The 243960-nt window shown below is 39.4% G+C and overlaps 4 protein-coding genes across 7 annotated transcripts; 2 read left to right on the top strand and 2 right to left on the bottom strand.

The window, feature by feature from the left end:
- Positions 1-7181: 7181 nt before the first annotated feature.
- Positions 7182-80064, bottom strand: FGD6 (FYVE, RhoGEF and PH domain containing 6). The gene is made up of 21 exons (XM_014249028.2): positions 79925-80064; positions 68088-70509; positions 50622-50769; positions 47843-47910; positions 47720-47750; positions 39182-39333; positions 38285-38441; positions 37545-37632; positions 31951-32001; positions 28940-28998; positions 28727-28798; positions 28157-28225; positions 25840-25923; positions 23902-23981; positions 19233-19335; positions 18597-18743; positions 17623-17725; positions 15823-15950; positions 15202-15330; positions 12769-12917; positions 7182-10283 (listed from the first exon to the last, which is right to left on the bottom strand). Exons 1-21 carry the CDS (start codon positions 79935-79937, stop codon positions 10247-10249), a joined length of 4290 nt encoding a protein of 1429 aa, XP_014104503.2. The 5' UTR covers positions 79938-80064; the 3' UTR covers positions 7182-10246.
- A 248-nt stretch (positions 80065-80312) lies between these two features.
- Positions 80313-140751, top strand: VEZT (vezatin, adherens junctions transmembrane protein). 2 transcript variants are annotated; one of them, XM_005519435.3, is made up of 12 exons: positions 80313-80429; positions 95800-95934; positions 101056-101145; positions 103280-103455; positions 105909-106184; positions 111628-111765; positions 115823-115970; positions 118751-119082; positions 119702-119895; positions 123968-124068; positions 125206-125413; positions 129286-140751. In XM_005519435.3, the coding sequence occupies exons 1-12, from the start codon at positions 80394-80396 to the stop codon at positions 129864-129866; spliced, it is 2415 nt and encodes an 804-aa protein (XP_005519492.1). In that variant the 5' UTR covers positions 80313-80393; the 3' UTR covers positions 129867-140751. The 2 variants fall into 2 exon arrangements, with proteins under 2 accessions (XP_005519492.1, XP_014104376.1); XM_014248901.2 differs by having other exon boundaries at positions 111616-111765.
- Positions 140752-176091: 35340 nt separating this feature from the next.
- METAP2 (methionyl aminopeptidase 2) lies at positions 176092-193578 on the top strand. Its single transcript, XM_005519436.2, has 11 exons — positions 176092-176327; positions 177099-177200; positions 180593-180658; positions 181005-181107; positions 186278-186439; positions 188119-188300; positions 188385-188479; positions 188567-188663; positions 189187-189290; positions 191530-191645; positions 192778-193578. The coding sequence occupies exons 1-11, from the start codon at positions 176171-176173 to the stop codon at positions 193028-193030; spliced, it is 1437 nt and encodes a 478-aa protein (XP_005519493.1). The 5' UTR covers positions 176092-176170; the 3' UTR covers positions 193031-193578.
- Positions 193579-198090: 4512 nt separating this feature from the next.
- On the bottom strand, positions 198091-216229 carry USP44 (ubiquitin specific peptidase 44). Of its 3 annotated transcripts, none has more exons than XM_014249043.2 (6): positions 216159-216229; positions 209227-210735; positions 201492-201690; positions 200914-201022; positions 199914-200119; positions 198091-199485 (listed from the first exon to the last, which is right to left on the bottom strand). In XM_014249043.2, the coding sequence occupies exons 2-6, from the start codon at positions 210652-210654 to the stop codon at positions 199286-199288; spliced, it is 2142 nt and encodes a 713-aa protein (XP_014104518.1). In that variant the 5' UTR covers positions 210655-210735; positions 216159-216229; the 3' UTR covers positions 198091-199285. The 3 variants fall into 3 exon arrangements, with proteins under 3 accessions (XP_014104518.1, XP_014104517.1, XP_014104515.1); XM_014249042.2 differs by lacking the exon at positions 216159-216229 and adding an exon at positions 215927-215984; XM_014249040.2 differs by lacking the exon at positions 216159-216229 and adding an exon at positions 215565-215640.
- Positions 216230-243960: the final 27731 nt, after the last annotated feature.

The raw sequence follows: 243960 nt of genomic DNA, 5'->3' as shown, positions 1-243960 counted from the left end.
AGCCTCCTCTTCCTGAGATTAAACAAACACAGCTCCATCGGGCCTTCCTCGTAAAGCATGTTTTCGAGACTCTTCCGGAGCCTTGTTCACTTTCTCTGGATGCTCCTTTTTAGAGTGAGGGTTCCAAAATGGAACACAGTTCTCGAGTGTTCTGCCCATCGAGTGGAGGGCACAAGTCTCCAAACCCCCACAGCAGTTCCCTGCAGAGAAATGGGACCGAGCGGAGCTGAACATCACAGGTGCACAACACAGCACTTGGGTTTCGGGGAGCTCGGTGGGCTCTCCTGGTCGAGGCAGGTCCATAGGCAAGACTGGCAGGTTGGGTTTTGTTATAAATGCAATGGCAAAATAGGGTTAATACAAAAAGCGATTTATTATAAAACAATTTTAATCATAAACAACGAGAGAAAAAACCACAATAAATCAGCGCAGCCCTGGGTGGATAGGGAGACATCTATACCCGGAGGTACAAATTTACCCAAATCCACGAAGGAGGGTAGACTGTCCGGGGTTTTTATAGGGATTTTGTGTCCTGAGGCCAAAACTCCGAGCAGTTACTGTTCAACAAAGAGTTTAGATGGCTGGTTGAATGAATTTCCTGGAACCGTGGAACTGAATCAATAGACGACTGGGCAGAGTCTGCTCGCATGTGAAAGGTTCTGAGTGCTTCTTGATTGTATCTTCGGTTGGACTCTCAGGGTGAAGTGTCCAGGTCCGGTGCGGAGGAGTCGATGGATATCTCGGCTGGGCTCCTCTTATTGTCTGGCCTGATTGCATCTTCAGTCGGGGCTTGCAGGAAGGGGTGTCTCTGTGCGGTGTGGAGTCGATGGCCATCTCGGCCTGGCTCCTTTCTTTGTTTAGCTTAATTGTTCGTGTCCTGCTCTTTCTTTCAGGCTGATGAACGTTGCCTAGGGTCGTTACCGCCTGAATGGGTAGTTACTGCTGGGTTTGGGGAAATTCTTAGGCCACACTATATTTTATATAATTTTTACATTGTTACAAATCCAGTTATATACTTATTTATTCTTTCACGAATTTTTATCCATGGTTACATTTATCACAGTTTGAAACACGCAACCTGACGGAATCACACACAGTGCCTTGCACAGTCACTGTAGCAGTTCAACCAGCTAAGTCTGAAAGAGCTGTGCTGCACCTGCATGGCAAAAGCAAGTTCCATCCTTAAATCTCAACAGTGCTCTTGGGAAGGCAATGGCCTGGCTGCCAGTGAGTGCCTGTTCGTGCTGGGGTAGTGCCACGAGAACAACTTGCTGCTGGTCTGGCTCTGCCTCAACATCTGTTTGGACCAAAGTAGTGTTAGCTACTTCCTTAGTGTTATAAACGTAATAGCAAAATAAGGTTAATATAAAAAGCAATTTATTATAAAACAATTTCAATCATAAGCAACGAGAGAAAAAAACACAATAAAATAAATCAGCGCCGGGTGGACAGGGGTCTGCACCCAGAGGTACAGATTTTCCCAAATGCACGAAGGAGGGGTTGCAGTCCGCGGTTTTTATAAGGATTTTTGTATCCTGAGGCAAAACCCGGGATGGGCACAGTCCAACAAAGAGTCTAGATGTGTGGGTGAATAGATTTCCTGGATCCATCGAGGTGAGTCAATAATCAACTGGGCAGAGTCCTTTCACATGCGAATGGCTCTGAGTGTCTTCTGATTGCATCTCCCGGGGTGGAGTGTCCAGGTTGGGTGCAGAGCGGATGGATATCTCGGCCAGGCTACTCTCATTGGTTTGATTGCCTGTGTCCTGCTCTTTATTTCGTGCTGATAAGCGTCATGTAGATCGTTACCGCCCGACTCGGGAAGGAATCTCTGGATCATGCTACATTTTGTATCTTTACAGTATTATAAATATAACATATATTTCTTTATTCTCCTTCACGAATTTTTATCCAATGCCATATTTATCACAGTCCCCCGCCTAATAATTTATCACATTAAAAATTCGTGTTAGCTCATTTTATTTCCAATGGGGAGGACTGGGGACTTTTAACAATACTTGTCCTCCTCCCAGTCCTTTAGAGAATCCTCACAGTACCCTTGAAAAGGGTCATTTTCTTCAAATTTCTTTAGGGCTTCAACTGCCTTCTCGTTTTCTCCTTTCTCTTCTAACTTCATTAGTTTAGATATTTGGGAGAAAGGAGTAGGCTTCCCTTGGGCATTTTCTGGATCAATTGGGAGGGCAGCGATCTGCATCCCCTGAGCAACGGAATGAATTAATAAATCAAGGATTATTGGTTCATTGCTAAAGGATGCTTTTTCCTCATGTTTTAGATTTTTGCCTTCCCAGTACAATTTTCCCCCCATAGTACACGTTTTTAATTTTGCTTTATCATAACACAAAGGGTTGACCTTATAGTATGCCAGAAAAATAGATTGTCTTTTTCCTCCCATCCATACAGTTTTATTACATTGGCCACAGGTTGGGATCCGAGGAAGCACTCCAGCTTCTCTCTTATATATGAAGTAGGAAGCTTTGGTCTTTCCTCCTGTAGGAGTCTTTGACTGCCCGTCCTTAAGACCTGCCCCTGAGTGGTAACACCAGACCTCCCCCTTCAATTCACAGAGACCATACCGAGTACCGTTAGACAAGCAGAACCCTTTCTGTTGTCCCGGAGGACAGTCAATTATTTGTCTGGTATCTGTGGCAGTCTGACGCTGCTCACACTTCCCCAGGGGACGCTCCCCCGGAGGTACCTCGGGAATTATTCCCTTGGTCAAGCACACGGCTAGACTCAGGACAATCAGGATTCCCCACCGGTGTATCCCTCTGCCTTGCCCTTCGCCCGTACAGAAATATACGGCGGGGATTACCATCTTCTCGGCAGCAAGGATATTCTTCAGGGGCCCTTGTAGTCCTAATGGCATACCTTCTCTTGAAAGCAGCCCACCGAGACAATTTAATTGTATCTGTCCTACACGGTACCTTGACTGTCTTTCGGCACTCGATCGCTAGTGCTTCTGCTTTGGCATCTAATTTTCCCTTTATCCCCTTTTGGTAAATCAGGTACCACTCAGGAGAGTCAAATTCTAAAAACCCCGCCCGGGTGGCAAGTATCAAGAGACAGCTAGTCTCTTCCTGTTCCTTAGTCAGACAACCGGTACGCAATCCCTTGGGCCTGTACCCTCCCCAAAAGTGGGTTACCCAAATTTGTTTACAATAAGCACACTTAAAATGTATAAAAGGAAAACAATCATGTGATAAATATAACATTGGATAAAAATTCGTGAAAGAGAATAAAGAATTATATGTTATATTTGTAATACTGTAAAGATGCAAAATGTAAAATAATCCAGAGATACCTTCCCCGGGCAGTAACGACCGGCAGCAACGCTTATCAACACAAAATAAAAAGCAGGACACAAGCAATCAAACCAGACAATGAGAGTGGCTCCGTCACGATATCCATCTCCTCCGCACCCAAACTGGCCACTCCATTCCGGGAAATGCAATCGGAGGACACTCAGAGCCTCTCGCATGTGAAAGGACTCTGCTCCACCGACCATTGACTCAGCTCAACGAATCCGGGAAGTCTATTCAAACTCTTTTGTTGGACGGTGCTTACTCCGGATTTTGCCCCAGGATACGAAAACCCCTATAAGAACCCCGGACTGCAGTGCCTACTTCGTGGATTTGGGTAAATCTGTACCTCTGGGTATAGACGTCTCCCTGTCCACCCAGCGCTGCACTGATTTATTTTATTGTGGTTTTTTCTCTCGTTGTTTGTGATTGAAATTGTTTTATAATAAATCGCTTTTTATATTAACCCTATTTTGCCATTGCATTTATAACAATCACAATCTGCGTTGATGCAACTTATCTGGTCGTCACTGGTCATTTGTGGTGACGCTGAAGCTTAATTTTTAGCTCTCCTGGAGGGGTGGTGATTTTCCACTCGGAGGTGTTGCAATTCTCGACCTTTTTCACTCGAGATGAATGTGTCCAGCCCCTTTCTGCAGTCCGAACAGCAGTGTCAGTGGTGAGGAGAAGGAGGAATGGTCCTTCCCAGTGTGGGGTGAGGGGAAGCTCTTTCCAAGCTTTGATGAGGACTTTATCCCCAGGCTGTATCTGGTGTATCGCGAATCCCAGAGTGGCACTTTGGGGAATAAGCCCTTGCTTTCGAAGGTCCGTGAGTCTGTGTAGATGGTCCCCCTCTTTCAGCCTCCGGAGGGCTCTCAGGAGAGCATAGAGCTCACAAGCTTGTGCGGACCAGCTTGCTTTCAAGGGACCTGATTCTACAACTTCCCCTGATGCACCATTTATTATTGCATATCTCGACTTTCTCTTTCTCTCAATAACTTTTGAAGATCCATCTATAAACTACTTCTCTCCCCCTTCTAACTCCTGATCCTCTAAGTCTGGTCTTATTCTAGTCTGCAGCTCTACAGTCTTAGGACAATCATGTAACAATTTTTCTGGAGGTTCACCAAACAGGAACTGAGCAGGATTTTGTGCAGGAGTGTTTTTTAATTCTAAACCAGGTGAGCTCATTAAAATGGCTTCATATTTCAGAAGCCTGGAATCAGTCAGCCACTTCTCTGCTTTTTGCTGCAAGATGTTTCTCACGTCGTGGGGAGTGTAAACTACCAAGGGAGCTCCAAAAGTTACTTTCTTAGCTTCTCTCACTAACAGAGCCACTGCTACAATCGCCTGTAAACACGTAGGCCAACCCCGACTAACAGGATCTAAGATCTTTGAGAGAAACCCTATAGGCTTCTTTTTTTTCTGCCCATTCCTGGGTCAGGACTCCCTGTGCTGTTTGTCCACTCACATCTACAAACAACTGGAATTCTTTATTTGTATTTGGTAGAGTTAGTACGGGGGCAGTCATAAGAATATTTTTCAATTTCTGGAAATTAGACTCATCCTGTTCAGTCCACTTCAACCTGTCAGTGTTCAACTTTTCATACAAAAACTTCACTTTCTCACTGAAACTCTCAATCCACTGCCTGCAATATCCCAAGAGCCCTAAAACTTGTCTAATTTGTCTTTTTGTTCTCGGTGCAGGCAGCGCAAGGATGCCTGCCACTCTCTCAGGGTCTAATTTTTTTTCCCTTGAGATATTGTCTGGTTTGATTGCCTGTGTCCTGCTCTTTATTTCGTGCTGATAAGCGTCGCTGTAGATCATTACCGCCCGACTCGGGAAGGAATCTCTGGATCATGCTACATTTTGTATCTTTACAGTATTATAAATATAACATATATTTCTTTATTCTCCTTCACAAATTTTTATCCAATGCCATATTTATCACACTTAGTTTATGCTAATTGTTTAAATTACCTTAATTTTAAGAGTTTCATACTTTAAATAACAGCCTTTCCCTTTTTCTTCTTTCATTTGTTCAATGAAGATGGTGTAGCTGTGGTCAGAGATCAGCAGCAACTTCAAGATCATTTAGCTCACTGGGGCTGTATGTGCAATTTCATGATCTGGAAATCATTTAGACCATCTAATGCAATTTCTAATGAATCAGATGACATAAGCATCAACATCTGAAGAGCAGTGTTAGGAAAAAACCCTAAAGAATACAAGTAATTTTATGTGTTAACATTAAAGAAATTATGCACACTCTTGTAAATTCCTTTACTGTTTTCTTCTGGCTGCCAGTCCCACGGCTGCACTTGTATCTATCAACCTGAGCTCAGGATCACCAGGTCAGTCAGTACTTGGAAACATTGTATTTTGCTTTTTGATCAAAGACGTTCCCAAAAGCAAAATGCAAATTAACTCAGTGAAGAATTTTTAAGTCAGAAAAATTAACTTGCTAAGCAATTCCTTTAAGTGTCAAACGTTGCAGCACTCCCAATTTATAGTACTTGTCACTTCCCAAGCTAGCTTGAGCTGCACATTCACTTTCTAAATACTGGAGCTTAGAGCAGTTTAACAAATGCCAAGTAATTTGCACCAAAGCTTATTTAAGCCAAGTATTCTGATATTCTCAGTACAGCAGAAATGCCAATGTAACCAGTAGAACATACTTTTTCTTAGCAAGTGACCCAATTCATACTTGATCTGTATATGAAGGGCATGTCTCTGCAGCTGCATCAGCCAGGATTACAGGAGACACATCCCTATCAAAAACACACAGAAGAAAATCCTTTTCTGCTGTTACTGCAAGTTTTTTAAAAATTGCTTTCAAACATATGTAAGGAGGCAACGTAACTAGCCTGACAGAAAATTTTTTCCCTTAGATGCCCTGCTAAAATACTTACAGAAATTAAAGAATCATTGAGGTTGGAAAAGACCTCTAAGATCATTGAGTCCAACTTTTACCCTAGCAACTGCTAAGTCCACCACTTAAACCATGTCCCAAAGTGCACATCTTTTAAATACCGCCAGGGATCGTGAGTCCCCGGCTTCCCAGGGCAGTCTGTGACAGTGCTTGGCAGCCCTTCAGGTGAAGAATTTTTCCTAATATCTAATCTAAATCTCCCCTTTTGCAACTTGAAGCCGTTTCCTCTTGTCCTGTTCCTTGTTATTTGAGCAAAGAAGCTGAGCACGTGGCTACAACCTCCTTTCAGGTGCTTGAAGAGATCAGTAAGGTGTCCTGAGCCTCCTTGTTTCCAGACTAAATACCCACAGCTCCCTCAGCCTCTCCTCATCAGACTTATGCTCCAGGCCCTTCCTCAGCTCCACTGCCCTTCTCTGGACACGACCCAGCACCTCGATACCTTTCTTGCAGTGAGGGGCCCAGAACTGGACATGGCATTTAAGGCGTGGCCTCACCAGTGACATGGGAACAATCCCTGCCCTGGTCCTGCTGGCCCCACTACTGCCGATCCAGGCCAGGCAGCCATTGGCCTCCTTGGCTATCTGGGCACAGCTGGCTTGTGTTCAGCTGCTGTTGACCAGCACCCCCCGATCATTTTCCAGACACTCTGCCTGCCCCAAGCCTTCTGGGGTTGTTCTGACCCACATGAAGGACCTAAGGCCAACAGAAGCTGTGATTCAGTCATACTTTGATACAGCAGAACTACATTTTACAAAAGCATTTATTAATGTAACGCCCTTCACATAGATTTAACCCCCTTAATTCTTGAGAATTATTTTTAAAGACTGATATGCAGGTAATGGCAGCAAATTCTGCTGTTTGAAAATCACTGAATACACAAATTACATAGTACATACAACCTGAAAATATTAAAAGAAAAGACGTAGACTCAAATAATGTGAATTTATTTATACAAAATGATGAATATCCACAGAAATATTTACAACTTTAAACTGTTTTCAGTTACAAAATAAAAATTCTATTCTTCCATTTAGACAGTATGATTTAGGACTGCTCCAAATAAAAGCCTATTTGGATAGTAAATAGGGGACAGCAGTTACAGCAAACAAATGCACTGAATGTGTCTTTCCAGACATCTCTTTACATTATGATGCAATAAACATAGTTGAGTAATTGAGTTTCCATGCACAAAATATTTAGTAAAATGTGTTCCAAAGCTGCTGTTTGTTTTAAGTCCTTTGGGCACATAGTTTTAAGTTAAAGAGAATTCAGGATTCTAGAAGCTTTAATTTATCTATGAATAAAAATGTTAGAACTAATATCCAATGCTAATGTTTGTCTCATACTCAACTAACCAATCTTAAATTGATCACTATAAATTCTTATAAGAAGAGGTAGCCAGGTGTCTAAAAACTTCTGATTTTGGTTTAGTGTTTAGCCAAATCAAGATGTAAATATTTTACTCTTGATGGTAATGAATCAAACTGGGAGGTGAACTGGAGAAATACGGCAAGTTTGAAAAGCAATCATCTGAAAATGTTATGAAAATGCTTGTGTTGTGGGTTCTTCATATGGCACAAAGCACTAATGCAGGAGAGAGGAAAAGAAATATTCAAACACACTTACAAGGACAATTTATTTCACACAGAATGCGACTGCAATATGTATACTAGTGTTTATAAAGCTCTGTTCCAATCTATTTCTGTCACAAATTTTTTGATTGATGAACCACTTCTGGAAGAAGTCCTCTGATTTCCACAGAACACTTTAAGCTATTTTATCCCTCTGCACCAAACCCTCTAGAGGTAGTTTGAGACCACATGAAGCAGAAATTGGGCACCTTATTCAGTGTGTGTTTTGACTTTTATTGCTCTGTTTTGCAGCAGGGAAAATATCAAAGCAAAAACTGAAATTAAATTGCCTTGCTCCTAGCCAAATTTCTGATTCATTTGCTGCTTCATGACTTGCCATCTTCATTGGTGTGCTGTCCCCACGAAAATATGAAGAAGCTCTTACCTTTGATACTAAAAACCAGAAGAGACACATCTCATCTACAGTATATTGATATCAGTTTTCTTTTGGATACAGTAAAAATCATGTCAGAAATCACCCTGAAGAGACATGGTAATAATTAATTAGCTTCAGTCAGCAGTCGTTCTTGAAAATGAAGTAAAAGCCCCTTGTATAGAACAAGAGAAAAGTATTTATTTAGCACATTTGTATTACAATAAAAGAGAACAAGGGCTTTGATCAGACTCCTACTGCATTGCCAACACTAGCTGGTCAAATGTCTAGTGTTCTTGAGGAAAGTCAGATCTACAGCCTTAAGTCCCTGATTCATAAAGTATTCTACTGAAATGCTGGAAGTCAATGAAGTTTCTTGTATAGTTAACATTAAGAATTTGACTTCCAAGCCCACTACTAACTTTAGAGAAGCTCTTGGAAACCAAGCTTCTTCAGAGCTCTGTTAGTATCTTGGACCTGACCTTGAGGTATATCGAGGGAATGAGAGAATTTTGGTTTGCATTTTCATTCTTGGCCTTTTTGTGTGATGAATATTAACTGTTCTATCATCTCTTTCTGCTGTGAGGCCATGGAATAGCTATTAACGTGGAACTCAAACTATTAAAGTTAATTGCTCTTAATTTTGTTACCACAACTAGCTTGATTCAGGGGATTATGACAAGTGTCTCATACAGTAAAATTAATTGACTACATATGCATTGCATTTGACATAAAAATGGCTTCCTTTTCATGTGGGTTTCATAGTTCTAGTTCCATTTATACTATTACAGTGTTAAAATTTTCTAAAAGTTAAATAGAATAAATGCACCAGAATCATCAGTGAGTATTTCCTAATGAGGTATACCAATGATTTTCTTTAAGAAAAAAAAAAACCACCAAAACCCAAACACCTAAAACTGAATTCTGTTTTAAAGTATCAAACAGAACAAATCATATTGTAAACAAAAAGTATTTCAAAGAATGGCATTGTCAATGCCTCCTGCACTAAAAAAAGCTCTATTGTCTTGGTATGGCAATTCCAGTTTAAACATAATATTTAAATATACAATAGTTTTAAAATTTTCAGAGAGGAGGGTACACATTTGTTTACTGTTCTTTGAACAAGTTTATACAGTGTTTCATATTGTGTACAGAACTCATTTGACATGAAGTTTTGAAACTAGTACGATATTTTGTCTTTGATTATCAAAAATGTATTTTTATTCTGCTTTGAATTATTACTGGAAACATAAAAAGATAATAAATCCTGCAATTGCTGGAAGATAACTAATTTAGTCTCTTTGGCATCTGTAGTACTGTAACAGCTCTAGTGCCTTATCCCTGTAATTGCAAACTTTTTAAAAATACTTTTCCCTTTTCTGTTTTTTAATAATTGAACCTTATTTTGGTTTTGTGATACAGAATTTGTTGTACTGTTTAAATGTACTGCTATGCAAGATTTCAACTGCCATGCAAGGAAAGGAGCGTCAATATCATACAACTTCTCATAATGGAGCTTACATAGTCAACGAAGATCCCAAATCTGTGAAATTCTTATACCAATCTGTCCCTGCTAAATTGCAAAGTGAACATCAGCAACTCAAGAACCTATACACAAATCACGAGGAAATGTAAAACAGCAACAAATCTGTTTTGTGGGGCTTTTTTAAATAAAGTTTATGAATCTGTTGACCAACAATCTGCCATTCTGAGGACACTTTGGACTTCAATGCACAAATAATTCTTCCCATTTAAGTAAACACTGGAATTTAATAAATAACACATTTTGTATCAACACAGAAATACATACAATTCTTTAGAAAAATATTACTTTACACTAAAAATGCAACAACTCCTAATCCTGACAAATATACAATTTTGTGTAGGTTGCAACGGCAGGATTCTGTTTCTTTGAACAGTTGCTGTAGTCTGTTTTATGACCATCCTTGGATATTTTCCTTTAAACTTGCAGACACGATGCTGACACTGCTATAATACAGTGCCTTCTTGAAAAGCTTCTATCCACCTGTTAGAAAATTAAACACTGTTAGGAAGTAGCTGATAAAAGAATAAATCTCTTTGCTGTCACTAGCTACAGATTCACACAAGAAGTAACATCATTCTTCCACTACCAATTGGTCTGTGAGTGCAAATACCAAAATCTATCCCATGAGTCCAAACATACAAAGCTGCCTGGTACAAGGACATCCGATGGAAGTCTCCCATCCTGAAGTTACAGTGCACAAAGAACCGGTGAAGCTGGGAAACCAAATGCTCAAAAAGTTCTGTATACCTTTAAAAACCCCCAATACTCATTTCTCTTTTTCACTGCAATCATCTTGGAGGAATCAGGACACTGCTGTAACAGAGGCAGCCATCTGCATGGCTTCACCTCTCTGCTTCTGCAGCAGGTAAAAGCCAGGACTGGTGGGGCTGAGGGAGGAGGGCACATGGAAAGGCAGGACTGGTGGGGCTGAGGCAAGGAGGGCACAGGGGGAAGTCCCAAACAGCTGATCCAAGGTTTCTTAAACTGGAAATTCAAAGTTAATATTCAGATAATTTTATTCCCTAATAGCTGTGGCTTATTTTCCTACTTAGGAGGGTAATAAACATCCTCAGCTTCTCAAGGAGACAAAAATAATGTTCCTGAAGCACTCTGATGCTACAGAACAAGTAATTCTGTTTTCTGAATGAGGACTGAGCTTTATATAAAGGTAAGAGGCCCGCAAAATGTTTTTTTTTTTTCCTGAGTGGAAATCTTGGAAGAACTGAATGAAAAAAAGACTGTAATTTTCTTTATCATGGAAATTCAAACTGTCTTGGTATTCACAGGATATCTAAACATTAGTAACAGATGTTGGCTCTTCCTTGCCCTGAGCATTTACTTTTGTAACTGTGTGCATGAACTTTGAATTCAAGCTTTTGGCATTAACATATTAACCATGTATTAGTGCTCAGGCATGTCTGCACACACAATTCAAACACCTAGCTTACTTTTTAGTAATATTTTTAGTATTTTCCACTGCCATGTATACACTGTAAACAACTAAAGTGGAATACAAATAAAAAATTCATAAACAGCTTAAGCACTGAACACAACACTGGAATTTAAAACCACAATAAAAAGTAACCATCTGTTAAAATTTATTAACATGCTTAGATAAATACATCAGATTATTTCTTTGGTCCTATCAGGAAAAAGTACTGCCCACCGATGCAAACAGGCCAACAGCATGTTTTTGTTTTTCCTTTTAAGGCTGTAAAAACAGCATTTCTTCTGAAGGTTCAGCATAAATCTCCTAAGGATGTTAAATATTTGGAGAAAGCTTGAAATTCAAAGTACTTAATGTTATTCCTAACCTCAGTAAAATACACTATGTCAAATTTCAAGTTTCCTTCTGATGAGAAAAGCAATTGTCTGAATAGAAAAATAAACTTATTGAATGCCTGGGGGTTTTTTTAGTTGTTTTATATAGTACAAATGAGGACACAGGGAAAACAACAGTACAGTATCTTAATTAACAAAGAAACATTTATGCACATCTGCACAAAATACTCCCAAAAGTCAAATAGACTTTCAGGTTTTTTTCTGTAGAGAAGTGTCATTAAGCACGTTCTCAGCTGTTCAAAATTTCCTATTGTACTGGATACTTTGATTTTAGAATGCTCCTATTTGCAGAAAACTAAACCTGTATCCATTTGAATGTTTAAGCACAAATAATGGGCTCGTAAATGTGTCATATCTATTTAATAATGCAAAATTCATTTGGGGAAACTGCAGTGAAACCAGTCAGATAAGATAGGCGTGTAAGAAAAATAGCTTACATGTATTCCTTCTATGCTCATTTCTAGTTTACTCCATGAATCATATAATTAATGTTTTTTACTGTTTAATGATCAAGCTTCCAGGTTATTTTATATGAAACGGACACAATACATAGCTTGATAAATATGACTCCAAATTCAGAAAGGACTTGAAACAAAACAGCTTGTGTGAATGTTCTTTGAATGCAAGGTTTTGGTCCGAGTGCACGCCTAGGTGCTTATGGGCATCAGCTCACACACTTCAAACCTTGGCCCCCAACTTCTAGTGTTTGCTTTATTTTTCACTGCCATATATTGATTAAAATAATTAATATGAACAGTTTAAGTTAAAAAAGGAGAATATCAGTTATTTCTTAAAAACATTTTCTGGATTTCTCCAAAGGTAACATTCAATTTTCACTTGCGTAGACCAGAGTGAGAGGAATGGGCAAGGAAAAAGAAAGATTTCTTATTTTCTCTTTGACTTTCTCATTCTACATTCAGTCCTTTGCAGATTAGGGTCTTCTTCCTTCATTTCAGAAGCCCTAATGAAACCAGAACCTTGTGTTTAAGTAATTTAAAACTTTCATTTACTTATGATGTAATATGGATCTTTTATACATATGCTTAATGTGTGAATATTAACATTCACCACTTCTGAATTTTTTAGAAATATGTAACAGAAATTAATTCAAATAGTTTCTTACTTTTGAGCTGAATGGGGATCATCTGCCTTGAATATGTAAAATAAAGTGTTTTTGTGCAGTAAATGGAACACTCTAGACTCTGAATTTTCACCTTTTACTTCACTGACTGTGAATCCAAGTAAAGGCTGGCTCTCTAATGCTGCCACATCCTATGTAACAGGGAGAAAAAGGAAAAAATACAAAATTAGAGCTTGTAAGACATACTAAGGCATGCATTTAGACTTCATACACCATACCACTGCAGCAGACAATACAACAAATTATTACAAATAGACCCACACATAATGATCCTTTTTATATTCTCCCTGCATGAGTCAGGGGACAGGAAATAAAATCTTGCAGACTTCAACATCACTGATCCTCTTTTCATTTCCCTGGTAGCATCTACCTTGGCTTTCGCTGCATGGTCTCATCATTCTGTCTGGCAAGGACTTCTGGTATCAACAGATCAGCCACCACTGGCAGCAGAGCAGAGGCCCATCAATCCCAGTGCTCTCTCCAGGAAGCTCAGAAGTGAATTGGGATACAATAAACTGCACTGCGTATGCTAAAAGGAGGAGCTATGCAGGCAACCTGTGTTCTCAAGCTCTGAAGTTAAGATCCAAATCTTTAAATGGCTAAACTTATCTCACTTTCTTTTGCTGGAAATCAACAGGATAGAGAAAAGCAAGGTTGCTAAGTGTTCACAGTTGACTAGAAAAGACCCTTCCTCATTTATCTCAGTTACTTTTTTTTCTTCATACTCTTGTCTTTTTATTAATGAATACAATACACAGGACTTTTGGAATGAAAAAAAAAAAGGAAAAAAAAAGTAATTTTTATCCTGTGTGAATTTCAAAAAGTGTTTTTTAATTAGGCAAGGTCCTACGATGCTTATGAACAAAAGAAAAATAAATATTTAAACTCCCCCCCCAACTTACATAAACACCGATACATCAGGTGAAGACTTTGGTAATTGCCTCTACAGTGAAACAAAAGTCTTGTGACAGCAGCCTTTCTTGATATTTGAAGAGTCCTGTAAGGCTGAGCAATCTGTTTTACTGTCTCAGGTCCACATACTACTAATAGGTGATTTCTTTACCATGGATCTTTCTATCACTTGGAACAAATATAAGTAGCTTAAGTGGCCAAGGCAACACTGCACCTTGCCTTTAGACTCTCTAAATAATGTCTCCTGCAATGGCTTACCAAGAAAAAAACTAAGGACAGATATTCCTCAGTTTAAGAAGACATGTAAGAATTCATTTTGTGATTGTTAACAGCAAACTGAAGCTACTCTGTAAGGTTGGTATCTCAGAGGAAGCAAAGCAAAAGAAAATTTAAGGTGACTGTCACAGACTTTGCTCTTTTTTTACCTCTGCAAAGGCCAGAAGAGGCACAATGCTCTGAAATTATTTTCTAATTGATGTAAAAGAAAACAATGAAAAAACTGTTTTCTACATAATTATTTAAGCTATTTTTAGAACTACTTGGGTTGGGGTTTGGGGTTTTTTTAGTATTTCCAATGCTGTAGTGGAAATAACATCACAGGTTTTAGACATAATTCAGAAGTTCTAAAATAAAGGTTGGCAAGAACAACCCAGGAACAAATCTGAGCACAAACCAGGAAATAACTAGAGTGGGGGTGGCATAGAGTGAAGAAGGAAAATTCTTTACATGGCCAGGATAGGTTTGGCCTCATATTTTGAAAGAAAGTGAGGGAAGCAGTACCTTAAAACAGATGCTTTGGATATTTTGCTCTTGAAAGCTAGCAGTAAACTATAACAATACAAAAACCTGAAGCCCAAGATCAATACATCCATATATGTTACAAAAAATTCTAAGAACATTCTAAGATGCAGTAAAACTACATCCTCAGAACATGTTGGGATACCATATATATATAAAAATATGTATACATTAGAGATTATTCCACACTGCAATAGGACTACACATTCTAAATTAAAAAAAGCAAGTGCTGTTACGTAAGATGCATTTCTTTTATATCAAATAACCCCAGGCTGAAGACAACAGTTTGAGGAGCAGTAAGAGATTTAGTTTACTCCTTTTACAAGCATTCAAAATACCCTATGGAACTACAGAACAAGATAGTTCAAGATGCTTTTACAATGTTGCCTTTGCCACTAGTACACTGTGATGCATGCAAACAGACCCCCCATGTATCCAACTCACTCAGAAATACCTGCAACTGAGCAATGGTATGCAGTGCACAGGAACTCAAAAGCTAGATCTGGAATCAGGAACAGCATAACTATATCAATCTACTATGATATCAAGCTCATAGGGCCTTTTCAAAATACTGAATTACAATCAGATCAAATACTGTAAGGTGATCTAATTTTATAGCTTTTTTTTGTAGATCATAAGAATAAACAACTTTGTTACAGACAGCATTATTTTTGGATATTTAATTTCTAATATGTGGTCTCTTACCTCACTGGCAGCATATGTGTATAGCACCTTATTTTTTATAACAAACCACAGATGTTTCCATGGTTTCTTACTGCCCTTAGATCTGTGTAGGTAGCCACTCATTGTAGAGTCTTCTGTGTTTGCTGAAACCTGAAGAGGAAAAACAAAATGAATCAACAAACCCAATAAGATTTCACAGTACAGCTTTTTTTTTTTTTTTTTTTAAACAGATTTACAGATCCCTGTCTGTTAGAGACTGAAATTCTTACCTGATCTCAGGTTAATGTTGCTAACTAACTCAGGTGGATGAAAGAAATATTATTTTACCTGCTACCATCTATCTGGTCTGGAAGAGAGGTTTCCAGTAAATGAAGATTGGAACTTACATTGGATACAACAGGACAAGAGAGAGCTGAAACACTGAGGAAAACATACAGCTGTAGAACACATTCCTGTATCAGAAGAATCACAGTGTGGTTTGGCTTGGAAGAGACCTTAAAGATCATCTCATTCCAACTCCCCTGTCATGGGCAGGGACACTTTCCCGTAGAGCCTACATGGCTCAAAGCCCCATCTAGTCTGGTCTTGAACACTCCCAGGAGTGGAGAGTCCACAACCTCTTCTGACCAATAAAACACTTACTTCTTTGAGGGCAGCAGGAATTTTTTTCTGCTTTCTTCCAGAGGGAATACTTTGTAATACAGTAGACAAGGCACTTGATGGAGATTTATGGTTGACTGGGGATCCACTCTTAGGAGTGCACTGGTTATCTAAAATGCACAGGATGAATATATTGATTTCATGTCACAGATGACTAAACACAGGCAATTCATTCTTGGACTTTTCTTCTTAAAAAAAGCTGGCATTTTATTCAGATTACAGGGTTACAATAATAATACCTAATCATGTTAAATTCAGCACTGAATTAACTTTTCAGTGTTATCATCAACACCATCAGTTAGAATCCTCCAAATTACAATCATACTGAAAAAAACCTACAAGTTTAAAACTAAACAAATTAGTCTTGTTTGTTTTCAAAGTCTGTTTTCTGGGTGTTGAACTGCCTTTTCTCATAAAGAGGGTGAAAATTAAGTTTTAAAAATCACAGTAAATTTTTACAGCTGTCCTTTATGTTGTCTGTACTTTATCTTTCAATTCTCTACATCTGTTAACTTCTCAACCTTATTCAATAGGGATGCTCCTCTTCCAGCACATACACTCTTCTGGACATTCCCATCTCCCAGCATGTGCTTCCTCCACTGCCACAGGCAGTTACTTCATCTCTCTTGAAAGACTTCTGCAACACTTCACCTCAAAAACCCTTTTTCTAACAACACCCACCACTTTTTTTACAGCTGCACTTGGAATGAGTGGTTTCATAAAGTCTGCTTCTAGAGTTGGCCCTGAACTCAGTGAGCCTCCGAAATAATGAGAAGAGCAGGAGAGCAATGTGATTGCCAGCTGTACTGCACCTGCTCCCCAGCCCTTTTCCCAGCTTCAGGCAGCTGCAATTGCCTGCAGCACAGCAGCCTCTAGTGCCCAGTGCAGACACCTGCAGGTGGCTCAGACAGTGGCCTTCCCATCAGTGCAGGATCTCACTGTCATTTCCACGGTTCTCCATGCTGCTTTCCGCACTCCCATGAGAAATGTCACCCCTAGCGTGCTGGGATCCATAGCTTTATTATCTCAGCGGGCACCACAGATTTCCTGACACCCTAAAGAGCTCGTGTTGCCAAGGGAAGGGCAGATAGCTCTTTCAGTCTTTCCAGCTCATTTGTGTACTTCATACTCAAGTATTTCGACTTAATTCACAGCAAGTCTTGTGCAATGGAATTGGATTCCCACCTCACTGGGAGGTGCTTCCATTTTACACTTGTTTCTGCAGAAACTAGGTACAGATACACTAAATCTTTGCATTCCATATGAGCTGAGGCTTGAGTGGCTTGAGGCCAGTTTACAGACCTGAAGAGACTCAGCTTCATAAAGACTAAGGCCTATGTCTCTACAGAGCCCCAGACCTTTAACCATCTCAGCAGCTTAGCTGGCAAAAATGAAGTTTACAGACATACAAGTTACAGAGTGTAAAAGTAATGTGAACCCCCTGGGAGGTCAGGATAAACTGCAAGGACTCATATACACTTTTACCCTGTGATTAATGAAAAGCAATGTAGCACTTGTTATCTCAAAAGGAAAGCAGCATAAGCTACATGTAATTACCATAGGGTCAAGGCACACCTTTTTCTGGAAGGAAGAGCCAATGTTTTGCAAATTCATTTCCTAGCTTGTGCCACAGAAACTTGTTTGGCACAGAATCTCAGGTGCCTATCGTTTTTCAGGGATAAGCAGAATTAAGCACTTGAACGCAGCAAAGATGAGGCACACACATACTATGTTATAAAGGCCACAAAAGTAAGACAGACAGTTTGTGAAGGTTTTCTTTACCTTGCTTTTGTAGCTCCCTGAAGCAATGATCACATACTCTAGCTGGCTGGTTTTTCATATAGTCTAAGCCATGTTTGTTTGATGAACAAGCTTGACAGACAATCTGGAAACAAACAGAAACAAAAGCATTACTGTACATGATGTACACCTGTAAATCACCAAATACCCAAACACATTCACTTCAGCACTTTTAAGCCCATAAAAACCTGAAACAGGCACTATTTTACAGTGGAAATGTTTTAAGATCTCATACTATGTCTTTATGCTCAACATGCTGTACTTTCCTCCTCTAAAGAATAAAAATTATAAAATTATAAAAATTATTTTAAAAATATAAAAATGATAAAAATTTAAATATTAAAAAATAGTGAATTAGGAGTCAATAAACCAATGCTAATGATCTATTAAAAACAGAACAAGCCTACTGTATTACTGAACTGTTTCAATCCTAAATTTTTTGAAATAGCTGAATAGCATTGCTCTTCTGATGATTTCTTTACAACGAAGATGTTTCAACGGCATTGCATTCTAATTTTGTACTCCTACTGGATTAAAACAAGAAAGATAAAGTTTATTAAATATAGCTTTCATAAGTGTAAAATATAAAAGAAGGTTGGTACTAACTTAAAATAAAAAACCATTCTTTATCTTATGGAAATTAGTGAGGAAGATACCTCTTCATTTCAGCTAACATTCATGGGTATTATGTAATTGCAAAATAACCATAAATAGCTCACCAGAATGCAAAATAATTAACATGTAGCATGTTGAAGGTTGAATACTGGTCTGTCATAACATCTGTCCAAAAAACCCAAACCCCAGACCTCAAACCACCAACCCGAACATGTTGGTCCTAACCCACATAGTTGTGTACAGGGTTGTTTAGAAGAGTAGCTGGAGTGATAAGGCTCCACCTGATGTCACATAAGGAACCTGAATGACTGACTGAAGAGGTAACCACAAAATCACCCAACCTTCCCACATGCCCTGCAGTGGTGCCTTCTCCACGTCAGCGTGAATTCACTTGTACACATCATACACATCGTGGCTCTCGTGTCAGGGATCCAGATGGGAGCCTTTGATCCCAGAGGACTATCTTCTTCCTGTTTTTCTGGATCTGCCTGAGAGAACATAGGCACAGTATTGTTACATTCAGTGAGGAGAAATAAGATTAATATTCATCAGTGATTATAGGATAATGCTAATGGTGTTGGAAAGCCTTCTCTGATAAATTCTCATGGTCTTAAATGTTATCTACTATTTCATCAGTGACCATTATAATGCAAGCCTGACAACAAAGATGCATTTAATGACTTTAAAGCTTTACTAGCCTACTTGGATCAATAGTTTATTTTAAAACCTTTCCATTTCATCTTTCTGTGCACAAGGCTACAGAGAGAACTGTGAAAGCTGATTTGGCTTTTTTTGAAGAAAATAATTTTAAATTTATGAAGTAGATTACACTATGAAATATTCTGTTCTACCATCTGTTCAATTATTTACCATCCTGCTTTATTATTTTTCATGGAATACCTCTTGTTTCTCTAAGCACCTGTCAGGAAACTTTATATTCAAAAAGGGAACAAACCAACAATAATGGTGGGATATACCTCTTCAAGACTTTTGCTTGGATTAAATGTGATTCTCTTTTTTGTATATTCTTCAATTGATTTGGAGATAGCTTCTAACCACTCATCTCTTTCTGTAGCAGAACTGTTGGGAGTAAAAACCCACAAAAGCAATTTATTATTATTAACATTCTAAGAAGCAACTGTTGATTAGAATTCCACTAGCTTCATTGCACATCGGAGTAACTCTTGCAATTTCAGTTTATAAAACGTCTACAGCTCCTACTGCAACTGGCATTATTTTTTAACCTTTGGTATGGTGTTGAGTTATTTATATTGACTAATACTAAAAAAGATTTGTCTGTTGTTGTCATGTGGATTCCCTTCTTCCCTTTGCTCCTTCCAAAATCCTTTGATTCTTTCAAGGCTTGTCTGTCATTGCTTCCCCCTCCTCTGCAGACCCTTGAAAAGCCTGAATAATACTTCTTTAAATGATGTTCCCAGAACAAAGGCATGGGCCTTCCATCTTGAAGGCAACCTGAAATTTCAACAAGCCTTTTTTCTCCTCACTTCCTTCTGTCTCAGAGTGCAGTCTGTTATACCAACCCTGTGTAACTCCACACTTCTGTCAGGTAAAGACACACTAACTCTTCTCCTGCCTTGTGCTCCTAGCTATTTGCTCCTACCAGGTCATGCTACTTCCAAATAATATTTTTTTGTCCCAAAGCTCATCCATTGGATGAGCTAACTCAAAGAGAGAGACAGGTGAGCTTAGTCCATCTCTTTACTCCACAGCTGGTGGATCACTAATCAAGTGCAAGGAAAACATTAGGCTGAAGTGGCATGGCACGAGGAGCACAAGGAGTACCTGGCACAGCAGGATCGTGCAGCCATACTGGATTATGTGCAGTGCCAAAGCACCTCCTCTGTCCATGGGCACAATACCATCTTCATAAATCTGTGCTGCTCCTATTGCAAAGGGCAGCCTACTATCCTTTCTCTCAGCCACTAGATCTTATTTGCACTCTTGTGGCAGAACACACAGAGTTATGCAGCGGGCTGGATTGAGAAACAAATCCATATTAAAGCAAGCCATCAACCTGCCCTTCCTCTGGATCAATTTACTGACTAGTTTCATCACACAGCTGAACAACTATTTGTTCCAGCAACACAGAGAAGCCTCTGAGGAAGGATGAAGCAGTTCTGCAGCAGAGGAACAGCGAGACTATTGAAGATGCCATGCCAGCTTAAAAAGGGCTTCTAAAATTTAAACAAGAATCTTCTCCCAACATTTTTTTCTATTCTCCACTTTTTAATTGGTATCAAATAAATTAGTTTGTTTAAAGCAATGAATTGAGCACAAATATATAGAAAGGAAACTTAGGGAAGAGGTAAGCAATGACTTACACAAATGAGGTGTCTAGTGCCAATTATTATTTAAAGGTTTTGTTGGTGAATTTGGAAGCTTTTATCATCTTTGGACCTTTAAGGAAAATATTTTGAAGGGGGAGTTTGAATGGGATGAAACTGAGTACTATACAAAATCAGAGAGGACAACTCTGCTGAAATAAACAAACAGGAAGCCTGTGAGGCACAAGCAAAAAAAAAAAATTATCTAGCACACACAGCAACAAAATCAGGACAAAAGGAGAGGAAATAAGATACATGCAAGGGCAAAGTAGTGCATTAGTGTCTGTCCCAACATCTCACATTCTGAGTGGAACAGAATGTTCAGTCTATTTACCTTTGCTTCCTCATCTGGAAAGACCAACTGGTCTGCATTAAATACGTGATATTCATAACTCTAATCAACTCCTTTGACTTTTTCAAAATCTGATTACATTTAATTAGATTCCTGTAACTGTATTAGTTAATTAAATTGAAAGTTGGCACAGGTTTTGGAGATTATGCACCCCCACCACCCCCTCCCCCCATCATGTGGGGACTGCTCTGTATGCAGTGGCTTGCATAATGAGCTACGGGCTTACAACCTAATTTCACCAGGAACCTCATGCTTGGTAGGTTTGCTAGTGGTAGCCTTTAGGATTGTTTACAATCCTTTAGAATGTAAGAGCCAAGATAGTGCCACTGGCAATGGAATTGATGTAATGGTTTGCTGCAGCAAAATCAGCAGTTTCACTCCAGCCCTCCTCACAGCTGCACAGCCCTACTGCTTCCACAGCTGCAGGTCCAGTATTTGAGTCCTTCTAAAAGTGATTTTGTTTACTAAAATTGCAGGAGTTTCTTGGGTTTTTTAAACATTCTTATTTTTATTTATTTATTTAAGATTTAACATCACAGTAGAAAACTCCAAATGGATTATGGAGAAGTCCAGCAATGGGTACTACTGGCAAGTGCATGTGCTGGGGGCACACATCCAGCTGCTCAGTGGGCCCAGGAGGGCAATGGGGAAGTGTGTCCCTCTTGTTTCCAGGATCAGAGCCTTAGGGCACCTTTCCCAGCTGAACCAGTCTTGCCTGACCTTAGCTTGCCTGACCTTAGCTAAGTACTTATCTTTAGGCAGGATAGGAAGAGATGCAGCTCTATCTGTCTGGGGTAGCTCTTCATCAGCCTTATTGAGGGGCCAGACCACATCAGCTGGCATGACTGTTGTTGCCAGGACCAAAGCTTTACTTCTGTACAGTGCTGTGTCATGCAGATGTACTAACTTGTTTTTCTGATGAAGAGATTTCTAGTACAATACTGCATTGTGCTATGAAAAACAATTCACATTCCTACAGATATCCCAAGAAAACTGAAACCTCAACCCAAACTAGATAAAGCAGAATACTAATGCAGTCAGTAAAACTAAACCTGAAGTGACAAAGACTCTCGTCTAGGAATTAATCTATATTTCTGTATTTAATGGCCTGGTTTTTATTACTAGCAATTTTTCAACAGCTTAATTTTTCACTACCCTGTCTCTGATCCCAGGATCATTTCAGAATCTTTTCTTTGGTGTACACTCCACATAATGCTTATTGTTTGAAAAAACCCATGGAAGTGAAATTTGTCTCCAGTGTCTTTAAGACTAATTTGAACAGTTTGGAAATGAAGGGTTTGGGGTTTTTTCACCATATAGAACCAGATAAGATGTTAGAATGAGGAATCATTCAAAGGAAGATGTAGCCTGGGTTGACAAGATACAAATTCTCTGCACATTTAGAATGTTTATCAATACAATAGTTGATTGGGAAAAAATATATGCAAGTACCTGCTGCTGGTAGTGTTTTTCAATTCCTTCCTTCCTACACCACAACAGACTCAGTTCTGGTGACAGACAGAAAACTAACTGAAAACTGCCATTTACATCTGGAGCCTCCAGCTCCTCCTTCATGCCAGGCAAATGCAACCTCTCTCTGTCCCTGCTGTGTACCTTAGGGCTCCTGCACGTGCACGGCTCCCAGCAAGTATAAAAATAACAGGGCTGAATGCTCCCCAAAGATGAAGCATCAACACCAGTAAAACAAAAAAAGGAAATTGTAGCAGCCTCAGTTGGTAACATGAGGTTAATGCCAGCAATTTCAAGGTTAAGACAAAAGCATGTCACAAACTATGTCAAATTTGATGAGCATCTTTATATATAGGGGTTTTCCCCTATGGACCAGCACATCTTTCTCAGGAGTTGCTTTTAATCTACCACTTAATCAGTTCATTAAAAAGACTAGTCTCCTGTTTTGTGGAAAATAGGTAGCTTGTATGTTAAGATGATAACATTTTCAGAAGTTCCAATTATTCTTTTACAATTTTTTAAAATAACTGAATTAAAAGTGAAACACTTTCAAGTCAGGCAGAGATAAATCCTCATTGTCTACTTGCCATTCTCTGAATACCTTCATGCATCTGTGTGACATCCACTCAACAAGGCACCTAAGCAGCACAGTGATGCTCATATTACACTGGAACAGAACCATACCCTAAACTGTGAAATGCATTTTTTTCCCCAGTGTGCAGAAGACCTATAAGAAACATTTAAATTTGTTGAAGAAATACAGAATTACCCATTTCAAGTGTGTTGTTATAAATAACTACTGCTCTGACAATTGAGCTACTTCCTTTGGCTTCTTTGACAATGTTAACCTTGGTCTACCCCTCAGCTACAGATTCTGCTATCTTTGTGCATTATCATGACAGTATTTACAAGGTCACACAAAAAGCAGCAGTCTGCTCTTGCTCAGCTTTGCTAAATAAAAGAGAAAACATGTCTTTCTTCATTGGTATCAGCACTGTCACAAATGTCAGAACACATAAAACTTCAACTCAAGTACTGTAAAAACAACAGTCCATAAAAACAGGCCTTTGCTAAAGGCATTTCAGAGAAAGTGACCAGAGCTGTCTGGACTTAGTGGCCATATAGCCTTTTGCTGTTGCTTAGAGAATTTGGTAACATGGAGCATATCGGTAATTTTAGAAGAAGAAGAAAGAAATACTGAAAAAGCCTAAAATTAATTAAATTGAAACCCTCTCAAGGAAAGGCAGTGCAAGGGTAGCATTTCAATGTACTTGAAATTTCTGAAGGTGTAGCTAAGTCGTAAAAGAAGAACTAAACAAAGGTTTTATTCACTCTGATTTACTGATTCCCTCTATTCTGTAATCACTCTAGCCCAGAGTAACTTTTCATTACATTAAGTGCAAAACAAGCTCTAAAAAGCCTGTGTGGTCTGTTTGAAAACACATAGTTTTAAAATCACTGCTTACTTGAAAGACTTACCTCGCTGAAAGAATGAAGGATCTCTCTACACTTTCAATGTTCAGTTCATTCTGATATGCTTCCTGGGTTGGCTTCTTAACCTTCACCCAAGAGAGAAAACTTCACACTCAAACTGAAATGGTACTTTTGTCATTGCTTTAATTTTAATTCCTGTAAAATCTCTTACACTTTTATTGCAGAAGCGGAACACTGGAGAGAAAATACTCAGAAACAGGAAATCATATACTAGTCCAGAGGGCCCAGCTACACTAAGATTACATGCAGCCCATCCTTTTATTTCACTGGCCCTCATACAAACGCTGGAGATGTACAGAGGAATGAAGCTCAAGAGCTGTCAGACACTTTCCACACAGGCCCAGTCATGTTCCCCCTGAGCACCTCCTGCAATTGGACAAAAAAAGGCACTGCTGCTGCTGCAGGATGAGGTACACCCACTGGTGAACCCCAGAGTGAGCAAGGGCTGCACTATCCTGTTCATCCTTCTGAGCTACCAAATTTCATACATAAGGGGGCCTAAAAGTCAAGAGTGGGTCTGAGCCACCGCAAGACATCTGCTGTCAAAAGAGATTTTGCACCTCTACTTGCAGAACTTTGGGCCTGAGCACCAGATCTGCCCTGCAACTGGACTTGGTGATTTTTTCTGACAGGACTAGAGACAATGATTCCCAGGGCAATGATTTGTTGTTCCCATTAACTGTCATGTCAGTGACTGAGTCATTATACAGCATGCATATATCCCTTATCATTACCCAGTGGGGCTCAAGGCTTAACTTTGAAGCTTTTCACAAAGGCTAAGGAAAAAAAGCTGTATCTCAGTTAGCAAATCTCTATGAACTACAGAGATCTTATCAGGCAAAGATGCCTAATCTCTGGCTGTCAGAAATAAAAATCAGTTAAAAGGCAAAAGTGAGGCAGTCTAAGTGAGTCTCATTCCAGAGTGGGACAACACTGGGCAAAATGCAGCCAAGAAGATGCTGCAGCAACAGAATATTTAGGGAAACCTAGAGAGCAATCCCACAGGCCACATTATGCAAAAAATGTTAAGCCTGGAGGATTGCTCTGGAACATAAGCATATTTAATATCTCTTGCAAACAGTAAACACAGTTGTGTTTTCAAAATTTGAAGATGTCTTAGGTTGCAATGCAAAATGTAACCAAAAGTATGTATTCTATCACCATCCCTTAAAACCAGGTGAGGCAGTGTTCTTTATCTCTTCCATGACCCATCCCTCATAACTCCAGGGGGCTATCTTCTGTTAATGGGCCATTGAGTCACTGCCTGACTGACTGATAAAAGTACATCATCCCATTGTGAGATGTTCACCCAGGGGGAGGAGCCAAGCATTCCTACCTAGATACACTCTGAGACTTAAAACACCACAATCAGCCTTTCTCCACTGAATTCCCAGAAGACCAGACAGTTCTACATCATCACTGGACCTTCAGATGAAAACTACACCCTTCTACAGGATCACTGTTGCAACAAAACCACATGTCACTCCAGAAGGACTGCAGCCACCACTTAACTGGACTGCTACCAACACCCTGACCAACAGGGTGTCAGGTTATATTCTGACTCTGTCAGTGGTTTTTGCACTACTGCATTTTATTTTAATTTTCCTATTAAGTTGTAGGTTTTTTTTTTTTATTTATACATGCTATAATGCTATATATATATATATATATATACATGCTATAATTTATATATATATATACATGCTATAATTTATACATGCTAAAGAACTGTTATTCCTACTATATCTTTGCCTGAGAGCCCTTTAATTGCAAAATTATAATAACTCGGAGAGAGAAGGTTTACATTTTCCATTTCAAAAGAGGCTCCTGCCTTCCTTAGCAGACAGCTGTCTTTTCAAACCAATACAGAAAGCCTGAATTTAGGTAGATTTGGAGAAAGGCTCACTTTAACAAGAGACTCACCTTCATTCCAGCCAGTGACAGCATGTTGTTGAGTTTATACATCCCTGACTGAACTGGAGTAGTATACAACAGGGCATCATTGAACTGTAATACAGAATGCTTTTTAATGACTAAAATTTGTTAAAAGACAGGTTATTTCAAATGCATTTTACTGGAAGTACAGAACTCCTACAGCACTGAGATAACTGTCCAGAAGGGTATTCTCTACTTCCTATTATTCCACTTAGAATCCAAGAAATATTTTCATGTATGAATTTAGATAACAATAAGTATCTATTTATATCCTCCTTGTGTAAATATACATTTGGCACATGAGTAAACCAGCGCACGGATGTCAAAGAACAGGCTGTCAAAAGGGACAAAAATGTTTCTCGTGTACACAGGTATATAATATAGCAAACTACTTTAAAAGGATATTAGAATTAACCATTCAAACAAGTCAAGACAATCCAGAAGCTAGGAGATAGCAGAATGGATTAGCAATTTATAAGGACAAACTTAACCATACCTTGTGAATTTTACCAGTTTGAAGTGCAGCTACAGTTTATCTCCTATTCTACCAGACCTAGATTTGTTCAGTGCACTTAATGAACACTAACCAAGATTTTTTAAAATTTTCTATGCTGTTGAACACATGGATCCAAACTTCATTTACTACTTCACATAAATGAACACCAAAACCTGAAGTGCCTCATAAGTTTTTGCTATGTGATTCTTTGCAAAATAACCAAATGTTTCAAATGATTACTAAATCTTCACAACATGATAAATGGAAAAATCACTGTGTCTAATACTAGCTTAGAATACTAGCCTGTACCAATTATTGTTGCAGGCAGTTTATTAGTTTTATTTGTATAGTTTGTTGGTTCGTTCCTGTTATTCCCCTCGCGTTTATGTAATGGTTTTGCCCCACATGTCAATTTTGTAAACCCCTCCCTGTATTCCCGAACTTTCCCTGTCCGTTACCCTCAGCCTGCCCCAAGCCCCTGTCTGTTATTGTAAACCCAACCCATTGTTCTAGTATATTCCCTGCCTTTCATCCCTCACTCGAGGCCCCATTGGCATTGTGACTGCCGCCCCTCCCAAATGTTACCCCTATTGGTCCCCAGCATTGTGAACCCTCCTCCCAACTCCTCCCATGAACTACCTTGATTGGTTCCTGAGTTTGTACCCTCCCTACTTTAAATTGAGTTGCACAGAAGAGTTCGATGCTCAGTCTGTCCTGCCTTTGACCTTTCCAGTCCCTTCCCGGTCCACTGTTCCTGTTCCTACAATAAACCTGGTTTCTGGGAACATTCTTGGACTCTGAGCCTCCTTCCTTCCTCCACCGAGCACCCACGACGCGCTGAGACCGCAGGGCCTGAAGGCTTAAAGGCTCTGAAGGTTCGGTCTGGGACAAACAGCTCCCAGGCCGTTCCCCACTCCTGACGCTGCCAGCGGTCAGTGAGGCAGAGCTAGCCAGGGCAAGAAAGGCCACGGCAGGGGCAGCGTCAAATTTTATCTAAGAAAAACCCCAAACCAAACAAACCCCCTGCCCCATAAAACAAAACAGAGAAAATCCAAGATAGACTGCTGAAATTAGCAGTATCTGGTTTGTGAAGCTTGAGATAGCACCACGTTTTTGTGAGTATTTCCATAACTGGTATAATACACACTCCAGGACTGCCTAGAGAAGTGTTTCTTCATATTAGGGTAACTGCAAGACAGAATTCAGCCAAGACTGTGGACCAATAATGCCATAAATTACAGGATAACAGCTGCATTACTTTCTAAATAGAAGAGATAAACAAAAGGTTTAAGTGGAAATAGAAACTTTAGAGATGCACAGAAGTTTCAAAACAAAGCTGTAGCAGAGACAGGAAGAGAACCCAGTACTTAACTTCCACCCAGTGCTCTGCTCAGGATGCACATGGGCTCCTGCAAAGGGAAGGAGAGAGGAGGAGGGAGACAGGAGGAAGGAAAGGAGGGAGGGAAGGGTGCAGTAGCAGCATCAGGAATTTAAGATCTGGTACAGCTAAGAGGGATGGAATAACTGTGCTACCTTCCACAGTACCACAGATAATGTTTTCTCATGAAAGCTCTTGGATTTTAAATGAGCACTGTTCAAAATAGTACACTTTAGTGACAAATGGTTTTCCATTAAAATTAGTGCATATGCCAGAGATAATAGCTCTACATTAGAACTGACTGAATAGAACAGCAACAATTAGTAATTTTTTCTGCTACCTGCAGTTACTAGTTACATTTGCAGTGTAATATTTTAACCACTAAAAATTACACTAGGATAAGGCACATAGCAACATGCATAGCATCTTACCAGAAAAAACATTCTTGGCTGCATGACCTTCCGTGATAGCTTCATTAGTGTCCCCTCTTTCAGAAAGACCTAGTAAATTAAAACAAGAAATGCAAAACTTAGCTTTTTAAGGCACAAGCCATGCGAATGACCTGACTTTTTTTTTATAACTATTATTATTATTACTACTACTATTATTACTACAGTACAAGTGCTGTGCAAGTCTTAGGATTCAGGGATCCCTTTCTGAGAAAAGTTGTTTATACTTAGGTTTCTGTAAAAATGGCTGTAGATGACTGCATTAGTTTTCCATGCTGCACATGAAACCATGAGAAATACAGGGTTAAGCTTGAGGACAAAAACGTGCCTGCAAAATCTGGCAAGCATCATATTCTAAAAATTCTAAGTTTCTGTCAGATAAACAAATAAAAACCACCACACATGTGAAGTGGCAGTATTAATTTGATTGTTTAGAACCTAATAATGAAGCAATGGACCAATTTTCTTCTTGGTATATTCCAGCATCAGTCTTTGCCTGCATACCATCTTCACTTTCACTGCAATCTGCTGACTGCCTTGTGGGGCACTTACCCTTCCTGGCTGTACGATCTCATGGTGTCCATTTAAACTGTATTGGATCTGCATGAGTTTCTGAAAGTTATCCTATGAGGGGGAAAAAAACCAGAAGGTAAGTACTTGCCCTTGCATTCATGATTTTTTTTAAGGAACAAAAAAAAGAGAGAAAAAGAGAGCGAGAAAGAGAAAAAGCTTTAATCAACCAGCTTCATAAGGCAAAATACTTACTCCCTGCTTCATGATGTCATTGGCATGATTTGCAACTTCTATGACAACAGCTAAAGCATCTGAAAGATGAAGGAATGAGGAAATGAGGAAAGGTTTTGGTTATGCAGACCAGTTAGCATCAGTATAATGTAAAGCACAGATACCATACTGCATTTCCACATCAAGATTGAAGGATCTTATTGTACAGTCACTGCATTCAGGACCACTTCCCAAAAATCCCAGAGTCTTTGGATCATGGTTTAATAAGTGTGCCCTAGCAAGTCATTACTTCAACCAACAGTGTCAATTATTTCTTACAGCTACTCAAAACAGTCCACAGGCAAAATTAAATTCCAGTTTCTCACACAACAAATTACTTCCTATACTTACAGCAGAAAAGTTAACAACATTTTAACAGAGACTCTGTAGAGACTATGTTTTTGCCAGTTTACCTAAATGCCATCATTGCCATTCATGGAAGACTACCTAGGAAACATAAATCTTTGAAATTTCTGCCTTCTGCCTTGAGTTTTTCTGGCCCTCAAAATAAAAGTAATGTTCAAATTTCTATATTTTGTATTTGTAATACCAAAAGAAAGAAATCTCTGAAAAAAAGAGCAATTTTCTAAGTACTGATATTTAATAACCAGCAACTCAGCTGTAAAATATCCTAAGGAGTAAGTGTAAAAAGCAGCTATATAAAATGATTATGTGAACACAGTGAGCGTTCAGTCTGAGGATGCATCCCATAAAGGATCTTATCCAAAAACCTGCAATTTACTTAAGTAGAAAAAGACACTTAACAGAAAACTAGAACAACTGTTCTGATGAAGCATTTAACACCTTCTGAGTGACTGAATTAGAGTCAAGCACTTCAAAGAAAGGAATAAATTTGGTTAAAAGTCCACAGAGAAGCCTACCAAACCAGGTAAAACCAAGGCCTTGGGGTTTTTTCCTAGATAATCATTAGAATATTAGTACTGTAGAATGCATAGACTTCCCTTCTTGTTGACTCATATTGGGAAAGGGAATATGTTAAAAGACAGAGCTTTCTGAATGGAAAGGTTCAGAATGTCATGAAGCCATATGAGAAACTAAGCAGACATGAATAAAAAGCTCCTCCTAAGCTAATCAAAGGAGAATTTTTGTAAAAAATTGTCACAAACCAAGACAATGCAAGCACAAACAGCTAAAATACATAGCACATATCAAGCATTCAAGCAAAATTTAAGTTTAGATATAGATGCCAGGGTATCAAGCAAGCCTGCTGAAATGTAGCTGGAGCTGCTTCAGGCAAAACCCTTCCCAGCTCCCACCCATGTGAAAGAAGATGAAGGGAAATGTAGCTAAATTCACAAAGATAGGAATGAGCACCTGATTCTCTATGTTATACTTTCCTTCATTTCTCAGTTACTATATATATTAAAATCTTAAAATTTTATTCATTGACTTCAAGAAAAATTCAAGAACTTTAGAGAAAATTATAAAATTTGCTGGCTACTGAAGGGAAAGTTCCAGGATCTCAGGACTATTTATACAGGCAAGACTAAATGAAACTAAACAACAACACAAAATAATCTATAGGGTCAAAGTCCAGAAGCAAAGTGCTTTTTGGCAGGGAAGAGCATTCCACTTATACCACTTAGCTGAAGTAATGTATTCAAATGAAGGTCAGCAAGAAGAATTGTGCTATTTGGGTTTTTTTTTTCCAAGAGTACTAATCACAACTAAACCTAGTCTTCCTCTCCACTCCTCCCCTTCACTCCCAGGCCCTGCAGCGGAATTAAACTAAGCAAATTCAGAAGTAAGTTAAGCTTAATTATTTCAGGAAAGATCTTGGTGACTAAAGATTGGACTTTCTTTTCTTACCCAAGTTCTAAGATGGACTACCAAATGTGTCAAATGTCAAATTAACACTTAATTGTTGTTTTAACTTAGCTTCAGCTTCTATCTGATACAAGGAGGGAGAGAAAAACACTGTGAAAGAGATAACTACAAAAAACAAAGAAGCTGAAGGAACCACAAAAAAAGTGAAGTATATATTTAGGTTGTTCTCTTTTCAAGTAGCCAACTATTTAATATGCAGTGCAAGTGTTATTTTGTTCACAGCCATAAGAAGTGCAAGATGAATTTTTCTATCTCTTGGAGAGCCATCAGTTAAAATATTTTTGGCTTGTATCTTCAACATACTTAAATAGGTCTAAATGTCCTAAGAAATGTGTTTACTCATACATTTCACAGTATTGTACCAGCACACAAAGCAAACTTGGCTCAGTAAATGGAAGGTATTAATTTATTGAAGTTAAATCAACTACAACTACAACTACTCTCTAAATGCACAAATGTGACAGGACCTTATGCAAATGAAAAGGAAACATCGACTGGGAGCATTTTCTGTACTGCTGAGGCACATTCTAAAGAAGGAAACAGCCTGAATGTGCATTGCATTGATATGCTTGAGTTAAACCACCTTAATCCTGCACTACTATGAAGTGTGTGGTCCTGTCCTCTTCATCACCAACTACTTCTCATTTCCTCTGATCTCCTTTCTCCCCACATGCAGGCAAACCTGTGTAAGTAACTTGTGTTTGTGCAGCTTCTGACAAGTCAAACTGGAGAACTCCTCAGGTTAAATATCACCCATGGCAACTCCTTGATCTTGCTCACTTCTGCCACATGGATGCTTGTCCTGGCACAAAGAGAGAGGAGGAGGCCAGAAAGGCTCATAGCTGGAGAGAGCAGGCTGCCTATTAAAGGTCTACAGTTGCAAGGGACTGTCTCTTTCAGTAGCCTAAAATATCTATTTAAACTGCCTGTGGAGCTTCACTGTTATCTCTTGGTTTCAACTCAAGTATGAGCTGATATCACAGCCAGCTCCAAACCTTTTCGAAACACAAGAGTGCTGCTGAGAAACTCTCTGCTGAGAAACTTAGAACTAAATAGAAAACATTTCTAATACTGGCTTAGCATTTTGCATTTGAAATCTGGAAACTTTGGTACATAAGCTGTCATTTCTTTAAAGAGACATTTACCTTGAGTATCCCTATAGTCTGCAGATTCTTCTAAAAGATTCTTTAAATAATCTGTATAAAGAAAAAAATAATATAAAGATAGTTTTGTTAAATGAATAAACAACACCACAAAGTAGTAAACCCCCTCATTTTCCTGGAAATCTACTGTTCAGATCCACTACTTAATCAACAAAGATCTACTACTTCATCTTTTAAATGTGTCAAGGTAATAACGAAGTGAAAACTAGCATTTCCATAATGAAAGTATATCAGCAAAGAGATAGGTTACTGAAACAATGGTCTTCTCCAGTGAAAAGTGATATATTGTATACATTATTCCAGAAAAAAACAAGCAAGTGAAAAACTAGTACATACTTGAAATAATTTATGTTTAAGCTGATGCAAAAACTTTTGCGGATTTTAGGTATTTGTCCGAACACCTAAAATAGTCTATAGAAGTTAATAAAAAACGTATTCCATTACAGAAGATCTGATTATTATTAATATTTTTCAGTAATAAAACCAATATACTTCCCTCAGTGTTCAAATAGGCATTTTTCTGTTTTCAATGACAAATATAGTTCAACCACGAGATGGCACCCTTGATCCATTAAAGTCTTAGTAGTTTTAAAATCTATTTTACTTCGCTAAAATTAACTCCAAATGTATGACTATACAAGAAAACATCCCCCTCGAGTTTCCATTCCCTGGTTGAGTGTATAGTTCATCAAAAAGTGTAATACCCTGTCAAAGATTAATATATATCCTTAGTAAAACATCAACCATCTACCCTCTATAAGCTTTGAACTCCTTAAAATGAAAAGAAACCAAAACAGAAATGTTCCAAAAGATATGCATTAGACTGATAAAAGCAACAAATACCGATTTATAATTACCTTTTAAATTAAGTATTAATATTCAGGCAGATCTAATAAAAACTACATGTAATGTAGCAAGCATTCAATTTTAGCTTCTCAGTTGTATAAGCTTCATGTAGGAGTGAAATAATTCAACTCCCATATGCTTGCCCTACCCAAATTCATTCTTTCATTCAAAAATGATCAGGAGCCAATTGTTCCTGCCTTCATAAGATGTCTTGCTTCATGCGTGCCCCTCAGAGACCATTCAGTATATTGTAATCTTTTCCTTGTGCACAAAATTAAAAGGGAATTATGAAACATGTTCCTGCACTAGAATTGCTCCGAAGAGTAAGAGAATTTGTCACAGCTAATGAAAGCTTTGAGAAAAACAGAACTGCAGGAAGAGAAACATTTGGCACTGACTTTTTATTGTTTGGCAGAGACCTAAGGGAGGATCCAAGGGAGAAGCATGAAGAGCAGGTTCGGGTGCAGGAAGAGGAACCAGCTGGGAGGCAGGGAGGGAGCTCTGGGAAGCATGATTGGCTGGGCCATGGGAATACTCACAGCTTTCTGCTCTCCTCAGAGATCTGCCTGATCATTAGCAGGATTTGGTTAACCTGATCTTTTAAGAGAAGTCTGACTTGGTACCAAAACTTCTCCTGCTTTACTATATCAATATTGCATCCTTCACGTCCCTCAAAATCTTGAGCTGTAGTAGCTACCAGCCATTCTAATGCAATATTTAGGTGGCCATATATTCAATTTAAAAAAAAAAAAAAGTTAATCTTGCTTCACCTTGGGTTGTTATTCTGGTAAGAGGCTCGTATGAGGGAAAAAAAAAAAAACAAACCCAGGAGGTATTTTGAAAAGAACTGAGAATAGTTCACACTGGGTTTAATTTGGTCTAACCTGGAGGAACCTGTCACAGATACACCACCAGTTGCCCTCTCTTGCCCTGCCTGTGGATGGGTGGTGTCTTATGTTGGAGCTATACCATGTTGCTGAGGCAGAGCACTCTTTGCACTCCTTCATTAAACTGACAAATTAAAACTTTACAATTGCAACCTGATTTTCACTGGGGTCAGCACAAAGGACTCCAATGGGAATCTCACAGTATAAAAAAGGAGTCCCTGCAGCTCATGCAAAAATAAAGCTCCCAAACCACTCACTCACCTCTACAGGCTGGGAACAAGAGGTAAGGTGGGTATAATTTCCTCATCTGCAAATGCACAGCTGGCACTCTAAGACACTGCCTCTGGTACATGAAGACATCCAGTTTAACATCCAAAGTAATTGCAGTGGGAACATGAAACCAGAGACCCAAGATGGGAACTAATTATTTCTTGGCATATTCATGCTTTATAACATGTTTCTCAAAACACCACTACTCAAACCCCTTTTTGAATGGGTATTTTCTAGCATTTTAAATTATATAATCAGTGAAGAGGGAAAATCAAGATTTTAACCTAATTGCATACATTTAAAATTATGTATTTAAAACAAAGGCAGCCTTTGTCTTACAAAACTGCAGCAGTCAATTAAACAACTGTAAACTCCTGAAAGTGATAAATAGGTAATTTTCATCTTGGTGTTCTCTTTATCTGGTAAGTGGACCTCAGTTCACAGCTAAAACTCAGCTTCAGAGAAGCATCAGAACAGATATTTTTAGTCTCTTCTGTGAATACACACTGGAAATTTTGTGCTTACAACAGCTTTCTGGAGGTACTGGCATAAGCTATACAGACAAGCTGATTGCACAGACATGAAAAATGTCGCAGTAAAATTTTTGCAAAACTACTCCTAGATGAAATAAATACAGAAGTCAGATATTAAGGTGAACTGACATCTAATGTCTTTGCCAAATAAAAAAAATAAATTCCCCTCTGAAATAAGCTTTCATTGTTCAGACTAGAAAGATTTTAATCATATCTGCAGAAATTTTTAATTCTGCTGGATAACCCAATGCACAACAAAAATAAACATAAAAGCACACTAGTACTGTTTTTATGATGAAAATTTCTGTATGCTTACTTCTACCTGACAGCAGCCCCCAATTCCCTCTTCCCACTTGCTGGGGGCAGTGGCCATCACTTCAGCTTAAAATTATCTTCTGCATCATTAACTACTTTTTGTCTTGGGTTGTCTAATGTAATTAAACTCAAATAAATTGTTCCACAACATGTAATTGGCTCGAGTCTGACAACTCTATTTCCAACCTGCAAAGCTGCAGAGTGCAAAAAGGCTAATTTTTCATCCCACTCAGCCTCCCCTCACTATAACCCAGTTAAGGATAATAAAAGACACCCTCTGCCAACCTTATGCTGTGAAAAAGAGGAATGAGGCTTATCCTGTGAGAATCAAGAGCCTATTCATATTGCAGTCTCAAGTCATCTACTCAAATTAGAGGTTTTGGGGGGGAAGAGAATCGCCTCTTGTTCATTTCTCTCAGAAATCAGAAGCCTCTGATTAACCTACCCCATGAGTTATCTAATATTTACTGTTACAGCACTCAGGGCCAGTATGTGAGAAAATGGAAGTCCACTTACTAGACTGGAGAAGCTGTATAATTAAACAGAAACAGTGCTGAGCTGTACATCTCCTTGCCTGATTTATGAGTCCACCTGCTCCTGCTTTTGTTAGCACAAAAGTAACTCCACTTCAAAGCACTGCAACAACCTTGTGATGTGACCGAGTAGCAGCAGGTTACCAGTACAAAGCTGCCCCACTGACACAGAACATCCAAATAGGAAGAAATCCCTGCTGACTCAGGCCTGACAACTTCATTTCCTGGAATATTTTCATTCTGCTGCTCTTGTCCTCCTCCCCACAGACCCACCCCCCAGCACCGTCTCTGGCCTAGGCAGCTGCTCCATTGCTACATCTCACTGCAATAAAAGATACAAATGTTTTGCATGTCCTCCAGATTTTCATATAGCACAAGTTTATAGAGGCATTGCTCATTATTACACAGACCTGTTGGAAGGTAACTAAGCAGATGGGTCAGCCACAGAGACATGGAGGAATCAGAACTAAAGGGCAACATACATGCGTGAAAGACTGAACAGACTGAAAATGAAACAGATCCAAAACATCACTCTCCAGCTCCACTGTAATTAAATTCTTGGCCTGATCTCTTTTATTGTTCACACAGAACAAGAGAAAATTACGTTTCTATATTTGCCACTGGCACGGCAATCTCTTTTCAGCAGCATTTGCAGGTGTATTTAAACCTGGGCAGGCAAGGTCTGGTAAGGTAAGGTCATGGTAAGGTCTGCAGACTGGGGACACCTACAATAACCCCCATCAGCACAGGATAAGGCTTTTCTCAGGTCTAAAATAGTCTGTCCCAGACACCGTAACAATTAATCATCATGAGGAACTCCCCTTCAATATCTGAGTTTTGTTTCAGTGCCAACCATCCCTGACATCTCTAGCTCTGCTGTGTATACTGACAATAGCATTTGCTTCATCCTGATCCTCTATTCAAGTAAATTCTGTTCTAATTAAAACCTTTGAACTTACCCAAGGCTCCACTGATTTTGAAGTGTATAACAAACTACACCACGCTCTGAGTATCCTTTTAAAATAAAGCAAGTCCCCAAATGCTGTTTTATGGGTTGATTTAATCAGTTAAGTATCATTAAGACTTTCCCCTACAGAATATTCCATTTAATAAGAGTTCTCCACCTTTTTTCAACACCTTGAGTTTAATGAGATGATTAAAATGAAAAAGTTAATGTTAATAACTTTTGGTAACTGCTCTATAACACTTAAGTCTGAATCTACCACAGCATCACTAGTCTAAGTACATGCTGGGGAAATGCCAATGAGCTGCTACAGAGCCAAAAAAAAAGGTCACAGAGCATTTTATTTTGCAGTTACTACATAAACAGAAGCTATTTTTAAATTGCTCATCAAGAAGCAATGGCTCTCAAAAACAATGCCTTAAGTATTTCCAAATCCTTACAGGAGCCATCCCCCTCTTACAACAAACACATCCCAAAATACTTCACAAAGGAGGCCTCTGTCACTGCCCTCCCTTTACAGACAAAAGCCCCCACTGCATTATGGAGATGACTTGTTCAAGGCCAGCCAAACATGCCAGTGACAGAGCAGGGTACAGGGCCCAGATTTTTTAGCTCCAAATCAGCTCCTAAGCTGGCTCTGGTAGCAAGTCTTAAGCACTTACCGGTGTGCACTAAAAACATGTGTTCTGCCTTTAAAAGAGAATGGATTTTACAGACAAAACACCTGGGTGGGGGAGAAATGGAGACGCTACTTAGCAGTTCACAGTTGCATAGATACCTTTCTTCTCCTTGCTCCAATTTTCCATACTGCCTTTTTCATTAAAAAGCCTCCATTCCCCCCCAGAAAACAAACAAAAAGGCAAAACCCAATGCAGAATAGGAGCATTCCAACCCTTGGAGGAAATTACAGGCTCCTATTACCACAGATTCAAACAAAAACCATCACAGCTTTCATGTTTTCTATGTACTGTTGAATCTACCATCAGAACACACCACAGTATTGGAAACATTTCTTGTGTATATTACCACAATCAATATTAGCAAGAAAAAGCCTCTAAACCCATACCATGTTTTAAAAAGAGGTTCACATATTGTGACATGTTTTAAAAAAGCCTCACATACTGAAGTCAGATAAACACACTTTGCAGATGGATACAACTGTCTGAAAACAGGTGTCCTGGGGCATGTCAAGACTGGCTTCTTAAGCCTGCAAAAAGCTTGACTGTACCTGTCAACAGGAGCCTGTATTGGGGAATCCTCTGAACTGGCTTGAGCAGATAGTGCTTGAGGGCCAGACTAGCACAGCGGGGGCTCATCTGAAAGAAACACTCAAAATAAGTAACAATTCCACAGCAGTCAAAGGTTCCAGCAAAAGAAAACATGCATACAAACAATTACTGATTATACTGGATAAGCTTTTTATCTTTGAAAAGTGCTACTGCCACAGTGTTAAGCACCTCACTAGAGAGCAAACATTTCCATGTGGAAGACTGCATGCAAAACTACCCATGCGTGAAAGACACGAGTAAGCACTTATATCCTGTAGATTCAAAACAGGTGCTTTGACCTAGGAGGAAGAGAGGTGAAGCTTCCCAGAAATAAAGGAAACAGGATAGGAAGGGCAACATGCTCCTTTATGATCGCTGTCAGTGCCCATTAGGCAAAAAAAGGGCAGAGAAGACAGGGGTGCTCACTGTCTAAGTTTTAATTAATCTAAAGACAACACAGAATTAAAAGATCCACACTTCAAAAATGTTAATTATCATTTGCATTCAAAATAATCTGAATGGGAAACACTAAGTCCTTCAAAAGGCCTCTTGTCTTTGTCCTGTCTTAAGCTGAGACTGCAGAAAAAAATCCCATCACCAAAATACAAACAAATTAAGGATAGTTTCTAAAGCCCAGTGGAGGATCACAACTGCTAAGAAGTCATAAAACAGGATACATCTTATAAAAATAGTACAATACCTCGAAGTCTTTGACTACTGATGCAAATCCTGCATTCTTCTTACACTGTTCATCTAATAATGCAACATTTTTATCAAATTCTTTGATGTAAGTTGAATACATCTTCAGGTAGGGACCCTTTTTAACAAATATATCAGCAATTCTTTGATGCTCAAGCCTAGAAACAAGAACAACAAAAAAGATGCAATTAGAGCTAAAAAGAGCATTCTTAACCCTACAGCAAAGCATCTTTCTTTTTCAGAGTAAGATGTGCTAGTTTATGTTCTGAACAAAAAGCTTACAGCAGATAGGCACCCATCTCAACTGCTATTCTGAAAAACCTTATTAGATTTTTCAATACACTAGTGTTAGATGAGAACTACTTAATATACAGTCTTTTAAAAATGATCTTGAACTGTTTGAACACCTTAGTTCAAGGTGAGAAAAGTCTTTACCCATTGCAGTGCCCTTGTCAGTAGGTTTTGTATAGCTCCACCCACCAGTGGTAACTGAGAATGGTCTTCAAGGCGATTGTGGCTGTCAATCAACGCTGTGCCTGATCAGCAGATCTAAATTACCTCTAAAAAGCCAGTCTTCAGAACAGCCTCCTTTTTCCCTAATGAAATCAGTACACTTATTATGCTCATGCAGGGACCAGAACTTTCAATTAAAAACGAAATTTCAAATAGAAACCGTGATTGCTATAAAAATGTATTTTCATGCCTTCTGGAATGCATCTAAATGGCACAAAATCACATCTAAATGAAAAATAATCTCCTACCCTTTCAAAGTAAATTCTGATGTTTAGGAAGGTACATGAAAGGCAAACAAGAGTCAAACCATGATCACATGAAGTCAGATAAGCCCCTCAGATAAATTTCAACATCAAAGGAGTGGAATCCCTTTATTTAAAATCACCAGTGAGATAATCGCTCTTCCAGTTCCCTCAGGAGGTCCCGATTGAGTTCGTAGAGCTGAGGTAGGTAGTAGAGGATCTGATTCAGGATTCTGTCCTCAATCACTGGCTTTCCAAGTTGCCTAGAGGCATGTGCCACAGCATCCCGGAAATCCTGCCGGAGTACAAAGAGGACAGAAACCCCCCTTGCCATGAGTGAACAGCCTTCAAAGCACCAACACAGAGAGCACAACAGAGTTCTCATCGCAGACATTCCAGGCACTGCTCCCTATTACCAAAGGCAAAGCAGGTACCATCTGGGTTATGTTTTTCTGCAGCTTCAATTTACTCCCTCGGGACTGCCTTAATCCTTTTGGTTTGACACTGGAGCTTTACTTTCTTGGTCCTGTATGCATAATATAGAAGTTGTTCATTATTTTTACAACATGCCCTTAAGAAATGTGTTAGTATTACTTATGAGGAAACTAAGGCGAGCTAAACAAAGCTTGTATCTGCAAGGTTAAGGTTACTGGCAGCCTTGAGTGTCTTCTTGTAAACATATAAGTCAAAAAGCAAAACTTTTATATCAGATAACACAATCTTACTTAAAAATCATCCTGGTCTTCATAACTCATCTACAAATGCCATTTTGGAGGGCAAAAAGCAGGGTAAAAAATAATTACCGTATGTAGCAACTCTTCTATATTCAGGAAAATTAACATTTAACAAAAAAGATACGGTAACAACATGAGAATCACAAGATTTCAAATGTTAGCAATGATCAAAGTCAACTCTGACTAGTACCTTTGAAACATTTACAAGGGAGGAGGAGCACCCTTCTTACTCTTGAAGGATCTGATAGCATTTTTATGCTTTAACCAGCTCCCAACAGGGAGGCTCATTGGTCCTCATTAAACTATTCAAATTTTAAATCTTGATCCCACACAAATCAGCATGGCCAAGATTGAAACTCAGTATCCATTATACAGGGTATTTTCCTTATTCACAAGCAAATAAAAATTTCAAAAAGTTTAGCAATCTAGCATTTCACTGGTAAAACAACACTGTCTAAACTGACAAAAAAGAAAATATAAATTACGTAGTGTTACATATTACTGTGTCTCACTTAAATTTGGGCAAAAAGAATTAATCCAGAAGAACTCTTTTGGAGTTTGTGGTTAATGAAACCTAATATCACATGTACAATCTATAGGTATCTTGAAAAAAGTGACCAACAAAATGTTCTAAGTACAGTAATAAGTTATCTTTTAAATGTACATGGGGTCCACGCCTGTCTTTGGAAACCTGTAGGGTCCTCAGGTTGAGGAAAAAGTAAAACTTAATTCCCCCTTTTCCCTCTTCCCAGGTCTACTACTACAGTTCTTACTGGCTATCCTATCAGTCCAGCATCTGGCACTATTTAGGGTCTCTCAAACTGAAGCCTCAACTTTCCCCTGCTCTCCCCCCTCATTACGTCAGCTCTGGGCAACATGAGCTCCAGACAGCTTCCTTGCTTTGTGACCCTGTGGGTCACAAAGGCTGTGACTGGGCAGCTCTGACAAGAAACTGAAACGAGATACAGGACACTGGCTGTAATAGGGGGAAGGTTGAGAACTAAATGCAAAGGAGTTAAAAAACAGATGGCATTATTCATATGGAAATGTTCTGGTTTACATCTTCTGTGCAGACTAGTGACACATAGGTTAACTACCAGCTGCATCTTATGGGTTTTTCTGACCCTGGGGCATTGCTTAACACTGAAATGATACATGGAATTACAATGGCAAAAGCTCAAATGAGGCATTCTGGAGAGCTTCATGCACAATGCGTCATCATATTATGATAGTATTCTTCCCCCACCCCCAATTGTATGCACACTCAATATACTGTATGCATTTTGCCATAGGATGAGATAAGAATTTCGTTTGAATGTCATAAGGCAACTTGCAGGATGAAAAGCAAAGCAGTTTTGTCTATACCATAATCAACAACCCAGGCTTGCCCCTGACCAAACAACAAAAGGAGTGCAGGGAGACAGGTTTAAGCGCCACTAGATAACACAGGAAACTCAGCTGTAGTTAAGAGCATTTATTTAACTTCTAGATACAACATTCAAAGAGTCTGCAGGGTGTTTTCCAAATGCAGATTTGGTTTTTCAACTAGCTTGACACAAAGTCCATCAGCTTCATCATGGTTTATAAATTATGCCATGAAAGGCTCTATCATTAAAACAGCCAACCAAAACTTTACTTCATCACCCCCTATGTCCCCTTCTACAACTGAGTAAGCTGAAGAAAGCGCTGCAGGGAGGAAGTACAGGGAAGAAAGATAACGTGAACCTTTCAAAAGCCTGTGAAACAACAAGAGCTAAATTCCAATGCTCTTTTTTTTTTTCTTTTTTTTTTTTTTAAATTATCTTCACTACTGACTATGCATTTGCCACTGTAATCATATTAAGATTTATTTTTAACCTGGTAGTGGGTGTGAAGTAACTGTCATGCCAAGTTCATCTTGAGATAAACTCAAGAGTTGAATGCCGAGAGCACATGCCTGGGGATCGGGGGTGGGAAAAAGAAAAACAAATGTAACAAGGTTGGAATTAACAGAGTTTACACTTGAAGGTACTGGCCTTCTGAGAAAGTAATTTCATATCCAAAAGGACAAAACATAGATCAGATCTGTGTTAATTACCAGATATAAAATATGCTAATTTACAAACTAAACCCTGAAATTTCACCCCAGGGGGTGGAAAGTATTCAGATGCCAACTTTTAATGCAAGTAGATGAATGACTTAGAAATTAGAAACTGTAGTAAAAGTAATTTAAAGTACCAAGACCTAGCTCCTTCTAAACCTAAATCAGTTCATTGTTAAATAAAAGCAGAATTGCTCTTGCAAATAATATATACATTGCTCTGATATCTATATGTGCCTGCATGATGTGATTTATATTGCAAACATATTTAGCACATTGTCCTATATAAAACTGCTGAAGAGCACTGCTTTCATCAGCCTGTTCAAAGGCAATCACCTAGGTTGTCCTAGAAATTATTCTGTTTGAAGCAATGCAGCAATCCATTACAAGTGAATTTTAATGACAGATTTTCTAATTAAAAATAGGTCTTTGAAATAATGAAATCTTACTCATCAGAAAAAAAACATAAAATAAAAAATAAAAAAAAAATCCAAAAACCAACTTGCCACACTTTGGAATTATTATGCTTATTTCACTAAGAAGCATTTGCAACTCTAGACATGTTTCATATGCTGCATGACAAAACCCAAAATATTATGCTAGTTATACTGAATCATCCCAGCTTTTAACCAGACTTTTTTTTCCCTTTCAGAAGTGGGGAGGCTATTGTCCATTTTTTTAAATACTTGTTTACAATTTCTAGTTTTACATTATATTCTGGCCCAATAATAATCTTCTGATATCACTTTTTACTGATTAGGTAAAGGTAATTGTTTTCACATAGCTACTTCATGAGGACAGTGCACATCGCCATCCCTGGAAGGAACATTCTTTCCAGACCAGAAAGAGTTTTAATTTATGCTAGGCTGAGACAGCTTCCCACTGGGTACTCGTCCATATGAAAATCCAGTCTAGGCATATTAATGTCTTCTGAGTACATACTGTTGCTGAATTACCGCCTGATAAAACAGGTGGTAACACATTTTCCAACTTGAAAATGTGTAGGAAATTCTATTTATCTTGTTTGGTATACACTCCCCTTATAGCTGTGGAGTATTTAAACAATATTTGAGGAGGTTACCATCATCACTGCTTTTGTTTCCTCACACCACTCCTTCAATGCAACTTCCTTAAACAAGCAAAAAGGCTGTGATATCTGAAATAATTCTGATCCTGTTCTGAATCATCTGCAATCAGCCCATGCACTTCCCCTCTGCAAAGGCCCTGACTCACGATCCCTTAGTTCTTCCCACCAGAGGATTCCCAGCCACAGTGATCTGCCTGTGTCAGTCTAAGGAGTAAAGGACAATATTAGTTGTAAACCAAAAGAGGTACTGAGCACACTAAAACCTCATTCAGCTGCTGACTGGCTCAAGTGTACCTTCAGATACCTAATAGTTGAATTAAGATAATTTCAAATGGGTGAAATTAAAACTTCTTGGCAATTTAACAGAAAGAGAAAGTAATACATAATCTAAACATAGTCATGTATTCTATTCCTAAAGCTTCAACCAATATTCATCTTGGATCTGTTCTCCCAAAACATACCATCAGAAAAAAAAAAAAAGTCATAATCCCTTCTACTGAGGAACAAATTCCCCAGCTAAATACACCTGCAGATAGCTCAAGTATCAGTTTAATTTAGGGAAAAAAGTATGTTTGCACTTGGATACTTTTCAAGGAATACACAAACACACAGACATCCTATGGGGAAGGAGGAGGGAAGAAGAGGAAGTTTCACAACAGCCAGGCTGCTAGATGTGACAAACTGTAAACATGACAGCTTAGCAATACAGCTACAGAAGATTGCATAAATAGATTATTTAAAATATAAATAGACACTCCTAGCTAGAGTCAGACTATCAGCCATAAACTGCTAAGTCAAACTACAGTAACTATAGTTAACCAAGACTATGACTATGTATGGATCATAACATTTTTCAAACATATGCCATTACTTTTAGAAAGCTGCCAAGTTGTTCCACACCTTTATTCTCAGGTAATAAAATAATTTATAAGTCTTTAACAAAATAATGTAGTTGACTTTTTTTTCAATAATCAATGATATGACTGTGGCATATTCCCAGAATGCTATTTCAGACAATAGGATAAATAGTAGAACAATACTTTCTTCTTAATGAAAACTATTTTATTAGTCTTCTTAGTAAAAGGACTACAGTTACAACTCATTGTCAAATGTCTCAGCAGTTCTAAAGTACTTCAGAGACTTCAGAGAAGTATTTATCAACATATGCACCTCAGACTGGTCAAATATTGAAATTATGTAAATGGATAAAAAGGAGTTGGATGTTGAGAGAATTTTTCACAATCAAACAGTAAGTCTGTCATAAGCCAGGATCAGAGATCAGAACTTTGCTCCAAAGGCCATAGCTATTCTATTTTTTGTTACATTCTTTTTCCAAATCTACTATGAATTATTTTTCATAATACTTGCTACAATAGACATCAATTTATATATATACACACACATATATATAAACTATATATAGTTTTTATACACAGAACATTGCCATTTTCTTCTGAAAAATGGAAACATTAAACCAGAATTTCTCACTCTTGTGTCTCTGGAAGGACACACAAGAGAAAACAATCTGCCCTCTGCAATAAGAGGTTGATCTTGTGTCTGCAGAAATGCTAAGAGGTGCCTACTGATAAGCTCCTACTTACTTGGTCTCAGAGTCCAAACATGGACAGAATAGGGGTCTAAGTCAGAAGCACAGGTTTAAAGGCTCAGGCAAAAGCTCGCAGGCCACAGCAAAAAGTTATACACTAAGCCTTGCAGTTGAAGGAGTAATCTCAAAAAAACAAGTTTCTTTGCTGGACCAGAAGCCTTGCTGCTTATACCTCAGCAGCAGGGAGGGGACAGAATCAAAAAGAGTGGAAAAACAAAAAGAGCAGAGGGTTCTGGCAAAAGAACAAAATTCAGAGCAAAACTGTACCAAAAAAATTACAACAAATAAGCCAGGCAGCTTACCCTCAGTGCCGGGGTGCTGCTGAGAAGCAGCATGGAAAGCAAACCACCTCCAAAGAATCTCACAAGAAAGAAGTACAAAGGGCACCAATCCTGCCTTGTTCCTTTTCCCAGGAACACTGGGTGTTTTTTAGGCACAGGGCAACTCAGAGAGAAGTGATAAGCTTGTTTTTCTTATGTCACTTGTGTTTTACACCCAGTTCACCGTTTCTTTTTCCTGCGAGTGTCCTTAGGAAAAAATAGCACTTCTCCCATATTCTCAACCTTGTTTACTCTCAGGAGGCAATGCATCTCACAGATATGCATACAGAAGAGCTAGTTTGATTTAAGCTCCTTTGTTTCCAGGAGTTTCTAAAAGCATTTTACTGAAATCTTGCCCTAAAAAAAGCACTAACACTGTAACAGAAATACTGTAACTGAAACAGAATTCAAGATTACATCCAGTGTTTGATTACATCCTCAAGCAACCCCGTTTGCTGCTTCTGAGTCTCTGTGTGCAAAACCAGGTGAGTCCCTTATCTCTGTTATGACCAGCTTGTTTAGTATTTATAGAAGTATCACCAAGTGTTTATAGTTTTGCAGTGTGTCTTCATCAGAAGCAGTCAGATGTAGTGTGTGACAGGGTCCACATAGGCTGGCATTCTGGTATCTTGGAAGAGTTGCTCCACCTAACTTGACTTAGTCAACATAAAAGAAAAAAAGTGCTAAAAAATGTCAGAGGTACTTATAAACAGTTTGCAGTCACATTCCTACCTCCTCAGCTGCTTTAGATTCCACTTCAAAGGCCCTAAGATGAAGCAAATTAAAAAGTTCTTTCTTACATCAACAGTCCACTTCCTTGGCGCCATGTGATACATTTAGCTGACATTAGTAAAATATACTGAGGAGAGTATATTCATTTCAGATCATTGGTAATGGAATTAGTCATTAATTGTAAGTGGAAAACCACTAATAGATGGATCAGAAGGTGCAATGGAGCATCCCCTGATAAGCCAAAAATTTACTATGGCTAAAAGAGCCCAGTCTGAGGAGAATCTAAGTTCTAAATCAAAAATTTGTCAGAGGTTGCTTGACTGGTAATTAGTAAGCCAAAACGGTCAGTGCACATCAAAATCAAAAGGATAGCTTTATCAGCATTAAAATATTATCCATAAGAAATATATGATTAAATCAACTGATTCAATAATGAGTGTGGAAAACACACAAATACTCAGGCATATCACTCTGTGGAAATAAACTGGGCATCTGCAACCTTTCTCAGCTATGGCAGTTTTTATTTAACGAAGAATGCACACACACACAGAGCCTCAAAACCAGTGCCCTCTCTTACAAGGACACTCACCAAGGTTCCTGCTGCAGGCCAACTGACAAGTTCAGGACAAAGTATTTCCTAAACTCCTAGTCTAACATCCTCCCTGTTAGACCAGGCTGAATACATGTTGATTGTTATTGCTAGCCAACAAAAACACTTCTAATAGTTTTTATTTGGCAGCTAAAAACTAGCAGACTGTCATGGATAGAGTTGCAAGTTATCCATTAAAGGAAAAGCAAAACACATCCTACACCACTGCACATTTACACTGTGGGGACAGCTTTATCCTGGAAACTTCCTAAGCTCTCCACTCTTCTCTTTCTCACATTGTTCTTCTGCTTGCCTGCATCTTCCTCACCAACAGCCTTTCTTCCAGTACTGCACATATTACCTAAAAGCTGGTAAACTGAAAAGCAAAGATACCTCCAAAAAGTAAGTTAAATGTCCGAAAAATATGATAATTTAAAATTACATAGCTTAAAACTTGCCTAGGACAACTCTTTTACCAGTATTTGAGTTCTGTATTAGAAACCATATTGAATATAAATTATACATTGGCTGCAACTGACTAAGCCAGCTCTTAAAAACCAAGCTTGAACAGAACCAGAAAATCATTTACTAGGAGGAAAGCAAAAGAGAAATCAGCAAAAGATGTGGTGAGTTTTTTGTTCCCTGAAAAAAATCTCTGGTATACAACAATCTATAAGATCCTTTGTTCTCAGTTTCACAGAACTCACTTCTCAAGAGACTGAGATAGACCAATGCATCTGTTTGCAATATAACCACTTCTATTGCCCAAGGAAAAAAAAAACCCGCTATGTTTGCACTTAATAGAGTAACAAAATGGTACAAACACATATCATTTCAAACCTGACAGAAAACACACAAAACAGAGCTATAGAAAGAAAATTTCTTCATTAATTTCCTATTATCACCTTCAACACAGCATGCTTTACAGATGACTGATCTGCACAAACACGGATGAAATACTTAACCCTTGCTGTGTACAACACATTGCAGGAACTACAATCACAGGTGTTATCAGAAAGCAAACCTCTGTCAAGGAACTGCAGCCTCAAAAAAATACACTGCCTTGGTGATGGATGCACCATTAGAGCTATTAGCTGGATTACTTAAAGAATGTGCATTTTAATGTAACATTTTAAAAATAATTTGTTTCTGCTTTCCCCCCACCATTTAAGGACTTATTCTAACCAAAAGCTTTTTGTTGCTGTGAACATATTTAGAAGCCAGTACAAGCTGGCTCATAAATATGACCCTGATTAACATAAATTGATGTATCTTCAATTTTCAGTATTCAATACCCACACTCAACTGGAAACTGCATAAATTATTAAGGAGATCCAGAAGAAACCAGCAAAATATTCATCCATTATGTAAAATGTGAAACTTTAAAGTTCAGCTTAATTAGATTAATTTTTATATTTTGAATACGTAGATGCAGCAGAAAAAAGGCACAGTCGCTACCATAAAGCCTAATTATAAAACTTTAATAGATTAAACAAATAGAAGAGGAAACTGCTTTTTTTTTTGAGTACTTACAATGTGTAAGAGCTTTAGCACATCCACAAACCTATCAGAAAAGCAAGAAAAAGCAAACAGTTACATTTTAATTGCCCAATTAAAATAAATTGAGTATTTATTAAGTGTAGTATTGACACTTACACTTTCTCTGAGCTCATGATCTCCTTAGCAATATGGTAAACCTTTGTTTTCTTTCCAGCTGCCTTACCCTGCAAATGAAATTACATGTTACACTACACACCTACTAAAACTGTCATAAAGATAATTTCCAGCTGTTAGTTCCTTAAATTCAATGTAATTATTTGATAGTTACTTCTGAGAAAAACACTTCATACTGCTTTGAAATCTCTTGGCTTTGACATCTTCCGGTTTTTCAGGATCTGTGAGAAAATCAATTTAGCTTGTATCTGGAAACAACAATATTAGCTAGGGGCAGTTTTTACAACACTGTCAGCCTTTTCTTTTAATTATTACACAAAGCACTGAAGGCCATAATGAATGAAGTCCTAGCAAACAACAATTACTGGTTTAGCAAAAGTACTAAAGTACAGGTAGTATTTCTATCTTATTTGATTCCCTTTTTTTCTGATTAATACAGCAACAGTAATATTTTCAGTGAACTCAAATGTGTTTCAGAAACATCTTAAAAGACATACATTTCCTTACTGAAAAACAAGATGACAGGAGAAAAAAAAAAAAAAAAAAGAAAAAAAATCACATTGAAGAGAAAAGCCGGTTTCTGACAATCTACTAATGGAGCTGTTGGAATACATAGAAACTGTACTACAAAGATGCAGATATGTGAGCCTTGTCATCTGCCTGAAACACTGTGGAGATGATTTTGGGTTTCACATGCATATTTGGCTTCCAAAAAACCAATGGCACTGTCCAACATCATACAGAGAGAATAGGTATAACAGAGCAAATGGGGCAGGCATTGGGATGCAAATGTGTATGCTACACAGTGTAACTTCCATGTGTGTAGTGTAACGATTCCCATCAGACGGAACACCTTTCTCCAAAACAGCTCTCATGATTTGCCATATGCTTCTCTGCTGCCAGCTGTCACATCTATTGCACATTCAGGCTTCCATTAATGGGCTACAAAGAAAGAGATGATGAGGAGCCCTAAAAAATTCACAGGATATACAACTCAAGTGAGATGGAACTCCTGGGAAGGCTGTATTGAATATGGTAGAATATGGGCACTGAACAGTTTATCTAGAAAATCAGATACCAGTGGCATTTTATCCACAAAACTTTGGTGCATAAGCACTAATGTTGCAAGATTTCTCTGAAGATTTAATTCTTCTCAAAACCTATAAATTAGTGCCAAGTGCTGGAAAATAAACCATGGAACAGATAGTACTCATAGGTTGGTTTTAACGATATTGTTGTATGCAAAATAAAAAATAAATCTAAATTAAAATTTTTCATTGGAATTCAAATGACACCACACCTAGTTACTAAAATAAAATTAATTTCTAAATTAAATAATTTTGTATAACAGCACATATGTACTAAATACATTATTTATTTTATATACTATATAGATAGACATCTGCACACAGATCTGGAATTTTACTTATGAAATTAAACTTATTGCTAAAGAACACTGAGATCTATCCAGTGTGGGTCAATTGCATTCAGACAAGATTGTAACACCTATTCTCAGGCCTCTGTGCCTATTTAGAAAGCACAGCTGACATGCTCCCTGCAAGACTGAATTCACAAGTAAGTCAATTATGCAGAGCAAGGTATCTGCCATCACTGTGGATGTGTCAGTTGCAAATGAGATGAAAATTAGTATTTTGAGAACAAGATGCTACCGCTAAACAATTACAAAATGAAGTATCACAGCCTGTTTTCAACCTCATTTGAAAGACTTTTCACATACCAGCTGGCACTGAAAGGGCCACTTTGCATTTGCTCAGACAAAGATACTTTGGCTCTGAGAGTCTCTAATGGGAGAACCAAAGGGATACAAATCCGGCACAACACTGGAAGGAAGCCCTGTAAGTCCCCTAACAGATATAAAGCATCAAAACAGCCACATGCTTGAGGTAAGGAAAAATGAAACAAGCCCAGCTGATGACCGATGCAGAGACTGCTTCATTCTCCTCTGCAGCTGCTCTCGCTGTGAGGAAGTTGTTTGTTAATTCCCAGCTGCCGGCTGCATGTGCCGCAGGCAGCTGAAGCCAGCAACAGCAGATGCCTCACAGCAAGCACTGAATTACTCCATAAAACCTGCCTGAGAGCCCTCCTAATAGGGACACTTTCCTGTAGAACTCCATTGTGAAAGGTTGGGGGCACTTCTAGAGGCACGCAAGTTAGTTTCTATACAGGTAAAGTCTTGTTTAGTTTTACAGGAACAAGTTTTCCCTTGACTCTTTCCCAGTTTAGTCCTCTCATTTGGTTTAACAACATTCGGGCCCACCATGCCAAGTCATCTCTTCCAGCACTGTAAAGTTTCATTGGGTTTTTCTGTTTATCTTGTTGGGGCTTTGTTTTTGTTTTGTTTTTAAATTATTTTTAAAGGAAGGAAGCAGATACAACTACTATCAAAGGAAACAGCTGCTGGGACTGGTGCTGAGGAGAGGCATTGGTCTACAGGCAGGCTGATTACAGGGTGTCCAGGACTGAGAAAGTAAGACCATGGGTACCTCCAGAGAGAGAGACAGGACCCTCATAACTTCATTTAATTCAGAGTACTTAACACTGTCTTCCTGCTTCTCATTTGAAGAAGAAATAAGATTAAAATAAGGAAAATCACTCCAAGCTAGCGCTCACAGAAGGTAACAGAAGGTCAGATCTCAACAGGCAACAGATGGTTTACATTTGAAAATATCCTAACAGGTTACAACTTACGAAATACTGCAAGAGTGAGGAATAGCTTCAGAAGATAAAGATAAAAAGATACCTGTTTATCTTCTTGAAGATCAGTTTCCCCTTTGCTGGAATCAGAATTTGTGTCATCATCTTCATCAGAACTGTTCATGATATCTTCTTCATCTGACTGAAGATCTCCCATTACCACGTTGGGATGATCATGATGTTCTTCTAAGGACCTAATATTAAAATATATACATCATATTTCATTTATGTAAAGAGCTTTCTGTTTTAACCCACAATAAATTATCTACTTGGTATCAGAGACCTATAGTAGTGGGTAGTCTGAAGATTACAACAGCTTGAGGCTTTTCCACAGTGGACTTGTAAACTCTGCATCATTTTATTTATGCTAGTATTAATACAATGCTCATTAACAGCAAGCAAAAGCCACAGTACCTTTGGAGTATTTATATGTTTCGTGTCCATCAGAGTTTGCCTAACAACAAAGTCTGATAAATCTATACCCTTATTGCTATGCACATGTATAGAGCAACATTTGTACTGTGTGCCAGGATAAAGAAAGATCATAGCCATTTTGCTATCTTCTATCTCACGGCAGCAGGTCTTGTTCCAGATATGGTACTCACACTGGAGCTTTCTGTGTGAAATTCTAGATGCATGCATACATATGGGTCTGTTTCTCAATGCATATGCTAAACAACTGCATCAGTGACGTCAATATCATAACCATTCTGTCCAACAATTCTTCTTCAAAGCAGGAAAGCAGAATCTTTTTCTGTTAAGAACACCCATCCCTCAGAAACAGACACCTTTTGGATAGCTGTCAAAGCTATAAAACATAACCTTGTTCTGCTGCTGTACAATCATTATAGAGGTCTCTTTTTATTAGCTTCAGCCATATTTGCAATACAGGAATTGCATGAGACAGGCACACAATCTCCTTCCTCTAACTAGCCTTGACAGCTTCAGTAGAGATTTAAGAAATGCAATTCTAGAAGAAAATAAAAAAGGGGGTAGGGAAAGATAAATAGGAAAACAGGCTAGAGGAAACAACCTTAAGTTTTTGAAAGGTTACATGGAAACACAGCAAATCTCTGGGCTCCTACTTTTAATCCTTAAAAATACCTAATAATCTCCAATTACACTAAAGCTATCTAAGAATCTAAGAAAGACTAAGACCTGTGTTCAAGGTCTGCAAAAAAGATGTTGGGATGCTACAGATTTTTGACATGAGCCAAAATTGGTTAGCTATCCTGCAAAACAAAAAGCAAATCTAGGAACCCTTGTCCACAAGCTGCTGCAGCCAACACCTAATTTTGCACAGCCAACAACTGCCAGGGCTACAGACTTCTCCATGTACCTGGCCCTCTGCTCCCAAGGGAAGGAATAGTTATGACTGTTTTTCTCCTTGCTTTGAATCAGAGGAAAGCAGGGATGGAGGGTAACTATTCAGACTTGCCACCTCTATCTGTGATAGCTGCCAGAAAGAAAACCTGTCACCATGGATCCCACAGAAGGTGTCTGCCAGCAATCTGAAAAGCAGAAGTATTCATCAGGGCTCAGGTTCAGTATTGGAACTGGCACTGTTAAACAGGTTTGTCAGTGACAAACAGTGGGACTGAGGGCATCCTCAGCAAGAATGCCCAGCATTCAAGAAAGGGGATTCTGCTACAGACAAGTGTTTATTACTCAATGCTCAAGATAGAGTTAAAAACAAACTAACACAAAAATGCTGATCACAAATAAAAATACATTTGGAGATAAAGATTAGCTGGTCTGTGGACAGACTTTGGTCAGCCATGAAGACATAGAGAAGATTAAAATAACTTGATTCTATTATGACAACACAGGAAGGACTTGGGAAACTCCCAAGCAGCTACTGTCTCCCAGAACTGAATGGGGGGGAGGAGGAAGGCGCCTGTAAGCTCATCACCAAATTCAACAAGTCCTGAGCCACAACTGCAGCACCCTAGGTGCAGAGAGACACCCCTTTACTTGGGTTTGGAAATTATCAGCTTTGTGCAGGAAGACAGCAGGCACCAGAGAGATGAGTGCTGATGACAACAGCATATGGTGTATGCCAGGGACAGTTCCCATGGAGTCTCCAGGCGCTTCAGGAAGGCAAAAAAGACACCTTTTTACTGGAGATTTCCCCAGAATCATGCTAGCAGGAAATTAAGGTTTCTGCAGTTATTCATTAACTTCAGCAATTCACAAAACTCCTTGTCTAGTTTCTGTAAGTCACAGTCAGCTGAGAATATTTATTTTAGCAGATGTCACCTCACATTCTTTTATTATGACAAACATCTTTATTATATCAGTAGCATGACATGAAGTAGATATATGCCCCAGCTTTAGTCAAAACCTGCAACAGAAATTACTACTGTTTCTTCCTTTACTAAATTACTCAGCTTTGCCATCCATGTCTGTCACTGAATCTATCTCTGATCAAGGGAATGTTTTTCCCCACTACAAAATATATTAAGTGCTTTGTCTCTGACCACACTGGTCAGAGGAATACACTTTTTAGTCCACTATTCATTAATGTCTATTTTTGCTACTAGATATTTTATTGCCCTTTTTCCTAGTCTTAATGCTCTTTTAATTCCTGTTTTAATTTCCTTTAACTGAGATTCCTTCTCATCAAGAAAACATTGTTTTCACACCTGTGACATCACTCTTCTTTTGCCTCAGCATATTCTACTGGATGCCCACTCCCAGATTTTGTTGTCATTTTCCATTTAAACTTTTCAGAGCAGCTGTGCCAAAACTTAGGAGTTTTAGAAAATCCACCCTTTTGGAAGTCAGCAACCAGAATGCTTCCAGGTATTCTATATTTTTCTTGCACAAACACAATCCCCTCACCACTGAAGGATGAGGAACAAACTAGCTGGCATGTGTTGTGTGAAGCTTCTTCTAAACGTAAGATTAATCAGTTTATCTAATAGAAAGTTTCAGTAAAAAATAAAGACTACTTAAAAATTTTAATAATTTACTAGTGATAATTTAGGATGTGTAATAAGTGTCCACGAATGCCAGCCACTCACTGTGTAAGTTTTTTCTTCTTCCTATAAATCACAAGCACTAAGCTCCTTTTCTGGCCTTTGTGGTGCTTATGCACCTACTATTCATGTAAAGGAAGCTATGACAGCTGAGAGAACTATGTATAAAATCTTACATACAGTATTTTATCCACTTTTATCACAGCCCTCCGGTTCTTCCACATGATACATCTTGTTGAGGGTTTTTTTAGTGGTATTTTTAATACTTTTTCCCTTCTTTTCTTTGCTTTTTAAAGAAAAAACACATTGGATGATTAGATGATTAATGATCAAGAGTCAGTTCACCCTCAGCCAAAACAAGCCACCAGTTCAGGGACAGGATGTAATACTGAAGCCAGGGGTAGATACCTTCCTGGTAGTATCTGCAGTTGTGTCCTCTTCCTCATAGAAAATGGGGACAGAGTTACTGCGTTCATTTGTGTTTATCAGCCACGTGCTGAATAACACGCAATTCTCTTCATACATCACACCTTAACCTTTCATGGTAAATGCTACGCCTTTTCTGGTGAAACAGAAAGCAGGTTTGTATTTACTGATTACTCTTTTCTGTACTTTTACCTCTGAAGTCATCTACAACACAACTGTATGTATGGCTCTCTAAGTTATCTCTGGATAAAGTGAAATCTCTTGCATTTTAACTGCCTTTGGAAATAGTAATAATTCTTTAAATAAACAGTCTTTTCTAACACATATTAATCCCCCTTCTCCAAAATACCACAAGCATGCAGTAAGGCTTATTTTAAGTGGCTCCTCTGATAGGTATTTTGGGGATACTGTGAACTGTATCTTGTTCCCTCTTCATCGCGATTCTTTGTCCTACCCACAGCAATACCGATAGAAACTTCTGCATTATCAGTCATGTGAAACACCAGCCCTGCCAACTCACTGTGCTGTGCACTGAGTAAGAACATCTTGCCGTATCTCGTGAGCAAGTTATCTAAATATAGATGTGGGGCTTTTTTATTTGACACATAAAATGAAGGAACCATTAGTTTGCCTTGGAATGAACAGCTTATGGGATGATGCATATATGTTGTGCTGTATTTTCCTATTGCAATAGTAAAACACTAATGAGATAAAACATGCTGGTCCTAGCAAGACATACATACAGCAAGATAAACTGTCTAAAATTGCCATCAGACTATTACCACTGGGAATCAGCATAAAAACCATTTATTGTCTTCAAGAGATGACCAAGACTAGTTCAGAATATTTTGTCTTACAGAAACTTCAAATGCACCTGTGGCTTCACTTTCAGACACTGTTGATTTGGGCCCTGCATAGGGCACTATAACCTGAAGTCACAATTAATATTTCAGTCTCTGTTTTCAACTCCTTTAGAAGGTAAATAGTATTTTAAGGTTGACTGAAATCATTCAGAAAGATTCTCTGCCATGGAATGCTCCAACATTAAGTATTTTATAGTATATTGGAATGACTTCAAGTCTTAGCATCACCATAACTACTAAAGCTAGTTTCCACAGCTCCAAAGTATTTGCTGAAATAGATTCATCCACACTACTGCTTTACACACATTTCCTTGTGATCTTCATTATTTTTAGATCTTTTTTCTACTTTCAGTAAGTAATAAAAATACGTAGGAATGCTGAATGAACACAACACTCTGCTACACTCTTAATTTCTCATCCTTTTATTGTTCTAAAAGGAGTCTCCAGTATACTCTGCTTTATCCTTCTGTCTCTTCCTCCAGTATTTTACTGCATGTTTTTTGTGGGTGTTTATGTTTGTTTATTTATTTTTAAAGCAATCTTTCAGCATACAGGCAGAATTATACAAACTGAAGTTCCTATTCAACTAAAAAATACACACCACAACTTCAGAGAGCAACTAAACATGCCCCATTATAATATTTCACCTCAAATCCTTCTCGTTTCATTACAGCATTTCACAATCTTTTCACAGCTGCTTGCACCTCATTTTCCCCCCAGAGAGCAAGCAACTATTATTAGTGCTTATCCATTTTCAATTTTTAACATCACCATTCCCTGCAATCAATTTTAGTAATTAAGGCACATTCACCTGCTGGCTTTTTAAGACCTAAAAGTGCACTGGTTCTCTGTGAAGGCAATAGCCGATATAACATTATTTTTCTCATGGCCCATCATACTCCCAGTAGCTGTAAGCATGCCTCACTGATTCCCCCCATGAACCCTAGTTGTACACTTCTGGGAAAATGCAACAGTCAAAGACCTAAAGAAATAAAATGTTCTATGGAACCTTTTCTGTTTGGTCCTATCTAAATTCAGAATTCCTTTCAAGGAAGGACTGTAAACATAGAGCTCGAATTAATGTCCCAAAACAACTTAGGAAGTAATTCCCTGATTTACTGCATCAAACAACAGAAGATGCTCCTTCAAAGCAAAAGTGAAATTAATACTTGGTTAATAACCCTTTTGTTTTGTTTAGTGAATTTCTTCTGCTTTTGCGTAATGCTCGTTTTTAAAGACGGTCCACTGTCTTTTATTATTTAATTACTGCAGGTTTTTGGAAAAAGAAAATCAGTTCTAGGAAGCAACCATACTTGGCAAAGCACTGAGATAATAAAGGATGCCAAGATCATGAGTGAGCTCCTATGGAAGGTTTAAGAAAATACATAAAGAAATTAGTGATCAGCAAGATTAGTAAAGGCATCAATTACTGCACTTTCTGAACGAGTTACATTTTGCTGCAATACCTCCCATCCACAGCCAGCCTGAAGAAGTCAACACTAGCACATTTCCTTTTGCAAACCAGTCTAGAAAGCATAAAGATGAATTTCAGATCACTCTATAGATGCACCTGGAGCTTAACTGGAGCTTAATATTCCCCTCTCATTTGAACTTCAGATTCTCTGAACAACAGTGGCTGTTCACCATTGCAGCTAAAATATCCCATCCCTTTTTGTTGTTTTCATGTCCCCCTGCTTTTCATTTCTCCTTCAGGAACACTGGACCATGAAGCAGCAAATGAAGATGAGATGCAACCCAGGCCAGGGGGATTACCTCTCTGAATTATTTCTACAGCATCAGTCACCTCTCTGGTTTAATGACAGACTCACAGATGTAAAAAGCTGAAGCTGAGATCACATCTCTCTCCTCTAGGTGTAGTGGACAGTGTGAGAAAGGCTGGTGGATGCTGCTGTGTCTCACAGTGCTGATGTGGCTGCCAGCACTGGAGACTGGTTGCCTTATTGCAGCCAACCTGCTTGGGCTTCAACTTCTCTGCCAAAAATGGCACCTTTTCACAGTAAGAGGCAAGATAGCAAGGTGCCCTCTCAAATATGATTTTACACAATAGCATTAACATTCTGCAGTAAGAAGTCAATTATATTAGTAAGTTATTATTATTACAACTAGTAACAAGAAAAAAAGGCAACCAGACATGAAGTTTTATTGGTGTGATCCCAAGGAACATGACAATTGATTTTGATCTTCTTTTTCTTTTTATCTTTTAAGACTACCTAACTAGATCATGCCTGTGAGATTCATTAGTTCCTTCTGCAAGCGATCCTTCCACAGGTGGCATGGCAAGGAATAAAACAATCATTAAAATAAAGTCTTAAAAATAAAAAGCAGCACAAAACAAGGTCCAAACAAACTAAACTGATGAATCCATGACTATCTGCATCACTTAGAACTGCTGTGCTATATTCTCTCCTGGCTAGTTAGGGAATTTAAAGGATTCAATTTCAAATATAAACACTCCTCAAGAATCACAGCTAGAAAACAGAAACAGCTAGTATCCAGCTGAGCAACTACAATTGAAAATATTTTGTGCACTCCAGGTTCCTTTTTCAAATTTCAATTTAAAGACTTCAAGAATTGAAGCAGAATTATTTTAAACAATATCATATGTACTGTATGCACTCATTAGTGTATTTTTTTACAGAAAACCAGGATGCTCAATGGCAGAAATACACTACTGAAAGAAAAGCTCACTACAATCTATTTGAAATGGATTTTCTTTCAGAGCCACTTGCACTTTGAAAGCTGTCTGCTGGCTCCTGGACAATGGGCTGGCTGCTGAGAGAGGCCATGTGGGAATGCCAGGAGTTTGCTCTTGCCAGGAGAAACACCAAGAACTATAGTCTTTGTCCCAGTCCTTCTGGGCACTCACTGGTTACACCTGAGACTTCTGGGCAAGGAGGACATCACAAACACTGTGAGAGCTGCAACTGCATTTAGCCTGTTAGATCATGCCATTAGCAGCTCCTTCTATACTTGGCTGAGCACATTGCACACTTCTGCACCTGACTTGCTTGAACCAAGTTATCCCAGCGTTTGTAGCCAGCAGCATTCAGTCTAGCATTTCTTATCCTCAGGTCAAGACAGCTCATACTACTTTCTTCAAGGAGATGAAAGAAAAATACAGCTGACTCACACTCTAAGGCAAAAAAAAAAAGCCAGAAAAAAGGACACATTTGTCATATGAGCTTCACATTAAAATAAAAGTACAAAATTTATTAAGTAATCCGTTCTTATGAATTAATTAAGTTAATTAAGTCACCCTACTTCGGGCACACTATGATTGATACAGTCATGCCCATATTTCAAATGCCATATTTAAAATGGCGCAATTTTAAAAAGAATGGCTTAAAAAAAGTGCAAACAGATCTCAAATTATCTCCTTATTTAGCTGTGATTTGCAAACATGAGCTCCTGAGGCCAGAGGCACCCAAGAATGGCTCATCACAGGCAGCCTCCCATGCTCACCAAAGTCATCTTCAGTGAGACCATTTGTTGACAATTCCTCAGTTCCCTGGAAAGTTCAACATAAACACACATGCATGCTTCAGATGTTTCTACTGTCACCACAGCAAAGCCACATTAAAAAAGAAATGGATAAGAAAGACAGAAGTCTCAGTTTAGAAGTCTGCAAGAAAACTGGTGCTCACAGTGGGACAGCTCAGCTCCTGAACAGTGTGGCACAGCTGACATCATGAACAAGCAGGACAGACACTCCAATTGACAAATTATCATGAATACTAACCAAGATCAAAAGTGGGTTTCTATGGAATGTTTAAAAAAATACACAAAGAGATTAGTTATCAGCAAGATTAGTAAAGGTATCAATTACTGCACCTTTTAGATGAGCTACATTTTGCTGCAATACCTCCCATCCACAAGCAGCCTGAAGAAGCCAACACCAGCACATTTCCTTTTGCAAACCAGTCTAGAAAGCATGAAGATGAATTTAAGATCATTCTAGATGCACCTGGAACCTAGCCCATCGTAAATTCAGAACTGTCACCTGAACTTCAGATCTTCTTAACAACAGTGACTATCTACCATTAAAGCTAAAAAATCCCCTCCCTCATTGTCCTCTTTATGTCCCCCTTCTTTTCCATTCTCCTTTGGGCATACTGGACCATGAAGCAAAAAATGAGAGTGAAATGCAGCCTATGCCAGGAGCTGTATTTATCTTACCCATTCCAGCAAAGGTGCCAAAAGGAGATGATGACAATATAGTAAAATATCCAGGAGGATACAGTAGGACAGTCTTGAGCACTGGTTCTGGAAAGTGAAATACTGTGGCAAAACCTAGGGATTTAAACCCTTGGCTGGAAGCATATAAAAGGGAAAGGGGTCCCTGCATCGGTGCTTTCTGTCACCAACAAAAGCTGTGAGGGATTACCTGTCTCCCAGGGTAGGTAAAGAGAATTTACACTCATGAGCATAGTTTGCAGCATGACTTTAGAAAGCACAGTCTAAAAAAGGTGAGAACAGCTCTCAAATAATCTCCTTACAGAGATTTAGAGCAGAATTTAGAGCTTTTTGCCTTCCCCTATCATGAATTCTTGTTTCAAGAATTAAGGGAGAGCTGCAATGCTCATGGGCAAGACCTTTGGAAGAAGCTCCTGGCAAAAACAATATAAAAAAGGGCCAGAAAAATATGGCACTCATTCTAACTTCTCTCAATTTACAAAACAGACCCTAGTGGAATGAAGTAGATTGGGAAAGGACAGCAAGATCAGAAGTAAAGCAACACTTTGTTTTCCTGTCACACAAAAAAAAGAAAAACCACAACAGAACTCTAGCACACAAAAAATAGACTTCTGGAAAACTATAATTGTGACAAAAAATGCCAAAACAAATGTATCAAATAGGAAAGGGAAAACTCAGACCAAGTGACAACAAAACTTCCTATTAATACCCATTTCAAATAAAATTGACCTTACGCTGCCAGAACTACCATGACATTTCAATGCATAGCTACTTCTGTTCCCTATAATCAGAGTCAATGAAAGGCCCTATCCAGTATCTTCTGTATTGACTCAGCATTACTTCTATGATTTTTGCATGACTATTCCTGAATCAGGGCTCCAATATCTCTCTTCAAACAGTTGCTCACTCAATTTAAAAATAACACACATCCTATTGCACTCAGGTTTTTTTACACAGCAGATATTGAGAAGATGACAAAAGAAAGCTGAGTAACAGCTTACTCAAAAGGTAGTGACTTAGATCTGGAACAAAAATGGAGTGGCTTAGCTCCTAAACACACAACTCTGCATGCATGGGAGCTGATGCAGCTTCCTGGACAGTATGTCAGAAAACAGAGGATGAAATAGTTTGGTCAAGAGTAACACAGACTAAGAGCAAAGACTAACTGAGATTCTTGCAAGATTAGACCCATGCAATCTCTTCCTCTAATCTTTTGCACAAATTAGAAGAATGAGATTTAGACACTCTTCATAAACTTGTTCAGCTCATCTAAAAATCTGTACAGAACAGCCCACCTCCACAAACACCACTAGGAAAAAAGCAGCTGAAATCACTGAGCCATAAGGCTCAAATTGTAGCTTTCAAAATGGTAGTTTTCGTAAAAACTACCTTTTTTTATTTGTATGCATCTTAAATATTTCTTTAGTCTTCTGCTTGAGTGGAACAGTTTTTCATAAGCATGAAGATATTTTAAAGAAAAATTAAATCTTGTATAAACCTTATGTTTCTATATGAAACTTATTGGATTCTAGCATCTAAAATAAAACCAGCACTTCTTTACCTAAATTTTGTCTAGTGCATTGAAACAACATAGCTGCACACTTTTGTAAATCTAATCATTAAAACATCTTTAACTAGGTCAAATAGAAATGTTGGGTAAATGTGGCATATTAATAGCACTGTTGGCATTTAAATAAAAAACCAAGTTTATATTTTGGTCACTTTATTTAGACATTTATTTGTGCAACCCAAAAATCTTACTGTTTTACAGATACTATTACATTAGAATGCAGTTGGAATATCACTGTGCCACAGAGCTCCACAAGCACATTTCCTGAGCTGATGCTGAAAATAACCACAGGAAAAGGCTGCTGTTGAGCATATAAATGGGTCTTTCATCAATTCTCATATCACATTTGACTCTCCTCTCTGCATCTGATGTATTCTCTAGAGCTACATTTTGCTAATTTATATCATGGTTGGCAAAAGGAGACAGAGCATACACGTTGGAGGCAGGGGAGAAAGGCCAGCATTGGTGACAAATATGCAGCGTTAACTTAGCTTTCTCCACCTTTAAGGACAGGAAATACATTTGAAGAATGCCAAAATTAGGAAAAACACAAACATGGAATAAAAGAGGAAAGAAAAAGATACAGCATTGCAGATTAATTTACAAAAGTGCATGACGTTCAAGTTCCTGTTACCCATGACCAGGGGGGTTAGGAAGGAGCCTAAGAGACACAGCAGCTTATGCATGGCTTTGCTTCCTTCAGGCTCCCCCACAGTACACTGAGCCACCCTCCAGCTGGAGCCAAGAGCCAGCACACTGAGCTGAGGGCAACGTCACCGGAAGGACAAGGACATCCTTGTATTGTATCAGGGGAGAAACGGCAACAGAAGTTTGGACATTTTTGCTATCTGTGGTGAGCATTTCTTCAGTGGGAAACAAAGGGTAGCACAGTTTACCCTCAAAATGACTCTTTTAATGCATATAGATTACATGTGCGTCAAGGTTAATATGATGTAATTTTCTAGACTGCACAAGACTGTGACCAAAGTAGCCACCAAATCTTTTGGAGAGCACATGAGGATTCACCCAGCAGCGGCGCAGTACTCACAGCAGTGCCTGCCTCATCACCACTGCCACCATCTCACTGCCTCTTGTACTCACAAGCACACCCAGTCCTAACTAAATAAAATAAAAAGGTAACATTGAGAATTGAAACCACATCTGTTTTTATGTAGCACTTGTAACACCACCTGGTAGCTTCCAAGACTTTCATTATTGCACGTCCAGCTCTGTCAGAAGTTTCCCTAGTGATGCCAGCGTTCTTCACTCACCTCTTTCTTTAACCAAAATCAAGAGGGAGCCCTCAAAAAGAGGGATGAAACAAATATCAAAGATGAAAATTCTTTTTTATTACCATCTTGGGGATCTTCACAGTTATTTGCATGTCATAGAACATTTAAAATCTTTTCATTACTGGACTGTACACCAGAATAACAGTATTGGAAAAATGTAGTTCTCCAACTTCTTTCCCTCATTGAAGATGGAGACAATCACACCTCAGAATCCCACTATCAAAACAGATTAAATCAGCACATCTCAAAAACATATTTGCATGAGAATTTGTCAAGATTCTAATAAAGTTCCTATTTATTCCGATTTTAAAAAATCTTAAGAAGAGGGGGAGGCAAGGAGAGAGAATATCAGCATAGTTCTACCAGATTGCTTTAGAAGATTTGGGTATTTTTCTAGACTGCATAATTTTTTCTTACAGTATATGCATTTTACTTCAGGTTGTATAGCAGACTAAAATGTAAAGCTGTATAACTGAAAGACACTCCAATGCTAAGGAAAAATTCTCTTACTGGAAAAGCAGACCATGGAGACACTGACTCACATGAAGTTTCTTGGAAAGAAAGAAAACCCAAAACAGCCCATATGCTCTCCTGAGTAAAAAAGTTAACTGTGGGTCCTCCATGTAGTTTAACATGCTACCCTGTGGGTACAAAATAATTAACTCGACACTACAAAATTCCAGACCCAAGGTTCCCAGTGTCTGCATTCTCCCCTAAGTCCTTATGTCACACAAAAGTATTCCCAAGCAACTGTACTACTACCTCTTCTCACCAACATTTCCATGCCTCCCTGATTCGACTCTGATTAGACATGCCTAACAATTACAGAATTTATTCCTTCATGGTCTGTAAGAGCAAAAAGTGACGAGTCAGCAAAACGGTTTATTCCTTATTATCTGATAGGCAAGAATTGCTTTGTCCATTCCTGTTCATTCCCAGCTCTGGGGCTGGGACTGCCAGAGAGCTCTGCAGTCAGCCTTGAGGGGGACTGAGAGCGCAGATCTGAGCCCTCTGCCTCACTCCTCACTGACAAGAACTCAGAGCTGGCAGAGGCCTCCCTGCTGCACCACACTGCAAAAAGGAGGGAGGGGAAAAGAAAGGCAGACCCAAGGAAGCACAGCACAAAAGGAAAGCCAGCGATAACATATGACGACCAAGGACAATGAAGCCTGATAGGAAATCTAAATAGTCTATTATCAAAGCTATTTCATTAAAACCTGACGGGCAATTTCAGAGAAAGAATTTTCTGTATAACTGAGGGTGGCAGAAGCCAGCTAGACACACAGGGGAGATTGGAAGACAAGGCAAAACTGCAGAGCTGATGAAGAAGGAGGAACTGACCTTCTTCAGATCAGAAAATAATCTTTGAGAAACAAATTAAATTAAAAAAAAAAATTATACATACTTGGCCTCTACTTATCAGGAAGTTATATCCTTCAAAAAAATTCAGTAAAAGGAAGACATAGGTATAACACGTCCAATACCCAAAATGTATTTTGTACATTCAAATCTCAGCATAAGGGTTTGAACTAGCAGTATTTTAAATGCTATTTAGATCTTGCAGTCTTTTATTAATTTAGTGTTTCTGAATGGGAATTTCACCATTGCAAAAAAAAAAAAACCCACAAAAACCAAACAAAACCCAAAAAAACCACACAAAAACATACCAAAAACCCCCACCACAACATCAAAGAGGAATATGTATCAAAGCAAAGTGCTTAGCTACACAGATTTCAATATGAAATTCAATATTCCATGAAGGTTTTCGCAGACACTTAATTGCCCTCTGGGGGCTCAGTCCCCAAAGCAGAATTTAGTACAGAAAACTAAACTTATATTTTGCACTGACATGCTCATTTCTGGAAAAACAATGGATTATTGTAAATCAGCAGGTGTGGGTAAAATACAAAATAATATTTGATTAAACCAACATTGAAAGCATAAACGATTGTTGTCACATGGTATTCTCCCTCCTCAGGCCTTTCCAAAGAAAAATCCTAGCTGGAAACACAATGACACAGACATAAATAAATTAGCAGTCGTGTACATTTGCAACATCTTCAAGGAACACTGTCAAAAGTATCCAGTAAATGCACTGTGCTATTCCCAGAAAGTTGAAGGAGTAGACTCACTCAATCTAAAATACAATTGTTTGTCTAGAAAAATGTAATACCAAAAGGAAGGCCAAAAGATCCAAAAGAGTTTAAATTTCTATTTTCTGTAGCATGACAGATGCTCCAAGGCACACTTATTGTTCCTTTGCATTTTCAGTTCACTGGACAAACGTACACTCAATGTTAATTTTAGATCTAAGGAATATTTTGCTGTCCTCCTCAGAATAAAGGTTTGACACTAAAAATATGATAACTAATGCAAAAATACTTCTCTTTCATTTGGAATTTTCAAAAGAATGGCATTACTTTGAAACAACCATTACAACTACTGGCTTCTGACAACACTAAACGAATTGTGGCACCAGCATGACTGACTTTTCATCTCACTTTTCAGGCCTGAACCATTGTTTTCTCAAAAAAAGCCCTAAAACCCAAACAATCAACAAACAAAACCAACAAACCTCCAAACAGAACAAAACACAAAACAAACAGGCAAACCAAAACCCCAAACATGCAAAAAACCCCCACAAAACCCAGAGAGCTGCATTTCCTGTTGTTATATGACTGGATAATTTATTTAAATATAAATTTTATATTTAAAATTTCTTTATTTATAAACTTATAAATATGTATATTTAAAACTTCTTTTATGTATAACAGCACATTTTCTATCTCAGAGCATATAGTCTTCACTCACTTTGTTCATAGAGTCCTCATAAAAACACATTTATCTAAATTATCCATTTTAAATTGGCAGTCAAGAAGGTAGACTAGACCAAAATAAACAATCCTTAAACACCATTTTGAAAGACTTCTTTTTTGTATAATGGAAACATAGACTATCTGTTCCCAAGCTACTGGTATTATTTACTTTATTGAGAATATTCCTCTGAACTACATAACAAAAACCAAATCCATTCTGACTCCCATCAGCAGCACCTGCTCCACCTCAGTGGTTCATATACTGGATCAGGACCCTGACTCTCTTCCTTTCAAAGCCAAGCCTTCTCTTTTCAGTAGAAAGCAGGTTGACATCAAATATCTTAGAAATGAAGTCCTGACAACTGATACCTACCATTAATTAGCCAGGCCTTCCATCTGCATTTAATTCCCTGTAGGAAGGCTCAAGCAAGCAAAACATAGCTGAATTAAATACAACATAAAAAGTTCAGATAAAAGTGTCAAAAGCTATTACCATTTTCCATTAAAGCACACTGGTTTCATCAGATCGGATTGTAAGGAAATTCCTCTGTAACCACCAAAGTATTGAGTACATTATCAAAATTTTATTTCTTCCTCCAGAAAGAAATGTAGCATGAGCTAAAGACACCATTGAACTCTTCTGGTAATGCCAAGACTGGCATTCAGACTTTATATTTACTGAATGTACTCTTATGACTAGAAGTGTGGGCAATTGGTCTGAACTTCTCAGAAGAACAATCTCATTTGTACATTGGCTTTAATCATAACATAATTTGCTTTGAGATCCCCATTAGCAGTGCATTACAGGAATTTGTGTGCCACAATCTATGAAAAAGAGCTGAGTGCATGTTCTGACAGGCTAGGGAAAACGCAAGAGGCAATTATTTCAATAACAACAGCAGCACTGTTTCTCTAACTGGTTTTATAATACAGCCTGGCCCAGAAAATGATAAAAAGCTCTTACAGAACTATGCAGAAAGGGTGAGACAACATTGATAAGGAAGCTTCAAAGGATTTGAGATAATACTGGATGGGAAAACTGGAGAAGCTGCCTGCCTGGCCTGTCTGGGCGAGGACCCTTACACCTCCCAAGGCAGAGCCAAAATGAATATTCATCCCTGCTCTCCCAGCAGCACTGATACAGGTCAAGAGACTACTGCACTGTTGTGTCCCCTTTATTTTTTTCCCTAGGCATTTCTTTATTCTCTGAAATCTATCAAAGTAACTACATGCATTACTTGTTTCATAAGGTAGTTTCCCGCTATTTCATTTGATTTAAAACAAACACACAAATGGCTCTAGCTCTGGTTTTCTATGTGTGCTTTTTAAAGAAAAACAACACAAACCCAGCTGTGCCAAGGACATACAACTTAGGGAGCAGCTTCAGGTGTAGATGTGCCAGAGGGGCCACTCAAGCCCGTGTATCACTGTCGGTACTGGGGAAGGTTTATATGGAGAGGGACTAACAATAAATCTCAAAGATTTAGCCAGATAAGAAAACTACAGAATTTCACTTCAGGAGCAACTGCAATGTCACATCTACCATGCTTCATACAGGAAAACTGTCCTCTTCCTAAAGCAGACAGATATTCACCTGTATTCAGAACAAAAGAACACAAACCAAAATTAGTCACATAAACACGTGAAATGCATCTTTATTCAAGTTTGGTCTCACCCTTCTTAGGTACACCAAGTTGAGGGAATACCGAGAGAGCTTGGTCAAAATCCTTGAAAGATACTCAAAGATCAGACTTAAACAAAAAGCATACACTCTGTCAGGAGCTTAAAGTATGCCAAAGACAAAACTAAGAAACACCCTGCTGTAAACTATAAATATACTCAACAACCACTTGAATAAATGTACCAGGACATAGGCCATAACTAGAAATCCTACTCTCCATTATAAGGTTTCATGCTTTCCAACAAACAGACCCATGTTGATAATATTAGCTGTAAAATAATTAACATAGGATGCCCCTTAATATATTTGTCTCTTCCTATATGAGAACACATTCTTTGGAGCAAGTGTTTGCTATACACACATCCAAAATGAAACAAAGCTTAGTAACTCAGTGAAAAATGAAGTTAAATGTGACTATCTAGAAGCTAATTCATTTATTCTTCTTGTTACGCATATGTTCTCAATAGCGTGAAGAAGTTTGCTGGGGACTTACTGCTGGTTTGAGGTAAATCTTTAGGAACGGTAAGAAAAACTGGTCAGCTAAAGTAAAGAAATTACATGATACAATGTTGGGACAAAGCAATGCTTTACCTGTTACCACACTAAGTGATACTGTTTAGGGAGAGCACATGAGTCTGGCCCATTTCTTTTCTCAGCAATCCATCACAGCAATACAAATATTTAAAGATCTATTCCTGCCTATTCCATTTAGCAACCCTTTTGGACATAGAATCACAGAATCATTAAGGCTGGAAAATACCTCAAAGATCATTCAGTCCAACCAACACTGCCATGTCCATCATTAAACCGTGTCCCCACGTGCCACAGGCAGACATTTCTTGAACGCTTCCAGGGACAGTGATCTCCCCCCTTCTCTCAGTAGCCTATTCCAATGCCTGACCACTCACCCTTTTAGTGAACAAATTTCTCCCAATATAAAATCTAAACCTCCCTAGGACAAATGGAGGCCATTTCCACATACCTATGAACCTGTCCAATCCCTTTTTGAATCTGCTGATATTATCTGTCTCCACCACCTCCTCAGCTAACTCAAACTGCAGAGTTACCAAACCCCTAATCACACTAATATTCTATGAGTCACATAGAAATTGTGCACCACTACCACCTTGGCTGGGAGCACAAGCAGATACAGAAAACTCACTGAATTTAGAGAGAGGCAGTAGCTTCTGCTATACCCGAGAAATCTTTCCAGACCTGATGAAGAATTTGCATAATGAAAAGCTTGTCTGCTTTTCCCAGCTCTATCAACTGATCTAAAAATATATTCATTCCCCCTACAAACCTAGCAACTATGCACCCTTTGGATAGTTATTCCAGTTCATCGTGAGACTGGTAAGGTTCATTCCTCCCCATTGAAATATTCTTGGATACAAATACATGACTGTATCTGATTTGCTTTAATTAAAACTTGAAAAGTTTCCCAAATTTTGAGGAATATATGAGGAATAACTAGCTTTTCCTCTTGACTCACTGCCAAGTGCAAGCAGTTTTCGAAACAACAAAAGCCTACAGAAAGATATACAGGAACAACTGTCCTGCTGACATTTACTGAAAGAGGTACAGCCTCTGAAGTTATCATTTAAACATATTTACAACCAACAGAGTTACAATACAGCTGGTTTAACTTCCCTTTTCTCTTTATTTTACCTGTCAAGTCTCCAATGCCTGCTTGTAGCTTCACAAGGTTCCTCAACTTCATAGAAGTCAGTGCTCTGGTCTTCCACGCTGCTGGAGTTTTGCCATTCAGAGCAGAGATTTCTCCTAGCACCCATAGCAAAAGGCAAGTTCTCATACTCGGGTATTTCCTCATAGTGACGTACATTCTCGTACTCTGGATCACAAATGCTGGTTACAGAATTCAAAGGCATTTGGGACAAATTCTCTCCCAAAAGTCCATGTTTTTCTAAAGAATCCAGCCTTTGGTTATTTCGCATCTCAGGCTGACTTCTGTTCCTCTGCCTCTTCTTCTGTAATGCCAGACTACTTATTTCTAAGGAATGCGCCTTGGCAGATTTAGCTTTCCTTTCACTGCCTACAGACCCTATATTCCTGTTGTTATTTCCATATCCATCCCCATTGGAAAGGTTGGCAATAGCACTCTCCACTGACTGGCTGCCTTTAGACAGAAATTTTTGGAAGTCACTTTTCTTTAAGCAAACTGACAGTTTCATGTTCAGAAGCTTTTTCAAGCTATTTTTCTTGTGATGGTGGTCTTTGCAGGGCTTGTCTGTCCTGTCCATATCCATGGCAGAGAGAGACTTGGCCCGAGGTTTTGTCACAACAGTCAAGTGGCTGAAGCTGGTAGCAGTTTTTAATGATTCAGAATTTCCTGAAAATGGAAGAATAGGATGAGGTAACTTCCAGACGGGTTTTTCAGAAGAACGTTTGGGTATGTCACAGGACAAAAGTGCATCCTGCTCCTTGGCTCGTGCATGTGCAAAGTGAGATCCTTCTAGAAGGCTGTTTGATTTGTCCTCATTGGAGGTGTAAGAACTTTTGTCCACAAGCTCTGCTGATGCAGCTTTTTTCAGCAATCCAGCAGCTGGAAGGCCATGCCTCTGTGGTTTCTTAGGAATAACTTTTGGGGAACTCTCATCCTTTATTTTAAATTCTTTATTTTCCAAGTTTTGTGAGGAAACATGGAGGCTGTTTGAAGCAGATGAGTGCTGACTGCTTGCCAGTTTGAGCTGCTTTGGCAAACTCATGGACAGGGTATCACACCTGACAAAGTCAGTCCTTTTGACCACAGTATCTGGCATACTGGCATGATCTGTTATCTCATCCATGCAATTATGGTCTGCATTTAAAGAAGATTCAACATGTCTCACCAAATCAGGACTTCCATGTAAAAGCTGAGGCAAAAGATGTTGTGAAGCTGACTCTTTCACAGCAGGCTCCCTTACCTGAGGCATTTTTTCTGCATTGCTTTGAGTTACCTCACATTTTTCAGGATGAAACACTTCTGCATTATTGTTATAGCAAACACTCTGAGCAAGGACATTAATTCTTGCTGGCTTTTTTAAGCTTTGGTCCACACCACCATAAGAATCTTTCTCTGAATTAGATGGTTCCTTTGTTCCTTCTCCTGTGCTGTCTATGCCATCCTGACGGACTAGACATGCGGCACGTGGCTTTCTCGGCTTAGGGATAGGAAGCACTTTGGAGCTCAGGACTGAAGATATTTCAGGGGAGGTTTTATCAGCATCTGCTTTCATCCCTATTTCACCTGAAAACATCCTGTTGCTACTTAAATTTTCATTCTCTAGAGTTTCCTTGTCCAATGCAGAAGAACAACTGTGATTATTTTCAGTCAAACTAGGACAAATTTCAGACATCTGAAACTCATCAGCAGTAATCTCACCATCAGCATTTTGTTGCTTCCCTTTAACTACCTCAGAAGATGACGAAGATTGTACAAGTTCCATAAACTCTATTTTAACATCAGTCTTGGAACTGCTGCCATCCCCTTTGTCAAATTTGTCTGCATACCTGTGCCTCACAGGACTGCTGCTAGGAAACACACCATGAGTTAGGACATCCTTAAGTTTCTCTTCTAAAATGCTGGCTTTCAAAACCACCTGACTCTTACTTGCCAATTTTTCATTGTGACTATCCCCCAGAGATACTGCATTTCTTTCACCAAGCTTGATGCTCTCTAAGGTGTCAAAGTGCTCAAGAATTATCTGCGTTTTACAGGTGTTCTCTCCATTTCCAAGTTTATGAAGACATTCAAATTTGCAATGTGGCACAGGTAGAATATATGCTGTGTTTCCAGTACTTCCTTCTGAGGTTTCATTTTTATAGTTCAAATGGTCTAGCGTTTGAGAAGAATCTTCCCTGCGCTCCTCAAAGCTTTTTGTGTTTTTTCGTGTAGACAATGGAGGTTTAACTTCTGGGATGGAGGAGCTTTTAAGAACCTTTGGTTTTGGTGCAATTGCTGGCTTGGTTTTCTTTGCTGCTTGTATCCCACCAGAAAGTACAATATCAGGCTTCGGTGCAACAGGTGGAGGCGCTGCCTTATGTCCCAGGACAAATTTTGGTTTGGGGGCCACTGGTGGCTTCTTAATTTCTAGGAAGGATTAAAAACAAAGACTTTAGTCACCATTGCCCACAAAATAACTTCACCTGCAACACAGTAGTATTAAAAGTTTTGTAACGTTTAACTTGTGATCTACAAGATCTCAATGTGTGTATGGATATATTTTTCTCTTAAAAGCATGCCTCCCTTCTGCAACATCACTTCTTTACTAGTTGCCTTTCTTTGTTTTAATAGGCACATCAAGGAGTGTTAGGGAAGTTTTCAAAGTCTTTTCATAAACAAACAGTGTAATGTAATATTAGTATATGCACTCCCTCGGATGCTAAAGTTTGATGCCAATAAAAGCAGAGCAGATTCGCCTGGTTTTGCATTTTAACTGTAATACTGTTTTAAAATGTTGCAAGTATGTTAAGTGCCACACATATAATAAGCCACAAAGACAATGGGACCACCAGAACAGTGACCACGGTAGTTCAGTTCCCTCTTCCACCACCCTGAGATATGAGTAACCTAAAATTCCTCATTCTCTTCCTCTCCCTTCAAACAATACTGATATGAATTACTCCAGCAGTTGCAAAACTGGCATGTCACTACCAACAGTTCAGTTAGTCTGTGGTATGAGGCTAATGCAGTAATTTGTAGCAAGGCAGTACCTATCTATTGTAAAACACTATTTGTGTGCCTCGTACAAAATTACTCTTCCCAACATGTCTGACCTAGAAAGAGTCAGCACTATTATGAATTGTGACCCACTTGGCAAAACAAGATGACAAACCCTGGGGAGAGTATGCTTAGGAAAAGGAGCTCATGAAGAACTTTGAGATTATGGAGTTTTGATCCTGTTGAGTGGTTTCAGGGTTTTTTGTTTGCTTGTTTTGTGGTTGCTTTTTTTAAAGTATGTCTGAAATATTTGAATATTTCAGGAGATTATTTGTGACCAATTCATTTCCATATGCTGAAATATTTTCAGATTTCTAAGTGCTTTGAGTGTTTTTTGATATTAGTGCAAATTTATAAAGTAAACAAGTTCCTTGTGCTGTTTATGTATTACCTCTGTATTTACTACCTTTGTTTTGATCAGTATACTTTCAGTAAGTCATATACATGTTAAATAACACCCTCAAGAAAACACATTACTTAATGTTTCACATGCAAATAGATATGGTATGCCATTGATTTATTATTCCCTTTGAAATGTGGGTTTGGTGTTTGGTTGTGTTTTACCACCATTATTACTATAGGTACACACTATATCTTAATCTCTAGCCTAGAAATGCAAGAATGAAGTTTCAAAGTCTAGGTTTGTTTTGAGGGGGACTTGTTTGTTTAAAGGAAATCTAGACGGGTTTAAAAAAAAAAAAAAAAAAAAAAAAAGGCAGATTGCAACTATTTCCTAAACAGCAAGCCACTGCTCTAAACAGAGAGCCAGTAAAACCATGTTTTTCTAGGACACAAATCACTAAATGGTACCCAGACTGCCTCTGCCTATACTTGGAATGGCTGTCCTTGATGCCATTTATACTAGTGAAGAGATAAACCTCTGATGGCAGAGACCATTATTAAGAAATTTTGCAAGAGGAAACCCAGAATTTCTTTCCAAAGGTACAGCTCCCTGTAGCCACTGACAACTACCACTTACTGCCAAGGCTATCCCACCTTCTGCATCCCATCTAAAAGGCAGGTTTCCCACACAGAGATAAATCAACAATTTGCTAGGAAAAAAATAAAATTAACTCTTCAGGTGGGTAACTACTGATCCCGAACAGCAGAAGAGAGCTGTACACTTTCAGACAAGCCAATTGCTTATTCAATTGGAATATGAAGTGATGGCAATAAAGGAGCCTGTGTTCCACGGTAAAAAAAATGAAGAAGGGAAGCCCAGTTTGTCACAGAACACAACACAGTAGTGTTGGGCTGCACCATGTTCAGTTATATTTATTAAGTTATTGAAGTTCACTGGAAACAGGAGAGAGACAGGCTGCTTTGGAACCCTTTCTGATGCTTAAGTAAGAGAAACAGATTGAAAAAAACACAGGAGATTAAACACTGGCTAGGTAAGCAATATCCCGTGGATTATTTTTCCCACACATAAACTTGTTCCAAACCTTGGAAGTTTCTCTCTTTGTAGTGGGAGTGCCTAACATTTTGGATACCACCAAATTACATTACTCTGCAGGGCTTCTAACTAGTATTTATTAGGCAGCACACTCAGAAGTTATGATGTGACACCTGAATATAAATGATCAAAAAACCCCATGGTTTTATTAAAACTAAACCATGAAAATGTAAAAAAAGGAAAAGCAAATAGACTGGTTGTTTGTAAGCCAGTGGCAGAAACCTGGGTAATGAACAGAGCAGAAATATTCACTTCTGATAATAAGTACAATTCAACATGATTTCTGAAGCCTACTAGAATTTTTCAAATTTCTTCAATGTTAAAAAGCATTGAGACAGACAGAAGAGACCAGCAAATTGTGTGGGATAATAAAGACACCACTGTCTGCTTTAAACTGATAGCACATTACATCTAGAGTAGATATGGGTCAATGTATTAACAGGCACACTACAGTCTCGGTATCAATATAGATCTGCAGACAACCACTCCATCAGAAAGGAATGTGATGAAGAGCTCTTTCAAACATAAATGTGACATGAGAGGAAAGATTCCAAGAAGGGAATGCATACCAGTAGTTTTCCTTAACAAAATATCTTTAAGTTTCTGAAGAATACAAGCAATGAACTACTTAGAAAAAAAATTACAGCAGCTGACAAGGGTAAAAGTATGGTAGATTTACATTAGAAATAAATTAGATTTACATTAGAAACCAAGAATTAAAGTTCAGTTGCTTATAAGCTAATTAAATTCCCTGTTGGATGAAAAACATAGTACTACATAACAGTACTCTAAAAGGGACAATTTCCCATCCAGAACAGAAAGAAAACTAAGTAGGAGGCATCTGTTATATAAAAAGGTGTAAGGAATGACTAGAAGTCATATGAGAATGACTTTTTGTTAAGTGGCAAGCATAAGCAAGGTGAAAAACAATAAATGAAATGAAGGAAATGTTATAGAGCAAATGCATGGGGTAATTAGTTGATTGGACAGCTTTTTCCTGGTGTCATATGGAACTAACTATTCATCTAAGGACAGTGATGGTTGGTTATGCTTAGGAGAGTAAAAACTGAAGAGAATTTGGAAATAATTTCACATAGTTATGAGAGCTCCATGCAGGTCTGAAGCAGTAAATAAACCGAGAAGTGTAAAAGATGAAGTTGAAAATATTTCTGTACATAGCACCTGCCAGACTGTTAGTGAAATGCAATGTTGCCTTCCGGCAATCTCAGAAATAACTACAGAATCATCCAAGGTCTAAAAATTATTCTTCAAGTCTCAGGGAAGATCATCCTGGTTAATTTAACAAAGAATTCAAAAACTAAGATGGTAAGAGAATATATATACTTATGCACATGTAAAAGGTTTTTGGTAACAGATGGCTCTCAAATCACAAAAAAAAACCCAAACCGAAAAAACACCTAAACCCTGATAAGATTCCACAGCCGACCATTGAGGTTTGACAAGTTCAAACTAGAAACAAAGCTCTTAAATTCTTATGAAATCTAAAGGATAATTAACTACAGAAACATCTCACCTACTGTAGTGGGGGAGCCACAAGCACTTACAGGCAACTTAAACTTACTTTCTGACACATGTAGAATTTTCAGAGGAAACTTTGGACTGAACACTGGATTCTCTAGCCTGTCTTACTCAGGTTATTAAAGAATCACTATGATTTTCCCCACTCCCAAATCCAACCTTAACCCATTTCTCAAAGAGAATTCCTGCATCCAGGGATTCCAGTAATAAATGCAAATCTAAGAGTAGAAATATAAAATTTTATTTGCATAAACAGATTAAATGTTTAGGAGCCAGAGAAACTGTCAAAGAGATATTCTCCAACCTGTTTGACTATGCAAAGGAAGAAATCCATAAATAAAGTGACTAGCAATGCAGCCATCACCAACAGGAAATCTGCTGCTCACATAGGAACAGCCAATACCATGCCCAGTGTTGAAGGGAAAAAAAAAAGGTGCTTAAAAATACCAACACCTGACCCCCTTAGAAAATGTGGATTTAAAAGGGCATTATTTTTCTAACAACATATTACCATTAGCACCACCTATGCAGATCAATGCACGTGCTCTTTGTCTGACTTCAGGTCACAGCACAGAAAACAGACATTTATCTCTCTGGTGAATTATGTCCCTCAGCATGCTGAGGAAAAAACAACAACCCATTCTCATGCTGCTGATCTCCTCTGTGACCATCACTTGTTATTGCTTGACTGGTAAGTGCTCCTGTTCTTCCTTTGATTTGTTTCAGAGGAGGTTGAGAACATCCTGAAGCAACTTCTACTCTCAATCCTTTGATTCCAAAGTGCTGCCCATTTGTCTTCTTCAGCTGATAGAATTTGACAACTGAGGACCTCACTTAAAAACACTTGTGTGCCTTCTCCTATGTTCTATCATGAGAATGAACAGAAAAGCCAATAAGATATTGCCAATATTAAGCATTATTATTACACAGTTTTAAATCCTTCTCAAATTTTTACCTCTTGTTCTCTTCCCTGCTCTACATAGGAACAAGGAGAAACAATGATATATGATGGTGAACTGAGGCAAAAAATAAAATAGCACTACCCCTTCTGCAATAAACCCCACTGTTGCTACAGGATTGTTTTTCACAGGTAATTTTTATGCCAATACCTTTGAGACCATGTTAACAACTTCCATATTTAGGAACAACAAAAGAACATGAACAGGTCATTTTGACTTGCATCTGTCCATGAAAAGGGGACAAATAGTTCTAGACACTGTCAAGATGACATAACTTGATATTCCTTTCCTTGCAATGCTTCACATGAACAGAGACTCCCCTCCTGGTATTCACGATACCCTATTGGACTATCTTAAGTCACCCAAGAGCTACCCTGGGCAGGATGCTGCAACCTCCCCTAAAGCAATGTTACTTCTGAACAACAAAAATTATGAAGAAAGTAAAACAATAAATCAGTGTAGCATCAGATTTTGATAGCAGCTCAGCCTAAGGTTAAGGTAAGGGTACACAATAGAATTACTATGGGGTAAGTAAAGGTGTGGATTTAACAAATCAGATACGTTATAGAAGCTGATCATATGAATACTCTTATCATACCACACAATATATATGGCAGTTTATTCCTTTTCACCTGTAAGGTTACATATATTTCACATACTACTTCACAAATCCATTTCACACACACTAGGAAAAGGGCTTCGAACAGTTAGCATGCATCAGCTGGCCTAAAGCAAACATATGCATTGGCTTTCTTGAGGCACCTTGTTTACATATGCACACTGTATTCTCAGATACAGCAAATCACATCTGTAGGCTATATATGAAAATAATGCAATGCCCAGAGGGCATCTACCAATAGATCAATGTGCTGCTTTTTCTCACATGAAGGAAGACCTTGCTCCAACAGCCAGTTTGCTGTTCCTGAGACTATTTCTAGCACAAAACACTACAAATCACATTCTTGAAACAAGAAAGCCAATCTGGCTTTTAAAGAACACGTAGGGAGAAAGATAATTACTGCTATGTTTGGGATATGCTGAGAGATTATTGCATTGAAACTCAATACACTGCAGAGAGAAACAGATAAAGTATTTTAAAATTCCTGTTCTCCAGCAGCCTAAATTTTAAAGACCCATTACAAGGCTTTTCAGGTCAACTACTTTGTTTTCAGTTACAAAAAGAAAGTTTCATTAGATAAATACCTCAAAAAAGTATTATGAGATCATTAATTTATTTCCTGCAAGTATTTATTTATTTTCTCATTATGGAGAAGCTCTGATTTTGTCAGGTGCCACAATGCTCAAAAAAAAAAAAAAAACAACAACAACAACAACAAAAAAAACCACTAAAAAAGAAATGAGTCACAACATCCCGGAAGATAACACATGTAGTTTTTAAAGTACAAGGGAAAACCTGTGGTTTCCACTAGCTTTAGAAAACATCCTAATTAAACTGCAAAAGGAAAACATCAATTTCAAAATCTTCGGTTGTTCACTGACTGGTTGAAATTAAACAGGAAAGTTAGGCATAACTTCAGAGTAAAGACAAGAGATGAATAAACAACCTTTTAAGATCACATGCAGAGACAGAGCTGAGTAACTCTAATGAGACTTGACACATTCGAGGGTTAAAGGGACATTGAACCCTGCAGGCCTCATTTTTTTTCAATCCTTGAAAGCAATGAAGTTTGATTGGAAAAGTCATGTTGATTTTGTTTATTCTGTTCCTGCTATGTTTTTTTCCATTTGAACTACATTTCTGACATAAAAATACATTTTTCTCATTGTTGTTGTCAAATCCAATTTCAAGCCTAAGCCATACATTCTGGCCACACAAATAAGCTCTATAGATTCACATATAAGGACTGTTTCTTCAACAAGAAATAAATGTCAAACTCATAACTCTGAGTTTTTGTTTTTTCCTTTTAAAGGCAAAGCACATACTTGAAGCCAGCATAACACTTTCAGTCAGGGAACAAGTAAATGAACATTTGTTGGCATCATGTATATATATATATAACGTTTATACATAAATATATATTGTGCAGTGCATGAGAAAGCAATAGCAGAAGTATAGCTGTAAGTGAAGGTTGAAATCAACACATGGGTTGATCACTACAATAAGATAACCTTCAAATTATATAAAAAGTGCTATAGTTCCTTAGTTCCAACAATTCCAGACTTACATATACATTTTAAAACATGTAAGCAACAGCTGTGGCAGAACTCCATCAGGGAATTATGTTCAGCTCTGGACTGAAATGTAACTGAAACAACTTTGTAGAGGAAATAGAAAAGATACGCAGCAAGACACTGAATATGCACTGCATTATTTAGAAAGGAAGAAGGTAAACTGGAGCAAGGTTAAGGCTGGGTTATCAATCTCAGACCTTTTACAATTTCTGTCCTTGAGGAGAAGCTGTGTTTAGCATTTCACCCCATACCACAGACCCCTCAAACAGTGCAGTATCTCTCTCAGAGAAAGCCCTGCATATCAACCATACACCTGCAAATGCTACTTAAAAAATATTAAAGTGATACAGATGATGGTGTACCATGTTGCTTGGTTCTAAAAGTACATGAAAAGAAGACACAAGAGAGGCACTTCAGCCTTTCAAGCCAAATTGAAGGAAAGATTTCTAGCATTTCAAGTTCCACCTGAAGCCTTCCCAATAAATAACATTTTTACTGAAATGCTGTATTACCAACCAGTTGTCAGAAAACTGGGTTACATAGCACAAACCAGAATTCACAATTAAATAATTTCAATGTATAAAATAGATTCTATAGATCACAGGACTGAAATTCAAATACAGGAGTTGCAAAGCTTTTATGTGAGCAATAGCTTTATAAATAATGCCTATATATTAGAGGCACTAAGTTCAGCAACAATAAAAAGAGAAGGATATTAAACCTTCAGAACTGTTTTCTGGCAGTCTTCAGCCTTTTCATACCCTTCCTAAGAATTCCTTAACTGAAATGTCAAAAGCTGTCATGACACTGCCAGCAGGATCATGAATCTCTAATCTTGTTTCACCTGTTCCCCATTTATTTTTCTTTATCTTCACATAATATATCACACACAAAATACTCTTCATCCCTTCTTAAATACCCTTCATCTTCTCTCTTTCTGCCCCAGTACTCTTTATGCCTCCCTCTTGAAAAAACTTGCTAAAATTTAGATTTGCCATGAAACTGTCCCACTTTCTGTTCTGATACTCCTCAGCATTCCTTTTTCCCTTTTTCTTACTTTGCTCACCAGAACCCTTTTGTTCTCTCCTTCCCCATAAACACCACCACAACGTACACTTAAAAGTGATTTAGTCACACCAGCTAAGATCTAAAAATCCTGAAATCGCTGTTTAGTGCTGGAAATCTACCCAACTTTCTGAAACTTAGTACCGTATCAAATTTTAATAGCTCTGCTCTTGAGCACCCCCTAACACTTATTTGCACAGCTGTTTAACTCTTAAAAGATCACGGGTGAACTGCACAATCAGCAGCACTATTAGAAACGGGAATACACAACGCAGCTGGTTAAGCAGAGATAACCTGCTTTGTTAATGCTTTTCAAAACCTAACAAAGTCAGTTCTGTCAAACATATTAAAAATGGGAATGTTTGAAATGAAGCAGCAAGATGCATTAAATCGCTTTTCACTTTCCAGTAAATTCCGATTAGCTAAGAGAACTCGGATATCTTAATTAACGCTGGAGTCAATAACAAGTTGACATACTTGAGAGGCAAACACTGAGAACTGGGCTGGTATTTCTGCTTTCTGACTGTGGATTGCTTTTTCTTCAGAACACCCACAACCCCAATCCTTAGAGGAAGCACTTTGCTGCTTCCCGTTTAACCCTACAATTAGCTGTGTTTCCATCCAATACATCATAATTTACACGACACGTTTTCAACGCAGAAACTACTCCTGTTCTCGTCTTTAGGCATATAAGAAAGGAATCTAACAGATGTCTGAACAAAAGTGCTAAGTTAGCACTCAACCGCGCAGGCAAGTACAAATACGAGCAATTCCCCTGAACACGGGGGGCTCTTGTTCTGAACCAAGAATTTGCCTTGGAGCTTTTTTAGTCATTAAATTGGCAGCGGTCAAGAAACGGGGGAGGAAAGGTAAGGAAAGAACTGGAGTAGGTCAGTTCCAACCCGCAGCTGGAAAGGCCAGAAGCGAACGCCTTCCAGCACAGCACCCCTGTGGGGCTCCTGCTTGAAAGATCCCGGCCAAGGCAGGTACATCCCCGAAGCAAAGCCGCAGCTGACCAATTCTCGCAGTTCCGCGGAGTCAGACGGAGTGACAGCCCCAGCCCCGGGGCCGGCTCTCTTGCCAGAACCCGGCCCCCAGCAGGTTTTCCCCCGCCGTGAGCTCAGCCCAGGCGCAGGGACCCGCTCAGGACACGCGGGGCGGTGAGCGGAGAGCCCGGCTCAGCCCGCGCAGCCCCAGCCCCGGGCAGGACGTGCCCGCACGGCCCCGCGGCCAAACGTGCCGAGGGGTGCGGGGAGCCCGTAGCGGACCCCGGGAAGGGCTGTGCCTGTGGGACGGCTGTCCCCGGAGCCGGGTGCGCCCTTCACCGCTCCGAGCGCTCCCCGCCCGCCTCCCCGGGCTGCCCCCGGAGCCAGCCGAGGGCGCAGCGCTACCGGGACAGGGAGCGCGCCGGCGGCTCCGGCTCCCGTCCGGCGGCAAGAGCCCCTCAACCCCGCGTCGCCGCCGCCGCGGGGCGAGCGAGGCGAGACTGTCCGGCCGCGGGGGCACGCAGACTCCCCGCCTGCCGCCGGCTGGGCGGAAACCGCCGCTCCCCAAAGTTTCCCCGGACACTCACCGGCGGAGCTCATGGTGCTCCCCAGGAGCGGAGCCGCGCTTCCCCTCGTCCCTTACGCCACGGCCCCTCTGAGGGCCGATGAGAAGGAGCCCATTGTTCCCCCGCGCCGCCACCCAGCCGGAGGAGCAGCCGGAGCAGGAGCAGCTCCCCCCGCCCGCCACCGCCGCATCCCACCCCGCGGCCGCGCCGGAGCGCCCTCAGACGCCGCCAGCCGGCGCCCCCTACTGGCTCCCCGAGCCGGGCCCTCGCCCAGCCCCGCCACCGCTGCCCCTCCCCCGCCCCGCCCCCGCACCAGCAGCACCGCCCACAGGGCGCCCGAAAGCGGGCGCTCGCTATGCTTTCTGGGAGCTGTAGTTCTCCCCGGTGTCAGGCTGCGGCCAGCGGCGCGGGGCGGGGCCGGGCGGTCGCCGGCACGGCGGACTCGGTTTCCCAGCGTGCCCGCGGGGAGGGGGTGGCATGGCGGGCAAGGATGACACCGGAGTTCGACGAAGAAGTGGTGTTTGAGGTGGGCGCGGGGCGACCCGGCGCGGGCTGGGCCCGGGTGTCTTCGCCCCTCGTTGCGCCGCGGCCCCCGGGGGCGGCGTGCACCGGGCGGGTCGGGTGGACGCGGGGCGCGAGGCGGGCGCGGGGCCCGGCCCAGGGCAGCGCCTGCCACGGGCGGGCGGGCGGCGTCGGGCGGGACCGGCGAGAGCGGCGGGTCGGGGCGGTGCTCGGCGTGTCCCGCGCCCCGGAGCAGCCCGGGGCCAGCGGCGCGCCCTCCGCGCCGGCCGAGGGCGGGACGGTTCAGCGGGGCCGGGCGATCCTTTGTGCGGCGGTGCCGCGCCGCCCGGCCCCGCTGTGGGGCGGCCGCGGTGGGAGGTGTCGCGGGGCCCGTGGCACGGCGGGGGTTCCCGGACAGCCGCCCGTGAGCACCGCTCGGGCTGCGGAGCGTCCCCGGTCAGCCAGGCTGAACTGCGGGGTCAGGACAGAGGGAGAAAATAGCTAAAAAATTATGCTTATGAATCGGTGTCACACACGTAAAAGGTGTCTTTCAGCACGCAGCACAACTGTGTAGCGAGCACTGAAGCTGCTTTATCTCTGTAGTATTTGTGTTATTACTGGGTTTGCATAAACCGTGTCTAGTTATATCACGTCTTGTTAGGGCTACAGTATTATCTTGGCCTTATTTAAATAACAGTGGCTAAATATATCAGCTGTTGCGGTTCTGTAACAAAATCGACTCTGTTCGAGGCAGGTAAGCGTAATTGTATCTTAATGGAGGACACACCTGGTTTTGCAGGTGTACAAAGTGGTTATAGAGAAACGCTGTCTATAAAACTAATAATTGTTTTAATAACAATAAGGCTTCTCCTTCAACCAGGATGTGAAACACTCCTTACGTAACCAATTAGTTTCTTCTCAGCTGTGTAAGTAGTATGTCCGTACCACAAAGTTTTCTGTTCATCCATGACTAGCCTTGGATCCTAACAATAAGATTTCTTGTTTATGTTATTGCTATGGTAAATTGCTTCCTTTCATACAATAAATCCGTGGTGAGAATTTATGTCACAGGTAGGATGCCTGCCCTCTGTATTTCAGTCTTCAGTAAACGTGGTACTTGCTTTACAGTTTCACAGTTCTTCAGTTCATGCAGCATCTACCATTTTGATTGAAAAAGTTCTGCTGCATAGAGTACAAGATCTCCTTGCATATGCTCTTCACTATTATCCTTGTGTTTTGGAAATGGGCTTCCATCACTATTAAAGGCTCTTGGATACATTTGCTGTACCAAATGTGTGTGTATGTCCATACACGCTTATAGGTATACTGAGCGACACAGTAATAGATCTGTCATATATTATGATACATTGTAATAAAAGCAGAAAAGCAACAATAGCACAAATGCAGGTTGTTTGGGTTGGCTGATTGGTTGGACTACAAAACTGGCTGGGCTGCTGACTCTTGAAAATGGATACTGTGGAATACACACCAAAATTATCTTCAGGAGTACTCAGCAGGGTTCATGCTATTCTAAAATGAAGGCTCCACAGAGAATTACGGGCATACTTCACACACATGAGCCAGAGAGAGGAATTGGCAAGGAGCCAAAAAGTATTGCGGTAGTTAATGCCACACTATTTCTGTATTTTTAATTTTTGTTTTCTTGGGCCCCAAACTCTCCCCCTTAATTATTTGTCATTTCTGGAAAGCAACTACATTATTGCTGCACCTCAGTAGGTCACTTCTCATGTTCTTCAGCAATCACTGTTGCAAGGAGGCCTTTGGCACTTAGACCTCAGTTGCTCTGAACAGCTGTTTTCTCTGTGTGTTTGGAGCTCCCTTCAGCAAGATATCAATCGATGTTATAAGGAGTCGTGGTGTGCTAACAAATGTGTAATCAGGAAAGAAGTGGTTTTTCATGTGTCTCACACCCAAACGGATACGTAGGAGAGGGAAGCAAATGGGATGTACTTCATGTGTTCCATTTGATGGTTATGCCCAGGTTATTTTTTGCATGTTTTTTTGGGTCGTAGCTCTGTCTAGCTGGCCCTGAAGACATCAATAACAGGTGTCTGCATTAAAAATTTAGCAGCATCAAACAGATGATGGCCTGCTGATAAATATTTCTGAGCTTCCAAGGACCAGTCATTTTTCTCACTATCCAAGTATCTTTTACATTCATTTATCTTTGAAAGCAAGGAAGCACAAACACTGCATTTCTGCTCTGGGAAAGCAATGTTTTCCATGAAGTTCAAATGCCACTGCAGATCATCATGATTGAACAATAGTGAATGATGGGCAATTACTCTGTCCATGAAATGCTGCCATATTCTATCCAATTTATAAATTAATTCCTACAGCAGCCAGCAATTTTTATTCACTGACTGAATAGTCCCAGCACTTCAGTTCTTGTGTTTCTTACAAGCAGTTGCTCTTCTAATTAAAATACTACACAGTGGGGCAGGACAGAATTCAAGAAACACAGAGGTGGCCCTGATTTGTTGGGCCTGGGCTTGACTACCCAGCAGTATGACAAATTAAAAATCATGGCAGTGTAGAGCAGATTGTACTAAACACTGGAGGAACAATAAAAGGTGTTCTTTATTAGTGTCTGTCTGATGAGGTAACAAATTGATGTTAAGTTGCTTAAGATGAGTTTTTATACAAAACCTGGAAGACCGTCATGCTGCAGCTACAATGCACCTTGAAATCCTCTGGAAATTTTTGGCATTTTATGTATTTGTATGAGACTGGAATTGTGTTAGGTTTTTTTATTGTTGTGTGGACAATGTCATCTCCTTCTTGTTTTATTTTTATTTTCTAATGTATAAATTAAAGAAGCTTCTTGTTCAAACTAGCTAAATTTCTGCATCTTTATGCCAGTGGAGGGACTATGTCAGAACTTTGATGATTTATAACTGCCATCTAATTTCTGAATGGAAATTTATTCATGGCCGTTTCATACCTACTTACATATCAGGTAATATTTTCTGTTATCTTATATAGTTCTTATCTGTCTCTAGAATTTACAGAGTCACAGAAACATTTAGGTTGGAAAAGACTTCTGAGGTCAAGTCCGGCTTTTGACTGATGACCACCTAGAACAATGGTCCAGTTGTTTCTTGAACACCTCCAGGGATAGTGACACCACCATCTACCTGAGCAGCAGTGCTTGCATACTCTTTCTGTTAAGGAATTTCTCCTGATGTCCAACCTGAACCTCCCCTGGTGCAGCTTGAGGCTGTGCCTCTTGTCCTGTCGCTGGTTGCCTGGGAGTAGAGGCTGACCCCCACCTGGCTACAGCCTCCTTTCTACAGCCTTCTTTCAGGTCATTGTAGTGATGATGTCACCTCTGAGCCCCCTTTTCCCCAGGATAAACAACACCAGCTCACTCAGCTACTCCTTACAGGACTTGTGTTCCACACTTCCCCAGCTTCACTGCCCTTCTCTGGACATGCTCCAGCCCTTCAAAGTCTTTCTTGTTGCAAGGGGCCCAGAACTGGACACAGTACTCAAGGTGTGGTCTCACCAGTGCCAAGTACAGGGGGTGAATTTACCTCTCTTAACATGTTCATAGAAAGCAAACTTGTTCTGGCTAAGCATTATGTTAGGCTGAATAGGCCAGTATATCTTAGCTTCCTTTCATGAAACAGATTTTTCTGTTCGTCATTTTTAGGGGTTTTTTGGGGATTTTCACATCTTTTCAGTTCATGTTTCTTTACCACATCTTCTAGCACAGTACTCGGTATTCTTGCTTGGGTCTTATACAACTACTTTTACTTTTTGCTTCTGGGAATACTTTGTTTCTTGCATACTAGGCCTACAAACAATGTTTTCAAGTCTTCATACTGTTTGACTCATATAATATGATAGGGTAACTGCTTGTATGTGTCCTTGATTTTATCAGCAGCTTCGATATTATTGGAGAGTTTATTTTTATTAGTCCCTCTGTGTAAGGTCTTGCTGTTGTCTGTTGTTTAATTGCATGTCATTATCAATACCCACTTAAGATCCTCCAGTTCTTTTTCTATTATGTTTCAATCCTTTTCTGCATATATGATGCTACTTGGTGTTATCAGGAAATGTCATTAGCAAGGTTTTTGATATATGTTTAATTATGGCAAATAGCAAAGCTTTTAAAAATGCAAAAGCTTAGACCTAAGACTCATTTTTATGAACTCCATTAGTAACCTTCTGATCCAATAGCTTTCCATTCAGTGTAGACCACTGTTATCTCTGCCATCAACATACTTGGTTCCTTTCCCATCTTTTCTATCTTAACTGATATGGCACAGTATCAAAAGTCCATACCCATACAGCATAGTGTAAAAAGTCCATATAAACTTCTTGCATTTCCTTTATCTATAAAAATTAGTGTTCTTATCAAAGAAAGATGTCAAATACATTTGACACAATCTAACTCTGGTGGAACCTATGTGGTATCCTCTTTGATGATCATTTGTTTTCTTCTTTGAATTTTGCAAGAAAGAATAATTATTCTCAGTAGCATGCTGGCTTTTGATCAAATTCATAGACCTGACATACTCTTGATTGCTTTTTCTCCTTTTAAATATAGGCACTATGCTTGGATTTTTTCTGGTTTTGAGTTGATAGATTTATTAAAAATCCTTTCTGCTGCATCTTTCATCTCCCGTTCCCATTCTTTCAGAACACTTGGATGAAGGTGATCCAGATAGTGCATTTTCAGCTTTCAATTTCTGCTTTCAGCTGTGTAATTTGTCCTATATTTTAATGAGTTTGTGCAAGCTTTTTTTTTTTTTGTTTTTTTTTTTTTTACCTTTGGATAGATACTTAAGCTGCGCTCACAGACCCGCAGAGTGTTTGAGATTGAAAGGGACCTCTAGAGGTCATCTGGTCTATCACCCTGCTCAAGTAGGGTCATGTAGAATGACCCAGGGCCATGTCCAGATGGCTTTTGAGTGTCTTCAAGGATGGAGAGAGATCTCACAATCTCTCTTAGCAACCAGTACCAATATTCAGTCACTCTCACACCAAAAAAATTTCTTAAATGTTCAAAGGGAACCTCATGTGTTTCAGTTTGTGCCCATTGCCTTTGGTCCTGTTACTGGGCACCACTAAAAAGTAACCATTTCTCTCCTCTTTGCACTCTTTCAATATGAGACCCACTCTGAAGTTTCTCCAGGCTCACCAGTCCCACCTCTTTCAGCCTCTCCCCACATGTGAGATGCTCCTTCCTTCAGTTTCACCCAGGCCACTGTTGAAATCTCAGAAAGTGATTCTTACTGTGTCAGAGCAGTTCTGGTAGAGGGGTTGTAGGTGACTTTTGTTATTTTCCATTTTAATTCTGTGTATTTAGAAGAAAGTTACTCAGACTGCACAAATACATGATTTTGACACACAACATTAAACTGCTACCACCTTAGGTTTTTAAGGGCTTTTGCATATGCAGTGTTTGAAATACAAGGCTTTACATGTAGAATTATGTATATAGAGAATTGTGTAATACTGAGTTAATTTTATTGGCATAAAATCTCAATTTTTAAAGTTTTTAATTAGGAAATAAATATTTTCTCACTTGAGACATTGTTTTAATTAATTTATGAGTCTTGTGCCATTCCTATAACTAGTTCTGTCCATATTATTTGCTTAATATTACTCTTCATTAGCTATTTCAGTACTGGTAGAAATACATGTTAATGAGTAGCTGGCTGTGTGTCATGATGGTTGCATCACTGTTCTAATAAATCTAATATTTTATTCTAGATCTAGAGGATCTGATCATTACTGTAACTCCAGACTTTTAAATTTGGTATTGTTGGGCCCAGCAGAAATCCCAGACTGAACAATACCATATAATTTATGTATGTGTTCTTTCATGGCTTCAGATTCTCTTTTGTGCAAGTGAGATAATAATACCACATTAACAAAATGAGGCTTTCTTTGTTCACCTGTCTGCATCAAATTGCAGAATCTATGCTAATCTGTATTTAAAAAGAAGGCAAGGACACAAAGAGCATCAGAACTTCATGTCCAAATTCAGAAATTTGTACCTGTGTAAAATATTGAACACAGCTCTGCTGAACCCACAAATTCAGAGCAAAGATTTTGAACATGTAACAGATTACTCTCATGTCACAATCAGCCCTTGTTCAAGCAATCTTCCCATCACTGGAGCAAAATATGCACAGAAATGGAGTTACCCTTCCCAAAGTTTGAAGAGACACTTTCTGTCTCTAGTGTCTTCTTGCTGTAGTGGAAGGAGATGGTGTGAGAATTGAGTCCTGAAAATAGCGGGGAAGTGGTTTCCGTGAAGCGTGCCATCCTGAGAGAGAAAGGAAGCACCAGGGCCCAGCAGAGCTGGCAGCTGCATGGCAGTGGGTCAGGCCTGTGCTGGGGAGAGGTAGGAATGGTGGAGTCTGCGTAGGAAGGGTGTGGCACAGAAGGGAAGTACTGGGCAACATCTTGATGCCTTCCTACGTCAGGGTCAGAAAGACAACTCTCACTGCTTATTTAGGCATCAAACCAAGATGCTGCATGGTGCTGAGGAGTATGGAGGATGCCCGCATATAATGTTCTGACCCACAGATTTCTGTAAGATTTGAAAGAGGTTCTAGGAAGAAGCACCATTTCCCAGCATGATACACTGTATACAGAACAGCCTTTAGCTGATGTGTTCTCATGCCTACAATAGTAAAACATGTCTAAAATATGGTATTTCTTAGAATATTGGGGTATCACTAAATATTCAAATCCATATCTGAACCCTTATAAACCGTATGTTTAAAAGGTTGAGCTTTCATCAAAACACTCAGTACGTTTCACAAATGTTGGGTTTTTTTTCCTAAATAAACTGTTCTAAAATAATTTTGTTAAAAAAATTAAACAAAATCAAACCAGGGAATCTAAGCTCATAAGCTTATTGTTGTGATGAGAATTTTAAGTCACTTTAATTCAAAAAACTGAAACCTTTAGGACTTGCAGAATAATGCAGTTTTTGTCAAGTATCAGACTTGTAATGTTGTATTCTGAAAAATAATGTCTCAAACATTCATTAGGAAAAAGAAGCAGAAAACCAGCATTCACACACCTTTAACAGTACTGTCAGTAATACTCGGTTAGCAGGATTTTTCTCACTGAATATTGGGTGAACTAAAGCTGTAGACACTTATTTTTTACATATGTGTGAAATAAAGCCAGTTATAAATACACAGCTCTGTCAAAGCCACAGTTCACTTGTCATTCTAATGAGCTGATTTTGGGATTGTGCTTTGTCTGCCTGAAGTGTGGGCTGTTGGCAGAAAAGGTGTTTGGGCTCCACTCCTCTTTTGCAGTTTATTCCCATCCTCTTCCTTAGGTTGGCATCTGGATTTGTGGGTGATGGGGCACAACGGCTCAGGAGACTGATTAGACAAACTAACTTGGCTAAGAATGTGGGAAAAAAAAAAATCCATCTTAGTTTTTTTCTATCAGATTGTTTCCTTGTTCCATCTCACCACTTGGCTGCATAAATACTGCATCGGTGTTCTGAATTGGTACTGCAGCTTTCAGCTGCACCCACTGGTAACAGCAGATTAAATTGACCATGTGAATGCAGCCTGGGGACATGGCTCTGCTGAGGATTGCAGTGTACTGTACAGACACTTGGACTGGTGATGGATAGACTGTTTCAGATATTTTGCTTCTCAGCGGTTTGCTAAGTTGAAGGGGAGGACAGACTTTGCTTCTCTTCATCACATGACTGGGAGCAGGTGATACCAGAGAGAAAATAAAATAAACCTCAAGCTTAAAACTATGTGAATAAAAGTCTGGTTGTTGCAGAGGCCAAGTCAACTCATCTCTGGATATCAGAAGAGATAAAACTATTATATGGACCATGTAGTGTGTAAATCTATATTGCCGTTACTATTTTTAATAGAAAATTTAAAGATGAAAGTACATGATGATTCAGAATACATTTTGAGGTCTTTTTTTAATCCTCCTCTGTATTACTTGCTCTGGAGTCATTTACAGAGGGTTAATACTGCAGTACTCCTCTTACAACTTCAAGTCATGAATCAACTTCCTTGAGACACTGTAATAGAAAGAATTGCTCTGTATAATTTTCTTTTAATCTTTATAATGTGACCGCCTTTTGTTCCTTGAATGCCTTTCTCTTCAGTAAAAATGTTTGCACAGTGTGTTGTCATTAGGAGTAAAAATTGACATGATCTGTAATAGATTAAGTAATGATCTGTTAAGATTAAGATTTGGAGCTGATGTTTTAAAGAGGTTTCAAAAGTGTATCAGAAATCTTTCGCTAGTTTACCAGTCACATGCATTAATTTAACTAGTTGAGTTTTGAATGTAAATGAAGGAGTAAGTAAATCAGTGAGTTAGTGACTGGTATAGAGCAAACCAGCCTTGCTGCATCATCAGCCTAGTCTGATAACCGGCATGGTGAGTGACTTCCCACTCAAAATCCAGGTACAGACTCAGCTGGCTTGTTACCTTGTCCTTCAGGGAAAGTAACGTTTACCGCTTTTACTTGCAGTTTTTCCAGTATTTTTCATCTCTCTCAGAAAGGACCTGCTCAGGTCACCTGCATTTGCAGGTCCAGTTTTGAATGGGTAAACAGTGCAGAGCTCTCAGTGAATTTTGGTGCTTTGTCTAGTATGTAATATTTTTTCTAATGCTTTTCTATGATGGCAGTAATGTGCAACCACCTGCTGTACAATGCAAAGGAAAGAGCATTCCCATGTCAGAGGGGCAGTGATACAGAAATAAACACAGGCTTTTAAACTTCCCAAACACTTGAGGACACATGAGTCCATGCAAAATAGATACATATCATAGAATCACAGAATATACTGAGTTGGAAGGGATCCAGCTGGGTCATCGAGATCAACTCCAGGGCTCGTGCAGCATACCCCAATAATCGCATCATGATCCTGAGAGCATTTTCCAAATGCTTCCTGAACTCAAACAAGCCTGATGCTATGGCCACCTTCCCTGAGGAGCCTGTTCCAATACTCAGCCATCCCCAAGGTGAAAAATGCTGATATCCAGCCCAAACCTCCCCTGACCCAGCACCCTGCCACTGCCCCATGCTATTGTGCATCAAAAAATACCTGAGAACAGTCATAGATTAATGGCTTTAAAGTAGTTCTCAGAGCCTACTTGTAAATCAGGTGATAAGAGTAGCGCTGGAGAAGCCAAGGTCTGTGCTGCTGTGGCAGTCAAAGCAGAATAGGAAATCTAATAGACACTTTGGCTGCCTTGAAGTCATTGTCTAATATTAGCCCTGTCAGCAGTGCCTGGCTCTTTGTCAGTCGACACTCAGGGGGAGGTGGTTACCAGCCAGGAGAATATGACCAAGGCTTTTAAATACTGTTGCTTGGAAAGTCTTATTAATGGCTGGATATGAGATCAATGTGCAATAATTCTTTCAAGCAGCATCTTTTTAAAAGCCTTTAGCAATCTGTCATCCTCGTCTCCCTCCTCCCAGTTCAAAAGCCACATTAGTCAGGAGAAATGATCCTGGGAAGTTTCAAAGTGCATCCGCTGATGCTGTGAGGAAAATGCCACTGTGCAGGGACACAGGTGCAGTTACACTGACGGCTTCTTCTCATCCTCATCTCGGATCATCCTGGAGGGACAAGCAGAAAGAAACGGGGAGGTGGGCGAGATTCTGTCAAGTGCGTGGGAGCAGTACCAAAGAGAAAAATGGAATACACTCTTCCAGGAGACAAAGATCGCACTGTCTGTGAGTGTTAGCTCAACTTTTTCAGATCTGTTTAGAGAGAGGAGAAGATTTCAATACTGCTAATTTGTTCTGACTTTAGCCACCTGTTCAGCATACTTTAGCCATTGCTGTCATTCTGGTAGAAGTGTTTCATCTTTTGGGGTTTTAAACATAATTTGTAGTTATTTTGGAGGAGGCTTAAGCTCCCACACTGTTTTTGACATATTGGAAACCTCAGCTTTGAACAACATCCATATTTTAAGAGGAGATCTTTAACCCTCTTATTTTGTCCTATGTCATTAAATACTACTTCTAAGGTTAATATGTTTGACTTGCTACTAAGTGGCAAATGGTATCATAGTAAAGGACGTGGGTGAGGGAAACCCCTGTCTTTATTGGAGAAATCCTGAGTCATTTACTTCATGATGCATCAGCAAAAATAATTGGGTGTGGTTTTGATTTTCAGCTGCTATTGTAATACGGCTATGAAAGCTAACAGTGTCTTAGTCTGATTTGTGCTTGCAAAGGTTCTTCTCAGGAGGCACAAAATGCCTCAAATATTCAAGTGTGATATCTGTGCTTGCAAGGCTGTAATAGATGTAAGTATTTGAGTATTTATCTATCAAAACCAAACTCTTTTCTGAGGCTAGGGAATTCTCTACAAATACAGACTTTCCATCACAGTAGTAGGCAATGTTATATTTGATTATCTTTTAGTGTTTGCCTTGATTTTCTTTTTTTTTTTTAATTTTTGCTGTCTTATAATTGCATACACAATGCTTAGTCTTCCGTTTAGATGATGTTTCTTCCTAACCCAAGTTAGTGCTCTATTAAAATAAGCATTGGGAAACTGTTAAAGACCCACATTAGTAAATTACTAATTTAGTGGAGTGTTCTTTAATCCTGCAAAAAATATCTTGGGTTTAGAATGAGTCTCAACCACTTTCAGCAATGAAAAAAGGAGAATTGTAATTAAACATATGTATGTGAGTGAAATAGTTTTTAGTATGGATCTAAAATTGCTCATGGAGTTGTGAATGAGGAGGAAAGGATTTTCTTTCTTGATTCTCTTAGTGGGAGCTTAGCTAAACCTATACTGTACTGTAAATGGTTACATTTGAAGGACTTTGCAATATTACTTTAGCAAATTAGAAAAGTGATAAAGATAAGTGGGTTTTTTGTTGGTCTCTGCTGAGTCCATAGAAAACTCTGATTCTTCAAAATTTCAAAAACCATGTTCCTACTCAGTACATCAGCTGTTTCTGACTATCTTGCTTCACTTGTTAACAAGTTTTTTCCATATATAATCCATATAAAGTACACCAGAGAAGAATTGCTTTTAGTCTTCTGTCTGTCCTGGAACTGTTTAATTTCCAGCACTCATTTTGGACAATTTACATAATTTTTAAAAATGCCTTGGCCATAAATGTAATCCCTGTCTCCTGTGTTTCAGAAAGTGACATATAAGAAGCAGCAGCAACTTGGAGGAGCTATAGAAATAAATGCAGCATATTGCTGAAAAACCTTGTTTTGGTATCATTTACTTTAGATAGTATTTCCTATCAGTAGCTGAAAGTATGATGGTAATACAATAATAAGCTTAAGCATCTCCCCTCTACTTTGTACATTATTCATTACCATGTCATTCTGCCAGAGACAACTAGAAATAAGCAAACAAACCTGACTGTCAGATGGGAGTAATACTAATGAATCTAGTTATCAACGCACTTGAGAGTGGTTGAAAGTACAAATTCAAAAGTACTTGGAATAGATTCCTCTAGAATAATATACTGTATTAATAGGAAGACGAGATTTTGTCATCTTCATGCTATCCACTGAAACAAACTTGCTGTCCCTTCATGTTCTAATATAAAAGCTTCTCACAAGTCTAATTTTCTTTTTTTTTTTTTTTATTGCCACTTATTATTGCTTGCAAGGATAAACTTTCTGGTGTGTCCTGAACTTCAAATACAAGTGTAGCATTTATATCATATGAAGAAATGTAAAAGCTGTTGTGCTTTTTTTTTTTCATTTTTAATGTTGGACTCTTGTAAAAAGGAATGTATGAATTCTGGGCAAAAAAAAATGGGAGGAAAAAAGTCAGAGGCCTCCTATTTTCCCTTACCAAGAAGTATATTTTTTTAATGTTATCATGATATTTGCAGGTGAAAGCAGCTGAGCCTGACAATGCTGATGAGCAACAGCATGAGTTGAAACCAAGGAACTTTTCTCACAGTTAGAAGTGCATGTTCAAGAATATGTGCATGTCTGCGATCTTTTTTATGGTAAAGAGGGCTTTTAGGAGTGAGAGGTTTGGGTAAGGATCTAAGCTAAAAACTCGGAGCTATAATTTGTGATACATAAGACACATTATGAGATTTCATTACTGCTTTTAGAGCTTTGTGAGGATGAAACATGCTTTGTAAGCATTAAGTGTAGTACTTCTGTCTCTTGTACTGAAACACAGTATACAAAATAGGATATTTTAATGGTATCACATTGCAATTGTGTAGTTGCTTAATTAATAATTTTCTGATTCCTTGATAATATTGGAAATTTTGTATGAATGTCCACACATAAAATCTACCCTTCAACTTTTAAAAATTGCTTGAATGGATTTTCTAGACATTACTTACATGTCATGGGACATATTACCTATAGATTGCTGGAGACATCCTCCATTTTTTCCTCTTCTGATTATAGGCAACTGTGAGTTATACACACCACACAGCTTTGAAAGTGACAGGCTTGTTAGGCAGCAGGAAATGAAATACAATAAATAAATAAATAGTGTGGGTTTATGTTAGCATAGACTAATGTGTATATGCCATCTGTGATATTTCTAATAGGACTGTAATCTTCAGATTTTTCTAAGCAAAATGTGAAGCTCCCTGTGCTACACAAGGGGCCTCACTCTTAATGGAAGGTTTTAGTGATTCATTTGTTAAGATTCCTAATAATCTAATTTCAGAAGGGCTTCAACCCAATTCTTATTCATTGCTTTCTTTACCCACATCTTGCATGCTTCTAATGGATTCAGAAAGGGGAACAATGGTGGTTTTACTTACATAAGGAATTTTAGTCACAGCATTGTTCTTGGTCATTGAAGTTTATAAAAAGGTTTTTATTTTTACAGGATTTTTCCAATATGCAAGTAAGTTCTGCTAATAATATTTCAGAAAGAGTGGGATAGACAAAGTGTGTGGAGCCAAAGAAATCTTTTAGGGGAAGACTTTGTAGCCTGAGTACTTTCTGAGAAGCTGAAAGAGAGGACCCATTATCTACTTAAAGGAACAACATTCACGTTAAATTTTAATTATTTTTGATTTCATAAGCTAATAGTCAGAAAACAGATTTCCAGTTCTGAACAGGGATAAAAAAGTGTATATTTACCTATTAAGAGACCACGTAAAAGCCTTCTAAGATTTAGTCAGAAGGAATTTATGGAAAAATAGTAAGGTGCTGATTTTCTACCTTAATTTCAAGAAGAAATAAAATTATTCTTCCTAGTTAGGGGCTGAAATTTTGTTAACATTTGGAGAGATGGTGTATTTTTTACTGTTTCTGTAGAGTAGAAAATCTACTAATTAGAATTAGATTGAAGGTTGTGATGTAACTAGGTAACCAGTAAAAGGGAAGAACTGGACATTCTTACATCTATGCTATATTTCACTTACTAGTAATAGCTTTCAGGATTTTAGATAATTCAGTTTTCAGTGGATAGCCTGTCTGTTTGTGTCCACCTCTCATTCTGTCTTCCTTCATCCATTTTTGTGAGGAAATGGAACTAATTAAACAACAAGACACTGGTTTTTTTGATCAACTTGAAAAAAACTATCTCATCATTGACACCAAATAAAGGTGCACCCTGAGATAATAGTAGAAAAACCCCTTTGTATTTTTGGGTTATTTTGCCAGCTGTCTGTATGCTGGCGAGTGCCAATAAAGAACAAGAATAGTCATGTGTCATATGGTGGCTGGCCTTGCTCGTGGCAAGTATGGTCAAGATGATGGTCAGGTTTGCCAAGAGCCTAGGTACGATTTCCTTGAAGTTCTGTCTGGAGCAAGCCTTACAACTATGATTTTTGAAGAAAACATTCTCTATTTACCCACTACTTTGTCTGTGTCTTCATCTAAATGGGGAAGATTCCATGCTACCCTAAAAGTTCTTGTGTGGAGGTGTTCAGGTTGTTCCAGGTGTGTTGGCAGTGTGCAGTCTGTTTCTGTATGAAAGCTGTTTTAAGAAGACAAGGTTATGCATATCCATGCCTATTCTCAGTTTGTCCTGAAGTTATTAGGTAAATTTAACAGTGTCTTAAATAGAACAAGTATTCTAGTCCATTTACTCTTCCATTTTTTGAAATTAAGGAATTCCAGTAAAATAGCATGTTCTACATAGAGAGAAACAGCCGGTCCAGAACAGCACAGTTTAATTAGAGTTGGATGCATTTTGAAAAAGTACTCAACCATGGAAGAAGGGTACTTAGAAAAAACATAGGATTGTGTTGTCACACTGGAAATATTCTCACAAGGAAATGAGTCATTAACCTATCCTAGTGTTTTGCACAATCACTGCCTTTGGGGGCGAGTGTGATTGTCTGTACCTGTGAGTTGGTATGAATATTTAAGTTTCAGGTAATGACTGGATGCTGAATCTGTTGTGAGTAACTTAAACGGAGTAAGCACAAGTATGATTTTGCATGCTTTAAATAGATAAGAGGGATTAAAATAATGGTGCTAGGGTTAACAAAATTCCTAAAGGTAACAAGTTAATTTGTTCATCTGGTATGAGTGATGGCTTCCAAGTTTTATTCCATGGCAAGCAGTCATTTGAGATTCCACTGTGGGTCCATAGTCAGAGGTAGGTGAGCCCCTTCACAACTTGCACCAGCAAATTAATGATAGTCGGTGTAACAATTAGTGGTAGGTGTTCTGTTGGTGGTCATTTCTGCAGACCTCCACAAATATGCATCATTTACTGTAAAGTGTTTACTTTTTATATAAAATATTTTGGTTGACAGTATGTTAAATTAAGATGTTGGTATTCTTTCTATGAAGTTGGCTAGTTTTGCATACTCTCATTAATAATTTTTTTCAGGGGTCAAATTAATCCCTGTCTAACTAGGCTGTATCAGACAGATTGCTGAGAGTTTCTCTTAAAAATGAAGTCTCTTTATTTCTACTACAGTGTCCTGAGTAGAACTGGAGTTATCCTAGGTATTGTTTTCATCAAATGTGTCCTAGGTACTGCCAAATATGTAGTTATAAACTGAAAAATAAGAGTTAAGTAAATCTAGATAGCTGGTGCAGATGACAAGAAGAAATTTCTCAGATCTATATAGAAAATATCTAATAATTCTAAATATCACTATTCTCTGGTGATCAGAATTCTGTATTTTTTCTGCTTTATTAAGGACTGTTTGCAAACCATTCATTTTGCCAGCAATTTTAAAAAGTTGAGTTGTTTATTTTGTTTGTGTGCTGTGGGAGTTTTTGGGGTTTATTTTTGAGCCAGAATACTAGTACCATCCTTTGAGAGAGCAGAAGCCTTTTTCTAATTTTTTTTTCCATTTCTCAACCCATTCATTGCTGATTGTGTGGTTTCTGAATTCACAGTGGTGTTTTGTGGGAAACACAGAATGATTTTTAACAGGTTTTTTTCTCCTTTTTCTTTTTATAACTCCCTTTTCAGAATTCCCCACTGTACCAATATCTGCAGGATTTGGGACACACAGATTTTGAAGTATGTTCCTCAGTGTCACAGAAGGCAGAGCAATGTGCAGCAGCAGAAAGCCAAAGGGAGCAGACTGTGCGTGCTGCCCAGAAGGTGAGCACTGTCCTGTTGCTGAGTATTTATCTGCTCACAAGAGAACTGCATTGCTTCACAAATTGGAGAAAGCAGAACAGAGAGGAATCACTTCCTGTATTTAAAAAAATAAAGGCAAAAACACCCAGACAATGAACCTCAGCCTGTTAATGTATCTTGAGGTTGTAGTTAATCAGTATAGTTTGGAGTGTTTCTTTGCACTTACGTAAGCCAGGGAAGCAAGAAGCTTTGATAAATAATTTTTTTGAGTGTTGAAAATTATCTTCTGTAGTGGATCTTATTATGTTAACTTAGCATGACATTCTGGGAATAGAACCTGTAATTTTCTAGAACAGAATATTTATAGTTTCCAGCCCTTCCCAGGCATTTAGTTGCTAAGTATAGCTTTGTCTGTGACAAAACATATTAAGAAAGAGGATTTCTGGGAAGTAGAAATGCAGTAGCCAATCTGAATGAGATAGTTGATGTGGATGGCTCTTGCATTTCTAATAATGATTGCTTCTGTTACTGGTCACAAAGCAAGGCTGAATTTAAATCAGGATCTTGCTCACAATTTTCTTTATTTTGAGCTACCTTTAAAAGTATTAATGGAAATATTAGGTCTACCACTTTTGCTTTTCAGAATAGTCAGCTGGCACTCACCATAACCCTTAAGAAACCACCTATCTTTATAGATAATAGCTGTTTTGTGGTATATTTACACTGAAGATACCTATTCTGATTTAGAGTAGGAAGACTTGGATTGTTTGTTTGTTTATTTATTTATTAAATGTTAACATTTGTTCACTGTTAATTAAAAAATAGGATGGCATTTCATTGGTTGATACTTTGTTAGTTACTATGAAGTAATGCATGGACTGTCAGCTACATTATTTTGCATAGTTACTTTTGTGGCAGTCAGAAAATCAGTATGTTACTGTGTTTGTGTATATAATTTCCACTGAATTTTATACAAAAGTGCTGGAGGGTTAAGAACCTCAAAAGTATTAAGATATACTGCTTTTAAAAACCTCAGGTATTCTGTTTTTTTCCCCTCCCTTCCCCTGAAGCATTTTATACTTAATTTTATTGTGTTGGCACCAATTCCTCCAGTATTGTGTCAGATGTAGAAGTAATTTTTCATGCTTTGCCTTGCAGCTTGAAAGGAGTGGGTGTGTGAAAACGGGCTGTCCTTTTCTTACAAACACTAGGTGACGTTCACGTTGTCTCATCTCTGTCTAGACAAGGGTACATAGTGGAAATGAGGAAGAAACCTGTGTGTAATTATTAGTGATAAATTTTCATAGGTTCTTTCTGCTGCAATTCCAGTACCAGTTGGGAAGAGTTAACACTTCCCTTCTGTAATCTGGTGTCAGAAAGTCTGTTTTTGTCATTTGATTTCTGTGTCCCATTTTGGTAGGGTGTCTCAATAGGAAGAAAATGAGGGAGAGGCAGCTGGCCACACATTTAGGAAAATGGACTGGATTTGGAAGGATCTGAGGCTTTGTTACAACTTTTTTATGACATACAGACAGATAATTTGCATTCCTGTCCAGTCATTTCCTCAGTTTAAATTGGACTGTTACCATTTCCCTTCTGTTGGCCTTCACTGGCCTAGTCTACTGAAATGATAAAATATCTGGAAAATAAATGGTTTCTGACTTCTGAATATGTACCTACCCACAGTCCTCATATGAAATGATCTTCCTTGAGGCTTGATGTAACTATGATTACAGGGAGCAGATGCTATACCACACTGAGTGATTCCCAGTATGTGTAAATCACTTCCCTTCTGTTCTGAAAAGCAAGTTTCCAAATGCCTTAAACACTTCATTAAAATTAAAAGGTAAAAGCCAGAGTATTGCTTTGTTTTTGAGTTGAGGTTGTTTCCTCCTCTTGTGTTCTGTCAAGTGGGAACCCTGTGCAGCTGAAAGCAGGTGAATTTGCAGCAAGAATTTGGCATGGTAAAGGTCTACTTTGGGATCTTCAGGGACTGAAAAAACAAATCTGGGAAGAAAAAGAGGTTCCTAGTGACTGATACAAATATTTCCATTGTGTCTAGCTGTCCTGCCAAGCAGAGTGTGTGGATCAGGCATAAGGAAAGGCAGAGGCACCAGCTGAATTTGAAGCACATTTTAAATACTTCTCAGGACACGTGGTTTTGATGGTGGCTTTTTGGCCTTTTTTTTTTTTTTTTTTTTTTTGGATTGGAATATGGTCTTAATGAACATTGAGTTAAAAGCTGTAAAGGTGTTTTAAGGTTGTGTTCTGGGGGCTGATGAAATGCCAAACTCCCATCTGAGGGACTATGGAGTTGTGATTTAGCATAGTAATTGTAGGTGCGGTGTTCCTGGCTGTGCCAATCTGTGGAGAAAGTTAAAGCTAAAGTCCTGGTCTCATGATCACTTGATACTCAAAAGCACTGCTAGTAAGAGCTGCTGGACTTGTTTTCTGGGATTAAATCCCATTTGGGTAATTCTGCTTGATCTTTACAGAATTTATCACTTCCCATTTACATCTTTCTCAGCCATTTTCCTAAACTGCTGTGCATATCTAAATGTTTGAATTGATTATATTGTCACACCTTGTCCCACCTTAGATATGATGATATTTTGTTATTAGAGCAGAACTGGTGCTGGAGGCAGCTTCTGAGGATTGTGTTTGTGCTAGCCCTCAGTGGCTGTGCAGGTGACCTGATGTGGGATGACAGAGGGACCAGTCCTTTGTCTAGGGCTCCCACCCACTTAATGCAAGGCATTCAGTGTGTAGCATTATCTTCTTCTGAAGAATTTCTCTACAAAAGAGAAATAGTTCTTAGAATTCTTTTTTAGATTCAGATTAATTTACCTAAAATGTGCATGAATTATGATAATATTTTTTTAAATTAGGAGCTATGCATCTTTGTTATTTAGTTTACAGAGAATTTGACTGAGTGTTGTTCTAAAGCTGTAAGAATACTCCAGAAGCATTGGCACCATGACCTGACTTGTGTGTTGGTGAAAGTAGTTTTACTTGTCAGTAACTCTCCCAATGGGAATGCAAACTGTGAGACACTATTCCAATGATGTGAATAATTCAGTGTGTTGCTGTACTCTATTGGGTCACAGCCCAAGACAGTGGGTTGTCTCATTTTGTATTTTCAAGCACTGACTTGCCTGTTGGGTGTTTATGCAAGCTCAGATCCTTATTTTTAAACTAAACCTTGGAGAATAAACTAAAAGATTGGTTATGTAGCACACTAGGGTTTTTTTCAGTAGCTCCACAGTCTAGTTTAGTAAGCTGGTAGCAGTTTAATACAGTCCTTGGAGTAGCTTTAAATGTTCATCATAAAAATCCAAAGACTAACAAAGGCTAAGCAGTTGAAAATTATAGGATTCAAGAGGCATATTCTTAAATGTATGACTGTTTCTGTACCCTGCTTTCAGTGTACAGGGAAAAGTACTTTTCAGTGAAATGCTGTCTGAAATTCGAATGCAGAGCAAGACCTTTGTTCATTTAATTTCAATTTTCTACAAATTGTAATTAGAAAATTTTATTTCCTTTTTCACTGCTCTGCAAGAAAACTGAAGGATAATCTAGTGCTGCAGTTAGTGATCTTCTTCTGACTTATGTCATTGCCCTTGAGCAACATCAAAATAAAATCACTTGGACTTATTCCATAGTCTTAAGTGTGAATTGCTGGGATAGCTTCTCCTAACAAGCCACAGTGATGTCAGTGTTTTGGGAAGAACTATCATTATGAGATCCCTGTTACTGGTTTACCTCTTCACTGACCTAAAAACACTTCCTTGTGGCATAGATCTCAAAATCTAACTGTATACAGAAAGATGAGACATTTGTAAAGAAAAGCTTGAGTTAGATTACTTAAATGGGATCTAAAATAAGTTATTTCAAAAACTATGGAAGCATAAGGGCTTTAGGGTGACAGCTTCTGATGCACCAGACTGGTTGCACTGCCTTTCAGAAGGCTGTCAGGCTGGTCACAGGTTAACTACAAAACTCTGAGCTCCTGTTGCTTGGGTTTGTTCTTCTATTTCCCACCTTGTAGTTGGGTAAAAACCAAGAGGGGAATAAAAAATGAAAAAAAACCCAAACAAGAGGGAGAAACGGAAATTGTCACCTTTTATGCACCAGGCTATTACAATCTGTATGGGGCTTTGTTTTATTATTTTGAAATGATATGCCACAAAATGTAAGCACTTCACAATTAATTTTTTTTTGTATACATTTTATTTTATTGTGTCAGATGTCAGCAGTCTGAAGATTGAGACAGGGCCTCAGAATAAATTAAATATATATAAGTAAATATTTTGAAAAATACTTCCTGTCAGTTCAGTCTGAGGAAAGTAGATAGAATTATTTGTCAAGAACTGCTTTTTTTTTTGTTCATTGAATGGCTGTAGACTAAAGCAAAACCATGCATCCATTAAGTTATAATCTGTTATGCATCTTGTTTTAGGAAGATACATGAGTAGAATGTGTGATGACTGAGAGGGAGTCCCTCTTTTAGTGGCATCTGAAGATATGTGTACAGCTCAGACAAAAGCGTGGATTTAGGTTGCATAGGAAGCAGCATAGAGATAAAGTGCCTGGTGGCACACACTGGTGTGGACAGGGAATTTCTGGGGCATTTCTTCTCCTTACCATCACTCTCCCTGTCTCTGTTTACAACTCTTCTGGAGTCTTGTGCTCAAGCAGTGGGCTGCTGAGGAGAGGTTGTCCCTGTTCTGGTCTTCCACTTTTCTAAAGCCTGTCAATCATTTAACCTTTGGGTTTTTATCTCCCAGGAGAGAGAAAGTCTTTCATATCAATGCAGTAGCTGCCAACTTGAGATCAATCTAATCTTAGCTGCAGTTATTTTTAACAGAACACCATAACAATCTATTATGCTCCAAATAGGTGGGGTTATTGAAGGCTTTATTTTATTCTCTTGCTCCCAAGCAAACTGACGGGAAGCAGATGTTCTCTTAGTGTACTCTGAAGTTAGGCCAGACACAGTAAGTGAAACTTCCTTACAGGTACTTGGTCTGAGTTAACAAGAAAATCAAATGGAGAAGTAAAGTCTTTGTCTGCTGTTATTTATTTAATTTTGGCTTTGGTTATTTGGTTTCTTTTAACTGGAGTAATTTCTGTTCCTTTTAGCAAGGCATCCTGTCAAAACTAGTTGAGTTTTTTAGAAGCTGGTTTCCTTTTCTACAGTATAAGAAAAACAATGACATACTTCACCGACTGGTAAGTGATCACTTTTTTTATTTTTCCATTTCCTTTCCTAATCCACAGGTCTTCCTCCCTTCCGTATCTCATCCTCTGAACAACATCTTTGGTCTGTATTGTTGGTTTTGCCTCTAAGAGTATTACTTACTCTTTAGATAATACTAATTCTGGTCTTCAGTTACTGTGCCAAATTGGGCAGAAAAGGACAGGAGCAGTATCAGTAGCCAGGTTGAGGATATTCAAAATGTGGAAGATAATAAAATATGTGAGAAATTAAATAAATTCTTGAAAGCTGAACTGAGTTTAATTACAGTGTAGGTACTCCTTTGGTGGAAGGCAGTGGGGAGATGCTGACTGAGAAAGTCCACGTTTGGTATCCTAGTGCCTTGTAGAGACCACCTAAGACAGAAGGTTCTAGAGTTGCAGCTGGGTATTGCACCCTCTGTTTCAGCCTGTTAGCTCAGGCACAGCACCACCACAGTGCAGCTGTACTGGCCCTGGACCCCTCCTGGCCTCTTTGTTTTGACACTACTCTCTGAAGGGCCTCTGCTTTTGGGAAAGGCAAATCAAACTTTGTTTACTCTTTCACTGCAGCACTGCTTTCCAGTTTGGGCTTGTCTCAGATCTGCTTTAACTTGTACCCTGCTCCTTCATGCTCCTAGTATTGCTTGCAAATGTCACTCTAGTCAAACTCTTCCAGAATCTAGAGTTTTGATTTATTTTTTTCTACTATGTTGTAGGGACGATGTCTTCAAATGGAGCTTCAAAAGAAAATGTTGAGCAACATGAGAAGTTAGAATTTTCCATTTCTCACAGAGTTATGCTGTATCTCAGTTCTCCTTTATCTCAGGAGGGCAAAATTTCCTTTGAAAATCTCTCATTAGTGATCTTTGATTGACTTTTTTCTTCCTCCCTCTTCCCCTATGAACTGCGGTTATTATGTTAACAGCAATTTTTAGGCTTACTTTCTTGAGATGGAGGCATAACCAAAGAACATGGAAAACATGTTTGTCCTGCTGCATACTACAGTAGAGTGCTAAAATGACACAGGATGCATCAGAGGAGGGCAGAGTTTCCTCTTGCACACAGTCCTGAAACAAATGTTTTTCATTAAAAGTAGAATGAAAGTTATCTGAGGTGACATCTGTGCATGGAATTAAATTTCTAAACTAGCTATCTTATGGTTTCATAAAGAATCTCATTCTGTCAGTGACAGAATGAAACAGATTTTGTACTGTGAAATGTCACACTTGTGTTAAAAGCTTCTATTAGAGACTTCTCAGAAATATTCTCTTTTCTCTCCTGTAATTAGCTAGATGCAGGGATGCACATGCTCAGTGTTTGTTGAGTCTTGTTATGGCATTCTTAAATTGAAGTAATTATGGTTTGGTGCAGTATGCAAATGAAAATTTCTAGGGAGTTCTCTGATAGTTGTATTTGTCTTCATGAGCTACATATTTGTCTTGAAGAGCTATAGTTGGGGGAAAAGTAGCAAATGCTTATGGGATCGAATTCACAACTGAGTAAATCCCTAAAGTTTGCCTGAGGTGTAGCAGGGGTGAGGTCTCTGGAGCCCCATACTGTTTCACGTTTGGATTGAGTTCTCTTGAAAAAGGTGCAGAATCCTGCAGGAGGGTACTCCACTGCCTTGGCTTGGTGCTTCCATCCAGACCTTACTGTTATTAAGTGTCCACAAGTGACTTTTTGTTGATTAATTAGCAATATCTCCCTTTCTCTCTCTAAGTTCTGTTTGTTAATTATATAAATGATGTCATGACATTTTCAAAAAAAGTATTTTCTGTTTCTTAATGATCTTCTAACAGATTCAGTACTTCTCTTATGCAAATACATTGGCATACTCTGGCCTGTTTCCAGTTGTTGTTACTATCTAGGTCAGATCACAAAGTCACTGTGATGCATCCTGCAAGCCTGAACTGTTAGGTAGTAGTGTGAGCTTTTAAAGTTAAACAAATTTAATAAAAAAGTATCTACTTGTCATATATCTGAAACATTCCTGTGCTCTGGGAACAGATTGTTGTCAGTAAAGTGTAGAGTGTGTGGGTGTTTTCCTTGTTCTGCTAACTTAATTTTAAGAATTTGCATATTCTTTACTAATGCCTGTTTTTTCTCCTGCCCATTTGTATGTGGTAAGGATGTTGGATTTCGATTTGACACGCTCCGTACCATCCTGCAACAGGAAGTTCTGCTGCAGGAGGATGTGGAACTGATTGAATTCCTTGACCCCAGTATCCTGTCTGCAGGGCAGTGTAAGCAACAGGAAAACAGACAACTTCCAACGCTACGCTCCCTAGCAACTCCTAATATTTGGTACTGTATTGAGGATATCTACCATTATAGTCACTGAGAAATAAGTAAAAAATATATTGTGCATTCTTGATATAAAATGCAACATTAAAGTAACTATATTTTTTTCATGTCCTTGGGTCTCTATTCTACTAGCCCCCAGATTTTTGTATAGGCATGTTTTTTTCATTGGGCATTTTATTGAAAGTGAATTTTAATCTGAGATGACTACATGAACATGAATGAATACTCTCTAATTAATATATTCTGTAAGGAAGAACTAACATAGTTGATTAATTCATTAATTTCTGAAGCTGTATAGAGGTGATTTTGATAATGAGACATGACTGTGAGACCTGAATTGGAAAGTGTTTATTTTGGTGGGGTCTTTATAAAATATGTTGTGGGTGGGAGAAGGTGAGGTGGGATGTCCAATTAATTTTCAGACATAAAATATTAGAAGAATAAACTAGAAAATATTTCAGTAAGATACATTGAAGTCAGCAGAGTCTTGTGGAATTTACTCAAGAGTACTGAAGGAGCTGACTGCAGCAGTATCTGAACAGCTACCACCCGTATTTAAAAAATAATAACATCAGTGGTTGTTCTGACAGTGTCTTGCTTGGAAATGCAGTAATCAGTAGAAAAAAAAATCACATAAAATGGGCCGGTGCTATTTTCTCATATATACACTAAAAATGTAGATAAAATTATTATAAAGTCACACCTCAACTGTTTCAGTTATGTCATTGTTGATTCTCTCTATCAAACAAGAGAACTTTTGACCCAGATTTTTCTGGTCCTAGCATTATTCAGTTTCTTCAACTTTCAGCTGATAAAGTACACTTAAAAAAATTGTGAATGTTGTTCACCTTCCAGATGACACCAAGTTTGTGTTTTCACAGACCAGAGGTCAACAGTAGCTTGGAGAAATGCCTTGTAAATGATAGAAAATTCAATAAAGGCAAAAGTTTAATGCTACACTTGGGAAGAAAAGTCAAGTTAATAAACACCAAGTGATGAATAACTGGGTATGCAGTACTATTCCAGGAAAGGATCTGCATATCTCTGGGATGGAATAGTGTTATGATATGTAGAAGGCTGTGATCAGTCATCATTTGTTCTGTTCAGAAAAGGGAAGGATATGAAGAAGAATAATGTAATTAATCTGCCAGTGATTCAAATTGGGACTTGGGGGAAATCTTTTGAACTCTAAGAATACTTAGGAGTTGGAATGCCAATGGCCTGGGTTGTGGAGTCTCCATTTTCATCTTTGGTCTGTCCATGATGGTTAACCAACCAACCAACCAACCAACCAAAAGCTGAAAATAAAGAAAGTGAGCTGTTAAATCCCTTCTGGTCTTTCATTGTTGTGATTTGCTTTATTTTATTTGTAAGACTTTAATGTACCAAGGAAGTTAGAAACTGTGTGTCTGTCCCTTTTAGCGGAAGTTACATATTTGGAATATTTTAACCTTGGATCTTTACTGAGACATATCAGTAGCCAGTAGCCCTAAAGAGTTAACACTTGTAAAGCTGATTGAAATTTGACCACAAAACTGTCCAGGAAGTAGAAACCTGTGCCTTAATTTAGAAATGGAAAAATATTCCATGTGAATACTTCCAAACCTAAATTCAGGATGCACAGCTTTAAGGGATGAAGGAAAAAAATATTTTTCATTGAAAACATTCTAGAAAAGTATAGTTCTAATGCACCTTGAGGCTGGTATCTCATCCATCTCTTTGATGATTGTGATTATTTTCCAAAAGCATACAATAATATCTATGAAACAGTGGTTTTTCTAGCAGTTACTTATTTATTGCATTTTTATAGAGGAAAGTAACAACTTTATAAGCTTTTTAAATGTCTTTGAGAAATAACTGAAATACTAGGAACCTTATACTTTAAGGATTTTCAAAAGGTGTCAGATTATTTTAAATGATTATTCAAGCCATCTTTATAAAATTGTGTTAGAAACTAGTGGTGCATTGGTGTCCAAGCTAAATGAGTCAGACTCTAGAAAAAATATAGCTGGCACTAACTGAGGGATTTGCTACCAAAAGAAACATGCCCTTCCCTACTGTACTCTTGAACCTGGAAGTACAGATTCCTACACGCCCTGGCTTATAATGCTGAGTAGTCAGGTTTTTTCTTTTTCTTTTTTTTTTAATTTTTTTTTTCTATTTTTTAAGTCATACGTGTAAGAGAAACTGACCTTTCAGAGTGGTACATTACTCTCCTACTTGTGCTGTAAAAAAGCTGAAGATTTCCTTAGAGTATACCAGCTAAGTAATATCGTGTATGTATTCATCTAAACCCATCACAAGTAGTTTTCAGTGTTTACAGTTCCCTTCAGGACCTACAGAAATGCCCCACAATAAGATGTTGTAATCTCAACTGTAACTGAAAACTTGGTACTTGTCCCACTTGTTTGCTCTCAGTAACGTGTGGTTGGTGGTACTGTCTCTGTTTGCAGGGATGTCTCGCTGTTCCTTGCCTTTGTAAGTGCACTGCTTATGTTTCCTTCGTGGTGGAAGGAATCATCATGGCTGCTGTGCGGACCGGTGCTGCTCCTCTATGCAGTCTTTAGAGTGTGGGGCGCGTGGAGGACAGCCAAGCTGCAAATGTCCCTGCGAAAATACTGTCTCCAGCTGGAAGAAACAGTGGCGAATAGCCGAGCCTTTACTAATCTCGTTAGGAAAGCTCTACGACTCATTCAAGAGACTGAAGTGATTTCCAGAGGATTTACCCTGTGAGTCTGTATTTCACTTTATTTAATACACAGATCCATTCAAACCAGCTGTCATCTAGAATTGTCTTGTTACACTGTCTCCCATAACAAGTGGAATTATTGGAAAACTTAATACTTCAAGGTTTTAAGTGAAATGAAAGAGTATAATTACTATTCATACTAAAAGTATGAATTCTAACAACTCAATATTAGAACCCCACATCCTGTAGGTGAATTAAATCTCACAAAACTCATATGCCTTTGAAATGTCCTGCATTGCTAGCAATGAAATATATGAACAAATGGACTTTGAATGAAATTAACTATTTTGCCGAGTCATTTAGAGAGTTTTTTATCTTACGTTACAAAATTGATGTAAATAAACTGATCTGCAAGTAGTTGCTCATATTTTAGAAAACAGGATGACATGAAAACCATTCTATTTTTATTTAACAAATAGGTCTGAAGTAGTGAGAACCCAGTAGTCAGCAAAAACCATCAAACATAATTTCCCACCTCAAGTAAACTTAACATAGTCTCTTTTTCTTGCATACGATTGTTGAAACATTTAGATTCTTAAATTATTGACTGTTGAATTTTCCTCTCTTCCACTTAAGGGATGCAAAAGTGTTTCTGATTATTTAGCTCTTGTAGTTATTTGATAAGTTTTGCTGATCTGCTGTGTGAAAGGGCATCAGAAAGTGTTCAGTATATGCAGTGATTCCAAAGCCAACAGGCCTGCTGTTTCTGTGCACTCTCATTGCAGTGAATGCTTTTGTGTTGTAATCACCTATGATGAATCCATGTGTGCCAATTCTGCTTAAGGCTAAAGGAGGTGGGAAACACCAACACCTAAAATACAGTCAACTTCCTTCCAAAAAAAAAAAAGCTAAAGTTCCCTTGTGGGCAACAAGTTGTTTATCTGTGCCAGACCAACTATTCTACATTCAGACACATGTTCTTACATGCAAGTGTGCAACTTTAGACTTAAAATTATGGATTTATTTTTTAGCTTGAGATGCCTTCAGTGTATTTCACTGGAATGTTTCATTGGAAATGTTTCATTCTCCCTTTGGAATGCATAAGCATGTCTTCAATCTGCCTAGCTATGTGATTTTTGTTTTGGTCTGGATTTTTGCTGAAGAAGCATATACTTGAGCAATAGGCAGTCTTATCTTTGCAAATGGGTTCTTAAAAGAAATTATTCTTCGGGCTTGTCCAAATTACAGATGAGAAAAACATTTGGATTTTTGCCTAAGTTTAAGCAAATGAACTTGTGGTCAATGTCTTAAATCGCTGCTGCCTTGTTCTTTTACTACATTTCTTAGATAACAGATTAACAAAAACCAGACTGGTCTTTAAGCTGGTGCTTGATCTAATAGCTTCTTTACTTGAAACTTTGGCAAGCTTTTCAAAAGACTTTGGTATATGGATGGAGTGGGAGAAGTCTGACTGTGCCAGCATCCTTGCTGGAACAACTGTACAGTATAAAGAAGTCAGTGCTGTACATGTGTTGGGTTGGTTTAACCTAGAGGCAGTTCTAACTCCAGAGTGTCCTTTTCTGCATCCATATATGCAAGAGATGCTGCTTCTGCATAGGGCAATATGAAATTCTTTGCTTTTGAATATGATTCAAAATGCTAGTTTTCCCTTTTTTTTTTTTTTCCTAGAATTTTCTACAACAGAACAAGTTTACTATGTTCTTCTGTAGTAAGGCTATCAAAATCTTCGTGCTTATACATAAAGAGTCTCATGCCAGTGTGCCATGAGAAATGGTAAACCATGAAATGGTTGCATTTGAGAAGTTACTGAGTATCCTCTTGTGTTATTTTACATCCTTGAAAGAATTAAATTTCAATCAGGTACAGCATCCCGGTCAGTGTTACATGTGCAGCTGTTTTAAGGTACTGCTAACTCAGCACAGTTTGGCCTGTGCATTGACCATATTGTGAGTGGAAAAGTATTGAAGCTGTTATTGAAAGAGTACCAAATTCAGACTTTGACTGGTTGTACTTGGCTAAAATCTGACAGGGCAAGTCCAGGTCTGCAGCTTTGGCTTGAGGTTCCTTATTCTCCACTGCTGGTTTTCGTCCCCATGACACCATCCATTGCTGTTTTCATGAGCTAATTTACACATCCATTGAAATATCTATGGCTTTGCTTTCTTCTACCCTATTTGCCCCTTATTAATTGATACTGGACTGTCTCTGTAAATGGTAGATTTTTACTGATGAGGTTTTGGTCAGCTTTCTATACATTAAGTGGCTTACTACTGTGTGGTAGTGACTGCTATACTCAAATAGACAGGCAAACATCCTTTTGCCTTCATTCCCCTCCCACCCAGTAAAACTGACTGCAGCTACGTAGATCAGGAGCTAAGAACTCAAGCAGGGAGCTTGGATTATGAAGTGGTCCCTTCTAATCTCAACTATTCTATGATTCTGTAATCCTGTCAGGCTTCTCTTACATTAGCTGTTCTCAAAGACAACTTGATATTCTGATTCGAGCGTGGCCTTTGGAAGTGTTTAACGCTCTGTTGGAGTTTCAGGTGTGTCTGTGGTAACAGCTCTGTGTTGCAGAGATGGCCAAGACCTCACCTGGATAGCTTGGATTACAGAAGTTGCTTAGCAAAGGTAGGGTACTGGTCTACTCAGGCAGAAGGGCAGTATTTCTGTCTAATTGCTTCATTTGCAATTAGCCAGATGAAGCCTGATTACAGGTTGCAGCCTGGAATTTCTGGAGGGTAATGAAAGTATGCCCATTGTCTTGCATATCATAAAACAAGAACTGAAGGAATACATAATGAAAGTTTGCAGGAGTAAGCAGCAAGTGTTTACTCCCTTGCTTGTCCCCAAAAAATTAACTTCTTTTCCAAAATGCTCCCTTTTTACTGTATTTTAAACTAGAATTAAGCTCTGTGAGCTTAATACAATATGGATATATATTAGCATCCTTAGAGAACTGCTTTCATGCCAGAGTACAGTAGTAGATTTTTATTAATGTGTTTATATAAATTTGTTAAAAGTTGAAAGCCAATTCAAGATTTGGCTTGTAAAATTACTGAAGAAATATGTTGTTGTTCTATACAGTAAAATGGGTTTGGAGCTGTAGGAAAGGGGAAATTCACCCTTAAATTTTTTTTGCTTCTTGTGGCTGATATGCAAAGCTGATAACATCTTGATAACATATGATAACATATAAGTCCAATTAAAATACATAGAAGATAAAAGAGACTTTTTACAAGGGTGTGTGGTGATAGGGCAAGGGGAATTGGCTTTAAATTGAAATAGGGCAGGTTTAGATTAGATATTTGGACAAAAATTCTTGACTATGGGCATGGTGGGACACAGGAACAGATTGTTCAGAGAAGCGGTGACTTACCCGTCCCTGGAACTGTTCAGAACCAGGCTGGATGGGGCTTTGAGGAGCCTGGTGGAAGGCGTCCCTGCCCATGGATCTTTAGGTGATCTTTATGTTCCTTTCCAACCCAAACCATTCTGTGATTCTGTGAAGATAAATGAAACACTAGAAATTTAGGGATATGACATGCCTGACAGAAAGATATATAATAGATTCTATTAATTTAAATTAGTAGAATAAGGAAGATTTTTTTTTTCTAAAAAGCACTGAAACAATCCATTCCAGAAGGAAAGCAGATTGTTTTGCTGAATACTGGCAGTACATGCTGTGCATGAGTTATGCTATATTTATTCTCTATGGGAGTTGGAAAAGTCTGCATCACTGACTAGAACATAGATATCTCTCTCTTTATTATGGTAGAAGAATTTTGCTCCTTTTCTTTGAGCTTGCTTCTGACAGTTCACATGGGCTTGGGTCTACAAACTGATGCAGGTTTATACATAAACACTTCCAGTTACTACTTTCAAAAGCTAGGGAAAGGTTAGAGATTGGCATGTATTACACTACATGCTCTGTTCCCTAGGTGAAAGACACAGCACGGCTAGCATTTTAAATTTACATTTAGAAATGGAAATGAACACAGTTTGTTTTTTATTTTTTCAGATTTTAAAGTAGTTTATGAGATGTTATATAAACCATTTTAATAACACATCATTTAAAATGGTATGCAGATATTTTATATTGTATTTCAGCTAGCATATTGAATAGATGGCAATATTTGGCATGAATCTGCTTGTGTTAATAGTTAAATATACTAATATATGGCTCCAGCCTTGCTCACTGGGTGGGCTGCTCTGGTTTTCATATTTGATAGTGAAAGCCACAAGCTATTTCCTCTCCCAGTCAATATGCAGCACGGTCCAGCTAAGCACATGGAGTAGGACTGACATTTTCCCAGCAGTGTCAGTCTGCTGACTTGGTCAGATTCTCAGTCAGATGGACTACAGAAATAGTTACCAGTGCAGCAATCCACCTCAGGCTTTACCAGGTACCGTGTATGCTTTTCCCTTTTAAGTGACTGCACGTGCAATCACCTCTTCACTGTGCCCTGGGAAAGGTGAGAGCAGAAGCAGGCTTCCAGCCCCAAACAATTAATCATAACTGATTGTCCTGTTGTCATTATGTTCATTCCTGAGCTGATTGTAGTAAAAACAGTCCCAGCAAGCAGAGTGCACCTAGGCTGTTTCCAGAGTCTCAGTCGCAGGTTTGACATCAGATTATATAGGAAGAGATAGAGCTGGAGCTTAAAGTTCCACAGACCTGTTCAATGTTCACCCAGTTCACAGTTCATTGTGTTTTCAGATGAGGTGATTTCTTACAGTGCTAAAGCCAATCTGAGTTACATTCTAATAGGCAAATGGCATCATTTCCTTTAAATGGTATATTCACCTGAATAGTCAGACACCAAATGCATTTTCCAATATGCTTGTGTGGTGTATACATTTCATGTGTTTACCTGTCAAGTCTCACAAACACAGCTGCCATTCATTGCATGATGATAAAATCTATGTCATCTCTCAAAAATATTTCTCCTCACCTAGAAAACTTTCTGCATCAGGAAAGTTAAAAGAATATAGTGATTTGCAGGAAAAGCTATGTGTTGGCACCTTTTTTATGCAAAAATTATTGAAAAAATAAATTTGGATATAAAGAGGTATGTATTAAATACACGTTTATTGAAACTTCCAAAGCTCACAGTGGGCATGTGATAGTTTTGCATCCTGATTGAGATAATATTATGGTATGTATACCATTAATGTACCATTTTGGAAAACTTTAGAGAAAATAAATGTGCTCAGGAGTTTTGCAACAGCTCAGATGAGAATAGATTAAGGCTATTTACTGAGGAATCCTGGCTGCTGTCCAAAATTTTGATTAACTATATCATTGATATGATAAGGTTTTTTTTACTCTCCTAGTTACTGAGTGATTTGAAAAAGCTTTCTAAATAATGAAATAATAAATCTGATGTACTGTTCTTTAAAAATACTTTAGGACACCTGTACAGTTGTATCACATTTTACTTTTCAAGTTTGCTTGACAGGGTCAGTGCCGCTTGCCCATTTAATAAAGCTGGACAGCATCCTAGTCAGCACCTGATTGGCCTCCGGAAAGCCGTGTATCGCTCCGTCAGAGCCAACTTCCGAGCTGCAAGACTGGCTACTCTGTACATGCTGAAAAAATATCCTTTCTGTAAAAACCCACCAGGTCAGGTAGCCCATGCTGCCTACCTGCAGTGTTTAGAGTCGGGATGTCTAGAAACATACAGTATCTAATTACATATCTAAACAAGGGAAAGAAAAGGTAGAGTAGTAAAGTGGGGCTTGTGTTTGGTTTGGAGCATGCTTAAAATTTGCCTTTTTGTGTACTGTGCAGTGTGAGATAAGATTCAGTGCACTGAAAACACTGTATCATTATTGACACTCATACTTTTGGTGAAAGTGCTGAAGATGTGTTTCAGAGCCCTTCAAGATTTTGTTTTATAATTCCTCTTAGCCCAAAATATCCCTTGCATCAAAATATCCTCTTCTCTCATCAATATGGCCTTTCACTCGACATCCCTGTGTTCAAAGGTAAGTTGGTTTTCTACTACCAAAATTAACTGCAGCAAATTTATGTTAATGTATAGTTCAAATATGTTAGAAGGAGATCAGTCTGATGAACCTGTGACAGAGAATTAAAAATTGTAGGTCACAGCTTTATTCATGGTGATACAAATTGCATAATCTTGATATTGTTATCGTTCTCACTTCTATTCAGCAGAACTAGAAGTTCAGCAATATTTGCTTGTGGCTAGTGTACTATCTTTTAGTTAGATAGCTGCCTGCAGTGAGTACAGTTAAATAATTTTGCCCTCATTAAAATTTCTTCCCATGTAGGAGAGAAAATATGCAGTCATATATATGCCTTATTCCAGGCAGTTGTGTCAAACTTGGTACACGAGTAATTTAATGAGACGGAAGGTCATATATTGCTTACATTTTGTGTGGAGGGACAGTTGGGTACTAGCAGAAACAACTCAGCATTTTCTTACACTATTCTTGCTCTGATTTGTTTATGTCAAAAAGAGTGCATTGTTCAAAATCACAGAACAAAATGCCATAGAAAAGTGTATTTCTCTTTTAATTTGAAATCTAAGGTTATATCAGGATGCAATGGCTGAAAGCCTAAACTATAAATTAAGCACTTCGGGTTAAGTATTTACAGGATGTCATGTAGACCAGTTCAAAAGCTCTCTGCACTGTCCTACACTGAATTGTTTGGTGATTCAGGCAGTGCTTCCCTCGGCATGCTAGCTGCTTAATACTTTCATTCTTAAGAGCCTTGTGGGTTCTGCATCATGGGAATCTGATGTAATTATATACAAGCTGGATGGAGGAAAACTTTTAGCTTATTTTAATGGCTGATGTTAATAATCTCACTCTCAGCTGATGCAGAATGGTCTGATACTCCATTTCCCTTGAACTATTTTGATAGGTAGGATCTGGGCCTTGGACCGTGTACACTTAAAAAGCTTGGATTTTGTTGTGAGGTGATGTTCTTTGGTGTTAAGGCATAAATAGTGTTATTTTTTTATTAGTGATAAAACCAGACATTGGATAGTAGTATTTTAAACTGAGTGATATCTGACCCCATTAGAATGGAATGCATATAAAATGCAATCTAGGTCTTTGAGATTCACTCAGCATAGGGAAATTCGCAAATTTCCCGTAGTAAATCTAGTAAAAACTTGTTCCTTCTCCTCTGTAAAGGTTTACTTACTGCGTCATGAACTGTTAGAAAAACACATACCTTTAACTTGGGAGAGGGAAAGTTCATACAAGAAAACAAGTAAGCTACATAAAAAGTAGTACCCTGTTGAGATTATAAAAGCCTAAATTGCCATGCTGGAAGGTCTGAGTAGAGACACTTGGGCATTTTTCAGTGCAATGTTTCTTCCTTGACCAGCCAGTTTATCACATGCTTAGCTCACCCCTGGTGAGCAGGCAAGAATTTTGTAGAAGAGCAGCTTGGATTTCCCAGGGATTCTGTGAAGCCCTCATGTTAGGTCTTTAGATGGGAGTGTGCTTTTGAATGTTCAATTGTTACATCCAGGGATACATTAGCATTCTTGTTTTTTACAGGTAAATAAGGGTGTCTAAGCTGATAGAGGTTAGACATTCACTGTACAGGTATTTTATTCTGGATTTGACAGTTCATTATTAAGTAGCACTGCCTTCTCTTTCAAGCTAATAAGGTGAGTGAGTTAAACAGATGAATGAAATATTTTCACAGAGACGAAAAATTAAACTAATCTAAGATAGTTGGGCTTTAGTATTTTGGCTTTAATAGAAGGCATTAGGGCTAAAAATACTACTAGATCAAAGTGCACGAAGGAAGCATGTTCCTTTATATAATGGTGTGTATATGTTTAAACTTTGGAAATGTTTGATCCTTAGGAAGCTAATGGGGGCATGGGATCAGTTCTCTGCTTTCATCTGTCAGATAGAAATGGGAGTGGAAGGGTTGCAGTAGAGGAGGGTAAGGCAGGAGGTGCAGGAGGCCACCAGGAATCCCTGGCTGACACAGTATAGGTAAGTGGTTTCTTGGTCAAACCTTGCATTTGAGACTGGAATTTATTTTTAGCATGAATTAGGAATCCACATGTGTCCAAACTGCTTTTTGTGGTGTTCATACTGTTGGAAATGTCATGTTGCAGGCTAACAAGGAGTACAAGTAGTTTCTAAGATAAGTGATCCTGAAGGGTTTTGACCTGACATTTCAATTTCTGATGGAGTTACCATCCTCATCCTACGTGCTCCCTCTGCTGGGCACGCTGTCAGGTTAATTTACAGTAGACACCATTTATGTGAGGCAGCTGCTGGTGACAACAGCAGTATTCTGATCCTAATTAATTTACATTGCAGGGTTTTTATCTGAACACTTAACAGGCTTCTTCCTTTCCAGACATTAGGGATAAAGGAGGGAGAAATGTGGTTTTTAGATGGACACTTTGCTTTACTGTTTCCTGGGACACAGAATATTAGTTTTTCATGCAGTGTTCTTCTGCTTAACTGTTAAACATCTCTTGAGCAAAGCACTTTTGCAAGTTCAATCCTATGAGAATTTAGCACGATGCAAATTTGGGTGTGAAAGTGGATGGAACTTGTAGCTTCCCCCAGAAAACACATTAGCTGGACAAGAGACAAGTGCTTCTAATAGGCTTTATGAGCAAGAGATGAGAGCATTCAATTTCTAGATCAAACTATAAATGAAAAAAAAACATGTTTTAAATTAAGACCATCTTTTCATTAATGCTTTACAAATTATATATATTTCTATGGAACAAATGTGATTTTGTACTAATGACCGTAAGTTTACATTTCTGTTTTAAAATTAATTTTACTATTTTATGACTGGGTAACTATCAGAAAACATGCAAAAATCTTGAACTGTTCCTCCCCAACCTGAGGTTAACCTAAAATTAATGCTATTTTAAAGTAAATGCTGCATAGTCTAAGAAATATTTTATCTGTCTTCTGGTATCAGTTATATTGGGCTTGCTTCCTACTTTTTAAGCATTTTTGAGGGCTAGAAATGTACATTTTCCTACTGAGATTTTAAATATGATGAATGGTGTTGATAGATACCAGTTTGTCACTCATCCTGCCAAGATCATGTCTTTACAGTGATGCAATCAATAAAGTTAATGGTATGACAGGGAGTTCCTGCTCTTCACAGAGCTCTCTGAAATGTCAAAGACCTTTTACTGTAAAGACCTCTGAGCAGTCCATCCACAGACAGACCTCTCAGCAAATTCACATCCTGAGTTTAATCTGTAACACAGGCTACCTTTAAAACTTAAAATGGCACAATTGTTCTCTTTCCTCTGTTCCTTAAACTTCTAGTTTAAGATTAACATGAACTGTCTCTTGGAAACTCAGTCTTTAAAAGTATGCTGTTTCAAAAGGGCTGCAGGGATTTTTCATCAATCTACTTTGTTTCTTTTTATGTGTTTGTATTTTGACATAGGTGTTCTGTCAGTGTTTTCTCTCTCATCCTTCTAAGAACATTTAAAACTTGTGCTTCAAATAAAGATTGCAAAACTTTAAATTAAACACGATTCAGGTGAATTTGGGATGAAAGTCTGTGGTTTCATAAAAATTGCCTGGAATAAGAAACCTTATAAAGTATTTATTTCCTTTTCTGTGTGTTTAATGCAAAAGTGGCTTTGTTTACCACCTTAACTCCAGCTAAACTTACCCTCTGAACTCGGAGAGTGACAACGTGACCAGCTACATCTGTGTGGTCCCCTTTAAGGAGCTGGGTTTGGGACTGAGTGAAGAGCAGGTCTCCGAAGAGGAGGCACACAATCTGACTGATGGCTTCAGCTTGCCTGCACTCAAGGTAAGCTCTCCCAGATGGGCTTGATCCATATAGGCTCCTGGTGAAAATCTTCCTGTTGTCATGAAGTCCTGTGGCTTGTACATCCTAGCGTGTAGCAACACACTGAATTGAGGGCAAGGTGTAATCGGTCAGGCTCTTACCATGTGTTTCTACATTTATCAGCATTCCCATGATTTCTTTGTGCATGTAGAGAAAGAGAAGTTACTAAATACAACATAAGGATTTTTTTCTGCAAATCATGGAAGTTCAAGTCAGTGTTCTATAATCAGCTTGATCAATCCCCTTAAACATTATATTTTTCTCTCTGATTTCACCTGATCCCAGCTGAATAAAATAATTTCTGGATTTGTACTTAATTCTTTTTTTATCTAATCTCTTGACATGTATAAAAGGAGAGACATCAGAAATCACAAATTAGTTGTAAATGCCAAAGGGAGTAGCTGCATTTATTCACACTGAGGAGTAGAAATCATAAGCTTGGACCCCTGCTGCTGTGAGCCAGTGTTGTTCTTCAATCTTTGAAAAGCTTTTAACTGAACAGAGTGACAACTATGTAATGGCCTTTTGATCTATTTTGTTTTGAGATGTTAGGTATTTTTTATTTGCATGAGTCAATTGGAAGGAAGATCTAATTTGAATGCAAGTCTTCTATACTCTAATGGTCCTCTGCCAGGGCAATTCCCCTTTAGCATTGTCTTTTTAATAGAAAATTCCATTATTATATGACTTATATGTTTCTTTGGGGTTGGCTTTCATTGCATTTTTTTCTTTTAATTTATAGACCTTGACTTCTTTTGTTCTGATGGTAAATGTTACCAGTAATAATGATTATTTAGCTTTGAGGCTTTGACTAATTAGTTGTAAGCTAAGAGCTACAATAAATAGCAGGTTTTGGGGGTTTTTTTTCTTGCATTTTCTTGCATTAATTGCAACAATGTAAGCCTGCTAATTTACCCACTTCTTTTTAAGCACAAGAAGCCAGTCAGAGGTACCCAAGCTTGTAAGTTAAGCCTTTGTTTACCTGCAATTTGCAGTAATTTAACTGAACTCTGTTTTAGTTAAACTGCTTAGGATACTTTCTGGATACAGCTAAGCTCACAACTAATAAATCTCAATTTATGGTAGCTCATAACAGCCAGCAATGTAGGCTGGGTGTGGTATAGCTGAATCAATATAAATTAACATAAATCAGTCCTAAGCAGATTCCTGTGTAGGTATAACATACTTTGATAACCTTGGGACATATTTGTGTAGTGAACCTTGGATGTGCAGTCCAGTTTTTTTCACCTTGAGAGAATTTGTCTTTATATTAAAATGCAGGTCATGCTAAGCCATATGACAAATGTAGCATGTGTTTTTTGGCTACCTTGTGCTTGAAGTAAATTTAAAGAGTGAAAATTTTCACTAAAGAAAAAAATACCAGTTTAAGCTGAGGAGAGCCAGTTGGATATTTTGTGTGTCAGCAAAGATCATCAGTCGTTATTGGTGGAGCAAGCTGTTTGCAACCGTAAATACATCTGAAATTTCCTTTTCTCTTGTTGTTGTGCCTTTTTTCAGGTAGGTTTTTGAATATTATTATCAGTTCCTGAAGTCCACTATTTCTGTGTGCTACTTTTTTACTGCCTGTGATTTATGTCTGGTGGAAGGGATTGGTCTTCTTTTGTGCTTATTACAGCATGAGCTTTTGATTTTTTTTATCCAGGGCACCACACATTCAGGGACACTTGAGTGATTGCTGCCCATTTGTTTGCTTTGTATTTTTGCACCCATCCAAATCAGTCTTGCATGTGTGCCCCAAATTAATTTTATGTCATTCATGTATTCTTTTTTCTCATGAGCATCTTTTGTAAATTGAGATTAATTTTTTTCTCTTGGAATACTCTTTCAGTTGCATCCAATTATTTTTGACATGATGAGTAAATGTTTTGTCTTCCTTGGTCTGGAATGCTTGTGAATAAGTTTCAGTCTGCACCTCATAATCACCTACAGCTGATCCCTTTTAATAAGGGCCATTTCTGCAGAGAAAAACATCATAACCTTTAGACATAAAAGGTGCTGCTGTACTGTCATGGTCCACTGAGCAAACTTCTCTAAACTAAGAAAACAGTCATTTCATTGGAAGTGGAAGTTTTCAAGAAATTGAAATTTTGGGTTGCCTTATTCCCAGGTGGACCAGCCTCTTTAGTACCATATATAACACTGTGGATCAATCAATTTCTTAGAAGTCTTTCCTTCCTTAGTGGTATTGGTGGAATTTCTTACTTTGGCTGAAAAAAGAAATGTTAGCAGCTCAACTTTCTTCATATGTAAAATATTTTTTTGTTGAAGTACAGTGCAATTAGGCTCATGTTTCAAGGTTGGGTGTGGGGCAGTGCAGTAATTATTAGATTGTAGAAATGACAGCTTTTCCTTATAAAGGGAAAATGTCTTTGCTGCCACTGGAATTTTGGCAGCCCTTTACGAGCTGTAGTGTATGTGGAGATTATAGCAAATAATGAAACTGGCCGATGGGAATATGAGGTTTTGGACTCCGACAACTTTCTGAGCATAATTGCATTTAATATCCTTCATCAAGGAATTAACAGTCACCTAAGGGTCACAAGATCTGAACCTCACATGCTCTGGAATACCCTTCATAAACAGTCAGCGGATTTTTGCAGTTTTTCTAAGTTCCTGTTGCTGGCCAAGGAATGTTTTCCCATGGTGTATCTGTACATTTACTTTGGAAGCTGATTGCCTTCCAGGTGCACAGAGCTAACTAACCCTACCCTGTTTTGCAGGTCCTCTTTCAGCTCTGGGTAGGGCAGAGTTCAGAATTTTTCAGGAGGCTGGCGCTGCTGCTCTCCCCAGCCAACGCATCCCCCAAGCCCTTGGTGTCCCCGGAGCGGCTGCCTCACCACATCCTGCGCGACGTGACCCAGGGCCTACCTCACACCCACGCCGCCTGCTTGGAGGAGCTCAAGAGGAGCTACGAGTTCTATCGCTACTTCGAAACTCAGCATCAGTCGGGCTTGGAATGGCCAGCCAGGACCAAGCAGGAGTCCAGAGAGCTCAACAGTCTCCAGACAGCGGTACGCAGCTTGCAGCTTCACCTCAAGGCACTGCTCAATGAGTAAGTTTACACATGAATTAACAAAGTATGCAGAAGGCTTTGGACTTGAAGTTCTTTGGGTTGTCAGCTTGTATCCCCAACTAAAAGCAAAAAAGGCAGATACATACAGTCTTTGCAATTATAGCCACTCAGTATGGGCTCAAAGATCCTTGGTTTACTGTGGAATCTGATATTTTTCCTGGGTATTCTTTGAGTATCTGGTGAAAACTTGAAGATAAGCAGTGCACTAAGATTTTGCCTTGCTTTTGTCACTCCCTTATAAAAAATATGAAAATGTAATTATCTTCCACTGATTTTTCAATATATCAAATGCTTTACAAGAACATTTAGCTCATAGTAACTACCTAATAAATATCCTTAAAGATTTGTTACTGACTTGGTGAAATGGTTGAGACTGTCCTATTCCTTTAGTCTTACATATAAAATTATTATAAAAAATTCAGGTAAGCAATGTATCTTGATGTAGAAAAAAATATTTTAATTTTAAAATTTTGGGGAGTCTTTGAGGAATTGACTGACTTCTTAAAGAAAATAACAGTATATTACATGAAATACTTGAACGAATGGTGAAGTCAAATATTTATTATTACTTACTGCTGTTTTTCTCCTTATCACTTAGGGTAATAATTCTTGAGGATGAACTTGAAAAGCTTGTTAGCACTAAGGAGACACCCGAGTTGACAACAGAAGCCCGTCAGGTTCTGGAACAAAAACTAAAGTTTATTCAGCCTCATATCCAGGCAAGCAACAGCTGCTGGGAAGAAGCCATTTCTCAGGTGGAAAAAATAAGTGGAAGAAACCCAAATAAAAAAGGTAAATGTGAGAGATTAATTTAGCAGCTAATGGGATACGCTTCAGAGATGAAATGGTCAAATGGGTCAATTACAGTGTTCAACCTATATATCAGAATTTTAGCTAAAGAAGGTCTTACAACCATACACTTTGAAAAACTTTGTCCTTACATCAGGCTTTTTCACTGTGATGGCCTTGAAGCTTTCGTTTCAGCAAAAAATGCAAACATATTAACTCAGTCTGTTAGACCTGTGGATTCAGATGGTTACATTTTCAGGTGCAGACTGATCATGGCTTTTTGCCCTTGATTGGTCAATCACCTGTGAAGGGGTAGGATTTTAATGAATCACCCTCAAGATCTTCATTTATTCACTGCATTAAAATTATCCCATTAATTGAAATGATAATGGCAGTGTCATTAAACTTTTTTGACAATCACATTTCCTGGAACAATTTAAATAATGGAGGATATGTGGAGCATATAATACTCATTTACTTCCTCTGTCAAAGACTGTGAGCTAATCTTTGGTGTTCTTAAAAGTCTTAGTGAGCAGCATATCCCAGCATTTTGTTTGTTGTCCTTCTCCTTAGGGATCTGTACTGCCCATGCTGTTCTTGTGAAGCACAAACAGCTTAAATAACTGCAGCGAACTTAGGCTCTCCTGTCATGGAATTGAACCTGTAATTTCTAATCTTTCTTTTTTCCAGGAGAATTTTTACTGTCCTAGGAAGGCACAGCCCAGCATCTGAAAAATGCTGGTAATGGAGACTGCACTAGGAAAATTGAGGGGGGAACTTGGGGTATCAGCAAGTTACCTGCAGAAATCCAAATCTGAAGTGCTCTTAATGATGTATAGGTGGAGTATCCCGTAGATGCATAAATATTGCTGTGGGCCTGCAGGCAGGCTGACCTTATTCATTCTTACATCAGAACTGGGAGCACTGGGAGGCTTCTTGCAGGCTCTGTGCAGGTCTAGACATGGTATAAACAAACTCCTGTAGTTTGCCTGATAGTGCTGCCATACAGCTTCCCCCTCAGTGCTGCATAAAACATCCTGTGAGGATGTTAGATGTAGCCTGATACATTTGCATGTGCTGACCTGTTGTGTTCTGTTGATGCTTTCCACAACATGCAGATCCACTGATCTTTTTTCCCCTTTCCTTTCCCCTTTCTAGACTACACACCATAGTATTTTTAGTTATTTTAGTTTTATTTTTACTTTGTGTATAAATTTCACAGCAGGCCTTTTTATTATAACTTGCTTCCTTTTAAAGTTCAGTACAAAAATAACCTTGTGTGTGATCTAGAAGGAAGGGATTGCGTGGGAAATAAAAAATAAAATAATCCTTCACTTTTACCCACCGCTTTCCTGGAAATGTGTTGGGATTGAACCTCTATTTTGCAACAAGTTTATTGAACTAGTCCACAGAAGCCACTTTAAATTATTTTGGTCATTGAAAACTATTTTTATCTGACAACATTTGACATTCCTGATACATTTCTAAGCCATCCAGCTTCTGTGAGTTGAACTTGTCAAGCTGTACATGAAATCAAATTCAATTCTTTTGCTGTCTTCCTACAAATTTTAACAGCTGGTCTGTCAGTCATGTTATGTAAATTACTTCAATAAATTGTCTCATTTTTTTTCAATACTTTATGAAAGCTCTTTGGGAGAAGATACCTTCCTGTTGAATTAATATAGCAGCTCAGCACAGCTTTTATGTTTATGCATCATTATCCAAAACTAAACCAATCTTTTGACAAGAGCTGTTTCAAGAACCCCATGGGCTTAGAACATTGTGTCTAAGTGGATGCTGAGCACTTTTGCTGCAGTAGATGTTTAGTTCAATTAACGAGTTCAGCCAGTAGACCATCTGTATAAAGAGGTGAGTCCCCTTCAACAAGCAGTACATGCTTCTTGCCCTAAATCATTATATGTCAGAGCTGGTTTGCTTTCAGGTACAAACAGCCAAAGCGAAGCCTTTCAGGGTAATAAAACACTCACACTCTCCTGTCAGCCTGTCATTGGTGGTGAAAACAGAATGTATCTTATATTTTAGCATATGGTTCCTTCAGGGAATGCAGTTTGGCTTCCTCCTTAATTTGGTCTGTTTCTAGAATCAGTGCCTTTACTCACTGATCCTGTCAGGTACAGAGCAGAGCCTCAGAACAAGTGGGGCTTTAGCACATGAAAAGGAATTCACCTCTATTTAATTACTTGGGCAATGATGGACCTATCTATCATTCATATACATGTACATCTTCACTCATTTCCTAAAACTTTAAGCTTCTTCTCTTTATTCTTTCACATTTTTTCATCACTGATAAAATTTACCACTTAAAGCTTCAACAATTTAAGCATGCAGTAATCTACTGCTAATATTATATTACAGAATGGAGTAGTCTTTATGGCTAGCATTGTATTTATGATCTTTGAAACAGTGGCCCTCAAACTGTTTAAATTCCATCCTTTTTCCTTTTAAACTGTCTCTATCTTTGCAAATGTAGACAACTATTTTAGATATTTATAAGAGAATGGCCATGGTACTCTGCTGCAATCTCACCATCCCTAAGTGTTCAGTGTATAGATCAGAAATGGAAAATAGGGTTAGGTGGGACTTGGCAAGGTCATTTAACCCATTTCCCTTCTCAAGGGTAAATTAGTATTTGTGAGTAAATGTTTTTTACCTGTTCCTAAAAAACTCTCTGTAGAGACATTTTACAGTATTTCCAGGCATCTATTCCAGCACTCAATTCCATTACCAATAGAATGTTATTACTGAATAGAAGAAGTACCTCTTGCTGCAATTTAAAAGCAGTAATTCTGATCCACCCACAATGGAAATCCATTTCCTCTTGATGGCTCTTATGTTAGCAAAGATGATTATTATGTTTCTTTTTGTCTTCTCTACATGACTCCCTATGCTTCAGCTTTTCCTTGGTGACTATACTTTATTTAGTCCTCTTATAATTTCCAGTGTTTTCCTCTGTACTCCCTCTAGTTGGCCCACTGAATGAAGGGGTCCCAGACTGGGCACTATGTTCCATCCACAGCCCAATCAGTGGCACAGTAAAAATGTTATTTCATGTGTCTAACAGTCAGTGCTGTTGCTTGTATGTACTAGTTTGTAGTTTGGCTTTTTGCTTGCAGTGGGGTAGAGTGGTGCTCCCCAGTCAGTTGTGATGTATTTGCGCACTTTGCTATTCCAAAGCACAAAAATTTTCAGCCACTGTCACCAAACTGCTGGGTCTGAAATCTGTTTCTACCTGGGTCATATCTCTGATTTTCCAGTATTGTTTTTTTATTGTAGTGGTGCCCTTCAGTGTTCTTGCAGATTATGCCCAAATCAACAGATTTAATGAGATGCAACACTTTTCTTTCAGCCGTTGGAAATATTGGAGAGTATTGGACTTGAGACAAATTCTCACTCAGTGTATTCCAGTCTGAAAATGGTAACCATACTGTGCTGATCCAAGAGGCTGTTCTGTGCACCTAATAGCAACTTTCCTTGGCCTTTGCATTTTGCTTATAAGGATGTCATGACATGATGTCAAAAGTCCTATTGAAAACAAAATGCAGGATTGTCTTTGGTTCTTTCTGTACACAAGACTTGTTACTGCATTGAAAATTTAACATCTTCTATTTCCAACAAATCCACACTGGCTGTTACTTGTCTCCTTGCTACCTCACAAATATCTTCCTGTAAACTTTCATTAATTATTTCTTCCAATATTTTCCAGTTATTAAAAGCTAGTTTACCTATATATATATTTTAAACTTCTGAATGAAGTCTCTTTCTCTGGTTTTACTGATTTTGCTTGCCATCTGCAGGTTTTCAAAATCGATAAAATTTCTGAGATTTGTTAGTTGAAGTGTTTCAGCACAAGTTCCATTGGACCCAGCTTGTATCAAAACAACCAAGTTATTTAAGTGCTTTCTGTTTCAGTGTAACCTAACCAGCCTTCTCACCATTTTTTTCATGTGTGCAAATCCTGCTTATGAAAATACTTGGACCCTTCCTGAGTGAGTCAGAAACATCATTGAATACTCAATTTTATTTTTTAAAATCCCTTTTCTTCTTTCCCCTAAAGGCAAAATTGAAGTTTCCTGTGACAACCTACAGCATACTACAGTACCTTTAACACAGCCTGCCATATACATAGAAAACAAAGATCCAATCCCTGAAGAGCAGGTAAAAAAAAAAAAAGGATCATTTAAAATACATTTAAAATAATAATTGAGGATTATTTGCTGTATCCATTCTTTTTTTTCAGTTGCTTGTGCAGTGACCTTGATGTCTTGCCAAGACAGACAAGTAAGTGGCCAGTGCCACTTCACAATTGGACTTGTAGAAAAAAGAATTTTGTACATTCCTTTTGCTGTTCCATGGGGAGGTATTCCCCATCCTGGAAAAAAGAGCACTAGTATTCATTTCTCATATATATCATTAGAAATGAGTGACCAAAGGAGAGCAGCAACGCAAGTCAGAGAATTAAAAAGTGAGAATTGCTAAAAGGCAGCATATGAAATAGTCCTGCTTTTGCTGGATAAACTGATACAGCTGCGAAAGTGACAAGCTCGAGCACAAACCATCCTGCCTTCAGTTTGCTTAGTCTCTGCATTTTTGGATATCTTTTCACTGTAACACCGAAAAGTTTTGTGTTGTTTGAGGAACTCCTGAGTGATGGTTGGGCTGTCTTGAAGAGATGTGGGCCTCCTCCATCCCAGAACTGAGTGGCATATACATCCTGAAAGCACATCCTCTGTTCTGTTCCTCCCTTGCTTCTCCCCCACATGTATTCTCTCCAGATGGTTTTCCATATCAAAAAGCTGGGACTAATTGTTTCATTGAAAAATTATTATAACATAAATGCTGCTCTGTTTTTTTATACTTGTAATCCACCATATTTAAAATTGGAAGAGAAGTTTGCTATCCTCTATATCCTCTTAATAAGGATTTATGTAAGTTAAATCAGCAAGATGCCTGACTACCAAGAATTGGTTACAGTGTAAATTAAAAAAAAAAAAATAAACCCACATCAGCATTGCTTATTTCCACCTGTAATTATGGAGAAATGGTCTCCCATTTTCAAGGTATATCACTTGAACTTATTTGTGTATGAAGGTAAATCTCATTAATGAGTGGACTTGCTCCAAAATCATACAGATATCACCAAGAGCAGTGTCAGGTCCACTGGCTCTGCTCAAACAGGGCACCACCCTATTACTGTGGTTGGCTTGTGTTGACATCATTTGATCATGAATCAGATTGTAGGACTGAGTCCACTCCGACAGTGAAGATCAAGAGTTTCTTCCTTTCTTTCTTTAGGAACTGGAAGCATATGTTGATTATTCAGATACAGATAATGAGTACAAAAGGGAAGATTTTTACTGCTTCTCCCAAGAAGAGAGAGAGAGGCAAGAGCGAGAGAGACAGGAATCTAAGAGGGTGTTACAAGAATTGAAATCTGTACTGGGATTCAAAGCTTCAGAAATTGAAAGACAGAAGTGGAAACAGCTACTATTCAGTGAACATGGTAAGCATTTCTTTGGAAAATTAATTCCTTCCTTAGAAAACATAGGTGTCTGTTTGCTAGGAATTTCTGAGTATGTTAGAATTCAGACAGTGCTTAGCTGTAGTAGTGTCTTTGATAGAGCTGTGTGGTCTTAGATGCCATTCCATCTCTTTATATTTTAATAATCATTTTACTATATATTGAAATGAACTCATATAAATGGGAATTTGGCTTTAAACAAAACACTGAGCTAAAATATTAAACACAAAAACATTAAAACAGCAAAAAGAAAGCTCTCAGGATATAAACCTGAAAAAACTGACTTTCATGGCTTTCCAGTAAATATGAATTTTTATCAGGGTGCATAAATAAATTACTTTTCAGAATTTAAAGAAACCAGCAGAAATTATCCCGGACGTACAAAAGTATATAGGTTAAAGTAAAGAGCTAGACTTTGAAATATTAGAGAAATAAAATAATAAAACTGGCTTTTGTTTCCATGAGAGAGTGAATACAGAATCTGTTCACAAAAAAACCCCCACAAATCATCTAAGAAGAGCTCTTTCAAACTAGCCTTTAGTAACCCAGAGGACTGCTGGGTAGCTCCATCCACTTCCACTTGAAAGCAAGAATATGAAAATTTCTCTTAACAAGACAGTTTGTCTGTTACAACTCAATTCCTCTCACTGCATGAGCTATTTGATTTACTTTCTTTAAAATTGGCAGGAGTTTGTCTTTTCCTTTTTCTTATTTTAATTTCTTCCTCTTAAAGACAGGTTAGGAAAAGCTTTGTAAAAATTTTCATGTTCTATGTTATGAAAAACAACCCTCAAGTCTGGCACCATATCCAAGGATTCTGCCTCTGAAAGTGTCTACCAGAAAAATGACTATGGATTGCAATTTTTCAGTAACTTACTAGGAACACAAAGTAACAAAACATACCTATTGTCTCTTGACATCAACCATCAAAAATATATTTTCTGAACAATTTTCTTCATTCTATCCATTAAGCTATAACTGTGGTAAAAGAAATCACTTGACCATTGGTACTGATTTCTCTTCTAGTTGTGTTAAAAACCCCCAAGACATCGATTTACACCGGAGTTTGCACAAGAGTTGGATTTCTGTATTATCCCTCTGGTGTTAGATATGACACCACACAACTCGTCACATAAATTTCTTCAAGTCTTCCTTTCCTAACTGTTGGAGGAAGAAGTGATCCTACCTCCAGGTCAAGTCTTGAAAGACCTAGTGAAATTCTTGCGGAAAGAGTTTTTGTCAGGAGAACTTGTCTAGGATATTTCCTTACCTAGAGCAGCTGATGCTTGTCCATATTAACATATCCTCAGGACATCCGTGGCCATAGCTGGAAGGAGTCAGCTGACTCCTGTAGTTAGCAGTAACTGTTCACCAGAAAACCTTTGTGGCTCATGTTGGTTCCTTTTCTTTTCCATGTATAGTTATTTGGTTTAGGATTAGAGATAAAAGGGTGAGGAGGGAAGAAAGTATGATTTTCTCCAGCTGCATAGGACTGATCATTGATTATTTCCATCCTGTAAAAACCTGGAAAACATGAGGGCAGTTCATGAAAGTAATTAATATTGTCTCCTTTTGGCTCAGATTGTATGTGTCTAATCTGACAGACTGATATGTACACCAGAAATAACATCTTTTACTGGTTTTTAAGGAAATCCTTCAATATTTCTTCAAAAGAAACACAAGTCAGTAAACGTGACGTCATGGACCTTGGCATATTATGGTTTCGTTTATCCACACACAAGTCAGTCCTTAAAGAGACATTTATGTGATCTGCACGTTCCACATTTCTGACTTGCCTTATCTTGAAGATTGAAACCCAGAAAGGTTTATATTCTTCTCTCCATTGGCCCAAGCCAATGGATGGCCATGATACCACTTTTGCATAGTCCTCTTGAATCTTACTTTTACAGGACAGTCAAATTCCAGAAATCCTGGGTTTTTATAACTTCTGATTATTGTGGAAAAAGTTCCTGAAATATTCAAAGATTTTAATCTGTTAGTCAAGGCACCCAGCTAGCCATTCTGACTTGTCCTAACGAGGACGTGACGGTTTTTGGTTTGTTTAAGGAGGGGCTGGTGAGGGTTTCCACATAAGAGGTCAGCTCCAAAAAAATTGGTATGTCTTAAGAACACAACATGAAGTGAATTGGAGATGATAGGTTGGATTCCAGAAGAAAAAAAATACCATCTTAGCAAAGCACTAAAGCAAGTTTTCCAATGGCCAGTACCATGGTAATACTACTTACAGTCTGAATAGTAGGTACTTTATTGGAGTATAGGTAAGCTTATGTTTCTGGTCCTTTGGACTCCTGTTGAGCCACATGATGTGCCTTTGAAAAGGTCTGCAAAGTTTTTAGTAGCTTCATTTCCACTTGTCAAGCACTGTAAAACAACTTCCTACTGCTGCAAAATCACTTCCAGCCTTTCCCTAACCTCTCCTCTGCAAAAAAAGTTCATTCTGTCAGTAGTTGTGTTGTATCCAGCTGTTTCCCCTTCTCCCACCTTGTCCATGCAACAGTTGTTATATAGCTATTGATCAGATTTGGAAAGCCATGCTCTCAAAACTGATGAATTTCACCCTGTTTATTCATTTGTCAACTCAACAAATTGGCCAGCTACCAATCTCAAGTATCTATTTATTTTTTGAGAAGTTTTGTCTTTCAAAGTATTCTTTGGAGGAAGCAGTCAAGAAATTTGCTCCCAAATGATAAGACTACTGTGCATATTCCTGTCTCTTCAAGCAAATGCACAGAAATAAGTAGCAGCATATTTTTTAAGAGACAGGGAAAGAACTACTCCATAAACAACTGAGATGAGTCTGGTGCAGTGCTTCCTTTTTTCATATAAGGTTTTAAAGCAAACAGTACAATGCACATTCAATGCCAAAGTCTTTCAGCGTGTCAGTGACAATAATTATCAATGTAACAACCATAATGATGTGCCTGCCTTCAGCTAGCTAAAGTGAATATTACTGAAATAGGATGCAGTTAATAAATCCTAATACCGTAAATTTTGTTTCCCATGAAAAGTTTGTGTATTTCCCAGAGTTATTTTCATCTCTGCTTACAGGGGTAAAGTCAGAATGGAATTAGAAAGGGAAATGCAACTTGGGAATCTGCTGTTGCCGCTCTCATTTATATTCGTGCTGCTACTATAATGGAGCTACTGCAGTTTAGGGAATCTGTTACTTGGAAATGGACATTATATCGTTTTCTTAAAACGAAAGACATCTGTTCTTCAAGGAGGGATTGTACCAAGTTACACTAACCCTTAACACTGGGAGGAGAGACTTCCTGGCAAGCATCCCGTTGCTGGCAATGGGACTCGCTGCTGCTACTAACTTCAAGAGAGGCTAAATTAAACCACACTTTACTTGTGAGGACACCTGACCTGACTGTGTGGATATGTGTTGTGTTTGTATGCTGTGGTGTATGAAATCAGATATTGCCTATAAGGACTTTTTCATGTACCAGCTGCCTTTAGTGGATTAGGTAAACTGTTATTCACAAGAAGACAGTTAAATCTGTATGCAGTACAGTAGTTTTACTTGGGTTTTGCTTTAACACTGAATACATCCTCTGTGTTTGATGCTGGCTTTAAACACCATCAATTTTGTGCTGTCTCTTTGTGTCACAGATTTTAAGGAATAGTTACAAGTAGTGGTCACATTTCACTTCAGCTTTGTGATTAGAAAACACTTTTATTTTAAGTTTTGGTGTGGGTTGTGTTTCTGTTGTTTTGGGATTTTTTAAAGTAATTTTAGCCCTTATAATCTTGCATCTTTTCAGGCAAATAAATTATTTTTATATAGCAGCTCGCTTTTAGTTATCATTTAATTTTTCCCCCTTTTTAAGCTGCAGTGAAACCCTTGTCTCCTGTAGAACCATTGAAGCTACTAAATAATGTGGAATCACATATGAATTCAGATACAGAAAAGCAGGACTGCAGCCAAAGTTGTGATAAATCTGAAGAAAAAGATTCTAATCCAGAAGTGAATGCTGCTGATAAAAGCAGGACAGAATATTTGTATGAAGATCCTGAGATGGAGAAAAACAAAGACAGTACTGCAGCTAAAGATGTTTCTACAGGGGCAGAAGAAAGAATGTACTATCACTGTGAAGGGGATGCTGAAGAACTCAAACCAAGCGCTGTGGATGGAGTAGAGGCTTCACAGCCTCCCTCTAAGGATACATTACATTCAAAAATCAAGGATAGGCTGGCCCAGCTCCACATATCAACAGATTTTAACTTCACATCTGGTCTGGCTGCACAAGTTGCTGCCAGGTCTTTCACTTTTACTACAATGCAGGAAGAGACTTTTGGAGATGATGGGGAGGAGGAGGAGGAGGAGGAAGAAAAGACACAGGAGAATGAAGACCTTGTGGAGAACTGTGAAAATGAAGAGAGAGGCTCTGAAAGTGAAGGAAAAGTATAAGTCTGAGCTTTTTATTAAACCAACTTTATTAAACCAACAGCAGGCAGTTTGATGGAAAAAAAAAAACTAAGGTTGGGGTTGAAGATGAAAATACTAGATGGAAAAAAGGAGACCTAAATATAATACATCGTGTTCCATAAGACTGATACACTAAATAGGACTTCTAAGTATATTGAAATTTTGCAGGTAAGAGAAGTTTAGGCTGCATCCAAAAAAGAGATGGCTGGTCCCTTTTTAAGATCCTAGTGAGGGGGGTTAGAATTTACCTTTGTGTTTTCTGTTTTATTTATTTATATTATAGTTTCTTGTTTCTAAAAAGAAGGAAAAATGCTTTGATTTACAACAGACTCCATTTTTTTTCTCTCTGATTATTTTGTCATGGTATCAGTGTTTGTTCCAAAAAAAAAACCCAGGACATTTCTTTTGGAAGAACCTGAACTGTTCCCTATGATCTTCCCCCACCACTTTTGTTTCACTTCTTGTGTCTGCAGTGTGTTGGCTAAGCCACGATAGGCATTTGTGATTCTGCGACTAGTGATGTGGCACCCAGCTAAAATGTAGAATTTTAAATAAAAACTTGAAAGAGCTAGTATTTGATGTCTCCTGGGGTATGGGGCTGAAATAGTATAAAATTAATCATGCTTCATATTAAAGTTTATTTAGAATTTTATGAAGGGTTAATAAATTATTTCTATCAGTTGTAATTCATGTTAGAGAAATGTGTTGTTAGTAAATTTTAGGGAAGATTATAAGCACACCAGTAGAAAGTACTATAGACATCTAGAACCTATCTGTTGGATTGACAGAGATGAGAAGTAAACACCTATTTATAAAGCCAGCTATTAATTGTTTGTTAACCTTTTGTAAACTGAACCTTAATGTAATTGTTTGATTTGATATAATGATCAATTGTACATTTTTGCTTATGTCCTGAAGTAATTTTCTTAAAGGAAATTATCTGAGAGCTTAACAACATGCTGCATTTTGTTTGAATACCATAGTTGCTTTTCACTAACGTTCTTTCACTTTTTCTTAGATCGTGACTTTAACCTGTGGGATTAAGAATCCATGAAAGAACTACAGTTGTGTGTTTTGTTTCTTGTAACTTAGTTAACTGATGATGAAGTCTGGATGTCTGGTATGAGGTCATGTGAATTCCTTTTTTATCTCTGGTGGTATTACAAGGAGCAGGAAACTGATGCTCACCTCACAGAAGAGCTGCTTAATGGTTTCATTGCCCTCTCTTCCTTTTGCTCTCTGACACAAAATGAAGCAAAGCTCCCGTGTCTCTAATGGCGAGAGCATCACTTCCTTGTGTAGAATACTTTACTTGGACCCAGATACACTTCCAGGACAAAATACTGCAGCAGTTACTTAGAGTATGTATTGGGTTTTGCAGATTCTATAGAGTAAAGAGTTTTTTTAGATGCTGGTGGTGCAGAGCAATATCTTTCCTAGGTTGGTGTCATGGAAAGTGGGGAAGGTAACGCAGGTCAGCAGATTAGGATGGAACTATTGACGGTATGTCAGAAAACAAGTCTTCTCTTTCAATTCCCTGGCCTGTATTAGCGATTTTGCATGAACACTGTGAAATATGTGGACTTTTTCACAGAAGGTAAAGAGGTAAATATCAATTGATAGAGAAGAGAATATGACTTACAGTGTTCTTTCACTGTATAATGCCTGTCCTCTCCTTCACACACAGGTTTTGGGAAGAGAACATTTTGCCAGTTTTCATTGACCAGTAACACTGTGTTCTGTGCCCTTTATTTTGTGTGACTGGAAGCTGAGTAGTTGATGTCTTGAGGAGGTTGTAGAAAAAACAAAATAATCAGATGCTTTTCATTGTGTATTCAGAAGATAACCCTCCTCTTAGTGGTATATTCTTCTGTACTAAAGATTAGGCTGAGATGATGAAACACTTTTATTTTCTCTGTGGAAAGCAATTTTTTTACCAAGTCTAGAACAGCTGCTTTGGATAGATTGTGTTTGAAGCATTGGCCATGCTTCTGAAGAAGTCTTCCTCATTCTTGACTTGAGATCCTCAAGTTCACAAAGTGCCCAGATTTTTTTTGTTCCTAGCTAATTGTTCTGACAGCCTAAATGTTCCATTAATATTTTTACATGAATTCATCCACCATCATCTCATGATCTGATATTGTGTATCCTAGAAAGGGTACTCCTGATCTTTTTCTGTGGGATCCAAATCATATTTTACAGTGTGTATGGCTATGATACCAACTTGGAAATGTGATCATATTTAGGATATGAATTATCACTGTGCACACAGTTTCAGATGAAGTCAGTAGTAGCCTGAGTTGCATTGGTACTGAAATCGGTGACAGATCTCACAGTTATATAAGCTGCTATCTCTTTATTCCTTTGCTTCAGTCCTTAGTGAAAATCCTGGAGAATCAACTTTGGTGGCTCACTTGGGGCCTAGTTTTATTATATGCTGATCTTGGTAATGAAACTGGCCTAAAAAAACCCATCCATCACGAGTTGTTCATTTCTGTCCAGCAGATGTGTCAACATGGGGTTTTGTGGCCATGTTATAAACCAGTTAATGAGTCCACCTGGGTCAAAAATGCACCCTTTTTTAGGCTTTTTTGCTTTTCACCATTCTTACTGCAGCAATGCAGTAACAACAGTTACCTACAAATGCCTGTATCAGCACATACTGTGTTGCTGGCCTGAGGCTCAGGATTGCCCACATTTACATTATTGGCAAAGATGTTATAGTGTGAAATTACAGCCTTGACATTAGGCATGGCTATGATCAAACGATGACTTTTTGGCAGAAGTCCTGATCCTAGTTTGAACAAAAAGATTTTCTACAAGCAGTTTAACTGATTTCCATGGTCTTAATGCAGTTTTAGAAGTTGCCCATATGAGCAGCTGGACTCACTTGTTTTCTTTGCCTCTCATCACCTCTGTATAAAACAGCCATCAGGTCATTTATTTTAATCTATTTAATATTCTCCCTGAAGAAAAATATTGCTAACTGTGTACAAAGCACAAAGCCTGACTTCTCTTGATTTGATAACCAGGTTCCCTCTATGTATGTCATACACTCTGTTATGATCCAGATTTCCTCATAATTATGTCATTTGAAATGACTGTATATACATGCTGTAGATTCCTTCATGAACCTGACAGACTTTTTGTCATAATTTATTACTGCCTTTAAAACAATGTTTATGAACACACCGAAGTGTGCATTAGCTCTTACGAGTTGTTTTAATATATTGAGCATGTCAAGGTCTGAATGCTGTTCTGTGTTCTTTGTCTCGTTACCCGAGATAGGGATTTTTGTGAAAACAGAACATTTGCGTCTTAGAGCTTTGTAACTTTTTGAAACATTTAGCAGGAAATCCATACTAAATTATGGGTTGACAAAGAATATCAGCAGCCAAAATCCTTTGTGAAGAGCAGAACTAACAATAAATGCATTTTCCCTATCCCATTTCCAATTAGCAGTTCTGTGAAGTAAAGAAACAAGTACAATTAACAAGGGTTAAATAATTTCTTCTCCATCTATACTACCTGGAAAGCATTTCAAAGACAATACTTGCTTCTTGGATTGGATTGCAGTCTAACACTACATCTTTTTATATCACTTCACTTTACAGCTGAAGATCTAGGTAAAGACTTAAATCTAGGCAAAGATCTGTGATAAGAAAGTAACTTGTCCCTTTTGTTTAGTGTATGTTTTCATGACAGAAATTAAACAGTTGTATCATGGAAGCAAATGTAGAGAGTTACAGATACAAGAGCATCTTTCAAATACAATTAAATGTGCCTCTGTCGACTATGGGCAAGATTTGCAAATGTGAAGGCTTCTGCCATCAGTCATAGAAATGAAACCGTTTTACTCCCAGCAGAGGACTGCTGGAAATCACTGAATCTTGTACTTAGATTTCTAAGTGCAAAATGGAATCTGGGAGAGTAGCCAATTTTACTGAGATTTTAGACTTTGTCCCAAGCACACCTGTCTCTGTGTGACTGTGTGTTACAATATTGGAAATTTTAATTTTTTCAGAAGTGTCAAATTTGCAACTTTCTCATTAATTTGTTTGGTAATAAAAACCCAGTTATATGGTGGACTGTGTGGAGTTGTTTGCCCACACTGAATTTTGTGATCACATAGGTTTATCCCTTCTTTTTTTCTTTTTTTTAACAACAAGGAAACAAACAAGAGGACAAGTATACTAAACTGCCCTTGTCCTTTAAACTATTTTGTGAAGGGTGGCTGTTGTGCAAATGGCTTGTTCCCAGGGCTAATTGTGTTTTAGAATTAACAGGTTTCATACTATCTCATCTGAAAAAGCAAGAGTGTGAGAATGGCACTTGGTCAGTATAAAGGCCCAGGCTGCTCTAGGATCTTGTCTGTGACAGGGACTACGCAGATGATGGAGAAGACTATGTGTAGTGATACTTCTCCAGGCTATTCCTCAGCAGTTTCTGGCTCAGGGGCTTCTTGACCCAGTGGTGGTGGGTGTCAGCTTAACAGGTTCCGATGGAATCCTTTTCCGTAGATTTGCTCAGACTCATATTTGGTCAAATATTCCTAGTTCCAGTGCTAGCATGTGGTCATCTTTATATTGTCATTACCATCTTGTACACACGAGAAGATTTGTCAATAAACTTTTTTGATTTTCCACTTTCCTCAGTCCTTCTGCAGAGGTCATGTTTTTCTGCCTTTTGTTTGCCTTCCTTAGAAATTTCTCCATTTTTGGATGTATAATGACCAAAGCGTGGTGCAGTGCTCCCGACTAACCTCAGGAGTGCAGAGTACAGAGTAATAATTACCTCCCATAAAACACCAAACTATTCAAATATACTTGAGTCCATATAGAAAGAAAAATCTTTTCAGATCTTTCAACTCTAGCTAATAGCATGGCAAATGAAAATATTTGGTCTGATGGAGGAGAAATATTTATTCAGTGTCAGCAGGATTTGGCTGGACGAAGTTTTTCTTTGTTAACAAAACAAAAAGTTGTTAAAACAGAATTATCTCCCAACAGCTGCCACCTGGTCTAACACAAACTAAAGACGCCAAACACTTGTTTAAATTTCAGCTTGACGTTTCAGAGCTTTTTTGGGCTCTGATGAATAAGCATGTACTGCAAAATACGTTATCACACAAGAAATATGGCAGTGGATATATGGATATCAGAGATCAGACTGAAGGCCTCTGTGGTTAATTTTTAAAATGCATGGTGGTGTGCTTTATTAATTTTCTCATTATATTTAATTCCCTCCTACATATGTGTTTATTTTGCCACCTTGGATATTAAGGGCTAAAAAATGCATCTGATTTCTTTGACTTGGAAATTTGTGCAGAAATCAGATAAGAGGTAGTGGTAGTGTAAGTGTGATAAGACACAGTCACAGCTAGGGGTGAAATCTACCTCCCATGAACTTTGCTTTATAGATGGATAAAGTAATCTGGGTTGAGCTACAGCTGGATATGAAGCTGTTCTTAATGTGCTGCCTTCCCTTTCACGCTGCCATGGCTCAGGTTATTGGCAGCTTATCAGAACACAGGGTGAGCACGATGTTAGTCCATGTTACACTTTCTGAATTGAACACAGGATTCTGAAAAAGTGACTACAATTTAGTAGACAAGGAAAAAGTTTCTCTGTTACGAAGTGGCTTATTGTAAAAGGGTTGAATGGGACCAAAACTCGAACACTTTCATGTGATCAGCATATTTTGACCCTTGTACCTTCTCAGCTTTAAATCTTAAAGGCCTCATGGGCAGTTTGCTTTAGGGGATGCATTTCTATGACAGCTTAAATAACTTCATGGCCATGAAATACCAGTCCCTCATCTAGACTGGCTTTTGTAACCACTCAGTATTTAGGATATGGATAGATAGGACTGGAAGTGCATCAGTGCTTTAACTTGCAGTTGGCTTCCTCAATCCTAGTGAGGATGATACCACTCATTAGTTTCCTTACTCATTGTGATTCCTTTTGTTGATGTTGTTATTCTTGAGGCCTAGGCTGCCCAAGACCATTTGCATCTTATTCCCCAAAGTTTCTAGGAACTGTTTATGATACTGCCAGTAAAACTGAAATTACTGTGCCTGTTTTTTTTCTACTTCCCTGTTTCACCCTTCTGGACCCTCTGACACCTATGGTCCTCTCCCTTTACTTTTTACTTTACTACTCTTAAGAGGTTGAGGTTTTAAAATAACACAAAATCTTTTTACATGTATTTGTAACATGAATAACTAGATTTAGAGTTGTGTACTGACTTTTTCACTTGAGAACTGAAACAGCAGGCCAGCACCATAATGGGGAGCATACAGTCAAAACAGAAATAATAATCTATAGCAGCTCAAATTTATACCGCACTCTTGGTGTATAATGGCTCTTATAAATAATTGTGACTTACTGAAAAACTTTTTAAGTTGCATTTTAAAAATAACTGCAACTCTAGTACAAGGTCCCAAAATAAGTGTTATTAGTTGGCTTGATCTGTGCTCAAATCTTAATATTTAAAGATTGCTTCCTGACCTTCTCCAGCTGCATGGATGAGAACTGAAAAAAATCTCAGATTTCCAAAAGAGAGAGTGACCAATCCTTTCTGTTACTTTGTGCTATTAAGGAAAGGTCCATTCCTAAATAAACGAAAAGAGAAACGTCAGTGCTTAATATCTTCAGTAGCCATTACTGACAGAGAATCATGCATTTGATCTCAACAGAAGCACCATAAATGTGGACTATTTATAATGTTTGGTATCTGTGTTTCAATAATAATAATAACAGGCTTTAACTGTATTATGGGATAAAAGCCAGAAATCTACAAACTGTCCTGTAGATCTTTCATCCAAAGGCACAGCTGGTGAATTTAAACAAGTTCATGTTGGCTGTTCTGCACTGCTCACTATGACATTGTAGTCCAAGTTTTTCATGTCCCAGTGTGGGTGTTCACGGGTGGTCTGCAGGCACCTGTGTGCTTGAGTTGCACAAAGCTTGCAGTGATCACAGAACAGTGCTGAGTGAAACCTAAATAGGAACAGGATGTTTCACAAGTATTTTGGGTTTATTGTCTGTCTTCCTCTATTGCAGCATCCATGTCATATACAATTCCACTCGTGAACTTTTGCCTTCCTGCCTTTCCTTTTCATAGGCCCCAATTGGAGGAGAGGGTTTTATAGTTTGTTTCTCACCTACAGGGCTATCTGTAATGCACCAGGTAAGTTATCCCCAAAAGAAACCTAAACATTGGTGGCCAAACTGCAAAAGATAGGGCCTGGGCTGAAGAAGCTCTTCTGGTTTGACCACTTCTTCAGAGTGTTCTCCTGAGGTGGGTGACCACTGGAGTGCTGAGCTAGATGTGATGACTCTGCAGGTGTCTTTCAAAGCTCCAGTTTTTACTAGGTCTGTCCTTTACTCTGGTTGTCTCTCTCTTCCCTCTTAGCTGCCTTCAGCTCTTCTCCAGTATTTTGTTGCCAGCTGCGGAGGAATTTGGCCACTATTTTCCTTCAGTTCAGAGGCCTTTGTCTAAACTTTATGAAATGATAGACTAGAGGGAATCCATGCCAAGGTACTGCTGTGCATTCTCAGTCATAAACTTCTAAACAGAAAGGTTCTTAGGGCTGGTGCAATGTCTGTCCTGACATTCCTTCCAGGAAGCTTTGACCTACATTTCAACCTGGCCTCCTATTTCTTCCTGGACTTCAGAACATTCACTCCCAGGAATTTCCTTCCCTCTTTAATGATTATAAGATGGTAATGGCTTCTCAGCAAGACTGACCCTCAAACACATGTTCCTCATTACATGAGCCTTATTTGTTCTTTTCTACAGGAGCGTGGCACAGTCGTGGCTGAGCTGCCTTCCCCTAAACAAGCTTGCTGCTTTCAGCAGTAGAGGCTGAACATGTACTCTCCAGCTGCTGTGCCAATGTGCTTTGGCTCCACAGCTGCCTGATCTCAAGCTTAGGAAGCACTGGGATCTAGCAGTTGTGCTTAAACCTTTCCCACTGGTAAAGAGCATGTGTTTTCAGAATACAAGTATTACTAAATCTCCCTGAACTGAACAATTTTGAATTTTTATTGAGGAGCATAAACAAATTATATCTTAATTTAAGGGGTTTGAATAAGCTTTATAAATATATATGTATCTATATATATACACATACACTCACACACACCCCTTATGATGTTAATGTGTATTGCTAGGTATCCCACTGCAAGGTTTGTCTGGCAAAGAGGTTGAATTTTTCTCATATCAAAGTACCCAGTTACTTACTTGAAAGGTAAACAGAAACTTAATTCCTGCTATCCAAAGGCAAAAGAATTGTATTCTACCAAGCAGTCTGTGTGGAAGTATTTGAAACCTGATTTTACATCTTTTATTAGAAGAGCTGTTTCGCTTCATTTTCACTTATCCAGGCTTTGCATCTGAGCTGCTTTGAGTGCCTGTATGCTCATTTGCCCTGTCTTAAACATGTAAACAAATACATGTTCCTCAACATCTCCTGCCTGCTAAGTCTTAGCATTTCCCAAAACAGGGTCTAAAGGCAGCATAGATTGCCAAGGAACCACAGGAAAGGGAAAGAAAATAATCTTGATAAGCTGCTGCTTAATTGGCCAATAAATGAGAGCTAAAATGTTAGAGGAAATGTTCAAAAGAACAAACTGCAGCAAGAGACTTCTGGCAGGGCTACAGAGAGAAATCACATGGTACATTCTGAATTTTGCAGACACTGGGAAGGATCCACAATTTCTTGTCCATGTGGAGACAGGAAACGCTCACCAGACCGGTAGTCTTCAGCAGCTTTTTTAAAAAAGCCTCTATTTTATCTGCATTTCATTTCCACAGAAACACTTGGTGCTGCTGTCTCAATCAGTGTGTAATCAATCCCTGCATCTCTTCCTTTAAGTTCTGTGTGAAGTCAGCCTCCTTCCTTCCACTGCAATGAAAACTTGTGTGCTTTGGCTCTGCGGAGTCTCCCCTGCACCCACCCTGCCAGCTGCTGATGCTGCTTTAAACATGGTTAATATGAGGAGGTTTAGATCAGCAGGTCCTTAAAGCAGGTGTGAAGCCTGGGGGCTGGCTGTGATAGGGCTCCAAGATCTCAAGTTCTGGGTTGGATGTAGGCATTTACAGGAAGACATTCTTGGATGCTGACCTTGTGTTGTGATAGGGTTTCCTGCCTGTGATACTTTTACAATTTATTTTGTTTCTCTTTTTTGTACTTTCATTTACCTCCGTTCTTTTTCTCATGGATATTAATCAGGACCTGAAGTGTTTTTTACATATATAATTGTGTACATCACCAGGGTTATTTTTAAGCAATTTTAAAATTTGTGCCTGGGTTTCCCTAGCTTCAGAAGTAGTTTTCTCAACTGTAATGTAGTTTTCTCAACTATAATGCTAACCACTTTTAAAGTCTTTTTGGTTGCTATTATTTCTTCAGCATCTGTAATAAAATTCTGCCTTACTAATGCCTGTATCATTTTTTCTCTTTATCCTGTATCCCTGACAGTTGCCTAGGTGGAGTGGATGTGGCTTATCTATCCTCCAATTAGTAATGATTAAATGGAATAGAGAATGCTTATACAGGGATGCAAAAATGCTGTATGAGCACTTTGCTTGATTTTTAATACAGAATTTTAGTTATAATTCCACTTTCATCCTGAAGATTAAATTAACTTTAAGCAATCCTGGCAATAGTTTCTGCAGTATTTTTTTGCTGACTCCTTGGTACAAGCACTTTAGTAATGAGCACTGGTTACTATTTTCTGAATAAGTGGTTACTGAAGAAAGAATGTTTTTCTGTGTGTCATATGCTTCTCATTGTACCTTCCCATGATCCTTCAGAGACCTCTGTGCTGTGGCAGCTGTTGGCAAAACCCCTTTTAGCATCACCTAAATGCCTGTGTAGGTGGGGCTTTAGGAAGAAAATAATGTGTCAGTTGAGGATACTGGTTGCAGGTAGATCTTTAATCCAGAAACAGGGCTTAGGTGCTCTGCAGTAGATATATTCTACTATATTCTATAGTCTCCTAAGAGACAGCCTTCCTTTGTAGGCTTCAAAAGTGACAAAAGAGTGGCAACAGGGCAGAGTGGCTCCTTTTATCTGGAGATTTTTGGTTCCCTCTTAATGCTTAGACTTTTGTGTCAGAACTTACCAAAGGCTGTGTTCTGCTGGTAGGAGCAGCACCAGGAGGCTGACATGCACCTCTTCCTGTAAACATTCCCTGATCTGGTTTTAGGGTCAACAGCTATTAACCACTCTTCTCACTTAGGTATGACCCACTCTCACCTAATTCACATCCCCAGGAAGGCAAGCTTAAAAAGTTACTGGGAAGAAGGGAAATAATTTGATCATGAAAGGCAAGAGGTGAGGGAGGAGTATTTTTTCTTATCTTTTGAATCTTGCTGCCAAATTGATGCATAATTCATTGTGCAAAAGTTCTTGCTTACTGTTTGCCGTTTTCAGGTTTGTGTGTTTGTTTTCATATTGAATACCGAACAGATCCAATTGCTGCTGTTAGAAGGAGATGTCTGTCTACCAAAAAGGAATCCATAATGTTTTCCTTTACTTGGAGACTTCTTGAATGCTAAATTGCCTGTGTGTATACTTCATAATGTACCATATGCAAATATCCTTCAGGAATTGATACCACACTTCAGTCAGTATTTTCTATGTTAGAACTGTATGTTTCCTATACTGCCAAGAATGTATATATATCTATGAAGACTTAAGATTGTATCTTTTTGAGCAAGCCTCTTTCTTCAACCACCTGAAACTTTCTTCCTGTTTCTCAAATTTTCTGCTAATTTATTAGACTCTTGTGTTATATTGTGTACTTTTTGTATCAGTTGTATTGCTGTATTTCTTCTTTCTCTCATTAAAACCTATTCTTCTCATCCTTCTACTGTGCTGCTTCAAAGTACTCACACCATACCAAGTAACCTGAATCTAGTGTAGTGGGTCAGCGTGAGGTGGATCCAAACCAGTCCTAAAAAGCCAGTCATTCAGACTACTGTTAATTGTTCCACTGATCCCAACATGTAATCAGCTGTATTGTATTAAGCTTAATTTTGGAGCATAGTCTGTACTTTTATGATATAGTAAAGATGAAACCTGGAATGGACTCTCAAGGTATAAACAAATGGACAAGACACAAAAAACGTACTGAATGATGAAGCCCGTAAGTCTTACAGATGGTTGTTTCTGCTTACATTCACTAAGGTATTGGTGGGCTTCCTAAAGGAAGCAAATTTTGAGGAGAGATTTGTAAGAGGATTCCAAGGGCTATTTTTTCCTAAAAGTATGGCCATCAACCAAAGTAAGTCAGTTATCTGTGCCATCTCCATGCTTAATTCATCACACAAGTAAATGAAGGGTACTATTCCTGTACCACAGGTAAATGAAGGGGAAAAAAAATAAATGCAGATTAGGACCTGTTTTCTTACTTCCATTAAGAAACAGCTGATTTACAAACAAGAAAATGCTGTCTCAAGAAATCACTCCATGAACAGATAGAGAAATTACTGTGCTTTTTTTAATCCTCCCCGTGAAAAGCAAGATCTTCAGTTTTTCACTGGTTGCTAATTCCTTTCTAGGAGTGCAGTATCTTCCCTAACCTGGATCTCTCAACAGGATCTCTTCCCCACAGAATGGTGTACAGCAGGAACGAGTTCGAAGGTCCTGTATAGTGGACCCAAGGTATTGAAAGAAAGGAAGTGAACAGAACATGCATATACACCTGTGTGTTGAGTATCTGGCAAATTTTGAGGCTAGGAGATCAGCTGGCAAGATGGGAAAATACCGGAAGCTTCTGCTCTTGGAAACTTGAGGATGAAGTTAATCTCATCTTCAGCAGCATCTTTATAATTATGATAGAGTATGTGGAAATTGCTGTGTCACCTAGCCTTGGTTTTCACACAGCCTCTTCAACACCCTCTCCTTCATTAGAACTATTCCTGTACCACAGTTGCACATGAAAGAACCCCATGGAATGTCCCAGTCCATTTAAGGATTTCTTGTCATGGTGTGGTAGCAAGGAGCAGAAGCACACAGAATAATCATGCTGGTTCTGACCACACCTGACATGGGTTATACGTAGGTGTAGAGTAGGCAAATGCCTGTCTGTGCAACTGCATACGTTTGCTATTTGCTTCTAAAGTTGCATTTAAGGATGATGCCACAGTGGAAAATATTAAGGAAAATTCTAGTATAGAAAACTAGCACAGGGAATTTCACAGGCCAGTGTAGCTTTTTGAAACACTCACAGAAGTGTTTGCAAAAACACCCAGCCTAAAGCTGATCCGTCCAGACCTCAATCAAGAGCACTTGACTTGGAGAGAAAGCATGGTAGGCTAGTAATTAACATGTTTGAAAATGCTATTGTTAATTATCTGTTATATTTAATCCCTGAGTTCCCTACCACTCCAGTAATTGCTTTGTGTGCACAAGAAGTGACAAGCTCCCTTCAGAGATCAATGGACTGCAAATATAATATGTGCCATTGTTTGATATAAATGAAATACATTGTTCTATTAAGTTAAAAATAAGTCTAAGAAAGAGACTTTCCATGACCTGTCTAAGCTAGCTGAAAGCAGCTCAGCAAAAGACTGCACAATTCATTTTGGCCTATATGCTGTGTGCTTTGTTGTCACTGTTATCACTTGCTTCTTAGCAATTAACAGTAGCTTAATAGATCATCATCATCATTGCCTGCATGATGTATTGGTTAAATCAAGAATGGAAGACAGTGACTTTTGCATTAATTCCAGGCACTCTGAAGTTTCAGTTTGATTACTGGCTTGCATCAGCTTTAAATTGAAAATAATTATATGGTTCCCAAAAGCCACATAGTAAATAAATTGCAGAAGTTACAATTATTTCCTTTTCCTGCCTGTCTTTATTTTTGCTTTGAAAACTTCCATGAGAGAGCCAACTGTTGCAGCACATGCTTTAGCTCCTGGGAATGCTTCTCCAGGAGCTGTATGCTTATGAGGATGTGAGGTATTTGACCATCTCCTGCTGTTTCTCTAGGTTATGTTCTAAAGTTTCCCTGCAACTATTAATGAGGTGAAGAAGCTAATTGCTAGAAGACAACTGGCTAAAGTAATTTCTCCTTTAATTGCAATTAAATTTTTATGACAAGTGCCAAAACGTAAGTATAACAGCCCATAAAACAAGTCTTGGTCAGACATGCACAAAGAAATGGGATGAGCCAAGGACCTCTCTGTCTTTTCTTGTTTCCTCCTTGACAGTAACTACCAGTAAAGATTCTGTGACTCAGCAGCTGGGTTTAGACAGCCCAAACTGTTGAATGGGACAGGAAGGAATATATACAAGATGGAGAACTTGTAAACACACCAAAAATGTCCCAAGTATTTTGATACTGAGACTGCTGTACTTGCTGCTCTGAGTCACAGTGTTTTATATTTAAGAAACTAAACAAAGAAGCCAAAGGTCTCAGAATGAAATTATTAAAACCAAGTGCTGATGGAAAGTAAAATACCTGAACGTGAAATCACTTGGAAGTAATCCATGTGATAATCACTCTTTGTCTTAGCTATTTTTTAGCAGTCAGTAGACTGCTTGTACCCATTGATAATAGAGTTGGCAAAAAGCAGCTTTCCTTGGATGTACGTCTGCCAAAGAAGAGAACGAAAAATTGCTGAATTGGCAAGAGCAACCTCTTATTGTAAATGAAGATGATAGTTGAAAAACAAAGAGGGTTGTTAGGTAGCCTGACTTATAACTTTATTATGGCTTTCGGCTTTCACCTTTCACAACTTTATTGTATAAAATATTTTATTTTATTTAAGAATTAAAACTCAGATTCTTCCAGTCCTTCCAAGATTTCCAAAGAGCATACAGGAGTGTACAAAACAACATTTTGCATGCTGCTTCATGCACTATCAAAACCCACCATCCATCCTGGTAACATTTCAGTTTAGGTGTATCATAATATGACATATTTGAAGATGAACACAGGAAAGTACCTTAGACATAGGGAAAAACATCTGTTTGTTTGGGTTTTCTCTTCATATGTTAACAGAATACTTTTCTTCGATTTGTTGTTGTTGTTGTTTTGTGTTTTTACCAAGAAGGAGTAAAGTAGGATATCCTGCTTCTAAACTTTTGTACGTAGCAATGAATTTTCCTGTTTAAATACTGTATCTCTTAGGAAACTTTTCTGGAGAAGAAAGGTGACAAAGATTATTTTGACAAGTGATTATAAACCTATAGGAATTAACTACTACTTTGATAAGCAAAGCCATAAATTTTCAAAATGTGTGCAAAATCTGAAACTTTAGCAACTTTTTTCTCCCTAGAAAAGTGAATCACAAAACTAAAGCAAATTCAGAGCTGTTCAGAAAGAACCAGAAACATTTCCCAACTCTTATTTCCACAGTTTTGAACTTGATTTTGATTCTGAAGTGAATTTCATGATGTCTCAACCATTTGAATGTTTCCTGAATCTGGTATTTAGATTTCTATCACCTTATGACATTCTCAACAAAGCAGATGAGTTAAAAGCCAAATTCTGTTTTGTGCTAAAATTCTTAAACAAGTTTGGTTAATGATGCATTTTGTAGTAAGATGTCAACAAATGAAAGGAGGCAGCCTTCTGGATTTTTAGTGTTTCTAATCACTTTGGGTTTTAGTCACAGTATCACACACTAGTCTATGTCCCCAGATTCAAAATTACCAGAGCAAGTTCAAATAAGAGAAATAATTTTCCAACATATTGCAAAGACTGTTCCACACAGATACAACATATGGATGATGTCAGACTTAGGGCTTGAGAAAAAAGCCTGCTGAAATACTAGATACAAGAAGAAAGGTGAGAACAATAGCCTTTTCTTGGCCAGTGATGTAGTTGGGCTGGATTCATGCTGACATAAAGGCCCATGTCATTGTTCTGGCAGTGTAAAGGAGTCTTTGTTTCAGAGAAAATTAGCTGAATTGAATTTGAAACTGTAAGGATCATTTCAGCCAATGTACTATCCAAAGCTGCTTGTGTTGTGGTATGTTCCCAGTATTAAACAACTGGAAACCTCTGGCTTACTTCAGTGAAGCTCTCAGCTTGCAGGACTCGATGAATACTTCAGGATAATGCATATTCAAGCAACAATGGATGTATTATTCACTGGAAGGAAATCCAGAGGACCACTGAATTGCCTTCATCTTACACTCATACCAGTATGAGTGTATGTAATCTGTAATGTAACCAGTAATGAATGTAACATAGAACACTGCTTTTACTTATGGGTAATTGAGAAGGGGAAAAAACATATCATGCATTTTTCAGTTTTATAGGCAAAAAATATAGCATTGTTTTACTCAACTCTGAGACATTTTTCTTTTGGTTCAGTAGCATTATTCTCATTACTATGAAGAGCTTTATTTACCTGTGTGAGAGGAACACTCAGAGCAGTGCAGATTTGGAAGTGATGAACAGTTACATAACATAATACATGTCACAATATGGTAAAGGTCCTCATTTCTCTGTCCTCTTGTTTAAATTCACTGCTGGGAGCTGTGTCAGCATCGTAACGAAGGGAATCCTATAATCTGTCCCTGGGGTACAGTTTTGAGTGTACGTCAGCAAGTGGAAATGACACCAGCACTTGGCTTCAGCTACTGATTCTCTGGCTACATGGACCCTTTTATGTCTGTGTTCTTTCCCTTAAGGCAAATTCTTACTCATTTCTTCTAACTTTCCTGACTCTTGATTTTCCTATTCTTATTTCATTCTCTTCCTCATATCTTGTACTATGTTTCTCTCCTTGCTTTTTTTTTTTTTTTTTTTGATAATGCCTCATCCTGCTTCCCATAACTTCCCCTTTCCTCCCCTTCCCTATCATGTTTTTCATGACACAGATCATCCAGTCTCTTAGTGCTCTCTCTTATCATTCTCCCTCAGTTCTGCATGTTCTTTCCTTGCCTATGGTGGGAGCTCAGAGAACATGAGAAGAAACCCCCAGCCACTTCCAGCCCAGCATACCACCTCTGCTCCATACACCAGGGATTTGCACTTCGGCTTTGTCCTCACGTGTAGTGTTGTCCAACTGAACCTTTCACATGGATGAGGAAGCCCCACCCAACCCTGCTCCCATGTTGGCTTTGTGTAACCATGGCCACTATCCTACTGCCAAAACGTGGTAGGCACTGGTTGTGTTGTTTCACTTGGAGCTCTGACAGCGTTTCAGTGTGGCTAACGATGGAAATGATAACAAGCAGATAAGGAAGGAACCTTCTGCCACTGTGGGATTGCCTACAGAGGGCTTTGCAAACTGCACTGCTGTTCTCTGATACATGTGGTCCATAAATGTACAAACTGAAGAGACTGATAAAGGGATAGGTACCTCTGTTCCAAAAATGATCTGATACATGAATGCACACCGCATTGAAATTTTTCTAAGTGAACATAAATGAGAAGGCTGCCTCTGCCTCTGGCAATCACTGTTGCTGTCAGAGGAATGTAGCCCTTTCCATTACAATTCACCTGGTTGAGTCTGTGATGTTATGACATGGAGGAATTTCATTATTGTATCCACCATAAGCAATAAATTTGTGCCTTCAAGCATAAAATTCAAGAATGCTTGAAGCTTTGCTTTGCTTGCATGGTACGTAAATGTTACAGATAAAGTTTTCCAGAGTTTTTCAAGTTCCTGTCACCCTTATTACATTCTGCAACACATGACTATCACGGGCTGGCATTTTATGGCATAAAAATTTTAAAATTTTGCCTTCTACAGGATGCCTTTCTGGCTTTCTTCACCTCTAAAACACTGGGAACTTTTAAAATAAGAAGGTTCATTAGCTAGCAGCTCTCAAGGTCAATTTTTCTAAGTATAAACTGGCATAGAAAAGCTTTTACTCCTACTGGGATAAATTTAATCCAGAGTGTTTTAAACCTCAAGTCTTTAGTAAAAGCTGAGAGATAAATGTGGATGGTGGCATTTTGGAAGGAGGGAGATTTTTTTCTCCTCTCAGAGCTAAACATAGTTCTGGCAAATAGCCCCAGAGTGAAATTCTTGAGAGAGTCATAATAAGCAAGCCAGGGCAAAGAGGAATGTTTTTTTCTCCCTGACTAATTCTTCCACATAAAAAGGTGAAAGGTCAGAGATGAACTTTAATACTAATGAACTTCTGTGCAGTAACATGTCAGAACATAAAAAAAAAACCCAACAAAAAAGTCAAAATAAAAAGTGTTTTATTGTTGGCAACAGTGGGTTGGTTTTATAAGCATATGTATCTCCATCCTGATTTCTTTTAACCTTTGGGAGAATGGGAACTTTGAGATATGAAATACAGACATTAAACAATGCACAGTAGGGGTTTTGTGAGTTCAGCCCAGCCCATACTTTTCCTCTTATGTGCCCTTCTGCATCATTCCAGCTGACTAAAGGAGTCAGTTAAGGCTGTCTTCAAGTTATCACAAGTTCTCTTTCCCTAGCGTTTTTTGACCGAGACGGTCATTCTTGAGGTTAATTTCCTTCTTCCTTCTGTCGAGGAATATTTCATATGGATTACCAAACTTCACATGCTCTTATCATAAAAACAGTTCTGTTGATTTAAACTGCCCCTTAGAGAGGCAGCTGGACAAATTCATATGTGTATGTGCATGCACATTCAGATACTCAATTAGAAAAGGCTTGTTCATGCTGAAGTTTATTTAAATTTAATCACTATAGCTGAAATACATTTAATGAAAGCTTTTTATCTCTGGGTTTTGTAGTACCATCCTTCTTGGGCTGGTAATGTACGAACAAGATAGTTGAGCTGTCCTTTTCACGGTATAAATTATCTGTGCTGGTGATGATGACATACAACTTTTAATCATCATGGGGTGTGCAAATAGCAATCTAACCTGTGAAATACAAAGTATAACTCGTAAATTCAGCAATGCTGGAGTGGCCAAATGCCTATCAACCAGCATCAATCTGCAGGAAAGCAAGGAGAATGGCCAGAGCTCCAGAAGATATGACCAATAAAGAAGGGTTGCATAACATGAGCTTGTTTAGCATACAGACATGAAGACTGAGTTCAGGAGTACAATTACTGGAGACAGAAAAAGACATAAAAACATGACCCACTACAGAAAGAGAGACAACAGTCTGTTCTCCATGTTTATGTAAACAGAGCAAGAAAGAATAGGTTTTAACTATAGGAACTAAACCTAGATAGGAAAAACTGCCAAGCAATAAGAGAATAAATCATTCAGATATATTTTTGTAAAGATATTGTGGCTTCTCTATCACTGAGTCTTTACAAACAGTTAAACCAGCAAGAGTGGATTTCAACTCACCTGAGGCTGAATCCCACAGGAAAGAAACAGGCATTTCCAGCATGTGATTCATCTGACCTACTCCCAGTGTACATTGGAAGGAGATAAATTCCACTGTGGAAGTGCCTGTTTTTCTTCAGGTACTTGTGAAAGAATCTAGAAAATCAATTCAAGTCTAAAGGTCTGTTTTGTAGATGTCTACAGCTCCATCAGGACTGTACCATCTCTTGTCTCTGTAATGCCACTGACATAAGTTGATTTTGTACTGGTAAAAATGCCAAGGCTTGGTGACTTTTTCAGCTTATTTCTAGACTATGGAGCAAGTCAAGAACTGTCATTACATGCTTGCCTAAACTAAAGGCCTAACTGAAAACCAAATTGCCCGTTCAGTAGGATGACAGTAACAAAAATTTGTTATTGATTAATGCCTGCTTGGCCCAATACTTTGGAATAAGATAGGGAATAATGCAACAGTTAATAAGCAAAGAAGTACACTGTCACCACAAAATAAACAAAATGTCATTCTTAATCAAAGAAACCAAGAGTAGAAGCAGCATAGATTTCCCTCTAAGTTCCTGACTGGCCTTTTCAAAATACCTTTCAAGAACAATAAAACTGTACAAACAACTGATGTGTGTATTGTGAGGTTCTCTATAAATAGAGGATTCCACATCCTGGGCTTATTTCTTAAACATTACTTTTACTGGAGAAAAAATTACTAAAAGCACTGTCATCTTGATTATCTGCAGCAAAAAATGGCAGAAACTATTTTGAATTCTATTCTCAGAAGACTCCCATTCAACTCTTCAATCCAGAAAAGTCCAAGTTCACTGGTACAGATTCCTTCCATGCTATTGATAAGCTGCTGAATCAGCTTAAAGCATTCAACCTGTCTCACAATGAGTGCACTTAAGAAGCTGGCAAAGCTGGAAAGTAAATGCAGTTCTGGAACCCAGCCTTTCTTTATAAAGTTTTGGATCCGAAGAATCAGTTGAAATGAAATTAAATGAATTGGTGTAATTTTCCCTCACCCTTTTCAGGGCAGTGCTCTATTTTTCAAGGGAAAAGCGTAATGAAAACTTCACCTGTAAAGATCCTCATGCTGATAAATTAGCTTGGCTGGTACAACCAGTTATAAATGTGTACTGCACCTTATCACTATGCTGTCTCCATATTTTCAACCTAGACTCATATAGGAACAGCAATGAAAAGTAACCAGTGGATTTAATGAAATTTTGTTATGTTCTCCATCTCAGACCTGCATGCTAGAACACTGGCTGGCAACAGGGAAGTTTGGGATTGGTTAAGGTCTGACTGGATTCACCTGATCTTTTATGGGAGTCTGGTACATATTCATATCTTGGGGGGCAAAACCCATGGATTCTCCTACTCTTCATCCCAGGTTTTGCATCTATGCTTGGATGGCTGATTTCCCCACAGATACTGTTTATAGGTGTGTATGGGTTTCACAACCAATGGCAAATGCAGCAGGTGTTACTGAGGGCAAACTTTCTCCTCTTCCTGTTTTGTTTCCTTTAAATTTTTCCTCTTCTAGCTTCCTCACACATTTTGTGAGCTTGTGGCTGGTTTTCACACTTAGCAGGTTGCCAGTGGCACAAACCAGGCACTCTGCTGCTTGCTGGAGAGGTCTCTGTCATTGTTAGAGATAAATGGAGAATTGGGACTAATGGACCAAATCCATCTGTACTTACACTAAGTGAACACTAAGTAACTTTCACAGCCCTTGTTGCTTTCTTCAAGCACAGGAACACATTTCCAGACCCATGGATATGGATTAGACCTCAAGTTGCTTCCCCTCTCCATCACATCATGGTGTCAGTTTGACATGCTCCAGAAACTGGAAAATACAGTTTTTGAAAATTGTGCTGCTAGAGGTGAGTCAGTCACATCCAGAGGCGATTATACACCTAGAAATGTAATCATTTCATGCCAGTGCCCCTCAGCCAGCTCTTACAATATTTAACCATTGTTCCAAGCAGTAGGGCACTGATGGGGGAAAGAGGTATCTTGGCTGAAGTTCATTCTTAAACTTCTAAAACACTGTTTTGCATGTGTGTATGCATGTAAGCACACCATATTTTATTATGGTAGGGTTCATGTGTTGTCCTTGTTGTTTCTTCACCAATCGTTCATAATTACCAAATTGCAAATTACACAGAAAAGGCATCTACTTTGGAAAAAAGAGGAATGAAAATCCTATGGGAAACAAAAGTGCAGGAATGTTTGGCATTTGGTGGTTATTTTAACGCACCTCAAACAGTGCTTTTGAAAAGCCACTTCTTGCAAATGAAATGTTGGTTCCCTTCTGCCTCCTGCCCCTAAAACACACAGCTCCCTAACATTTTGAAAGCATGGGAATTAAGTCCTGGCTGAAGAACTTTAGATGGGGGGCAGGGGGAGAGAGTGGGATTGTCCATATGGCAGGAAGTACATGCCACAATCAGGAGAAACAACTGCCCCAGGGAGCAACTACGTTATTGTGATGCTTCTGTAAAACCATTTCCTTGAGGCATCCAAGATATTATATAGAAAGCTGTCTAAAGGCAAATGTTTAATATCATACAGCATTTCCTTCTTGCTTAACATGTTCATTAAAACTTGAACTTAATTCCTTTTTTTCTGAGGCCATGAATTCCTTCTCTTAAACTCACTTGTATTTATTTAGCTGAACAATAATTTTATAGGAAATTAGGGATGGACTCTGTCCTAAATGTACTAAGAGTAGCCTTTTAAATCATTAAACACAGAGACAACTGTGTTTCATTTTGAAGGGTTTGTTTTCCTGATCATCTGAGGAATTTCCAAGGACCAGAGGAAATTAGTTATCTGCCTCTAGAAGAAAGTATGTAAAATTAAGGATGTTTTTAATATTTTACACAGTTTGAGAGAGATCTTCCCTTCCTGGGAACATTAGTTTTGCTTCATCGAGCCTTTACAAATTAAAATATATACAAAATTGTTTGATATATGTTGCCAAGGATGACTTCAGAGGTAAAGAACTTTCTTCTCATGAACTCTGTGAATTTTCCTCCCTAATCCTAAAATTTTATCCCAATTAAAGCAATAACCTTGCATATGCTGGTATAAAAATAGATGTGCAGGATTATACTAAAGGCTCATTTAACTTGTCCACCATCCTGTCCCTGTGAGTGGCTGGTAACTGGAGGAGGAATGGAACAACATTTAAAAGAAAATCTTTCTTTTTGTGATATCAGCCATAAGCAGTTAACAATTTAGGGGACTTCAATTATCAGGGGATTAACAATGGAGGGATTTCCTCAACCAAAAGCTGTGTCTGGGCCATTGCTTTTCACGGCTGCCAGCAGAGCCAGCCCTCAGGAATGTATCTAATTCCATTCTGGACACTTTTGGCCTCCACAACATCCTGTGGCAAAGAGTTCCACAATTTAATGATGTGCTGTAAGAAAAAGAACATCCTTTTGTTTGAAATCCGCTGTTATCCCTTCCTTGGTGTGTCTGATCAGTCTGTGCATTCAGAAACAATCAATAATTATTTCTTATCCCTTTGCCACACCATTTTTGCTTTACAAATCCCTCTTATCTCAGCCTCTTTTGTGAGCTTATTTAGCCTTTCATTGTATAAACAGCCATTCTATATTTATATCAATTATTGAGATGTGGTGAAGACAGTCATGTGCTGTGTATCAGAATCTCAAGATTATTTTATTTACCCTTTGACTAACACTGTGCTTGCATTATAAAGAATGATCAAAACTTCAGGGATTTGTCAATGAATGAGTCTTAGATTTCTTACTTCCGTGTTAAAAGCTATCTTTATGAATAAATCTGATTCTTTTTCCCCACGTAAATTACTCTGCACTTAGTGACTAGCAGACTACTAATTTCATACACCAACTGATTATCAATTAGTGAGTATTGCACAATGCTTCTGGAGCTGTCAATAACAAGCTTTGAACATTCCAGACAATCAAGCATGACCTGAAATTTTGTCATCTCTGGCACATGACAAATTTTTCAGAAATACAGAAAAGGTGAGTTGTAGTCTACCCTAAATGTAGTGACTTCATTCTTTATGACTAGTACTTTTAAACTGCTATCAGGCAAGTTCCAGATCTTCAGCAGAGCCTGTGTTGTTGTCCAACAGAAAAGTACCATAGCCTATTTTAGAATCCAGAACTTCTGAATATTATTTATTACTTTGCTTTAGAGCTCCTCTGGAAATGACTGTGACCCTTTCCAATTTGTGACTTCTGGCAGAGTTGCATTTGACAGCTTATCCTTCTTCTGGTATTTGCAGGTCACTGCTGTGTGCAACAACACAGGAGAGCTGGAGCTGCTACTTCAGGCAGGTTTTCTTAGTGCCCCCCTATCCTCAGTATCCTGCAGTATGGCTTTGGTCTAGTGTAACAAGCCAGTCCTAGGAAACTGTTCTAACTGCTACTGCTCTTGGTAGGTTAAAGCTGCTCCAGCTGAGCCTAGGAACAGCTGGGTGAATCTGTCTGGAATTGCTTGAAGGTGGTTTGAATATCCCCCTGGAAACAGCAAAGAGAGCTCCATTTGTATGGGATGTTCACTCATCAGCTGAAAGGCCATAGGAGTTGTAACTAAGTGAAGCCAGCTCATGGGCTGATTATTTACCATCTGAGAGACATTAGGAGTGTTGATAGGAAGGACTATTAACACATTCCTTCTAAAAACAAACTCCATTCTTCCTTAAACAACAGTTAGTTTCTTGTTGGAGCAAAAGAACCAGCCACCTTGCCTTTACCATTCAGCTTTTAAAACAAGTAATTAAGACCATGCTGACAGTCTAATTAGGTTTTAGCTTCTACTCCTCATGCATCTTTTGTTTATATATGTATCAGAGGAGGACTAAAATCGAGCATATACTGCTGTCTAATCTTTGTAGCAGTGAATTACAGGTAAAGTAAAAGTAAAAATGACAAAATCTGCAAAAAAACAAACTAAAAAGTTTCCCATATATGAGAATGTCTTTAAATTATTTCAAAAAGTAGTTTGTAAGCTGCTCTAAGGATTAAACAGCCAGAAAAATTGCATGTTATCATGATCTTTCTTTCAAAACTGATAAATTATTTCCATATGGGAATGCAAAAAAGGTAACATGGGACAGAATCAAACTGCATCTCAGTAATTTGTTACCTGAGATACTCAGAGCTGTTCACAATCATTTTCATCAGCTGTTGGTCATTCATATTAAAGCATGTCCTCTTAATGAGTTTGTACAACAGGCTCTCAGTTCATTATGTATTTTATGGAGTATTTTCTCACTTTGTCTCCTTCAGCCTTGTAAACTACATGTAGTAGTTTTGGAAGATGTTTTAGGGTTTTTCCCTGCATTTCGGTTTTCCTATTAATTTATCTCACTTTTCCACCAGAGAGGAAAGACGATGTTCCTAGTGCTACCAGAAAAAAAGAAACTCTGTGGTTAAATCTTCTCCAGATATGTGTTCTGTGGCGCTATGCACAGCTAACAGATGTTAGACAGGCTGCTGGTGTCACCCAGTGGACAGAGAGGTTGATCACAGGTAGGTGTTATGTAGAGAAATTTTTCTGTCTGCAGGAATAGCTTGTTCCTAAGTGACAAAAACAGCCTTTGTTTTGCATAGCAAAGACGACAGGATGTTTAAAAGTATCTCTGTTCTACTGCCATGGCCGGTACTAAAATGTACAGGGCAAAGACAGGAAGTAGTGCACGCTCCTCACCGTTAGTTAGAATCAAGCAAAGAATAACCAAACAACAATTAGTGGGTTCTCTCTCCTGCTGGGAGAAAGTAACAAAAATAACCAAGCAAAACAGTGTTTGTGCTGGTGTTCACAGAGAGGTGTGGGGATTATCAAAATCCAATTTTATGCAATTCTGTGCAATGCAAAACATGATTGCATTTTTTTAGCCTAATAACAGCTTGCAACAAAGGTAAACAGCTTGTCAACAGCAGTGAACAAGATCTGGAGAATCCTCTTCACAGTATTACAACAGTAATGTATTTCAAAACATGCAATGTACACCTTGCATGCAAAACTTCAATGGAATAAATTACCTATAAATTAATCTCTTCCAAAAAAATTCTAGTGTTTCTAGATCATGTATGAAAACTATGTAAGTACTTAAAACTAACTTCAGTGCATGTTCCATCTTACATTTTTTCCTGATTTGCAAGGAGTACTTCTCAATGTTGGAAATTGGAAGGTTTCTTATTTTTTAAAGACTAGAACATGCTGTTGAGGGATGTACATCAAGACTTTTTGCCAGAGATGAAGCAGAAATGGGGTTAAGTGCACCCAGATGGCTAGATCATATAAGTCATCTTCCTTTTCTAATGCTGTGGCAACTGGGATGTGCTTCTTGCCCCCTGCAGGTGGAATGAGGATGACCTGATGCATTGAAATTCCTGAACTGCTAATAGATGAAGAAGAGACAAGACTGCTGGGACTACAGTCAGAACTCCTGACTCAAATTTCTCTTTCAGATCAGATAGCAATGGTTATTTAAACTGTAAGTTTGATGCCAGGGGCTTCTAAATGTCTCAATGTCTCTTTGCAAATCTATTTAATTCTTCCTAGAATTAACAGCTCCTCTGATTTATAAAACTAGACTTCATAGTTGCGAGCACAGGGGACATAGCTGTGCAACTTATGGATTTGTCATAACCCTCTGGAATCCAGGCTTTCAAAATCTTACACTCATACCATTAGTGCATGCGGACCAGCAGGACCAGCACTGTGAATTGAGGATGCAAACACAAACCATTTTTTCCAAATAGGTTTTTGGGTCAGGCTTCCAGGAAAAAGGAAAAATATGAAAATTTAGGTCTGAAAACATATTTTCTTTCTTTCTCTTAAAGGTAGATATTTTATTCAGATTTAGCCCTTGATTCTTGGGCTAAAAATCCTGTCAGTGCTGAAATGCATGGAAATTGTCTTAAAGACTTCATGAAGGCCCAAACATCACTTATTCTATACTAACTTTTAAAATGTAAATCAGAAATTGTAGTTTCTGTGTGACCAGTTTATCTAGAACTGGAAAAATAAGACATAGTGAAAGAAGTAACTTGAATGCCTTAACTGGTACTGAAGCTGCATGTATGCTGACTCAAATCCTCTTAACATTTAAATTTCAGTGCAGCTCCACTCATATCTAATGACAGGTGGAATATTTTGAATACAGAAGTCACTGATGATTACTATCATGCCCTCTATGCCAAGATGATAAAAATACCTCTTCAGTCTCTACTACCACTTCCACTGTTAACTCTACTGAGAAATTTTCAGGTAACAGACAAAATTCAGGGAACACGGAGACAAAAAAAAAACCCATTCCTTGTTTTAAAGTGTTCATCATATTACTTATCTTTTGCTTTTTTGCCTTTCCAAACTTTAATTTACTCATATTTCCAATCCTTCTAAATATTAGAAAAATATACTTTGTGCTGTGTCTTTCCTTAGTACTTGCCAATGTGAAGGGAGGGCAGTGTCTTTCATTAAATCACTACTCACTAAGTTTATACTGTAAGGAAAATGATCTGATTTGAAATTTTCTAGCAGCATGCTTCTGTGTGGAATGTTTTTTCCCTCATTTTTATTAGAAAATGCTGATTCCTGGAAACCAAAATGTTTCAACAACAACAAAAAGATATTTTGTCACACTGCTACCAAATGACAGATTTCTGCTCAACTGAAGCAAAAGCTTCTTGTGGTTAATAATCTTTGGGTCTCACAATGCCACAAAAGCCACACACATACCACAGAATTTCCTAGTACTCTGCTACAGAGTTCTCAGGTTTTAGGGCCCTGCTTTACTTGAAGGCATTGTTCAGGGTTACTGCCTCAGCTGTTTCAGAAAAAAAAAAATATGTGAGGAATTCATCCAAGATAGGAATGGCAATTTACTACATCTTCAAAGATACACATTCAAGCAATATTTGGTTTTCAGAAACAAGATTTCTTTTTTGGTAGGAAATTCTAGGAATTTTTAAACTTTTGTTCTCCTCTAGAGGTATTTTTTTTTAATATGAATTTCCTAATTTCCTGGAGAACACATATTTGGAATTGGTGCCAGTTAGACATTTCTGGTGAGACAACTTTTTAGACAGTTAAGCAAACAGATAAACATATAGTTATAAAAAAAAAAATAAACAACCAAACAAATCCTCTTTAGTTTTTAAACATGTGTTGGAAAACTATCTACCATCTGGTAAAACCCACCTGAGCACAAGGCATACTTCTTCCTTCATAGAGGTGCTTTGTTTTATCTTCCTTCACAAGTGTCCTTGTTTGCTTTTGACAGTGAGACACAGGCTATTATGATCTGCTCCTTAGTGGGCATTTGCTTTTCAGTGAGGTGATCATAATCCAGGTGTGGCAGATAGGGAATCTGATGATTACTTCAGCTGCATGTCTTTCTTTCTTCTCCTGTAATTCTGTGAAGCATGGCAGGTCAAGCAGCCTGGGATGTCACCCACAACTTGTCCCTGCCATGAGAAAGACAAAGTATCAGAGAAAGTGTTACCAAGTTAGATTACCAAGCAACTCAAGTACAGATTGAAGAATAACATAAAATCCTCTCTACAAACAAGAGGCCTAGGCCCAGTCATCCCCTATTATATAAGGTGTGCAGTCATCTCAGCATTTCAGGTGTTTCTTAAGGCCTCATGCAACCAGGAGTGCTTCAGATCTCCTGGTTTCTGCCAAAACACAGCCTCTGAAATCCAGCCAACAGGAGAAAGAAGGATGTGCTTTAACTAGATGAGCTAACCAGACAGGCTTTGGTAGCAGCCAGGAGCAGACTTCAAAGGTTACTCCTTAATTATTTGAAGGTCTCATAAGCAACTCTTATCTCAGGCAGTTGATTGTAGTATACTCTTTTTATATTCATATGAATGTGCTATGTGTGTTGGCATTATTTGTCTTTTACAAGTGTGGTAAAGACTAATTTGTTTGAGAAGTCCTTTTTAAGCTGGGGGAATTCTGTAGGTTGTTTGGTCCTGTAAAGCAGGCAGGAGGAATGCCAAGATCCAGAGCCTTAACTTTACACCTCTAATGAAGACATCATGTCGAAAAAAAGCACCTCCCACTCTGCTCTTGCTCACTCCACTCTTGTTCCTTTAATTTTAGACATTGTGGAGTTTGTAAAAAAAACACTGTTGCTATTCACCCATAGGAGAGGCATCAATAAAAGCAAACTTGCCTCAAAGACACAAGTGAACCTTGAGCCACCGAAGATGCAATGAGAAATCATGTCACCTTGTCTTGTTATGAGAAACTGCAGAGACAACATGAAGGACAGTTGAGGATAATTTAAGTTTGAAAAGCTACTCTTGTTCTTACCATACACAATGTATCCCATGCAACAGTAATGGCTTGAAGGCACAGGAGAACTACTTAACTATATGCAGAAATGAACTGCTACTAAAGTCTTACCGGCAGTGTTTCCATTGGAGCCATCATTGTCCAAACCTAGTTTAGGTTCCTTACCGTGAATTAATGGCATAGAGTACATTCCTTTTATTTACACAGAGCCCAGCCATAGGCAGCTTCTCTGATTTGATGTTACTATTCAGTAAAACGGAAGACCTGTATAAGAAAATAACAATAAGTAAGGGAAGGTTTAATAGCAAAATGAAACAGATGAGCAATTTGCATTAGCAAGATGTGCCACGGCTGGGTGAAGTCAGGTTTCAGAGGATTGCCAAGGTTATGGCAAACCTCTCTGCTTTAATGGACTGAAGACATTCATCTGAGACTAGCAGATTATTTAAAATCAAATATAGACCATCTTGTACTTGAAAAGGAAAGCACTCAGGAAAGATGCTGTAAACAGTATTTCCTCTGTTTTTCTGGCTGCCCTCACACATTTTTAAGAAGGCAAACAAAGCAATATGACTATGACTCTAAACAAACTCTGATAAAGCAAGTCTGAAGCTCAGATTTTCTATATATTACACCTGTCAGGTGGTGGCACTTGAAAGGGCAGAGCATCAATCAAGCACAAGACACACAGGGCTTGTGTCTTCATAAAGGTTTAGAGAAGCACTGCTCCCAGTTAGAATTTTTTGGAGGCTACCATCACAAATGAGGCTGATAATACAAAAAAAAATTAATCTTATTTGCTAAAATAGTATTAAATATCTAATATGGGCATTTTTCCAAACCTTCACAATTGCAGCTTCATTGTTGTTGTTGATTCTTTTAGACTGTCATATGAAGGCTCTGAGGTACTGAAAAAACATGAAAAAAATGAAACTGAAAACTGAAAAAAATGAAACTGAAAAAACCGGAAAACTCATGAAAAAAAAGAGTGTACATTCTTATTGTGTGGCATAAGTAATCAGTCAGAAAAGATCCAGTTAGTGACCAGGGGGAAACTAACTTACATTCTCCTCGTCCCCCTCATTCACCTGAAAGGGTAAGAGTATGGTTCCTGCTACATGCTGTGAGGAGGTGCATCTGATCTACAAGGAGAGGAGTTTCTTGGGAGCTTGGCTGTTCTTCCTCTTCCCTTGTGATCTCTGCATACCTGAGGTAATTGAGAGAGCATCTGCAGATGGAAGTATGCCCTTCCTTAAGCGCTGCAGAGGAAGGTCAGACATTTTCTGAAGGTGTATGCAGTCAATTCCCAAAATACACCACCACTGCTGAAATCAATGACAAAGTAGGCCTTGATTGATAGTATTTTTGCACTTATAAATGTAACTCATCTACTCTGTGATACAAAATGCACAGCTAATAGTGAACGTGAATCTCACAATTAAAGAATCACAGAAATTATAACTATTGCTTACTTCTTTTTAACAAAATTTTGGTTTGCATGCTAACATTCTGTATTCTCTAAAAATGTTAGAGATTCTATAATGTGACAGTGTGACTAGTAATTTTAATCCTGCAAATACTAATATTTTTCAGATTTGCATCTGTGAATTAAATCTTATATAAGTCCTTTCCGAAGAAATTAATACAAAGATTCTGTGGCTAAACATACTTAAGGGCTACATAGCCAAGAATCAGAAGAATTTTGTCAAAATGAACTGTAATCTCTAAATGTCAATTTTTTTGCAATAGTTTGTCCAAATAATAGCAGTTTTAAAGAAGAGTATTTTCTGCTGGTAGAAAATATGGATGCAAAGAACTACTAAATGACAGATAATGGCAATACCTGGTTTTAATGATCTCTGATATATGCTTACTAAGGGCAGAGAGAATTGAAAGGATTAGCTGGTATCTGAAGGTGTAGCCTGGAGCAGGACATGAATTATGTTCCCTACTGTCCAGCTCCTCATAATGATGACCATGTCTACTGTGGGAGAGTTCTTGGGGTGCAGAACCTTCACAGACAGATGTGAAAGCAGACACTAACGGGACTCCAAAAACAAGGGTGCTAATCTTAGAATCCACCTCTTGAAGACAGCTGTGTTTATGCTTACCAGCTGTGCTTAAATTTAAAGAGAGTATTTATCACTCCTGTTACGATTACTTACTGGTTTCATTGTAAGGCAATTAAATATTTGCTGGTTTATGAAGTTTTGCTGTGTACTATCTTTAACTATTTGGATTGCTGGCAACTGGAAAAAAACCTAGAGCTATTTTAATGCCACAAAAAAAGACTGTTTGATTTTTGGAAGAAACTAGTATTAATTGAGAGATTCTTTCTGACTTTAACTAAGAGGCACTGTTTAAAATTCAGAGGAAAGGTCATTAATAAGAAACAAAGGGCAGAGAATGGAGACAATTTCTGATTTATCACAAAGTTTAGACCATTTTTGGTTTTTCCAGGTAATCTACCATGAAATAACAATTACAAGTATTTAAAATGCCACAAACTACAGATGATATTATGTAAGCAAATACCACCTTCTATATCCATTTTCAAAAAACTGAAGTTTAGCTTATGAAATATAGTTTGAATTTTTGTTTCCAAACAAATAAAAGGTTAGATTTTGAACATGTTCATTTACTAGTTTATCTTCCCTCATTTAGACTGTTTCCTTGCCTATGTAAGCAGAAAGCTGTGCAAATGAAAAGTTAGGAGGTTTTTTGCTAAATATAGTGGTGTTAGTAGTAGTAGCTTCATGGATTATGTTCTAATATCTAAGCCTGTGAGCTACACATTGTGGACATCTTACAAGGTGTCATTTAATAACTGAAAAATTGTATTTCCCAGAAGTTCAGGAGTAAATCAAAATTCCTCTTCAAATTAATAAGATGTATACATGCTTTCTATATTCAATGCATGCTTTTACCTTTTCTAGGCTAAATGGTTTCACACATAACAGGAAGATGGAAATAAAATCTAACCAAACAGAATTCTATTTTTGTTTAACTTGGTTCATTTCCCACTGTTTCATAAATATATTTTTCCTGACTGTCAAATCACTAAAAAAATCTGTTTCACCAAAACATGTTTCAATCTAACTATAAGACAGTCTTTGTCATAAAGATGTAGAGTTTTGGCTGGATAGTTAACCTAAATAGACTGACAGCACACTGCATGAAAGTGAAGACCAGAAAGATATCAATCCGGATTTCTTGATGTTTCATTCACCTCCTACATCACAATAAATTATAGCTACCTCTAAATGGGCAGTCAGTGTACTCAGTATTTTCTCTGGTATATCAGAGAATTCTAGATAAACTACAGATAATATTTAACCATCCTTTCAGAGGAAGAAAAGAATATGCAGCTGTGTTCTGGCTGCACCTACATGCACTGGATGTAGGGTGGTAGAGACTTAGTCATTGAGATTGTGAGTAGAGAATAATTAAATAATTAAAGAAATGAGACTTGAAAAAAAAAGGCAGGAATAGGAACCTAACTACATAGGAATAACTATCCTTTTAGGCCAGACCTATAGTAGGTAGACATCGGCATAAATCCACAGGACATTATATTTAATCTCTAGAAGCTCTCAACTTCATCACTCAGTAGCAGAGCAATTAGCACATTTAAAAGGAAATAAACTTGGGAGGTGTGTTTTATGGGAAAGCTCATCAATTCCAGAGTTTGCAAAGAAAATAATATTTCTGAATGGCCTTCACAAGATGCAGTCCAGTAGCAGTTACAACACACCAATCCTTCATACTGTGGAAGAGCCACACCCTGCAGTGGTGCCAAAGACGAGCACATACCTTCATGTTGCTACTTGTAGAATAAGCTAATTGCAAAGCACTCTGCAATCCTCACTGTGATGAATTCATTAACTTTAAAGGGCAAAACCAGATTTACTGACTCCAACGAGCTTTCATTTTTATGTTTGGATGGAAGCAGCAGACTGAAATCTCAAAGGGTCACCCAAGACCGTTGGTCATAGATGAGGAAATTATCAATTAATCAAGGCTTAAATCTACAAACAAGTTTTAGTGCTGTCATTCTCATTTAAATCCTGCAAAGTTAGCTTGTTGCTTAAGAACTGTGGACAGAGACAGCTCCCAGACCTTTGTCTGATGACATCTACCTAAAGTAAATGTACTGAGACAGTGCATGTTTTGGAAGGTGGTGCTGTATAGCAGGAAGACCTGATCTCTCCTACCTCTCAAGCCAGGTATACTCCTGAGGCAGAAGCTGTGGAGTCAGACATGGATGGAGTTGGCAAGCTCTAGTCCTTGCTTTCCCTTTACCTACAGTGGGCAGGATCTGGACGGTATTTAGACCCCAGTAAAAAAGTAACATTTTAGTGCATATACAAAGTGCTTTCTTGAAATTGTGGTCACTAAAGCCTTTAGCATTGTTTGTGCACATGGACCATGAAGAATGCCCTTCAAGCAGGGGTCTTGTAACTGTTGCTATTTAATCCAAAAGTCAGTTTGTACCAGCCTTTTCCAGCCTCTGGCACTCCTACCCATTCAAATATTATGTTCAAAAACTAACAGCTTTACTAGACTCATTAACATTTTCATAAGGTTCCTGTAAACATCAAATTAATTTGATATATTTGTTAAATTCTATGATCTGTAGCATTCTTTAATCTGTATTTGATAACACAAACTCTTTCAGTAATTATATGCCTTCAATTTAGTAAAAAACCAAGACTGTAGATGTAGCATGATAATTTCAAATATCACGAAGATTTGAATATGCCTGCAGACTTTACAGAAAATCTGTAAAAAACAAAAAAAACCAAAAAATCTGTAAAAAACAAAAGTCAGTTTACAGAAAAAAAAACCAAGTCCAAGTAAGAATATTTGCCTATATGAAACAGTCATGGCAGCTGTTCAGAATTTTACTGCCATTTGTTTGAAGTTATTCCTTTATATCAGCTGCCAGCCTGGTAGTGTGAGCCAAATAAAGAATTGGGTATGGGTTTGGATACCTGTCACTCTGTTAGGGCCTTATGCAGGCCTGGCATAAAATACTCGGCATGGTGCCAGTATCTCTGCAGTGGGTAGCAGGAATTTAAAAATCACTGATCCAACCCCTGTAAATAATGGGTTTGTGTACAAACTCCATGCCTGAAGGCACGCTTACTGACCAGGGTCACAAATGTTCTACCTCTGTTTCTGTAATTTTGGCAGCATGTTAGGACCAGCTCTGGTAACTAAAAAGCAGTGAGAGCCTTTTCACAGACTTCAGTGGAAAATGGATGAGGCCTGAAGTAAAGCAAACAACTGCCTGCTAGTGAATATGGCCAAAAGCAAAATGAGGAATGTCTCATTCATTTTCCCAAGCTCAAAAAAAACATTTACAAGATGCTTTCAGCTGGGAGGATGGACCTCTGTTGAAATCCTAAATTAAAACAGTTCCAGGCAATTTGCTTTTCCTTCTTCTTGCCAAGATGCTGCTTGAGTAAAACAGCAGTAAAGATACCCACTCATGTAGGTGCTGTTGGAAGAGATGTTCTTTGTCAAGAACAGGTTGACAAGAGAAGCTGTGGATGAGCCATTCCTGGAAGTGTCCACGACCAGGCTGGATGAGGCCCTGAGTAACCTGGTGAAAGGTGTCCTTGCCCATGGCAGGAAGGCTGGAACTCAATGCTTTTTTAAGGTTCTTTCTGACCCAAACAATTCTTTGATTCTATGATATGCTAAAGAAATACAAGCATTAGAGAGAACAGAAGATGTGAAACTGGAAAAAAAAAAAAAGAAGAAAAAAAAGTTAAGAACAACAGCAAGAAAAGTAAAGCAATAAATATTAAATAAATATCTGCCTGGGCATACCTGCCATCCCAAGGCCATTTCCATTCTCTGACCATACATTTTTATTAGTCACCAGACCTCCTTCCTGATAAAGCATCACTGTTGTTGCTGTAAACAGTCAGAAATATGAAACCTGTTTTTCCTGGTGTACCTCAGTGAAGCCAGCTACGGAATCCAAGAAGCTCTCTTTGATCTGTGAGTCCTTAATTAAAGAGCCACTTTGCATATCTCCTCCTTCATCTGGCTTTTCTCATGGTACAGGCCTGTGAGGCAGGTATAAATTTTTAACCCTGTAATACAGACTAGAGTTGGGTTAAATTATTGGTTTAGTAATTTAAATTAAAAACAAACTGGTGTTAAATGCTGTGGTAATGACATTTCCAATTACTAGTAAATTCCTAGGAGTTCTGAAACACTTCAAAATCTAGTGTAAAATCTAAAGGAAGAAAAAATAAAGTTAAATAGAATGTGTCATGCATATATGAGCCCTCAGTTGGCTTTTTCAGAAACATTTTTATGTCTCTATATTTAATATTTATTAATAATAACATGGATGCTGATAATATTAGCCAGAAGAAAAATGCTGATGTTCAATTTACAAGGTCTGGTGGGCCTGAATCTTCAGAAGAAATCACCTGTGTGCTTGCTTTCCCACAAGAAGGGATCTGTTTTTTCAGCTGCATTTGAAATTGACACAGAGGTTATAGAAAATACCAGTGTTGTCCTGCAGTTTAGCAACAGACCCCTTTAGATAGGAGACCCACCCTCAAAATGAAGAATGTGGTGTAGAAGGGTAAGCATCCAAAGAAATCCTTGCAATTGTTTTAACAAGATGGCATAAGATAAACCTGGGAGAATGAATGAAACCCAGTGAAAGAAACGGAACCAAGATGAAACTATAAAACCATGAGCAACACTTTTTAAATTACTTTTCTTAAAACAGGCATCTACTAAGATCTCAGAAAGACAATTATAGTCTTCATTTCTATCCTTATTAAAAACAGACTAGAAAAAGGAGCTGGAAGAGATTTAGAGAAGTCAGATGCATTTAATTAGAGGAGCCAAACAACTGCAAGTATTTGGTGGTGGTCACCCACAAATATCTCAGTTCCTTGTTTTATGTAAACTTTTCAGGGTTAGGTCAGTAGCCTGACTTTCTCCATAAAGCTATGACAATTATTTTTAATATGAAAAATCATAATTATGATTGAACAATACACAGAACAAATAGCATTTGATCAGTTCTTTCATGACCTATATGATGCACTGTGCCTCACTGCACTGTGAGACACTAAGAAGTGGTGAAGGAGACAAGAGTGTGCCTGCAATTTATCTCCATGAAATATCCATCTACAGCTCATGTCATGTATTCCAGGCACCCAGAAGGCTGCCTCCCAACTGCCTGCTCCCAACTGCTAAATATACATATTGTATATTTACAATATATGTATATTTATTATATATTATTATTTATAAATAATATATTGTATATTTAAATTTTCTAGTAAGCCAAAATGCATCCTGTCCTCACAACAAATGGAAAGTTCAATTTTCAGAGCGATTTCCATCTAACAATTAGATATAGCAATTTAGATAACATAGTGCTTTGGGGCTGCTTGAAAAAATGGTGGCATTTGACTCCAAGAAGGTAGAGGGTACAAGGTCCTTCACCTCCATGTTTCTTCACCTCCAACTGACTTGCACACAAGATAGAAGTGGTGTTTTTCCTCTTCCCAAATCAATATCCTCCAATGCCAAACTCTCTCAGGACTATTCATCTGTCTGAGCAAAATTCTGTCCACCAAAGACTGCCCAGTTTTATGTTTCTGAGTGAAGAAGGTAGATGAAAAACAATCAACCAAAATAAACCCAGCCCATTGTTAGACACCCAACTAAGATATGACTCCAGGCTGCAGAAAAAAAGTTAGGTTGCAGAACAATTCACCTCTATTGTGTCCATTATTGTTCACATTTTCCATATCCGTATACAGCTTCATGCTCTCTGCACTAATTTGCAGCTTCAAGGAAGTGCTCGTAGTACACCACCCTGCCTGCTAGGAAGGCAGATGTTGCCATGTCCAAAAGGGGTGCAAGTTTCAACTATAATGAGACCTGGATAAGGGTTAAATATGTTGGTATAGAAACCCCCCATGAGAGTTTGCAGAGCTTTGACAAACAGCAGTATGCTCAGAGGACAGCTAAAATGGGAAACAAGGAGTTATTATTCTCTAGTTTTATGGCTTTTGTTACATGTCTCTGCAGAGAGCACAGGGACTAACACTATCAGCCCTGTATCCTGGCTATTGGGTCCAGGTGCATATTGGATAAGTGAAGCCACTAACCCAGTCATGTCCTTCCTTGAACAAGCAGGTTGGGAGGAATGGAAGATGAGCAGAGCTCTCAGTACAAAATCCACCCACTTGACTAAGCACACCCTGCTAATCTCCCAATTCCCTCCCCAAGCACTATCAGGCTTAAGTGGCAGATTTCAGTTTTGTTTCATCAATGACCTTTCCTTAAGACCTCTCTACAGGGAGTTACATGATTTTGCAATCTTTTAAATTCTGTTTCACATGAGAATCTTGAGGAGCTTTGTAAACATTGATGGTAAATATTATTAAATACATTAGGCTCAGATAGAAAGGGATCTAGTATGATGTCCAAGATCATGTAAGTTGCCTGTGGTTAAGCTGGCACCAGAAATGACCACATTGACCTAGACATGTACACAGCAGAGATCCTTTAACTGTGAGGAGCAGCCAACTTTGAAAGTCTATCTGATTTTTTTACTTCATCATCTTGTATTCCATATACCTGTTGTTCAGCTCTTCACTTCTATTGCTCACTTCATCCCTCTGAGAAAGAACAATAATTAAAATAAATTTTTAAATTTTTTTTATCTAGCAGCCAAATTTATATCTATTTCACTGCCATGACTGATCTCGAGAAGGAAGCAGAGAGAGTTTGAGGCTGGCTAAACTAACACAAAGCTAGGAGGAATGTATTTAGTCCTGCCTTTGGCTGACATACTTTTCAATCAGACACTCTATCTGCACTGTTCTACATGCATATATGAGGACATGCCTCCAGTACTTTTATTTAGTCCTGAAGCAGCTATAAAAATGTGCAGATCATCACAGTAGTATTAGGGAAACCAAATCATTAAAGGAAAAAATGAGCACAGAAGCGGGTCAATTTTTTTTTGTAAAACATAAGCCAATAAAAATCAAAGTAATATCATTTCTTCAAGCCAATCTTTCTTGCTGTTCCAATTTTGCCATAAAATATTGCTCAGTATAAACATTTGCTGACCAGGCTAAGCATAAATATTTAACAACACTAAGCCAACTGTCATGGCACTAACACAGGAATCTGGTGACAGCATCAGCATATAGCAGTATCAGAAGCAACATTTTACTTCCAACCTGATGGGCCATCAGGGTCTCCAAATCCTCGTAAACATGCTCATGTCCTATGAAAGGGAACACTTTGCTTGTAGGGAGACCTCATGATCTATTTGTACCACAAAAGTTATCTTCAACTAGATGATTAAATCAGCTGATTGCAGAGCTTTGGGGACCAAGGTAATATAGAAGACCTCAGAGCAGTTGCATCACAGACTGTCTCAGGTATTCTCAGTGTTTGGATGAGCTCTGTGCTCTTATAAAAACTGCAGACCAGGATCCAGAATCCATGAGGGCAAATGACAGATACATTTCAGAGAGTTCTCTAAAACAGGTAATTCTAAGACATGATATGTCTCATAGGTGGGAAGACAACAGCGCTCATTTAAATAATCAGAAAATATGGTGTTTCCTGTGTAAGCCCCAAACAATAAGCTTTTTTGTTGCTCTTCTTTTCCTTGGCTTTGCAAACACATTACATAGCAACTGGAAGGTGACATACAGAGGCCAGCCAAAAAATGCAAGCTCCATGTTTTGCTGCAGCGTCAATTCTTTTGGCCTTTGGGCTACTCAGTTCCCCAAGGAGTCAAGCAGTGATAATACCCAATTCCATGAGGAATAATATGCCAGTGTATTATACAATACATTGTAGCATATACACTTCATGCATGGAAAACTGCTTGACTTTATACAGCCACTTTCTAGTAAACCTGTTATTGTGAATGATGATTTTCCATGTAAGATTAAATCTGAATATATTTATAATTTTGCCAGTATACAGGAGCTGTCAGTTAAATAGCAAGATACAACAATAGAAATTCAGGAACTGTGCTGCAGATACAAAATTATACAAGTTAACTTTAATAACTTGTAAGTAATTAATACTTACAATTACTTATCAGCAAAGATTTTTTTTTTTACATTTAAACCTAGCCTGCTTTAAAAATTTCAGTGTTTCTTGGAGAATTGATCAAGCAGTGTAAATCTTAACTATCCTGATACCTCCTCCATTCCTTGATACTATTTAAGCACTCTAGTTGATAATCAGAGAATGGCTGGTGTATTTGGAAGCTACCATACATTTTATACACTTGGCCAGTTCTGTATGGGGATCCTCCATACAGAAGCTATCTTGTGCTATGATAAAAGGCTTAAATATAAGCAGCATGAAGAAGTCTAGAGCCTGTCCTGTAAGACAACTATGGTTGCAGCTGCACTATGGCAGGTATATTTTCCTTAGTAAATTATTCACAAACAAGAACTTAGTGGGTAAGAGCTGTAGATAGAGAAATCCATGACCTTTCTGCTGGGCATTCCCTTTACCAAATTAAGAAAATAAACCTGTGATGACAGACCTAGCAAATGGGAGATCCCAAAAGACAGGAAAGGGTATGGACAGGCTAGTAGAAGCTGGTTGTCTTGACCCTTTAGGTGTTCATCTGTGATTAAGAAAACTCCAACAGCTGCCAGGCTACACAGTGCACTGACAGATGCACTGGCAGAGTGTGCACAATCTTGAGATCGCTGACACAGAAGAGTAAGAGGCTGCCTGTGAGCACAAGAGCTAAGGGTGGAATCAATAGTCTTGCAAACTTAATAGCTCAGAGACATCAAGAGCATGCAGCTCTACACTGGAGCATTTCAGAAATGATTTCTTACAGCCAGAAGGAAATGGATGCCACATTTTCAGAAAACAACAGAAGAGATGGTATCACTTCATTCTGTCCCCATTTACTTGGTCATGGAGCTGATCCTCCATGCTAGGATGCTAGATGTCTCTGCAGCACTTTTAACCTTCACCAGCCAAGGAATTTCAGTTCTGCAGCCCCAGAGGCACCTGACCAACTTCATGGCCAGCATCAGGAAGAAAATGAACTTTTTTTTTTTTTTTTAACATGGCAATGTCCTTAAAGAAATCAAAAGATCAGTGCAGAGTAAGCAGTTCTTCCCTTCAGATCATCAAATCTGTCCATGTTTTAGGCAGAACTGATATAATGCCTTGTGAAGAACTTTTCAGTTAGTCCATTAGTTCTCCCATTCAGAGCAAAAGTGCATTTCCATCAAATATATGTGATCAGATGGTTTCCAGTAGGAAAAGGCTTAATATAGTATCTGAAAGCAGTTAGGCACCCTGTATTCTACTAGCAAAGAGTAGTGGATCTGCAGTGGCTCTGTAGAAAATCTTGTTGGCAGATGATCAGAGAAATTCAGAGAAAGAATGGATATTTTAAAAAATATTATATCCAAAAATCAAGGAGTTATTGTTTGACAATTTCTCTCTTATGCTAATCCATAGTTCAGTTAAATCAGACATTCAGAATAGCTGTTTAGGTATTGCATATTCTATTCTAACCACCTCTGCTAAGAGCCATATAACTCTTACGTCTTTTTTCACAGATGTTGGATGAGAGTGAAAAGCTGATTGTGATGGGTGCCTGACTTGCATCAATTTGCACAGCATGAGCTAGACAGGAAGAAAACAGATTGCAGTGCTTAGGATCATACACAGAAGGGTGAGTCTGCTTTCAAAAACATCAACCCAAAGGTATTTTTGGGTTTTGGGGTTTTTTTTGTTTTGTTTTTAAAGAGGAAGACTGCATAGCACCTACAGAGCTAGAATGGGCTTGGCCCCAACCTGTGGTTCTGCACTGAAGATTACTTACACTTGCTGAATGAAATGCTCTTGATGCAAATATTTTTGCTGGCGCAATATATTATTACTCTATCACTCACCTTGAAAGAGGAGACTAAAAATGCTTTGATAAATGGTTTGAAACACTGCCCAGTTTCACTGGCTTTGTTCTTCTAAGTGTTTGTACCTCTTGCTTCAGCTGCAAAGTTATTTCATCATGTCCTAAAACACTGCTATGCAGAGAACTGCAGTATAACAAGCTATAAAGTTGGCCTAATCAGCCAGCTGAGAGAGTAGACTTAAGAGAAAGTGCTTTCTACCCTTTGGAGGCCAAACATTACAACACAGCACATTTACACAGCATGACCGTACCTCTACTTCCGAGAGACATGTTCGGTGCTGTCTCAGGTTTTCTTTTTTCCTTTGTAGTGCAGGCTGGTAAAGCAAAGCCTTTCTTGCATTGTTCTCTTCCGATGGCAGTGATTTCCCACTCTGTGCATCTGGATTCAAGAGCACCACTTTCAACCTCCTCTGAGACTTGGCTTCACCTGGTTCCCACACTTCTGTACAGTAGTGACTTCTGGGGCTAATTATGGTAATCAATCCCCTCACTGAGTTCTCTCCAGCTAGAGGTTAGCATGTTACCAGTCTCATACCAGCAAGGAGCTGCGACTTCTCTCCAAGTTCCTGCAACATGCTGGTGGCCACAGACTTATTCAATATGTTCAGTGGTGACCCCTCATTCACCTGTGGGATCAAAGATGTTGGGCAGATCCTTAGGTTTGAGCCCTCCATAGTGGTTTTACACAGGACACATCATAAAATTGGATATTTTTCTTTCCTTGTTGTATCACTTTTTAAAAAAGCATCTTCATGCCCTTTGGTATGCTCCTCTGTACAGATGACACTCCTGCCTTGAACTGGGCTGAGGAGAAAAAAATGCTGCATTATTCAGTGAGACCAGTACCAGATAAAAACACTAGAAAACAGACTGGGTATCTTTGTTGCCACAATCATATGTGAAGAGGCTGGCAGCGCGTCCTTACACAGCTGAGACTGAGCTGCATTTCCTCCCAAGGAAGACACTCCTAAATCAAGCTTAGAAACACCTGTGCAGAGCAGCATGAGGAGATTGAGTGCAGCCAGTGCCAAACCAGGATCTTTGCACTGACAGCGTATGGTTTGGACTATGCCTGCTGAAGTGCATGTAATTTAACATGGTCATTGATTTCTCCTCTCCTATGTAAAATTATTTTCTCGTGCCCCAGAGAATGGTAATCAAATAAATCCAAATTTTTCATTCCTTAGATGTCACATGTGAAGAACTTTTTGATGTAATAAAACTTTGAGTGTCTGAAAAAGTCTTCTCCAGTATCTACTGATTTAATCTATCCTATTTTCTGTTCAGTTTTGTTTTTTTGTTTTTTTTCTGGTTTGGAAACTGATTTTCCGTGGTTTTGGGATGGCCATATTTATTATAATTAGAGGTCTGTAAATGTGAAAAATTTCTTAACAATTTTTTGAGTGTTAAAATCTGAAATACAAAGAAAGTTTACCAAGAAAAGTCTTAGTCTTCAAGCCTCTAAACACAAACAAGCTTAGCTGTAACCACATGGTTACCCTTTCCAGTTTCAATGGTATCTTTTTTCACTCTCTGAATGCACACACATAAGTTCATAAATTAAAACAATCCGGAGTAAATTTCTGAAATTCCAAAGCAAGTTTGGCAAAACAAGGTTTGTCCTTGGAACAAAAATATCAGTTTAAAGCAAATGTGATGAGATCTGAACTTAAAACCCAGTTATCCTGGGGAGTCACACCCCAGAAGAATGCTGTGAACACTGGCTCCCAGTACATTAGTCAGCAGACATGAATTTCATTAAATCCACAGAGCTCCACACCCAGCACTGTGCTATTGTTCAGTCCAAGCCAAAACAGTAGAACAAAGCTATTATGTGGCATTATACAACTAACTGTTCAAGGTTTTTAAGTTAAATATATTAAAATCACAAAATGCTGACAGCAGAAATGAACATTAGGTATCACAGCTCAAGGAGGCAGGGTTAGATATAGGACACTTTCACCTTCCCAGTTTTCTCTCTCTGCTCACACTGCATGGCAGAGTGCCAGTTCTGGCCCTGTGCTTCCCCTGTCTGTCTTGCTCTGTCCTGACCACATCTACCTTGGGAGTGATTTTTGTGCCTTCCTTGAAAAAGCAGTTGATAGAAACTTCCTTGGTCCCACCACTAATGGTGTCACACCATTACGTGTCAGTAAAGCCAGGGGGAAGATCTGTAGTGAAATACAAGAACAGTTCTGGTTTCTTGCCTTTCTCTTTCATTCTAGTTTTCATCTACAGCAAAATGAATGACTGTTTCCAATTTAAGACTGGAGGAGGTGTGAAGGTGAAATAGAAGACTAGCCTGGATATAAAAGAAAATACCTGGTGAAAGAAATATACAGGTACTGCCTCCAGCACTGCAGCTGTAAACACTACTTCCATTACTTCCCCAGAATGAAGAAGGAATGGAGCAACCCAGAAGAAAGTTGCTACATTGGCAGGCTGTGGAAAGGAAATTGTTAGTGCTTTTCACCCTAACAGTGAAGCTGAGAAATTACTTTCTGTGTGAGGTCTTGAAAATTTTCTTCAGGTAAGAACTTCCACTGTGTGAATGGGAATACATTAATACATCAGTGTATTAAATAATATAAAATTGATTACAAATCTCCAGTTCAAAATATAACTTTCTGATACTTTAGGTTCATACCACTCTAAACTAGGGTTTTCAGGAGATATGACCTACAACTATTTCTGATATAACAGTGTCTCAGTTATGTGAAAAAGAAGACTGCTTCCATCTGCAGTTATGACTCAGTACATCAAGAAAGATGCTTTTATTATAAAAAATAGTTTTTATTACTTTATCATAAATACCAAAAGCAGCAGTCTAGGGACCCTTGGCTGTCTGTAGCCTTTCATTCTTTACCAAGACTAGGCACAGGCACAGAGATATGCTGTCAGGGAGATGCTCACTGCAGCATGTCCTAATGTATGTTTCTGTATACCTGCCTAATGCAATAGCTCCTTGTCACAGAAATATAAGGAGTCTTCCTGAGACACTATTTTGTTCATGTGAATCTTCTAGTTTAAAAGCAAGTTGAAAAGGAAGCTCTAAAGAAGGCCATAAGCTGACTTTTATATTTCACAGCATGCATCTATTGATGCAAATTGAGAAGCATTTGCTTTGTCCCAATCTGAGTACACACACAGCAGTCTGTGCTTCTCACGGTGACTTTCACCACTGAGAGAGATGAAATTTACTTCTTTTCAGAAGCACTCATACATCCCTTGAAACCTGTCCTCCAAGGGACACAGATGCTGGGACACAAGCTGAGGCATGGCAGTATGTTTGGATTACAGCTGACAGGCTGTAATCTAACTGGTGTTCGGCAAAAAGAAAAAAAAAAAAAGCAATCACTAAGGAATGTGGAAAGAAGGCCACAGTGAACAGAGTTAAATGTGAATTTTTTTGTCTGGTTTTGCCACTCTGACCTTGCTACTTCATCTAGGTTATAAGAAAATTTTAGAGATGGCTGAAGAAGCACAAGATCCTTTGTCCTCAGCAATGGGTGACAGAGAATATCTTTCCTTCTAGAGTTCATAAGACATATTTGCTCTCATGCAGGAAACATTTTCCTTGTCTAATTCCAGCATTTAGGCCTAATATTAAACCCCCAGTCATAAAAACTTTCCCATTAACTTTGGTGAATTTTTACAGCTGAGTAAGAACTATGAGTTTTGGCCCTAAGCTAGGAAAAAGAGTATTAAAGTGTCATAAACACATAAATAATGGCATCAGGCTCAGAAATACAAACAGAAACAAATACAACATCTCACTGTTCAACTCTTCTGGGGGCTGACATAGGCCACTTACTCCCTAGTTGTCCTTGCCCACTCGCTTTCCAGGATTAAACCACAGCTGTTGGAGACAGCTCCCCCACTCCATTCCATGCCATTTCTTGACACATATGTTTTGAAAAGAAAACATGAAAGAAAACATAACATACCCTAAAAAAAAGTCTTTTTCTGAAGATCATAACTTCATTTGCTCGGAAAATAGTGCAATTTGAACAGTCTCCTTAGAAGAAAAATAAGAGGAGGTGACTCTCTGTGTTGTCTTTCAGGAAAGTGTTTTAAATCCTGCTGATGTTTTGGACTGCATTCAGCCCTTCCCTCAATTCCCCAGCCACTGCCTGCCTTTGTCCGGGAGGTTGGTTAAGAAAAACGAATAATAAGAAAAAAACCCTCCAGCTAAAAATGGTACTCACAGGTCTTTCCTGGCCTATGGCCTGCTGATACTTTCACTTTATCATGTTGTCTAGTACAGCATGAAATTGGGAAAAATAGCATCCATTAATATAATGTGTAATAAACCCTGACTGGCAATAATAGAAGGAGGACAAAAAACTCTGAGCTGGTAAGGACATTCTATAAGATGTGTCTCATTCTCTCTGCACCTGTGAGCTTGGATCATCTTAAAAGCAGCCAGATGGGGAACATGGAACCTGTTGTTGGCCTGTTCATGTTAATGTTTGTTTTGTCAATGCAGTCAGGCCAGCTTCTTTCTCCCACTCTGCAATTTTTTTTTACAGAGCATTCCTATTTTTGCACATTGGTTATCACACTATTATATATGGTGCTAATTCTGGGCCTGGAAGTAGCATAGCCTGGAAAATTCTTTACTTTGCTTTGTCCAATGTGACCTCTTCACTGAGAGCCTGATGCACACAGCCTGGTCCAATAACACCATCTCAAACTGCAGAGACACTCTTCCTCTTCTTCTAGCTCACTCAATCCTGCTTCTTCTAGCTCACACACAGTTTGCTTTCACTCTGCTGGACTTTATTATATTCTGTGTTAAGTGTGACACAATTTACTTTCAGCCTACTTTTTTTAAGAAAGGAGATTTATGTGAAGGTTCATTTTCAGACAAAATTGGTGGAATAACACACCCAAACATAATGATGCTTGGACACACTTTCTAAAAATCATCATGTGAGTAGACAACAGCAGCTCAAAGAAATGTTCCCACCTAAACAGAGACAGGCCAAACTGCTGAACCATGTGGCACAAGCCATCTCTCCCCCTCTGTTGGGGTATCACAGTGACTATGAATGGTGCCAGAGTCATTCTGGGGAGGAAAGAAACAATGCTCTGAGAAAACTGCCTTTGTGAGTTCAGTTGATCACAGAAATATTTATTCTGCTTGTGAATTTTTTTCCTCTGATGCATTTCCCAATCTCACATTTGCAGCTTCTGCATGAGATGTATTCTTGTTTAATCTATCTCCGGCTAGTATCTCTCCTTCTGTCTTTCCTGTGCTTCTGTAGACTTTATGGACTCCTTTATCTGTCACTTCACCTCTAGAGTCAACAAAATCCAGGGTCTGGCAACCTATTTTGGCATACACCAGATGAAATGGAACAGGAGCACAAGCACTCTTTTTCAAGCTGTCAAAGGCACTAGAGGGGTTAGAAGAAGGGGTAGAGCAGTCTGATGTATGAGAAGCTAATGGAATAAAGTAAACCACAAAATCACTGCTGTCAGATATCCTGGGACCATTACACTGTCCAACTTCAATAAACACACAACAGGAAGATGTAAGATGACCCAAAAGGGAGAATGCAGGGAATTTGGCCATTGATGCTCCCCCTTTCTCCTGCCACCATCCACAATAAAACCCAAACCCAAACCAGATTGGCTCTGTAGATTCTGCTTTTACCTTATTTCTATTTCTAGAATAGAAAGCAATAAATCCAGAGTGTTCTAGGCAGCATTAGTGCACATGCATTCTCAGTGTGAGAGCAGTGGATATCGTGCTGCAGTGACACTTGTTTGGAGCAGGGTGGACTTTGATCAGTACTAGAGCATTAGCTTAGTCTTTCTGAGTCCTTTTCTTGCTGGGAATTGTATCAAGTCAGGAGTGAGGAGATGCCCATGGGTGTGAGCCAGGGAAGGGGCAGGTGGAACCAGACGGGCTCAGTGGGGCCAAGGGGACAGAATTGGTACCTCAGTAAGGAACAAGGCATTACCAGTTTTCCCAAAGACCTGCCTGCACAGCTAAGCAACATAAGGCCCGTTTTTAACCTTTATATGTTATCAATTATAATGGCACTACATTATACTGTGTTGTGTTCAAATATACCAAGGAGGAAAAGCATTTTTCAGCCAGCATGGTTATACTAGTAGAAAACCTGTGAAAAGTATAAACTCATTAAATTAATTTTAAGGACTGGGCTGAGTAATACTTCATTAGTAGATGCTGGTAATATTGGCATTTTGCCTTGGTTTTCTACGTAGTAGTAGAAATGGAATAAGGCAGTGTCCTTTATCATGTATTAGAATCTTCCCATTTTTGATCTATGCGACTTGGAACAAGTGATTTTTTTCCCCTTGGTATTATTTTCCTTCCGTACACAAGTTATCTCTCGTGTAAGTTACATTTCCTCAGTGCCCTCAAATGGTAAAACCTCGACAATCATACATGCCGTAAGGGAATGTAGCAGCTGTTCCTTCTGACGGAAAGGGCTGTTTTTCTTCTTTCCATTTTTTTATCGCATCCCGCAGACCGGAGTTACCCTGGCCGCGCCCCCGCCGCCCCCTCACGGGCCCGCGCGCGCACACCGGCGGCAGTGCGCGTGCCCGGCCGGGGGGCCGCCCCCTCCCGGCCGAGTCCTCCGCCGTCCCGGCGTGCCCCGCGCGCACCACAGAGCGTGGCGCCGGCCCCGCCGCTGTCTCCGGCTCGCTCCGTGCGCGCGAGGCGGCGCGGCCGCGGCGACATGGCGGGCGTGGGGCGGGCGGAGGAGCGGGAGCAGCACCTGAACGGCGAGCTGCCCCCCGAGCCCGACGACAAGGACGGCGCGGCCGGGCTGGGCGCCGAGGATGGCGCCAAGAAGAAACGCAAGAAGAAGAAGAAGGGCAGACCGGGCCCCACGGGTAGGGGCCGGGCCGCGCCGCGACCCTGCGCTGACGGGCTGGGCGGCGTGAGGGGCCGCGGGCCGGCACACCGGGGAGCGGGAGCGGCGGTGGGCGGGCGTGGGTGGCTCAAGGGTCCCGGCGTGCGGGTGCGGGGCGCCACCGAGGCCGCTGTCCCGGCCCGTGGCAGCGGTGTGGGCTCAGGGGGATCCCTGCAGCTTGGACGGGGCTGGCGGTACCCGGAGGATGCTGCTGCCGTTCGGCTGGAGCTGGGGTTGTCTTCCTCGGTCCGCTGTGCGTAAGAGAAGCCACCGCTTCCCTCAAGCTCTCCTATGCCCCGGGGGGAGAAAGGTGTAAGACTGCTGCTGTAAAAGTCATCCCGCCTGATGGCGGCTCTGCACCCCTCCCAAGTTCTCGGGGAGAGCTGGAGCAAGTCTGGGCAAATAGCATAAAGGCGCGATGGTTTGGGTTTGTTTTAGCAGGCCATCAGTTAGCGATGATCGTGCTGTGCGTTTATAATTATCTACTTCACGCCCATATTATCTCACAAGAGCAGGTTGCTGCTATGGGAAGAAGAATTAGCTACCGTGGCAGAAAAAAGTAATCGGATGTGTCAGTGTGTACAGTTACAGCCCCTTACAGTTTGGGGCTGCTTTAAGACAGAAAAAAGCATTAGGTGCTCAGGTATCTGTGGGATGAGTACAACATAACGTTTTATAAAGTTTTGGGGGCTATTGTTACTAACGTGGAGTTAATGTTTTACTGTAAGTCGTACTTTAACTTTACAAACAGGACAGGAAACTGATAAAGAAATGGAAGGTGCTCTTGATGATGTAGCAAGACAATTGGACAAGCAAGCACTGGATGAGAAGGAAAAAGATGATGATGATGATGGCAAGTATAACTTATATTTTCTCTTAACATTTCCAGTTTCACCTTCTTCCAAGGGTCCCTCTTAACAAACTGTTTACAGGTGTCTTACTTTGTTTGATTTTGGTTGGGTTTCTTTTTGGAGAGGTGAGGTGCAGCTGTCTATACTTTCTACTTTTTGTCAATGATTTTGCTGTCACAGAGGCATACGTATAAAAAATAAAAGAAATACAAGATTTATTAAAGGTTTGTGTCTTCAAAGACCTACTGAAGGGAAATGTTTAGTTTGAGATAAGGTAAGCTATAAATCTTTCTTACTTGTGTTAACATGGTCAGTAGACATTTATGTTCCAAATTATGTCTCTTATTCTTGGCTTAAACCAAAACATAGGGAAAATTTTAAGGGAGCATTTTAATAAATAGGTTTTGGAGTCTTTGCTGGTGACTTGAAACCAGCTCATCTATAATTACAATTTTTCATTAAAATTAAATTTGGGGAGATGAAGAAAGACAAATGCTTTGTGTGTTGCTTGTGCTGTGTAGTTGATTTTCTAAGGAAGAACCTTGAAAGTGTCTGTATTGAAATCCTGACCAGGTCTGTCTTTTCTGTAGGAGTATCAGATAAGGGTGCTGTGTTTCATTTGATTTGATGAATAGTTCTCAACAGAAATGTGTGTTTAAGAAAATATTAAAATAGTAATTTAGTTTCATTTTTCTGAATTACCATATAAAGTTGGCTCAGCACTTTGAGCAGTCTGCTTAAATCTTAGTTCACTTGCTGGAATTTGTCCTTCCAGAGTTTTGTTTTAATAAGTTGGGTATGGAAGTTTTAAAAAATTAATTCAGAGTGCTGAGACATATTAAGTAACAAATTTATCTTTGACCATTACCAATCTGCAGCATCAAGTTTAATGCAGGTACTTCACATAGAAATGTGTTCTTATGGTTTGTTTTATGGTATCTTTCAGGTTATGGAGTTGAAATTAATGCAATATGTGCTTTGCCGTCATTGCAACTTGGGGAAGAAGTATTGAGGAGGGTAGTGAAAACTGTAAACAATGAAAAGAAATCTTAGAAATCATTAGAATAGTTAAGAGTTCTGTCTCAGGAGAAATAACAATGATAGTTGTAGATCAAATGCTGTACTGTCTTACCTTTTTTACACTATTAGCAATTGTATTACAGTATTAGAAAGCATAAAAAAATGAAGTGAATTAATAATTTTCCCCTTTTTTCACGTATTAGACTTGGATGTGTTTTTAGTAAAACTGATACTTTGCAGAAAATTAAAACTAATTAAAGTTTTTTTTGAAGACAGCTATGTTCTTGCCTGTGCTGGTTCTCACTATTTGCCATCTTAATTGTTTATTTAAGACATGCTGCATTAGATGAAAATCAATAAAATACCTAGTCCCTTTTTTCTTTTTTTTTCCTCTTGGTAAGCCTGTAACTGAGTGGCCTCAAAAAGGAGACTCTATAACTTCTGAACTCTAGGAGAGATTAGGAAGTGCGCTTTTTATTTCTCTTGCCATGTTAAAATATACTGATATGTAACATTTTTACATTGATACTGTGCTAAGTTATTAAATGGCTATACCAAAATGATATAAGGTTGGACTTCTGTTTTGTGAAAATCTGAAATTGCTCTTTTTGGTCACCTTTTTTTTCTTTAGCTGAATAACCTGAAGACAAGCAGAGTATCAGTCAGATGCAGTAGTTATGTTTCTGGCAGCACAGTTAGTCTGCAGTAGTCTTCAAGGACATGAAAGCATAGACAGGGTTTGTTTGGCTTGCCGTTGGCAGTTTCACGTGCAGTGATGTATGAAAAAGCTACAACACACAGATAGCAACAGCAGCAATGTTTAAGAAATGCTGCGGTTTTTTCCCTTCAGTTTAGGCCTGGCCTTTAAAAAGAATTCCAAAAATCACTTGATGAGTGAATTGGAGTATGTCTAATTTCTTTATGAATGGTTTGGACACTGCTCAAGGTCAAGACAAATGTGACAAAGTTACTACATTTTAAATAAATTTACATGTACTGGTAAGGATTTTTGGTTGCCTATTAACTACAGATTGATGAAGAATCTGGTAGGTTGGAACTTTATTATAGATACAAAATATTTTTATTTGTAATTTTTTAGAGAAAATTAATTTAAGATACTTAATGCTAAAATGAGCTGGGGAGGGGCAGGAGTGACATTACTGAAATTTGCCCCAGCTGCAGAATTACAGCACTCATCATGGCATAAAATTGCAGATGGTATTGACTGACCATCATGGCAGGCTTGAAATCTAGTGACTGGAGTGGCTGGTCAGTGTTTGGTTTGGTCTTGTTTTTAAATACGGACTTCTGTATGAACACACTCAAAATGGAATGCTTTGATTTGATTCTAGGAGTTCTTTTAATTTTACTTCCTCTTGTATATGAAAATGTTCTACATGTAGATGACTAGTACTTGTCTACTTTGAAAAGAATTTGTGTTTAAGGACCAGAAGGTTTAGGTAGCTGATAGCACCTGAGATATTGGGTATGAAGTAAGTAGGCATCAGACGTAGCCAAATGTGAAGCCTGCAGGGTTGTTATTACCTCCCAGATGTGACTTTAAATGATGTGGCTGATTGTTGCCGCTTACCTGCTGTGCTCCCTGGAACCTCCCATTGGTATTGGATTCATAGAATGTTTTGGGTTGGAAGGGACCTTTAAAGGTCATCTGGTCCCAGCCTCTGCAGTGAGCTGGGACGTCTTCAGCTAGATCACATTGCTCAAAACCCCATTCAGGCTGACCCTATTTCCAGAGACTAGGTGTCTTCTGCCTCTCTGGGAAGCCTGTTTTAGTCTCTGACCACCCTTGTATCTCCCATATTCAGTGGTTTTGCTGAGTGTTGTTTGTGACCTTCCCTGTTATCTCAAGATTAAACTTATCCTGGCCTAGAGTGCTGTCATCTTTACTTCTTTGGGGTCTTTATCTTTCCAGATGCAGTAAGTTCTTTTAGCTGAAGCATCAGAAGATGGGGTGGAAGTAGCAGTTTCTAGCTTTTTGTTAGCTGTTGTGTCTAATACAGTTCTCTCTTGTGTCCTTCAACAATTCCCGGGCATCTAGTTGCCTGAAATGGGAACAGATGAATATGAGGTAGGACTGACTTTCTGTAAACACTTTACATGAACTCTCTTTTTTCCTCTGTTTGGTGATACATTCATTGTCGGCTTTCAAAACTATTTTATTAGGTCTCTGTTTGGTGTAGGGACTGAAAATGCTGATGGTTTGGCAGCAGCTTCTGGAGGTTGTTTTTTAATCCATTAAATTCTGCAGTAATGAAGTGTTTTCAGATTGCCTAGATGTTTTTGTGTTTTATTCAAACTCCTTTCATTCTTTTAAGATTATTTTATGTTCAGCTGAGCACTTTCTTTCCTATAGATGGAGAGGGTGAAGGAGATGGAGCAACGGGGAAAAAGAAGAAGAAGAAGAAAAAGAAGAAAGGACGTAGGTATCAAGCACAAAAATACAGTTTATGTGAATGTTTGGCATTAAGTGTGTGCAAGTGCTGTTCTTGCAGCTGAAACAGATTTAGGGGTGCAGTTTGTGTTTGTAGGCTAAATTGTCTTCTTTCTGGTATCCTTGAATGCCATTGAGGGCATTCATTGGCCTTGAGCATTGGCTAAACAAAGTCATATGAGGGCATTGTGATACAATGTTGTCTTGGTAGAAACCCAAACTCCAGTTAATGGGATCTTTAATAACTTCTGCTGTTTAACTTTTATGGTGGAAATAAGATGGTTAGTGTTTCCAGAGTCCCATGTGTAACACTTTCTTAAATGATACTCAACAGCTAAGGTCCAGACAGATCCACCTTCTATTCCAATATGCGAGCTATTTCCCAGCAACGTATTCCCAAAGGGAGAAGAATGTGAATATCCACCAACACAAGATGGGTGAGTGTTTTAAGCTTAAGAAGTAAGTGCTTTCATTTTGATGTGCTGAAAAAAATATTAATGTACAACTAAATGGCCAAAATTAGTAATGTACTTTGGGTTTTGCCCTCTTTTTCTTTAACTGGATTATCCAGGAACTCAATGAATACAGGTCTTCAGGCCAGAAATGTTTGTCTTTCCCTTTTAATTAAGATGTAGCCCATATGAGCATAATTGCCATGAGGCAGGGGGCCCTTGAGACCCAGGGTACTAACAGACTTCCAGGAGGCAGCTTGTAATAAAAACATTGTCTGAATTAGAAGTGAGTGAAGGTTTAAAATTCAGGGAGATGACACTATTATGCAGCAGTTTTGTGACCATTGGGATGCCAACTTTGTTACTTATTTTTTGGTAGAGGCATGTCAATTTCTTCATTTAATTTAAGGGCCTACATGGTATATTCTGTACTTTGCTTCTCTCGGAATGAATTGTAACCTCACCTGTTTTTGTAACTCATAGTGATGTGGGACTAATGTGCAGTTGCACTAAACAAGCAATAGCTTCCAGTGGTTCACTGGAACAGAGGTCTGCACCCTTATGTTTTTACAGGAGACTACTATTTCTTCATGCATTGTTAGAAACTAGGGAATACCAACCTGAATGAGTTTTCCTGATTTTTTTTTTATTTTTTTTTTTCTTTTCCTATGTGAAGTGTTGTGGAAGGTCATATTTTACAGAGACACAGGATACGTGGCATAGAATTAGGTTGAATTATATACAAACTTGAATGAAAAGACCAAGTATTACTGAAAACTTTGAAACTTCCCAGGAAATACTGAATCAAAGTTCTCAAAAAATAGTTTGAACCAAAGGGAGGGAGTAGGTAAATATTTGTCTGAAAACATTGTCTAGTTTTCAGTGACTTTTTTTTCAGAATGAAAGTATTTTGAATTTTTTTTTATTGGTTATTTAAATTTAATGCCTGTTTCTCAGAGAATGTAAGTAAAATAAGTAAGAGTCCAATACCCCCTATAAATTGTGTTCAGATAATACAGTTTCATTTTTATGAGATGAAAATTTGCTTTTAAGGAAGCTTTTTCTTCTTTTTCATTACTTCAGTTTGAACACAAGGTGTACTCCTGTTTATTTATAAATAGACTGCCCTGTTTGCATGCTCAAGATCAGCATGTTAATGAGGAGCTTGCACAGGATAGTTCTGACAGGCTGATCCAGGAATGATTCTTTAATGTTTAAGTATTTAACATGTGCTGTGTTCATAAGAATATGATTTAAGTAAACTGGGAACTTAGATAATAAACAACTTAATCTTTTACATAGTTTATTAACTAATAACACACGATCTTTACACCTCTAATACATATTCAGCTATTGAAGATTAAAATATTTGCTCTGGTTTAACTACTATTTATTGAAAAGGAAAAGAACAAAAGCCATAAAAACAAACCTCCTCTCATAGCAGGGGTGTCTTTTCTGTACTGCAGTGTTCAGCTATGGAGGAAGAGTATACACTTCTAAGGAACCTGAAATAGTCTCCTCATGTCATGTGCTTAAACAAATATGTGCTTATTTTTCTTCCTCATTTAAATATTTAAATCTTACTACTTTAGCATTCCCTAATATGAGCAACTACTTAAATTATTAGCTGGCATTAATGCCAGGATATTTCATATTCTGAGTAACAGCTTCATTTTATATACTGGTGGAGCATTTTTGTGCCATGCCTTATTCATGCTGAGGTCAGTAGGGTTTTGTCTTTGATTTTTTTAAGCGTTGCACTTCTATTCTTAACTGTTGATGTCATGTGCTTTCTAAAGTTACCTCTCATCAACCTACAACTGTATATTTTGTGTGAGAAGTTCAACTAGAAATGGATGTCATTCAAATTTCAGGAAAAAAAAACCAGATTATCAGGACTTCCATAGGCAACAGACTAACAGGTGTAATGTTTTTATATCTCCTTTTTTTTTTTTTTTGGAAGCTTGTTTTTTCTTGAAGACGTGGGAATTTGAAATTACACAACTGGGATGGCAGAAAATAAGCAGTATTTCATGATACACCAATTTTGTTAAAGTAGAATTAAGGAATTCTTGACCCTGCCTACTTGTTTCTGCCTCTGTGCTGTTACAGAGTCACAGACTGGTTCGCTTTGGAAGATATCTTGAAGATCAGCTAGTTCCAACCTCCCTGCTATGGGCAGAGACACCTTCCACAACTTCTCCAGGCAACCTCTTCCAGTGTCTCAATGCCCTCACAGTAAAGGATTTCTCCCTAGCTTCTAATCTAAACCTACCATCTTTCAGTTCATAGCCATTACCCCTTGTCTTGCCATTCTGTGACTTTGGAAAAACCCTTTCAGCTTCTGGAAGGTGCTATAAGGTCTCTCCAGAGCCTTCTCTTCTCCAGGCTGAACAGCCCCAACTCTTCTCAGCCTTTCTTCATAGGAGTGGTGCTACACCCATGATCATCTTCAGGCCCTCCTCTACACTCACTGAAAGAGCTCCATATCTTTCTTTTGTTGGGAGCCCCGGAGCTGAATGAAGTATTCCGGTTGAGGTCTCACAAGAATGGAGTAGAGGGGCAGAATCACCTTCCTTGACCTGCTGGCCACACTGCTTTTGATGCAGCCCCCATGTATGATTTGGCTTTCTGGGCTGTGAGTGGACATTGCTGGGTCATGTGGAACTTCTTGTCCACCAATACCCCCAAATCCTTCTCCTCAGAGCTGCTCTCAATCCATTCTTCACCCAGCCTGTATTTGTGGTGAGGTTGTCCTGACCCGGGATGCAGAACCTTGCACTTGGCCTTGTTGAACTTCATGAGGTTCACACAGGCCCACCTCTCAAGCCTGTAATGGTCCCTCTGGATGGAATACCTACCATCCAGCATGACTGGATTATCTGGGTGAAGATAGTTGGGGAAATTTTCTAGAATTCTTTGATCACTAGAATCTAGTTTACAATGTGATCCTGCAGTGAAAACTGCAGGCTGTGAACTGGAGTGAAAAGCTGGACCACATGGCTTGGAGCAAGAGTTGAATTTCTTCAGCTGACATATAGCAGGCAGCACATTAAGAAACTGCCAAAAGCTTGCTAGTTAGCTTATGTACCTGGTGGAGGATGTGATGTTTGGTGTAAAGCCTTCATCTGACCAACTGATTTTTCATGTGTCCTGAAGTGCATAGGCCCTAGCAGGAATTCTTGTTGCCTCCCTTCCTGAGCTCCCAGGTGGCAGTACAGCTTTGTCAGCAAAATGCTTTGGGTCTGATACAGTGTTCTTACATGTAGAGGCTGTTCTGTCCCCCAGTTGACTTGTGTGAGGTGATTATATGCTGAAATACAGTAAGACAGAGTGAGGATGGCTTCCTGCCAGTTTGTTGGAGTTTGCATTCAAGTCCGTGACAGATGGCAGAGCAGCTGCCCAGACTCTGTCAGCAGTTCTTGCTAGCAAGGGGTGTTCGCTGCTGGAATCCAGAACAGTCTGAAAGGATCCTTGAGTCTCTGTCCCCAGTGTTTTTCTGCAGTGCACCTTTTCCATCTTCAGTGACTACTGTGCTGGCAGAAGTCCAATTTTCTAGTGGCAGTGCAGGGGACCAGGTTTTGCAGCCCATTGCTGTCTTTTTTTTGGTAGGATTTGCCAGATTGAGGCAAATTGTAAGAGTAGTATGTGTGATACTTGCTACCAGAGCAAGAAAACTGCTAGAAAGGTAAATGTAAATGGCACTTTTATCTGAAAAGGAACAGAAAGTTCAATGAAAACAAGCAAAAAGGTCTCAAAATATTTTGCATCCTCTGATCATCCTGACAAAGATATATGGAATATTTGCCTGTTATCCTCCTTTAAATTTTCAACTCTTTTGAAATACTCAGTATAAACATATATATATACTTATGAATTCACATACAAGTATTTATTCTTAGTTCAAAATGCAGCAAAACTGCAGGGCATAGTCTCTTGGTTCACTTGTACCTGTTTTTTGGATGTCAAGAAAACTCAAAGTGGAGCTAGGTTACAAGTCTATGAAACAGGTAAAAAGCTACACCTTTGGATTTCAAAAACTAATCCTTTACACTCTGGGTACTCAGTTGTTTGATTAGAATCAATTCATTTGCATTAATTTCTTAATTTGAAAACCGGTGTACTTTAGCATCTTTAGGCCATCTTTTCCACCACACATTTTTTTTTAAGATCACCTGCCCAGCATGTGTAGCTGTGTATTGTTATTAGTAGTTTTTGTGTTGCATAGCATGTATGGAGTTCTTTGAGACATCACTAGGCTTTTTTGCATTATTATGTGGTTGCAGCTTCACCATTTGAAGGGTTGTCTCTACTTTGTAGTCAGAGTAGTCTTCTAGCCAAGTTCTGACAGTTGTTGGAGGACTTAAATTATGTTTTTGTTTGTTTGCTTTCATGGAACCTTAGTTGAATAATGCAAAATATATTCAAAGCTAATCTTACACTTAGCCCTGTATTAAAAGATATTTGTGTATTTATTCTATGAACCTACCAAAGAGACAGAATGAGTGGTGCTCTCCCATAAGAAATGTTAATTCACCATCCAGCCCATTTAGAAAGTAACATTCTGGCATGTGTCATAGTTACCATGCATTGTGTTAGGTGTTATTACCTAAGCATTCTGAGTGTGAATGAAAATAATACTGGAACTGCAAGCTTTTAAATTTTGAAGATGCTTATTGTCTGTGTCAGCAGCGGTTTCTGGGCCAAGCACTGCAGCGCTGAGGTTCATCTCTATACAGGAGCAACACTGTCTGATTGAATAAGATTGGGAAAAAAAAACCCCACTTTTGCATGAGTAGAACCTGTTGCAGTTTTTTGCCCTGCTAAACTTAAGGTGGAATTGCAGGCATTAATATGAATTTTATATGCCTGTTCTGTCTCTTTGAAAACTTGGTAATCCTTCGAGCACCATGCTTGTCTGGGCCTTTGGTAGGATGTTACTGCCTTTCACAGCTGCTAGTGTGTAGTACTGATAGATTTCTTTTTTTTAAATAGCCTTCCTTTATTCTGAAAATTGTATAAATCAGAATCTTTTCTATTACACAGGAGAATGTAGACCTGACTGGTTAATAAACACTTTGCAGGCTTTAGACAGAAGTTGTAATGACTGCTGTGATTATAGTAACTTGTTTGAAATATTTCCTTTATTTTCAAGGCGAACTGCTGCTTGGAGAACAACTAGTGAAGAAAAGAAAGCACTAGACCAAGCCAGTGAGGAAATCTGGAATGATTTTCGGGAGGCTGCAGAGGCACATAGACAAGTGAGGAAATACGTTATGAGCTGGATAAAACCTGGAATGACAATGATAGAAATCTGGTGAGGACACACATCTACTGGAAGACTCTACTGTAGATTTTTCTTCATTTTCCAGAGGGGAAGAGATTTAGTCTTAGTTTTAAGTGCTGAATTCACTGTGTAATGAGTGTTGGAGAGATTTGTGTTTGAAGTACATATAACCAGTGTTGCCAATTATTTCCTTTAAGTTTCCTCTTGTATTTTTAGCTTATGCGGCTTTACAGGGCCTGGGATTATACGGAATTTTAAACTAAGCTTTCCATGATGTTCACTTACTTTGATTATATGCTTCATTTAGATTTCAGTGCCTTTGCTACTCTGCAGCGCTGCTTGGAGAAGCAGCAATAACAGTAGCACTGCTGCTGCTTGCCAGAATTATCATGAAATGCCATGTGGACAGTGCAGGTGCAGTCTGTGCCTGGGACTGAGCAAAGAGGCATAAAACCAGCATGGCTGTGTATTCAGTCCAGGGCAGGAAGGTTTGTACTATGTTTAGTCTTCATTGACTGACTGATGTTTCTGGTGGAAACACAGTGGGGTTTTTTATTATTCTCAGTAAGAAGTAACTGAGAAAATGGATTCAGGTGAACATAAATTTGATTAAGTTTAAAGAAATAATTAGCCTAGACTGATTTTTGTGACTCTTCCAACTATTACTTTTTCTGTCCTTCAGTTTGTCTAGATTGAATGTCTACTGTTCAAGTACTGCACCTATCCAGAACAGTTTAGCTTCCAAAATCAGGTGCTTTCAGCCTGGTGTGACTGAGGACTGTGCTGACAAGAGTAGGATAGTAAGAAAGCTAATGAGAGCTGATCCCCAAGGTAACTGTGCAAGGATAACAGAAAGACATAATATACCATGAGGAAATGTAGAAGAAAAGCAGCTCACTAGTCTGGCTGAAACAAATCTGTCAAATTACACAGTTTGACTGCTCTGAGCAGTCATTTTCTCAAAATATGACTATTCTTCCTGAAGTACCTCATGCAGTGGGGCCTTGCTGATTAAAATATGCTCTCTTTTTTTCATATTTCTCTTGCCTTCTTAAAATCAGTGTTTGGTGCACTGCAGTGAGCAGCAGTTTACCTCATTCACTGACACTTAAGGGGAATGTACTGATGGACATACATTTGTGGATTTGCAGTAGCTAGCATCTTGAGATTAGACAAAACCAAAAAACAAATGCTAGTCTCACAAGGTTTCATTTAATCATAGTTATCACTCAGTTTTTTAAAAATGTCCTTTAATAATGAAAAGTTGTTGTTTTTTTTTTAATAAAGGAGAGGCTTTACTTCCTTTTTCCCACCTCCTTTTAAATCACAGTAATTGTAAAGAATGCATTTAATTTGCCTGAACTTTGGTTGTCTAACTTCTGCTGCTCAGGAAGAATGGGTTAAATGTAGCTTGTAAGGGTAAATATTTTAAACTTAGATTAAAAACAATAGAGGATTCATCTTTTCCCAAGAAAGGGTAGAGAAAACAACACAAAGAACTGAAAATTGTTGTATTCTGCCTAAGTTTTCTAGCCTAGGGTTGTCAATCTACTTAGCATACAAATAGTTTGATTTGACATAAAAGCATTTCCTTTAATATTTTTCTGAGGTTTTGTTCTTGCATTGATTTATTTGAAATTATCATAAGAAATACTAATCACAACTGTCTTATTCTTTTTTTTTTCTTCTCCCTCCCCTCTGCATTTTAGTGAAAAACTAGAAGACTGCTCACGTAAGCTGATAAAGGAAAATGGTTTAAATGCAGGTCTTGCATTTCCTACGGGATGTTCTCTGAATAATTGTGCTGCCCACTACACTCCCAATGCTGGAGATCCAACAGTCCTGCAATACAATGATATTTGCAAAATAGATTTTGGAACACATATTAGTGGTTAGTTTTCATTTATTAATTAAAACTTTGAGAATGTTCTTCAATGCAAATGCTATGAAGCTAACCAACTTCTGCTGATTTCAGGTCGTATTATTGACTGTGCTTTTACAGTCACATTCAATCCAAAATATGACAGACTATTACAAGCTGTAAAGGATGCAACAAATACTGGAATAAAGGTATGACCATTATGTAAGTAATTTACAGAGTCTTTTTCAGTAAATGTTGTGATTATTGTCCATTTAAATTTGCACTTTATTTTTCAGTGTGCTGGAATAGATGTGCGTCTCTGTGATGTGGGAGAGGCCATACAAGAAGTTATGGAGTCTTATGAAGTTGAAATTGATGGCAAAACATATCAAGGCAAGTTATTTTCTTTATATAGGGGTAGTTGTTTTAGAAGTGTGTATCTGTATATAGATTTGTACAAATATTGATTTTGATGTAGGATATTGAAAAGACTTTCCTGCTAGGAGTGTGGTATGAGTCTTGCATAGATACATGTTCATGGCTGGCTTGCCTTTCCTTTGGAGAAATGGTCTTGGCTTATCCTTCTAAGTATTGTATCTTTAACAGATAAGATGAATGCTAAACAACAATTTTGAACTGTGCAGATAATTTGTTACTTGCTATTTGGATTTATTAATAAGCTTTTATTACTCTTGGAGTTGCTGCTCTTAAATAATGAAGCCTTGCTAAAGCATACAAAACTAACTTGTGTCTTGGTTGGTGTTTGTACAAGATGTGTGGATAATTCTGCGTTTGGTTCCTCTGCAATATGACGACTTACTACTGTACTTTTTATATGGTATAACAAACCAAATTGCCCTAAAGGGTTTACCATTTGCTAGGAAATTGCCTGTAATATTAATGTTTTCTTCCAAAGTGAAGCCAATTCGTAATTTGAACGGACACTCCATTGGGCCATATAGGATACATGCAGGAAAAACAGTCCCCATTGTGAAAGGAGGAGAAGCCACAAGAATGGAGGTAAGTCAAGTTCTTTATTCTTTCTGTTAAATTTCCCCAGTATCATTGCAAGAACAGTATTTCCTGTGCACTTTCAATTTGTAGTTTCTGTCATCCTGGTGAATAATTGTAGTGGAGTAATGGCTGTAATGTCTAATGATCCTGTACAGGAGTAGTTTTGTCTCAGTGGCTTCTTCATTTTAGCCCTGGAGTGTTCAGCTATCTCACACTTTCTGAAAATTGAAGCCTCAGAACTCTGCTATTTAAAAAACAACCAAAAAACCAAAAAACGTCATCAAAAGAGAAATCCACTGCTGTTGAAATCTGAATGCCATAATGATACGTACTGAAATTCCTGCATATTTATTTCTCAGTGTGTATATGATATTAAATGGTGTGTTTGAATTTGCATTTAGGACCATGGAAAAGGACAGGAATTTATATTTAGGGGTCAACTGGAATTCAGGAAATCAGAGTTTTCCTGGATGACTTGCAGGTCATTCATACTCATGTTTGTTTCTTCTGTAATGAAATCTTCTCTCACTCAAGTAGTTCTTGTAGTGTAGTTTTGGATGACTTTTTGTGAGTACTGTTAGATACAGTATTTTTCTTGAAAAGCTTCCAATGCAGTTTTTCTCACAAGATGCAAAATAACTTAAGTGTATTTGTAGTTAATGTGAGAGGCTAGTTGAAAGATGTTGTTTGGATAGTGCTCTAGAGCAGGGGAAGGGCAATGGCTGTAGATGATGTGACAAAGTACCAGTTGGCAAGGCAGTATTCAAACGTGGAACCTGAGATTTAGCCATCATTTTCACTGAAGCTCTTGTTCTAATGAGATAAGATTTAAAAGTTGGGTGATGAGACAAGAAGCTTTTAGTTTCATCCTAAGCCTCATCACTAATGATCAGCAGTAAGTCTATCAAGATAGATAAAACTTTTAAGACCTGATTAGGCACAGGTGTGGTCTGGACAGGATTGTTTTTTGAGGTAGGCTCACTCTCATCACCCAAGACTTGTATCATAGTTATTGACCTATGATGTGCACAAAAAGACAAAGCTTTAATTATCATCTTATCTATAAGGCTGCAAAGGGATTAAGAGTATTGGAAAAGGAAGGTAAAAAAGCTTGTGTGTTCTTCTTAGTTTGACTTAGTTAATGGTTTGGTTTTGGGGAGAAGACATTTTTTAATTTCTTCAGCTTCTGTAGGTTACTTAGGACACAATCCTACATCGTTAAACACAGTGAGTTTGGCAATGAAGAATGTGGAGCATAGCCAAGGTCTTAATGTACTGTGCTATTTATAGTATCAAACTGCAACCCAGTGAGTTTTTTGTGACTAACAGAGCCTCTGATGATCCTTATTCAGAAAAAGTGGGTGTTAAGTGAATCTTGTGGCAGCATTGCGTGGGGGTTTTTGAGGGTTTGTGCTTTTTTAATGAGTCAGTTGAATATTCAGGGATATCTTCAAGAGTTTGTCTTGAATTTGAAGCCCATGTTACTGCTTTTCATATGGCTTCTTATTTTGGGCTTGTGACTTTAAAAGTAGCTTAATAAAATAAACAATGCAAGTCATAGTGTCCATCAGTGTTTGATGCCCTGGCTTGTTAAGTCCCTGTCACAGTCCTACTATTAAGGATGTGTGAATGCATTTGGCAGAAATGAGTTTGTATAATGGCACTTCAGTATGTTCTTGGCTAGAATTTTGATAATGCCCCTGCAGATATACATTATCTTCATTTCTTGAAGAAATTCATCTTGTGGAATGGAAATGAGCAGGTTAAAGGTATATACTAGCACCTGTTCTCAGAAAATTCTTGCAGAAACTGGGCAGAAAGTTCATCAGTGCAGTGTCTGTAATCAACACCAGTTTGCTACTTCTAAACTACACATTTCCTAGGACTTTTATCTAAATAGCACAGGAGAAGTACTTCAGTTAGCAAATGTAGTTTCTCAGCTGTGTTAGATATATGCCTTGACAATGTTTCAACTGCAAGGACTTCGAGAAATTGTGTCTAGAAACATGCTGATGCTTCTGGATTGAAATAAAATGGTACTAATGTAAATAGTTGATGATTTGGAGATAACTGCAACTCTAATGTGTGAAATCTCCGAGCTGAATTTTTTTTTACATTGATTTGGTGATTGAATCGGTTCAAATTTAATTACTTGTATTCAGAAGTTGTAATACTGAGATGTTGTATCAGAATGACACAATGTTACATCTTCATATTGCAACATGTTCCTTTTTTCTTTCCTTAGGAAGGTGAAGTGTATGCTATAGAAACCTTTGGTAGCACAGGAAAAGGTGTTGTTCATGATGATATGGAGTGTTCTCATTATATGAAGAATTTTGATGTCGGGCACGTGCCAATAAGGTTGGATTTTGTTGGTGTATTTTGATAGAGCTACCACTCCCTTGGGATTCAAATTTGATATAATGCATGTTCTTCACTAATAGCACTGTCAGAGGACTCAAAGGACAGTGTTAGCAACTGTTACAAAATACACTCTGTTAATGTGGAACAATACGGAATTATTTCCAAGAAACAGAAAATATGTTTTGAGAATTTTGTTTTGGTTTTTTAACAGTCTTCCTACCATTATTTTTTCATGATTTCATGATGATGAGTAATATATAGATTATATTTGTGTGTTCATCTGTGTGTTAAATGTACAGTGGGTTTTTTAGTCAATAGCTATTCTGTGGTCGTGTGCCACAATTTTTGTCTTACTGCTGTTCCCAGAATCTATTACGGTATTTGCACTGTTTTACTTTATGATATTTTGAGAGTTTTGAGTTTGTATTTTATTGCATTGCTGTAAAATGAAGAAATTACTCATTTTTAGGTTCACTGGCTTTGCATTTTGGCATTTCTAAGGAGTGCAACCTATTTCCTAAAACAAAGATACTCTGGTGGGAAACAGCAGGCATATGTGCTTTTCCATAGCACATACTAGGAATGTGAGAGATGATGGGAAGAATTAGACTAAAGATTGCAAAGGAACTGCTTGACTGCAAATAAGCTTAGTTCTTAGTAGATCTATAAATATATATTTTTAATGCCTGTATATTTTAAGTATGAATAAAAAGCTTACTGAGTATTTGGCTACAGAAGTGAGAACTCAGCATTTTAAACCACCAAGCTTCTGCCAAAATTAGTTCAGATTACTGATCACTCTGGATCAGGAAGAATTCTGTTTTTCTTTATGAAATGAAATGTCCTTTTATTTTTTAAGAGAAAGATTCCCGTCTCCATGTTTAATGTAGGCTTGCAGATAGGTTCACGATCTGTTTTGAAGATTATCTATTTGCAGGAGAAGAGGGCATTTTATTTTCTAAAGAGAACATAAGATTGATGTAGAAAGACATTTCCAAGTCTAGGAAATCTGAAAAGACCTTGCAATCTTATTCTTAATTGGTGTGCTTTCCTTCTGTAGTGAATGCATGCTGGTGATATCTATTTCTTCTCCAATGCATTCTTGTTTGTTTTTTTTTTTTATTTCAAGGCTTCCAAGAGCGAAACACTTGCTAAATGTTATCAATGAAAACTTTGGTACTCTTGCCTTCTGCCGCCGGTGGCTGGATCGCCTGGGGGAGAGCAAATACCTGATGGCGCTGAAGAACCTGTGCGACCTGGGCATCGTGGATCCGTACCCACCCCTGTGCGACATCAAGGGCTCGTACACGGCGCAGTTTGAGCACACCATCCTGCTGCGCCCCACCTGCAAGGAGGTCGTCAGCAGGGGCGACGACTACTAACTCAGAGCCACCTCAGCACCTTTATACTCTAGGCTTTCTTGGAACATACTATACCAGAATTAATTTGCAACACATTGTCTGTTTTAACAGTGGACTGATGTTAATACTTTCCATATTTGGAAAGGAAGGAATTTAAGCTAAGGCAAGTCTTCAAGTCTTCTAATTGTAACTAACCATGGAAAAAAAAAAAATGCTTTCAGGCCTTTAGAAATACTTCAAAATTTTTTTCTGTTCAGGGAAATATGTGCTATAAAGCTCAATTTTCAGTTTGGAATGAGTTATACATTTTGTTCTGAACATTTATGATAAAAGATGCTTTTCAAATATTTATATGACCATATTCCTACTTGAATGCTTTGAATGACTACACCTGATTTCTGCACCCCAGTCCTCTATGATATTGCCTTTTAAACTTCCTGGAATCCATTTTGTAAAAAATAAAGATAAATTTTCAAATCTGAAAATATATATACTTTTTAGAAGTCTGGTTATGATTCTGGTCAGGAGTCCACTGGGAAACTGCTCTATTAAATATTTTACAAACTTGATTTGCCATTTCTTGTCTTGAAACTGGACCTTGTCTTACCCTTCATATGAAACTTGGCCTTTCATGCTTGTTTAAATAGTCTTGTCAGTGCTGCAATACAGGGCAAGAAGTCATCAACACTTTACAGGACAAAATGTGACAACTACAGTAAAGGTGTGTGGTCAAGATTTTGAGTGTGCCAGTCTTTAGACTTCAGCTGTATTAGAACATGTCCAATGCAGCTGGTGGTCTCTGCTGCTGGTGGCATCAACATGCTGCTTTGAGCTGAAGTCAACTCAGTTTCAGTGTATGTGCCTACATAATCTTTGCCATTGGCTTGCCCTCTTGCATAGAGTCAAATTTCATGTGATTTCCCGTCTTTTTGAAGTTCACATTTGATTGCACAATTGGTGGGGACAAGGAAAATATTTATTTTTTGAGTACTTCATGCAGGCAGAATAACCTGGAGTATTTGATGTTTTCATGCTGTAAAAAGTCATTATCTGTCTTCCTGCTGCAGTGAAATCTGACTGTTGAATCTCATTTGTAAAGGTAAACTAAATCCCATGGCTCTGCAGGCCTATATGCAATGTCTTCCAATTCTGTACCTGTACCTCATTATTTGCATATTAAAATTTTCAGTAGTTACTGGTGATAAAAATGACAGCTCTGGTAATAGGTCAGTAACAGTGCCTTAAACATAAGTGCTTAGGAAACGGACACTTCACCTGCTCCTTTATAGTCACAGTCTGTCTCCATAGAAGAGTTCATATTAACTTAGAAGTATCAGTTCTTTTCTCCTCTGTTTTTGGGTAAAAGCTGCATTTTTGTCCTTTCAAACCTGATTATGTGAGCTGCAATTTAGAAGGGAGCAGTGTCATGTACTGCCTGTAATAAGACACTGATGGGTTTTTTTCCCCAATTACAATTATTGTTTAAACTTGGTGCTGTTTAAATGTGCAGAAATGGATGAAATGGGATACAGAAATGTGTATTTCTGCTGTTGCTGTTTGGGAATCTTGGCATCCCAGCAATGAATTTTAATTTCTGCGACTGTGTGGTTATGTGTGTCCCAACTTCCCAAGAAACACTGGCTAGTGTAGGTGCTTGTGCATTGCAAAGTGAAAGCTGGCACTTGAAAGAATATCTGGTTAGTGGGGTTGCTGGGTATATTGCTGCTGCTATTTTCATTTATGCTAACAAGACCATACTCTTCTGCACTTCTTGACGTGATAGGAGCAGGTTCTTGTAGCCTGGCTGGCTTCCAGCTCACCTCTTTTTGTACTAAGTCTGCTGCAAACAAGCAAGACAAATCTGTTTCAGTTCTTGCCTGCTTATCAGCAATTTCCAGACTTTTCTCTCTGGAAGGTACCTGTTTAGTAGTAGCTCAGTGAGACTTGGTATTGTTTCTACAGTTTAAGGCTTTCTTAACTTCACTCATGGTTACTTTAGATCCATTTGGTTGTTCAGATCAATGTTGTGTTTTCTTCCCTTTGTTCTTTTTTGGGTTTTTTAAACCCAAATACAATAGACCCAGACTAATAGAGCTAGTTTGGACTATGGCCTCAATTTTTAAATTGCTGGCTGTTTGTTAGTTCACATGTGTAGGCTGATAATCATGTATAACAAGTTGCAGTGGAAATTACTCAGAGAAATACTTGCAGAGCATGATGATTATTGCCAATAAATTTAACTGGGTGTATCTGAATACAAGTGTCCTGTGCTGCTGGCCCTCCTGCATCCTCCAGCCCAGCAGTATAAAAGGCAAGCCCTATTTCTTCTACCTCCTTAAAATAAATTAATTTCCTATTGCTTTCATGCTCTTCAGGCAGCTTTTTCCTGTTGCTGTAAGTGTTAACAGTAAGTCAAGCAAACTTACCTGCTGTGCTGTCTGCTATGTGAGCCATGCTCTCTTGTCACTTGACAGGACTAAAAGACTTTCGAGCCAGATGCTGAAGTCTGTTTTCAAATACCCAGAAGGTGGGGTCATCTTTTCTTTTACATGCAGCACCAGAAATGGTGATTCTTTTCATAGGAATTATTAGAAGCCAGAGTTCAGAAGCTACTTGGTAGGGTTTTTCTTACACACACACCTTGTGGGACACATCATTATAGCAGGTACAGCTTGACCCTGTGTGATGCATCCTTTTGATGAAGGCATGGCCTAAAATGTTCCTAATTTCAGACTCAACTACTATGCTTCTCCTCTTAGATGTGGGTAAGACCAGGCTGGTGGGTAGAACAAATGCAGCTGGGTGAGTATAAACATTTCAAAGAGAAGGATGAAATAGGGCATGTGGGGTAGCAAGAAAACTGCTGCAGCGTCTATTTGGTTGTGTCATGTTCGCTTCAGTGTATCAAAACTATTTGTATTTCAGAACAGTACAATAACACAGTAAGATGGTGTGGAAACTTAATGATGGGATGTGTAAACATAACTGGAATTCGTTAATTTGACTTTTACAGCTAGCATTTGTGGAGATGGAGGAATTTTGCCAAATCCTATTTTCTTTTTTTTTTTTTAAAAAGAGGCTTTTCATTGTTATTCATTTCCCAGGATTATGCACTATTGGTACTCGGCCTTCTGTGGAACATCAGTCAGCTGTCCACAATGGTGGCACACAAGAGGTGGGCAGTATACTTTCCTCAGTCCAAACACTTTCCCGAAGGTGTGTTTAGAGATAAAGACTGTGTAGCCTGAGAAAAGCATGGCATGCTTTGAAGCAGGTTATAATTTTTTAAGACTTATGCATAATTATTTTTTTCTGCAAAGATTTAAGAGGCTTTTCTGTTTTCATAATTTTGAATGTTTCAGTATTTTTTAAGTAAAAGAAAAACCAGACAACTCTGCTGTGACTGTTCTATCATTTTTGACTTGTGTTTTTGCCATGACAGGAACCCAACTCTTATAATTCAAAGTCATACTCATTTTAGCTTTGCTTTGCATTTCTACCAATGCTTACATCTTGCTTCTTTTACATAGGTACAGGGCTCTAGATAAAAAACACAAGCTGTGTAGGCTAGTCAGCAGTTCAGATGAACAGTAAATCTTTTACCTAGTTGTTTTGGAAGTGCCTATGTCCCCAGTTTTTGAAACTACAATTTTTTTTTTCTTTCAGTAAGGCTAAATCTCTGAATCCCTTAAATGGGAGAGGGCTCTACAGAAGCCTTCCCTACTACTAGAGAAAATGCATGCGCTGTCCGGATGCAAAATTAAACTACCACCTGGGACTGGAAACTGTTACTATTTTTCAGTTCAACGTGAGGCTACTTTGGCCTGCTGATCTCTCAGCAAGTTTGCAGATGACACAAAGCAGGAGGAGTGGCTGGTAAACCAGCTGGGGGCACTGCCACACAAGGGGAGCAGGACAGGCTTAGGAAATGAGATGAAGAGCCTCATGCAGTTCTTCAAGTGGAATCACCACTCCTGCTCCTGGGCAGGAATCACAGGCTGGGTGGGAAGCAGCTGCCCAGAGAAGGACCTGGGGTAGAAGCTGGCCATGAGCCAGTAACGTGCCCTTATGGCAAAGGAAGCCAACAGCCTTAATCTGGTTAAAGGGGGCGGAGCTACTTACTACCTGAACTAGCAGCTGTGGAGAAGTGCACCTGAATTAGCTCATCCTTGTGGTGGACTGCACTAATCATCTCTGCTCTCCCCACTGCCTTGATTCAGAGGACTAGAACTCTTTCTCCTCCCCTTCTCTTGTTCCACCCAAGAGCAGCAATGGGAAGAAAATTTGATGTGCTTTTGCAAAGCTAATGATGTATTTCAGAGAAAGACTTGAGACTTGGCAATATTTGCTGCAATGCAGGGGAATAGTTGGAAGCACAGCCTAAGCAATCTTCCTAGTCAAGATGGCAGGGTAAGATTCCACCTAAGGGACTTGAATATGTGCTTAATAGCGATGATTGAGACTAATAAACTCTCACACCCAAGTTGCTCTCTACATGTCCAAAGACACTCTTCCATTAATGCTTGAGTCTCTGACAACCCCTATGGATCTCCTAAGAGATGTGCTTGGAGAAAAAAAGTATCAGAAACCTGAAAGGCAAATTTTCTGAACAACCTGTAAGTAGAAAAAAGTGTTTAAATTACGTTCATTTCCTCACCAGCAAGGACAGCAAAGTATTTGAAAGACTAAACAGCCATAACAAGTGCATTTGCCAGATCACTCACTTCAGCACGTCTTTTGGCTAAAAAAAGAAAAAAAAAATCAAAAACAAAACCACAAAAAAGCCAACCAATCAAAAAATTCCCCAAACCAACACTTGAATTGTTTTGCACACTTAATTATGATGAGTACAAGACCAAGAAGTTTGAGATCTGAGGCTGCTATGTGCTTGCTATATGGCATCTTTCAGAAACGGAAAAGATAGCAGAAGTCATTAATAAAACCAGCTGTTAAATCACTGACAGATGCACAAAGCAGTTGTATAGTTAATGCTTTAACCCCTGTTAGACAAAATCTTAACAATAATTTTTAAAAATGTAATGATAATGTAGGAATTGATTCCAGTACGCACATGCTTTTCTGTCCATATCAAGGCATTTTATTGAGGTATAAACTTTGCAGAAGATGAGGTAACAATTTGCATAGGACTTACACAAAATAACTTCACAATTAAAATGTAACTGGCATTAACTACTGTATGTGGAGGATTGATAATTCCTGCTTGCTAAATTCTCCTCACTGCACAGTTCTGTTAATGCTAGTGGTAGGACCATGTAGTATAAGGTACAGCAGTTGTGGGTGATGAAACCAGACTGAGAATGCTTTCATGCAAGCATTGCAGCTGCTTCTCATCAGCTGTTTGTTCAGGGATGACTGAGAGAAACAATGCTTGCTACAGCTTAAAGTAAGCCGTTCCAATTCAAGAAAAGGGATGCTAATGTTCTTGTAGCAATGACAGTGGGGTGAGTGAGTGTGGTTTTATTTTTGGGGGGGTTACTGAGTTTTTTACTTGTTTGTTTAAGAAAACTTTTTAAACTTTTGGAATAAAAAAGCCCCTGGCTGTTAAATTACTTTGAATTTGGCACTTAAGTTTTAAGTTGTCAGGTTTGTTAAGGCTAAAACATGCAAGTCTTGATAAAGATACATTCTTGTGTTATTAAACACTCCTCTTACATACTTATATGAAAATAACTTCATGCTCTATTCCCTCATGTTCATATTTTAAGAAATTCTATCAGTGTATCTTTAGTACAGCCATCCAAGCTTGCAAAATAATTTCATAGAAAGTTGCCTACAAAAAATTCAGTTACTATTTGACATGTTTTAACATTACTTGCTGGTGAATGTCAATATTCTAAGACCTAGTAGCAATTCCTGCAAGACAGTAAGGATCATGGTATCATTAGAACTATACTATAAAATGTACACAAGCATATACAGAAAATTAACCAGAAAAATATCAGTTGCCCATTGAAGTAAATTTTCTAAACCAATTCAAAAATATTATCAAAATACAAAACCAGCTTAAAAAAATAGCCTGAGGTAAAAGTTAAATGCACATAGCAATCTCTTCCTTAAAAAAATAGCTGTATTGAAATTCTAGGTACTTAGAAAGTTACTTATTGTCAATAAAAACTTTTGCTAACCATTATAAAGAGTACTTCAACTAATACAAAACTATATAGACATTGAAAAAGTACAACTGTACTTCCTTTTAAAAATATATAGTAATGACAATTTAAACCTTTACCATTCACACAGTTAACTGGCTTTGGATTAGCTGCTACTGTTGTCCATGGAACAGCCAGCTAATTCTGTGTGCTGCTGACTTTCAGCTGTGCTAGGACAGGGGACTCTACCATGTCCATTTGCCTGAGTAAGTCGTTGGCTGTAAAACAAAATGTAGGCTTGAGCCTTGCATACTTCTTCCATAGTGCACATGTTGAGTTTCGAATCATTGCAGTGTACCCAAAATCCTATGATAAGGAAATATATCAGAAAAAAAATGTCATCAGGACACTCAATTTCAGTAATTGCATCATATTTAATAATTAATTAGTGTTTGGTCCTGTTTAATGAGCTGTGTACAAACACAGTACACAGTAAACAGTAAAGTTTAACAGTAAACTGTTCAAGTTTACTGAAATATATCTGGTTTATTTACCTCAATGTTTTAAAAGCCCAGCTTAGCTTCCTGAGATTTACAAGAGATTTTATAGCTAGAACACATTCAACAAGGCAATACAAAAACTGAACTGTTGGTCTACAGAGCTGCACTTCTCACTCCAGACAGATCAGCTACAATGGATTCCCTTTTGCTTTTGAGAAAAGACAGTCATTGTACCAGTTTAGAATTAGGAACACCCCTTTCTCCCTCACTGCTCATTTCCCAGCTGGTTCCTACCTCCTTCAGAATTGTAGCAGTAGGCAGTGTAGTGCCCTGAGCCAAATCCTTTCCCATGATGCATTACCACAGCGGACAAGTCGTAGATGAAGCAGTCAGGCAGGAGAGACTTGAGGGATTCCCTGCAGCAATAAGGCTCCATGTTTAGCATTTGATCAAAACTAACATGTACACCAATCTTCTCACGGTGATTGCGTCCTGACCACCTGGAATGTTAAATGAAAACTTAGGGTTTTTTTAAAGAAAGAGCACAGCATTCTGAATTGTGTTTGAACATAACATAATATTTTCACTATTATTCTGTGCACAAAATAAATGCCAGGGTTTTTTTTCCCTAGGCTTCCTCTTTCACTTCTTTATTTCAAGACCTTTTAAATGTGTCTATGGTACCTACTGTTCTCATCTTCTGAAGTATCCATCTTAAGATCTGTGCAGTGGTGAGTAGGAAGTATTTCCCACCTGTTACACCTCTTTGGTATTTCTCATTTATTCTATCTCATTTTCAGTTTCCTTTGTACGAGGGACAGATGGTACTGATGTTGGGCTATGAGTTCAAAGAGATGCAGCGTCCACTTCCCTACTCTGAAGCTAAATGTATTTATGTATGTGGATATAGGAAGGTTGTCTGAGACTTCCACTGAATACAGTCCAGGTTTGTGCATTAGTGATTATGAGCATCCTACTCTACCTCAAGTTATCACACGATTAATTTTTACCAAGAGTTCAGAGCAAGGTTAGTAGATTTTGACCAAAAACAAAGATAAAATAGTTTTGGTACTCAAGTAGCAAGTATCTGAAATCCAAAAAGTTAATTCCCTACTTTTAACTAAAGTATCTTACTGATGTTCCAAGTGAACAAGAAAAAGAAGTTTCTAGTAACTATTTCTCACCATACTAGTAAAGGAAATGAAACTGATGCTGAAAAACATTGATCCTAAGCAATGGTAGAGCAAGACTGAATCAGTCAGTTTGCAACACTTTTTGTTGTGGTTCTACTTACCTAAACCGTTTAAGGTGTAATCTGAGAACCTGAGGTAGTCGACACACCATAAGCTGCTTCTGAGCTTCTGTGAGTATAACTGGTTTAGAAGAAAACTTCCTTCGTTTTGCTGAGGTCAAACACACAGTTACACAATACAAATCTTGGTAACAGCCTTGTATTTCAGTCTAAGGTTTGTCCACAGAATTTGTGTGGACCCAAATATCTATATGCCTTCTTAAAAAGGATACACTCTAAGAGCTGTTTTGCAAGGTTTATTTTATGATGCAAGTGAAAAATACTTGTGGTCACTTACATTAGTCACCGTAATTTAAAAAGGTGATGGCTTCTTCAGCTGGGAGTATTAGAAACCCCATTAGTGTGTCATGAGACTGTATCTAAAATGAAGCATCACACTTCAAAATATCTTTTGAACAATTTAATCTTCTAGTGGGTAAGTAACAGCTGTCAAGTGACCACACTAGGACATAAGAAGAAGGTCTGTGTTCACAATATACCTTTAAGACTTCTATACTTGCACTATCGGTTTATATTTTACACAGAGAACATATGCATGAGTACATACTGCCTTTACTCACTGTTGCACTGATCACATGCATATATCTTTCCTTCCAAAGCTTCAGTTTCTGTAAACTTGGCCAGCATTTCTGTCAGCAGACATGGATACTGAGACGATATCTCCTTGCCATTGCAGTGATACCTCTCGGGAAACTCCAGGGACAGGTCCCAGAAAGGTTCTATGGTATTTGATTTATTGTCACAGGCAAGACATGTAACCTGTAAAAAAGATAGTTCACCAGCTGCTTACACTCAAAAACGTACTTTGCTAAACATGTACCACAACACAGCTCTAAAAAGAGATTCTTTTTCCTAGAGATAACCAAGAGTAACCAAAGACAAGACAAAGCAATTTAACAACAGAGATGATACACCTAATTTCTTTTCTCTGTAGCAGCATGTCCAAAACTGTTATCACAGACAAATAAGTGCTCTTATGTTTTACTGAGAAACAAAAACAGTGTCAAAAGGTTCTGTCTGGGACTGTCCAAAAGAAAGCAGCTGGTGAAGTCTCAGGAGTCTTTTCTCCAAAAGGAAAATTTACATGAGAAATTACAATATAGGTTAATTTAAAAATAAATAAAAATAAATAAAAAACACACACACAAAAGAAAAAAAATAATAATAAAAAAGGAACAGCTGGGGATTTTAAAGTCATATCCTTCTTACTTTGTAAGTCTTCCAGGGAAGCCTGGATTAGGAAGCACACTTCTTCAAAGAAAAATTAACAGGTAAAAATAATTTATTTCTTCTTTCAGTAAGTGGATCCATCGTCACACTAGGGAAAGGACAAGCAGTAAGACAACATAAATAAAATGTAAAGAAGTGAAGTGACTCAATCTGGAAAATGCAGATACTACAGCAGGAGACAATTAATTTATTATAACATTCAATGCTTAGGAAACTGCTGTTTTATATAAATTCAGTGTAGTTCCCTTCAGTTTGGTTAGTAAGCCTACAGAAGTGTGAAAGTACACTCAAGTTTTGTTCAGATGCTCCTTTGTTTTCCTCTGAAGGTTTGCTGTTAGGTAATTATTCACCCTGCTTTGGTATTTCATGATCATTTATATAAGGATCTATCTGTCATCTCATGTTGTCTTCCTCCTAAGTGTTCTTGTAATTGCACTCAGTAGCTGCGACAGCTTATACTCCATCTCTGCATTTAGCCACCTAGTGCACATGTGGATCTGTGTCCCAGCATGAACATTTAGCAGTACAGTTAGGAAAGCTGTTAGCAGTTAGGAAAACTGCTCTAGGATGAAAATGCCCCTGCCTTGCTCTTAGAAAACAAAACTTCAAGCTTACATGGCAGGAAAGAGGAGTTTCCTCTGTTTTAATTTACGCTGTCAGGAGCGTCTTTTGTAAGTGCTAATATCTGGCAACATTTCAAAGCCACAAATTATTAGTAATTCAGAGCTGAAATCTAGACATGGGAGACAAAATGGTATGTTTGGTCACAGTTTAAACACACTCCAGCTTAAACCCAGAATGACTAATAAATTCCTGCCATACAAATGGGCAATTTTGTTGGGCCAAAAATTTATTTAATTGAAGAGTTACTTAAGTATTTGTTGCGCATGAATGCACACTTAAGATTAAGGAGCTCAGGATGTAGAACACACATGACCTCAATACAGATAATTTTAACACATTCTGAAGTTTTAAATTTAGTGTATTATATTAATAATCTAGGTTAAGATCTTATTTCCCAACTAGCTAATGAGTACTATCCCAGAGAAAAAGAAATTAATAATAGACCCAGCTTCCAATTTTTGCCAGTCAAAAAACCTGACAAACACAAACTGATAGCATAAATCAACTTTTCATCTTGTCATGCCACTGTGAGCAAAGCTGATTTGTGGGGACAAAACCCTGAACTGATATACAGCTGCACTTATTCCTCAAATCCAAGCCAGTCCTCACTGCAGCAGAGTTAAATTCTGGGATTTATGTAGCTGCCAACAGTGTGGTAACCCGACACACCCGGGCAAGCACGCCCAACCCCATCAGCCCCTGTGCGCTCCTCGCTGCTCCTGGACGTGGTAGGAAAGGACAGCCAAGCATGGCTACAAGGGTGGAAGTATTTTTCCTAGCCAGGCCTGTGCTTACCAACTGGATTAGTCAAAAAACAGGAGGATTCCCAGCCTACCGTGGAATCCATCTGCACTGGCCTGTCCATTGGCACTGGCTTCATGACCTTCCCATCGCTCTTCTTTCTGTCCTAAATGCAACTCCGTTATCTCACACTCCATTATCATTCACACAGTGCAACCCACACTTTCTTTCTCCATGAGAGGAGCAGAAATTGTAAAAACTGTTCAGAAGTTGGTTGAATGAGATGAGATGTTATAAAACACGTTCCCAAACATGTTCTCAAAGGGCAAAAACTTTATGCATTTGTCCGGTGTAACTTTATATACTATAAAGTATGCACAATAATAATAGGGAAGTGAGTCTACTCTAGCAATGTGGTTAGTGATGTCTGTCTTTATGACTGCACTTTATAAATTCAGAGTTTGATTCCACCTACCCATTATAATTCAGAATTGCTATTATAGGAAGCTTTAGTGCTGTCATTTATAACAAAGCAAATGAGAAGTTCATATTAGAGCAAAGTAAATTACAGATTTTAACTAGTCTGAAATCTCTACCTTATGTTCTCCCCTGACCACCCTCTCATGCCTCGAAACACGGGTACTAAATACAATTGTTTGGTTAAAGCTTAGTATTCAATCATGGGCCAAAGGCCAGACTGAAAAGAGCTGGATCAAATTGCTTGATTCAAGCTAAGCACGGAGACTACTCAGACAAGCATCATTGTGGCCACAATAACGTGACAGACAGCCACTGCCCTGGATGGCATTCAGTGTAAATGCAGCCAAAGAAAATAGTTAACATATTGCTGCAGAAAAAGCCAACTCCATCATCAACTGTTTTGCCTATGTTCCCTGCACTTTCATGGAAGAAAGAAAACTCTTACCCACCTCTGCCCCAACTCTTTTTTCCCCCTTTGTTGTTTTTAAGAAGAGTAAAATAGCTGGTCCCATTTTTGTGCTTTCACTAGATGAGACATATATATAATTATTAGTAACTCAATTTTTGCACAGGAAAGTAATTGAAGTTGAAGGGGATCTCTGGAATACAGCTACAATGCAGAATTCACATGACAGCATAAAAAAACCCCAACTGAACCTTGCAGTGATAAGCATACAGCATCATCAAAATTATCTTTATCTATTTAGCAAAATAACATAAAGCATAACCACAGCTAACTGTGGACTGTGATTCAATGGCCTCTTATAGATTAATTTAAAATGTTACTTTCATCTAGCTGGAAAACAACTTGACAATCATTTTGTCGGTCAGGCTAAACATAAAAGCACAAAGACTAACACCAAAATAGAGAAATCAGTATACATGACATCAACTGGTTTAAGTGCAAATCTTCCCATTACCTGCCTGAAGTTCTTGTCTTTTTAAGTATTTTGACTTAATACCCAGCAGTACACAGATCACCCTCAGCATTCTCCCCCAAACTCTAACTCCCAGATACTACCCAAAACTGAAGGCTTTCAAACAATTCAAAAATCACATTTCCCCTCTTCTCAGACAATCTGTCCTGAAATATGCTTTAAGAATAGTTTACATACTACACTGGTTAGAACCTATTTCATCACTCTTTGAGACTTGGCATATTTGTTTCTCTGATGACTGCACGCTGTTATTCTGGTGTGCTGAGCAGGAGCAGGGGGAAGCATTTTGCTTAGATTCCATCTTAAAAATGATCAGGACATAATGAAACCGCTTAGGAAGTTTTAAGCATGCCCAGAGGTAGGTCTGTGAGGCAGTAATGTGCCCTTATGGCAAAGGAGGCACACAGCCTCTGGAGCTGCATTTGGCAGAGCATCACCAGCAGGTTCAAGCAGGTGACCCCTGCCCTCTCCTCAGCTCCCAAACAGCTGAAGTGTTGGGCCCAGTGCTCAGAAAAAAGGGAGACATGAATATGCTGGACTGAGTCCACCAAAGGGCCAAGGCATCAATGAAAGGCCTTGGACATATCTGACCTATGAGGAAAGGCTGAGAGAGCTGGGACAGTTCAGCCCGGAGAAGGAAACTCAAGGTGGATTTTATCCTTGTATGAGAATTTCTGCTCATACGATTTCAGAGCACATGTGGCACACAATAAAATCTGCTATTTCAATTTCTGCATTTTTAGAAAGACACCTGTCCCCTTCCTTGCTCCATATGGACAAAGTTGAAATAAAGATACTTTAAAAATTGTTGCATACTGTGCTGTTTAGTCGGTACCATTTGAAAAAAACATAAGCCATAAAACTCTTGAGACAACAGTGAACATACTTGAGCTTTTGAAGTGTAAAGATCTGTGAGCCAGTGTGGGTCAGTTTACCACTGCCACATGAGCTCATAGCACAGTAGTTTCTCCTTCCCCACTGAAGGACTGATGACAGGAGACAGTAAGTACCTTCCACAAGAGTACAAGCACTGAGGGATTGAAAACAAGTAGGATTTTAATAGACATACTGGGATCGCCTCAGAGTCCCAATGGATTTGAGAGGTAGGAGCCACTGTCTCCAGACAATCGCTGCAGGAAGACTAGAACAGAGGGGAAGGGTTTTTACACCTACAATGCAGATCTTTACTTCTCTTAGATGTACCAGGTATTGCAGTTTCACAGTCCTGCAAAGCAAAAAGCTGAAAGCCTAAAACAGGTATTAAATTAAATATAAAATAAAAAAACAGACATTACCTAGTCTAGTACTCCATGAAACAGTAACATATTTCAAGTAGCAGATGAAGAAAACTTACTTTAAATCAGCTGAGAACACAGCAAAACAAAAACAACTACCTCTTATAAAACATTCAATTGTTTTGACATCACCCAAAACTTTTTCTATTTATCAAAAAGCAATCTGCATAAGATTCTCAAACACTCAATTCTCTGCCCTCTTCAGTTAGTGCTGAATCAGGCAGCACTTCAATAGCAACAGACTGATGGCAAACTCAGGTTTATGACTTCCCTTCAAGTTAAATTAGAACTAGAAGAAGGGAGAAAAAGTTTAGCTGCACATGTGAAAGTAATGTGATACCTAAGTAAACACACAGCTTATCAGCACTGTAAGGGATTCTCTGCCTACTTTATCAAGAGTCATTCACAGTATTCCTGAGGTTTGAAGGTCAGGGAGATTGACTTCATGGCACCTGAGTATCTCACAGAATCAAGTATCTTGAATTTGTATTTTCTGTACAAATGGCCAGTAAGTATGGTAACATTTTCCTAAAATGGAAGGCAACTGCACACAGAAACATGCTTCCCAGTTCCCCTTTTTCAATGAAGTGAGATGTAACTTAACACTGTAGACTAAAATCCCATCTTATTTTTAATAAGGGCAGCTGGGAACAGCTCCAACTGTCTTCTAGAGAGAAACTGTAGTACTGTCACAGTATTACATATTACTTTATTTTTATTACTGTATTTATCACAGTATTACTTTATCTTGTGGGTAGATAAAGTAAAGCCTGTAAGGACTAAATGTACACTCCTTGCTTTTAAGAGCTAATACAGTCCAAGATGTGATGACATAGCAAGAAGTTTGGGGGTTTTCTTCAGCCCTGCATGAGGATTTTCTGGCCTTTTTTGTTAACTTCATTAAAGCAGTTCTGACAAATGCCTAGTAAAATCACGATGTAGGAATCTTACTGAGGAAAGAAAAATAATTGCCTAACAGAGTTTTTAAAGTTCATCTTTCCATGTGCAAACACCAGAGACTAAATCATTAAGATGACCTAAATATATTTTACAAGGAAGAAATTTAAATCTTCAGGGCTTACCTTTTCCTTATAATATTTATCATGTTCAAAACCACAAGTGAAAACTAAACTAAAAAAAGGAGTGGCAGAAGACAAAGGGAACACTGGGAGGGGTAAAGTGTTGAACAGTCCGTGGGAACTGCCTAGCAAGCCAGGGAAAAATTACTAGATAACAGCCTCAATACTCTTTTCCTTGTTCCTCTCACTTCAGGCATTCTTAAGTTCATCAAGGCTGTATTCTGCACACAGACATGGAGCAGCTGCAGTAAGAGCTCTATGTAGTCACAGAAGTCACAGGATACCTCAAAACTGCTTAATTCCCTTTCTGTTTTGCTCAATAGTGTGGAAGTGAGGAGTCTTTTTGTTTTGGTTTGGTTTTGTTTGTTTTAGTTTACTCATTAGTGAATTCTCACTACTCCCCTCCTGGTCTCAGGAAGGTGGGAGGGTTTCTAGTCACAAACCTCTTTACATAAAGCTAAAAATAAGTGGGAGTAGTTATTACTGAAATGATGCTGTGTCTCTAGAGCCTTGAAAATTCTTACCAAAGCAATGAATCCTGTAAGGAGGTTTGCAACGCAAGCAAACCTTGTCAGTATTCCTAAAAAATGACTTTATTTTCCTGAAAAAATTGCTATTTTGGAGAGGAATGGAATTTTCAAACAAAACACTCTTTAATGACATAATATACTAAACATGTCCAGTTGTGCAACACTGATACAGGATATGTACTAGCCAAGGAGAGGAAGTATGCCACAGAAGTCCTCGTACACTGGGCCAGACGGATTAATCTGGTAATCCAGTTTTATTGATAGATCTTACATTTTCCAGTAGTTTCACAAAACCTAGAATGACTGAGGGCTGACATATGCTGCAAACAACCCTGTTACCTTCCTGTGAAGTTTACAGGTATTGTAGCCATAAACAATCCAACCTTAGTCAAAAACCACTTAGATTTCCAGTTTTACATATTAAAACATTAAACCATCTATCAAATAGTCAGAATACCAGGAACAGACATTGTTGTGTTAAGCCTTTTCTTTACACACAATATTCATCAAATGCTTCCGCACTCCCTCAGTAAGATAATCATGTATACTACAGATCCCTTCCAGGAGCCAGGAATTTCCCAACTTCTGTTCTTGCTGCAATGTGGTTAGTTTTTAGATTAATTCAACAGAAATAAGCATTTGTTTGTTCAGTCAGTCTTCAGACATTTGTACACACACACTGCTGGGATATGCATAATAGCAGTGAACACACTGAAATACTTAATAGGGAGCTGAAAAGTAGGGGAAAAAAAAAAAAGCAGTCGTGCAGGAAGAGGGAAAACCACCATTGCCTCCACCCCACAAATTTGGTTCCGGTGTTGACAGAGCCTTCTGCATCTTTGTGTTGTAATAGAAAAGAAGTATTAGTATTTCTGTACATAAAATCATGACATGCAATTACTCACTGGTAATCAATCTCAAATTCAAGCTATTTAGTGAAATAATATCCTGTTTGACATCCATTACCTAATCAGTTTCTACTTACACGAGATTAACACCTTTTATCTAGTAGCACTATAGTGACAAGCCAGATACTTAAAATTGTAAATTCTTTGTTCCTTCAAATGAGTTGGTGCTTAACAAATACAAGCATTTCTCAGTAGGTGGAAAGGTGCATTTTAAAATAACAAATTTAAGACTTTTATGATTAACAGGTGTATTGGGTTTGAATGGCCTGGTTTTTGGTAGTGGGAGGGCTAGAGGGTGGCTTCTATTGAAACTGTAATATTTCTTCTGAAACTGTGTAATATATCCTCACCATCCCCCCTTCAATCGTTATAAATGTATAAAGCTTCGAAGTATGTCCATTCCTGACTGACCAGAGTAAATCCAGAACTAAATCATTAAACACCTTAAAAAAAGTAATCATAAAACATACCTGACTTAATAGCTGTCCATGAAAAATGTTGTTAACCACATTCAAAACCTGCTTTATAAGTTTTCTTTGAGAAGCAGGGATGAGAGCTGGATATCTGGTCCCTGTAGTCTCCAGTTCCTGCTGTACTTTATCCAAAAGTTCACAGAGAAATTCCTGAGCATCTTGTTGGGCATACCCTCTGAAGGCTGGAATTAGTCTCCACACAGAATGAAGCATGGCAAAAGGAGACACCAGCGCCCATTTGCCAGACCACATAACCTGGAATAGAGTATGCAACTCGTGACAGAGAGAAATATGCTTTGAACTGGGCTCCCTGGGCTGAATAAGTTCCATACTTTTTGATGCTCCTCCACTTAATCCAGAGGATAAACTAGGCCGCCTCACAGAATATGATCCCTTTACTGTCTCTTGGTTCTCATTCATGTGTAATGTTGAGGCAGCTATTGACAGGTGTTTAGATGAAGATCTTGTTTTACCATTGGTTGCTGTTGCCAGCAGTTCCTGAGTTTGGTTGAGATCAAGCTTTAAAAAGCATTCTCGGAAAATAAGTAAGTGACTTAATACCTGCAGGACAGAATTCATATAGCATGTGTTTCCCAGGTTTCTCAGTCCTGTTACTCCAGGAGTCACTGTAGGCCTTCGTTTAATTGGAGAGTCACTTATTTTTTTCAATCTCAGTTCTTCTGAGGTATATGTTTCTTTCAACTCTGCCAAAAATGCCATGTTCTGTGACGTTTTTTGAGGGCGGGGTTCTGGTTTTGAGGACATTCTAATCTGATTTTGTAAACGACTGCTCTTTCTCGGAGGCATCTTTTCCATCTCTGCTTTCAACTCACGCTTTCGTTCTTGTCTTCTCTTCCTAGCTTTGTCCCTTTTTAGCTCTGCTTCTTCTTGATGTCTTTCTTCTTCCAAAATCCTTTTTCCAGTAGGTGTCAACTCAAGCCACGATCTGAATACTTTGCCAAGGACTGCACGCCGTCGGTGCCAGAGAGCTGTGAACATCCTGTCTTCATTCCGAAGCATGGCCTGAGCACCACCGTGTGCAAGGTAGGAATCATCACTTGTGGCCATAGAACGCAAAGTCCTCCCACTTCGAGTAGTGCACTCATAGTTTTGACTCTTGATTGCACTTAATGTACTCCGCAGGAGTTTTAAATCACCAGTTGCGTTGTCATTGAGAACATAATCATCGCAGAGATAACAGAAAACATACAGCTCATTTACTTCCAATGCCACCGGGTGGCTGCTCTCCTGAAAGTGCTTTAGTGCATGTTCCTCGATGTATCTTCCACACGCCACATGCGAGCAGCTGAGGCACGCCCACACGGATTCCGTAGTATTGCAGTCCATGCAATGCCATTTCTGAGGATTGAGAATGGAGTGATCTTGGGCCAGTCGCAGACGTCCTACGTGCTTACACTTATCCATTGTTAAAAGTGAAATTGCAGAGATATGCTGGCAAAATGCATCATCCAAACTATTTTCTGACCATGATATTTCAATCTGCAACTAAAAAAAAAAAAAGGGAAGTTATAGTTCATATATACCCAACTGTATCCCTTTTGCAGGAGTCAGTGTACCAAATTCATATTGAGATGAAGATCACTATCATCATCCAGCTGAGTCCCACCAAAGAAATGAAAAAAATAAGCCATGTGGAGCCACACACATACACACTCAACACCTTCAACAGCAATTCCACCTTCACACTAAATTGCCTGCATACCACTGTTTATATTCCCAGTGTTTTGTGGCTCAGGGCTGAAGCATACTAGCTACACTTTAGGCCTGGTTTGGTTTTTCTTATTAAGGGGCACTGTTTCTGTTGAAAGATGTTGTTACCGAGTTCAGATACAAACACAACTTAAAGTGAGAAAGGCTGCTCAGAGAAGCTGTGGATGCCCCCATCCCTAGAACTGGGATTGGATTTTAAACAACTGGGTCTAATTGGCGCACAGCAGGGGATTGGACAACAGGATCTTTATGGTCCCTTGCAACTCAAACCATTCTGTCATTCCAAAATTCTCCTTTTAATTCTACTCCTAAGTATACAGGTGCAGAAGTGCAAAGTTCACTTAAATTTATTATGTTTACACAGTGCCAACAGTTGAGACAAATGAGGCTTTATACAACTGAAACCCCTAATTAATCCATACCTTTAATTAAATCACTTCCCCTCTGTGCTCAGTCAACCCCATTATACCATTTCTATAATAATGTATCTTAAATATCTACATTTTAACACGCCATCCTAACACCTCTGAAAGAGTAATTTGGCAAAGCAGAACTTGATTTTGTTAGACAGAAACACCAGGAGGTCTCTCATCAGTTGCCACAAACTTTGTAAAAACTTTCTAATCCAGGTCTTCAAAAGATCATTTAAAAATCTGGCTAGCACTGTCTTACATCCTTTATAAAGTTTTTATTTGTTCAAAGCTGCTGTTTTTGCTTCCTCCTGTAAGATGCATTTACCTAAAATAGTCTCTGTTAGGAAAAAAATAAAGAGACAGTGATTAATTAGTGTTTTTACCATTTTCTTTGACTATCTCATTTAGATATAACATCTAGAGATAAATGATAACAGTGCTATAATGCATCTGGAAGTGATTACACTTGATCTGGGGTATTTATGCCCACCACATCACTGACCAGAAGGGTCAAAGAGCACACAGCACCAGTGCCATTATGCACAGTGCTTGCTAGACAAAACAATGAGTTCACCTGAGGAGTTCAAGGCTTTGTCAAATATTCAATCTATGCCAAGTGAGATGAGTTTGCCATTACAAATACATGGTCTGGACCTGGCCTAGGTTGTAGAGTATCATGGTCCTGGATTCTATGCTTTGCAGGTAAATAAACCATACTACAAAAGTACTGAGTGATTTACACAACTCTGGATAGAACCAAAAAAAACTGTATTCCAGCTATTAGCCTTAAATATGCCAATACTTATAAACTTCTACAGTTCTGAAACACACAAGAATAGGTTACTCAATACAGAACAGATGTTTAGTGTAAAATAAGCATTAGATAGAGGGAATACTGATCTACAACATGACACCACTAAGTAAGGGAAACAGGTAAAAGGTTGCAGACAGCTAGAAAAGAAGCTCCAATTTTCATTTGGTACTTTGAGAAAAACTGTTGTTAAAAGATTCAACCAAAAATAGCTTTGTTCGGTTAATTGGTCCATGGCTAGTGCCTTTTAAAATGTTACAATACAGATACCAACATAAGAGCTGCAATAGCTCTCTAAGCACATAAGCAGCACCCATCTGACACATTGCATGTGCTGTATAGAATTTATTCTGTAATGAAGAAAAGCTTGAACCAGCTGTAGAGAAACTAAAAAACTGTGCACAGTTTTACATGCCCATATTAATCTCTCATTCATTCTGGCTAAGAGTGGCTTCCAGTCCATATTGACTGCACCGAAGAATTTCAGGCACCACAACCCTTGGGGAGGCATTCAGCAGCTCCCAGATCAAGCATCAGCCATAGTGTCTTAGGGGAGGTCGAGGTCTCTTGTGTGCTGTGGTCAACAGATCACAAAAGTAATGGCTTGCTAGACTTTTTCATCTTGCTTGGACCCATAACATTCATTCTTTCTAAAAGGCAATCTTATCTGCAGGCTGCAAATTAAGAGTCTTCCACAAATAGTTGTGCATGGCAAGATTGCTTTTTATATTGTCTCTATAAATAAGACCATCAGCATTATCTCATGTCTTCTAGTCTGACAACCTCTTTTCCATGACAAAGTGGAACTTTTGTAACACTGATAAAATTCAGGATAGTAATACGTATGTAAAGTGTGCTGCAATAATTAAATATGGTAGAGAGAATTTTTAAGGGACAAGACTCATATTTGTGTTTTTGGGCCAACATACATAGATTCTACTGCATAGCACATTAGTAACAGTCCTTTCCAACAGACCAGAAAAGAACACTAAACCCTGCCTTCCCACAGGGCCATCACACACAGCAATGCTGTCAGTCAGAGGAATCTGACAGGTCCACTCTTTCCGGATTTGTTAAAGTCACAGCATAAACCCTGTGACTTATTTTTCCTTCCTTTTAATACTATATAAGAAGATTATTTTTTTCACACTTTTAGAAACATTCTCAAGACTAAAACTGCTTACATGCCTCAGTGCAAGCAGATACCGGACTGAGGACAAAAGTAGTCCACTGATTTCTGGACAGCCACTGTGTAAATCAGGACTGCACACTCAAGCTCTTCATGCAAAAGCAGCACAATTCTGCGAAAGCGCAAGATCAGCACCTCGAAAAGAAAAACCTAAAGATTCAGCTCCCCCACCAGCAACCAAGCCAGCATGACATTTTCCCACCTACATCGATGAGTGGAGAAAAGAAACAGGCTGGAAGGGGGAGGGGGGAGGAAACATCTTAGCATGGGAGAAGTCTTTAAAGAAAAAGAGAAGAAATCAAAGTGCACTTTGGTCAAAAAGACAGCAATATCTGAAAACATTGCAAAAAAGCTTAGAGTACAAAAGTGAGATGAAGAAAAATTCAGATGAATGTCAAGCAGCACACTGACATCATGAATGTTTGAAGAACTGAGACTGCACCAATCCACATTTAAAAGCTGTACCTTAGAACCAAAACTTGGCAAAAGATCTCAGGGTAAAAATAGGAGTGATGTGACAGATAATGATGGAAGAAGCCAGAAAAATACTGCATACTCATTCACACACCTGAAAACTGCAGCTGGAATAAAAGAGTACAATCTAATGCTCAAATGTTAGAATTCCCTAAAGGAAGTTATTCAGCCCTAGTTTCTGCATTCTTCTCTCCTGAGGTTCAGTTCCGTGCACACACACAAAGAAACTTTGAATTAGTTGACAAGCACTTCAGAGATCAAGCCCCCCTCTGTGTTCTTACCACAGACCTGAGCTGAAGTAGTAAGCAAAATAACAACTACTAGCAAACAGAATAGTACTATTGAAAGCATTAAGTTGTCTGGAAACAGAGATATATACAGAAGTTTTTTCTTGCACCAGAGTTTCACAAGCTAGAAACAAAGATATATATAGAATAGGATCTTTTTGTTGTACCATATTTCAACCTTACTGACAAGCTCATTCCCTTTGTTCCACTCAAGAATGGCTGGCAAAATGTACAATTTTGGGTAATTCATGAGCTGAAAAAGTACTTGATGTCAAACCAACTTAGAAGTCATGAAAATTGATGGTTTTCTTCCATTTCTGTTCCATGGAAAAAAAAATAAAATTTAACAGTTGAAGGGTCATTTTCACATCTGATAAATTTTAAAAATGTAACTATAAATATAAGCAAAAGGATGTATTTTACCCTTAGTCACTACTTGTGTAATTAATTGCCTGACACATAAACAAGAAGTCTCAAACATTAGACTAGAAATGAAGTACAGAATTTTACAATAATATATATACACGTGCTGTGCTCTTGCGCCCCATTTATATTTTGGCTTTTAAATCGGATGACTGTTTAAAACAGATTTTCATCAGGTTCAGAGTACCTGCTGAATATCTGAAAACACAGGAATCATGGGTACTTAAACAACTCGTTTTTAGATAACAAATACACTAACTGGAAGGCGGATTACTGCTTTATGGCTTTTTTAACGAGTTTTCTTTAAGAAAACAACTCAACACTTATATGCGTAACTTCCAGCTGCAGTACAGTCCTGCAGGCGTAACAATTTAGCCTTAAAATCAAAGCAGCACTTCAAAAAGAAATTTTGTGAATTATTTCCGATTTCCAACAGAACGGCCTTTGACAAAGAAACCCCACCAGTGTCCTCTCTCTGGATCCCTACAGGTCGCCATTTAATTTTTTTGCTCTATTTTTTTTTTTATTTTTTTATTTTTTACCACCTAAAGAATGTACACCCAAGTGTGCTGCCTAGAAGTGGCCATCTACCCCAGGACACCACAGACAGCGGTACAGCTTTACATTCGACGTCTACTACAGCAAATAACCGCGCGTTTCCTGCAGCGCAGATTTCACGATAAACAATACAGACTGAAGCACTTTCAAACACCAAAAACACGGCACTTCTTACTGATCTAAGTTACACTTGACAGTTCTTCCCGCTTAGAAAAACGAGCATCTCTGACTGCTCTGACAGCTCCTGTTCTGACAGCCCCTGCGAGGACGGACACCCCGGCCAGGCTGGCGCAGGGCTCGCAGCCGCGGTGCCGTTCCCACAGGAGGTCCGGCGCTTCCCGGCGCACCGCGACATGGCGCGACTTCGCCTTTGGCCACAACAGCCAGGAGCCGAGAGCAGCGGGCCCTGCTCACCGCCGCCCGCCGCTCCTCCCCGCGCTCTCCCTCACCTCGACGTCCTCCCGGCCCCCTCACGGGAGCGGGCCCCGTGCAGGGGTTCCCCGCCACACACCGAGCGCGGCGGGAAGGCGGCAAACCCCTGCTGCCCGGCGCGGGTGGCCGATCCCAGGGTCCCGCTCCCTCGACCCCACGCCGTGCCGTGCCCGGCTCGCCTCCGCGACGAGCGCCTCCTCCTCAGGTGCCCCTCCGCAGGCATCGCGCCGCCGCTACCGTCCCTCCCCGGGGAAAAGGCGCCGGTGTCGCCAGCCCCGCGCTCCCCTCCGCCGGGCACCTGCTCCCCGCAAGCCGGCCCCGGGCGGGCTGGCAGCACCGCCGTGCCGCTGCCGCTCCCGCCCGCCGGTCCCGCACGCACCCTTCTCCCGCCGCCATCTTGGGCGCCCCGAGCTGCCACCGCCTCGGAGCGGCCCCTCCGCGACGTCAGTGCGGCGCGGGGCCGCCCCGCCCGGGCGGGGGGCGCGGCGGGCGGCGGGGGGCCAGAGGGGAAGGGCGCGGCGGGGGCGGGGGAGCGCCGCGAACACCCCCGCACTCGCCCACCACCCACACCCCCGCGGCCGCCCCGGGCGCTGCCGCCGCCCCGCACCCACCTGCCCATCGCCATGTGCCGGCGGCGGCTCTGTCACCAGATTTGTAGTGGCAACCGAAGTCCTTCCCACGTCTCCTCCCACCTCCTCCGGCCTCCCCCGCCCGCCGGGCCGAGCGGGCCGGTCCCGCGGGGCCGGACGCGGGCAGCCGTGTGGGGAGCGCCGTGGGGCCGTTGGGAACCAGTTCCCGAGGAGCTGCCGCTGCCCCGGCCCATGCCCGCGGGGCACCTGTTTGCCCTGAGGTGTGTCTGTACCCAGCCGGGAAGAAACGGGGTCTTGGGCCTCCCAAAGAGCGGGTGACCAGATTTCCCTCCTACGTCTTCACCCGTGATTTGTCATCGGTGGCGTCGTCCTTGTCCGAGCACAGCACAGCCGGAGCTGTGTGAGCTGAGCACTGCCCTGCACCCCAGGCCTCGCCCGGTGACTCCCCCGGGTCGCAGGTGCTGCCAGGAGTCATCTCTGGCTTAGGCGCTGCCTGGGCGCGACAGCCACACACCGCACCGGGGATCTCAGCCCGTAGAACTCCTTCATATCATATCTCTGTGCATGTTGTTTGTGGAAACTTCTGCAAGGCAGCTCACGTGATGAAAAACCCCAATCTCTTATCAGGTCCCTGTTACTCGTCTGTTGACTACTTTTTCAGTCTCGGGTTTCATTACAGAAACTTAAATAGGCAAAAGACTTGTAAACTCACATCCTGCAGATATCCTGGTTTTTAAATTTGATGCCTCTTTACTCTGATACTCTTAGAACCAAAGTTTCTGTAGTGCATCCAACTGTTTCTAGCTGCTTTCCAGTTCTGCCAGCACTGAATTAATTTACACTTGTGCATGCCTTCTGCTCTGCCCCATGTACAGCCAGGCTGTGTTTGGGACAAGAGGAATCTGGTGTAAGCCCCCTCCTGAATGGACAGCATCACTTTCTGCATCCATGCTGAAGCGGGCTAGCTTGTGGTTTACGTGAACCTGCTCAGAAAGTCCATGCATGGTGCTGCTGGCTGTTGCAAAATGTAGTTGTGATGTGTGAGTTGCTGCTTAGTCACAATAAACAAGCAATGCTTTGATGCAGAGTGTGAGCATTTCAAGACACTCCCCCCATCTTCTTTTGGATCTGCTATGCATTAGGATGTTTTCATGACAGCATAAAAATCTCACACATCTGTTTCTGTGTTTCTAGTTGTGTCATCAGAGAAAATGTGTTTCAGTTTAAACGTTTAAATCTGTAGGCCCTGGTTGCCTCAATTCTGCTCTGGTGGTGCATTCCCATTCTTTATGTTTCTGATGAGGCTGCTGAGATGGTATTAGCAGGATGTAGCCAAGAGGCACAATTCCATTTGTCTGCAGGGTCACTTTATCATGGTGCTTTCAGGAGCTCATTAAAAAAAAAATGTATACAGATAAAGTCACCAGGCTTCAAATGTTTCCAACTTCTAACTTTAAAGTGAGAAATACTGTTACCTAATCAAAATATTTATAGAAATTGTTCATGCTTAGTGATTCCACAAATTTGCATATCCCTATTAGGTGTTTTAAGATATCTTTAACAATTTTCAAATAACTATTTTGTCAAATTCCTATCCCCATCTTTAAAAGTAGCAGTTTCTTCTTGAGTCATGTTTGGCAAACGAACCCATCAATGCTTTTTCTTGCTGGAATCCTGTTACACTATTACCACACTCAGGACGTCAATCCAGCTCTGTGTGTGTCTGTGCGTTGGTTAAGTGGATGTTGGATCTGCTCTCAAGACCAGACTGACTCGCCATCCCTACTGCGACCTCTTCAGCTGCCTTTGCAGGCTGCTTTCACCCGGGCTCCTCAGCTCCGGGAGCCTCTAGAGAGGGAGTCCGAGTTCCTGATGCTGCCACATACATTGGAGGTCTTGTCCGCGTTGTTCGGGTGAATGAAGTATAGGTGAGGCTCAGGGTATTACCATCCAGGGCACTGAGAAGGAATCCCAAATCCTGTTTTTCCGAAGCATGCTGAGGAGACTTTGATCTGGGCTGCTCACAGGAAGGCTGAGGCCAGTAATGCAAATGGGAAGTGGCGGCTTTCAGCCATGCACATACTTAACCCCACTCCCAGCCGGTGGCTCACTCAGACACAGCCTGAGGCCTTGTCACCAGCTCCCTTTATATCCTAAATGGCCACTTTAAGCAGCTATTCCCAAAGTGATTATGATCCTCAAAAATTCGTTTTTATTTATGCCAATTTTAAATTTTGTAGTCTTACCATTTTTCTTATCATCTCTCTTATCATCTCTCCAACACCCCTTTCTCCTTCATCAAATAGTGCCTATGTGTCCAAACCCTGTTCCAGTGATAACAGAGAATTGCCATGTCTCTGCTGTCACTGCAAGTATCTGATTTAATACAGAATAAAGTTAGTAATTTCTTTTATTTTCATGTTTGTGTGTGATTTCCCTCCGTTAATGGACAACATTTCAGCTGATATTCACTAAGCACATTTCATACCCTTACTGGGTTAAGGCAGACTTCAATCTTTGTTCCTGCCACGTTGGCTAATCCATTGCAAAACATTGATTTGGAGCTGGGATTTGGCTTTGGCATAACAAGTAAATCACTGATTTTCCATGTGCTGCTCTTACCATATATTCTCTGCTTCATGTGTGCCATTAGTGACATCCTGCTTAAAATTTTTCACCTTCCTTTAACCTTTCTCTGACTCATGTATTTATTCTTCTAAGTAACATCCACCTTAAAAACATTCAAGTCTGATAAGAGAATTCCTGTGCCTTAGGGACACATAATAAGACTCAAGTAATTTCCACCATCCAGACATTACAGCTAGAATATTGTGATTTATTGAAACAGACAGAAAATTATTTCCCAAATGTAGTTTAACTTAAAATTCATTGGACATTTATAAAAATGGATGACAGATACAGAATATATTGTCAAGAAGCAAGCAAGCAAATGTAATAAATTCCTAAAAGTAATAAGTAACCTCCTATGATGCGTGAAAACATTCTCTGGAGGTGAAAACCACCTCTAACTGAAACACAACATCTGACTTAATGTTAAAATGTTCCAATATGGCAAAGACTTTTAATGTGTTTTTAAATGGTTGCTAGAATTATGCGCAACAGCTCCATTAGTACAACTGAAAAAAATTTACTTAGTGCATTTGGCAGAAGGAAGCATCATAAGGTATTATTCAAGTGAGGCATCTGATCTTGTGCTAATGTATGAAATTTCAAATTTATATGAAATATAATTATAAAATAGTAATAGCTTTTGATAATCAAGAACAAGTAAGTGACAGGCTAACCAAATCTTCTGGATCTATCTGAAATGAGAGTTGGTACCAGGTGTCTTTTTCTCCACTAGGTTTGGGTCTGGTTTTAAGGTTTGAATGCTCAAAACTGGTGAAAAGGGAGAGAAAGTCCTGTGTAAGCTAAAGAAAGGAAAGCAAGCTTTAAACAAACACGGAGTCATCTTTTGCTTTTGCTGGTGTGAACACTTTTACTTGTTTGCAGCAGCCCAGTTAGTTAGGAGTGGTGCTCATGGATGTCCCCCGCTTGCAGGGTGTGATGTCATCCTGGCAGCCGCAGTTTTCAGATATGAGCTCACTGCTCTGTTTTCACTCTGCCTGCACCCACACTGCTTACACCAGGAACAGTCTTGAGGTCAAGCTGCTCCTATATGAAATTTCTCCTCCTGTAGACCCAGCTGGCTTCCCTGAAGTGCAAGGCAATATTGGTTATCAGGAAATCTGTTCTGTTGCTTTTACAGTGGTATATTAATGTCCTGTGTAGATGATGGCAGATGGGCTTGACTACATGGAGTTAATTGCACATCCAAGGCGCAGAAAATAGATGACATGAGGGGAGTGATAATAAATCACAAATTTACATATGTTAATATAAGCAGCTTGATGCTTTCTAGCCCTAGATGATAAATAGAAAACCTTTTTTTTTTTTCCCTAAAACAATGGGAGCATTTTAAATTAGCACAAAAGAAGGTGAACCTTGGAAAGCATATCTAAAAGCTCAATACACATATGCACCAGTATTTGACTGTTTGGAGAACGTTTGCATGCTTACCTTCATGCAACATCTGCAGTGGGAATTCATTATGTTGCCATGTTTATTGATACAAAAAAAAAAAACAAAAAAAACCTTCAATTTATCTATAAACAGATTCAGTGCTCAAAGAGAAATTCTGTGTGTAACCCTGAAAATAACAGGATTTTCTCCAGTGCCTGTGAAGCTTTTGGGCTGCAGTTCAGTTCAAGATGAAGACTCATACATGTTAGTGTCTACATATGAACTGTGTTAATTCCCAGTAGGGCTGGGGGAACTTGTGTAAGATATACCTGAGGTACTTCTGTGGTGTGAGATGTTCAAACAGGGCTGACCCACCTGGGATGTAACCTGCAGGACCATAATGCCCTTCTGGAGCAGCAGCTGGAGACAAGATGGGCTAACCTGTGACTTCTCAAATGGTACTGGGTGCTGAACTGAGCACTACAGCTCTGCTTTTAGGCTGACCCTAAGTAGAGAGCTGATGGCTGGTTCAATGAATCTCCAGAATGCAATCTCCTTTGAATCCACCCAGAAAGAGCTCATTTAGTTCTATGAACATCAAGTGCCACTTGAGAGGCTTTGGGATGTCCTTCCTGGTCTGTGGGAATTCTTCTGGAAATGCATCAGTTCCCATATGTCTTGTGCCATACCTGCTGGCTCTGGGCAGGTGTCTCAGAACCTTAGGGGTTCTCACACTGCTTTAGATGCCATCATGTAGGCAAGTGAATAAAGCCTTGGATCTCCATTGCCTGTAACAGGAATGCAGACATGCTTAGTTGCTTAAATATAGGCTCTATAGATGCCTCTGGGCACCAAAGGCATCCTTGGAGGATGATTGGCATGAGAGAGATTCTGAGAAGAACCAAATCTTCCTGGAGCTGCCTGTGGGCCTGAGTGCCTCTCCCCACCCAGATGCCTCAGGGCTGACAGATGCCTTATTTATCCTTAGGCAATTGAATCCTGCACTTAGCCTGTGTGAGGGTACTTGTGTTTGGGTGTCTGCTGGTGTACTGGATCCCACCCCTACTCATTTCATCAAACTTCAGCGGGGTCCAAACACGGATGTGTTTTGTAAATATGCATTTTTCAAAAACGGGGTGAAAGTTTATGATGATTCCTGAGTTTTCAAATAATCCTCAGATTTAAAAGCAAAACAAAAATTGTAAAGTGTATGTATGACGTTAGGAATCACTAGAAATTTTTCCAAGACTTTTCATACTTTCCTTACTAAGAATAAAGAAAACAGAAAATACTAACTTTAATACTGTTTTGAGTGAAAATTGTCATTGTCAAGGTTAATGCCATGCTTATTCCATCCTTCTTCCTCCCATTTGATTTCCCTTTACTTCTTCACATTGGCTTTGCCAGACAAATGCAATCAAACCTATCTCCACCGGTAAAATGGTTAAACAATACAGACATATTTGGACCTAGGGCTTTGAAGGCCTATTAACAATGTTAAATACATGAAAATACTTAATGACTTTTTAGGGTAGTTTTGTTGGTTTTTTTTGGTTTTTTTTTTTTTCTTTTCTTATTATTTCTCATCTTTAAAGAGGTTGAGATAGAAATGAATATTTAACAAACAGTTGTTTAGGCATGTGCTGTTGATTTTTATTGAAAATAAAAGACTCTAAGATTCTATTTCATAATTAACTGTTTGGCTTGTTCTCCTTGTGCTGCTGGTGAGCTTCTGAATTCCAACTCTAACACAAATATTGCTACTAAAAGTAATCAGACAAGTCCTGGTTTTTCTAGTCTTTCATAGAAAACAGCTGAAAATGCATTGGAAGTGTCAAGAGGTAAAACTTAATGCAGCAGAATTCTATAAATCAAATCTTCCCACTGCTTCTTGTAGAAACAAGTGTACAGGGTAAAATGTTTTTAATTTTCAGGCTCAGGAGCTATCCCATATGACTGTGAATCCAAACTATACTGGTGAAAAGACCTTTGTCAATATTTTCTTCACCTGCTACACTGAGTCCTGCTCTAGGAGCATACCACATGAAGGATATCTGATTTGGTGATACTTAGATTTGAACTGACTTTCAGTCTAGACAGAAGGAGATTTCTTAGTGATGTTTGGGTTAACAAGCAAACTAATGTTGCTCCAATTAATTCTTAATTCAAGGATGATGTTACACTCCTATCAACCAGAAGGAAAGGTAAGTGCTCTCCCCTGCAGAAACCTTCATATTGTGGATTTGGCTGCCAGATGAGAAAGTGTGCAGAATCTCTTGTATTTTTGCTTTCCCTAAATCCTATATTCCTCTGCCTTTGCTCCCCATGAGCCTGGAGAGTCATGTCCCACGTCCTTCCCAGAATACAAAGCACCCTCAGTGCATGACCCCTCTCCTTGGCCAAATGCTGAGTCCTTTTCTTCTACTCTAAGAGCTTGTTCTGCATGACAGTGCTTCTGTCTTTAATACGTCTTTTGTGTAGCAGGTTCTGCCCTAAGATTTGCTATGGATCTCCCATCGAGGTCAATGGATGTGGGAAGTATGTCTGCATAGCTCAACCCTGCTTTACTGTAATTGCAAAGAAAGGCGAAGTGCTCAGATGTGATAAATGTGACATTCTTCATTCTGGATGCTGGCTATCACAGCTACTGTAGTTCACTGGCTCCTCAGAGAGACTGAGGGCACAGCTCGCTTTTCCTCCCAGCCCTTCTCCTACTCTCATCCTCCCATTGGAGCATCCATACAGTCCCGCAGAGGGTGACTCTATGACAGATGTCTTTATTCCACCCTCCTCATCACAAGGGAACAGGCCAAAACAGATGCACTGATGGGTTTGGACTTAAATGATTTTAGGCCAGAGAGCTTGCTTCAACCAACCTGGAGATTCAGTTTCAGCTTATTTCAGCGGTGAGCGCGTATGTCCAGGGACTTCGGTGGGAGCAGTGTCTGCAAATAGATCTGAACCTGCAAATATTCAAACTAGCAAAAGAAACTGCACTCGATTTGGCCCCTAACACATCCTGTAATTCCATTAAAGAAGCAAAAGGACGTGCTTTTCGATTTGTTTTGTTGCTACATACTTTTTGTTTGGTTAGTTTTGTAGCTGCAGAGTTGATGGTGTGTTATTCCCCTTGATGTTATCTGGTGCCCGTCTCCATTGCGCTGAGGTCAGACTGTACCTTTTAATATATTTTTAAAACTTTTATGACGTTATTAAATAAGCTTCTTGTTACTAACTCTCTCAGACTTTGCTCAGTATCTCAATTGGTAATCAGCTCTTTGCAATACCTCTGCAACTGGAAAAAAATTACCTGTAAAAAAATTGGATTTTGGGGGAATTCTTGCTGCTACTGCACCACATGGTACAATGCCACTATTTCTGCCTTCAGATGTAAATGTCTGTGCAAATGCGGCTTTTCAATTAAACTGTAGTACAATTCGTTGAAGTTTAGCCAAAGAAAGCCTGTGAATTGAAACACTTAAACGATACATTAGGATTTAGTTACAGACTTTGCATTTGCTTTCTCAACCAAATGTAAAACAATTGTTTAGTGGCCCATAGGAGAGAAGATTTTACTTGGGTTTTGTTTGAGCGTCAGTGTTAACGATCAGTGCTCAAGCGTTTTAGATTTCAATCTTAAATTAGCAAATTAAAGACAACAAAGAATGATTTTCATGCTTGTCAGTTCTGATTAATGTAACATTAACCCCTAGAGAACAGTATATTGCTCCAGTACTTTATTTCAACTTGCAAGAGACCAGTCCTGCGAAACAATGAAAGATTGTTTTGGCCTTTGATTTTTTTTTTTTTTTATCGTAAAATGTAAAGGTAACGCTATTGCTGTTATCACTTTTTTTATTGTGGGCCTTATGGTTGTTATCTTCCAAGGTATGTGACAAGGTGAGATTTCCTAAATCACACCTCTACCAAGTTAATACTCTTCCTACAGATCCCAGCGCTGATTTTGCCGCTCTTGTGTGTATCCTGAGCAGCCCCAGCTTGCTACCTGCTGATCTGAGCTTTCAAGGGCAAAAAATTCTGGCAGCATGCACAGGAAATTTATATGTCTCTCCCCTGCTGACTAAATTACAGAGAGGAAACAAAGCCAGAATGTGAAAGTGGCACAGTTTTGCTGTAAAAGCAAAAAAAAAAAAGGGCAGTTTTGCTGCAAAAACAGTTGCTTTTTGATAACTACCTGTAAACCCAAAATTCGTTGTTGTTTTCCTGCCTGTGGAACAGCAGCTTAAATGGTTGCTTTTAGTTATCCACAATTCAGAGATGGTGAGACAAACATATGAAGAGGATGACGGAGATAAGGAGAGACGAGGAAAAAAGGAATTCGCCATTGGGGTGGATTAGGATGTAAATGGCGGGGTCCTCAGGTTCCCCTCGTCCCTTCCCACAGTAGCGTGAGACAAAAACCCTGCCCATACGAGACAGCAAGAGATCTGCCATTCTGCCATTGACACAGCTATAGGCCCCCCAGTTAAACCAACTGAAACCTGGTGAGATGTTTGCAGTGTGATCAGTCAATTCTCTGACAGACATTGCTCCTCATGCATGTTTAAAGGAGGGCTTCGGGTCAGGAAAAAGGGGTTGCAGTAGGAAAAAAAAAAAAAAAAAAAAAAAAAGGAAAAGGAAAGCAGCCCAGAAAAGTTTCAGTTTCCTAGTTGCAACAATTAAACTGTTTTGCATAGGGATGTCACCAGACTTTCAAATAATTCAAATGTGTCATGGCTGAGATAACTCTTACCTAGAAACCCCTCTGTGGAAGGAATAAAACCTTAGAGGCACAGGGAAAAAACTTGTTTCTTCCACCTCAGCTCTTTATATCTAGTTGTGCATTTCCAGGGGCTTAGACCACATTTTGTTTTGTTTCCCTTCTGTTACTGCCTAAACACTGGGGGTGGAAAGCCAACAGCTGCCTCACATGAGCCCATCACACAGCAAAGAGTGCAGCATGTACTCTTTGTGCTTCCAATATTTCCCTTGACTCCAGTGGGAGCTTGAGGATCTGCAAGAACTACAAACCTGGTCTTGAAGGATGATTTATGCTCCCTGTATTTATTTTCCCTTGGTATTTGTGTATTTGGAAATATTCACAGGTTTGGATGGAAGATCAGGACATGCCCACGTACATGTACATGTTTGTCTCCCACAAGATGACAGACTGATGGCAGCATCCTGCTCCTTTGGTCATGGTAAAAATGCATATAGCAAGAGGAAGTTCCTACAGTGAAGAGACTGCATTTAAATGGATGATACAGACCCAGGGGATAGGCGAGGAAGTGTGAGATATTAATTTATTATATTTGTCACGCTTCTTGGGCTGCTTCACCTGCATGGGGTTCAACACCAGTAAATTCTTCTGGGTGACAGCTGGCTTGACCTTGAGGTGTCTTTCAGAAAGCCCTTACATAAAGAAGAAAAGTAATTTAACATCTGGAAACATGATGGAAAATTATTGATGTTTTCTCAGAGGGTAGAAGTCCTCTCCCCAGATGACAGGGAGGGGCCAGGAAAGCAGAGTGAGGGCTTGATTCCCCACGGAAGGAGCTGAAGAAATCAGCCTTCTCAAGCCTTGGCTGTGAACAAGAGGAGGGAAGGGGAAGGGTGGCCAGATCCAGGAGCAGGGGTGCTCCCTCAGCCCCTAGGGTAACCCCTGGCTGTAATGCCTGTTCTGAGCATGAACTGTTCTGTACATGAAGGCACAATTCTTCCTTCCTGTTAACAACTTTTTATTTTTTAGAATACATGTCTGATGCTATTTGAATAATAATGGCAATAGAATAATTTACATTTATGTTTCACTTTTTTGTAAACTTTTTGGAGGCTTTTCTTTCCTCCACTTTTTGTTGCTTACAGGGGAAAATATAAAAAGAAAGTATTGACTTTTGAGCCTCACCTAGGATTATGACAACTTCTAGTTATCCAGTGCTGACATTTAGCACAATTTACTGCACAGTCACCCAGTGCTGTTGCGGCAAAGTTTCATAAGAGCTACAGCTGCAATTACAAAACAGATGTGACACTCTAGCTTACGTAGAGGAGGAGATGATGTAATTTTTGTGGTTCTACTGCGAGATTAATCAGGAACCAGGACTCTCTGCAGACTTAGTTGTGTTCTTTGTGGGCAGTGAGAAGTTCAAGCTGTCTCTTTCAGAAACTAAGTAGAAAACCCAGTTCTGGAAAAAAAAAATCACCTAATATGGGCAAAACTACCTCCTTAGTGTACTAGAGCCTGAAGCAATTCAAGGAAATGTCTTTCCTGTTTGTTTACTTCAAACCTTCAACAACCTTGTGGACTTACTGGCTGTATCCTTTCTCTGACTGTTTGGGGATTTTTTTGTGCCCCACCACTCAAGTGAACCTATTGTGAAATGAAGGTGAAAAAATTATGCAGTAAAATGGGAGAACAAGATTGTGAAATCACTGCTTGTTGCAAAGGGCATTTGGCAGGCATGACTTTAGAAACCACTTTGATTTTTTAAAACGGACTGGATTTCAAGGCCCTATTTCTGACTTCCTGAGCTTTTAATATTTTTGGTAGGCCTCTCCTTGGGCCATATACTGACCTGGGAATACAGCACTGAACTAGATCCTCCTATACACTGCATGCACCCCATTTCAAATATCTTTTTGTGTTGGAGAGGGCTTGTTCTCCAGACTCCCAGGCAGGATGCTCATCCCTGACACAGAACTGTCATCTTGCCACTGTGCCCAGCAGGGACTGGGGCTTCACAGTCACACTGCTACAGCAGGATTAAAAGATGGTCCCTCCACTTTGTTTAGAGCAAATCAGAAGCAAGGGAAATAAACATCAGTACAGACAGGGGAGTAGGAAGAAAGATGGAGAAAATAACGCTGTCCTTGCATCTCAGCTAGGCTCATAAGTCCTTGGATATGTCAGCAGCAACTTCTTGCAAGTAGCAGCAGAAAGGAAGTTGTTGATAGTGCTCACAACAATGCCACAGGCATGTCCTGCTTTAATTATAGATGCTGTGGTGACTTGGGCATGACACAAGGGACATCACACGGACTTGCCAGACTGCTGCTGTGCAGCAAATTGCAATGTCCAGGCCTTAAATGGTGTGGTCACTGGTGATAAGGACTGGGGCTTTCCAGTGGTGACCACTGTGGGTAGTTTGTGGTCAGAAGGATGGCAACCACAGTGAAGAGTTTTCAAATTGTCATTTAAAACAAAAGGTAAAACCAGCAGGAGTCTGTGAGCATTTGCAAAGACATCCAGACTGTTGTAGGGAAAACAAGGCTGTCACTGAGGCTGCAGAAAATGCCCATTTTTACCAATGTCCTCAGTTAACAGAGCTATTTTTAAAACTAAAGAAAACCTTGTGATTCTTTTTTCCTTGCAATTTTGTTAAACACTGACCAACATTTTTCAGGGAATCCAGACTTTGCTTTCATTGGGTTATAAACTAACCTCTAAGGGTCTGCAGATACCTCTGCTACTCCCTGGTACCTAAGTCCCAGGGCCAGATCTGTGCAGGCTTCTCTGAGACACCTTAAGCAGAGGTTTTACTCTCACCTCATGGGGGAAGGATGCCGTCTTTCGGGTGAGAAAGCTCATTTGGAGCTCTCACATCTCATGATTCAGATGTCTTGGATGTCAGCATGTGTGAGAAAGTTGAATAAACCCAAGTATTGCTGGGTGAGGCTGGGCAAAGACAGGTTTAGACCTAGCTGGTCCAGGGTTAATCTGGAGCAGAGGCAGCTCCTCATCCTCACTACAAGTGAGGCATTTGCACTGCACTGAATTGGCCTATTTTTTTTTTTTTTAATTTTTAATTTTGCATTGGGTTTTCTTGCTTGTGCCGTACCCACTTTATTATTGGGAGAGAAAGAAGATAAAGGAATTATGTAGTCGAAGGAACCATGTCACATATTTAATAGTTTTGATGATTTAAAGATCCTTTTAAAAACTTTCTTTACCCAGGACACCTTGTGTACAGCTTCCTCTCCCTCTCTGAAGAAGCAGGAGGTATGGGGTGCTGCATGCCCTCCACAGAGGGCTGTCAGAGGCTCCAAGTCGGTCTGTCAAGGATGAGGGAAGATATACCTCTTGCTGCCTGTCTGCCACCACATGTGGGGAAAACAGCTGGGAAAAAATAAAACATGGAATCTGTGCCCCAGCCTGCAGGGTTCCAAGGACAGTAGGGAGCCCTTTTAAAGGTTCACTGAGGCAGTAATGGCCTGGGAAGAGTGTCTGGCTCAGGGATTAGGGCAAAAATGTGTTTTTGAGTCCTGTGTGCAAACATTGGGGTTTGCTGGATCTCAGGAGCCTGAGGACAAGAACCAGGAAACAAACTCCACTCACAGCGGCCCAGGAGGAAACAGCTGGAAAGGGAGAGTGTCTTTTGGCACTGACACAGCTGCCCTTTACTGTGTCATGTTCAAACCTACTCTTGTTTGGGGGACTGGAGTCTGGGCTTCATGGACCAAAGCTGGCAGCCTGGAAAGTAGAGCCTTGAATGTTACATTCCTGCACAAGTGGAACAGAGCCTGTGAAAGTCCTCAGGCTCATGCAATCCATCATCCAAGATGGATAAGGCAGTAAACGTAATGATGTTCATCTCCACTTAATACGCAGGAAAGCAGATGGCTGAGGGAGAGAAGTGACTTATTCTGAGTCACTACAGGGAGTGCAGCCTCATTTCCCAAGCTGAATTAGCAGGTAAGTGAGTTTCTCCTGGGAAAAAAGAGTTTGCACAGCAGGGGCATCTGCGCATTAGAAAGGAACCAGACCTTTATTTATTTTGCTTCCTCACTGGTTTAATGTGTTGAATTTTGGTCTTCTGGCAACTCAGCGCTTTCTTGTTTATACTTTTCTAATTTTGAAGGAAGATATTTTGCTGACATTCATACAATACAACTGTTTCTCATGTCAAATCCATAGAAAAGTTCTGAAGTTGCTGTTTTGTGGTTATAAATGGGCTCCCTTCTCAGTCCGTGCGGGACTGTAATGCATTAACCAGGTGTGACTCCTGGTTTTGCAATCAAAAGCACAGGGTATTGATTTTCCAGATTGAATATCTAAATAAAAGAGGTCACATCGAGGCTTCATAACGTCAGGCAAGGTAACATACACTAAGAGCTGGGTGCCAAATGGGACTGAAAAAATATTGATGAGTCAAGTATCTGTTCCTGTCCTCCACTTACCTCGCTAACGATAAATCAGCTGTAAGAGGAAATAACTTCTTCCAGAGGGCTGTATGGTCACACAGGTGATGTATGTCCCTTCCCTAGCCTGTGAGTTGTTGCCATCAGGAGAGAGCTGTAACTCAGGCACACTGATGCTGGAGGGAGAATGTAAATAGATAGTGGGTTAAATAATCTCTGGCTCTGCACGGCAGGAAATGCAAGACAGCTTTTCTTCAGGTCACTGTTTGAACAAGCAACGCTGCCACTATAGTTTCCTTTCTCTGCCTGGGAATTCGAGCAATTGGCAAGGGTCTCTACACCGCAGGCGGCATCCTTGGTGTTTTTGCTTGTCACAAAGCTACAAAAGACCCAGGGAGCTGTCCTAGAAAAAAGCAGTAGTGGCTTAGGCTGATTTGGAAGCAGAGCGGGTTTTTTTTTTGGCTTCCTTCCTGAGCCAGACCTTGCTTCCAAAACGTCACCTGAGCTATCAGTTCCTTGCTCTGATGGGTACAGACTACTTTCTGCTAAGTTGGGTGTGTTTGTACCCGGGCGGACGCGCGGACACCCGCGGTGCCTGCGGGCTGTGACGAGTGACCGGCAGCTGGCTGTGGGACACCCCGCTGCTGTCCTCCAGCGGCTGGATGTGGAGGAGCCCGGACACATCCCAGCCCTGCGGGGAACATGGGTTAAGCATCCCAGCTGGACGTGGCCAGTGCCACACGGCAAGGCTCCAAGTGTCCAGGCGGTCACCGCAGTGAGCACCCTGAAGGCTTAGGGGCAGGGAAAATGCACTCTCCAGTCCTCTCTCTACCATTTGGGTAGACTGCATGTTTGAAGTAAGTGACTGCTGTTTTTTTAAGGCATTTGTATATTGAATAAATGACATGAATGCACAGATTAGGTCGATTCCTCCCCACCCTTGCTCTAAAATGGCGAGAAACTCTTTTGCATGTATCTTTTTTCACTCACAGAAGAGGCCACCGTGTGTGGGGCAAGATGAGCTCCCTGCAGGGCAGCAGCCAGGACCAAAGTGGTCAGAGCAGCATGGAGGAGCAGGGTGGAGGCTGCAGATTACCCTGCCTGCTTGCTCATTTCCACCCAAGCAGAACTCTACAACATTCACACATTTGTCCATAGCCAGCTGAAATGGCCTTTAGGATCACTTTGGTGGCTGCAATTCTGCCGTCCTGGTTTTCTGGTTCTGTCTGAAGCATGGCAGAGCTCACACTTCAGCAAAACCTTGTCACAGCTGGCCCTGTGTCTGAGAAAATCCTCCAGTTTGTAGGGATTTGGAGACCACTGAAAGCCTTTATCCTGCACAAAAAGCACACTTCCAAGAAGTCAGACCTTCTCTAATGTGTGTGTAGAGCAGTGTGTATGTGTGTGTAAAGCACAAGAGAGTGAGAAAACTTCCTGAGCACACGCACCAGCTGGGCATGCTTCTGCCAGAGGAGGAAGGATGGGCAAACACAAGGGTACCAGGTGTTGGCCAAGCTGCTGATCAGGGAAATGACAGTGCTTGGGACTGGCAGGATGACTCAGTGACAGGACAAGTGTGGGACAGAAACCAATCAGGCAAACGTGGCTTCTTCCCTCTCATTGTTCTGTAATTTTTAAGACTAGACTTTTCAGTAACTGAACTTTTGAAAAGCCTAAGAAAACTTACAGTTTAAAATTTTGCCGTAAGAGGGCAGTCTGAGATAACCACATAAGCAAGTTACCTTGCAAGGACCGTAGTTCTTTTTCCTCAAAAAAAGAAAAAGGAAGACGGATAGGAATAAATTACTTGTCTCAAGCTGAAGTCTTATGTTAAACTTTAGAAGGGAATTTTGCAACTGGTGACACAGAACGAGTGTAAAAGGAAGCATTTGCAGTAAACACAAATTTCTGTTTTCCTGTAAGAGACATAAAATGTTGTCTGAGACCTGAACTCGGGAGTCAGGAAGATGAGATTTCCTCTTTGCACGGCTGTATTGTCCCACTAGGTACACAGGCTTTGAATTTTCCTTTCAGTGGAAAAAGTATGTGGTCTAATGTGTGAAGTAAATCAAGATGCCCATGGTGAAAGAGCAGGGTAACTGCAATTCAGGGATGGGGCACTATGGCATCTTAGAGATGCATTTATAAGGGGCTCAGAGGTCTTGCTGTTGAGAAGGCTGGGTCCTGCCAAAAGGGGACTGGCAGCCATGACCCTCCCAGTTCCTGCTGAGTTTCTCCCAGTGCACATAATCTCTAATGTTGAAAATGCCAGCATGGCATTTAACTCAAAAGGTTGCCTGCTGCTAGTCTGATTGCTGGGGTCTGGAAGACAAAATCTCATCCCCTTTAAGCCCCAACTTATCTTTCTGTGGTTCTGGGCAAGGCACTTGTGTCCCCTAAGCATAAGCCCCTAATGAATGGAGGCAGGATGCTTCCCACAGCGTTGTTCAAAGACTGCCTCTTGCAGAGTGCCTTAAAATGCTGCCAGCACTGCTCTTCCATGTCAGATATATCATGCACTGGCATTCCAACCCTTGGTTGCTGTTGTTGGCCACTCCCTGGCACAAAAAGTGGAGAAAAAGAGGATTAGAACTGCAGTGGCTGCTGCCTCTCAAGGTACTGCTGAGGCACCAGTGGGGCAGTGGCAAATAGGACAACCCCAAGCTTGGCTGTAAGCACATGAGGTCTAGAGCTGGGAGAGCTAGTGGGATGCCACCTCTTCTTCCTTCTTCTGCCATCATGGTGGCTCCAAGCAAGTGCAAAACATCTTTTGTTAAAACATCTTTCTGCTGTGCTCTTTGTCCAATACATTTTATACTTTATTAGCTCAGACAAATTAATTTGCTTCATGGTGCAGCTCAAGGGCAGCTGTTCAGTCAATAAAAAAACTAAAAGAGAACAAATGTTGTTTATGCCCTAGTATCGCCCTGCAAAGCAAAACCAATCAAATTTGGCCCTTCCTGCAAGAAGAACCGTGAAGGGAGGCACACACCAGAGAGGGCTGGTGACCGTGCGATGTTAGAGCACAGAAGCAGGCCACATTCAAACCACAGCAACATTCAAGGGTGGGAGGTTCAATCCCTGGCCTTCAGACTCAGGGTGTGAAGTGCACTTCAGTGTTCTTGGCAGACCCCTGCTGTCCCTCTCCTGCAGTGATGAGATGACATGTCTTCTGATAATACACTATGCTTGTCTTGAGCTCAATCTGTCCAGTATAGATCAACCTAGAACTAATCTTGTCTGAAATGAAGTACTGGTTTGTATGGGCATGGGCAAGGTCATAGCAAACTACAACTGGACTCGGCCGTAGATTTCGGATGCAAAATTAGCTCTGATTTGATTTCAGTAGTTCCAGTTAAAGTTGTTTGCTGTGCATTTTTCAGTGTTGTTTTGCAAGAGTGGAAACCAAAAGTACATAAAATATTTTCTAGTCCCTCCTCAGGTCTGCTTTTATTGTCGCATATAATGCACAGCATAAATTGTTAAAACACCAGATAGTCAGAAATAACAGCTTGTGGGAGGAAGGAATTGGAAATTCCCCAAGATGTTCCAATCCCAGTAATCTGAAAATAGTCCCACATGGATTTCATGGATGTGCTAAGAAGGAAAGAACACTTTTTTTTAAACTCAAGTTCACAACATGTAATACTTAATAAAACTGCTCCTGGGAAAATCTACAGTAAATCGATATACACCCCATCTCACTGTAATTACTGTATTAAATACAATTAAGTGTTTAACTAGTAGTTAGAAATAGAGATGATCTTGCTTTTTATGGGTAGGAGACAGATTTTTTAATGAAAGTGATCCTTTGCCTTTTCTGTTCACATTAAAACTGAGGGAACAGGCAAACAGCTTCACAGTCCAAAGAGAGTTTGCAGTTTGCTACAAATGCATACATGGGCTTCATAGGAGCAAAGTGAACTCCTCAGCTGTATATGGGCAGATTCCTTAAATCAGTGCAGTCATCCTCACAGAAGTAAAAAATGGACCTGTCATCTCTGAGAAGCAGTTAGTCCACTGCTCTGCTCCCATGGGAAAGGGAAAGGCAATTTTCCCAACAGAAGGAATTGCTCCGTAATGTGAGAGGTCATTGAAATGCAAGTAACAAACCAAAACGGATGAAATATGTGCAAAGTAAATAGATCAAAGACATTGAGATAATTAATTATCGGTGGTCTAGTTCTCAGAGAAAGATGATTCATTCACAAAGAAGCCACTGTACTCGACACTTCCCAATATTGGTGTCTGCAGCACGCATTTACTGATGTTTGTTAATGAGTAAAGACAGAATTATTATGCCAGATAACTGTCTGCCCTAAAAGTTTATGTTCTGTTACCATAATGCCTTGGCCTACAAATAAACTCCACTACATTCATAACATTTCAGTTTAAGAAAAAATGCCAAGTCCATTTTTGTGTTTACTAATGTGGAAGTTTTGATCTCTATATGCTAATCATTTGTGACTTTACACAGCCATTTCAAAAGAAAACTCAACGGTGTTTTGAACTCAAATTCTCTTAATTCTTAGTGCCTGGGTACCCATCTTTTTAATCCCATTAGCACAGCAGGAATATTTCTGCTGCAAGAGCAGAAAGTGTGGAAAGGATGAAGTCCTTTTGGCCAGTCCTAGTTCTGGCTCTTTGGCTGCCCACACACTGAGATGGCTCTCTTTCCCTGAGGAATTAAGGGAATGATAAAAAAATGGATGGAATTTTCTTTTGTGCTGCACACCTTGGTCTGATGGGAATCTGAGCACCTTGAAGACACAGCAAAGCTTGTGGTTACAGGGCTGTTTCTGTGAGGAGGAGCATAATATGAGGTGTGAGCAGTAAATGGTAGTTGCTCTGAGTCTGCAAACCCAGAGGTTTGCCAAGTGGGAGTATTTGCTGGGAGCAGACAGTAAGGTGAAAGGCAGCAGGAGTAAAGAGAGAAAGATGCTGATTTCTACCCAGGGGTGGCACCTACCTTCTGCAGAAAACACCAAGAGCTTGTTTTAGGTTAGGCTTCTCTCTCTGAAGAGTAACATTTGAAGCATCCCAGGGAAGCTGCGTGTTTCTCAGAAGTATTCTGAGGGATGCTGAAGATACTCATCCCACCCATTCCCAGCACCATTTGTGTCAACTCTTTTTTGTTTTGTGACCTTCAGCCTCTAATTTTTACTCCTTTAACAGGTGACTGAAGGCACAGGGTTGAAGGTACAGACCCTGTAATTTTTCACTCCTTAAAAGAAAGCAAAGTGCTCTCCTGAGGACTGTCATAGCCATACTCTCAGAGGAGTAAGGCTGTGGTGGAAAAGTCAGGGCAAGTGATAGGAAAGGTCTCTCATGTCTGTAAGTGCTAGCAATTTGGGACTTTCAGCATCCCAGCTCTAGTTCTGCATCCCCTAGAAATTTTGACTCCACTTAGGTGGGACCATGGTCTTGTGGAGCTGCCTGGAAGATGCATAGTGCCATAGCCTGGGATTTCACCCACTCACACAGGATCTGTGAGCCCACCAAGGGATGGACCAGGTGACTCCACGAGCTGTGGCAGGAACAGTGTTATGGGACAACAGGAGAGTGAGGGGACAACCATGTTCCCCACACACCTGGGGAGCAGGACTGGGAGAGAGAAAAAGTGGGGGGTGCACAACACAGTGCTCCAGTTGGCTGTGGACAAGACTGGGATGATACCTTGAGGGGAATGGAAGCGCATGTGAGGAGCAAAACTGTGCTTTGCAGCATGTTTGATATGCAGTTGGGGTGGAGTAGTCTTTCCTCACCCTCTCCTTTCCTTTTTTGTCCCCAAAAACATGTCAGCCGTCACCTGGATGGATGCATGTTTGTATGAATGGATGGATACATCATTGACAAGGGGTGGCTGGTTCATCCTCTTCCAGATTACCCCACAGACAATTATATCCCAACTGACCATGTTCAAACCAGATGGGCTTTCAAGTCTGAAAACTTGTCACGGATTCTCTCTCCCTTTTAACAGCATCTCAGTAACTATAAAAATAATGTGGATAAAACACTCTCTATTTAGGTGAATGTGGGGGATGTAGCACATCAGTTGTGTGCCTTTGGGCTTCATATCTGGCAAAGACCCCACCACTGTCTGTACACAACTGTACCGCCAGCTTTAACACTCTCCCAGAATACTGTTCTCTCACCAAGTTAATAGAACCTAAGCAAAAGGATTTAAGGAGCAGCAAGCAAGTGATAGGGGACAAATGTGAAGGCTTAGTTTACTTTGTTTAGCAGAGACCTTTAATTTTAGCCACCACAAATATAATAAGGCCTTTTCTTTATTTATCTATGCAGCCATGGGGCAGAAAGGGCAGAGGAGCTTAAAAGATTTATTCATGCAAGCAGGGTTGCTGTGCTAAGTCCTCTATTTACATACTGCGAATGTGTTTCATTCACATTAATGCAATGTGAAGGAAAATGGATGTAAATTCTGTGTCTCCATCTCTGTGGAAGTACAGAGGCTGACAGTGCAAACAAAGGCCAGTAATATTGTTATTTTCCCTTCCACTAAATGGAAAACTCATCTACACAAAAGGGCTGAAAGTGTTTTCTAAGCCATCCCAAACAGAACAAAATTTGCTTGTGTTCTGTGGCTCAGGGACTGCTATAAAAATTCTCCGTCATCTTCCTGCCTGTTCTATTTCAAGCAGAATGATTTCCCAGCTAAGGGAAAAATAGTTTGAGACATTATTAGCATTTTTCAAGAACTCCTGCTCCCAGTCTCTTGCTCGTGCCAGGCAAATTTGTTTTGCTGAACTTTGGCACAGTTTATGCAGAATCTATCCAGGCAGACTTTTGGGCTGTAGGTTGGTTCAAGCAGCGGAAAATGGCAAAAACATAAATCATCTTTGCAAGCTGCATCTCTGAAGCTGTTTTCCTGCATCCATGCACCTTTCTCCTATTGATACCTGTAAGCCAGAAATAAACTGGGTTTCTAAGATAAGAAGAACTAAAAGTCAAGGCCAAAATAGCTTCTTTGCCTCCAGAAGCCTGTGGCAGGACTGGGGGAGGAGCGCTGCATGTCAGGGTGCCACCTATTCTCGGCAGCTGGAAGTGCTGTGGGAACCCTGCCCTAGGGTCATGGCCAGCTTTTACCAGCCCCTCCAAGCACCTGGGGTCATTCAGCAAATTCTGATGAAGCTGTGACAACCTGTTAGCTGCTCTTGCAGGTGCATTCAATGCCATGCAGAAGCAATGTGCCCCAGTCATGCTCGGCCACTGTCACTATGGATTCTTGAGCCAGGACTCATTGCAGTGCCTTGGGTGCCATTGTGGGACAACAAATCAGTAAAGCCTTTGCTGCTTCTGCATCCTGTCCAACACCAGCACCTCCTTCTCTCCAGCTCCATAACAGACAAAAGTACTCAGTTAACAGCCTGTCAATCCTACTGAGTGATGATTCCTGAAATAACATCTTTTCCCACCCCTCCTTGCCTGGAGTGGGTTTTTTTGTGAGCTCTAATCAACATAAAAACTAACCTGCACCATGGGAGCACCTATTTAAAGAGATACATTTTAGCTGTTTCTTTTCATAGCCAAAGTGCCTGGAGAAAGGCCAAGAGTGAGTCTCAGGCATCTCTGAGCTGCCTTAGGAGAAGCATGGGTAGGGGAGTCAGGGTGGCAGAAGATCAGTTTTATCTGGCTCACAGATTTACAGTCACTCTTTCCAGGAACACATTCCTAACTACTCTGGTTCAAAAAGTGTGTTTCTTTGTGCAGCCATCACTGCTTTCCAGCTCATTTTCTGATTTCTGTCCTGGCTTAAATATTTAAAAGAAGGATGCATGTTGGGAAGTCACTACTGGAAAGCTGCAGCCTTCTTTCTTGTCTCTCAAGGACTACCAAGGTACCAGAGACCAGAACACATGTTTTTCCTACTGCACTAAACATTTTGAATGTATGCTAAAAATGTTAATACATTATTGAAGGGCCTGGAATTTTTCCTTCAGGTGTGATGCCTTTAGGCCATTTCTGCTTCACACAGGATTGCAGGTAAGGGCTTGTTACACTGCCAGAAACATGCACTTAATGAAAAGTTATTCACTGTCTTATTATAGTCAATAAGAGAGCTCAGCAGTAACTCAGCTTTAATGTACCCTACTTTTTCCTCAAAAGCTTTGCTCTTTAGTCAGACCTGTTATGAGGCTGAGCCCCATCTTGCCTTTGAGGAAGGCCCTAAATGGGTGCAAACACTCCAGGACCAGACTGGCCACTATGGGCTCCTGCTAAATCAGCCAGGAGATGTGCAGTGAGCAGGAGGTGATGGCAGCAACAGGAGTGACCCCGAGGAGGAGAAGAGGACACTGCAGAGCACCAGGAATAAAACCTCTGGAAATAAGGGATGGTGGAGGCAAGGCACCAGATTATGGTCTCTCCCTGACTGTGCACCAATATGATTTCACTACTGGGTCCTTGCCAGAGCTGCAGAGTCACAGTGCCACAGTTCAGAGCAGCAGGGAGGCTGCCCAGGAGGCTGGGGATGTTCCTGGGAAAAGGACAGGCAGGTGTCCTGTGGGTGCCAAGTGTGGCACCTCTCACGCAGGGGTTGGGAGCCAGACATCCCAGGCATCACCTGCAGGGACCCAGTCAGTCCCAGTGGCCCAGTGGGATTGTGGGCTGCTTTGCACCAGGAAAGTTTAGTGGTACAAGCCCTTGTGCTTGGAGAAGCTCCTTATGGCTCTCAACAACTTTGCAGAAGTTGGCTGTAAGTTGGCTGCACAGGTAATAGCCCAGTGGAGTGTTCATCTCAGGGCTCCCTGGGTGACTTCATGTTTCCTTTCTGACTACCTTTGTCATCAGTTGTGATGTGACTATTTCATTCTGATTGCATATTATTAGTTAAAATAGTCCCATACTGGCTCACCTTTTCCTGAAGCCTCAAAGAACCAGCAGGCTCAGCTCTCATGAAGGTGCTGATCAATACCTCTGGATAAGGGCTGGAGTTCTGCAGTATACTTGAATCAACATCAGGTTTCATTTGGTTTCTCAGTTTAGATTTAACTTCAGGCAATTTGAAGATGTAAAGGGCTCATTCCCAGGTAGCTGCACTCAGCACAAGCATACAGGTTTTTTTGCTGGATGTGTTGACAGGGTCTTGTTATGTATTCATAGGCAGGGTCTTGAGGTACAATGCACAATCAGGGCCTCAGAGTTCATGAAAAAAATTTCATTTGCAAGGAGATGGATCCACATGGTTTGCAGAAAGGAAGGATTTTAGGAGGGGGTCACTGGGCTGAGCTGCATGCCTGAACCATGCTATGTGCCTCAGACCTCACTGAGCTGGCTGGGATGTGTGTTGTCCTCTCCCACTGCTGTCCTCACCACCTTGCAGGACCGTGCCCATATTTTGACTCCTGAACGCGTGGCCTCAGCATGGCTGGGCGCTGATCCCAGCCTCTCCAGCAAGCAGAGCGTGTTGTTCCGCCTGTCTGCTCGCTGCTTTCGCCTTTCTTCTGTCCTCCTGCTATTCTATCGCTACCATAAAATGCAGTTCTGACCTTTTTGTCCTCAGCAACCTATTCATTTAAAATACAAATGCTGTCCTCAAACAGCAGTCATTAATATGAGGCAGCAAATTCTTTTCTTTGTTCTTTATTGTTGATTTCCCCCCATTGAGAAACCGGGTGGCAAGAGAACTGCATAGCTGCAGGAGCAGCTTGCTAATTGCATACTTTCAAATACTAATTTGTATGGGTTGGTTTGGTTAAAAAGGGGAAAAGAAACAAGGCAGGGGGTGATAAAAAAATGTCAAGGTTATAAACTCCACAGAAGTTCTCCAGCTTGGAATTTTTATTAATTCTTTAAATGTAAATTGCAGGCTATGGCTGCACATCCATGCCTCCCGCGGAGTGCCAGGTAGTGTGGTGTAATTTGCCCTGCAGACCTCTGGTGCAGCAATCAACCCGAGGAACTGAGCTCTGCCCTGGGCTGCCCGGAGCAAGGCCGGCGAGGTGCCAGCCGAGAGCCATTCCCAATGCGGACATTGCTCCCCACTGGCGCCCGGCTGGCTGTGGGGCCAGGCACATCTCTGCCTTTAGGGAGCTGGGGTTTGGAGCACTGTCGAGTCAGCCTTGTGTCCTTGTGATGGTCTAAGGGAAGAGGTGAAAGAAGGTACTCATCATGAAGTGACATTTTTAACTAAACCAAGAGGTATAGCTGAAAAAAAGGCAAGTCTTTGAGAACCTGTGCTGAGACTGCTGCTCAGAGATTCCCCAACATGCAACACCATACCTGCCAATGCAGTGCTTACTAAACATGAACTGCAAGCTTTCAGTGTTGGTAATGTGTCTGGATGATTTGTATTGGAAACGAAAACAAGACTTATGGATATTCAGCTCTTTCAAGCCCTTGACTACCAGGTCCTGGTAGGTTATTTGAGGTGGTTATTATTATTTTGAGTGGTTGCCTTTGCCCACTTTCAGGTTTTTTTCCATACTTGATGTCTTCGTTCAGATTTTTCCTTGCCACCAACTAATGTTTGCCATTTCTCTTTGTAAAAGGATATTTTTAGATGTTTTCTTCTGAGAAGCTCACAGAGCCCATGCATAGTACTCATGCATAGTGGAGACATTTCTGCCTGCAGCAACCATCTCAGTTCCATTTGGACATTATTGCCAATTCTCTTCCTTTTCTGTCTCTGTCCCTGTGCAGTCACTTGTTTGGAGAAGCTCCCTGTGCTCACCCTCAGTACCGGTACTGCCCTTGCACCAAGAACCATGGCAGCCAGCAGCCCCTGCTGTTTGCAAGGATGTTCTCCCAGCACAGCTGCTGCCCATGCAAGGGTGCCCCAAAATGTGAATGTGGGAGAAAAGCAGCCCTAGGGCCCTCTGTGCTGCTCCTGCATGAAGGATGTGACAGAAGCCAGTGCTAGGAAGGACCTTCCCAGGGCAGCGAGGGCTGGAAGGATAGGCAGGGCACAGGGATCTGGAATTCACTGTCACACTGAGCGCAGCAGTCAGCATATCAGCAGCTAAAGATACTGGAGGGCTCCAAGGCTGTGAATGTGAGGGAGGCAAAGTCAAGGAAAAGTTTTATTAACTGTGTTATTTTGTGTCTGTTTGCTCAGAACAGTAGCTTATCTCTGTTTGTTCACTCTCTTGTCACACAATGTGATACAGAGTCAAAATGGATTTTATTGTGTACCATTTGCATTTTTAAAAAATAATCCTTCCCAGTGTATGCTACAATAGGTCACTGTTATTATTTCCCTCTCTGCTTAATATAGTTATCATGGATGCATGGCAGCATGAAGGGGAAAAAAGTATGAGGAGGCACCAGCTCTCTCAAAAATAACTTGGATTTCATTGATGAGGAAAGGTCAGAATCCTTGGCCAAGTCCCACAGCTCAAGTGGGTTTGTAATGGAAAACACCATAACTGCAGCCTTGAGCAGCAACAAAACCAATATCTAATTATAACACATGCAAATGTTGTGTTGGCTGGGAACTGATACCTGAAGGTTGTTTCTCAGTTTATAAAGGGCAAAACAGTGGATCCCTTAACAGGAATCTAATTTTTTTTTATTTTTGTGATGCTTAATATAATTGACCAATTGAGCGTTTCCTTGATGGTAAGAGAAAGGAAGAGTCAGTAATCTTTATGGCTTATTATTAAAATAGTGTTTAACCAGTGAGTGGCAGGGAGAAAATTGCAGTGGAAGTGGTACTTAGCATCTTGTGAGTCATTGGGATAAACCCACTTGGTTGCAGCTAGTGAGCTGTTCTGTAGCACCTCTGGTTTGCAGACTGTGACCTTTACTGGCTCTGCACAATCACCAAGGGATCTCCTCCTGCCCCAAGCCTATTAGAAGTGGCCTTTGGTGGGCTCCAAAGCCTCATTTTATGCTTTGTGACAGCTTTCACATGTGCTGGAAAACAGAATCACAATGGTTTGGAGTTAGAAGGGACCTTAAAGAGCATTTGATTGCAACCACGCTGCCACAAGCAGGGACACTTCCCACTACACCAGGTTGCTCATAGTGCCTTCCAACCTGAACCCTGAGCACTTCCAGGGATGGGAAGGTGGGTGGATTCAAAGCAGAGAGTTTGAAGTGCCATGTATTACTGGTTCTCAGCAGGCTTGTTCCACAGCAGCTAAGCTGTCGCCAGCAGGCTGTGAGCTAGCATGTGTTTCCCGGGACTGGGGTTCCTGCAGCCACACAGTGGCTTCTGCCTCCACCCTGGGGCATCTGCTGCTTGACAGGGGCCTGCTGGTAGAGGGCATGGGCTGCAAAGCCTCTGTCAGGACTGTGGAGAGTGGGAGGTGTGGTGGTCTTACCATGTGAGCACTGGTAGCCATGAAGGCCCAGTTCCACGCTGTTCCCAAGTAATGTCAGGGAAATAAAACAAAAAGAAGACAAAGAGGACAACACTTTTCCCCCAAACTCTAGTTTCCCAGAAGCCCTCAGACACTGCAGTCTTTTGGGAGAAAACTTCTTTGGACAGCACTTAGTATAACCCAACACCAGCATCCATCAACAGAGTGCAATTCTGCACCAGCTTGAGAGGGGGAATTGGGAAGACACGTATCTCCATGGATTACACATAATTAAAATTAAAATGTTTCTTCATTTTAATGAAGAAACATTCATAACATTACAGAAATTGTACTAAAATGATGGTAACATTCATATTCTTTTGCCAGCAAAGCTATAGGCTTTCTTTGCTAAAATTCACTCAGAAAAAAACCCTAAAACCTTCCTTAACATAACATGGAAGCAAAATCCTTGCTTCCCCAGGTGAGGGAAACTTGGAGATTACCCATGTACGTCTGTTTTTCAGGATGCCTTCAGATAAGCTGTTCCTCAGAATAAGCTGTGCTGCTAACACACTGCAGGAAAAATATCTGTGCATGAATTGTAACATGAAGCACGAAGTTATCACAGTTGTGGGCTCAAGTTTGAAGCTGGCATCCAGCTGGCAGAAACTGGATGATTATTAAATATGTCAGCAACCCCAGATGAATGCCAGGATAGCCTTGTGAACAGGAACTCCTGATGGTGTTTTTTTTCTTGTACTGTTGCTATTTTAGTTCTTTTTGATTTCTCTCTATTTTGGTGGTTACATAGAGGATAAAAAAAGACTCTTCTAGAGAAATCAAAGTTCCGCAAGGAAAAGAATGAGGATGCCATCTAGTCACTCCTCCTTTGCCCCTCGCTAGTATATCTGCAGTGTATTTGATTTTTTCAAGTCACAGAGTGTTTAAATGACAGGTATGGTATGGCCTCAGTGTATGTCATCATCTGCTGGGTATTCAAGGATTTCTGAGGATTTAAGCTTGCCTGCTGTTTGAATACAGGATGAGCAGTGATTTCTATTCTCTGGCATGTGTTGTGTTTCCCTGAGGGTGGAAAGGGAGACTGGAATTTAAAGTGATTCTCATTTATGTAGTATTCCCCTGTACAAAAGCGGGGAGTTTTCCAAAGCTGACTGGAGTGCAGTCATTTGTGGAGAACAACCCGTGGCTGCTACCTGGGTTATGTCGGCATGTAACAATACCTGTCTGCCCCATGAATGCCAGACAAAGCTGTCATAAATCTTGAAGGTCAGGCAGTAAAATTAATGGGAATTGCAGAGAGCAGGACCTTGTCAGCTTCATAATAGTGCTGTGGGTGGAAAGAAAATTCTCATGGTTTTCTTCAGGCTTTAGGCAACCCACCTACTGATGCTCAGTGGCCATTATCCAATTATAAGTGCTTTTTGCTCAGAAGAATTCCGTCGTTACTGCCTTTAATGTGTTGGATGGTCACCAGCACGGAGCACAGGCAAGGGAGCAGACCCTTGCTGCGGTCTGCGGCAGAAGCACCACGGATGGTCTCCTCCTCTTGCCCGTCTCTGTGGAATCTCTTTGCAGCGCTGCTTGCATTTTGTCATTTGCAATAACGCTTTGTCATTTCAGAGGTGACCGGGGCGCGGCGGGGCCCCGGCCTCTTCCCTCTTCTGCCTTGTCCGGCTGATCGGTATCAGCCAGAGGTGGGGCGTCCTGTTTATGTCCCCGAGCAGGACTGGGAGTGCTGGCCCGTCCCACCGGCACCGCCGCCGTCCCCGCTCCCTGGAGCGCTGCCGCCGGGGCCGCTCCGAGCAGCGCCGGGTCCGTGCTGTTTGTCCGCGCCGCGGTGCATTCTATTTACAGTGCCTTTCGGGGTTTCTGCCGGTCACCCGCCGCGACCAGGGAAATATTTTTATTCCCCCTCTGCTGTGTAACTTGGCTTCTGTTTTCTTGTTGTTGTTTTTTTCCTCCTGCCTTTGTAGATGTTGGCTGCGGCCAGGGCCAAGTCACGGGGCAGGCAGGATGTGCTGCTTCTGCGGAGGTACAGGCATGCGGATAAATGACACGGATTTCTGCAGCTTCACCGGGCTCTGGCAGGTGGGAATCTGTACCGAGAGCTGCCAGCTTGGCTCCTGGCACAGCCCTGCACCACTTCATCCCCTCCTGACCCTCTGGCTGGGGGCTGCCCAGGGGCAGCATCCCTCCCAAAATGTCTGTGTTAGAGGTGTTTGATGGCACAGACCGGGGTTGTTTGCGTTGCAGACTGGCTCTGGGCACGTTTATTTTGCACACACAGCTCCACATGAGCATTTTCAACCTCCTTAGGCAACTGCAGGCTGCATGTGTTGCCGTGACCTGGTTCAGACTCCCTTGAATCAGCCTCC

Source organism: Pseudopodoces humilis, chromosome 5 (assembly GCF_049639895.1).
Source record: "Pseudopodoces humilis isolate 2021_Gansu_Grassland_sample_001 chromosome 5, ASM4963989v1, whole genome shotgun sequence".
NCBI lineage: Eukaryota > Metazoa > Chordata > Aves > Passeriformes > Paridae > Pseudopodoces > Pseudopodoces humilis.
This window is presented reverse-complemented; position numbering and strand designations above follow the sequence as displayed.

Bases quoted from the DNA above. Each gene is read 5' to 3' on its own strand.
- FGD6 (XM_014249028.2), bottom strand. The intron at 47,911-50,621 runs GTATCTTTTTAT...TTTCATTTGCAG, and splicing joins ATCTTCAAGAAGATAAACAG to GGTAAGGCAGCTGGAAAGAA. The intron at 19,336-23,901 runs GTAAGTCTTTCA...TACTCCCAACAG, and splicing joins TCCTTCATTCTTTCAGCGAG to TTCTGCTACAGAAAGAGATG.
- VEZT (XM_014248901.2), top strand. From the start codon at position 80,394: ATGACACCGGAGTTCGACGAAGAAGTGGTGTTTGAG. The intron at 111,766-115,822 runs ATATCCTTTCTG...CTCCAGCTAAAC, and splicing joins ACTCTGTACATGCTGAAAAA to TTACCCTCTGAACTCGGAGA. The intron at 119,083-119,701 runs GTAAGTTTACAC...CTTATCACTTAG, and splicing joins CTCAAGGCACTGCTCAATGA to GGTAATAATTCTTGAGGATG.
- METAP2 (XM_005519436.2), top strand. From the start codon at position 176,171: ATGGCGGGCGTGGGGCGGGCGGAGGAGCGGGAGCAGCACCTGAACGGC. The intron at 181,108-186,277 runs GTGAGTGTTTTA...TTTATTTTCAAG, and splicing joins TATCCACCAACACAAGATGG to GCGAACTGCTGCTTGGAGAA. The intron at 188,480-188,566 runs GTATGACCATTA...TTTATTTTTCAG, and splicing joins CAACAAATACTGGAATAAAG to TGTGCTGGAATAGATGTGCG.
- USP44 (XM_014249043.2), bottom strand. From the start codon at position 210,654: ATGGATAAGTGTAAGCACGTAGGACGTCTGCGACTGGCCCAAGATCAC. The intron at 201,691-209,226 runs GTATGTTTTATG...TCTTTTTTACAG, and splicing joins ATGGACAGCTATTAAGTCAG to GTTACATGTCTTGCCTGTGA. The intron at 200,120-200,913 runs GTAAGTAGAACC...TTAACATTCCAG, and splicing joins TTACACCTTAAACGGTTTAG to GTGGTCAGGACGCAATCACC.